At 42.0% G+C, this 285,024-nt stretch overlaps 14 protein-coding genes, 1 long non-coding RNA gene and 1 other non-coding gene across 35 annotated transcripts; 3 read left to right on the forward strand and 13 right to left on the reverse strand.

The window, feature by feature from the left end:
• Positions 1 to 327: 327 nt before the first annotated feature.
• ddx54 (DEAD (Asp-Glu-Ala-Asp) box polypeptide 54) lies at positions 328 to 6,352 on the reverse strand. The gene is made up of 20 exons (XM_058064333.1): positions 6,086 to 6,352; positions 5,025 to 5,151; positions 4,773 to 4,843; positions 4,520 to 4,708; positions 4,395 to 4,444; positions 4,275 to 4,316; positions 4,072 to 4,167; positions 3,875 to 3,996; positions 3,724 to 3,785; positions 3,526 to 3,657; positions 3,254 to 3,464; positions 2,983 to 3,114; positions 2,686 to 2,907; positions 2,543 to 2,616; positions 2,260 to 2,460; positions 1,986 to 2,134; positions 1,805 to 1,918; positions 1,285 to 1,395; positions 975 to 1,072; positions 328 to 770 (listed from the first exon to the last, which is right to left on the reverse strand). Exons 1-20 carry the CDS (start codon positions 6,188 to 6,190, stop codon positions 523 to 525), a joined length of 2,556 nt encoding a protein of 851 aa, XP_057920316.1. The 5' UTR covers positions 6,191 to 6,352; the 3' UTR covers positions 328 to 522.
• Positions 5,910 to 5,981, reverse strand: trnac-gca (transfer RNA cysteine (anticodon GCA)). The gene has a single exon. It is a non-coding gene; the product is annotated as a tRNA-Cys (tRNA).
• A 2,198-nt stretch (positions 6,353 to 8,550) lies between the features above and the next one.
• LOC131106248 (uncharacterized) lies at positions 8,551 to 23,353 on the reverse strand. Of its 2 annotated transcripts, XR_009120060.1 has the most exons (5): positions 22,433 to 23,353; positions 20,608 to 20,829; positions 18,576 to 19,028; positions 17,248 to 17,401; positions 8,551 to 9,881 (listed from the first exon to the last, which is right to left on the reverse strand). It is a non-coding gene; the product is annotated as an uncharacterized LOC131106248 (long non-coding RNA). The 2 variants fall into 2 exon arrangements; XR_009120061.1 differs by lacking the exon at positions 20,608 to 20,829.
• On the forward strand, positions 12,508 to 22,211 carry LOC131106239 (uncharacterized). Its single transcript, XM_058055131.1, has 3 exons — positions 12,508 to 12,721; positions 17,281 to 17,421; positions 20,645 to 22,211. The coding sequence occupies exons 1-3, from the start codon at positions 12,622 to 12,624 to the stop codon at positions 20,833 to 20,835; spliced, it is 432 nt and encodes a 143-aa protein (XP_057911114.1). The 5' UTR covers positions 12,508 to 12,621; the 3' UTR covers positions 20,836 to 22,211.
• rab14l (RAB14, member RAS oncogene family, like) lies at positions 22,439 to 28,733 on the forward strand. The gene is made up of 8 exons (XM_058055120.1): positions 22,439 to 22,620; positions 24,360 to 24,418; positions 25,033 to 25,086; positions 25,364 to 25,541; positions 26,159 to 26,225; positions 26,590 to 26,677; positions 27,197 to 27,227; positions 27,302 to 28,733. The coding sequence occupies exons 2-8, from the start codon at positions 24,367 to 24,369 to the stop codon at positions 27,477 to 27,479; spliced, it is 648 nt and encodes a 215-aa protein (XP_057911103.1). The 5' UTR covers positions 22,439 to 22,620; positions 24,360 to 24,366; the 3' UTR covers positions 27,480 to 28,733.
• Positions 28,729 to 50,802, reverse strand: abl1 (c-abl oncogene 1, non-receptor tyrosine kinase). Of its 4 annotated transcripts, none has more exons than XM_058055085.1 (11): positions 50,301 to 50,802; positions 49,484 to 49,818; positions 36,438 to 36,602; positions 34,743 to 35,038; positions 33,102 to 33,374; positions 32,724 to 32,986; positions 32,467 to 32,651; positions 32,238 to 32,390; positions 32,075 to 32,164; positions 31,854 to 32,000; positions 28,729 to 31,775 (listed from the first exon to the last, which is right to left on the reverse strand). In XM_058055085.1, the coding sequence occupies exons 2-11, from the start codon at positions 49,608 to 49,610 to the stop codon at positions 30,160 to 30,162; spliced, it is 3,315 nt and encodes a 1,104-aa protein (XP_057911068.1). In that variant the 5' UTR covers positions 49,611 to 49,818; positions 50,301 to 50,802; the 3' UTR covers positions 28,729 to 30,159. The 4 variants fall into 4 exon arrangements, with proteins under 4 accessions (XP_057911068.1, XP_057911048.1, XP_057911058.1 ...); XM_058055093.1 differs by having other exon boundaries at positions 31,628 to 31,775; positions 31,854 to 31,941; XM_058055065.1 differs by having other exon boundaries at positions 28,729 to 32,000.
• A 587-nt stretch (positions 50,803 to 51,389) lies between these two features.
• Positions 51,390 to 54,020, reverse strand: exosc2 (exosome component 2). The gene is made up of 9 exons (XM_058055107.1): positions 53,852 to 54,020; positions 53,600 to 53,701; positions 52,778 to 52,823; positions 52,628 to 52,717; positions 52,493 to 52,558; positions 52,346 to 52,414; positions 52,076 to 52,252; positions 51,874 to 52,002; positions 51,390 to 51,669 (listed from the first exon to the last, which is right to left on the reverse strand). Exons 1-9 carry the CDS (start codon positions 53,971 to 53,973, stop codon positions 51,589 to 51,591), a joined length of 882 nt encoding a protein of 293 aa, XP_057911090.1. The 5' UTR covers positions 53,974 to 54,020; the 3' UTR covers positions 51,390 to 51,588.
• A 221-nt stretch (positions 54,021 to 54,241) lies between these two features.
• oacyl (O-acyltransferase like) lies at positions 54,242 to 59,629 on the reverse strand. Of its 2 annotated transcripts, none has more exons than XM_058061576.1 (15): positions 59,348 to 59,629; positions 58,499 to 58,632; positions 58,345 to 58,423; positions 58,130 to 58,265; positions 57,857 to 58,053; positions 57,569 to 57,784; positions 57,406 to 57,508; positions 56,541 to 56,642; positions 56,293 to 56,458; positions 56,141 to 56,220; positions 55,955 to 56,065; positions 55,114 to 55,237; positions 54,850 to 55,036; positions 54,433 to 54,575; positions 54,242 to 54,369 (listed from the first exon to the last, which is right to left on the reverse strand). In XM_058061576.1, the coding sequence occupies exons 1-15, from the start codon at positions 59,502 to 59,504 to the stop codon at positions 54,265 to 54,267; spliced, it is 2,040 nt and encodes a 679-aa protein (XP_057917559.1). In that variant the 5' UTR covers positions 59,505 to 59,629; the 3' UTR covers positions 54,242 to 54,264. The 2 variants fall into 2 exon arrangements, with proteins under 2 accessions (XP_057917559.1, XP_057917567.1); XM_058061584.1 differs by having other exon boundaries at positions 59,344 to 59,497.
• An 864-nt stretch (positions 59,630 to 60,493) lies between these two features.
• znf532 (zinc finger protein 532) lies at positions 60,494 to 75,383 on the reverse strand. Of its 9 annotated transcripts, none has more exons than XM_058061512.1 (10): positions 74,851 to 75,383; positions 70,756 to 71,149; positions 66,523 to 68,812; positions 66,049 to 66,230; positions 65,766 to 65,942; positions 65,254 to 65,416; positions 64,813 to 65,154; positions 64,610 to 64,722; positions 63,104 to 63,233; positions 60,494 to 63,025 (listed from the first exon to the last, which is right to left on the reverse strand). In XM_058061512.1, the coding sequence occupies exons 3-10, from the start codon at positions 68,779 to 68,781 to the stop codon at positions 62,528 to 62,530; spliced, it is 3,864 nt and encodes a 1,287-aa protein (XP_057917495.1). In that variant the 5' UTR covers positions 68,782 to 68,812; positions 70,756 to 71,149; positions 74,851 to 75,383; the 3' UTR covers positions 60,494 to 62,527. The 9 variants fall into 9 exon arrangements, with proteins under 9 accessions (XP_057917495.1, XP_057917486.1, XP_057917469.1 ...); XM_058061503.1 differs by having other exon boundaries at positions 70,756 to 71,146; positions 74,836 to 75,383; XM_058061486.1 differs by having other exon boundaries at positions 74,836 to 75,383.
• Positions 75,384 to 76,025: 642 nt separating this feature from the next.
• rx3 (retinal homeobox gene 3) lies at positions 76,026 to 81,073 on the reverse strand. 2 transcript variants are annotated; one of them, XM_058061606.1, is made up of 4 exons: positions 80,618 to 81,073; positions 78,212 to 78,443; positions 77,863 to 78,101; positions 76,026 to 76,861 (listed from the first exon to the last, which is right to left on the reverse strand). In XM_058061606.1, the coding sequence occupies exons 2-4, from the start codon at positions 78,429 to 78,431 to the stop codon at positions 76,385 to 76,387; spliced, it is 936 nt and encodes a 311-aa protein (XP_057917589.1). In that variant the 5' UTR covers positions 78,432 to 78,443; positions 80,618 to 81,073; the 3' UTR covers positions 76,026 to 76,384. The 2 variants fall into 2 exon arrangements, with proteins under 2 accessions (XP_057917589.1, XP_057917580.1); XM_058061597.1 differs by having other exon boundaries at positions 76,027 to 76,861; positions 78,212 to 79,750.
• A 937-nt stretch (positions 81,074 to 82,010) lies between these two features.
• On the reverse strand, positions 82,011 to 87,905 carry cplx4a (complexin 4a). The gene is made up of 3 exons (XM_058064311.1): positions 87,581 to 87,905; positions 86,514 to 86,601; positions 82,011 to 83,029 (listed from the first exon to the last, which is right to left on the reverse strand). The coding sequence occupies exons 1-3, from the start codon at positions 87,742 to 87,744 to the stop codon at positions 82,802 to 82,804; spliced, it is 480 nt and encodes a 159-aa protein (XP_057920294.1). The 5' UTR covers positions 87,745 to 87,905; the 3' UTR covers positions 82,011 to 82,801.
• Positions 87,906 to 90,112: 2,207 nt separating this feature from the next.
• lman1 (lectin, mannose-binding, 1) lies at positions 90,113 to 102,846 on the reverse strand. Its single transcript, XM_058064312.1, has 13 exons — positions 102,585 to 102,846; positions 101,003 to 101,157; positions 97,928 to 98,035; positions 97,611 to 97,672; positions 96,949 to 97,048; positions 96,752 to 96,875; positions 95,664 to 95,722; positions 95,382 to 95,514; positions 94,638 to 94,825; positions 94,323 to 94,399; positions 91,048 to 91,210; positions 90,858 to 90,982; positions 90,113 to 90,776 (listed from the first exon to the last, which is right to left on the reverse strand). Exons 1-13 carry the CDS (start codon positions 102,805 to 102,807, stop codon positions 90,740 to 90,742), a joined length of 1,554 nt encoding a protein of 517 aa, XP_057920295.1. The 5' UTR covers positions 102,808 to 102,846; the 3' UTR covers positions 90,113 to 90,739.
• Positions 102,847 to 110,971: 8,125 nt separating this feature from the next.
• ccbe1 (collagen and calcium binding EGF domains 1) lies at positions 110,972 to 135,221 on the reverse strand. 3 transcript variants are annotated; one of them, XM_058061943.1, is made up of 13 exons: positions 135,156 to 135,221; positions 134,800 to 135,046; positions 134,636 to 134,719; positions 119,962 to 120,014; positions 119,653 to 119,787; positions 119,416 to 119,553; positions 116,681 to 116,790; positions 115,308 to 115,410; positions 114,439 to 114,578; positions 113,133 to 113,168; positions 112,880 to 112,987; positions 112,216 to 112,251; positions 110,972 to 111,387 (listed from the first exon to the last, which is right to left on the reverse strand). In XM_058061943.1, the coding sequence occupies exons 2-13, from the start codon at positions 134,901 to 134,903 to the stop codon at positions 111,151 to 111,153; spliced, it is 1,284 nt and encodes a 427-aa protein (XP_057917926.1). In that variant the 5' UTR covers positions 134,904 to 135,046; positions 135,156 to 135,221; the 3' UTR covers positions 110,972 to 111,150. The 3 variants fall into 3 exon arrangements, with proteins under 3 accessions (XP_057917926.1, XP_057917935.1, XP_057917944.1); XM_058061952.1 differs by having other exon boundaries at positions 134,800 to 135,070; positions 135,156 to 135,180; XM_058061961.1 differs by lacking the exon at positions 112,880 to 112,987.
• Positions 135,222 to 152,263: 17,042 nt separating this feature from the next.
• LOC131105625 (potassium/sodium hyperpolarization-activated cyclic nucleotide-gated channel 1) lies at positions 152,264 to 242,142 on the reverse strand. Of its 2 annotated transcripts, none has more exons than XM_058053979.1 (8): positions 242,034 to 242,142; positions 212,832 to 213,255; positions 188,412 to 188,573; positions 179,070 to 179,288; positions 174,418 to 174,564; positions 170,835 to 171,075; positions 164,665 to 164,829; positions 152,264 to 157,229 (listed from the first exon to the last, which is right to left on the reverse strand). In XM_058053979.1, exons 2-8 carry the CDS (start codon positions 213,234 to 213,236, stop codon positions 156,148 to 156,150), a joined length of 2,421 nt encoding a protein of 806 aa, XP_057909962.1. In that variant the 5' UTR covers positions 213,237 to 213,255; positions 242,034 to 242,142; the 3' UTR covers positions 152,264 to 156,147. The 2 variants fall into 2 exon arrangements, with proteins under 2 accessions (XP_057909962.1, XP_057909953.1); XM_058053970.1 differs by lacking the exon at positions 242,034 to 242,142 and adding an exon at positions 220,901 to 221,393.
• Positions 242,143 to 242,375: 233 nt separating this feature from the next.
• LOC131112521 (probable E3 ubiquitin-protein ligase HERC1) lies at positions 242,376 to 278,649 on the reverse strand. Of its 2 annotated transcripts, none has more exons than XM_058064184.1 (81): positions 278,153 to 278,649; positions 274,258 to 275,263; positions 273,971 to 274,066; positions 273,716 to 273,898; positions 273,163 to 273,375; positions 272,983 to 273,081; positions 272,809 to 272,905; positions 272,387 to 272,530; positions 272,189 to 272,316; positions 271,853 to 271,997; positions 271,611 to 271,782; positions 271,305 to 271,439; positions 270,854 to 271,019; positions 270,634 to 270,759; positions 269,937 to 270,161; positions 269,691 to 269,843; positions 268,933 to 269,065; positions 268,590 to 268,793; positions 267,989 to 268,201; positions 267,734 to 267,907; positions 267,530 to 267,644; positions 267,263 to 267,380; positions 266,460 to 266,652; positions 265,851 to 266,154; positions 265,545 to 265,572; positions 265,420 to 265,465; positions 265,061 to 265,290; positions 264,781 to 264,978; positions 264,512 to 264,632; positions 264,175 to 264,415; positions 263,949 to 264,103; positions 262,926 to 263,081; positions 262,725 to 262,822; positions 262,542 to 262,634; positions 262,050 to 262,217; positions 261,613 to 261,852; positions 261,464 to 261,547; positions 260,460 to 260,685; positions 260,141 to 260,387; positions 259,216 to 259,898; positions 258,913 to 259,126; positions 258,405 to 258,574; positions 258,028 to 258,111; positions 257,416 to 257,602; positions 257,231 to 257,358; positions 256,198 to 256,397; positions 255,323 to 255,582; positions 255,148 to 255,194; positions 254,877 to 255,071; positions 254,643 to 254,808; positions 254,341 to 254,575; positions 253,488 to 253,713; positions 253,132 to 253,409; positions 252,941 to 253,068; positions 252,529 to 252,662; positions 252,112 to 252,339; positions 251,920 to 252,047; positions 251,640 to 251,839; positions 251,474 to 251,576; positions 251,266 to 251,394; positions 251,085 to 251,183; positions 250,320 to 250,493; positions 249,948 to 250,232; positions 249,804 to 249,869; positions 249,608 to 249,664; positions 248,960 to 249,085; positions 248,760 to 248,898; positions 248,450 to 248,631; positions 248,217 to 248,372; positions 247,108 to 247,230; positions 246,917 to 247,019; positions 246,665 to 246,834; positions 246,294 to 246,432; positions 246,058 to 246,227; positions 245,650 to 245,819; positions 245,386 to 245,551; positions 245,242 to 245,318; positions 244,914 to 245,166; positions 244,684 to 244,836; positions 243,313 to 243,618; positions 242,376 to 242,933 (listed from the first exon to the last, which is right to left on the reverse strand). In XM_058064184.1, the coding sequence occupies exons 2-81, from the start codon at positions 275,230 to 275,232 to the stop codon at positions 242,748 to 242,750; spliced, it is 14,265 nt and encodes a 4,754-aa protein (XP_057920167.1). In that variant the 5' UTR covers positions 275,233 to 275,263; positions 278,153 to 278,649; the 3' UTR covers positions 242,376 to 242,747. The 2 variants fall into 2 exon arrangements, with proteins under 2 accessions (XP_057920167.1, XP_057920166.1); XM_058064183.1 differs by having other exon boundaries at positions 259,216 to 259,922.
• Positions 278,650 to 279,742: 1,093 nt separating this feature from the next.
• Positions 279,743 to 283,001, forward strand: esm1 (endothelial cell-specific molecule 1). Of its 2 annotated transcripts, XM_058063954.1 has the most exons (4): positions 279,743 to 279,964; positions 280,725 to 281,064; positions 282,342 to 282,485; positions 282,593 to 283,001. In XM_058063954.1, exons 1-4 carry the CDS (start codon positions 279,947 to 279,949, stop codon positions 282,679 to 282,681), a joined length of 591 nt encoding a protein of 196 aa, XP_057919937.1. In that variant the 5' UTR covers positions 279,743 to 279,946; the 3' UTR covers positions 282,682 to 283,001. The 2 variants fall into 2 exon arrangements, with proteins under 2 accessions (XP_057919937.1, XP_057919930.1); XM_058063947.1 differs by lacking the exon at positions 279,743 to 279,964 and having other exon boundaries at positions 280,082 to 281,064.
• The last annotated feature ends 2,023 nt before the right edge of the window (positions 283,002 to 285,024 follow it).

The following is a 285,024-nucleotide window of genomic DNA, read 5'->3' on the forward strand; positions in this document are numbered from 1 at the left end:
AATTAACTTACAAAAGTTTTGATGTCACCACACGATTGTTTACTGACATCTTTAACAGAAATTATCGCTTGACGCTAAATTAGACATTAGCTACCTAGCATGTTCCGTACCTACACTAGCGTGTTGTACGTTTTATAGTAAAATTGTCATCCCATGCTGCCTCACAAGAATATTCTGAAACAAATATTGGTTATCTATCTTTAAACTGAATGACAAGGGTCTACCTTGAAAACATTTAATCTACTTAACACTCTCCAAGCGAGCCAACAGGTGGTGAAATGCGGAAGTGCTCATCATAGGCGCTAGGGGGCGTAGTTGATTTACAATGACGACATGACAAAAACTGGCCTGTTTATACCTGTATTTCCATGATTTACACAGTTCGCTCTCAAACACACCTAAAACATTGAATTGACAAAATATTCTCGCTTAGAGTCCAGAGTAGGGTATCTTAAATTGTATCCACTATCAGAATACTTAAGATTTCGGGCATCATAATGACAATGTTCATTCTCCCTCCCCTCACAGTCTCTTCTTCATCTTCCCCTTCTTGTGTCCGCCGCGACCAAAACCAGACTTCTTAACTTCTGCAAGCCATTTTTTGTTCTTATTGCGCAGGTTCTTAAGGCCTCCGCTCTGCAGGAACTGGTGCTTCTCTCGCTTCTTACGCTGCTTCAGGATTTGCTGGCTGGACTTCAGCTCGGAGCGCACGGCTTTGCCGCTCGACGAGCGCTGCGGTCCCGAGGAGCTCGGGCGACCACGGCCACGCCCTGCAAGACACAAACAAAACATTTATTATTTCATTCTTTCACAGTGTAAACAATATAAAATCATTTCAAAGAAAAATAGTGACATACATTATGTCATTATGAGAGATAAGTATTTAAAGATCCATATTGAGAGGGACTATTTGGGTCACAGTGAAGAGCAAGAAAACCAAACAAAGTCATAATGGCAGAAAATATCATACATACCTCTTACTGGCTTCCTCCCTCCTCCTCCTGCACCTCCCTCTCCATCCGAGCCCGACCCACCGTCATCAACCCTGTATCTCTTCTTCCACTCCTCATAGCTGAGAGGTGATTAAGTAGAACGTTTCCACTATTGTACTGCGGGAGGAGTCGTTGGCAATGTACACAATGCAACAAACGCGATAGTAATTATTTTCATCCCAATTTTCTTCCTACGGACTTCCTGTGCTGTCTGCGGTTTTGAAAATACGTGCGGGCCACGTGTGTGTCTCTTGTGGTTTTCCCTAACCTGAAATAATGAATGAAAGGATACAAGTTCTTTTTGTTCTTCTTGTTGTTGATGACTTGACCACCGTCCAGTTTTATCTTCTTCTTCTCGTCCCCCTTTCCTGTTTCCATAATGAAACGTTTCCTCTTTCTGTCCCTGCAGGTGTCACAATGTTCATTAATAAAGGCATGAAAACATTCATTCATTCATTTTCTACCGCTTATCCTCAGGAGGGTCGGCGGGGGGTGCTGGAGCCTATCCCAGCTGTCTTCGGGTACAGCCCGGACTGGTGGCCAGCCAATCACAGGGCACATATAGACAAACAACCATTCACACTCACATTCATACCTATGGACAATTTGGAGTGGTCAATTAACCTAGCATGTTTTTACCCGGAGAAATCCCATGCATGCACGGGGAGAAGATGCAAACTCCACACAGAGATGGCCAAGGATGGGCTTAAACTCGGGTCTCCGAGCTGTGAGGTCTGCACGCTAACCACTCGATCGCCGTGCAGCCCGGCATGAAAACATAATACATTTAAAAATGACATTTTGAATGTTACCATCTCATAATTTTCTTGTGCTGGTTTAATCGGTCTCCCTCGTCTCCCATGAGGTCCAGGACGGCAGACGATGCTTGCTTTTCAAAGGCGCTGCCCTCTCCGCTCAGACTTAACCTGAGATGACAACGTCAGCGTGTGAAGCGCCCATCTGATGGAACGTCGTATGGGTGACAGTCTTTACCCCCTTTCTGAGTTGAAGTCTTTCGGTCTGTAGGGGATGTAGTACTCCTCATCTTTGCCCGTCTGTCTGCCTCGCTTGTTCTTTGGACGGTTTTCTCCTCCATTCTCATGGCACTTCCGCTTTCCCCCGACCACCTCCGAGAAGACCTCCTGGAAAGTAAGAAGTCCCATCACTAACTTTACTCATCATAATAACAAAATCAATGTACCTCTTGAAAAACCTTTTAGCAGGCCGGCCTCCGTTTGGCTTGTTTTTACTAAAACTGCAATCTTACCTGTAGTGCATCATCGTCCTTGCAAGTTTCGGACGCCTCTTCGTCCGCAGCAATATCGTTTGTCTGATGAAGGCGTCCCTCTGCAGCCAGATTTTCTCTGTCCCTGCTGAACTTGTCCACCAGCCTCGAGTCCTTAGAGCGTTTGGCCCGCATCACCTCACTGGCAAGCGTCTTGCAGCTGGAGTTGATTTCAAAGATGGTCTAGAAGAGGAAAAAAAAAACATGTTCATGCCCATCACCATCTGACTGGCAGAATCCGTCATTATCAAGAATGCAGACTCACCGCTTTGGTTTTGTAGCCCTTGATAGCATCCACTATCTGAAGGCGCTCAAATTCAGTTTTCTCCAAACCAGAACCTAAAAAAGAAGCCGTTATGGACTTTTACCAGAGAACCATCATCCTCTACCCTCTTGCTGCAAACGTACCCAGTAAGGGATGGACGGCCATGCAGGACACATCCATGTTTTTCACTCGTCTGATGGACTCTGCAGAGGGGTTGGGTCTAGACTTGAGGTACTGCTTGTAGGCGTTCTCAGATATCCGGTGCAGGTTCTGTAGATCCATGGAGTTGCTGTGTGCCGTAATCAGGTTGCCCCCTTCATCGTCCAGGATGCTCTGAGGGACGCGACCAAAGACTCCATCTAAATCTGCAGAGAAGGACAGGAAAAGCTTTTACGATGATCATTTCAGAAACGTCTTCTTTATCTCACGAAACGTCTTACCTGGTGTGTGCTCCAATGTGGCCAGGTGAACAGGTCTCCCGAGGAAAAGGTGTAAGTCATACACAAAAGCCATCTCGTCAGCACAAACCATACTGTAGGCGGTGCCACTACGACCCGCTCGGCCCACACGACCTGAGGAGATCAATATGTAACCACTGGATTGTAAACAGCCACAATACATCCCAACGGCATCCCTCAGCTTCTCATATAACGTACATCACCACAGAAGTTGTCTTCTAAAGAATCGGGGGGAGGGGGGGAAGTTACTCACCAACTCTGTGTAAGAAGAGCTTCGATTTGGAAGGAAAGTTGTAATTGATGACATTGTCCAGCAGGGGGATGTCTATCCCTCGAGCTGCGACATCCGTCACAAGGAGCACCATGGCTTTGCGGTGCACAAACTTCCCAATGTTGATCTTCCTGGCCGTCTGATCGAGGGCGCTGTAGATGTAAGCGCACTCCACGCCTTCTGACGACAGCAGCTGCAGATCACAGTGGACGTCAGAAAACACGTCTGGGAGAAGCTACGCTATCGTGCCTTACCTCCTTAAGGTACTCTACGTGATGTTTGGTGGCTACAAAGACCACCGTCTGCTCCTGAGGTTTTACCACGTTCCTCAGGAGGTGGAGGAGTAAGGCCGGCTTGTCGTCCACTCGTAAATGGAAGAAAGACAGCTGATGGATCACAAAGATGGATGCTGTCATAAATCAGTCAAAACGAGGACTCTCGTGGACGTTTACCTTGATCTGGTCACTGAGCTTGGAGTCCACATCCAAGCGAATCAGTACAGGTTCAGTCAGCCCTGGTCGTGAAAAACAGACACAGTACATTAAATGAACTATCAACTTATATTCGACTAGCAGCCAGTACGCAGAGGAGACACCATCTCACCAGCTCGAGCGAACTCCACCAGCAGTTTGGGCAGAGTGGCGGAGAACAGCAGCGTCTGTCTGGTGTCAGGAAGCCTCCGAATGATCTCCTGGAGCTGCTCGGCAAAGCCCATTTCAAACAACCTGAACAGATGAATGGCATTAGCATGTTTGCGCTGACACAGTTGAGAAAGACAGGAAATCATAACGTTGACGTACCGGTCGGCCTCATCAAACACCACATACTCCACGTTTTGCAACTTCAGGTTCATTTCCTGGATGACGTGCATGAGACGACCAGGGGTACCAATGATTCTAATGGAGAAAAAGAAAATTCATCAGTATGGTGTCCTCTAGTCTCACTCCTTAATAGCGCTTCTTGGAGTCACACATGAGTGAGCTGAACTTGTGCTCTTACTCACATGTCAGGGTTTTCGTGCAGTGCAGCAAACTGGTCCTCCATTCTGGAGAGGACACACAACTCCAGTTAAGCAGACAGCAACAATCACATAAGCAGAAGTTACACAACAAGACTAACACACCTGTCTCCACCAAGGATCAGTGCAGTCTTCAAGCGGGTGAACCTACCCAACTACAACAACAACAGTAGGTATTTTCAATCTTTTGTCGAGCAAGTTAATGTAACTGCCTGCTTTTTGTCGGGTACCTCCTTGGTGAACTTCATGGTCTGAAGAGCCAGCTCTCTGGTGGGAGTCAGGATGAGAGCCCTGGCTCCCGTCTGGGCTTGCGGCGCCTTCAGCCTCTCAAACATCGGCACCAGGAAGGCGGCCGTCTTTCCGCTGCCTGTCCGAGCCATGGCTACGATATCTTTGCCGTCTAAAATGACTGGAATAGTCTGCAATACGATGGAGGAGGCGGTTATTGTGTTATTCCAGAATGCTAAAGGTGGTCAGTCTTACCTTTCTTTGGATTGGAGTTGGAACTTTGTAACCTTTCTTCATGACTCCTTTGAAAACCGGGTAACAGAGTCCTAACCAGACACAAACATGGCAAAATGAAGTTATTGATTGTGATGGTAATCTGATTAGAAGTACTTCTGCCTCATTAAAGAGCCATAGCAAGTTGAACTGCATGTTGCTACTGTATGCAAATTCACTTTCCAAGTGGACACAATGTATCATGTACTGTATATTTATTATCCTCTTTCTCACCCATGGATTGAAAGCCTCCGGACTTCTTCTTCTTCTTGTTTTGGGCTCGGACCAGCTCCCTGGTGTCGGGCTCCACATCCGACAGGCAGTCTGAAGTGGCTGGGAACCGCAACAGCTTCCTCCCTGGCTGTAATAGAGACATTAGTGACAGGTTTGTTTAAAAAACAACAACAACAACAACACAGACATAACGTCAAGTATAACCATCAATATAATGTTTAGCTGTGAAATTATGGAGTTTTACTTTAGCAAATAATGAATTACTCCTTATTCTTTAAGACCCTTAAACAATGCACAACGATGAGCCAATTCAAGAAACAATACAAGCAGTTGATGTTTGCTAAATACAAGGATGAAGAGTCTTGAACCAGTCATGATGTGCTATATATATCACTATATTGACACTTACTATGGTACCCATTATGTCATTGTATGGTCATATCACCTTGTACTTCGGTACGTGACAAAAAAAAACAAAAAAAAACTTAAACTATATTACGAAAGCAGGAAGTGAACAAATGTAACGGTTACTGATTGTAAAAGTACCAGATGGAGGGGTAGGATTTAATAAGCTTTGCTTCTTCCTACTCCTTTTGGACATGTGGAACTGTCAACTGATTATGTGATGCATTCAATTGTAATCTGATGCATGTTCAAATGAAATAAAACCATTATCATTACCAGCGTGCATATAGTGCATTATTTATGACATACTGTAAATGCTTTGATTCTGACTATGTGGTGTTACCGAGTGGAACTACACAAATGTAAATGTCAACAAAGGGACGCGCATTTCGTGGCATCTGTCAAGCTTTTTCACTATCTCTGAAGTACTTTAGTTATTCCTTTAGGTTGTCAAATAAATAAAAAGTGATTATAATTCTAAGGGGGCATCCGGATTTGAACCGGAGACCTCTTGATCTGCAGTCAAATGCTCTACCACTGAGCTATACCCCCTACACAACTACTTTATCGTACGCAGATTGATTACGCAGTCTAAACAAATAAAACAGCATCCACAAGTCATTAAGTTCACGGTATTTCGGTTCCCGAACACTTACTAGATCATCGTCTTTGATTTCAGCAGCCAGTTCGAAGTCTCCGCCGTCAGAGTCCACCTCTGGCTCTCTTCTCTTCTTTTTGGTCAGCTTCTTCTTCTGCGCCATGCTGACGTTGTTGAAGTTGTTCCTCTTAAGCTTTCAGGGAACGTGTTAGCAGAACAAAATCTAGTTTAAAGACTTCATGTTATGTTGAAAAGCAGCGAGTCGAATCAGGCCGCCATGTTGTAAACACGTGTGATGGGGTTTCTTCCTCCTTTTCTTCTTCTGTTTCTTGGCTGCCGGGAGTTGATTGCTGCTCTCGACCGCCGCTCATCGCCTCCCGTGGGAAGTGCAGTTGATGCGTTGATGAGCTTAAAAAATGTTCTAGTGTTGTTTTCTTTTATTAACACAAGAGTGACTGCATTTTAAACTGTAGTCAGAATATTATTTCAACATGTTTCCTCGTGTAGTGGTCTGGGATGCCTGTTTATTCAACTGCAGTACTAGACCTCTGTTATTGCAGTTAATGAGTCTAACGTGGCAGAAATCATTTTTTAACAACATAATACAAATCATTTAGGTGTCTATTTGGGGTACGACTATTTATTTACTTATGGCCTCTATTGGAGTGATAAGAAAATATGGTATCAACCCATGCATCCATCTCTGGTTGCATTAATTTACTCACCTGCAGAATATAGCGGGCTTCCATTATTAAGTTAAGCGTTAAGGCATGACACAATAATATACCAATGAGGTGTCTATTTGAGGTGGGGTCTTTATTTGTTCAAGTGGGGGCTCTCAAAGTGGGGCGTTTATTTTTTACTGAGAAATCTTTAATAAGAAAATATGAATTCATGGCTGGCAGTTTCAACTTTCATCTTGTTTACGAGCACTGAGTGTTGTTTTTTTTCGTCTTCTTTTAAATCACCCAGTGGAAATGTGTCCTTTGGATGATAACGCTGACACTAATATGGCAGCCAAAACGTACTGTTTGAAGTCAGTGGGCTGAGGCTGATGTACAGTAAATAAGTCAACACCATGGCAACAGCCCGCGGCTAATGCCATTCATATTCCCCCCGCGGAGCCCGGCTGCAGTGGCCTGGAGCCAAATCTGTTTCAGGGACTTCAGGCTCATAAATACACGAAACAGGATGCATTGAAACACCATTTGTTGGTTTTTTTAAAGGTCGACTGAAGCGATGCTGAGGTGATCGTCATCTCTGTTTTGGTGTGAACTAGCCCCTGAATCACTTGGCATTTAATGACGTGACACTTGCTTATGATTCAGCGTGCAAAACTAGCATGTTTTGAATCCTTGATTTCCCTATAAATAACAAATTGATTCATCAGGAGGCAATGTAGGCCAGGCTAAGCTGTGCACAGAGCGGGTGAGTGTATGACCTTTTACCAAAAAAAAAAAAAAGCTGGTGCAGGTTGTGTGTCAGCGAGAACATGTTAATGCGCTAAATACTCACCAGTGGTGAGTGCATGAATGCAAGTCATTAGGGAAACAGATGTCAGCACGTCTCAGGTTAAATTTTGCTTTCTTTTTTTGCTTCCCGAGCCGAGTGCGTGTGGGAAGCAGATGCCGCCGCCTCTAAGCCGTCAAGATTGAGGGTGAATGTTTAAATTAAGAGATTATTGAGTTGACGTTTGTGAAGAAGACAACAAACAGTGCTCCATCGATACTTTTATTTACCAGTTAGCGACCCTTTTAAAAAATAAATGATGTTGCACAGCTGCATATTAGCAAGACATGTCGCCTCCCCAGGCTAGACCTTCAAATATTCGGTTGCCAGACGCTGTTGATCCACGGGGTGCATTCAAGTCAGACATCTGATAACAGCTTTTCATAATATTTGATTCTGCTTTGCTTCTTGGGAGGAAATATCAACTCTGGAGTTGCAAATCCTATGAAGTGATTGTGACATAACTGAGAAATTAGAGTCTGTGGAATGGGAGGAAAGCAAAAAAACTACAAAAACATTCTTTAAAATTCCTATTTCTCTCACAAATAAGTCATAATTTGTTATAAATGTTGGCACTATGTGTGAATGTGATGCCGCTACCCTTAGTGACAGCAGCAGATGGTGATGGGGGCCTTTGGCAGTGGCCCCCCGCCCCCCTTGAACCTTGGGAGCAGGAACAGAGCAGCCATGCACACTAAATGTGAAGGCCACTTATTGCATCTTCAGATGCTGAGAGGAGAAACTCATAGAGTATCTACTGGTAATTGCTCCTCTGTTTTCTTTCCTCCTGCTCATGTTTGTATTGTCATTTGTTGCTAGGCAGAATTAAAACAAAAACAAACAGGCATACATAAAAATAATATGGTGGTTGAATAATATAAGTGATTGAAGTTCCTAAAATGGATTTTAATCTGTCACCGAAATTTCGTACTGGACTGGACTAGCCCACAAACTTGCTGAAGCCGTGGAAGAGTAAGAAGGTCAAGCAGTAAGTAACAGTTCATCAGTGTCCTAAATGCGTTTATTTTGTGTAAGTCATGAATCAAAATCGCTTGTCTGTGTAGCAATATAGAGTGTGCATACAGGGAGCGGGGTTGCTAATAGCCAATTAATAGCCAATTAGTGGCCATATTAGTTGTTGTGATGCTAACATGCTAAAACTACTTAGCATTGAGAGACGTCTTGAGAAACATCAGACTGTCCAGGCTCTACTTCTGGATCAGATTCGGAATCAAACACATATGTCTGTATGTTAAAACCTTACATTTTAAAAAAAGATACATCGCCATTTATTATCAACTCCTATACCGTTCGCTGCTAGCGGCACAAAATGGAAGTCTGGCACTCGTAAATGTGGAATACTTTAAAACAGAGCGTTTTTGCCGGAACCACGAAATCCAAAGAAATACAGCTGAATAGGTGCAGATTCTGAAAGAACTGGAAAGCTTATAAAGTCTACAAGTCAATACAGAGGGCCAAAAACTGTTCCATATAACAAGAATAATTAAAATGCACGCTCCTAGATGGCCACAATGTAGAATTGGGTACCCGAGGGAGTATTAAGTAATATAGTACCAATAAAGCTGCAAACAAGAAAATGAACGATTTGCTGGATGTGGGAGCAAAAAAGATGATTAAAAGGCAATAAAGCAAAAAAGGCTAACACTTCCTCCTGTGCTGCGTAAGGAGAATCCAGCTTTGCCGCTCTCTTTGGTGTAAAACTGCACAGGCACGTAGAAACCTTCAGCCCTTTGCAGCTGAAAGGCCTTCAACGGCGCAGCGAGTGGCAGCATTAAAGCCATAATATGATAAAAGAATTAAAGCCGCATCCTCCCCAAGGGTGAAATCAGCCGCTAAAGCCCTCAACATTTTGCTTTTACTTGGCCTCCATGTAGAATATTCTGGTCATTATTGCTAATGACTGAGAAGAGAATGTCCATGTTTAAGTACATCGCCTCTCCACTCTTTAGTGGAAGGTTATATGTGATGACAGAGGGAGAAAGAAAAAAAAAAGCCCAAAGAGCAAAATTAACTTTTCATGTATTTCCTCCACACATCCTTGTTTCTTTCTTTTGTCGTGGCTTCCATGCCGCCGCCGCCGGCTTCACTTCTTTCTTTTGCTTGGTGTCTTAATTGCAATTTCATCAAGAATTTAAAGCCTCCCTCCTGTCAGTCTGGACTGAGAACTGAAATGTAAAGTCGCTATTGTGTGTCAAGATAAGTCAGGAGCAGCTTGGGGAAAGACTCACTTTCATCATCACCGCTGGACCTCCTCTTCCCCTCCAAATCTCCATCCTTCACTCCCTTGCTCTCTTTCACGGCTTTACCACTCGCCGGAGCGGGCTCTGCGGGAATATAAATATATAATATCATACAAATAAGGACGGCAAGGCGGTGTGTGTGTGTGTGTGTGTGTGGGGGGGGGGGGGGGGGGGGGGTTAGACACAAACTGCATGTTGAGTCAGCTTTGAAACTACTGGCGTTTGGTCATCATTTGGCCACACATAGTAGCATAGTCACTTCATTGCAATACTGTACATATTACTGTTATTATATATTGTCATATCCATACTGTGCATACTGTTTATAATCTGTATAATCTGCAATAGCCATATTATAGTCATTTATATCCCTGTACATATCCTCACTGTATAATAGTCACAGCCTGTTATAGTTTGCACATAGATCTGTCCATTTACAGCGCTATTCTATTTCTACATTTACTTACTACTAAGGTACTTATAAAATTACACTTCTGGTTGGATGCTAACTGCATTTTGTTGCCCTGTACCAGTGACATGAGCAATAACAATAAAGTTGAATCTAATCTAATCTAAAAATGTGTCCGTGTGCACCTGTGCATGACAAACCACGTTCTGTTTCCTTTCAGAGCGACAAAAACAAGGTGTTGGTATTGACATGAACGATCAACACAAGGATTCTTTGAGGCATGGTGTCAATTCCAGCACTATTTGAGGAAACACTGCATCTGTAGTCGCTGAGGGTATTTGTTTACTCAATTGCAGAGATTAAGAGGTGAGAGTGAAGGAAAGAAAGGTAATTAATTGGGGTATGGGTGTCTATTTCAGTGGAGGCCAGTATTTGAGGAAATATTATCCCCCATCAATGGTAGGTGCTACAATTTTGACAAAAACATTGATTCAATTGGGGCGTTTATTTACTTAACGGTGAGAAAAGTGAGGCATTTTTTTGTTAAAATGGACGCCACATACAGTGATTAGGGGCCAGGCATCTACTACAACAGAGTCAGGTTTCTGAGGAAACATGGTGTCCATCCAGCATTGCAAAGCACAATAATAAGCCTTATTATTTCCTATTATTTCTCACACGGCGTCATATTTCATTAGGTTGGCGTGCGCGGTTAACCGAGTGACACGTAGTGTCAAGTAGCCCTAACTGTATCTGGTCACCATCTGCTTTCACACTGCTGGCATGTCTCGCCTTCCTTGTTTCCTCCTTTTCACACACACATGCACTCCCAAACATGAGTCACCAATAAAAAGCAGAGAGGGAACAAACACAGAGCTCGGCCAAGTGTGAAGAAACACAAAAGAAGGCACGTTAAGACAAAATGTGCAAAAATAAATGAGCATTTTATGTATTCAATGACGGATTATGGCAATTTATTTATTCGCTTATTTAATATTATTCATTTAATGACCGTTTTATTGATTTTAGGAACAATTTAATGATTTAATTTGATTGACGTGATTTGAAAATGTCGAAACAGCAAACGGTTAGAGCGGCACTTCCTGTGCGAGCTCACCACACCATGACAGCGAGGGGCAACTACCACTGTAGCTACAAAGCCTCATACCTAAGCTAATGTCAAAACGCGGACATGTTGCTTTTTCTTCTCGTGGGAACCAGCATTGAAGCGTATTACCGCACCTAGCATGTTGGTGTGTGGCCTAGTTGCCAACGTGATACAGCAACCGGATCGGGACGATATCGTGGCAGGAGTCGATATTATCCGATCTTCAATAAATGCAGCCGATTGGCCCCCGATCTAAAAGATCAGATCGGGACATCAAAACATCCATGTATTTTGCTGGAGCCTATCCCAGCTGACTTTGAGAAAGAGGCGGGGTACACCCCGGACTGGTGGCCAGCCAATCACAGGGCACATATAGACAAACAACCATTCACACTCACATTCATACCTATGGACAATTTGGAGTCTAATTAACATAATGTGTTTTTGGAATGGGGGAGCAAAGCATTATTTAATAACAATTTTATTATTTCATGATCAATTTAGCGATTTAATTCATTCGTAAGCATATTATTTATTCCATGACTGATTTATTTTTTTCACTACATATTTATTCAATGAAAATTGTATTGATTTAATGACAAATTGAGTTATTTCATAACCATTTTATTTATTCCATGAGTTTGTTTAAAAAAAAGAGCCCTCATGAGTGAAATCTGCATGATGCAAACATATGGAGGTAAAAAAAAAAAAAAAAAATCAGAGTGAGGATCTGTCTATCTAACAGGGCTTTGGTCGGGGTAGGGAGCTTAGCACAAAGCCTGCCTTATCCGGTGGCATTACAGTCTCTTAGAAAGGATTTACTTTTTAATTCTTGATTAGATAGAATTTACTCCCGCCACTGTGCAAGTGAGCGTGGATAACCTGCCTTATATGTTTGCAAGTACTGTATGTTTGATACATGCAAACACACCAAACAAACACACAACCACCATCCCAGTTAGAGCGTTTAACACACAGTAGTAACATGGAAGCAATCAGGAAATAATCCTAATTGATTGCTTCATTCATCTTCTCGATGAGAGGACTTTTTTTTTTTGCAGCCTCAGAATGAGCGCCAAGTAAGACATTCATTTATTTAGTTCACTCACATATTCTCCTCCTCCTCCTCCTCATCCACATCATCATCATCATCATCTCTTTTGCCTGAGTGGCTGCCTGAGCCGACTGCCTGCCTCCCTGCCTGCATGGCTGCCTCCCCTCCCTCGCCCGGACGCTCTCGCTGGCAGTCGCTCCCAAAAGTGGCACTGAGATCCGCGGCTTTGAACCAGTAGCGAGTAACCAAGTAAATGAGAGCTGCTCACTATATGTACTGTGCTGCATCCATGACTTTACACACCTGGCTGGTGTACGGGCTTGGATTTATCTTGGCGCTCTGCTTGACACAAGGTCAGTAAGATGCATTTGCTTGTTTTAATCTTTATTTATAAGCTTATAAACTGCAAGGGCAAATAAATCCATTAGGTAATAATACAAAGTTGTGCAGGTAATAGTGTCATTTTAAACAATGCATGTAAAAGTGTGTTTGTTTAAGAGAATGTGGCACTTCAAAGCTGATTAATGTGAATTTTCATCATGCACTACCACAGTATGTATCATGAGCAGTCCCATTTTTGTAGCAAATACGCCTTCGCTCCACATGTAATTGACCGGGAGCTCCAAATCCATGCCAAACATCCATAGTTGCCAACCTAAATTTCCCCATAGAGTCATAGCAATTGACTTGACTGCACAGGCTTTGCTGTAACCTTTCCTTTCAATTGGAGTTGGGAGTTGGGGGGGGCGGGGGATGGATAAACAATGACAAATTATAAAAAGCAAAACGACGCCGTTGCTGCATTGTTTGCTCTGGAGTTACATCACCTCTGATCTTGAAAAAAAAAAAAAAAAACACTCCAGGGACCTCATGACGCTGTGTTTGTCAATACGGAAAAGTCCATTAAATGGATGTAATGAGATGAGGCGGCGAACTGCAAGTACAGCATCGTTTAAAAAGGGATTACTCAAGGACGCTATTTGGAATTATATAATATGCATAAACAAAATTATATTTACATGGCAAAATAGTAATCCAGAATATTAAATTGAATTGAAAAAAAAAACAACCAAAAAAAAAGATCGATACGGGATTAGGTTGTTGTTGGTGGTGGCGGTGGTGACTTCGTAGCGATGCAACAAGCTTAACACCATAATATACAGGATTCCAGAATTTGGGTCACATTGACTTAGCATAAAAATGGTCATATATTGTAATAATACCGGTAATATAAAGCCAGTTCAAATGTGATATGATTCATTACATTGTCCCGTTAATAATGAGATTGTGAAATATAATGAAATTATCGGTTTATTTCATGACAAAGGTTTATTTTTCATCACTGATTTATTTATTTTATGGCCATTCCATTTATTCCATGACGCATTGATTTATTTTATGAGGATTTATTCAATGACCGATTTACTAATTTCTAATAACAATTCATTTACATAATGTGAATTTTACTTATTTCACAACTGGTTTATTTCATGACCAAAACTACAACTTATTTAGTTAGCATTTTATTTATTTTAATGATAGATTTCTGTATTTATTGAAAATGTTATTTATTCAACAAATTTATTTAACAAACCTGAACCCAAAAGCCATTTTCAGTACAACTTGACGATCAATAAAATAGCATTTTCAACTTTACAATCAGTGACCCTCGAAAATGGACGTGCCCCCTCCCCCAATGTTTGGGATAATTAGACAGGCCGGTCTAAATGCACATCATCCTTCCTCATTAGTGAAAATGATTACACAGCAATACGATTTGTTTTGGTGATCATGGCTGCAAAACAAGTACCTTGACAGTCAATCCCACTGAGGTAGCGCCGCTTTCAGACGTCTTTATAATTAATCAATGTTTGCCAGGAGAGAACCTGCTGTGCAGTCACAATAAATTACATCTGGGGGGAGTCCGACGTCTCTCCAGTAAGTCCTCATTAAGTTGACAAATGCTCATAAGGGGGGCAGCTCGCTCAATGTTTCATGAGTGCTGCTAGTGTGCAACATTGCATGCTAATGAATAGTTAAATCAGCTTGTTTGCCGCATGTAAATGAGCCTCATTTATTTGCGGCAAACGCTAAGTCCTTTTCATTTCCGCCACTCTGACGACTTATTACTGCGCTAAGTACTTGCAGTGGAACCTGAAGAGTCCAAAGCCGCTAAGATTTGACTTGTTATTAAAGGTGTTAAAGAGTGTGTAAATGCTTGAATTAATGATTAACTTGATGCATGATGTCTATTTTTATGATGAAAATCTTCAAAGAGTATTTTATTAGTGCTCATTTGACTTCTTTTTACAGCGGTTTGCTGCCACTTAACATTAGCCGCAAATTTTAGCTGCTAACTAGCTAGTCAGATGTTGACATTTTCAATGACCTGAGTGGTTAAATTCCTTTTACACATTTGAGACAATCAACAATATGCATGATGTGCATCTGAGATGTGTCTTTTATTTCATTTTTGTACTATTTTTTCACGGTTTTGACATTACAGTGGTTTGCTTCAGTCTAATGTTAGCCGCTCACTAGCTAGCTAGCTAGCTAGCTAGGTGTTGACATTTTGAATGACATTAGTAGCCCACGTCCTTTTACACATTAGACCCTACATGCCTTTTATTTTGGGGTTTTAAAAATTTTTAATAGCCGTGTTTTTATTTGACAGACTTTGTTTTACATTTGTGAGGCAGTTAATGCGGAAAAAAAATGCCTTAAAAAATCAGTCCAAATCAAAAACGGCTAGCACCCAGAAGGACGGCTTTTGAAAAGCGGTTGTAATTAAATGAGTTAAATATTAGATTTTCCCAAAAAACAACAGGAAATTGATGACCTGATGGGTTCTTTCCCCCGCAGGCACTCGAGGAAATCCAGGTTGATGATAGCAGCGTTTAACAGCCAACAGGGTGAACACGACACATCCCTCCTAAATGTTTTTTTTAAGTCACTGCGGTGGCTTTACATTGATTCCAGCAGATTTCTAAAAGTGATTTTTGTAAGAGCATTTGCAGCCGGATTAGTTTCCTCCTGAAAGCTCCATCCAAGCTTTAGCTATTTAGCAGAAGCCAGGCAGCGAGAGGCTCGTGTCCTCCACGGGGCCGCCGCTGCCACCACCACCACCACCCAACCAACACCACAAAAAGGGCAGATTCCTTTCACCCAAAAGCTGATCTTCCATCTTGTGTGTTTGGCGGATTTGGCGGGTCGGGTACAGGTGTGTGGATAGGTTTGAATTCACAGACAAAGCCTTCCTAAGCCGCCGGTGGCTTGGGGCCAGGCTTTTCTTGCACTGAGCAAATCATAAAAAGAACCTTGCGATTCCTGAAAGATATCTATATTTCCGTTTCTGGAAGTTTTTTTTTTTATGTGTGCCTTGCAGCTGTTTTGGGCAAATCCTTTGATTCATCAGTGGAGAAGGAAGCCTGTATGGTCGCCTTCAGTGTGTGCAGGCTGCTAAGAGGCACGGCTTTAAAATGAGTCAGGCCAAAGCTTGAGAAGAGAAGAGACGATCACCAGTGATTCTAATGGTTGTCACTCAAAATTAGAGTAAATAAGAAAATACGCCTGAAGACCAATTCTTTTGACTTTTTCGATCATCTCCTCCTAAAGCACCAAGCCATTTCTTGCTTTAATTAACCTGCACGCTCACGCCGCTGCTTTACATGTCATCACTTCATCACACAAAACTGTATTACTGCAGTTTTCCTGATTTCCTGGCTTATTTCAAATCTATTTCTATTATGTAGGCCAGTTGTTTGTACCACCTGAGGGTTCACACACACCTTCTCATTAAATAGCATGAGAAAGTGTTCCTCTACTTTTGACTGGTATTGTACACATACCTGTCATTGTTACATGATATATTCCATAACATACAAGTATGGGCTGCAAAGGTAGTGTCTTAATCTTATTTTGTGAGAAAATGAAATACCGTAGAGGCCCCTTTTATGTGGGTGTTACGCCCCAGGACCACCAGTGACTGGCAAAAAAAAATGTGAGTCATTAATAAGCCCATAAAAATGTCACAAGGATCCCCTCCCCGACCAGCAAACCCTTCTGCTAGCTTAATGTTGACGTTCTCCTCTGATTTCAAAGAAACGTGCGATAAAATATTGGCACAACTGGAATTATTATTCGGGTCCAGAACTATTTCTTCTCTCTTCAAGTGCCATTGTTCACTGACTACACAGTCCAGGTTTAAGCCCCAATGATGCCTCGCACCCTTATTAAATGCATGAAACATGTCAAAAACAGTGGTACACGTATACTGTACAATTCATTCATTCATTTTCTACCGCTTATTCTCACGAGGGTCGCAGGGGGTGCTGGAGCCTATCCCAGCTGTCTTCAGGCGAGAGGCAGGGTACACCCTGGACTGGTTGCCAGCCAATCACAGGGCACATATAGACAAACAACCATTCACACTCACATTCATACCTATGGACAATTTGGAGACGCCAATTAACCTAGCATGTTTTTGGAATGTGGGAGGAAACCGGAGAAAAATGCACAGGGAGAACATGCAAACTCCACACAGAGATGGCCGAGGGTGGAATTGAACCCGGGTCTCCTGCGCGCTAACCACACGACCGCGTGCAGCCCATATACTGTACAATTTACCTGTATTTTTTTTTTAAATCAGCAAATTTGCAGGGCTATGAATGCTGAATCACGATTGTGTGGGAATCCACTCGAATTATACAACATAAAGCATGTAACGGTCATGGAGGGTTCAACTTATATTAGACTTGATTATGTCACCCGTTTTGTTAAGTGTGCTCCTGCAGCAATAACAACTGTATTATTATGATTATGATTATTTATGCTTATTGCCTTTCCCACAGGCGCACCCTAGCAGGAATGAGAGTATCACCTCATTGTCATCCTCGTCTTTTGTCTTGTGCAGTGGAGGGTCTGCAGTGCTATGGCTGCAACATCATCCAGGGTCAGCGCTACGTGGACGTGGGTTGCTCCAACCCGGAGGTGCTCACCTGCACCCACTCACACAAGGGCTTCAAGCACCGTTTCTGTATCAAGACAGAGAGCAGTGAGTCAATTACTCCTTAAGCAAATGAAATGAGTAGAAGCAACCGCCAGGCTTTTTTTTTTTTTTTTTACCCTCCACTGACCCGTGCCCCCAGTGCACCTCCATTCTACATATTTTATTTACCCCTCCAGCTTCACATGGTCTCCCTTGACCCCTCAAATTTTTATAAGTATCAAACCCTCAAGCAGTGCTGATAATGACTATTGAAGGGTTGTGAAGAAGGTTGCGTTGCCATGAGAATTTAGCCAAGCATTGTACACACAGTTAAGTTTATAGCGGGAGTCTCTTACCGTTGCCGGATAAACAAACACGTTCTCAAATTAGCGATGGATCTAAAAATGCTGGCATTAATAGCTGTGGATGTGGGTAACCTCCCAAAAACTGCATTGAAGGTACGGCATCATGACGGGACAGCATCTGTATTTAGCTTTAAAATGTTGCTACTCAGCTGTTTGTCTGCTTGTCCTAATTACCTGGAAGTGTTATACTCAACAGTCGGCACCTTGTTGCCCTCAGTCTCCGCTTGAATAAAATTAGTCTCCAACAGCCCAGAGTCTATAAGAATTACAGCGTTATACTCCATAGTCTCCACTTTGCTGCAGTGAAACCAATCTATTTCTGTCTTTGGTATCCCTCCAATCCTAGATGGAATTATGTATAATACAGAAACCCTCGTTGTTCTCCTCCATTGTTGTTTGTTAGTGTTTGAAAGGGATTAATTCCACCATTGACCAGCATTGAAATCAGGTCACAATGCAAGATGCTGGTGGCACACAGCACACGAGCAAACCAACTAATTGGTTAACTGAGGTCACTACTTCATATCAGCTCTGGGAAAACAGAAAATGACAAGTAAGCTAGCTAAATATAGCAAAAGCATACAGGAATTCAACACTATGCTGTTATTACTTCATCTCTGGCGCTTTGTGTCGCAGGATGATGCTGTATTGTCCTCTTTGTTCTCTAAAGCAGATAATGTGCTCAAGTTAGGGGAATATTTATGGGCAAGCTCGCAGCTTATTAAATGGTGATGAATGCACTGTGGCGTGCCAGACGACATTGGCTTAATCATTTTTAATCGGACTTTAATGCAAATGTTCCCCGTCTACGCTGTTCTGTGAATATTCAGCTAGCGACAAGGCGGGTTACATAACTTTTTAGTCGCCCTGGCGAGTCCATGAGAAGTCAAACGAAGGATGTGGATGTCCTCAGCCAGGGCGCTGATGGTCAGCTGCTGATGCACACAAGCGTGGAGCATCCAGATGTTCCCTCGCTTGACAAGTCCGGGAGGAGCCGCTCGTGGCCCAAAGGGCTGATGAGGCACCTTTGCAGGCTAAGACGACAAGGCTGACAACATCACACAGAGTGACAAACATCTTGTCAAAGTATTCAATCAGCTGACCCTCTGGAATACAATCAGCCCAGGAAAGTGTTAGTCTCCACAGGCTCCACTTGGCTGCAGCAGTGCGTTGTCTTGTCGACCTCAGTCTACTCTCGGATAAAATGAGGACTCCAACTGTCAGAAGTCTGAAAGTGATTGTAGTATTATGCTCCACTGTCTCCACTTGGCTGCAGCGCTCCATTTTCTTGCTGCCATCAGTCTCCTACTGTATAAAATGAACAACCACAAGATGAGAATTAAATTACATTGTTCTATTCCACAATCCCCACTTTGCTGCAGTGCTCCATTTTCCATTTCCGCCACTTGGATTAAATGGGTCCCAAGTAGCCACAATTCTAGAAAGAAACACTGTTTCCACTTCGCTACAGTGCCCCTTTTTCTTGTTGCCCTCAGTCTCCTCTTGGATAAAATTAAATCTTTAACAATATTGTACTCTACAGTCTCCACTTTGCTGCAGCACTCCGTTTTCTTGCTGCCCTCAGTCTCCTCTTGGATAAAATGAGTCCCCTCTAGCCACAACCCCAGAAAGAAACACACTTTCCACTTTGCTGCAGACTCCCTTTTTCTTGCAGCCCTCAGTCTCCTCTTGGATAAAATGAGTCCCCATTAGCCACAACCCTGGAAAGAAATATACTTTCCACCTTGCTGCAACACCCCGTTTTCCTGTTGCCCTCAGTCCCCTCTTGGATAAAATTAAATCTTTAAAGATATTGTACTCTACAGTCTCCACTTTGCTGCTGTGCTCCATTTTCTTGCCGCCATTTCAATCACCTCTTGGATTAAATGGGTCCCAAGTAGCCACAATCCTAGAAAGAAACACAATTTCCACTTTGCTGCAGTGACCCTTTTTCTTGTTGCCCCCAGTCTCCTCTTGGATACAATGAGTCCTCACTAGCCACAACCCCAGAAAGAAACACACTTTACACTTTTCTGCAGACTCCCTTTTTCTTGCTGCCCTCAGTCTCCTCTTGGATAAAATGAGTCCCCGCTAGCCACAACCCCAAAAAGAAATAACTTTCCACTTTGCTGCAACACCCCATTTTCCTTTTGCCCTCAGTCTCCTCTTGGATAAAATTAAATCGTTAACGATATTGTACTTCACAGTCTCCACTTTGCTGCAGCGCTCCGTTTTCTTCCTGCCCTCAGTCTCATATTGGGCAAAACTAAGTCTTCAAAAACAACAGGCCGAAAAGTAATTATCGTAAAAAGACAGTTCTCTTTTATTGTTGTTAGAATGTCTGGCTGTTTACATGCTAAATATTCAAACATAATTTGCCCCACTAATATACAGTATATACGTATATAGTATACGGTATATATATTATATTTATAAGATATCAATGTGTGGATGATCCCAGGTTTATGTAAAGAGTTATTGCCAGAATATTTTATGCAAGCCAGTAGCGAACAACCCTGTGATGATGAAAAGACAAATAGGTAAAAAAGACAAATTAATACAAGCAGACGTTCAATATACTGACACAAAGTCCTTATTCTGAGCTCTTTGTGTCCAGCAAATGTCAAGTTGGATTTTGGAATTTCCAAATACTCATAATTATAGCATTGAGACCGTGTTTTGTGGCGAGACAGGGTTTTTATGGTTTAATTGCATGCTTAGACATTACAAAATGGACTATCCCTGTTTTTTAAGCGCAAATAACAGTCTGTTAAATGCTTCCCTTGTGTAGTGTACCTTAAAGATGTTCTACTAATTACACACTTGCAGTATTTACTGCTTACTGGTGCTATTTTCCTGCTGAGCAAGTCACTCTTCCGTGACTGACCTGTCTCCTCCACCCGTCCATCCATCCATCCTCACAGCTGCACTGGGCATCGTCCTGACCAGCGGCTGTGCCACATCCAGACACTGCCAGCAACAAGAGCTGCCTGGCGTCCGCATCCACTGCTGTGACTCGGATCTGTGCAACAGCGCCCCCTCCCGGCAACCACATGCACTACTACAGTACGCCTGCGCACTGGGCAGCCTCCTGTTACTGAGGATGTGGCTGTGATGGGAAAAGGGGACACAAACACACTGAGTGTATTGGGGAAAAAACAAACTGTCACGTCCTCGCCCATTTGGCATTTCATGTCAAAGACTGAATGGATTTTAATGAAGTATGTTATTTACTGTGTGAATCCTGGGAGAAAAGCTTTCACTGTAAAACATGTCCATACAACCTACTAGGTGGGTTGCACATGGGCCAACGATGACACAGCGGGGTCAATTCTGGTTAAAGGTGCAGATTATTGAATCTAATTTCAGTTTTTGTTGATATGAGTCAGTATATTTTAAATGGAACACCCCATTCATGCCGCATTCCAGATAACTGGGAAATCAAAACCCTCAGATGGTTAAATGCTTCAAAATCCAAGGTATTAATCACAAACTACTTCACCAAGATGCACGAATATGATGTCACACAACAATGCCACGGCACAGAAAGACTACATTAACTATGTTTGTTGGTTTTAACCCTGGTGATGTAATGGTACATGCACTTTTGCAGCAGATGCATCAGGAAGGGTACCCGGTTCGTGCATTTATTGGTTATTCTTGTTATTTTCTTAGGAAATGTGTGTAAATAGGTTAAAAAAATAGGTTTGTTGTCCAGACTGTACAAGATTGACATGTTTTTTGTTTACGTTTGAACACAACACTTTGAAATCAAACCTTGGAAGCTTCAAGTGAGAAATCCTGAATTTCTCAAATGCAGCACAAGTCATCCTCCATATCAACCAGGAAGTACTGTAACCTGCTGTTTAAGAGATAAAGTATTACAGGTGGTCCTCGGGTTACAAACAAGTTCCGTTCCTAGACAGTGAAGTCATGTTTTGGTGCAAGTCAGTTTGTTTCTTCTCTCTCTCAAGAAGTAAAAAAAACATGGTGATGACTTTTCTTTATGGAACATGTAAGGGAGTAACCCTAGGACCACACGTTAGCGTGCTATGATTTGCTATGATGCATTACCAGATGTTAGTTAGACCACTTTATTTCTGTCTTAGGCATCTTTCAGCAATCACACTCACTCTCTCCACTTGCTTCAAGGGTGTAGACATTTTACCATTAAAAAACGACTTAATCACACAACCTTTCAGTAAAGACGCAGACTAATTTTAGAAAGGTTACAATCAATGCACTTATACCGTGTGCTCATTTTACCACACTAATATGAGATATGTTCTACTTTTAAGGTCACTCATTTACTCATTGTGTGTGTGTGTGTGTGTGTAGGGGGGATCAAATGATATATATTTTTTTAGTTTGCTGCTCAGAGCGCACTGCATGCGGTTATACATAACGATTGTAAGAAATATAATGTACAGTGAATGCATGTCATGTGGTCAGTTATTGTAATTATGAATAAAAGGATTCATATTTTTCAAAAGTATTGTAAAATGCCTCCTATGTTTTTTTTGGGGGGGGGGGGGTGACAAAAGTTACACACAACAGACACACAGGCCATTTGTTGCATTAGCAAAACATTTGCTTTCTCCCCATTGGAGAGCACTCCATGTATTTCTACTTTGTTAATTTTGACTGCAGCTAACCTAATGTAAACATTACTTTACAATATGAACTCGATAGCAGATAGATACACAATGTACCTGTCCAGGTGAGGTTGTCTCCATGTAAGAGATGCTCTTTGTCCCTTAACTCCATTGTACAAAGCTGAGGAAACCCTGTGCGGCGAGCCGCCATCTTGGATAAGGCAGCTCCTACTTGAAGCCAGGATAACCCGTAAAAACACCTTCTCTGAATAGCTCAACTCTAACGTCTTAAAGCTTCATTTCTGGTGAGTTGATGTGCTTTGCGAGTATTTTTTTTTAGAGCCGCCGCATAAAAGCAGTGTCGCCGAGAAACGTCGAAATGCTCGTACGGCAATGGCGGAGCTGTTTTGGCTAGTTTGTGTTGTCAAGAGTGGGCTAATTGGGATGCTAACTCAACGGGAAGCTAGTGTTATGTTGACGTCTTGTACAAAGAGCCCAAACATTATATACGACTTATCAGTCTAACTGGGAATAAACTATGCCAACTTGAAGATTACTACTTGAAGATTACGACATAATTATATGAGCTGACACTATCAGAATCTATAATCCAAGTCTGGCAAGCTAACGTTAGCCACGCAGCATGCTAAAGCTATGGTTAGTGTAAGGTGGTTTTGCTAAGGGATACGATCGTTTTTGCGTCTAATTTGGACAAAAGAGACACAAACTTGATAAATGTGATGTGATGGTTGTGCACCTTTGTCGTACTACTACCATTAATAACACTTATAACGATGATAACACCTGCTGTTGTCAGATAGCAGCTACCGTGCTAACGTCAACTTGTCTGTCAAGACTACTCAGCCTTCATTTTCGGGCCCTTAATGATAACAGATTATTGTATATGCTTGGGATTATCTATAAACGTCAACTCTGCTGTTTGTGGTTGCACACTTTCAAGCGAAAGGGTAAGCCATGTCACCTGATTGCCTTGCCAAACAGCACCAGGTGTCTAATGTAGCTTTCGGTGAGGTCTGAGTTAACAACTCTTCTCCATGGCAGGTAAATACAGTCGATGTCAGCTTGTTGACACTTAAATAATATGAATTTTGTCTCGATTCCAGTCAGTCTTGTGGAATTCTTGTGTCACGTGATGTGAATAGTGCCTCCTGACAATGTGGATGTTAAGGGTGTATGTGTGTCATGATTTCCTACAGCAGTGCATCCTCTTGCCCCAATAGGAAGTAGCTGCATCATGTCTCTGGACTGCAAGAACTGCTGAGCCATGTCGTTTGGTCACATGCATTAAAACCTGCCTTCTTAACAGACACCAGCTGCATTTATCATCACTTCAATAGTTCTAGGACGGGTTTGAGGGTAACAAGTAAATCACATTTAATTTTCTGGCCAGTGGAAGTTTACTCAGATTAGCCAGAGCGGCGAGTACACACTCACACGGGGGAGACAGATGACAAGAGGGTCATGTGACATGTGGCAGGCGGCCGAGAGTGAAAAGAAGGCAGCAAGCAAACGTTAAGCAGTCATAGTATTAGCGTTAAGGTCTTTTGTCTATATAGACTGGGACTTGATGCATTAATTTTACAGAGTGGAACCGTTCCAAGACAATGTATCCCATCTAAAACAGAATGAGTCTGTTACTGGGTCAAACTGTCACCATCATGAAAATGTAAAAGGAAAGTAGTGTCGTATACGGTAACTTCTTACATTCTAATTACATGAGAAACAAAGCTTGGCGCTTTTTAACATTCTTAACTGTAATTTTGTGTGAATTTTGAAAAGATTTAGTCCTTTCTCTCCACCAAACAGGTTATTGTAACAAGACAGATTGTTTGCTAGTTCCGGTTTTATGGTTATCACAGTTTCCTTCTTTTGGGGACTAATACCAACTGTATAATACCAACCAACTAATACAAAAAAAAAGTAAGACGCTTGCAGGGTTATATCGTTTAACACTCACAGACTTGAAGTCTCACACGAAGCGCTGACTGTAAATGTATCTTCTGTTTTTTTTTCCCTGTTTCAGAGCCACGATGGCCACCGCACCATACAACTATTCCTACATTTTTAAATACATCATTATTGGTAAGTGTGGACTATACTGTGGTATAACCTACTGGCACGTCATAGCGTTCACTCCTTTATGTGATATTTGTATGACACATTCATAAAGGGCCTCTAATATTCAAATCACGTTCCACTTTGCCTGACTAGTGAGCCAGAGGCCTTTTAAGTAAACAAATTGATGCATTTGCTCGTGCAGTCATAAACTTATGCATAATATGTTGCACACACGCACTGATCCTCCATTGGCATCATTAAAAACTAATAACAAAAAAAAACATGAATCATAACGTGTGGTTATGATGACAGGGGCCATAAGCCATGACAAGCTAAAACTAAACCTCCGTCACTTCCGATCCTCCACACATTTGATTATATCTACTATATTGGGTAATACAAATGTAACTGACTAAATGGGGTTTCATGTCCAGGGGGCTCTAATGATGTTTACAACCGTTTAGGAGACTGTAAAGATGTTTTCTTTGCCATAACTACAAAAATATTCCTTTTATTCGCATATTGGTCGGGTCTGGAACCAATTAAGCACGATAAATGAGGGACCAGTGTAACACTTGGGGTTTGCCAGATTTGCTGTTGCCTGAGAATCATCCTTTTTTCTCTGTCTCGCTCCACAGGGGACATGGGGGTAGGGAAGTCATGTTTGCTTCACCAGTTCACGGAAAAGAAATGTAAGTGCTTGCCCTGCTTCTGTCTCCTTTTTCATCCACGCAACCGCGGCGGAAGTCGGGAGCGCGAGCTGCTGTGTGCAGCTGTGAGACTCTTTTCTGTGTGTCAGCCGCCTCCATTCAAGACGTGTTTGTACTCAATGGCGCTATTAAGACACCAGATGCTGCATCCGAGCGCAATCACGTCGTCCTATTGACAACGATACTTTGATTCAATGCACCTGCTGCAGGCTTACAAGAGAACGACGCTAAGTTTACCGATGTTTCTTCTTCTGCGCAGTCATGGCAGACTGCCCCCACACGATCGGCGTAGAGTTTGGCACGAGGATAATTGAGGTGAGCGGCCAGAAGATCAAGCTGCAGATCTGGGACACGGCCGGACAAGAGCGCTTCCGGGCGGTGACCCGCTCATACTACCGTGGCGCGGCGGGGGCGCTGATGGTGTACGACATCACGAGGTGTGTATGAACAATCAAGTGCTTTGTGTGTCAAAGCAAGCAGAGACAAATCTGGTAGGGTCCGGAACAGATGTAGCATTCTTTTTTTTTTTTTTCTCCCCATCCAAACTGTGAGATGGTTATCAGCCGCCCGCTAAATAAACAAGAGTGTGAAGAATGTCTCAGCTCGGCACACCACACCCGACTCCAGTAAAGTCCCTGAAACGCACTTAACTCGGGGAAAAAGCCAACACTCATTGTTTACACGGCCCTTAAAAGAACGGCTGGCCCTGCACCGGCTAATGGAACCACAAGGAAGAATGGTTGACTCATGCAAAGCCACGAGCAGGCAATTACACATCATGGCGACGGAAGGTCATGTATCTGTTCAGGAGCACAGACTCGTGTCTCACACAAATGTGTGGAGGGCCAAAGATACAACACACCTCTTCTCAAGGGACAAGCCTATAGAAATGATTGACTTGAGAGCAGTCAGTGTCCAGCTTGTATAGCAGTATAGATTTACTACCCACTGAAAACACCATACACAGCCATTATGGTCTAAGCAGCTGGCAAATGCTGTAACGTGAGGGGATGATCTCACTGAGCGTTGAACATGGATGTCTGCTGTCACACAGGAGAAGCACGTACAACCACCTCAGCAGCTGGTTGACCGACGCCAGAAACCTCACCAATCCCAATACCGTAAGTCCAAACGCCATGCTCGGCCCTTTTCAACTCTTCTACCCCGACGCGACTTCCTTCACTTCCCCTACCACTACATGTGTCATCCATCTTGTTCTTCTCAAAGTTCATCTTTTTGTGCTGCTTCGTTTCCTGTTTCTCCCTGTCACTTTGCTGCTTTAGCTGGTGAAGTGAAACATGATAAACAAGCCAACTTTGTTGCCTATTTTGAATGGCTCATTCAGATTTGGGATTTTAATTGTCATAATTCAATTTCATATTAAGGAAGTTGTGCAAAGATGCAGATGAGTTGGCCCTTAAAGAACTTGTATCATCTGACACGAGCACCAATAGAAACTCTGACCCGTTCCCCCCCCATCCACAGGTGATCATTCTCATAGGAAACAAAGCTGACCTGGAAGCCCAGCGAGACGTCACATATGAGGAAGCAAAACAGTTTGCAGAGGAAAATGGTGAGTTTGAGCCAAGCTAGCGTATTAGCTTGTAAGGTGAGCATGAATGAAGGCAAATATTTGGTTCATTTGTATTTCTGATTGTTTCATACACTTCATGTATAACCTCCTCAGAAATGTTTGACTTTTTTGTTCTGGTTCTCTTGCCTACCACTAGATGGCGCCCATGTAATACCAGTGGTACTAGTTCCACAGTTAGAGAGTTAATAGCAATACAGCTACAGTACATCATTTTAAAATGACACCTGAAGAAACCTTTACAGACATACTATATACTTTGTTGTACTTACATAACATGCAGCTACACGTTGAATACTGTTAAAGCTTCTTCATGCTGGAAAATATTGAAGAAAAAAGCAGTAGTTGTTACCATGGGGGGGGGGGACACAATTTAAAACAAAGAAAGAAGACATAGCAACCAGGCAGGGTATCTACAGTTTGTAGCATAATAAGCACAATGATGCATGAAACCATTGAAAGTGTTTGGTTAGTGTACTAAGTATGTCTAACGTTCCCCAGGTCTGCTTTTCCTGGAGGCCAGTGCAAAAACGTGAGAGCGCATCACTTCAACATTCCAATTATCTCACTTAGTTTCACGCTCACAGTTTGTCACTTCATGTTCAGAGGTGAAAACGTGGAGGACGCCTTCCTGGAGGCGGCCAAGAAGATCTACCAGAACATCCAGGACGGCAGCCTGGACCTGAATGCGGCCGAGTCAGGCGTCCAGCACAAGCCGTCGGCCCCGCAAGGCGGGCGGCTAACCAGCGAACCACAGCCTCAGAGGGAAGGCTGCGGCTGCTAATGACCAAGCAAGGACATCTCCCTCGTCTGCATCTCTCCCTCCTCTTAAATCTCCCCTCAGTGTTTTTTTTTTTTGTTTGCTCCTCTTGCACCAATCAGCTCCCTTTCATCCATTAGGCCACACATGAATTAATTACATGGTTACTGTCACTGCGATACTTTATTTTTTACTTGTGCTTTTATAGCTCTAAAAGACAACTTCTGTATGAATTCGACCTACTTCTTACATTCCTGTAAGAAGGTGGCTTTTAATTAAATGTCACCAAGATGTGAGCCCAAACAGGAATTGTCTCTTGTGGAAGGAATACTGTGTGCGTGTGGAAAGATTTAAATTAAAATGACATCTTTATATATATTTTTTTGTTTTTAAAAATCCTTCATATCAGTCATATCACAAGCATCATTGTTGCCTTATTTTTATTACAATTCATCTTCATCGTTTGGCTGCTCCTCACACCCAATTTGGACTTGGACCTGAATATAAGACAGGCTGTCTTATATTCAGGGGAGTCGTATTAAAAGCAGCATGGCCTTGACTTCACGTCAACAAACCTTTAATGGCCAACTTGTATAAGGATAAATAGCGCACCTAGCAGCATGCCCTGCTTTCTTTTTAAAAGAACATCAAATCCCAATACTTTCTGCCAAGTTTGGACAGCTGTAAATATAAATATTGCTAATTGTTATTTGCTGGCCGTGTACAGTTGATGTGCTAGTAGTGGGTTGCCTGTAATTCACTGCATTCTGGGGACATTCTGTAACATAGTTTCTATTATTAAATGTATGTAAAGGAGGCACGCACACATCACACACACACACACAACTAATCCCACCTTCCATCCGCACACTACTGAACTTGCCAGATTCTGATTATGAAAACTTGTATTTATGTTTAACATTTAACTCTGCTTTGTACAGAGGTACTTTTTATTGTTTATATATTATATTTTCCCCCACCTGATTCGTGGGGAGGAGTCCTGCATCACTGTCTTAACTCTTTGCTAGTGGGTAAGTTGATGGGGTCTTCCTTTTCCCGTCTGCTGTCTTGAGTGGCCACTTCCTGCTTTTGTCTGTCCAGAAAAAAGAAACAACGTACATATGTATAAATTTTTGAAAGAAACCGGAGCCGTGCTAACATTTAAATGCATTCATTTTCCGTGTGTATGATTTTAAAGTGTTGACATTTTGATTTAATGACAAAAAAAATTTACTCTAGACAGAAGGAAAACAAGAAATAAATTATACATAACCTGTTGATGATGTCCATCTGTTTCTGGTGTTTTGAGGAACACGCAAGCAATGACTTTGATTTGTAATTTTATTGCAACAACAATTGCACGGGGCTAAAGAAAGAATAAGAAAACATATTTACACAGAGGAGTAGTGGTATGGTGGTGGAATTTGGGGGTTAAAAAAAAAAAAAAAGTGACAGTACCACATCCAAATTGTGGTTTTGAGTCCTTGGGCTTCACAATCACACACATGAACATTTGTAGAATTTAAGACAGCACGTGACAGATCCATTCAACGTTCAGTCCAGTGTTTCCCCAAGGAGACATTTGCTTGAAACACTTTCAGTCTGTCATCTCTTCAAGCTGCTACTGATGGCTTTTAATAAACTGGCATGTATTTTAAAAAAGTCAAAAAGGTTGCATTTTCTGCATCTTTGTGGTCCCTCCCCCAGTACACGTCAGGGAATTTTTTTTTTGGCATGATAAAAAACGGTCTTTAAAAAAGGCACACAAACATACCTACTTCCATTCTTGTATGGCACGTGGTCGCAAATGCTGCAGCAAATTACCACTTTTTTTTTCTTAGAAAATGCATTCGCACAGTACATAGAAAATACTTAATGGACTTAGCGGTGCACAAATCAAATCGGAAATGTTGGGACTATGAAGTGAAAGGCACGCTGTTTTTGTTCAAAACGTTAACTACGGGGTGCGTTAAAAGAAACTCTAGTGCGTTTTCTCTGCTAGATACGCTTCTTTCCGTCAACCCAGGTGTGCACTAAACAAGCGGATACCGACTTGGCTCGGGACTCTGGTGCGGTTCGGTTCACTTGAGCTCAAATGTGAGCGCTACACGGACCAGTGTTAAAACGGCAACAAAAACCATGCAGAAATGACAAACGTGAAAAGTAAAATGCGTTTGAAGTTCTCTGTGTGTGACAATAGAGCTCTTTAAAAGTATATTTTAGAAGCTTTTGATGAAATCTAGACTGGTAAACATAGCAGAAGATGAAAATAGTATCCAAGTTAGCTGTATTTTGGTTTGGAATATTTGAGTTATGTATCTTAACATGTCACAAACACTGTCCAATTAAATCCTTACTCAACGCATACCATATGTTCTTTACTGCACAGTCTTTGGTCCCATGACAAAATACCAGTGTGAAAGTCAAGCCAACCGCACCAAAGTGCGCGCAACAGAACCACAGGTGTGAAGGCAGCCTAAACAATGCAAATATCAGGCACCTTTTTCAAGCGTGATGTTGAGCACATTGCTCATTCATAGTTAAGGCCAGCTCCTGCACGTTCCTTGGCTTCCATTCACAACAAGCCCAGATGGGATAAGGAGGATCAACCAGGGCACTCAGCTCTCCAACATGGAGCGCAGTTCATGCGCACGCTTGAGCCCCCCCAAAAAGGTTTCAATTGATATGCGAGGATTTAACAACGCTACCTCTGAACAATGTCGCTGATCTCTTTGACAGAGGACAGCAGCTTACTAAAGTCCTGCTGAGCGTTGGCGCCCCCAGAGGCGGCGGGGCAGATCTGCAGCTCACGCAGGCTGCTCTCCAGCTTGTTGATGGCCTCGCGGAAGGCAAACTTGTTCCTCATTTGCTGGATGGAGTCCACGTAGCTCACGCAGAACTTGGACAGGTTCTTGCCGGCCTCCAGAACGGCGCCGTGGCTACCAGTCTGCTCCGAGTTGCGGCAGATGGCGGCGCGGAGCTGCTCGGCGCCATCCAGCACCATCTCACGCGTCACCGCCGAGTTGGGCGTGCGCTCCGAGGCCTGACGGGGTGCTGTCTTGCGGAGGGAGCGACGGGTGTTCACCAGGGGGATGAAGGCAGTGGGCACGCCCGCATCGCCCCCGAGGGAGCTGCTCAGCGAGGTGGAGGTCTTGAGCGGTTGAGGTTTGGAGTTGCAGCCCAGGGGTAGCTTCTTGGGGGCCTCGCTGAGGGGGGAGCGGCCATGCTCACTGGCAGTGGTTGTGTGTTGGGAGTCAGAGGCAGGGGGGAGGCCCTTAACTTTGCCTTCTGACGAAGGGGAGGGGAGGTCCTGGGTGGGACTGCGGGATGTCCTGCCTGTTTTGGTGTTGGCAGGTGGCGGAGGGGGAGCCGGTTTGGGTTTCTGGAACTTTCCCCTCTCACGGACCGAGTCCGAGTGTTTGTTTCGGCGAGCTCTGCATTCCTCTCCGGCGGCCCCCAAGGCTGGAAAGACGCTGGGCTTGAGGAGCTCAGCATGCAGAGCACTGGTCTTGGAGTTCTCCAGTCCTGACATGCCTGGCCTCCTGACCACCTTGGGGGTCAGCGCCTGGGGACTGGATCCAGGACTTGGCTCAGTATCTTTGGACACATCTGCCGCCTCCTCGGTCTTCTTTGGAAAACGTGGTGGTGGGGTCAGAGTTCCCATTCGAGGGGCAGTGTCCCCTTTCTGCTCGTTGGTTCTCTTACGAGGGAGCGCTGGTTTGCCACCGAAGGTTCCAGAGTCAAAGTGGCGCTGGCCCAGGTCCCGAGGCAACGTGATCGATCTCCATTCGGTTCCGTCTGAGCCGGTAGGGAGACTAGACGACCAAAAAAAGCGTTTAGAGTTCGTCATGACTTCCTCTTCACCGGGTGGGGTGATGGCGGCCTTGCCCAGTGGTCCGGGCACAGCAGGCGCCCCCTTCTTCCTGGGAAACAAAGGTCCAGGGTAGGTGGGCGCTCCGTTGGTGATGGCCCCTGCCCCGTTGTTGTTGGTACCCAGGAATCTTAAGGAGTCTAGACCGTGGGTGGTGTCGTTAACGGCCAAAGAGCCACCATTATTAAGGCAGTCGCCATCACGGGGATCTGGACACCCGCCCCTCCGGTCGGCATGGACGTCCATCTCTCGGAAAGACGAGCTACGTTTGGGAGGAGGCGGCGCGTTCTTCTTCTTCTTCTTGATGAGGCTCAGAAAGCCGCTGCCACGTGTCTTGTCCTTGTCTTTGGGCAGCAGGCGGTCGTCCTCGTTTAGATTGCCGTCCAGAAGGGGGCGCTCTTTCCTGGGCAGCATTGGGGAGGACACAGTGGCCTCATGCTCCACCGGGTCTGAGGAAGAGGGGGACAGGATCCATGTGACAACAGCTACCCACATCCTTTTACTCTGATTTAGGTAGGAGGTTTCACCTGGACTATCTCCATCCCGGTTGTCCGTGTTTTTGCATCGAAGACGGAGGGACTTGGTGGTTCTGGTCTTGGTGGGAAGCTCCGGAGCCTGTTGAATGGAGCCCAATGTCACCTTCTTGCCTTTCTTTCCCAACTCCTTTTCCACCTCTAGTAACACACGGGAAGTGAAGATGTAAAACAAGCACAAGATAAGACTAAGTTGCATCAAGAGTTAAACCGACCATCAGAGATGCTGGACTCCTGGAACATGGTCTCAAAGGCTTGGTGGGTTTCGGCAAAAGACGGACGCTCTAGCGGGTTCCACCGCCAACCTGATGCAAGAAGAACTCTTTAGGAACCAGAAGCTTGTTGCTTGTCGTCACGTGCCATCTGGCTCCTACTCACAAGCCCTCATGAGCTCGTAGACCTTCTCGGGGCATCCTTCGGGTCGGTCCATGCGGTAGTCCTTCTCCAGCAGCTCGTATACTTGGGACAAGTCGATGCCAGGATACGGCGACATCCCATAGGTGGCGATCTCCCATAGCAACACACCGAACGCTGAGGGTGTACATGAGTTGAGAAGTTTGTCCGGCCAGATTGTGAGTGTGACCACAACGGGATCATATGTACTTACCCCACACGTCGGACTTGATGGAGAACTTGTTGTAGGCCAGACTCTCTGGAGCTGTCCACTTGATGGGGAACTTGGCCCCAGCGTGGGCCGTGTAGGTGTCCCCCGTCATCAGCCTGCTCAGGCCAAAGTCGGCTACCTTCACCAGGTGGTTCTCCCCGACCAGGCAGTTGCGGGCGGCTAGGTCCCTGCAGGAGATCACACAGGGGAGCGTATTGAACATGAAGGATGCACGCCTGTATTAGGTTTTTGATGTTTACCTGTGTATAAAGTTTTTTTTCTCCAGGTATTCCATGGCGGAGGAGATCTGTGTTGCCATGTAGAGGAGCACCACGGCATTGACCTCCTCTCTGTTGCACTCCCTCAGGTAGTCCAGCAGGTTGCCGTGCGTCATGAACTCTGTGATGATGTAGAACGGAGGCTCTCGCGTGCACACGCCTAAGAGTTGGACCAGGTTGGGATGTTTGATCTCTTTCATGACAGCAGCCTCCTTGAGGAACTCCTCTACCTCCATTGTATCCTCCTGCAGTAATGAAGAATGTCAACTGGAATGTAGAGACTTGTAGGTCTGACCTTCAGCCACAAGATGGCAGGATATGCTAACAATACAACATGTGCAGTCTTTGTCCTCCACACACCTTCAGCGTCTTGACAGCCACAGTGAGGTTGTACTTCTTCCACACGCCCTCGTACACCTCGCCGTACTGGCCCCCGCCTAGCTTGTGCTTCATGGTGATGTCGGTGCGCTCCATCTCCCATTTGTCGTAGTTGGGCGACACGCCATAGATGGTGGGCTTGTTGCGCTTGGGCGCCGGGTAGTGCAGCGTGGTGATGAGGCCGTCGGCCACAGTGGAGTGGTGGTGCACCAGCTCGGCCAGCGTGTTGAATCGGCTCTCAGAGGAGACGTACAGCTGGGGGAGCAAGCGACTGGTGTTTATCTACACATCCGCACATTATATATATCATACAATTAAAAACCACATAGCCAGACTCAAATTGTTCTCTCAACCAAGGAGAACGCAGTTACTGTCCACCTGTTTGGCAGATTTGGCAGAGGGTCACAGGGGTGCTGGAGCCTATCCCAGCTGTCTTTGAGCGAGAGGTGGGGTACACCCTGGACTGGTGGCCAGCCAATCACAGGGCACATATAGACAAACAACCATTCACACTCACATTCATACCTATGGACAATTTGGAGTCACCAATTAACCTAGCAAACTCCACACAGACATGGCTGAGGGTGGAATTGAACTCAGGTCTCCTCGCTGTGTGGCCTGCACGCTAACCACTTGTCCACCCCTGTGAGAATAATGCTTGTGAAATGAGGAATAAGATGTTGCGGATGGAAGCTGGGAGGTTCCAGTGTATTCACAAGACAGCATGTCGGGACGCTGGTGGAGACGAGTGTGTTTGTCAGGGCTCAGTGGACACGCTCTTTTCCATTGTCCAAGTCTTACATAAGCCTGAAAATGGTTTGCTGTAAAATCTGCTCATTGCATTGCTTCATGGCCTAGGCAAAAAAACAAAAACGGCAACCTTGAATGTCTTTGTAGGATTTAATGGTCATTTGGCTTTTAGAGCACAACTATTTTCCAAATGCAGAAAAGTTGAGCAGCTATTTATCCCGAGTGTTACCAAGAAACAAAAATGGCAGCCCTCCTGTGGGAGTATTGAGGTAATCTCAAATTATTAGAGAAGTCCATCATACCAGACCCTTACAATTGAAGCTGCTTGTGGAAACACAATAGAAAGCTGTGCGTGTCTTAGCATGGGCGTCAGTATCTGCGGGTCATTAGGTGCAGCACAGTGGTGCTTAGGAGGCATTCTTGTCATTGCTTGGGTGCTCCTTCAAGCCAGTGCTGCATCACAGGCAGCCAGAAGGGTGACACGGCTGCTTTTTGTATGCATAGTTATGCAGTATGCATGACTCCCTTATTTATCACGGTTAATTGGTTCCAGGCCCGACCTGGATAATTAGAATTTCTGTGAAGTGTGATTCCTTCTTTATAAAAAGCAGTATTTTCATAGTTAGAGCAACAACAACCTTCTATATACAGTTTTTAACATTATTAGAGCCCTCTAGATGTTAAATAACACCCCTATAGTCACCTATACACTCATCCCAATGTAGTAGACATAAAAACTAATCCATTTAAGACATGAATAAGACTCGTGCTTGTGTGTGTGGAAGACAGGAAGTGACGCTGGGGTTCAAAGTTAAGTTTAGTAGTAAAATTAGAAACGTCAAACGCTGTGTATTTTGATGAATCGAGGCCTACCTTGCCGTCCGAAGCGGTGTTGATCCTGTAGTGGTAGACTCTGCCCTCGTATCGTAGGGAAATGGACCTCTGGCCGGGGCTGCTCTCACTCTCGCGCACCAGGAAGCTCCCGTTGATGCCCGAGCTAAGCAGGTACTCCGCTGCGTTGCGCGACACAGGCCCGTGGTACCAGCTGTGCTTCTCCAGGCTGTTGACGGGGGTGATGTAGTTTGACGGCACCCAGCCCTGGCCATTCTTGGTCTGTGCCTCGCACCACTCACCATTGTGGTTGTAGCCCAGCACGCGCAGCTTCTCGCCTGAGAGTACATTCAAAGACATTCATTACAACATAATACTAATATACACGCATTGATATAACGGTGGTCTATAGATTTATACATGCAAACAAACAAGCGGTGTCAAACAACTGTTTACAGTTTTTTTTCTTCCAGTTAGCCTGTGCAGTTGTGACACAAAAACCCGCTGGGAAAAACAACTTTGGGCAATTTAGAAAACAGATGATGCTATTTTTATGACATCAGCAGAAGTATGATATCATTTATCATTTATTTATTTTAATGTTTAACTTTTTATACCTGACTGCTGTGCCCCGCCCCGCCCCGCCCCGCTTTTATTCATCTTTTAACTGTACTCATGTATTAACCAATGAATGTTGTATTTTGGTGTGTCTTTTATTCTGTTTACTTGTTTTATTCAACTTCATTCTTTTGTAAAGTGTCTTTGAGTATCTTGAAAAGCGCTATACAAATAAAATGTATTATTATTATTATTATTTACCAATTACTCATCATGATAGGTTCTGGGTATTAATTTTTGCTTTTTATTTGGCTTATTGTGGCTTTTCTCCTACAATTATTGGCAAAGATGAATCTCTGTCTTAATGTGAAAGACTTCTGCACACCTGCTTTTTGAATTGAGTGACTTACCGTTTTTACATTTGAGTGGTTGATGTCTTTTTTACACCAGGGGTCTCAAACACGCGGCCCACGGGCCAAATGTGGCCCGCAGGACACTAGTTTGAGGCCACCGCCTTGATATGAAAGTTTAATGTTTGATATGGATGCTGTATGGTATCATGTACCCAGAAAAAAATATTACGTTTGATTAATGTCCATGTTAAAGGTTAAATAACTGTTAATAGTTAACCTCCCTATCCGTGTGGAAGTGGTAAGTTTTTGGCTATTTAAGTTTAAAGGAAATAACTTGGAGGGTATCGTTTAGGTCGCTAGCTCTCTCGTTTGCGAGTTAGCATGTGTCTCAAGACCCTGCAGTTGCGCAATATGTTGTAAATAAAAAGAGTATAAATAAATAAAAATAAATAAATTTTTAATAAATGCGTTTTTTTTGGCGTTTTTTTGGAAAACCTGATGCGGCCCAGTCTCACCCAGACCCTAGCTCCAGTGGCCCCCAAGTAAATTGAATTTGAGACCCCCGTTTTACACTATACATTGTTACAAATTCCAATGTTTCACTGGAATTGGAAGATAATCTTCTTTCCTTCCTCTGTTTGTCCTGCTGATCTGTATTGTTTTACATCATGGTCAGGGGAAAAAATGAACTTTGAGAGTCTGCCATGGATTCATGACCATATTACTTAAAACTAAGAGGGAGTTTTTCCTTGCCTCTGTGGCCAAAGTGCAACTTCCATTGTGACTTGGCGCTATACAGCATAAATAAAACCGACTTGTCGCTCACCTTTAGTAATGCTGAGTGTGTTGTCGCCACTGGCCACAAAGTCGTAGAGAGCCACAAACAGGTTGGGGTCATTCTCACTGGGTCCAGACAGCAGGTTCTCTTTGGAATTCCAGCGAGCCGCTTCACTCAGGCCCTGACCCTCAAAGTCCGGTCTCTGGAGAGCTTCTGGAAAAACAAAACAAATCTTAATGTATACATGCACAAGATGGAAGTGGAAGTGTGTTAGGTTGTGACATAGCTTTGCACATAACAATATGTTGTGTGTTTCCGTCTATAATGTCAGTTATTACGCTCTCCTTCCATGGCTGCTTCACATGCAGGTCATCAGCTGTTTGAGCCCATGGCCTGGTTTAGATTAATAGGCGTGGGTCACATGACTTGCAGTTCTTCAGCTGTCGACATAACTTTTCATTTCCTGGATTATGCCCGCTTAGTTTTCATTTCCGCGACTACTACCTGGGTAACTAGGACATATGGGACCGTGAGAATGTGTCTCAGCGGGAGTCTTCACTTCTGGGATTCTTACAAAAAAATCCCACAATCTGAAGACGTGACTGTTCCCAAACACACCATACGGACACCATCTTCCTGTTTTGTCATGAGTTATTTCTTTAATTCAACAGTGTTTCACCAAAATGCTTTCTTGGCTCCACTTGGGGTTACCGAGGTGAGAAACACAAATTCAAGAAATAACAGAAAGGTGGTGTTAAAGAGGAAAGTCGATCTCGCTGCCACTTGGGGTCTTTGGGAACAGTCACGTCAACAATCTTCAATGAAGGTAAAAGTAACTTGAAATGTTTATGTGTTGATATAATGTTGATATTTATGTGCATTCCCAACTGTATTAACATGATTTAATTTACATTATTTCTTTTAGAAAAATGGATTCGATCTGTGTCAGTTTTGGTTAGAGTCAGTCATTTTGGAACGTTTTTTTTTTTAATGTATGTGCCTGCACTAAAACCTCTCTCATCTTTTGTGTTCTGATAAACAGATTTTCAAACATGGAGAGTCTTTGAGACAAACAGTGAATGGAACCCTGAACAGCAGTTTAGCCAAAGCCGAAGCAGCTGTCACATATGTTTTGAAAGAATGTTAACTCCGCCCTTCAACAACACACACAGTCACACGTGTAGCATTCTTTCTGCAACAAGGCAGCTTTCAGCAAAAAAAGAAGAAATAGTTTCAAAGGGTTGCAGGTGGAACGTCAATGAACTAAAAAAAAACCTATTGGTGCAAACTTAAAGCTTAGAATACAAACAATAAACTGTACTGCAAGGCTATGATTTCTCTGCAAAAGAAGGCAGCCATGCGTGTGCATAATCAAAATTCCAGGGAAGGCTTTTTCTCCCCTCCCACCCCCCTCCACCGTGTTTAAAATGGAAGGACAAAAGGATATATTGTGTTTCATGATGAGAATGCAGGAAATGGCATGCAGAGGGATTGAAAACCCTATTTCTATTTAGTGTTTTACATATTTTACACAACAGCAAAGACACCCATGCTTGTTTCTCCAGACAATGTTTTCATGAGGAAATGACAACACCTTCACCAAAATATGATAACCTTAACTTGGGAATGAGTCCCTGGAAGAAAAGGAAGACGAAATACCATCTTTGACTGCAACAAGCCAAGATGAGTCCATTTTGGATTTTTGCTGCATCAAGCCATGTTCCATCAAAAAGAAAACCTGCACTTTTAAAACAACATTTCCTTTTTCTGTGCATTCTATATAGTGAAAAACTCCTAGCATGAGGCAGCTAACAATGCACGTAATGGGATTCACCTATTTCGGGTAAAAAGCCCTCTTCCCAACACCAACAACATTTTTTTAAAGGTTTTATATAAATGCTGTTAACATGTAGTAACAGGTATGATACATTACACAATAACATGTAATACAACAGTATTTTTGCGTATTTGTGGTCATTTTAACAATTACCAGAACTTATTTCCAGCGTACATTCATTTGTAGAGCCCATAGCAACTAAGCATTGATGTTCTTGGTCACAACCACTAAACGTAGCAGACTTTGTAACGTTACTTATTTAACAAACCAACATATTTCCAACAACAGCATATACTTCCGTTTTTCCCTCGAATGCTAAGCCTTCTTGGCAATGTAGATTTTATTTTATTGACGCAGGCCAATAAAAAAAATCTAACTGGTTAGTTGGAGCTTCCTGCTAACAAACGGATGGACATAAATAAATGAGCAGAAGCAGTAAAAGGTAAACCCCTCCTTTACGATAAGGTTGTCCAGTGAGAGATAAAGGAGCACCTCTTGGCAAAACATTCCAATATAACCAGTTGCGTTTGGTCCTGGACTGGAAAGTGTGTGTGGGCGTCCTGTGTCACACAAGTCCACTTGAGGCGCCACAAATACCGCAGGCCTTTGTGAGAGGGTGACAAGTCACCAAAACATGGCGCGGGAGAGGGACGGCACCCACTCCAAACTAAAAGCGTATTAAAATGGAAAGTTGGGAAAAACGACTGCGGGCCCTTTTCAGAGTCACTGCAGTGGGAGAAATTACAGCATGTCCTGGCTGCGTTGCGGAGATGACAACGAGATGATTAAGTGTGTGTGTGTGTGTGGCTTGTAAAGAATTTACAGCCGTGACTCGACCGCTCTGAGCAATAGAAGCGCACATAATACTCACCCGGTGATGCAACACACGCGTACTTTCAAAAAGCGGACTACTTGGAAATATAAATACAGTCATGTGAACAAATTAGGACACCCCATGGTGTCTACTGGCACACAAAAAAGGTGTGGTCTTGTTGTGGCTCCTTTCGTCATGACACTTTATTTTATTAAATAATGTATATCTTCAAGATTGATCCACGTCTATAGCCCTTGCCTTTACCGGCGGATGGCTTCATGAAAATACCAGTAAGCTAAGCAAAAAAAATCAATAATCCATTATATCAGCCACAAATGAGAGCCTACAGTCCGTTCCTCAACTTAAAACTGCCCAGCTGCAAGTGTATGCGTTTGATTATATTAAAGTGGTGTGTGTTTTAATTTGATTTTACACAAATTAATACAGGAAGGACTAAAAAGGCTACGCAAACTTCAATTCCATTTGTTGTATTCCATTGTAGAAATTGACAAGAATAAAATGTTTACGGCTCAAGACTATTTTTCTTTAGCATAAGAGGGGGCAAAATGACTTGATAGACAGATTGATGGGTACCCACAATAAATGTTAGTCAAATCACAATAACACACCTTGATACACACCTTTAAAAAGGGGACAGATAAGCATGTTGGCCATCAAGCAAAATGTCTTAGTAATTGATTGTCCCCAAGACATTGAGCATTGAGGATATTTGTATTACATTAATGCTAGCTTCCTCCAACCCACAGGGGAAGCTACAAAGGTGAAAAATTTGATCTTTTTGAGTGAAAACATGAAAGTGTGGATGAGCTACCTTCACCTCGATGAGCATCAATCTGCTCGATGCAACACTACCATGGAAACAGGAATCAAGAACATTCAAAGAGAGCGATTAATAGTAACGATAAAGAAGGTAAATATTAATGGATGAATTGTTATGTTAATTCCAATATGACAATAAGAGGTTATAAGAAGCTCCTGCTTCAAACCAGATGTTCTTAAAATCAAAAGAGCTTTCTTATCATCATCACTCCGAGTGGGGGGGGGGGGGGGGGGGGGGGGGTTTGGCTCATCTTCCGTTACAAATCACTCACACAATGTGGATTATGTAAAGACTCAAGTGCGCCCTGGTTTCCCTCAAATCCCTGGTGTGTTTCATTAGGCACGGGGAAATCAATTTGTGACTTTAGGAAGCAAAGTTGAACAAAGACTTTGCAGAAAAAAGCAAACATCTGCTAAAGCGAGGAAGATCAGTGAGGAGAGTGCAGAGCGAGGTTAGATGCGCTTTCCTCATAAACAACAGTAAAGTGGGCCACGACCCGGGGAGTCAGATTTCCGTGTATTCTCTTTCCCGTCTTTTTCCACTTCTTTCCTAGCGCCGCTAGCCAGTGTGTCTGGCCTTCCTCACCTCCCCTGTGCAGCTTTTCCCCTCCTCCCCATTCCAGCGGCAGTTTCCACAAAGCCAAAAAAAAAAAAAATTGGTGCCTGTATGCCATGATCTTTGAAGCCGGTCTCGCACAGTGTGAATTACCATCAAAGGTGTTCTTACCTTCCAAGTAGCAGCTGGAGGAGGACGAGAGCCCTTTCTTAGATTTACACCCCACCAATTTCAGGCATATCTCCAACATTTTCATTTGCTTTCCGTCCCTTCCCGCTTTGCAAATCTCTTACTGCTGTTGAAATTCTCTTGAGTGTAAACTCCTTTACATGTGTCCCACAAAAGGATAGTTTCAAGAAAAGCTGGTGGAAAAGAACTGATCCACGACTGCTGTTCAAATGTATTGACCTTCTGAGATTGAATGTTAGTCCTTGTGCTGGGACAAAAAGAAAAGTCTACAAAGCTTCTCTTCTTTGCATCTCCATGTTTTTTTCCTCCTGTCCAACAAGGATCCGAAAACCCGCGCCGGCGATCTCGCTGGGCTTGTGTCAGTGGCAGGCGGGTCTTCTCAGCGGTGCCATTCCTCTGTCCTGTTGCCCGTCTTCGTGTGGACTGTGGAGCCGAGGCGCAACGAGTTAGTGCTACAGCTGCCAACAAAGGGCCTCTTTCAGGACCGGCCTGCTGCACTCAATGACATCAGCTGAGCCCTCCCACCTCCAGCAACACACACACACACACACTGAAAGACCACATGTACACACTTAAACACACCAACAGCTGCTCACCAGCGTACACATTCACAAAAAAGGTAAGAAGCAGAACCTCCAACACTTAAGATGGGATTTGCGAAAGAGCTTCAATGTTTTCCTTTTCCTGCTGAAGTCATCCGATGCTTACAAGAAGCTCCACCTCCAACTTTTAAAAACACCCCCCTCTTCCTTTTCCTTCACAGCCATGCGCTCTTCACTCCAGCCTGGAATGTTTACAGGTTAAGGAATTAGCGCTGCGGCTTATTAAAGACAATCAGCAGTGGAGCGCAAAGAAAAAAAAAACACATACCACAACGCCAATACTGCAGGGAAGAGAAACGTTATCTTTTTCACCCGGAGAGAAAGACGTCAGTCAGGGAATTTGGGGACAGCCGCAGTGGTTTGACCACATGAGGAAGGACGGGCTAATCCTTGGCAGAAGTCGAGCGCTTGCAACACATGTTTAATCTTTCTTCTTCGGGCTTTCCAAAAGCTGAATAATTCAAGGTTGTACTCTCACAACTGTGGTAGCTCCACCCAAATAAAAAATCCAAAGACTTAAAAAAAAATTCAAGTATACACAGGAACTCATCTTCAATATTTAGGACTTCAGAAGGGATAAAACACAATTGTTAGCATCCTTAGCTAGATTATATATAAACCCACCACTTCAGAGAGGACCGTCATGTTTGCACTGTCGCTTACATAGCCATCCTATTGCAGATAACTCCTTAATGTTATGTTTGTGTATGTTATATATGGCATCTATTACAGTGAATAAGTGCATAGTTAGCGTGTATAAAGTGACTTTTGCGGTTGATATCGAAAAGGTTTTGCCACAGCGCCAACCAGCATTTGTTTCATTCAGTGCTTGAGAAGAGGTGAAAGTCGTGTTCCCAGTATGGCTTTATGAAAAGCTTGTTTAAACTCAAGACTAGGCATCAAGACTAGATTTTGGGCTACCCACAAACACACGATTGAGGGACCTCTGTGTCTTATTCAAAATTGTTGACATTTTAATAATGGCCCACCTGATAAAGCCGTGCAGTGCTGGTATGGCAAACATTTGTATTCCTTCATCCAATTAGGAAGAAACGCGAGGCTTCTCTCCCTGGGAGAAGGGGGCTATTAATTTACCGCAGTTCTATACAGGGTTGGGGGGAGATGAGAGGATGAAGGAAGAGGGGCAATAAAAACCAAGGTGGAAAAAACGGGGAGGAAAAAAAAATGCTGCAGATGGAGGAGGAACATGAAGCACATGGTTTAAAAGTGAGCTCATGGGGGAATAATGTGATTTATAATCAAGATAGTGCGCTGACGTACAACCAACAATAGGACCTTTACTGATGATGTAACCCCTCAACTTCACAACTTCTTCTAAAGTCTTTTGGGGGAGGTTTGATGTCAGTGGTGGAGAGCGTCGCCAAAGAAACTGGGCCTAATGGTGGCTGTATTTTGAAGTTCTACCTTCCATATGCTCAGCCTGGCAACACCAGACCCATGCGGCAAAACGGGTCTGGGACTACTCAGTCTCATTTTCCATTTCCCCCAAAGCGGATTTTCAACAGACTGCAGACCAGGAGAAATGCCTTTGGATAAACCTACGACGAGCGTATTGGCGGAGTGTGTGATCGAGTGCAGAGCAAGTGAAAAATGTAAACGTTACATTACAGCACAGTGCAGATGTTTGCTGTTTGTGTAGAGAATGTGTGCCATACATTTGGACTAAAAGAGCTACAACACTGTCAGGGAGGAAGATTGATTGCGCTAGAAGTTGAGCAAACTTTGTAATTACTGGGGATTCTGTGCTCCGTGAATAATTCAATTAAGTGTCGTGAAATATCAGAACCAACCACAGGTACCATGTATTTAAATGGTGTGTGTGGGTGCCTGTCTTTTACTTACGGTCTTCTGAAGAATGTAGTCAGAGTGTCTGAGGCTTGCAGTCAGATGAGGTTAAGAGGTTTTGAGTTGCATATAATTGCCCACTCGAGAGAGAGAGCGAGAGAAAGAGAGAGAGAGAGAGACGTCCACGGGGAGAATGGACACTTAGGAACAAAACATTTGGCTGCTCCGGTTCAAGGTTAAGTCCTTTAGCATCAGTCTGTGGTGGGCGACTCAACGTGAACTAATGCAGATGCCAGCGCAGATCAAACCGCTGTGCTGCAGCCCTATAACGCTTAAGATTATATTATAGGGGGACAAAAATCTGAAACTTTGTTCAGTTCTCTCAGGCCAGAAAAAAAGGGTCAAAAACATGGTAAAGTGCATAAAGCATGTTGAACGTTGCAATCAAGGTTCATGACTCATAATGTTGGCACATAAGCGCATATTTTCTATTCCATTGTTTTACCAGAGTCAAAATAAAAAGGCAGTCGAGAAAAGTCCTGCATCACAACCTCGGACTAGGCTCCGTAAACCTAGCACAAAGATTTGTAGTGTGCACACAATGTTTGTACGCCATGCTCATGTGCCTTTGGTTCCGCTTGCAAATGTGCAAACCATATGTAAGCATGAGGATGGTCCCACAATAAGACAAAACAACACAAATCAGGAATTAATATACAAAAAGGCTCAAAATAAAGACACGCGTCTCAGATTTCGAAAACACAAATAGATGAAAGACAAAAAAAAACAAGGTCAGATGCTATAGCAAACAAAAGCATACAAGATGTGTGGGGTGGAAACAACAATCATGGCAAGACTCACTGGCTCGGCAAAACCGTTTGCGTGAAACCAACAACATGCCTTCCAGCTTCAATTGTTGTGAACAAAACAATGCACATCGTGTCACCACTCGGGTGTCGAGTTTGAAAAACTTTGTCAAATGAAACAGCGTTATGTTAAAAGGGTTTGAATGAGACAAACTAAAATGAATGGAAGAAGTGAGGAGTGGCGGCAGTGAGTCCATCCACTGCTTTTGTTCCTGTGTTTCAAGCCTCTCTGCATGCAGAGAAGACAATATCGCTCAGTAGACCTCTGGCGCAGCATGCAAATGGAGCACAGGAAAGCAGAGCACACGGTGACGTCTTTTGGAACAACAGTCTTACAATAACAAGACGCCGCAACTTAGCGTTTCTCTCAATCATCTATGCCGATCACCAGTCAATCACGGGACTCACTAATAGAGGGCAACCATTCACGGCACGGGCAATTTAACAGTCCATATTAAAACACGCTTGTTTGTTTTTGTTCCCTGGGTGACTATACAAGCGAGTCCAGCAACGTATTAACACATCCCTCATAGCCTGACGTGCAACAAAAGAATGTAATGGCTCATAAGTTAACTTCCAAAAGAAAAAGCAATGTTATGATTGTGTAAGGGTGTTAAACGTGCACTCGTGCACTTATGGAGGAAAAATGGAGTCATTTCGCAGTACTACATTTCTACAGTTGCATGACACTGGAAAGGGCAACTCCACAGATAGCTCTTGCTTTTTCTTTGGCTTTTTTGTGATGCCACAACATTAGTATTGCCACTGATAACAAAAGAGGACAAAAATGTGGTGATGACAAAAGCCACAAGCGGGTATAACTGGTAACATGCCAACTCATGCAAACCAAATAAAACCTGGAAATAGTCCAACCCCCCCCCAAATCAGTACATGCAAACCAAACTGTGCATCTTATACCATATGGCTCTTCTTGTCATGATCAACAATTTTCACCAGGATACACTTGCTTGCAAAATTTGGTTCAAGTTCTGATGGTGGTGATTTAGTTGCCATAATAATAATAATTATTATTATTAATAATAATAATAATAAATACTGATAATATCTATAACAGCATTATTATTATAAATAATAATAGTTTATTATTATAATATTATTATTGAATAATAAAGAATATTAATAATAATATTTATTAATAAATACTAATATTTAAAACAACAATATTATTATTATTATTATTATAAATAATATTATTATGGCAACTAAATCACCACCATCAAAACCAAATCTTGCGAGCATGTGTATCCTGGTGAAAATTGTTGATCATGACAGGAAGAGACATATGGTATAAAATGCACATATTGGCTGTTTTGGTTTTTATATTAATAGTAATAACATTATTTTTTATTATTATTGATAGGAAAAGATTAGAAAAAAAAACATTTCAATAGGGTCCCTTTTTGCATGCTCTCTGCCTCTGCTGTTAATAGATATAGGTCAACTTCTTTTTACAAGTGAGTAAATGTTTTATTATGATGACAGCAACAGGTTCATTCTTGCTACATATTTCCGATGGGAAGAATTCAAAATATCAACAAATTGCAGAATGGATTGATATTCCCACTGTACCACACTTTTTCCAAATATCCTGACATCAGGACTGCGTCTAAGGGAAATGTGATGTCGCTCTGAGCTTAACAATGGGGGAAAGAAGCATACATTTCGCCTTTGTGCTTTTTTTCCCATTTGAAATTACCAGCGACATCACTGGCAGTTGTTTCACCGTGACGATACAGAAGGGGCATAGTGATTTATACATTAGCACCTGTTCTAAGCCGTCACCATTGGACCGGACTGTCTTCCAGGTGGACTTGAGGGCCGGTCCATAGTGAGGATGGCCAAGGCGAGTCACTAGGGAGCGGCCACCCAACAGCTGGCCAGTACGAGCATTACTCCGAGGCGCCTGCTGAATGGCAGCCTATGAGTGTCAACTTGCATACACACACACACAACCTTCAGGACCCATGGGGATCATAGAAGGAGATTTGGTGTCTAGACTGTATAGATTCCACGGGTTCCTGCCAAGAAAGAGCCAGTTACACACTAAGAGATCGGTTTACTGCACATGCACTTGAATGCAGCTGCTGTTAATGCGGAGAAGAAGAAAAAACACACATGCACAAATCAAATGATGTCACTGAATGCTTACATGAGTAGGAAAAGGAAGGGGGGATCATGACTGTATCTATAGGTGTCACCACTAGAGGGCAGAATTCTCAATATCTAAACATACTATGCTGGAGGAAGTCTATGCATTCTTTACTGGTGAAATAACATAATACCTGTTCATCTCAAAAGGCCCAATATATAGAATTTGTCAACTATTGTAAGTCCCAGGAGGTACCAGAATAGTGTAATTGAGAAGTGTGTGAAAATGACTTTAAGGGTGCTTTCAGTAAGTTTAACCACATGACATGAAGTTATTATTAGCCTATTGCGACATGTTGGTAGCAGTGACTAAATATCAATGATGGATGTGCTTTTGTGTTAATGTCAACATACCATAGTATGCTGCAATCAGGTCTTGTGCTCGGGTCTGTTTTGCAGCAAGTAACTGGGTCACATTCAATGCACCACGTCACATTATACTCAGTTATATGAAGCATGCAGTGGTCATGCTATCTGAAATAACGCACGTCGATGAGACGGCAACATAAGACAGGTCCTCGCTTGCCCCCCTCCCAGGCAGCAGCAAGTGTGAGGTCTGAACCTGCCGAGGAAAAGCCACATGATATCGGCTGTATTAAACCTAACTTGCACACACAGAGGTGGGGGGGGGCATACACAGATGTAAAATGATGTGTTGACACTGCCCCCCTCGTGTACTGTGTGACTCACACCCATTGGACGGTCCAACCTGCTCATCGCCAGGGGAAAACAAATAGGAGCCACTGGCACCCACCCGTTGCCAAGTTCGATCCATTTACCGGCAAACATGCTCGCTCTATTTTTCTGACCTTCCCTGTCCTGCAAAACCCCCCCAGCTCTACGTCTGAGTTATGCAAGAGGCAGTGGGAAGTATTCACAGCTCTACACACACATTTGGTAAACTTATCAGTTAGTGAGACACTTGGCATGCATCCGCTTCAAAGACAAGGCAGAATTTATTTGTTTTCTTTGCTTCAAACCAATCTACATCAAAATTGTTGTTCTGTAAAATCAGCTATTGGGGTCTTAAATGGGAGAAATTAACTCCAATTAACTACCCTGATGTGCATTTGACTAAATAAACGCTGTGCCTCAAATAAATAATACCACTTCGTCATCATCTTTAATACTATAGGCATGGGTTCACAATAAATTGAGAACTTCTGAATGGATTTGGATGACATTTTCAGGAATTGTCAGAAATGGGATATGGAAAAACTGATTAAATTCTGGGGTTGATCCGGATCACCATCTGTATATCCAGGAATTTTAGAAAGGATACTTTAACATTGCGAGACAGTGTCATGGCATCTGTAAAGCTGACTTTTAAAGTGGAATCTAAAAATGATCTAGGCTTGCACTAAACAGTGATTCAATAAGAATTAGGCACTTGGAAAAAAATCAGTGAGGAGTTGGAGAGAAAGATGTGGATTCCACAGTTCATTTACGTTTATTTTTCGTCATTATTTATGGGCAAACTTGTGTCCTGAATAAATAACAACAAAAAAGAATGAGATATACTCATGCGAGACAAATCTCCCCTAAGCCGTGCCTCTAGATTTTTTAAATACAGTAAACCTCGGATATATCGGATTCAATTGTTCCCACTGGTTTTGTCCGATATAAGCGAAATCCGTTATATGCGTATACCGGAAAATGTCCGTTTTACGCATATATCGGATTTATATCCGGTATATGCGTAAAACGGATTTTATCCGTTATAAAAAGGCACTTCCTTGACTATGTTTCCAATGTACCTGGACGCGCAGGCAACGCTGCAAACGCTGCAAATGACGTTGTATAGCGGCCTGTCACGATTCGGCGAATCGGAGCGCCACGATGCGGCCATCCGATATATGCGAGGGAAATTTAATGGAAATGCATTGGAACGGGACTGGAGATTTTGTCCGAAATAGGAGAAATCCGTTATAAAAAATCCGATATATGCAATTAATTTTTATTGGAAATGCATTACAGAAAAATTGGTTCTTTTTTATCTGTCCGTTGTGAGAGAATTTCCGATATATCCGAGTCCGATATATCCGAGGTTTACTGTACATAAAAAAACTCATATTATTTATAATAACTATTACATTATAAAAATATTGCTAACAACAACAAACATGTAGCAAAAATGTTTAAAACATGACAATAATGTGCCATTTTTATGTCACCGTGATTCTAAATCTACTGTACCTTGGTTATCTTGTACATGATTGTACCACAAAAGCATTACATGAGCCATTTTGTAATCATTTTTAGAGCAGCAACCAATCTGAGCATCGTCTGCACATCGCATCAGTCACAATAGCAACATGGCGCACACTTTCACTCCCAAACGTCCTCAGATGGTTTGGTTTTTTTTTTTTACGAAAGCCGTGGGCTGCCCATACATGTTGAAACCAGCATCGTTATATAACATCTCCACTTTCTCACCAGTGCCAAGGCATTCCCAGCCACAGGATCAATGAATAGCCCCAAGTAATGCAATCATGCAATGACTGCCGAGTGACTTAAATCAACAGATTTACAAACAGCAACTCAACACCCAACAAGCAGCAACTCAATGCTTCAGTTCGCTTGACTTCCTGTCAGAGGACTGCAACAGCAAAAAGGACAACTTTCTGGATGTATATCCCAGGATTATAACCTCCGACCGGAACGTATGAGGTTACGTCAAATGAAAAACATCTGCAGGCTCAGCCGTAAATTGGGGGTTGAGCTACGTTATTTGTTGCCGATGCAAACCCGCGGGTCTTTCTTACATTTCCAGAGCCTTAATAGCCATTACATCAAGGGGATACAAAGCGAACAAATAAAAACACAGTGGTTGCGGTTTATCACAAGTGCTTTCTGGTGGCAAGATAACTAATCACACAAACAAAACAAGCTGAACAAAGCCAATGAACCTTCACACCATGTCTGGAGACCCTGTGCTGTTTGCATTTAATCATTGCAGCCTTTGCAATGAACTCATTTGCTGCATGCATTAGATTGTTGTTAGACTGTTTGCATTAAGATGTGTAGTGAAGCCTGTTTTTTTATCATTTGGTATGACCACCAAATATTAACTTTATTATTGTAAATTTTCTTCTCGTAATTATAACTTTATTCCTATAAGACTATAGAATGTTTCCCCCAAATTATGTTTGTTTTGGTTCTCATAATAGTACAACTGTCTTTAATAATTCAACTTTATGCTACAAAAAATAAGGTATTTTTTCCTCACAATATTTTGACTTAATTCTTGGAAAATTACTGAACTTTTTTCCAATTTTATATTTTTAGAATGTACCTCAGGACAATAAAAAACAAATGGCCCCCTCTCCTAAGGGAAACCCATTCTTAATCACTGTGCCATCAACGGAGGACATGCAGTAAAGGAAAGGTCTTCCTGATAGTATTTGTTTCTTACCGTGTACAGCAAACACATTGCAGGGCTGGCTCCCATGGCGCGTCGAGTCCCTCTTCACCCCCTTGATGAAGGCCGGCAGACTGGGTCTCCTCTGGTCCCCTACAAACTTCCCCGGCTGCTGCCCCATAAGGGCAGGATGCCAGGCCGCAGCCCGGACCGCTCCAAGCTGGACTCAGTCGCGCGGCGTCTGACAATTGAAGGGTGTAAGAGGAGGGAAGACAGGAGGAGTCCTTTTCCCTGGCTTCCTCCTGGAGTTTGAGTGAGGTAGATGGGTACTACTGCGGTGTGGCTCCTTTTAACATGCATTAATGGAAGTTGGGGTGCTTCACAGGAATCTGGGAAGAAACAGAGTGTTATTATTATTATTATGCAGGTTATGCATTTGCAAACAACATCAATCAAAACGTTCAATTTACAAAGAGGAAGCCATTGCATGAAGTGCAAATAGAATAGTACAAGTGTACCTAATAAAGTGACCATGTATGTTAGCCAGTCTTTCTGTCAATTATAAACAAAAGTGTGCTCACTAAGTTACTTATGTTACCTTGAAGGGTGGGGTGTCCATTTACTTTGATTAAAATGTAACATTACTCCTCATTTGACAGCCTAACTGGAACTATGTACAGTATATCAAATGATAAAAAAGTATGCAATTATAATGAACCTGCAAGACAGTTAGCATCTGACTATTGTTAACTTAACCACACTGGGTTTTAAAGTTGCAAAACGGCATTTAAACTTTGGGTAATAGGGTTAAAGATTTGTTAAAACTGTTGCAAACACATTTAAAGATGTAAGGTGGTGAAAACTAACTTACGTGGTGATATAAAGTTATCGTAAGATGTTTAGCGGTGAAGGCAGCCATGTAGGCTAGCTAGCATTAGCCGCTGGTTCCTTTGAAAGTGCACCGAAGTAGTCAACAGTTGGCTGCAGTTTTTGGGAGCACTTTCGCCTCCAAATCTGTGAAGTTAAAAGTTTTTTGTTTTAATCCAACAACCGGGGTGTTAACTTTTCCTCCGGACTTCCGCATCCACACTCCGAGCTCCTTCCTCACCCCTCACCGGGAGAGTTTTTTAACTTGGAAGGCGAAGACAAAATCCAGGCGACTGCACCGTCAGCCGGACGCCGCCGCCGACCACCGGCCGGCTTGTGTCAGCATCAAGGCCGCTGCCCACTTCGCTGTCGCCGCGCTGCTCTTCTTGCTTTTGGCCGTGACTTACTCATCCTTCTCATGTGAGACTCGGAGCGGCGAACTTTTGTCTGAGGACTCGGCGAGTTGCTGCCTGGGCCGCCATACTTGCAATATATGCAAGGTGGTTGACAAAAATATGTGGGTGGGGCAGCGTGTGACGTCACATGCGTGCGTGGGCTAGTAGTGCCAGAAACAGGAAGTTGGGAGTGCAGACTCGTGTTGGGGGATACTACACATTTTGGCGTCGACTCGATATCAAGTAAATACAGGTTCAATATTGACGATACCATCACTTTTTTTTTTAATCAAGATTGTCAAAACCCTTCAATGAGTTTGCCTTTAATTTGTGGATATAGTTATAAATATAATAGTTATAATCACAGTACAACACAGGACACACAGTTTATATGTATGCACATTCTAACCATAGTAAACAATTTAACAGTACTGCAGTCACTTTTAAAATTTGAACCTGTACTTTTACTTGTGTAGCCTACTTTGTGCCTGCAAAAACTGGAAATTGGCAAGACAACCACCTTTGGCAAAATTCTGCAGGAAGATAATTGTTTTAGCCTTTTAATTCTTAAAGATTTTTACCTAGTTCAACCATTCCTTGTTTTTTTTTTTACTTTATTACAATATTCTAGTACTATTAACATAGAAAAGAGTCTGGCTGCTCAGTATATGAGGACGGTGAATGAAGTGTGCAATGAGAAGCACTGCAAATTCTAACATTTATTGTACAAATTATGTTTACATTTTTACAAAAGCATACAATTACAAAAAGTTACATTTTTGGATGTTGAACAGCAGAACTAAATTAAAGAAGGGAGCATCCAACAAAGGGCGAAATGTTCCGTTAGGTTGATTTGCTCAGGGTATGACTCAGCTGCTGGTGTGGATGACACTCTATTTAACCTTCCTGTGCAATCAGCTTCTGCTGTGTCAGCATTACAATCTCCTCCATCACTTCTGGTTTCAAGATGTCCTTCACCTGCAGCGACACACAATGCTCTGTAATGTATATATCATGCCAGACAGCAGTACTTCTGCTTAGCTACAGAATATATATATAGCATTTAGGAGAAGCATCTTTTGACTTGATGAGTAGTTTTCCCAGTGTTTCTGCAGTTTGGCCACTAGATGACGCCATTGAGTCCTACAACAAAGCAAAAGCATACCTCCAAAAGCCTCATACCTGGTGTTGAAGTGAAGATTCATAGCAGTAGAGAACACTGGTGTCGTACAGGAGGACCTTGTGTGCAGCCAAAGCCAGCAAGCAGTTCCTCAGCCGCGAGATCACCTCACGATCAGATAAACTGACAGGCTAAGAAGGCGGACACAAACCATACATGAAGACACACAGCTCAATAAATACAGAAAATATTATCATATATCACCTCCAGGCTGGTGTAGAAGCCCCCAGCCTCCTCCTCCTGTTGTCCCGGTGTGGGATAGAGCCACACAAAGCCATTATTACCAAGAATGATGGAGGCCCCGCACGGGAGGTTATGGAAATGTGTTTTTTGACGCTTGATGAGGGATGGAGAAAGTTGCACAAGGACTCCCTGACCCAGCTGCAATAAAATAAGTGCGCATTATCATTCTGGACGCATCCTTCCGGGTGTGATCCAAGTCACTTTAATTATCATCACATCAGTAGGACTTACTTTGCCGTACTTTAAGCTGCGAGTGTGAAGTGACAAAGCTCCATCTGAGAAGACCGACTGCACCTCTGCCTAAAAACACACACAATACAAGTGAGAAATTAATAAAAATATGAAAGAAATACTGCAAACCTGTCACAGAAGCCATACACTGATGAGGTCGCCCTCTTGGAGATATTCTCTCATGGTGAGCTCGTCTTCTGCTGATCTTCTCCTCTGTAAAACACCAAAACATCTTCAAGTAGGGTCCCATTGGAAAACATCGAATGCATTTTTCCATTTTACCAGCTCTCCTCCGGGTAGATTGACGGAGGACAACAAGAGAACGGAGTCCAGTCGAGAGTTTGTCTCCACCTTCCATCGCTTCTGCTGCACCTAGGAAAGTACCCAATGTTCAGTCAGTGTCCTTGGAAAGTAAATACAAGCTGATCTTACCTCTGTGATCCTGCCAACCACCACATCACCGACCTCACCATTAAACCTGTAATCCAACAAAAATACAAATACAAATACATGGTACATGGTAATGGTTTAATTTCATTTGAACATGCATCAGATTACAATTGAATGCATCACATAATCAGTTCACAGTTCCACATGTCCAAAAGGAGTAGGAAGAAGCAAAACTTGTTAAATCCTACCCCTCCATCTGGTACTTTTACAATCAGTAACTGTTACATTTGTTCACTTCCTGCTTTCCTAATATGGTTTAAGGTTTTGTTTTGTTTTTTTTCACGTACCAAAGTACGAGGTGATATGACCATCCAATGACATAATGGGTACCATAGTAAGTGTCAATATAGTGATATATACGTATAGCACATCATGACTGGTTCAAGACTCTTCATCCTTTAGCAAACATCAACTGCTTGTATTGTTTCTTGAATTGGCTCATCGTGATTCCATTTGATTCCACACACTGAAATGCTATGGCTTTTTAACGTAGTCCTGAGCATGTTTTGCTCTTTTTAGACAAGATGGCCAGAAGAAAGATGCCAATATGAAAAGGTTACTTTTTCTTTAGATTTTTCTAAATGCTCGGCCGTAGAAATAGGTTTGCTCTACTAACGTCCCCCGTCTATTACAATTAATTGTGATTGCAGCATATTTACTTTGTGTGTTTCTGGCTTTGGTTCGTGTGTGTGTGTGTGTGTGTGTGTGTGTGTGTGTGTGTGTGTGTGTGTGTGTGTGTGTGTGTGTGTGTGTGTGTGAAGAGATCGGATATTTGCGTTTGCCCCCATCGGCCACCGTACTTGCCTGGTCTTTAGTGGTCTCACACAGATTAGCTTGTCTACTCGCTGCACCTCTCCAGCCACAGAAGCGGTCAGTTTGTCCTCATCGACATAAGTACCGTGGCCCCTGAGATGAATTATCATTTTATAAATCTTAGTACCGTATATGGCTTACCTTTTTAACACTGTACCATACATACAGTAGATGCTAGCGTACATGGCTACGCTACAACACGCAGACAGCTAGCACGGATATTGAACAAAAACACCAACCCACCTCATAAAACCGCAGTCTGAAGTGATCACATCACCGGGCACGACTAAATCTCTCCTGTCTCCGTTAGAAAGTGACAAAGAGACTGTTTTTCTAATTTCTGGTAATCTCATGTCAGCCGCCATGCTGTTATGTGGAGCTTTTCTTCTTCTTAGTTTTTATGGTGTTATTTACAAATAGGTTGCCAACTAGTGGTCGGGCGGAGAATTGCAATTGTTCAGTCACATCAAAAGTGGCGTTTCTTGTCATTGTCAAATGTGTGACAGGTTTTCCAAATGTTTTTTTCCGTATGTCGTGCATCTACTATGTTTCACTGAAAATTATTATGTATTTTTTACGTAATCAACACAAAATCCCACAAGACAAACCAGGAAAAGTAAAATACTTCAGCAGGCTCAATTGATTTAATTGTGTCTCTATTTCCTATTCCATTTTAGGAGAACATAGGGCTTCTCAACCAGCATGGTTAAAACAAAGCTTGTCGCTACGGTGAGCACCACGTGTCCCAGGAACAGGTACATCTAAAAAGCACAAAAAGTAGAATAAATGCACAGCGAAAAGGCACAGAGTAATTCAGGACTTACAAAGTTGATGTCTGAGTAGTGGATGGGCGTCTCTTGTAGACCGATGTAGATGAGGATGAAAACGGGATGTATCAGGTAGCAGGCAAAACTGATGTTGGCGAGAGGAACCCAGAGACCCAACGATAACGCACTATGGATCAAACCTAAGGAAGGTTATGGAGAATGACGATCAAAATTGGAGTACATTAACATGATGTTTGGGTCATGCGTTCAGTCCAAAGCGACCAAGAGGTTAACTTGTTGGCCTCATAGTCAGGAGATGCAGGTGAAACATTCACATTCATTGAAGACGTGATCCTTGAGGTGGATCTACCCTGCCTCTTCTCATATAGTCACCTGGAATACACTCGCCTGTGACTCTAATGAAGACAAGGAGCATAGAAAATGGATGGATGGCCAGTTTAGGCCAGCATTTACCTCCATAACCCTCCTCACAGGCCAGGATGATCCAGGTGATAGCCAGAGCCCAGACTGGTCTGTGCAGTCCCTGGTAGAGCGCATGTGGCACAGAGGGGTGCGCCGGGTTACCCCTGAGGACATAAGCCATTCCGACCAGCCCCGCCAAGATGGATAGACAGCACAACCAACCAAGCACGGCCTGCCACTGGAGCAATAATACAAGCATGTTAGTGTAACTGCATTTACTTGTGCATCATCGTGATATAGCGAGATAAACACTACCTTGTGCTTTAAGAGCTGGCCTTTTTTACAGGTCAAGTATATTCCGGTGAAGATTCCTATTAAAAATGGTCCATATCTGGTGTGGGGCTTCACATAATAATACAAGACATAATTCTCAGATGTCCTGCAAAATAGATAAATACATTTTTAATGTATAAAGTATTAAATTACAGGATCTTTGGATTTAAAGAAGCAAAAATAATTTGTACAAAAGAAAGTACAGGGTCAGATGTAAGGAAATTAAAGTTCTAATGTCATGTTCCTAAATTGTAATTTGTGACTATTATTTCTTTCTTCTCATAATTCGACTTTATTCTTGTAAAATTATCATATTTCTTATTCATTCATTCATTAATTCATTCATTTTCTACCACTTATCCTCACAAGGGTCGCCGGGGGTGCTGGAGCCTATCCCAGCTGTCTTCGGGCGAGAGGCGGGGTACACCCTGGACTGGTGGCCAGCCAATCACAGGGCACATATAGACAAACAACCATTCACACTCACATTCATACCTATGGACAATTTGGAGTTGCAGATTAACCTAGCATGTTTTTGGAATGTTTTTGGATTGTGGGAGGAAACCGGAGTCCCTGGAAAAACCCACGCATGCACGGGGAGAACATGCAAACTCCACACAGAGATGGCCGAGGGTGGGATTGAACTCGGGTCTCCTAACTGTGAGGTCTGTGCGCTAACCACTCGACCATCGTATAGCCCCTTATTCAAATTCATCTTGTAAAATTCCAATTTATTCTTAAATTAATTCATCCTATGACGTCTCCCTTTGGAAATGAACTTCCCTGTATAAGCGATGGACTCCAAAGCTGTTTGAAGTCTTACAGTGTAGAAGGCTGGAAGACCGGTAGCCGCAGGAGTCCCGTTACAACAGAGCTAGCCAACATGGTCATCAACAGCAGGCCTCCTGCTACCACGGTAAAGGCACATCTGTTCCTGTTGGAGGATGCAACAAGGCTATTGAGCGATTATTAAGTCATCGGTCTAGACTTCGATTGGATTTTGACATACATTCTGTAGAAGTACACCAGCAGAGGAGTGGTGGCATAACACTGGAAGTCCAGAGAGAGGTACCAAGTCCAAGGGACACACTGTAGGAGTTTTGGTTGTAGCATAAACAACTATTGCAATACGAAAGCAGAAGCTAAGAATGAGCGACTTACTATCTCATGGACTGGCAGTAGATTGCTGATGAGCAGTAAGTTCCCCCACCAGTACGTTTTACAATCCATCAAGTTGTCTATGAATGGAAACCAGTAAGGACCCCAGTGGATCACAGATATAAGTCCAACGGTGAGACACATTACGAAGAGATGCAGTGGCTGGATCCTGTCACGGAGATGGACAAAAGCAGTTGACATGTTCTGGTCTTGTAATGACAAACTTTCCACGCACTTCACAAAGAGATAACCTTTTAAACCTCCGGAACAGGTAGCCCATCACCAGATTTGGACTCAGTTTATCTTCAGCTCTTTGTATGGAGACCAGTAGGGACCTGGCGCTAAGCAGACCCCTGAAACACAGGTACTGCTTTTGAGGTGAGGTTGATTAGACTGCTGCAAAGTTGAAAATACACTCAAAGGCCGCGGTAAGGTAGTATTTGGTTACACTCTTAAAAATGCTGGGTTAAAAACAACCCAATATGGGTTTTCCCAAACCAGCGCTGGTTAAATATTGGACCAACCTAGCGTTGGGTTATTTTAACCCAACAAGTTGGGTTGGTTATCTTAACCCAACAATTGGGTTGTTCATATGACCCAACACTGGGTTCATATTTACTACACTGCTGGGTTATTTCAACCCAGCAAATTGGGTTGCCAATATACCATATATTTTATTTTTATTTTTGTATTTGTATTTGTATTTGTATTTGTATTTGTATTTGTATTTGTATTTGTATTTGTATTTGTATTTTTATTTTTATTTTTATTTTTATTTTTATTTTTATTTTTATTTTTATTTTTATTTTTATTTTTATTTTTATTTTTATTTTTATTTTTATTTTTATTTTTATTTTTATTTTAAGATAATGGAAATCCCAACCCAGCAGCAAATAACTTAGCACCCAACAGAGATAACCCAGCGAATTGGGTTCTCAGAATACCCAATTAAATGACCCAACAGGCTCAACCCTGCGGTTGGGTCAAAAGAACAACCCAGCATTTTTAAGAGTGTTTGCAGATCAAGAGTTTTTGGGATTGTGGGCAACTCAAGGTACAGTTCCCAAAGTTGATCAGTAGGAATGCATTTTTTGGAATTTCCCGAATAAGTCTTACCCCAGCAGAAGAAAGGTGTCTACAGCCAGAAAAACTGGTCCACTGAATGAAAATACATACAGAGGACTTCTTTCGACCGTTTTCTTCCAGTCTTTGTAGTTATCTGCAGATGACACAATTGAAAAAGTTTCTCCTTGTATGGGAAGGTGTAACCTGCTCGTACCTAAGTTGTTTATCACAGGGAACTGTGCAGAATGGCCACACATGATCCATAACAGGCTGAGGACACGGATGCCGTTCAAAGAGGAGTAGTCTCCTTCGGGGAGCCTTGTGGAGGATGTGTTGAAAATACCGCGACTGGTCGTCTGAAGGGAGAAGGCTTGGAGACACTGGAAGACACGGCTCTGAGGAAAACACGAAGATCCATGGCTGATGGTGTCTAGGAATAGATACAAAATACAAAAACGATTTTTAGTTGTCTAATAGATTGTAAATGTACTTTTGTACTTACTAGAGTCCTCCATTTGGCTAACATTTATTTCTCCACTAGTGGAACTATTAGTCTTCATAGTCCCGTACAGATTGAGGTTGTGGTTTAAACAGGTGGACTCTATACTTGGCATGATGGCTCTGTTCCGTTGCCATCTAATTGTAGCGGTGACCAGAGTAGCTGCGAGAGGAATCGCTATCATTACGCAACAAACAAACCTGTGGGAGAAACAGCCTTTGGTTTAGTAGGTTAGCATTGATAATAAATAGTTGAACACTCAATAGGATCTCTTACAGGCATGTGATATCTGCTGCGTCAGGGTTAACGGTCTTTGACAGGCAATGTGTCATGATCATCTCTTGGGTGGACTCATTGACCAAGATAGCAGGTAAAGGAGGAATGAGCGACATGTGGCCATACTTAAATGTATCTGTTTGAGTGAGGCAGAACACATTTTGGACTGTAGGTGCAATATTGTTATGAATACAAAACATTTCAAAATCACTGACCGTACAGTACCAACGTTTGTATCTCCTCTTCATGACAAGAATCAGGAACACAGATACCAACAAAATATTGGATTGTTCCCTGAGAAAGTAAAGTAAATATTAATATTTTTCATTTAATGCTGTGTAGTTTTAATTTCCATTGAATTGTCCTGACCTGCATGAGGAACACTTGACAGTACTGTCCAGAGAAGGTCGGACTCTGGGCAGAGCGACACTGTTGCAGAAGGCCGGGCCGGTTGACAGAACCTCCGTCAACATTACTACCCATCTTTCCAAAAGAATCATACACTGCCAATGCACAGCAGAATAAAGGTAATAAATAATATCATACTGTAAACACATACAATGACTGTGGATGGTTTGTCGCCATCTGTTGGCCATTACAGTAACTGCAGCTGTGGTTATACTTCACTACCCGAGTGAGAACATCATTTTATTTTAACTTGTTTTCGTTGGATACAAGCTAACAAGAAATGAATGTCGAAGTGTGTTTAAACTATTAATGTGGCTATAATTTGCTGATACAGTTCGGTTACAAGTTGTCATTGAAAAATGAATAGACATTTCTATTTTTAGATGACCAGTTATGGTTAGGGCTAGCTTAAAAGATGAAGGTGTGCTTGTTTTGCTACACCCGCATAGTTAGCGATCATGTTTACCCCGCGTCTTCATCCGGCGGATAAAACGAGCATCTCGATAAATCTGGTCGTGAAAATGGCGGCAATTGAGGTATTGTGACGACTGTAAACAATAGAAAAACTCATGAACACAAAATGACAAACGGACATAAACGCATATAAACTCTGTAATGCCGTAAAATGTTTATGTTAACAATAAGGGGAAAGCAAATAAACCCACTGAAGATAGTGAGTCAAGCAATGCTAGGTCTACATTGATTAGCATTGTATTATTTATCCAGTTTAAGAAGAAATGATCCAAGTGTAAAATATCTTCTATTTTAAGTTAAATGGCTAAAACCAAACACAATGGTACACTCACTTACTGAGAACTGCATATTCCTTGGGCCTGTCCTGGTTTATTTCCCAAAGGAAAGTACTGGTATCCGTCATACATTGTTCGGACACTGCCAAGGCCTGTGTTCTATTCCAAACTGTACTTAGACCTGCTAAAAGACACAACCTCACCCAACCCAGGGCCATGATAGAAGTGACTGCATTGTTTTTTTTTTAGGAGAGGGGATTTAAATAACACCTTGCTTGGGTTTAATTAGGCTGGGCGGGATTGAAGAAGTACCTTAGCAACTGTGACGAATCGTCTCCAAATGCTTTTCTACACCAAGTGTGAAAGGATTTGGTTACATAGGAGTTTCACACACAAAAAAAGGAGCCAGGATGTCGTTTCGCCATCACAGGATCAACACGATTAGAAGGCAAAGCTTCCAGAAGATGACCCCCATCTGTTTAATTTCCAAAGTATTACCTCCCATTAAGTTCATTACTGTTATTTTTACGTCACATCATCATTATTGTAAAAAACATGGTCAAGTAGTGAAGTACAAGTGATGTGGAGTATCCTGGTCACAAGGTGGCAGTAATGACACAATACATTGAGACATTACCTTACCTTTCCCTACACTACCTTAACACTCCATGAAGTCAACTATAGCATGTCTGACATGGAGTGAAAAACGTTCTCCCATTCCATGTGGAAGTGGTAAGTTTTCTGCTTTTTAAGTTTAGAGGAAATAAATTCAAGGCTAATTGGTTAGCAGTTTGGTGTAAACATTGAATAATAAGACTGGAAAAGTGACTAAAGGGGGGTTATTTCATGTTTACGGTGCTTTAATCATGTTGAAAAATATTTAGAAAGTCTTGAAAGGGTTTTCTATGATCTAACTATGAAAATATTAAACTATTAATGCGGAAATTAATTTAATGAGGGACGATTATATTACTATTTTTGTCATTTTTAGTGTTGTTATTATTATTATGTAGTCATCCTTTTTCTATACCGCTTGTCCTCACTGTGGTAATGATGAAGGTAAACTACTAGATGTTGTTCAGCACTGACCACCAGAGGGGGTGCTTGTTCTAAAAATCCATACACATTCTACTGTAGTCACATGATTATATTCAGTATTGGGCAAATCAGCTGCTCTGTTGCTAGCAATAAACATTTCTCCACTCTCTACAGGCTAATGATACTTTCACATTTTATTGATGTCAAGATCAGCACTCATTCAGCAGCAGTAAAGACAACATTCTACTCAGCAATACACCGACTGCTTTTCGCATGCGGTTTTACAGCAAGAGACAAAGTCTTGTTGTCTAAGTAGCTTCTAGCAACCCTACAGTTTTTAGGTACTGTATATATATATATATATATGCCTGTTATTGTGAATGGAAATTTCAAGTCTTCCCAACGCTCCTTAACTGTGACTGGTTTTCTTATAAGTAGTTAAGAGTAACAGCTCAGTTTACATTCTCCAGCGTACGAATGAACAGAATAATGATGACTGTTTGGGGCCAAGTCCACACGTACGCAGGTATTTATAATGTTTTTTACTAACAGCGTGTGTACAGTATGTACCAAAAGTTCAAGAATCATAGAAAATGCAGTAACCTAGGTCAGAACTGGGAAAACCACGGCCCATGGGCAAAATCAGGCCCCCTAGGCATTTTAATCCGGCCTGCCGGATATTTCTGCATTTTTTTTATAAACCTTTAAAATCGAAGCTGGAGTTATGTCTTGAAGTATTGAAAATATTCCTAAGAGAGCTTCCGCAGTTCAGCAGAAAAGTAATATCTTATCTGACATGTGTTTTTTAGCTCTTACTTTCAGGTTTTAACGTGTTATGAAAACATGTTGAGGAAGTCATCCGTTATATTCTATTATTCCACGATTCAATTCACTAATGAAAAGCAACCTTCAGATGTTTAAAGGTGTTATACCCACTGTGGTCCACGAAGCAAAATATTAGCTCACCGCAGCAGGATATGTTTAAAAAATACCAGTTTTAGTGTGGACATGGGCCCCTAGGTCATGGCTCTAGCTCATCTTTCAATAACCATACAATATATGTATACATTATGCAGCTCCACATAACAAATGTAAAATAAATAAAAAAATCTCTTCTATAAAAAAAGTTCCAAGTCTTTAGAAACATGTAGTACAAAAACTATTTTTCTTCAATTAAAAACACAAAGTGGGAAAATAAGTGTTTGATCCCCTGCTTTTATGGGCCGTTTACTGTAATCGGAACACCTCACTGCCAACGAGCGTTCTGACCCCCACATTTATTATGTGGAAATAAGTCATGTTCCTTTCGGGAAGTACCGTATTTTCCGGACTATAAGTCGTACTTTTTTCATAGGTTGGCTGTTCCTGTGACTTATACTCCAGAGTGACTTATGAATGAAAATATATATAATTTCACAGACAGCCACAAGAGGGCACTCTGGACTTTCACACCAATATTTCCTACTGCTTAACAATTCAATATTTAAAACAGTAGACGTTAGCTTACAAAGACAACTGAGAATGACAGAACACAAATGCCCCCGTCATCTTGCCTTCCGAGATGATGTAATGTCTGTTTACCCACAAAAAATGCGACTTATACTCCAGTGCGACTTATGTATGTTTTTTTCTACCTAATGATGCATTTTTGGCCTTGTGCGACTTATACTCAGGAGCGACGTATAGTCCAGAAAATAAGGTACTCCCATGCTCAATTCGTCAGGGGGATAAAAGACACCTGCCACAAATTCAAACCTTTTCACCACCATGGGCAAGACCAAAGAGCTGTCGGAGGAACTCAGGCACAAATTGTACACCTGTACATGACCGAGATGGGCTACAAGACGAAAGAAGCTATTGGCACAATCATTTGGAAATGGAGGAAACTGACCATGTTCTTTTCACCAAGCAAACCATTAGCAACACTTTTGGCTACAATGGATGAAGATCTTGTTACAGACGTGTTACAACAGGCCCGTCTTGACACTGGGATGACTCAGTCAAGGTTTGGGAGAATTATGTAATGTCATCTCTTTGCGACAGTAAACCGACCATAAAGATTGTGGAGTTTTCATGTCCTTGTCAGTTACGATCAGCAGGGGATGAAATTGTTATTTTCATGGTACATTATACATAATGTAATAATTATGTACAGTAGGACCCTCGCCAATAGATACTGTACAAATATATTAACAGTTTTGATTCATTTCTCAGCCGAACTGAGCCTCTTGGCCTTGATGAACGCCATGCCATGCGTCCTCATGTGGATGTTCAGGTTGCCCTCGGTCTCAAACACTTTCCCGCACACTTTACATTTGGTGTTTAGTGTCCCGTCATCCGCAGCTGTAACGTCCACATGGTTCTCCCTCTGGTTCTCGTCATCGTCCTTAGCCCTGTACCGGGCGAGGCCTTGCGGCTCCTTCAGACGATGGACAATGAAGAGGTGGCGGGCCTTTGAGCGGGGGGAGGTGTAGCACAGTCCGCACTCCTGGCACTGGTAGGACGAGCGATCCGACTTGTGCTGGGGGATGTGCTTGTGGAATGCGGCAACGTCTTCGGTGGTAAAGCCGCACACGGCGCATCTGTGAACTTTGGGGATGTTTACTTTGAGCCTCTTCAAAGGTTGCGAGTCGAAACTACGGGGGGTTAACCCTGGAGACACCTCCTCTTCCGCATCATGTTTTCTCTTGGGGCTCACAATCTGTGTGGGACAGTAGAACGATATCTTAGGGGTGACTAAAAGGAATTGTACAGTAAAAATAACGTTTTATGTCTGTACCGATTTCTTCTCCGGCATATTATCCGTGGCATCTGAGCTGGCAGTCTTTCCTGAAGCTCCGTGCAGCAACTGAATGTGCTGATCCAGCAGCACTCTCTTGGTGAAGGGCTGACTGAGAGCTGGGCAGTGTCTGTTCAAGTGCAATAAAATCACAATTAAAGCCCTCGATGACCTACTTTGATGTTTTTCCATTCAGTTATACAACTGAATTAGTCTTGAATCGACCTGGAAAGCTCCTTCTGCTTTTATTTACCTTTTCAGCAACAAATCAAATCTTTGTGGTTATTCCTCTTTGCTCTTGCAGAGGCCAAGAACTATTCAGATTTAGGATCAAGGACTGAAATTTGTTTTTTAAACCAGCGTGTTTTTGTAGTCATATGCAATGCTAAGTACATTAGTCAGGTATTGAAAGCATCATCAGCGATTAATTCTCGAATTTCCCTTGGTTCTAGCAGGCAATTGACTCCCTGAACTTGAACGGTTTGGTGATTAAACATCTTTGAAAAAAATCACAAGTACTTAAACTTGCTGATATAGTTAATCTTCAAACAGCTAAAATAATGCATAAGGCTAAAAATAACCAATTACCGAAAAATGTCATCCAATACTTCTCTACAAGAGAGGAGAAATATGATCTCAGGGAAGAACTACATTTGAAACACTTATATGCTAGGACTACGTTAAAAAGCCATAGCATTTCAGTATGTGGAATCAAACTATGGAATGGATTGAGTAAGGACCTCAAACAATGCACAACGATGAGCCAATTCAAGAAACAATACAAGCAGTTGATGTTTGCTAAATACAAGGATGAAGAGTCTTGAACCAGTCATGATATATATATCTATATATATATATATATCACTATATTGACGGTTACTATGGTACCCATTATGTCATTGTATGGTCATATCACTTCGTACTTGTACGGTACGTGACAAAAAAATATATATATATATAATTGTTTTTAAAATAAATGAAATTCAAAATAAATACATAAATATATACTTAATTATAATAATAATAATAATATTAGATATAATTATATTAGACAGGCAGGAAGTGAACAAATGTAACAGTTATTGATTGTAAAAGTACCAGATGGAGGGGTAGGATTTAATAAGCTTTGCTTCTTCCTACTCCTTTTGGACATGTGGAACTGTGACCTGATTATGTGATGCATTCAATTGTAATCTGATGCATGTTCAAATGAAATTAAACCATTACCATTACCATTGAATTTGACTTAAAGCCTTGAAGTGTCTGTCCTGGTACTAAATTAGTTGACCCTGTTCAGGACTAGATTCATTGATAGAACAGAAACTGAAGAACAACAAGTACGTTCACTTTTCAATGACGGCAGAAAACATCGATAGGTTTGTCCCTAGTCAGGTTTGAAAACATATATCGCCAACAGGGATTGGAATGTTGCCACATTTAGCGACAAAGTCGCGAACTTGGCAACACTGCATTGTTTTCTTGTTCTCCTTTTAAGCCTCTACTCACGGGCAGGTGTAGACTTTCCGCACACCCTTGTGTTTGAGGCGGTTGTGTCGGCAAAGACTGTGGGTAGAACTGAAGGAGTTGTCGCACTGTCGGCACGGGTGTTTCTTCAATATCTAAAGTATGAGAGGAAGAAAATGGATAAGGTAGCATACAATCTTCTCGGTGTGCATTCTCGCTCAAACCTGAAAAGGATTGACATTTACCTTGCCATGGTCTCTTCTCATGTGGTTCAAAAAGACCTCTCTGCCGCTGAAGACGCCGCTGCACTCTGAACATGTATACTCTGAACCATTAAGATTATTATTACCATTATTAACCGCCCCCAAGCTGTTTTTGTTGGGTTTTTTGGGTGATGAAGGAGCAGCCATCTTGACGCCTTTGTTTTGTCCATTGTTGTTTCCTCCATCTTTGTTGTTGTTGTTGTTGTTGTTATTACTGGGGCCATTACTGGTGGTGCTGTTTAAATTTGTAGGTTTGGCACTGAGAGGGAGGCTGATCCCCAAGTTTGGTGGACCCTCAATGGTCTTCAAAGTTCCATGAATGGCCTGAGAAAGGAATTCAAACCACATATTAATATTTTCATATAAAAGAAGTGTGATTGATGGGTGACAGGATGTGCTCGGTGTTGAATTGGCTGTTTCTACCTTAATATGGTCCAGCATGAGTTGTTTCTGTGCATAGTGCATGGAGCAGTCAGGGCATTTGAACACGGGAACTTTATGATTGACAACATGCTGGTCAAAGTGTGTGTAGAGCAGAGACTGCAGCGTGAAGACGGTATCACACATGGAGCACTTGTATATCAGCCTGTCGGACAGAATGAAGAAAAGAAAAGTAAAGGGATGAATAAAATAAAATCACTCAAATCAATTTGTCATAGCTGCTCAGGATTGTCTATTAATTTAAAGTTTTCCATGTGGAAACGCATGCAACCATGTTAAGACACCATGTCTAAAATGCACAAATCCTTCCACTAATGAACAACAAGGATGATTTTCCTGAGAAAAATGAATTGGTTAAGGGTATTAAGTTGCACCAGAGCATGTGGATTGGTGGCAATGTGTATTTCTTCAAGGCAAAATTATATAGCAATTTGTAATTAAATTAATTTTTCATAGATCTTGGTTTTGTGCACAAGGCTTGAATCTGGACTTACTTAGGCTCTCCTGCTTTCAGTCCTGGATGCTGCGTGTACGCATGGGAGTGTGTTGCTGGTGCAGACTTGAAGGCCATTGGACAAAGCGGACATTTATAGAAGACCTCACAGTGTGTAGTCTGGATGTGGGACTTCAAAGTGGCAACATCAGAGAAGATGACGCTGCAGTGGATACATCTAGCGGTTTGGAGATAGGACACAAGGGGGGGGGCGAATGTCAGCTTGTGAAAGCTAGCACCACAAGATTAGAGTGACATTGAAACAGCTTGCTATTGTGACTGACCGGTAGCCGACTCTACGGGTGTAGTGCAGGCAGTTCTTGGTGACGTGGGATTGGAAGTGGACAGAACGACAGCTTGCGCCGCACTCTGGGCAGATGTAAGGAGACCTGTGCTGATGGATTCCTTGATGCGACAGAAAACTGCACTGGTTTGGAAGAAGCATTTGGCAGATTGTGCAGGTTTTCTAATGGAAGAGAGGACATGAAATATGAATGTTATTGGTGTGTTGACTGTAGGATAACTCATCCTAGGGTTATGCTGCTGTTACAGAGTTTGATCTTAGGATAGTTGCCATGCCTACTCTGGTTTGGGGCCACATGGGAGAAAAACAGTCAGAATCGTAGTGCAATGTCTATAATATACTGCAAGTCCAATCTATGATTTATACAGCACTTCTGCATAAGAGTTTTGCATAAACAAAACATGCAGTGGTCCTATTTACAAGCAGTTATTAAGAAGTATAGTAAATATCATACCTGCCCACTGGTCTCCAGAACTTGTTGATAATGCATAGCTAGTGAGCTGTCATCTTGGAACGTTTCATTACATTCCAAACACTTCAAGCTGTGCCTACAGAGCTTGGATGCATCGTCCTCCAACGGCATGGCTGCCTCAAGAGGGGAGCTGCTTGGAGCTGAAATCACCGCACTTTGCGACGCACCACTCGGAACCTTTCCCGGGATTTCAGCTGGTAATGCCTGTGCATCGGAAGTGGAGTTGCCATCTGTGATGGACGTTGGTCCGTAACAGGCCGATGCCGTTATCATCTGATCTGCAGGGATGGGTTTTAAGATTAAGTGCGAGCACTGCATGACAACTCCTTTGTCCTTGTGGCCCCTGGCATGAGACAGCAGGCTGCACTTGTTGTAAAAGACAAGACTTTTTGAACAGTGATTGCAGGTAACCTCGATCCGCACACTACGACGCCCGTAATGTTGGGTCAGGCTCTTTTCAAGAGCGAATGAGTCACCGCACTCTAGGCACTTGTAGCCACGAGATGGGAGGGAAATACAGGCTGAGGTTGGTGGAGAGAGGTTTGGGATATACACAGGAACGGGATTTATGCTACTCAGGACTTTATTGAAAGCGTCGACTACGGAGCTATGAGAGTTGGCTATGACTTGAACCCTGGAGAGCTTCTTGGAGTGCTGGCCATTGAAAAGTGCTTGCTGTTTAAGTTGTTGCGATTGCTTGGAGGAGGACTTTGCTTGTTGGAGATCGTTAAGAGCGGGGGTTACATTCTGCGGCAGAAGATTAAGATTACTGAGATGGACTGCTTTTGGTACTAGCTTAGCATTGGTCAAACTGGAGGCAGGTACCATGACCGTCTGTTGTTGTATGGCATTTGCCGCTTTAAGGATGGCACTGCCGGCACTTTGCACCGAGGCAGCAGGAATAACGGTTGCTTTGACTGTGGTGTTATTAGCCAGTTTGAGGTTGATGACTTGGGAACCGGCTGTCTTGACGGCTGAGACTGGGAGGAAGGCGGTTGCTACTGGTTTAATTGTCATCTGTTTGGTAATTTCAATTGACGGACCCCCACACGTGGCAACGACCGTAGTTGGCAAAGAAGACCCTGCCGGAGACGAGAAAAACGCACCAGTGGTAGCCACTATTGTTGGGCCATTGGAATTTCCCCCTTTTTTCATTGATTCGAATTCCAAGTCTGGTAAGACCCGCGTGACAGTACGCTTGATCTGTCCAGAAGAGGTCTTGATAGTTTTTATCCTAACTTTTGGGATGACTGGGGTGGTGTCTGTGCTAGAGGCGGGTGAACCTTTGTTGCTACTCTCACTGTTTGAGGGACTCTGGGGTTGTCCTGATAGCAGCCGCTTTGCCAACTCCAAAGCTGATTCCTGTTCACATATCTTTCTTGGAACTCTGAAGTTTTCATTGTCTTGGTTAGATTCCATTTTTGTAACAGTGGAATCCAATGCATTGTAGTTCGTAGGGCTTGTCTTTTTAGCACTAAGAGCGGCAATGGCGGCAATACAAGAAGAAAGTTTTGCAGAGGACTTGGATTTTATTTGCGTTGTGTGCCCATTAGTCTCTTTGCTCTCCGTGTCTCTGTGAAGACCTTCCTTAGGCCCATCTTTAGGAGAACTCGACTGTTGGTTATGACTGAAAACTGAACCCTCCAGAGGGACATTTTGGTTGTTGTTCTGATCTGGTTTTAAGCCTTTTGCTTTGAACTTAGAAACCATCTCCACGGACGCTGGAGACTTTTTTGTGGTGGACTTGAGAACTGAACGACTGCCCCTTTTGTCAGATATATTATGGATCTCAATCGTATCCTCTTCCTCAATTTCCTCTGCGCTGGAGATAGGGCTGAATTGATGACCGACTGTTTGTCCATCCTCCCTGGAAGTTTTCCATACATTTTTGGCATAATGAACATCCGCCGGCATGGAAGGTAAGAGTCCATTTTGAAGTTGATTGACACTTCTTCGAGAATGGGATTGGGATTGGAGCAGCACGTCCTTTTCCGAAAGATTTCCAATAGGATGATTTGTATCCATGTTTCGAACATTCTTGACGATGACACTGACGCCGACATCCTGTCCAGTCGTGGTATGGTGGGTCTCATCTTCAGCTGTGGTTGCGCCACACTTTGCTTGCTTGGCGTTGTCATCTTCTTGGTGGCCAGATTCGATTGCAGCTTTCGGATCCACCATGTCAGGGATGTCGAAGGCTGCCAGGAGGTCATCAAAGTCTGGTGTCTTCATATCGCCCATGTTCCTTTCCCTGCCTCGATGAGGATGTCACCTTGAAGTGGCATAAAAAATCATTATCGGGTACATTGAAGGTTCTTTGTTACTTCACTATAAGTAAGCTACGTCTTATGATATGCAGTGATATTGAAAAAAAATGTCAATGTTCATTTTCAGGATGAAAAAGAAGTTCCCTTGCTGATGTCTGGCTTAAACTTTGGATGAAGATGAACGCTAACTCATTACCATGGATTTTATTATGAAAATGCTGCAATGTTGGCATTCAGTACACAATTATAGAAGTGCAGTCATAGTATCCTCCGTGTATTTATACTGGATTTGTGCTTTTCATTGGACAGCAACAAAATGTATTATGCTTTATGCTTGTGCATTTCAATTGTCATCGCATACATTTTGGTGTCTTTTATGCACAACAATATGACAGGAATGAAATGCACCATTTATGTATCATGGTTGTTGGGGACAAAGGGAGCGCTTTGGGGCTAGCCTGGTTGGAGCTATGATCACTTCTGCTTTGGTAAACATGCATGCACATATTTATTTGGTTTCGGCTTTATTTGAGTTAAACGGCACTTCTTAATCCAATGATGGGGGATATCTGTGTTCATGGAAGGGAGGAGATTGTGAGGATGGCGACGCTATGGAGGGAAAAGGGCAGATGACTAATGAAAGGAGGTGAAAATGGCTGCTGCTGCTGCTGCAGCAGAGGAAAAAAAGGCCTTGAAAAAGCAGTTAGCCAGATCTGTCTGATACTGAAAATGAATGCCAAATACTCACAAATATGACAAATAGTCCATGCGGATCCCATTCCCAGCACACCTTTCACAAGCATGCATCACTGAACTCAAGAGCTACACATTTACAACACTACCATGTCAGTAAAATGAAGATTAGTCGAAGAAGCATGCAAGAGAATCGTCCCTCCTCACCCTCTCTCCTTGTCTCGTCCCTCTCCAGCCACTAGCCGAACTTCCTCCTGTCCTTTTTCCCATCCTACAACAAACATGTTCACAACACTACTAATCCCTTAAAAAGCAATGCCACCCCACCCTGACTGGAGAGAAAAAAAAATCAGCTTCTTCACAAAAGGCCCAGAATTGAGGGTCAGGTTACATCCAACGTTGTGCTAAGTGCTGGTGGTCCTCTTTTGTCATTCTCTATAGCACTAGCAGCATGCTGACATATAAATAAGACACATGGATCATGCTCCTGTGTGTGTGTGTGTGTGTGTGTGTGTGTGGGCTGCAGATTCACAGACTTCCAGGCAGCCACCCCCACCCCAATTTGTCCCTTCTCAAATCTCCCTGCTCCCTTTGCTGCGAGTCATTGCAGCATAGCTTGCCGTTGACGATGCCCATGTCGCCGTCGCCGATGGCCAAGATCCGAGGTGCCGCCGGCATGGAGTTAGCGTGGAATACCGCTTATCCCTCAGTGGAGCACAGAGACAGCATTGTTCCCATCAGCCCCTCCATCTGCCTCAAACTGGTTTCAGCTAGTTTTGCTCCGCCGACATAAAACCCCATGCTGCACTGCGGCCTCAGAAGCACCACAGACTGAACTCCCAGGAAACATTTGTTTCAAAAGTCATTAAAAGGAAGCATATGAGGGTGATTTCTTGATTCCTTAAAAATGAGGTTAGTATGCAAGTATGCAAGAGATCAAGGTTGATGATAGCAAGTCTGGATTTTGAACTAAAGACGTCGAAGATATCTGATTGAATATGACATTCAATCAGATAACTTTGTAATCGGAAGGCCGCCACGCTGGTAATGTATTCCGGACACCAAATGCCAATGTTGCTTCCAATCAACATTCCTAAAACGTTTCTCTCATTCCCCAATCAAAATGTTGAATCTGTGCATCGTCCACCCATAGATTGCCCCCAAACATCCCCATCCTTGTGCCCCCACAGATCCATGCACACACGAAAAAACATGCACATCCATGCATAGAAATATATAAGGATAATTTGCATACCCAGTCAGATCTTTCCCATGATTGAGAGACATTCAAGATTTAAAAAAAAAAGATGTCCTCCTGTCGAGGCCTCAGCACCTGCCTTCTTACTGTGCCCCGGCTACTCCAGCCTCCATCTTCCTCCTCCTTCCCCGCCCCCGCCTCCCACTCTCCTTCACTGATTCACTCCCAGTCCAGGCCTCCTTTCCGCCTTTGGCCCCCGCTGCCGCCACCGCCACCTTCACAGACATTCATGAAGGGACGCATGGAAAGGGGGCAAAAAGAAGAGGGGGGGCTGTGTTCAGCAGGCGAATCAGGCCTTTTGTCTCTGTCGGTGGAGGGGGTGTTGGTGGTGGTGGTGGTGGTGGTGGTGGTGGTGAAGGGACTCTCCACTCTGGCTCTGGAGCAGCAGCTGCTGCAAAGGATGAGGAGAGAGAGGGAGACAGATGGAGGTGGGGGAGACGGAGTGGAAGAAATCGACGACTAAAAAGGGTGTCAATACGTGCAATATTTTCATATCATCGCTATCTAGCATTGTGTCCTGTTATGATGAATTGGGGCTAGTGCTTATCTGGAGGACGTGAGGTTTGAGGAACCTGAATACATTAGTGCTATTATATGCAAGGATTCCAGGTCTCGGTCTACAACATAGAAGAAATACGTGAAATACATTCAGGACGTGAAAGCAAACAGTGATATTTCAGCAGGAGAAGCTACAAGCCATAATCTGGAAGATGCTAACCTACCTGGCAGCGTGTAGGGGTCAGCTACCACCTCTTGACACATCCGCATTCTTTGACTGTGTGATGGCCATGATGGATTTGTTCATTAGTCTACACAAACCTCGGAAAGGCAGGAATAATGTGCAGTTTAAAATGTATTAAAAAGGCCCAAGTGGTGCTTCCTTTCAATGCGCAGGGAGGAGAGCCCAGCGAGCTCCCCTCCCCCACTGACAGTTATCTGACGTCATGTTTCCCTCAATGCAAGCAGACAGAAAAGATGAGGCTACTGTGCTTTATTCCATGAATTTTCCACAGATAGAACTATGGACCGTCCGTATATCTGCACCAAAGAGCCATCTATTCGCAGGTGTTGCCTTCAAAGACCCCCGGCGAATGGCGTCCCTCATTTATCGTAGTTAATTGGTTAAGTGAAATTCATCGAAATTAGGATTTGGTATTAATAAATGGAATATTTTCCATAGTTAGAGCATAGAAGACCTGGTTGTGACTTTCTAAATGTGTTTTTTATCATTATTAGAGTCCTGTAGACATGCACTAACACCCCTATAGTCAGATTTACCCTCAGGTCGATTTTGAGACGTTTTTTTTTTAAAGTCCGCAGCGGTCGCAAAATTGCATTTGTTCCAAAGGCTAAAACGTCTCTGAAAAACAGGCGTCTTGAACCAGACCGTAACAGTGCAATTTCGCAACAAAAAGCAAAATTTTCAGTCTTTTAAATCTAACTTTATTTGAATCGTTCCTACCTCCAGGTGTGCACAAACAGTTATATATATATATATTTTAATTAAAGCTATAAAAAGTTATCAGTATCAATCTTGAGAAGCAGAACAAAATGCCAGTGCATGCCTGATAATATCTTTGATGTAATCAGTCTCATTCATTCTTAATACAAATTGCCTTCAATTTTATTGTTCCTTTTGGTCTTGTAAATATGAAGAGAATCATATGTAGCATCTTTGGTCACATGATCCTCAGCAAAAAAAAAAAAACAACCAGAGTCAAGGCCCATTAAGTTGCTCAATACCGCCATCTTGTGTTATGTTAACGAACACAGATCAAGACTGGAGGGTAAAGAATGATTTATGTTGTTTATCATCATTTGTAGACTGTTTCATGAGGAAAAAAGTTTAGATTTGCCTGATCAAGCGTTTTAGTGAACTTTTGATTAAGTTGGTGAATAATTAGAAGCCTGTTGAAATTTTAACCAGAAGCAAACTGTGAAAAATCTTGAAAACAAAAGCGTCTAAAGTCAATCTTACAGGAAAGTCAACAACTGCAGCTTCTGCGTTTGTGTCCTTCACAAGCAAAAAAAATCACTGTGTAGATTTTTTTCCACAGATCAATCTGATTAACCACAGAGATTAAAGATGCAACGTCATAGATGTGGCATTTGCTGAACATGGCCGGAGTGCAGCATTTGTGGACCTGCAGGACAGTGTGGCTGGTTTTAATCATTCTGACTTTGCATTGCCGGGAGAGTTCTGCTGTTCCTCTTGGAAAGATGGATCAACGTGGCATGCACTGGGCAGTTGGTAAGAGAAACCATTTTTTTGCTCTTGTCATCTAGTTTAAGTTTAACTTAGCCACCTTGCATGCAAGAAGAATTTAATTATCAGTTATCAATTATCAATAGATAGATGGTGAAATGATCAATGCAATTAAATAACAAGTTAGTGGACAAGTTAAGTTAATGGAAACTAACCTTGCAGCAGTGTGGGTTTAATTTGTTGTCCTCATTCACATAATCACCAACCAGACTGATATTCATGCCAGGGTAGTTAAAACGGTTTCCAACCCTGTTTTCCCAGGGCATTTAATGGGAAAGAGGCCGCCAAGACTTGAATCCACCAGCCAGGACTACCTCATATCCTGTGCAGGAACACCTGGACACTCAGGTCTTGAGTGGGAACCCACTTGTAACCCACCAAGTGATCATATATTGTAACAATATGACTTTATTTTAGATGTCAGACCTGCATCTTCTGAACTGAGGACTCCATGTGTTATTGTTAAGGATTTAAACGTTAATTATGCATGCCTGCTTGGTTGGTTAAAACCAATAGAAATATACATTTGTGGCCAAAAAAGTTTTGTTGGTGAAACGACTGCTTTTCTGTTGCATGTCACTCAACACAGTGAGAGGATTAAATGTCAAATATGCTAACATCATTTTGCATGTGTTTTTAATTTCTGTCGGGACACCATTTTAAAATAGCTCTGTTAAATAAAAAATAAATATATAATATTAAAATATAATGAATATTAAAATATAGTATTAAATATATCAATATATTATAATAATAATACATTTTATTTGTATATCGCTTTTGAAAATACTCAAAGACACTTTACAGAAGAATGGAGTTGAATAAAAGCAAGTAAACACCAAAAGTACAACATTCATTCGTTAACACACAGTTAAACGGGCCGGGGCATATGCATTAATATATTCAATATATAATATAATGTGAAAATATATATTATTTAATATATATAATAATAGTGCGCAGACCTCACAGCTAGGAGACCAGGGTTCGGTCCCCGCCCTCGGCCATCTCTGTGTGGAGTTTGCATGTTCTCCCCGTGCATGCGTGGGTTTTCTCCGGGTACTCCGGTTTCCTCCCACATTCCAAAAACATGCTAGGTTAATTGGCCACTCCAAATTGTCCATAGGTATGAATGTGAGTGTGAATGGTTGTTTGTCTATATGTGCCCTGTGATTGGCTGGCCACCAGTCCAGGGTGTACCCCGCCTCTCGCCCGAAGACAGCTGGGATAGGCTCCAGCACCCCCCGCGACCCTTGTGAGGAATAAGCGGTAGAAAATGAATGAATGAATATATAATAATATTAAATATTGTTAAAAAAGCTAGTTGTATGAAGTGTCTAATATTCAATGATAATGAAGATTTTTTGAATACTCTTGCAATTTTGCTTTGGTACAATTTAACTTTCACTTTCACAGATTCTGATGTTTAGTTTAAAAAAACAATACAGTCCAACAGTAACGGGTGTCGTCCACCAGAGGCCGCTCAAAACCACTTTAAAGACCAACAAATGGTAATAATGACTTTTAAAATGTCAAATGTTTCCGAATTGAAGAGTGAGAACACTAAAATGAACAGATGCATGAATCTTAAATTGTATTTATTTTACTTTAGGATTAATTGGACGAGTAATGTATTTTGTCGTTATTTTCCTTGTTTCTGCTTTATCACATTACGGCCACTTAAGTCATTAAGTAATCTTAAATTTGATTTGATTTTCCCCGAGTTTTGTGTTGACTTCCATGTTTGAGCTGACTTCCGGTTGCCATTTTGTTAGCTAGCTAAACTGTGACGAAAACAAAGTTGGACTCACGTGAATTTGGCGTACATTTTCGACTAAAATGCCTCAGTGGGTTCCTCTCTCGGTGTGGAGTTAGCATGTTTTCTCCAGATATTCCGTTTTCACCCCAACATTCCAAAATTGGTGACTCCAAATTGTCCACAGGTGTGAATGTGAATGAGAACGGTTGTTTGTCTATATGTGCCCTGGGATTGGCTGGCGACCAGTCCAGGGTAACCCCACCTTTCACCCAAAGTCAGTTGGGATAGGCTCCAGCAGCGTAAACCGATCATCAGTCCATGTTTTGTGCTAAATGTAATCCTTCTGCCCGAGGCTCCAGAGATCCACAGCTGCTCAGCCCGCCATCTTGGTCGCCTTGCTGCTCGCTTTCCACACAATAGTCAGCGCTAATTGCAACAAGTTGGTTGCACACGTCTCTCCTCTTCTTTTAATGCCAAAGGAAAGTTTCCTGTTGTGTCCTCAGCCCTCATTCGGTCACGGCTGATTGGTGAACAAAGGAGCTACAAGCCACTTTCACCCCATTATTACGCCTCTAATCCCGGGAGCCCATGGGATAACGTTTATGGGAGTTAATGAGGAGGAAACAAGTCATTCTCTGAGAATCCAGAGAGGAAGTCTGAAAGAGCTTAAGCTGCTTTCTGAGTGTAAGAAAGACTGTGTGTGTTTATTTGGAAAAAGATTGCCACCAAACGTTGATTAATGCTAGCCGAAACAACGCTTAAAATAATCACAAACAATTGTTTTCTATTCTTTAGGTTGCTTGTGTTTATTTGAAGTATGGTTTCACGCCACCACTGGGGGGCGTTGTTTGACTGTTTTCTTTATAAACACTATAGAACCTTGTCCCCCCTTGGACTCAAATGGCCTTCTACTTCAGAATCTGAACAAATGGCGTCATGTGAGATGTGACACCGGGTATGCTGGAGCCTATCCCAGCTGTCTTTGGGCGAGAGGCCGCAAAAGGGGAGAACATCCAAATGCCATACAGAGATGCCAAGCGGAGATTCCAACCTAAGTCTTCCCATTCTCCCAGCCAACATGCTAACCACTCACCCACCGTGCGGCTCCTCACAATGGTTGTTTTGCTTTTTGCTTGTTTTCTACGTTGGACAGTGGTTAACTTCTCTTTACGCTTGTTACAATTATAAAAACAAAAGTGACAAGAATATTCCACTTTGTTGAACTAGTGTTTATTATTTTTAATGCAAGTCATTAACTTCCACGATGACCGATAGGGACAAATTGTTCCCTGAATGAATTTGAGCCAGATTAGCCATTGGTGTCTTGGTTTTACATATAAAGTTTATTGTGTTGACAAAATATTCACATGAGATCAGCAGACAGGGATGATTTTTTTGGACATGTACAGGTAAATAAATAGATAATGGCGACCGCTAAAAGGAATTGGCAACAGGTACGAGTGAGAAAGAACAAACAAAAATGTATAAAAAGTCCGTCACAGTTGGTGTCATAGCAGCAATCCAAGATAGCACAATCCCATCAGTCCTCCAAGAAGATGTAGCAGGTAGGGTATATCCAGGTGCATGCTGGGAATTGAACATCACCACGTCTTGCCAATAGACTGAATGTGTTCTTTGGCCTTCATCCTTAATGAGGCAATGCTGGAATTTCTGGGATCTGACGAGCACTGGTACGCCTGCGGAGGATGTAGTAGCGGGGCTGGTTGTGGCGGGCAAATGGATCCCATCCGGGGTAGGTGAGGGGTGTGTCCCAATGTGGGGGTGTTGAGGAATGAGGCGGGCAGGGACGGCGGCATGGAGGGAGGCGGCGAGGCTGTGTAAGCGCTGGTCAAGCCCTGAGCGGCATCCATGAAGCCCGGGAGGGACTGCATGGTGGTGGAAGTGGTGAGAGGGGAGGCCAACCAGGGGTCCAGCTGGAGGCCCGAGCCTAGGGGGCCCGCGGTGGGTGGGCGGCCGAAGGAGAGCAAAGAAGAGGCGGCGGTTTCATGGAGCTTGATGGAACTCACGTCCAGCTTTTCTTGTCGGCGCCACTTGGCTCTCCTGTTCTGGAACCAAACCTGGGGCCGATGACAAGGGGGGGTCAGTCATTAATGAAACCTAACACTGCATGCAAAAACCTTGTCTCTTCAGTGTCCAGAAGGCTGTTTTTAATATTTCGTCCCTTGTGTAGCCATGGCAACCAAGCTAATAGAACTCTTAGTGGGATGCGGTGCAGTTTTTACATCGCTAAACTACAATATTGTTTTTTTCCTTCATCAAATAAATGAATTAACTATAACTAAATAATGGACTTTAACCCTAAATAAGTGCTTGTTCAATTTTAATGGATGTTAATAGCAGAAATGACTAAAAACAATGCATGTTTATGTTAGTATGAACCATTTAGAATGCATTTTTATGAGAGAATAATCAAATAAATGAATTAGCTATAACAAAATAATGGACTTTAACCCCAAATAGGCGCTTGTTCAATTTTAATACGTGTTAATAGTAGAAATGACTAATAACAATTCATGTTTATGTTAGTATGAACCACTGAGAATGCATTTTTATGAGAGAATATTCAAATAAATTATTTAGCTATAACTAAATAATGGACTTTAATCCAAAAATACAATAATAATTTCTATGTTTATCTTATTAATATGACAAAACAACTTGTTCTGTCTAAGTAGGTATGACGGACTTTAAACGTGCTTGTTTGATTAAAAAAAATCAACTAAAAAAAAATAGAACCATAGGAGTTCTTTATGTTTGATCTTAACTTTATTGCACCACTTCAAATGTTATTTATATCAAAAACTACAAAACTACAAAAAACTACAAAAAACTACAAAAATAAAAACTAATAAATAAAACAAAATAAAATTAGTGTTTGATAAAAAAATGTTCCCCTAAAAAAATATATCCTAAAAATAATACCTGTTCATATGTTCTATTCTTATGACAGAAAAGACAAATTAGGTGAAGAAACTTTTATGCTTTTTATCACTAATATTATGACTGGGACCGACGACAGAGTGTTTAGGAGCAAAACATTTGGGTTTTTATTCCCTACCTGCACTCGGACCTCGGGCAGGTTGACTTTGAGGGCCAACTCCTCTCGACTGTAGACATCCGGGTAGTGGGACTTCTCAAAGGCCCGTTCCAATTCATGCAGCTGGAAGGTGGTAAAGGTGGTCCGGTTCCGACGGTGCTTCTTTTTGGGGTTCTCGTCGTCTGATAGTTTGCCATCCCGGTCTGGCGAGTCCGGACAGGGCGGTGCATCACCGCCACCATCATTAATAGTACATGCCCCTGCGCAGTAGAAAAAAAGTCATAATTGATTGAAAAGTTGTTCGGAAGTAATAATATTAACTTTTTTAAAAGGAAAATTAGACAGTGTTTCAGAAAATAATAACAATTACCGTCAAAACTTTCCGAGAAGTGACTTTTCTTCGGTTCGTCGTCTTTTCCCCGAACTTTGTCTGTCAGGCCGCAGTATGCGCCCGCTTTATGGAAGAGGAGGTCCTCCTTGAAGCCCAGGATGGCATCGATGCTGTGCACTTTGGGTGAGTTCCCTGCCGACCCTTGGTGGACCACGGTGCGGGTAGAGGGGGACAGTCGCTGATCCATCATCATCATCATCCTCTTCCTCCTCTGGGAAGGCGGTCCAATGAGCCACATGGGTCGGTGTGTTGACGGAGATGTTGCACGCGAAAGATTGTCTCGTTGCGTGGAGCATCCTCAGCTTTTAAACTACCGAGTCCCCCCCCCAATCTGCCATCCTTGCCCTCCCACCTGCTCCTCATTGTACACGTCACAGAGGGGGGACGTCCTGGATCTTAACAGGGGGAAGCAATATGTCCCCCCTCCTTTACATTTCAAGTGCAGAGACACAGAGAGAGAGCACTGTGTAAACCTACTTACATAAATCTTAAAACCATCTTTTCCACGCCTCCAGATGTCATGGCAGTCAGGGAGGGGTGGAAAAAAAAAGAGGAAGATTATGTCTTCCAGATTAAGGTACAACAAAATCATAATTACAAGATTTCTGCCAGGATTGCCAGCTTAATATTTAATCAAAATATCCAAATATTGTTGCCAAACTGAACTGGTGTCTCATTAGTCGCACGAGAACCGGGTTTTACAGTCATTCTGATCAATAAGTATGTTTCTTTTTTATGCCACAAGTGTGGAGTCGGTGCACCCCCGGGCAAGCCAACAATAACAAAATTTGAGCGACGACCACTTAGGAGGATACAAAGATTGACAGCAGTGTGCTAATCCCGCTTAAGGGGATTACATCATTTGACTCAAAAGAGTTAAAACCCACTAAAACTATTTAGCTTTTCCTAATTGCACAAGGTGACCTCATGCTTTGTCAGTCTACAAGAGGTGCCGGGAGGGGGGGGGGGGGGGGCAGAGATGCTAATTAACACCACAAAGTGCCAAACGTACTTGTGTTGCTTTTATTTATTCATTAGGTTTTATTTATATTGTAAGTGAGAATGACTTGTTAAAACGTGAAGGAACACTTTGGACCTGGGGAACAAAAAGTGGCCTTGATATAATTATTGTACAATTACCTTGATATAGGAAAGAATCATGATTCAGGCGGACTCGTTCATCCAATCAGTGTTCTTCTACACGACACTTATGCATACATTCCTTTGGTTTGTGCGCTAGGGAAGAGAAAAAAGGTCCTCCCAAAACGATTCCCACAAGCATGGACGCATACGACGGTCCAAAATGTCTTGCTGAGATGAAGTAGGAACATTCAGGCTTTGTCCACACAAAAACGTTCCAAGGCAAGTCAATACTGATGGTGAAGTGGAATTGTCACACCAAGTCCAATTATTCAAATATTTTGTCAGCTTTGTCACTTCTGGTCACATGACGACATCATGGCACGGCAACATCAAGCCGGCGTTTAGATAGAACGCCGTTTCCGTGTGAATGCAAGTCTGGTAATATATTAGGAAAGCAGGAAGTGAACAACTGTAACAGTTACTGATTGTAAAAGTACCAGATGGAGGGGTAGGATTTAATAAACTTTGCTTCTTCCTACTCCTTTTGGACATGTGGAACTGTGAACTAATTATGTGACGCATTCAATTGTAATCTGATGCATGTTCAAATGAAATAAAACCATTACCATAACATTCTTGGCCATTTTGAGCTGAAAAAGTGTGGACAGCCCCTGAGGGTGACAAGAGGGGAGGGCACTGATGACATTCTGGTAAAGTTTTTGACATGAGGACTGATGCATGGATAAGTTATCATCCACCCTGATGTTGAAATCCTCCATTTGAATCAATTTAATTTGGATGAACGTCATTTGAGATTTACTTTTTTGTCCACTCATGCTAAAGGTTTGTTTAGCATTGATGATGACATTTTATAACATTGTTTTATTGTTGTATGAACAAGCGGTTGGTTTTGGAAATATCACATACTTTGGACCAGCATATGGTGTGTTTTCATGCTGGTATCTGATCTATACTGGTCTGGAAGACCAGCACGGAAACACCACGTATGCTGGTAGCTGGTCTATGTGTAACATTGACAGCGGTTTGCTAGTTTTGATCCTGCTTGTTGAGTATGAAGTGTCCATTATATGACTGGAATCTTCCCATGATGCCCCAACGTTAAAAGAACCACTTGCCCTAAAACAATACATACCAACAATAAAGACTCATTTTGGGGTGAATCCCCACTCAATGTGCCAGGTTTTGAACGCTGGGCCGTACAGGGATTAATTGGAAGACCAATATAAATGAAATATTCAGGATGAAACACTCTTAATGCACAAAGTAATCATTTGGACTTACTTATTTGAGCAAGGAACAACTTGTGGCTCTGTCTCCTTCCTGCTGCGGTCTCTTCCCACTGTGAGACATTCAGGCACACTCGTAATTTTGACAGTTACGCGGTAATTGTTTTTTTTTTTTTTCATTTTATTCATGTACCCCCTATGGCAATTGGCGTACCCCACTTTGGGAACCACTACAGTATGTCACATTTATGGGCGAATGACGTGGAATTGACTTCTACCGTATTCACAACTTTAGCCTTCAGCGTCTTTGCGTTTACTAGACCTGCTAGCAGGCTAACGTTCGCGGCTAACAATAGCATATTCATTTAGAACCGTATCTTATTTAAGCAACTTAAGGAGTGCAAATTGTTCTTGTATTTATATTACCTAATTGTTCACATACACTAGAGAGGAGTACAATAGCTTAATAAGAGTTACAGCAATTTATGGAGCTGACTTCCTGTTTTTTGGCTCGGTGATGCACTGTGCACCAGTCATTAATGTCTTAACGAAACACACACTGTAGCGAACATTAGTTCCACTTTAGAATCGGTCCCTGAATTAATTTAAACAAGTTGTAATACAGTAATTTAGTAAATCTTAACATTAATTAATATAAAACACACACTAATTTAACCCAAGTTACTTTCAACTGACTCAAAGCAACCTCTTACGGCAGCTACAAGTAGATTGGCGACATCCTGACATCCAAACACAAGCAGGCAGTCAACAAGATTAGCCCCAATTTAACACAAAATATGCACATTCAGGAATTTTTACTTAAGAAAATGTCTCGCTATGATGAAGGATTCAGATTTGGGCTGACAAGTTCCTGCAGTAGGTGTTCTTTGCCACTGAATGTATCCAAACAAGCAGTCAAACTGATGCACATATATAGAGAAATGGTGGGAGGGGCCTGTGTGATCCTATTAGAGGTTAATCTTCAGTCTGCAAATCCACAGCATGCTCAAACTTGGGCTCATGTGAAACTTAACCGTTGACCGTGTTGAAGAGCCCCCCCCCCCTTCCAGTCCAAACCAGGCAGGCCTAATCACCCCCCCCCCCATCCCAATTGACAAGTGTTTGGATAATGCCCAATTAAATTAAGACCTGCTTCTTCCTTCCCTCTCCACCATGTTGACAGGATTAATCACACTTATTTGATAACCTTTAATGCAGGGGTCTCCAACTTTCATCACTATGAGACCTACCTGGACAAAAACAAAGGAGAGCTGAGCTATTTATGTTTTGTTTACAAAGCAGATCTGTGGTCATTTGTCATTAAAATAGAATTATAATACCTCAATTGAATATAGTATATACTACGACCTTTCAGTTTCAGCTATTACTTGTCGGCTGCATGAGTGTGTTTAAAATCCACGGCGTCCATCCATTGAGCAAACACTTCATTAACATAATACACATGTTTATTTCAACAAGTTTTGCAATTTTATGTACATGAGTTCACATTGTGCAATCCTGCAAATGAGCAGACGTATACGTTGTTTAAATGTGAGGGTTCTAACATGCGTCTGTTTTGTGTCAAAAACAGACACGGCCTCTAGAAACATCCTATCATGGACTCCAACACAACATGCAAAAAGACATCTAACCACCGAACCACCAAAAGGGAAGTCAAACACTCCAACGACAGTGTAGCATCTTTACATATTTCACTGTAAACAAATGAGTGAAGGAGATTGTAATTTAGCTCGTTAGTGACGCAAATAGTTAAATATAGTTTAGTGGGATGAGTGTATTTTATATTTTAAAGTTTTTCCATCATAATGACTGGTCACGGCCGTGTTAAAATTAATTTTAATGCTTAAAATGTAGTACTGTGCAAATGTGGAGGCCACCACTAGACCTCAGCGGTCAAGTTGAAACGGTAAAACTATGATGAAGAGCAGGATTACGCTAAAAACACACAAAAGAAAAAAAACAATGAAACTTCACAGCGGGTTGGCGACTGGGCTAAGAAGCTGTTAGATTGTGGTGAGAATCTGGATAAAGGTGCAGTGCATACATTTCTTTTCACCATTTGTACTTTTAATCATGTTATTTTGTCATCCGCCATGAACCAGGAAGTAGTCTGCTAGTTAAACAAACCGAAAAGCTTTACTAAAACAACAAGATTAATGGTGGCTTTTGCACTGCAATGTAGTTCAATTTAGTCTTCGTCTTCTTCCTGGTCGCTCGATCACATGACGGCGCACTTTTCCTCGGCTTTACTCTTGAGCTCGGTCACGGTGGCCGACGCCTTCTCCTTCAGCTGGTCCATGTCCATGTTCTGTAAGTTCTGAATCTGGCCCATGATGGAGTCCTTGCCCTCCTCCTCCGTGGCGTCCTCGTCCACCATCTTGAGCAGCTCCTCCGGCACGTCAACATCGTCGCCGGCCATCTCGATCATGTTCTCATCCTGTTCGCTCTGCAGGAAGCAAAGAATAAAAACCTTCAGGCTCTGTTTTTGGAGAAACACTGCTTTTCCTGTAAGGAATGTCATTAACTCCTCCAAGGAGGTCCTTTTTGTTGTCGTTTGTCCGGTAGTTGGCTACCAGGATCACACCGAAAAAAGCTTTACAGTTTTTTTTTTATTTTGTCAGAGCATGAAACAGTCGGCCTTGGCAGAGGTCAGAACTTCTTGTTGTCTCCACCTGGCATGCAGGCCATGTTTTTGCTGCTGTTTGTTTTGACCCAGATATGACTTCACCAAATTCTACCAAACCTCATGGAGGGGTGCGTCAGTATGGTTTTTCTTATTGTTATTCTTATTGTTTACATACGTAAATGCATGCTGTAAATGAGAATTAAATTAAATTGATTAAATTGTAAATGTAATATTATTTTATTACTAAATAATAATAATATATTACACTAAAATATTCTTACAATATTCATAATCAATTATGTAATTATAATAAATGAATAATAAACAAAAATATTTTATAACATTTGTATTTAATTTAATTTAATTTTTTTATTTTATTTTAAAAAATATTATTTATTATGTATTTATAATGAATTGATTAAATTGTAAATGTAATATTATTGTATTACTAAATATAGTATTACATTAAAATATTCTTACAATATTAATAGTCAATTATGTAATATAATAAATGAATAACAAACAAAAATATTTTATAACATTTGTATTTAATTTTTTAAAAAAAATATTTTATTAAAAAAATATTATTTATTATGTATTCATAATGAATTGATTAAATTGTAAATGTAATATTATTTTATGACTAAATAGTATTACATTAAAATATTCATACAATATTAATAATCAATTATGTAATTATAATAAATGAATAATAAACACAATATTTTATAACATTTGTATTTAATTTATTAAAATACATATATATTTTTAATTTTGAAAGATTTTTGATATTTCTGAATGAATAATGCTAATCCCTTTCCGGGATTGTTAGCAGATTGCACAAAAACTATTTCAACAATTTTCCCAACTCTTTGTGTAACACGACGGATTAAAAACAAACAAAAAACTTTTTTTTTAAATAATGAAAGATTATAACATTAGAATTATTATTTATTAAAATTATAAATTACTTATTATTTATTAGAATTATTTATTATTAAATATTGGAATATTTTCTGTATTTCATGAATGAATAGTGCAAACTGGTCTTGGCGGACGTCTGTGCTCCATTGACCGCCATTGTAAAGTGAGATGGCGCAGATCTGTAAAAGTGCCTTTTACATAATATTCTTTCACTTTTATTATCATTTCATCATTTTTGCAGAATTGCATGGACTGGCTGGAATAATGTGACAACTTTAACGTTCAATCAGCGGGATTATCAGCAGCCGCATTCTAAAGATAACCTAGCACGAGATGCTAATGCCATTAGAGAAGACGACAACTTCCTGTTTCCATGCAGTTATTCTGTGAAAGAAAATACTTATCTCTTCAATTCACTCCCCTGCACAAGTTTGCTATTGTTCCAATGGTGCCAACCTATTTAAAAACGCCACCTCCAATAAAGACACATGGCCTTTGTGGTTTTGCATACAATGTAAACATCATTACAGCAGGATAATTACGTTTATATATATGCACTTTGCTTGAAAAGAACCTCAGAGAAAAGCATAGTTTCATCACACAATAGCAGCACTGTCACTCTCCGCAGCCAAGGTTGCGAAACATGAATTGACGCTTTTTAACGACCACACAACCTTTTGTCCTGAACCCAAATGCTTCACTCCAAGCAGGAAAAAACAAGACGGATTGATAGGATTGAAAGGACGACGTACCTTTTGTGCTCCTTCCATGGCTACTAACTGAATAGTCCCCAAAACCAAAACGCTTAAGCGCTGAAGTGGAAGCTGTGTAGTCACACGGCCGAGTGATCCCGGGACACCTGCTCAGTGGATTTTTGGTTTGATAAGACTCCTTGTGGGTCACCTGGGTCAACACCTTCCTGTCTAATCTGGTGCCGTGCTCTGCATCGCCTCTTCGAATCACCGCAAAGCTATCTGATACTCCAACGCAGACCACAACGGGAACTGTATGCGTGCGGCAGCTTGACAAAAATAAATAGGACCTAACTTCAGCCTTGGTCACAACCGTGCAGGGTGGGCAAACTACGGCCCGGGGGCCACATGCGGCCCGCCAAGCATTTGAATCCGGCCCGCCAGTTACTTTCAGAGTATTTCAACTTTTAACATGATGTCTTATTCAGTAAAAAAAAAAAATACATTAAAAAAAATAAAAAAAAAACGGTAAAATTAAATTTTGTAGTTTGAAAGAAATGAGAACATATAGCTGATAGTATGACATTTTACAAATAAAATTAGACTAATAATTCAAGGCGGACTGTTAGAATTGTAAGCGTAAAATAGTGTGTGTGTGTGTGTGTGTGTTTATTAAATATATGTTCGAGCCCCCCGGCGCAATTTTGTTAACTCAAGTCAAAAAGTTTGCTCACCCCGATGCAGAGAAATGTCATGAACAGTAGGAGAAATTGAATTTTGAGTCTATTGGAAACTCCAAGACAGATAATTATAAGCAGCTGGTGTCAAACTCATGAAGTCCTACAAAAACCTCGGCTGCAATATGTCACTGAAGATAGAGTTTTTGGATTCCCATCTAGATTTCTTGACATGAAACTGCGGAGAAGTAAGTCAGGGAAGCGACAAGCCAAAAAGAGTCATTCAGATACCAAATAAAGGGAACCGTTGTTGTTTTAAGTGACTTTAGCTTGTTTTTCATGAGATATCCAATCACCTGATGACTAATTTAGTTTATTTCTTGACAAACAAATAAGCATTTCAAAATTTTTAATGTTATTTTAAAACAAAAAGGCCTAATTTATTGTATAAACACATGTAATTTTGATGTAAAACAATATAATTTAATATCTTGAATGTCACTGAAGATAAAGTTTTTGGATTCCCATCTGGATTTCTTGACATGAAACTGTGGAGAAGTAAATCAGGGAAGCGACAATCCAAAAAGAGTCGTTCAGATACCAAATGAAGGGAACCTTTGTTGTTTTAAGTGACTTTAGCTTGTTTTTCATGAGATATTCAATCACCTGATGACTAATTTAGTTTATTTCTTGACAAATAAATAAGCATTTCAAAAGTTTTAATGTTATTTTAAAACAAAAAGGCCTAATTTATTGCATAAACACATATGATTTTGATATATCTTGAATACATTAGCTAACCAGCACAGTTAGCAATTGATTTCAATCCATCCGTATTCTATACCACAGGTATGCTGGAGCCTATCCCAGCTGTTCCAACCCTGGACTGGTCGGTTCATGAAACATTCGATTTCAAAATATAATATTGTAAATATATATTCTATATTCACCTTGCATCATTAAAAAACAGACAAACAGATGCATTTAGGAGTATAATGTAGCGGTGTTTACCTTAGGCAGCCTGTACTTTTCCCTGAGGCACACCCTCAGTGTCGCCCTCTCAGCCTTCTTGTGCAAAAAATCAGCATCTCTCTCCATCCTGAACACAACACATTGATCAGTCAGCTCATTGATCGGATCGTATCGTATCGTATCCTATTGTATCGTACTGGATTGGACAGGAAAACAGGCAGTAAAGTACTTTGTTGCTGTCATGAAAAGTACTATGACCTACACAGTAGTTTTAGTTTTATTTTTATAAATCCTGTTTTCATCCCCATAAATGTAATTTATTATGAATGACTTAAAATAACATTAAAAGTAGTAAAACTATGCTAATGTTGTCCAATCATTTATAAAGTGTATAAATTTGTGGCCGATAAACGTCTGTTAATCACGTGATCACAAGTTTAAACCTTACTTCTTTCTTTCAGGCGCTACTTTCCCCTCAGCCAATTAAAGTTCGGGATTATCAGACCAGACTGGGAGGAGCCAAGTGGAAATCAACACCGCTGGTTGTGTTTCTTATCATTTACTCATGATTTTATTTACATATATATTAACTTAGCTTGGTTTATTTCATGTAGTAAACACGTACGTATAAAAAATACGCATGAAGCATTTTACTAAGCAAGAGGCCGATAAAGCTTGTTATGTAATTCAGGCTTCATGCCGCAAAATCCCCTCTGCTTGCTCACGAACGCATCATTTTTTTTAATACTAGTGCAATAGAGATTATGCTTTTATGGTATATTTATTTATAATAAAAGTATATATAAAATGCATTTGTACACATTATATACAATATGCTGTGGTGTTTTTATTTAATTGTTATGACATGATGCCCAGATAAAGAAATATAAAGGCAGATTGGGGTCAGATTATTGCGCTACATGCTGCGTCGGTGTAGAACCTGCGTTAGCACGCAACAAATATGATGGTACTAAACAGGAAGTCCCATTCAAGATAGAAAATAGAACATTTCTAGTCAGTGTAGAGAAAAGCAAGCATCATTAAGGTCAATACAGGAGGTCACCTTCTGTGAATCCAACATGGCGGCGCTACCTCGGTTTACTTACTTCTCCTCCACCAACTGTTTCTGGTACTCCTCGTACTCCTCACGCGTCATCCCCGCTGCTTTGGCCGGATCCGATGGGGTGGCCTCTTCCTCCTTGTCGCCTCCGCCGCCGAGGCCCATACCCGAAAGGGGGTTCCCGATCATACTCTTGATCAAGAAAGCCATGGCGACTTTTCGGAGCGCTTTAGCCTGCGAGGAAAGATGGATTCGTGTGCGTTTGCTCCGTTGCGGTTCCCTTTTTGCTCGTCCAATCTGGCGGTTATAGCTGTCTAGCTAACCTGCTGCTGGTCTATGCAGCCAAGGACACACTGATGACAGGCGACAAACACACACAATCACACACACACACACACACACACACACACACACACAACGTTGTGTGCTTCAGCCATAATCTGGATTTAATCCTCGGAGCTCCACTATGCTAAGACACAGATGGCCTGCTTCCTATCTATTTTTAAATCAAGCAGACCTTTAACAGCGATGCATGCGTTTACTAATACAACATTTTTTTCCTCCCAAAAGCAACAAACGTGTCAAAGACTGAGCGTGGCGTACGCCCACCAGTCGCTTAATTGTATTAGCAAAGTACCTTAAGTTTACACTGAGTGTAGTGGCGAGAGAAGCGGGATTACGGTCTTGTTTATCCCCACTGGGGCCTTCCTCCATGCAGGGTTACTGTTTAGGGGGGGAGGATGATTGACAGGTGAGAGAGGGAGGGATGATACAGGTTTGGGTAAGAGTTTTGGGTTCAGAGTTTGGGTTTAGTATTCAGGTTAGGCTAAGTGGTTGGTTGGTTGGGTTTGGATTATGTTTTGGTAAAGGTCAGGGGTCATTGGCTAGACCAGGGGTCGGCAACCTTTACTATCAAAAGAGCCATTTTACTCCCTCGCTTACTCAAGAAAAATAGACTGGAGCCACAAAACATGATTTAAAAACATCTTATAAATCTATCTGGATAAAAATAAACTTTCAAAAGTTTGATTTTTTTTATTTTAACAGGTTTTAACAGCACAATCCAATAAATAGAAGTGCAGTGTTCACATGTAATGGATGCCAACTCATAGGGTAATGATAGTATCATCTTGGTTAAACCTCAACACCTGACGCCTGAAGAAATGTGCAGCAAATTGCGACTATCCAAAAATTTAGATTGACTTCCAGATTTGGAGGGAATTTTGGGGTATCAAAGTAGTTCAGAGGAGAAAAAGCAGAGTTGATGGAGTATAGGGTCTCACAGAAAGTCAGATTTTTTGCAAAAAAATCATTATAAAGATGCGTATTTTCCTCATTCGGGTGTTAAAAAAAATACTTGAGCATTGCGAAGGGAAACACAACAAAGAGGCTTAAGAGCCACATGCAGCTCTGGAGCCGTGGGTTGGTTTGGGTGGAGGAAAGTGGCCGTTAGGTTAGAGGTTAGAGTTCGGTGATGGGGTGGAGTTGGAGTTAGGTTGGGATTAGGGCAGGGGTCTCAAACTCCGGAGCTAGGTTCTGGGTGAAGCCGGGCCGCATCAGGTTTTCAAAAAAAGGTTTTAAAAACTGGAAAAAAAAATCAATAAAAAAATCTTCAATGCTTTTGCTTCTGCTATACCCTACACTTTTTCAGTACTTTGGTTCCGGTTTTCCACACCAAAATATCTGATAAAACATTCCACTGTTCTCAAATATCTTATTTTTTATTTTTCTATACACAAAATAAGATAAAAAAATAAACAAATTAAGAATAAAGATAAATCAATCAATCAGTAATAAATAAGTAAAATAATAATAAAACGTAAGAAACCACATACAGTTGGTAGAGAAATTATTTTTTTCAGATTCAAATGTACAGTATTAACAGTTATTTAACCTTTAACATGAACATTAATGAAACTTAATCATTTTACCCAATTAGCAAGTTAGCATCGTACTCAGTTCCATCTGGGAGCAGCGTCATAACTTTAACAACATGTTTGATGAGATGCTTTATCTTGACGCGTATTTTCCGTTTTATTCCAAATCATTTCCTGCATTTATTTGCACCCAGCGTCATAAGCCTTTAGCTTCATTGCTAATCCAAAGCAAAACAGGGCGGGGTAACAGGGTAGGGTAACAGTATGGGCGGGGCAAAATCATGTTAATTGTGTCCGATGTGCACACAGCTTTAAGCTGTCATTTCAACATTAAACTTTGGTATCAAGGTGGGGGCCTCAAACTAGTGTCTCGCGGGCCGCATTTGGCCCATGGGCCGCGAATTTGAGACCCCTGGATTAGGGGGTTTTGGTCAGAGGTTGGGATCGGATCACATCATGATTGCCGTCATTCACAACAAATGAGCTCATTGGTGAGGACCAATCACTTCCTGGCTTCCGATGATGTCACAATGTAAACATCAGCTTTGCCTGATGTACAAGGCACTTCACTGACAACGTTCAGTTCTCAATGAGAGTTATCACCCAATTTTATGTTACTCCTGTATACCAAAATGTATGAACTTATTGCCCCCCCCGAAAAGATTCTACACACCATTCACTTTTAAAGACAGTGAAACAAGTTTTAAAAAAATGTATCAAATTTATTAAAAATAATACATCTTATGCTTATGCATGCACATATCCCACGTGCAAAAGTATCTGACCCATGACTTTGATGAAGCTACTTGGCAGCAGTGCTTTTTTTAGGCCGCATCGCTCTAGGAAATCTCCCTAGAAATGAAGTGAGATGATTGGTCTACGCTGCGGTTGGGTCGCTTCATAGACTAATGACAAAAAGTCAAACCATGAGTAGACCCGCTTTTGTCGTATATTTAGGGATTTCTTCCAGCAAATGTCAGATTCTGACAAGTTTATTCATACAAAATTGCACATTTCCAAAAAAAAAAACCAAAAAAAAAAACAGGTTTGTTATTGAAAGCTGGAACAAACGGAAGCAGACTTCTTGGAAGAAAAATCCAAACTTTGTGAGCGAGTGAAAATACTGTCAGGTTTGGTCAAGCCGTGTCTCCTACGTTGTAAACAACAATCACCATCCCAAAATTAAGATTGATTAAAACTGAATTCTTCACGAAAACCCATTTTTTTTCCTGCTATAATAACTTAAAATTAAAAAAAAAAAAAAATCAAGGCAAAAAAAAAAGACCCGAAATGGACATCCCTCATTTTTATATTAAATTAATTTGTCATCAAAAGAACTTCTTGGCGGCTGCTTCCTGTTGGCTTCTGCAGGAAATAATAATAATAATAATAATATTAGGAGCTAATTTACATTTTTAAAAGCCAACAACTAAAACGTGAACTTACTTGTACATGATGTAGCACAAGAAGAGAACCGACTGGACCACGATGAAGATGACAAAATGGACAGTGGACAAGCAGGAAGGTACAGGAGGCAACTCGGGGCACTTTATGGCCTTCTCAGCCGGGTTCTAGAGGGAGGGGTCCACATACGTATTAGTACATGGAAGACTTATGTTCCTGTTTGCCATCAGACCTGAGCGCTGCGCTGGACCAGGTGCTCCAAGTCACGGCGGACCAAGTGCAGGTCCTCCTTGATGTTGTTGAAATGCTGAATGCTGTCGTAGCCCACCCCGCCCGGCGGGGCGACCTGGTGCTGGGCCGAGCCGATCTGCTTCAGCGATTCGTAGAAAGAGTTCCTGTGCCGAAAAAAATATATAAATAAATAAACTTGACATAGGAGGGTATCGCTTTTTTTTATCCTCGATTTTTTTTTTTTAACGGTGCTACAAATTGTCCCCCTATGTAATCTTTTAATCCCTATTCCCCAGAGGATCTGTATTGCCAAAGTTTAAAAAACAGAAAATTACCATCTGATAAAAGAGGTCGTGATTGCCAAATTAATCCCTTATAAAAACATGTTCCGACATCAGATTACAAGAGCTGAAAAGGTTAAGCAAACAGACCGCTGACATAGGAGCGGCCCCGCCCAAAGTAGCTAGCTGCAGTGCTAACGGGACGAATTAGCACGTCGGGACAAAGCGCTCCGAAATCACAACTTTCGGACACACTTTGGAACAACGCTTCAAATGTGTATTATTCAAAAGATATAATACCAGATCATGTTTATAAGCGCCTGAAGTTAGCTGGGATAGGCTCCAGCGTACCCGCGACCCTAATGAGGATAAGCTGTATAGAAAAAGAACCTATAACTTATTGTTATAACTTTGTGGACGCTTTGTTCCAAATGAGACGTCATCTTGCAAAATTGCAGCTAAAGACTTACTAGCGGTTCTGTTGACTATGCCATCCATTTCTATGATGCAAGGTGGCAGTTATGCTTAATAACTAGCAGGACGCCTGAGGTGCGTGAATGTGTTGTTTGACTTTGTGTATTATTTCAAATCCTTCTCTTGAAATGTGTATTACTAATTATTACTATTGATAACTGATGGGAAGGAACATGTATTCATTTTCTATAACTTTGTGGATTATTTTCAGGTGGAGTTATAAAGAACCTGCAAGAGAAGCGTTAGGACAGCCCATGGAAAATGTATGAAATGAATATTACAGATTATTATGATAATAATAATAATAATATAATGATAATCTATAATCATCTATAATGATAAAAATGCGTGTATTGGAATATTTTCAAAGTACATATTTAAAAATCTAATGATATACATATATAGTTTATAAGTAAATAGTCTATTAGTAAATAAAAATGTATAAAATTTCTGGCAATTAATAATAGTTTTATTTGATGAAATCATAAAATCAACAATTGTAATAAATTAAATATTATTAATGACTCAGCTGCACAGCTGTCGAGTGGTTAGCGCTCAGACCTCGATTTCAATCCCCCCCTCGGCCATCTCTGTGTGGAGTTTGCATGTTCTCCCCGTGCTTGCGTGTTTTTTTTTTAATCCGGGTACTCCGGTTTCCTCCCACATTCCAAAAACATGCTAGGTTAATTAACAACTCCAAATTGTCCATAGGTATGAATGTGAGTGTGAATGGTTGTTTGTCTATATGTGCCCTGTGATTGGCTGGCCACCAGTCTAGGGTGTACCCAGCCTCTTGCCCAAAGACAGCTGGGATAGGCTCCAGCACCCCCGCGACCCTCGTGAGGATAAGCGGTAGAAAATGAATGAATGAATGACTATTTAAAAATCTAATGAAATACATATATAGTCTACAAGTAAATAGTCTATAAGTAAATAAAAGTGAATACAATTACTGGCAATTAATAATAGTGTGCATGTTTTATTTCATGAAATCATAAAATCAAAATAATTCTAATAAATTAAATATTATTAATGACTCATTACAAAAAGAATTACTAAAAAGAATTGCCAAATTATATTATATTCATAGTATTTTATTTACTTGCCCGTAATTGAATTTAAAAACAATTCATTGGTGTTTAATCCTTCACTTTGGTGAAAGAATAACGGTCTAATAACCACGTGCTCATAAAAGAAAATGACATTTCTTCAGGATGATTACTGGCTGGGAGTAAGCAATAACTTTCTCTTATTATCTTAAAACACGTCTAAGACGATTAGGGATTGAGGGTGGGGTGGTGGTGGGGGGGTGGACAAATGAAAGGAACTCCAGCGGTGCTAAGACGAAGGTCGGGGTGGATCGTGACAAGACGTGATTTGGAGGGAAAGCATGTTATGGCCGCGTATGACAGATGTATTTAAAGACGCCTAAGCCGATACGTCGCTAAGATGATGTGGCCTTTTCTTTGCTGGGCCACATGGCCGAGGCGGGGGCGGCGGTGGTGGCAAATAAACAAAATCTAATTTGTTTTCGCCCCCCCCCCCCCCTAAAAAAAATCTCCCTTGAGAAAGTAAGTGAGCGTTTAGTAATAATAATAATGATAATAATAATCTTCATCTGGTACACGTGACCCACTTATGAGCGTGGAAGACGACGGGTCAGAATAAACCTAATCCAGCAAGTCAGAGATCAGTCGCTCACATTAGCACATTAGAAGCTTTAGGGGCCTTTTACTGCCATCAATCAAATGAGCGTCGTGACACCGCGACGCGGCGCACCGCTCTGACCGCCACGTGACAGCCGGAGTCGGAGTCACTTCGGGGTGTCGGGGGGTCAACAATATAATAAAGAAGAGCATCATCAGGATGCACGTTGGATTTAGGCCACGCGGACAGCTTGCTTCTTTTATGATACACGGCAGATTAATGTTATATAAACTCAAATCTTTAATATCTTGTCATTCTGATTAATTCTTCATGCAGATGGTGTGCTCCAATTAATACACAATCAAACGGCTACCAGCGCAATACAGCGTCAGGCCTTTCTTAGTCCGGAAGCATAAATGGAATAAAATTATGAGAAGCAACATAGAAGGGAAAAACTGTTGTATTCAAAATCATAGTTGTGTGCTATGACTAAAATGTTATTTTTGTTTCATATTTTTTAATATTATTTCATAACGCCCCATCTGTACAGTCCCACCGTCACAAAAGCCCCTTTTTTGTAATCAGACTAAGTCACCCGAATGCAAAGTATAAGACATTTGAAGTTTAAGAAGCTTACAGATGCATATTAGCGTACGTATCATGCCTTGTATAGGTACCTTCAAAAACAGACTTACTTTCTCGTGGAGCTCATGCAAGCATGATCTTCTCGCCGCGTGAGATTATCAGACACCTGAGATGTTGTAGTCTGAGATTAAATATGATTTCTGGGGTTTAACTGCCAGCGCTTTTTCGCCTGCCCTTGTTTGTGTACACGGGTTGGTGCTTCCGCGGATGTTAAAAACAAGCCACTCACCTAAACTCGTTGAGGTTCCTGAGGATATCCTGTTGGGAGGAGACCACGGTGGCCAGCTGCTGAGTGGACGCGTCCAGCTAAAATAAAAACAAAACAAAAACACCAAGACGGTGAAAGAAAATTTGTCAACAAGTTGGGTTTGAGTGAGGAAAGAAGGACAAAGGTAGAAGCCAAAAACCAACCACTTCCACACTTAATGCGAGGAGATCTTTATTTAAGTGTTAAGGTAATGTCACGTCTCATCAATGTTTTGTGTCATTAATGACTCCTAGTGACCAGAATACTATATGTGACTTGTCCTTTAGTAACGCTCACCTGCCCTGTCCCGCTGTTCGATCCCTTCTTGGAGATTTCCTCGGTGATGACGGACACGTAGCGTCGCTGCTCGTCCAGAATCATAGCGAGCTGCCGGTTGAGCTGCTTGATCTCCAGGTGGATGCGGTTCTGGCCTTCGAACACCTGACGGATCTCTCGGTCGTTGACGCTCTCATACAGGTCATCGACTGCGGATGATGGGTACAGCCATATTAACTCATTTGACGTAAGGTTAAGGAAAATATCAGTTCCCAAATAAAAAAAAATCATTATGACACAAATTTCAGTAAATACCGTATTTAGCCAAAATATCTAAACAACTATGCCACAACATAAACAACACAAAATTGGTTGTTTTACATCAAAATATCAATTAATTTACAAATATAACACCATGAACTATTTACAAACTGTGTGTTTCTTGTGAGCTAAAATGTCCCTTAGAGGTGTAACCCCCTGCAGGCTAAGCCCCGCCCATGCTTTTTCACTTCCTGCTTCCTGTGGAGTTTGTTATTATATGGGAAAGACGCATGCCCAGCTATTATGAAATTCATCTCTGCCACCTTGTAGCCATTTTTAAAGGCTTAAAACTGGATGGGGCGTTCAGGTTGAAATAAAGGTATAAGTACGTCTTTACGCATGAAACAACGCAGACATAAATATGTATCTTCACGACACTATAAATATTTCCTTTGCCTACATCTCTTCAAGTATAAGTATGTGTTCTGTTGTGAAAATACTAACTTGGTTCTCCTTGAACATCAGGGTGCTCTTTCTGGAACTCCTCTTTCTTTTTGACTAGCTCTTGCTGAAAGTTCTGGAATTCCTCCTGGTACTTGTCCTTCTCTTCTTTAGGAATCTCAGTCTCAGGTTTGGGCTTCAAGTGGGGTGGAGACAAAACAATATATATAAAAAAAAAAGCTTTTAGTGAATTCAATAGAGACTTCGACCAATTCATGCGCACACACACACACACAAGTGTGCACACTGGACTCTGGAAAAGGTATTCGGGGAAATGGCAGTTACCGGCGTCTTGCCTGGTTCTGTGAGTCTGAACAGCAAGAAGGACAGGACGTCGTGGTCATCTGGTGCAGAAAGAAGAGAAATACGCTGTTTATTATTTGTATGAAACAAGATTATATTCTGTAGAATGGAGATTCACTTCGTGGCATCAACCAGTCGGTTACTTTGCTGCATAAACGGGCTACTGAAGTTGGCAAAAGCAGACAAAGGAATGTGCAGTAACTATAAAAAACACCAAAACCCAAAAGCATTAACTAGTCATGTTCAGGGAGCATTACCATTTTAGTACCACAAAACAATAGCATGCTGTTTTGTGGTTGAACACAGCCTGACAGATGCATATAATATGTAGTATTCTACACTGGTCACTAGGTGTCAGTAATGTTACTGTGATGTTGAGTCAGACACCATTATTGCCAGTTAAAAAAATTCCCCTCTGTCACATCCTGTCGGCCCGCCACTTAGCTCCCTCGGGGGAACATCCTTATTGTGACACACACAATACGAGTCTTAATTATGTCTACGATATTGGGTAATATAAGTGTATTGGTGACTATAGGGGTGTTATTGCTTGTCTAGAGGGCTCTAATGTTTAGAACCGTATTTAGAAGTTTGCAAACAGACTGCAAAAATATTCAATTTATAAATAAGGAATCCTACAGCGGGGTTGTCGAGCGGTTAGCGCGCAGGCCTCACAGCTAGGAGACAAGGGTTCAATTCCACCCTCGGCCATCTCTGTGTGGAGTTTGCATGTTCTCCCCGTGCATGCGTGGGTTTTCTCCGGGTACTCTGGTACTCTACTTTGGTGACTCCAAATTGTCCATAGGTATGAATGTGAGTGTGAATGGTTGTTTGTCTATATGTGCCCTGTGATTGGCTGGCCACCAGTCCAGGGTGTACCTCGCCTCTCGCCCCAAGACAGCTGGGATAGGCATTGGTATAAACTGAATGAATGAATGAATCCTACAACGTGGAAATTCACTCATCACGGTCAGTGAGTATAGAATTGAGAATGAAAAAAAATATATTATGAGCATAATTTGAGCTTCCACTGTCATTACCTTTGTTGAGGATTCACGCTCGATTCCTACCTGCTAAACCGCCGGTTGCCGCAGAGATGCCAAAGAAGCCCTCAGGAGGAATGACCATGTTGTCCACTTTTGCACAGAACTCATAGTCGTCTTTATCCGGGGTGAAACCGTTGTTGATCATAACCTGTGAACGACAAGAGATGCATTCAACAACAGGAAAAGGAACAAACATCCACCAATTGGTGTCGTCACGTTACCGTCAAGGTCTTCTGGTAGTACGTTAATTTGGCTCGGACGGGATAGGGCTTGTTGCGGAAGTCACGCAAACATGTCCCCAAAGCTTGTGTACTGCCATCACTGCCAACACAATTCATAGCGTTACCATTTTGTTTTATGCTGGGGCGTTGGAGTCTCACAGTAACTTGCTATGACAAAAATATAGGTGGACATTTTTACTACTTTTTTTTTTAATGCAAAAATTGAGAAAAGCCGTTTTTACAAGAATAAAGTCAAAATATTCAGACAATATTTTAAAAATTTTACGAGAATATACCCATAATATGTAACCAAAATATTGAAGTTATTTAAGTGAATTATTGAAATACCGACTGCAAATCTGCAAACACTCCAGCTGCTGCACAACAAATACAAAAATAGGACCCCGCTTTGATTAAGAAAAGGCGAACAAGATGGACGTGCGTCTGTGTTTTTTTGTCAGTGCGTAAACAGCGCAAATTCCATCTGACGGCTCTGGAAAAAAAAGTGATTTAAAGCTTTCGCTGCCACGCGGGAGATTAGGAGAGATAGGGGATTATTTACTTTCAAGCAAATATAATCATATTTCCAAATCTTGTGTAAGTTGCTCAAATGTGCGGCGGCGGCGGCGGTGACGACAGAGCAAAGGAAAGTGATTACTTACTTTTGGTGGTCAAAAACAAGGTTGCCATTGTTTCCCATAACAATGATAGCCGGGTTATTTTTCTGGAATGGATACAAAACATGTTAATCCTTTTTTTCTGAACTTGTAAAAAACACACTAATCTCATACCTGGGCATGATAATGCATACTAGTTGCCTCTTGCAAAAAAACACACACACAGTTCTATATGGTGGTACCTCAATAAAGCAGCATAACAGAGTCAAAAACAAACATTTTTATGACCGAATAAAATCAGCTATTATGTTTGGTGTTATGTTTCTCATATTTTTAGCTACACAAAACAAACAAAGCTGTACCTTTCCATCGTTGTCAAAGGAGTCAAAGAAAATCCCGACCCCGTTCCACTTGTCAGCTGCGCCGTACACTGGACCATCTAGGCCTTGGGCCTCGGTGAACCAGATCGCCTGTCAGGAGAAGGGGGAAAAATCCAAAAGAAAAAGATGCCTTTTTATTAAGTACAACCAGAAAACATTTTGACGCGATCCAAATAATACAGGGACCTGTATTCTGTAAAAATGTAAGTGCAAGCTACTGTGGGTGAGATTTCTCAGGACATATCATGTGACGTCAGAAATTGACTGAAGGCCTTATATTATGACAATGCCATTTTTAATGTAAACAAGACTGACTAAGTTATATGTTGCACTGAATATATATCTCATGTATCATTAATTTGCTATAAATTGTATTTTGGGCAAAATATGATATATCATGGCTTGGAATTAAGTTTACCGTTCTCATGTTTAGGTTGTGTATGAGGGCTGCGCGGTAAAAAGTGGTTAGCGTGCAGGTCTCACAGCTAGGAGACCCGAGTTCAATTCCACCCTCGGGCAACTCTGTGTGGAATTTGCATGTTCTGTTTGGAGTTTCATGTTTTCTCCTGCTTCCTTCCACATTCCAAAAACATGCTAGGTTAATTGGCGACTCCAAATTGTCCATATTGTTCTCTGGTCTTCCCAAAAAAAGTATTTTAAATCTCCAATTATTACAGAACTCAGCCGCACGTGTGCTGACGAGGACCAGAGGGCGGGAGCACATTACACCGGTTTTAAAGTCGCTGCATTGGCTCCCCGTCCGCTTCAGGATCGATTTTAAGATTCTCTTACTGGTTTTTAAATGTCTTAACGGCTTTGCCCCTTCTTATTTATCTGATCTGCTTTTACCTGCGGTCCTCCGGCACTGGCCTTTTAGCGAAACCAAAACCCAGAACAAAAACCCACGGTGAGGCAGCATTTAGCCACTATGGCCCCCACCTGTGGAACAGCCTGCCGGAGAGCCTCAGGACTGTGGAGACTGTTGATATTTTTAAAAGAAGATTAAAGACGCACCTTTTTAATCAGGCTTTTAACTAATATTGTTAAGCTTTTATTATGTTTTCATCCTTTTAGTCCTATTTTATGTTCTTATTCTTCACCTTTTAACTTCAGTGTTTTGTTTTTATCTTGTTAGTCCTATTTTATGCTCTTAATCTTCAGTTTTTAACTCCAGTGTTATGTTTTATCTTTTAGTCCTATTTTATGGTCTTAGTTTTTAGCTCCAGCTCCAGTGTTTCCTCAGGGGGGTCCTCCACACTGGGGGCTGTTTGGGTATGCTGAGGGGGTGCCATCCTTGGGTCCCTTCGACACGGCCGGCTGGGGGGTTCCTCCCTTTAATGTGGGGGTCCGCCCGTCTAACGGAGTCGGAGGGCCCGGGTGCTGGTCCTCCGATGGCACGGCCTGCAGCTTCTCCCAGTGTGGACGGCCCCAAAGGTGGCGTTTCCTTGATCCTCAGTGCCATGCCATGTCTCCCTAATGTGGGTGATTGTGTGCTTGCGTGTGTGTGTGTGTGGGTGGATGGGTGTGTGTGTGTGTGTGGGTCTAGTATGGAGGGTGGGAAGGAGGGGCTTTCTTTTTTCTTCATTGTTTTCCTTTTTAATTGTGGTAATTGTTTTAATTCTGGAAAGCACTTTGTGTCGCATCTCCTTGCAGGAAAAGTGCTCTACAAATAAAGTTGATTTGATTTGATTTGATTTGATTTGATAGGTATGAATGTGAGTGTGAATGGTTGTTTGTCTATATGTGCCCTGTGATTGGCTGGCGACCAGTTCAGGGTGTACCCCGCCTCTCGCCCGAAGACAGCCCCCGCGACCCTCGTGAAAATAAGCGGTAGAGAATGAATGAATGTTGTGTATGAATCTAACAATGGTAGTTATATCATCACAATAGTGGATATATGGTACTATATAAGTTGTGACAAAACATGCAACCATGAAGTGTTGAATGAGGTTTCTCATGAGTTTTCTAATGTAAAGTCATAAAATAAACAATGATGACTTACAGTGTGACTGAATGTTATGACAATATTTTGCCGATATTGTTACACATGAATGAGGTTTGTCATTACTTTTCTCATGCTTAAATTCATGATGTCAACAATATACGGTACTAAATAATATGCTGGTCAAAAGGAAGTTCTTTTCTCATACCGTGCCTTAAAGTAACTTCATAAAAAGCCCAATATAAAAGTGTTCTTCAAATGTGCTGAATCAAGTTTCTCATGTCATGCCCATGAGAACCAACATGACGTAGTGCTTTTCAGCAAAATTGCATTGAAGTAGTTTTTCTCATGTCATGTGTGAAAGTTATCTTATATATTGGATACCTGGAAGCAATGAATGAAGTTTCTCATACTTTTCTCATGACATGTCGAACAGTAGAACTTACACAATGACAGTAATTTTCATGACAATGTTTTGTGTGTCGACTGTAAGATGGGGGCTAAAGCATACCAAACCATGATGCATTCGTTGCAGTTTTTCATGACATTTCTCATGAGACGTGAAGGCAATGCTTAACACTTGGCATTGTTAATGTTTAGCAAATTACCACCAATACAAATATGCTGCACTTCTTTTGTTGACAACTAATGTTGATAATCGTGCAAACACGTCACGTAATAAATGGACCTCACACAACCTGAAAGGCAACCAAAACCGGAGTCTGCTGCCTTCTGGCAATTTTAACACCTCGCCACTCCTGGATTTGCTTCCGCTTACTTCTTAAGGCATGTCAGCACGCCATAGGCTAAACCCCTTTCTAGCATAAAGACTCTGTCCATTATGTCGTATCATTATGTATAAAGCTGCAGAGATAATCAGTCCCATCCATGTAGGCACGGTTGAGTTAGCATTAGCACGGGCGGATGACAAATACAAACACTTGAGCTGGTGAATGGGAGAGGCTTCATTAACATTAACGTAAATAAACATTCCTGAGTAGGACGCAGATTCCAATTACCAAGAAGATGCTTGCAAGGTGGGCGGAGCATGCAGAACCACACCCTCATTATGTAAACACTGGTGTTAATTACAGCATACGCCCTTTTTTTCTTACCAAACCATCGGCTCCCGACCTGCTTCTTCCGGACACACGGAACGTCACCTCAGCTTCCCAGTGTTCAAAAGCCGCCTTGTTCTTGGTCCAAACGCTGCCCCTTTGACTCTTGAGGGACGGCGTGATGCGGACCTGGTCGGCACTGGGAATAGCATCTAGCGTGGAGAGAAAAGATTCGGGCACAGTAATTAGAAGTTTTGACGCGAATGGATTAATGACGAAGACTGACGGCATGAGGTGTGGTGACTAAGTAGACCGACAAAAACCCACAAATTCTCAGGTAGTCTTTGTCTTAGACTTCGCCCTTTCTCATGTCATGTTTCCACGGTAGAACTTATATCATGACATAGCGACTGTCAAATGTAAACACACAATATGGCGCTGTAGTACACATTGTGCAAAACTGTACTTAATGAGGTTTCTGATGGTTTTTCTCATGCCGTGTTAGGAATCTACCATAACTACTTATCATCACACTTAGGGAGTGTTATGATTTTCAAATATGGTGGCGCTATTTTGTGCTGACAGAATGGTTTGTCTCATGAATATTTTTACTGCGCAGACGTACTTTTCTCATGCAGTTACATAGCGATTTTTTAAACATGGTGGCGATATTGTATGCCGGACGGAATGAGACACCTTATGGTTTGGAACAATGTTTCGCATGACTTTTCTCATGTCATGTATACTATATCGACAGTTACTATGGTAACCATTATGTCATTGTATGGTCATATCACCTCGTACTTCGGTACGGGACAACAACAAAAAAAATATATATATATATAAAATTTAAAAAAAAACTTTAACCATATTAGGAAAGCAGGAAGTGAACAAATGTAACAGTTACTGATTGTAAAAGAACCAGATGGAGGGGTAGGATTTAATAAGCTTTGCTTCTTCCTACTCCTTTTGGACATGTGGAACTGTGAACTGATTATGTGATGCATTCAATTGTAATCTGATTAAATGAAATAAAACCATTACCATTACAGGACTGTATTTTGTCACACATCCACCCATAATGTTACAGTAGCTAGCTACATTTGAACAAAACACAGCCATGAGCCAAATTGCATGGAATGAGGTTTGTCATGACTCTTCTCATGTGATGCCAGGTTATGTCATGTCGTATGTATGTATGTTACGGAAGGGAAGTCATTATAGGTATATTTTAGATTGGACAGAGGTTGATTTCTCATGCTGTAAATCAAATTTCAAATGCCACATGGTCTTCTGGAAGTGTTAGTGAGGTTTCTCATCACATATCTGATGTCATGAATCTACTAATCACAACATAATGCAATTGAAATGTAAACTAAATGTATAGTATTATGGTATTGTTACAGCTACCAGTTTCTATAGCACTGTTGTTGATGAATGGGGTCCACATACTGCCAGTGTGTGACGTAACAATCCAAAGGGAACCTTTGGATGACAAGTGGAAGTCTAATGATAAAAGTTTGTAGTCATTTCACGTTTGTAGCGTCAATGCAAAAAAAACCCTGCTGGGCGAGCCGTTATGACGATGATGGTGCCCCTATGAGAACCGCTAGATGTTGACAGCTGTCGGCGTACTTACTGCCAGAGTGAATCCAGAAGGGGATCCCGCCGTCTTGGTGGACCAAGTGCGGCCCTTTAAAGCTGTATTTGTACTCGAAGCGACGGTGTGGAGCCTCGTCCGTAGTGGCGGCAACACCGTCCGACACATCCGCGACGCCTCGGTGACACAGCAGCGCGATAAGAAAAGCTAGCAGCGATAACATCACGTAAGCAGTTCCCCGCCGTGCTTCAGACGCCGCCATGTTTCCGTGTCAGTGCTGACGTAGCGCTGCTGAGCCCACGAGCATGACGGGATGCCTGGAGGGCCAACAGGGCGGCTTCTCATTGGACGGCTCCCGCTCACGGGCCCTGACTCGCTACTAGCGGGGACTCTGGAGCTCGTGACACCTCACACGTTGATTCGAATAATTGGAGCTAGTGACACCTCACACGTTGATTCGAATAACTTGTTCTAGTGACACCTCACACATTGATTAGAATAAAAACATCCAATCACATTTAGGAGTACTGAAACCAAAAAAAACTTACAGTCATTTCTAGGGTGTTTCATCGAGGGTCGATACAAATATTGATAATATCGATACCAAGGGCAGTATCAGTATTGGAAGATATTTTTTTAGTTTATTTCTTTATTTTTTTGTTATTGTTCAGTGTCTCACTGCCTTGTGTTTGATTGTGATTATAGTCCTAATCAACAAATTAAAAACAAAATCATTCAACAATCTTGATAAATTTGTAAACATTTTCAGTATCAGTACCGATATCGAATCGATACCAGAATTTGCAGTATCTCTCTCCTGTAATTCGTGACAGGTCGGAAGGACAAGCTGACATGTCACAACTGTCAAAAACAAACAAGTAATCAGCAACGGGGACACATTCCATTTCGCTTCATGCCCTGTCCTTGTCACACTTGTCTGTTGTGAGGACCCAAGTGTTAGTGCAGGTGCAAACTTCTGCTGCATTCAAGACGCCTGGGAAGTTCGGCACTCAAAACAGCTCAGTCCAATGTGAACAATATATAAAAAAAAACATGGCTGTTCATGACAATTACCTACTAACCTAAAAAAATACAGCATATAATGGTATTCTTCACCCGAGAAAACTCTTTACAAGTATTTTACTTAAGTATACAAAATGTATGACAGTATATAGCAGTCTACTAATATGACTTCTACTACGTTACACTGTGTGTATGCTCCTGGCCCCGCCTCCACCGCCGAGACAAGAGACTGTATGACTGCCAATAGGGCTCACTCTGTTCATGCTGTTGTTCTATGGAACAAAAGTGCTGAAATGAACTCACTTCCTGCCTGTTTGGAGGCGGGAGATGAGGAAAAACACACTCATGCACATGGCTGTATATATTATATTATTATATATATTATTATAGAATAATTCATGCATTTATGATAGTTCCAGGCCTACACAATGCTTGTACATCTACCGCACATGTATGACAATAAGTGTCATTATTGTCAATCTTTCGCGCTGTAAGTGTGTTGGGTCATCAGGCCCGTTTATGCGACATCAGCCCGAGCTTCCACCTCGACGTGAAAGCCTCAGTGGGAGACGCGAGATGACACAATCAATGTGCCACTCGCTTTTCGTTTACTTTCACTGGCTTCTTCCTCTGGCCCGTGGGGGCCCAGCATCCCTCCTCTCGGTGGGGGCCGGTCGCCTCCACAACAAAACAAGCTATTGTGGTGACACTAATCTGGGGATTGTGACTCCTCTGTCACATGATCAGCAAATGGAAAGAAGTGATCTATGGGCTTTAGACTTACACTGATAAGGTTTTATATACTCCACTGCTGTCTTTCTCACAAAAGGCTAACATTTGTATTTTTCTTACACTGGGCGAGGTAAACATATCAATAAACCTTGAAATATACTTTTTTAATGTCATTTTTAGATTAAAAATGTAAGAAAAAACACATAATTCAGACATTTTTGGATTAAAAATGTAACAAAAATGGAGAGTCTGATTGTATGAGAGTATGATGATGATTTCTAAAATATATAAAAATATTTTTTACTGTTTTTACTGTTTTCTATGGCAACAAAATAAACAAAGACACGTTAGAATACAATATTAGATTTTTTTTAAGTGTCATTTTTGGATTGAAAAATAATTCAGACATTTTTGGATTAAAAATGCAACAAAAATGGAGAGTCCGATTGCATGAGAGTATGATGATGATTTCTAAAATATATAAAATCATTTTTACTGTTTTTACTGTTTTTTATGGCAACAAAATAAACAAATACACGTTAGAATACAATATTAGATTTTTTTAAAGTGTCATTTTTGGATTGAAAAATAAAGATTGTTGTGATTATTGCTATTTTTGTTACAGCAACAAAATTAATTATTTTATTTTAAAAATTATATTATTATATAATTTAATTTGTATTTAATTTAATTATATTATTATAATTAAAACTTATATAATTATAATATTTTTGTATTAACATGTATTTGCTGATTTTGACAGCAACAAAATAAACATTTTACACATCACTGTTTCTACCCTTATTTTTAAAATGAACTGTATTTTATTTTGTATAATTTATATATTTTTCATAAGCCATTTTTGCTGTTTTTTTTTACACACAGTACTTGTTTCTTTTATTTAATCTGGCGGCAACAATATGTACATCCAAATAAATCAGTGTTAAAACTGAGCTTACAGGATACTTGATGTAGCCGCCCAAGATTAAACCTCGAACACTAAACAGTTCTGCACCACTGTAAATGTCATAATCATAAATATATCATAAACAGCTTGTAGATGTTTGTAATCAGCAAATGTTAAGATGTTGAAGAATTGCGCTGAAGCGAAGTCAAACCCCAACCTGAACACAAAGGGCAGAAAGCAACAGGAAGCACGTTCAAGTGACACCAGAGCGATGCAACACTGCCGTGATGAATGATTTGTCACCTCTTCAAGCACGTTTAAAACTCAGTGGATTTGGGGAGCAGACAAAATAAGAGTCCTCTGTGCTTTTGTGTCAGGAAGTCCTCATTAGAGAGTTAAACCGCACTCTTTTGCTGGCAAATGTGGGATTTAAATAACAAAAGCAATGCTAATGGATCAATTTGGTGGCGCACAATGCCAACCTGCGGGACGTTAATGGGTCAGCGGGCCTGTGAAAAGCTCATCCCAGCGGCCAGCACAAATATTTGGCCAGTGAATTATACAGTATTGTCGTCAACATCTCATGTGTAAACCAATTCCTGATGGACTCAACGGGTGCAATAAGGAAGCCAATAATAACCCTTAAATCAACTAGAAATGCATGGTTTTAGACGACTACAACATATGCCACAGGGCATCTTCTGCATTCCGAGAGTGTAGCAGCTCTATCGAGTGTACTTTAGCCCGTTCTCTACACTTTAATGTCACAAAAATATCATAAGCCATCTTGTTGTCAATGAATTTGTATTAACTCCGTGAGATTAAGAAGATGGCAGCAGCAGCTTTATCTACCTCTGCATGCGCTTTAAAATGGAATGAGCAGTTTGCAGTTAGCTCCTTTACCACTATTACAACATCGGTTCTGTTGCTGCTGTGCTGCACCATATAGTTTGTAATAACAATAATATTAATAATAATGATGATGATGACAGGCTGCACGGTGCTGGAGTGGTTAGCAGGTCGGCCTCACAAGTAGGACACCTGAGTTCAATTCCACCCTCAGCTATCTCTGTGTGGCCTTAAGCCCAAAACAAACAAGTACCATCAGTAACTTGGCAGAACTTGTGAAAATCGTTGGTGACTTGGTTAGCATCATTTATCTGTTCCAGAAGGGCTGACTCAATCCAAAACAGACTCTAACCAAGGCAAGTGTAACGAGAACATGTGTAATATAAATTCTTAGTAGATTGCAGTATATTGTAATATTTTTTTTATATTTTCTCATGGGCTGGACGGCAGCTGAACGGTTAGCGCGCAGGCCTCACAGCTAGGAGACCCGAGTTCGATTCCACCCTCGGCCATCTCTGTGTGGCCTTAAGTCCAAAACAAACAAGAAGTCTTCTTGGTTGGTTGTGAAAGTACCATCAGTAACTCAGCAGAACTTGTGAAAATAGTTGGTGACTTGGTTAGCATCATTTATCTGTTCCAGAAGGTCCGATGCAATCCAAAACAGACTCTAACCAAGGCAAGTGTAGCGAGAAAACGTGTAATAGAAATTCATAGTAGATTGCAGAATATTGTAATATTTTTTTATATTTTCTCATGAGCTGCATGGCGGACGAGTGGTTAGCGGCTAGGAGACCCAAGTTCGATTCCACCCTCGGCCATCTCTGTGTGGCCTTAAGTCCAAAACAAACAAGAAGTCTTCTTGGTTGGTTGTGAAAGTACCATCAGTAACTCGGCAGAACTTGTGAAAATCGTTGGTGCTTTGGTTAGCACAATTTATCTGTTCCAGAAGGTCCGTCTCAATCCAAAACAGACTCTAACCAAGGCAAGTGTAACGAGAAAACGTGTAATAGATATTCTTAGTAGATTGCAGTATATTGTAATATATATTTTTTTATATTTTCTCATGGGCTGCAAGGCGGACTAGTGGTTAGCGGCTAGGAGACACGAGTTCGATTCCACCCTTGGCCATCTCTGTGTGGCGTTTGCATGTTCTCCCCGTGCATGCGTGATTGGCTAGCGACCAGTCCAGGGTGTACCCTGCCTCTCGCCCGAAGACGTTTTGTTCTTGGGTCCTAAAAATGACCATGTGGCCTAAAGAGAGCTACAAAATTCCAAATGATTTGAACTCATTCGCTACCAAAACATCTTTGATCGCTCCCAAAGACGCTTTCATGGTCTGGCTATGGCCGTTATCGGAACGCATGAGATGTCCTGTGGGATACATGGTGGTCATCTACTGTCGTGTATTTTGGTTCTCACTAAGAAATAGAAGACCCCATCAATGATTAGCACACATCAGACTGAGGGTCTCGAGGGTCCACACTAGTCCACATGCTCCAGTCTTCACAATGCATGAGGGTCCGGCCTTTATGGGGGCGTCGCTTCAACACGGTCCAATGTGGCCCGTTCCTGGAGAGGACCACTTGTCCCCCCCTCCCTTGGGCACATTCATCGGAGGAGCGGCTCTCTGTCATTATTTAGAACGACCGCAACAATAGCGCACCGACCCCTTTATGCGCTCAAGTGCTGCGCCCCCCACCCCCCTTTCCCTGGTCTTTTTCAATACCTGCACACAAAAAAAGATATCCTCAACTTTCCCTTTCTTCCATGGGGTAAAACAGGCGCATTTTAAAGCTTTTTTTTTGTTGCAAAGCCTCTCATTAACTCCGCTCATGCAGCCTCCCACAGCTTGCCATTGCTTTAAGTGGCGGGCCTTGTAAAAAAGCTACCAATTAGGGCCTCATCAGCTCCAATTAGACCACACAAAGCCTGAGTAAAGATAACTCAATGAGTGTGTGTGTGTGTGTTTGCAATCACTGTTACAAAACTTGTCGACCATTCACAACGTGGGTCCTTTTCAGTGTGCGCGCGGGGGCCCCTCTTCTCAGGGGCCAAGTGTTGTTGTGCTGGGAAGGCCGGCCCCCCAGGAGTCCCAGAAAGAGAGCCATTCAATCCTCTTTACCTGTTTGCAGCCCATCTCTCATCATTGTTGTCAATACTTCCTTAAACTTCGGCCCTTTTCACGGAAGGGGGGGGGGACTCAGGAATGGATGGATGTTAAGGGGGTGCCTTTCACCTCATTAGAAGCGCATTTGCACTGTCTTGTAATTACGTCGGGGGGCAACAATGTATTTTTTTCATCCTCACCCCCCCCCCACCCCTCCATTATAATCTTCCCTGAATGAAGAATTTTTGGGGCGGTTAATTTGCCGCCCACACTAATGCATTAATTAATGAATTGGGTAACACTAATTTTCTCATTCCCATTCAGGGGGTGCATCTTTTTAAGGGCTCGTTCCAAATATCAGAGAGAAGAGGGAGGGGGGCGGCCTGGGAGATATAATTAGGACCGAGGGGCCACTTCTGCAAATATTTGCAATCTTTTAAGGCCTACCCTTCGTTGGACGGCGATTAATTACTTCCACAAGAGATTTGCAGGGAAATATAGCGCCAACTTTCCCTCTAATGATGATCTAAGCTTGTTAAGGGGGGGGGGGGGCGTCTTTTTAATCAAACGCATGCTCAGAAAATGGGCTCATTAGGAGACAAACGCACAAGGCGTAAACGGTGACATCATGTTTATACAGCGGCCGGGAGGTATTGTTATCGCTTCAGTTTGGTGGTCGGTTTGTGTTCTTTGCTAACAGCCAGAAAAGTACTGATTTCAACTTGAAATAGTCCACAAAAGTAATGCGCACAGGCTCCTCCCACCAGTTATTAATGATACCCACCACCGTGAATAATACAAGTATCAAAGAAATAACTGGACATTAGTGTAACGCCATTTCACTGGTATGTACTGTGTGTACTGTATGTAATAAAGTGCATTTCATTGATTTGTAGTCTTTTGTATGAGAAAATACACAAACATTTCCCTCAAGACTGAATGTTCTTGAGCCCGTGTATTGATTTTTAACTGACGAACTTTGGAATTTTGACACACGGCAATGCAAATATTGAAAATACAGCACACTCTTGTCTTTGTGAAGATAATAATGCTCACATTTGATTGAATAGTTGAACTAATTATGACATTTTCTCGAGTTAAATGTTGTTTTAATTCCATATAAAGGTGATAAACAATATATGTTAACAGTACCCGCGACCCTAGTGAGGATAAGCGGCATAGAAAACAAATGGATGGACTACGATGTTGACTATCAGTGTGAGTGCCGGCATAATAATCGGCAGTGCGTAGTCACTGCCCTCTAGTGGTTTTAAAGGGCTACTGCGTACTTCCAGCATGACGTCACGCACCGGCGACTGTATGCAGTAAAGTAGTGGAAAAAGTAGTTCATAATTCTAAAGTGATGTAAGTAAATGTACATTTAAAACCTTATTCTGGTATGTTAGCGTGGCCTTTAACCTGAAAATAAGTGTTAACTTCTTTTTACACTTCCAACTACAGTATATGTCTTAAAATCTATTTGTTTTGGTAGTTTTTTTTTTAGGATGTTTGAAACTGGAACAGATTATTTCCATACTTTAAATATATGAACAAATTGTTCTGTGACTGTGACTGTGGTTTTAAAGCTTGCACTGCTTTAGGTTTACCTAAATAGTCCGTCAGCATGACCACTACAGTGGTGTTTTTCTACTCCAATGGATAAAGTCAGAGCTGATGAACGACACCGAGGGACCACTTTGCACTTTTTACAGCGCCTTCTTGTGTTATTCGAGAAAACAAAAATGAGGTCATATTGGTACGGCTCCCGAGATTATAACTTTTTCGGTCCAGACAAAGACACTGAGCGAGCGAGGTCAACGAAGAAGGTCAAACAACAAAGTTTTATGACTTAAAAACAAGCTGCCAGGCTGAAACCTCAGCTGGAAGCCCAAATTTATGCACTTGAGAGGCTCAGCCTTCCTTCTGTTGGATGGGGAATAGTGTATGAACAGTCAAGTAAAGATTTAGTCAAGTCAGGAAATATATACTAATAATTATACGTATACACTGTATGGCCAAAGGTTTCCCCCACGTTCAGTATACTCCTTGAGTGGACTTGTAAATGTCTCCCTCTAGTGGCCAACAGTCAAACAACTATTGTAGGTGCAGCTCCGCCTCTCGGTTAGTTTACTTGCCTGTACAAGTACATTAGGAGACAATATTCAGACAAATCGAGCCACAACAGTCCTTATTGGCTAAGAGAACCAACCCACTGTGTTCTACGTCCTGATTGGCTGTAGACTATTGTCAATCAATCGCCTTCGTCTCGTAGCTAGCATAAGCTGCTTGCTAACTGCCGATAAACAATATGAAGAAATAAGAAAAAGCAGCAGCAAAACATTGAAGGTCTACTGACTATATTTCCAGGAATTTTACTTAATAATCACTACATAAGACACCAATTAAACAGTCCCAAGTAGGATTCCTTGCCATAGAGTATTTAGCATTTCACAATATAGCACAGTGTCCTCATGGTGAACAACACTATCAGCATATGAGTCATGTTGTTATCATTTGTGCTGATGTGTTCCCGTTAAGACATTTAAGTGTATAAACCATTAACACGTGTGTTATTACCTCAAGATTTACGACATCACGACCCGTGCGCCAAAGTATGTCAACAAGCCTTCAGGCCTCGGCCGAGTATGGATGAGCGTGACCACGTCAGTAATAACAATTTGCCGTTTAGTTTATCTTCCTCTTGTTGTTATGTTGCTGCCATGGCAACGGAGCATCACAACACCTCTTGTATATTCTGAGTAGGCCCACATGTTGTGTTAAAGTGCAAATGATATTAATAAAATAAAGTCAGGGCTGTTTTTGTTTTAATGTGTTTTAAAGTGGATGTCTGCAAAATAGTTTTGTTAAAAAATATGCATATAATAGAAAAATAAACATCTGTGATGGAATGGCTGTTAAAAATTGTTAAATAATAATAATAAGTCGATATTTACATCTCACATTCAATCTTTCAAAATGGATTTCCCTCAGTCGTTCCAGTCTCTTCGTGTTGGTTTCCTCTTCCGGTTTCTCTTGGCGTGGGGCGGCACCGGTTCTTTGTAGTCCTCACCCGAGCCCACGTCCTGGCTATCCCTCCAGCCGCCAGGAAGCTCCTCCCCCGGGTGGAGGGGGGCCCGGCCGTACACTTTGCTCTGCAGGTCGGCTATGTCGTTGCGGATGTCGGCCATGAGTAGGAGCAGGAAGTCGAAGGAGCCCGGGGGGCCCTGGAGGTTGACAACAAATAAGTCGGACATTTTCAGGCCTTTCAGACGCATTTTTATAATAATTCCTTATTAAGATCGAACAAAATCACTCATGTATTGTGTCCCCAAGAGAATAATCAAGAGTATATAGAGAAAAAGAGTAAAAAGTGGCAGTATTATAGTAATCTTACTATTACGATAAAACGTCGTAACCTTGCAAGCACCAGGGGCGTCACTAGGTTCTGAGGACAGGGGGGGCTTAGCCCCTGGAGATGCACAGGATGTGAATGAATGTAGTAGACATTCAAAAAACCCCCAAAAACAAATAAGGAACAAGAACCGGGATATAACTTTCCCACTTTTGGACAGATTTAGTAGAGATACTCAATTGTTTTAGGCCACCATTAAATGTACACAAGTACACACAATCTACACTGCAAAACCGCTGTTCAAGCTCTGCAACCATTCTGTCCAGTGGACAGTGATCAATGATATAATAATCATTATTATATTATTAATTAGCCTATTATTATTACTATCATATTAGCCTGCTTATTAGCTTGCTTATTAGCCTGCTTTTGCCCTATTATATGAAAATTGTCAGAGATTTATTTGGTAAAAAAAAAAAAAAAATTATACAAAATTAATATTAACATATTAACATCTTAGGGGGTCTGAAGCCCCCATAAAATAGGCCTAATGACGCCACTGGCAAGCACAAAGTCACATTGAGGAGAAAACCGGTACACTCGCTCCTAACTACTACTACAAACGACAAAGGTACGTATGATGCTTCCTGCTGCATGTCCTCCAATGTATTTTGTGATACTGTATATGAAATTGACTTACTGGAGGTCCAGCAAGTCCGGGAGCCCCTCGGTCGCCCTGGCAGGTAAAATGATACAAATGAATTAGATCTATTATCTTTAGTAAAGCCATTTTTACACAATCCGTGTTATTGGACTATGACAGTGGGATGTGTGCATATGGATGGGGGTGTCAGTGGGGGTGTGGGGGGCAGGGGCTATTATACTATACAGTACTGTATACAATACTTGCATTTCTTCAAGGTTAGCAGCTAAGTTATTGTCTTGAATGATGAAGGTGCCAGCGACTCATACAGAGGTTTGTACAGATAGATAAATAAATACGATAGGTTCGAGGAAAGGGGGGGTGAAAAATATCTGCTCCCTAGAGGTGGGCATGCCAGAAACAAATTGAGAACCACTGGACTATGTAGGTGTACCTACTGACGAGTCTGTGGAGTGTATGTTTACATATTAAACATAAACTCTGTGTTAGCTCCATCGTGAGGAATTACTGTTGATCTACGGTAGCGCTGGTCCGCCCGACCGACGCGGTGATTCGGCGGGCTCGCAGAGGGTCAGGTTGGGGGCTGTGAGTGTTTTGGCAGATGGTTTGGATTTGTTACTGGGACAGACAGATTAGCATCACTCTCCGATCTATCCACACAAACAGTGGGCTTGCAGGAAAGACCGCAGGGCACATGTACCTGCGTCGGGCGTTTGCTGGAGCTTCTTTGGCTGGCTTTCTCGGGGGAAGAAACGTGTCTGCACTTGAAAAATCTCACAGATTCCTTCAACAGTGATTTTTGCAATCTCTAAATCGGATTTAGCAACTTCGATTGGAAACATGTAGTGACTGGCGGCTAATCTCCGCCCATGTAGCGTCACATCTTCTGACTCTGACCTCTGCTATGTCAACTACCAGTTGAACATTCATTTCCACATGTAATCAGACCTCACCTTGCGTCCGTCTTTTCCCGGTGCTCCGGGAGGCCCCTGTTGAATAAAGACAACAGCTCATATTTGCTCAAGCTTACATTTTATAATTGTGTTTTATCAAAGATGTTACGTGGGATTTTAATACTGACGGCTTGTTTCCATGACAATGAAATATATTTCTATTTTGTTGCTGATGTAGAATTTGATCAACATATCGTCCATATTAATTACGTTTATTACGTGGTGGCTACTAAGCAATCAACAGAGAGCTCATATATAAGCTGCAGGGTTCAAAGTTGAAGAAAAAATAAAAAAATAAAATAAAAAAAGAGGATGTGGGGGTTTGCCTTGGGCCCCCAAATGACTAAACGCCCCCCGAGTATGACATTTGAGTGTTTTCTTATTTGGACATTTACAGCAAATTTCCCATCTTGGACTGTTGGCTCAGTTCCCTTCCTTATCTATTCCCTTATTGGGACGTTTGAAGTTGAGAAATTTGGCTTAATTTCCCTGAATTGGGAGAAAATGTTCATTCATTCATTCATTTTCTACCGCTTATCCTCACAAGAGTCGCGGAGGTGCTGGAGCCTATCCCAGCTGTCTTCAGGCGAGAGGCAGGGTACACCCTGGACTGGTCGCCAGCCAATCACAGGGCACATATAGTAGACAAACAACCGGGAGAAAATGTTAATATTTGAAATATTTCCATCAAGCCCGTCTTTAACTTAACTTTCCATAAGAACAAATGTCGTTCCTTAGAAAATCATCTCTGAAAAAAAGCCTCCTTTAGAGTGAACTTGCGCTCCCGAGCTAATCATCCTTTAAAAAGCATTTAGCAAGTAAGAGGAAGTGTGTGTGGACTCCGGCCAGTATTTCTGATCAACACGTGTGACCCGTTGATCAGAGCCTCTAATGAGGATTAAGAGGTTGTAGAAGACAAACCACGGTCGGACCTACAGTAAGTAATTAAACCCCTGACTGTGACTCGCAGGCCTTCATGGTTTTGGCACAACAACGCCGCTTGCCGGTCTGATTGCAGGTGTTGATAGTGTCATTCATCAATAAGGCAACCGAGAACCGCATCTTGCACATTCTTGGTTTACATCCCACTCATCAACATGAAAGGTTGGCGCTCACACGCACGGAGGAAGCCGCGTGTTGAACACACAACCGGGGCCAAAGAAAACCACTCAAGTTGTCAATGGATTAACCCTTGAACATTTAGCTATAAATGAACCCGAAACAGTTCCACCACTTGAGTTATCATGCTGTTTTAACGCATCTACCATCTATCAACGTGGTAAATAGAAAGTACATATCAACTGACCACAGGTCCACGGGGGCCTCGTTTGATGTGGGACAAGTCTGGTGTGGGGCCCGTGGGACCCATCAGGCCCCTTGGTCCAGGGGGGCCCGGGGGCCCCAGCAGTCCTTTAAGACCTGGCGGTCCCTCTGGTCCTGGGGTGCCTAAGACAACGCAGATGCGTGTTAAAGTCGACCAAGCAGTTACCTGTAAGTCACGTCAATGGATGCACCGTAGGACAAGTTCTTTCATGCAAATGCTGAATTACGGTCTGAAACATGATACAAGTGATGCAATATTCTCTCTTTTATTGATTTATTCTACATACAGCTTTTTTTGCTAGCATTTGTAACCACACCAAAACGTTCAAAAGGCCCTTTAGGGCCACAAAATGAGGCATCTCTCCAATCTTAATCGACCATACTGACCCCAAGACAAGACCACCCTAACCAGTAGAACCACTTAATACCTTGTCCGACCTTGAAGTTTATCATGTCATGGCTGCATCTCTCTAAGTCACTGGTGTGTGTGAGTGACTGGAAGAAAAGCGCCGCTTCTCTTGGGGAGAAGTTGTTTTGGTGCCACCTATTGGTGTGCATGTGTACATCGCTAGACCTCAAATATAAGAAGGCCGAGGGGAAAAACAGTGTCTTATATTCACGTCAGTATGGTAATAAGACCCGTATGGAATGGTGTATAAGATTTTCTGTTTTTTTTTATTCATAAAAAATCAGGAAAAATATGTATTTGTCTACATTGTCATTAAAAAAATCAGACAAAAAAGATTATAATCCTGGTATATATCAGTTGTTGTCTGGCTTTTGTTAAGGTTTCTTCAGGAATACCGTCTATTATTACGGTTTGAGATTAATGGTCGCAAACTTGGAGCTTACCTGGAGGACCAGGAAGGCCGGGGGGTCCTGTCAAAAAAACTGGAGACCCTGGAATTTTATCATTGATCCTCTGCTCAAGAACATCACCACTGCTTGACAGCATCTTGAGAAAAAAAAAGTAGAAATAACCCAGAAATGAATATTTCTAATGTCTTATTCCTTTGAGCCTTTTTTGCAGTCAAATATGAAAGCAGGAGGTGAAGTGTAACGATGGAGGCGAGGGCAACCGTGGGCGTGATGGAGCCTTAGAAGCGCTCTGCATGCTAAGCAGCATCCTTAGGAAAAAAATATATATCTCTGATCTCGCTATGTAATGTCGAGTTCGATTCCACAGGGATTCAAATCAGCGTTTGAGGCGAGGTGTGCTGTCAGCATTACGCTCAACTACGACCTCTGACCTTGACATGAACACTTGAACCTGGCGGGGGTGTAGGTGGGGGGTGGGTGGTGAATACATTAAAAAGGTTTCTTACAGCAGTTTCCCCATGGACGCTCCATTAGGTACACATGCAGGCATCATGGCCTTGATCAGATAACCATCGATGCCCGGTTGGAGATGACCACCATACATCCCACCAGACCATCTTCCGAATATTTCCTCCATTCCACAAAGTCTCATTTTCGAGACTTTGTATCAAGTTGTGGGCTACACACAATAACCAGCACGTAAAGCTTTCCAAATCTTTTTGGAACATATTTTCTGAGGTTTTCTGCTCGACCCTGCCTGTTTTTTTCTAGGAACTCATTCTTTAATTTATGTTTGTCTCCCCTGATGTATTCTCCTTGCACTTAGCCAACTGCTTGCATCAGTATTGGAACCAAATTAGGACCTATAAAGAGGATACTGGTCAATATATTTATCACTACTAACAATAATATTCTACACATATAATGAGATGTGTGAAGTAGGTGTATCATGACTATTATGACTAGTGAGCATGTACAGTATACAGTCCCGCAGCAAGGGTTGGTGGACCACAGGACTGGAAGCAATTAATCATGTGATCCAGTACGAGGTGCCGAGTGCCACTCGTGGCAGATCCAGATTCCGACAACTGCGAGGGAAACAGGGAAACATAACCCCGCAGCTGACTTTTCCGCTAATTTGCTGTCCAATTCGCACTTCAGAAAAGACATGAAGCGGCTCCAGTGATGGAAATATGTACCGGTATTTTGATTTTTTTCATAATGAGGAAATAAAGCACTGTAATGTGTCTCCAGGGGGCTGTTAAAATGTGCCTCCCGCTGTCAGGTATGGACTGTGTGGAAAATAAAGGTGTGATGGAGGAGCAGATGGTTTCTGCATATCTCCAAGCTGAGGATTTCTGAGTATGCAGGAATGCTGCAGGATAACGCTTCTGTTACAAGCGTACCTTCTCTTTAAGCTGCAGCACGATCGTCTTGATCTGCTGGAAGTCATCACACGTGGCCGAGCAGGTTCCCGCGTTCATCACGACGTCGGATTGGTCCAAGAGATGCAGCGCTGCAAGTCAGTTAGATAAATGTTTATTTTAGAGGATGGTTGGCAAGCAATAAGATGAATTTATGGTAAAAAAACGAAATTCATTCACAATCAAAATATCTTCTGGAGCAAAAGGGAACAAAATACATGATAGTGGATGACCACAATGTATCCTACCACAATAAGGTTCTAATATGATTTTGGTGAAATCTAAAGGGAATGTGCATTGTGACATTGACCTGATAATATATATTATTATGTATGGGGAAAAATGGCAAACAAATATATATTATGTGGTGGTGCTGGGATAGGCTCCTCTTCGGGCAAGAGGCGGGGTACACCCTGGACTGGTGGCCAGCCAATCACAGGGCACATATAGACAAACAACCATTCACACTCACATTCATACCTATGGACAATTTGGAGTGGCCAATTAACCTAGCATGTTTTTGGAATGTGGGAGGAAACCGGAGTACCCGGAGAAAATGGGGAGAACATGCAAACTCCACACACAGATGGCAGAGGGTGGGATTGAACTCGGGTCTCCTAGCTGTGAGGTCTGCATGCATGCTAACCACTCGACCACCGTGCAGCCTTGCATTCATAGAAATTCATACAAATCTTGATGAATCTTGAAGTTGTGCACAAATAGAACAAAACAGAGCCCTTTTAGTAAATATACAATAAATGCTGAATAATACAGATGGAATTAAACCTCCAATCCCTAAATGAGCACTGAGAGTATCATCATACTGTAAAATAGGTGTATACATCTCCGTCTTGGTGACACACATTCCGATGCAAACATGGATCAGTGTTTAATTTGGAAGTATGGAAGCAGACGGGTGCACGGCGCCGTGTTGCTGACACGCCGGGACGTGCTACGTCACACCTCGCCGCCAGTCATCTGCGGCCCTTTGAGGGACCAGAGAGCAGAGAGACGTTTGCAGCCCAAACCCACATCCCAGATGTCATTAACATGTATTTCTCTGCTTGAACCTGAAGTGGTAATGGATGTTAGGAGTACAGTACAAAGGTGGGTTTTGTTTCCAGCTCGGACTACATGTATATATTTAGTATCTGGACTCATATGATTGTCCTGTGTGTGCCGCAGCTTCCTCAGGCCGCCACTTCTTTTGTTTTTGCTAATCGACGAGACGCTCTTGGGAGGAAGTAGCAAATGTACAGCCTCATCGGTGATGGAACAGGCTTTTTTCCCCTTATTATTATTAATTGTCCAAATCCTTTGTGATGGTTTCCTCAAGAGCATCAGGCAAACCAAAGAAGGACCCGGGAGTGGAAGGGGTCACAAGTCACACTCGGGAGGCAAAACTGTTCCGACATACATAGTGTGTAATGACTACCAGGTGTCACTGTTTGTATTAGAACCTCACACACACACACACACACACACACACACACACACAGTCGTATGGGGCAGTGGAATCTAAGACACAGTAGTGGTTATATTACAAAATGAACATCATTATTCAGTTAACAAGTAACCAGTCAAAACTGGTTACATTCCAAAACAGTACAGTAGCCCGTGTGGTACCTGTTGTGGGATAATTAAAATCAAAATAAAAGCCTGTCGTTCAGGTGATCAAGTCTGGTGCTTGTGTGTCTCACGAAACATCACTAAACAGTAACATTACTGACACCTAGTGACCAGTTTAGAATACTCTATATCAGGGGTCTCAAACTCAATTTACTTGGGGGCCACTGGAGCTAGGGTCTGGGCAAGGCTGGGCCGCATCAGGTTTTCCAAAAAAAACAAAATGCATTTATTAAAAACAGAAAAATATACAAACTTTTTCAGTGCCGATTTTCTACAATAAAAGCTCTTATAAAACATTCCACTGTTCTCAAATATCTTAATTTTTATTTTTCTGCACAAAATAAGATGAAAAATAAATAAACAAATCAAGAATAAAGAAAATCAATCAATCAGTAATAAATAAATATAACAATAATAATAAAACGACAAATAATAAAAACTTAAGAAACCACATATAGTTGGTGGGTAGACAAATTATTTTTTTCAGATTAAAATTAACAAAGCATTATTAGAGCCCTGTAGACATGACAAAACACGACTATATATACTCTTTTTATGACTATATATACTCTCTATTTATACTCTTTTTATTTACAACATATTGCAACTGCAGGGTCTCGAGACACATGCTAACTCGCAAACTAGAGAGCTAGCGACCTAAACGGTAGCCTTCAAGTTATTTCCTTTAAACTTAAATAGCCAAAAACGTACCACTTCCACACAGATAGGGAGGATAACTATTAACAGTTATTTAACCTTTAACATGAACATTAATCAAACGTAATAATTTTTTCTGGGTACATGATACCATACAGCATCCATATCAAACTTGCGCGGGCCGCACTAACATTAAACTTTCATATCAAGGTGGGGGCCTCAAACTAGTGTCCTGCGGGCCACATTTGGCCCACGGGCCGCGTATTTGAGACCCCTGCTCTATATCATCACAACATCTTTGATGTGTATTCTGAATGCCTATTTTAGTTCGTTTAGCCATTTTTATGCTAACAGCATGATTTATTAATTATCATTTAAAAAAAATAAGCTGCTCACTGTACATTATTCCCTGGTTAAAACAAGATACTGACCTCTCTCTCCCTTGGTGCATGTCCGCCCATCTCCCTCCAGGAAGTAGCCCGTCTCACACTGGCACCTGAAGCTCCCCACCGTGTTGATGCAGATTTGAGAACAAGCCGTCGTGTTGGCGTCGGCACATTCGTCAATGTCTTGCAGCAACAATGACAACCAAGCAATGCAGGTGAAATAACACAACATCTCCACAAGGTGTCGTGTCATTGGCTGATGAGATGCTGGAAATGGCTCACCCAGACAGTAAGGCTTCTCACGCTTCCTGTGGCGCTCGCGGTGGTAGCGGTAGCCGGGGTAGCAGGTGCACACCACACGGCCGAAGTGATCGGTACACTGCTGCTCACAGGGGGCGCCAGCACACACGTCATAATCTTTGGGTAGAAAAACATTAGCTGAAGGTTGATGGTTTGAATCTCTGTTTGTCTCTTACGTCTTATGTATTTAGGTAAAAAAAACCTGTATGTAATGTAATAAACAAACCCTAACCCTATTATGCAACATAACTTTGATGCTGCATAAATGACACATAATAATGAATAATTTACCTTCAGGAATACACTGGCCCAGCACAAACCTGAATCCCCGGCAGCACTGCTTTCTGAAAAACATGAAACGGAAGCCTGTGTGAGAGGGAATGTGACACTGTATATAATATTTCTGTTTCAGCTGCATTATTCTCGACATGCACGATGAATAAAAGACCTGCACCCAAACATGCAGGGCGGCTGTCTGCAGGTCAGACACCTCACCTTCCCACTCTCTTGGACCCGTTCCCTCACAATGCTCCATTATGATCCAAACTGTTATGATTATTATTCGTCCCTGGCTTAGGCTCAGCAAAGTACTTCCAGGTGTTGCTTTCAAACGGGAAATGATTAAAAAAAAAAAATGGAATTACCCAATGAAGTCATTGCAGCAATAGAATATACTTCAGATGACCCTGTCATTCTTTGCAGCTTTTATCAGGGGAGTTGATCCAGTGGGGGCAGCATTCAAGCTTGATTGATGTCATTCACTTATTCACGTCTTAAGGCGTTAGTGTGTTCAAGCATTAAATTATAAATAATTAGATTTAAAAAATGAACAACTCAAATAAAAAAAAACTTTAAAAAGATTCATTTCAAATGGTATCTAATTTAAAAAGTGTAAATTAAATTAATGCAGAGTAAAAAGCTTAATGGCAAAATAAAAAAACAGATCTAATTGAGATGATGTTCAGCATATGGTATTTATTATTTTTAAAAATCCAATGCAACATATTTATATATTTCTATCTTTGCACTGCTTGTTGAAATAAATACAAGTATTTTGTTGTTATTTGTTTTATTATTTTATTTAAATAAACACTATTATGTTGACATTATGTGTGTGTGTGGTAGCCCTTTATTCTTGTCACTTATGTATACCGAAGTACAAGCGAAATAGTGCAATCATCCGTCCATACATATAGAACATACTATGCAGTGAGACAAGGGGTGACAGGATGGGATGATTGAGCGATGAAGGGGGGAAAGAAGGGGGACACTAGGAGAGGGGAGGGAAAAAAAACAATTCCAAACTAGACTCCTAAATGTGGGACTGTTAAAAAATAAAATTATTTTAAATTCTAAATAAATGTAAGTATTTATAATAGTCTATGCATAATCATTTTATATAACTATTACATTAATGATATTCAACACTGATTTTGCGCCTGACAGGCCTTGGTGGAGGTCTGTGCTCTTGTTTATGTATGTATCTTGACCTATCCGCCTGGAGGTTATCCTTACCAAAACTACTTCAACTGGGTTTTCCTTGTATTCAGGAAGCCACGAGATGAAAAACTGTAAATCATCCTCTTCAGGGTGCAAACCACAATGACTTAAGGACGTTATTTTTGCTCAGCGATGCAACAATGTATTTTAAATGGGTGTTTTCTTAAAAAGTTGTGAGCTGAAAACTGCTTGTGCGTTGTGGGAACATGATGCAAATGCTCCTCTCCACCAGGAGAGACTGCTCTGTCCCATTATGCAGACTTCAAGGGCGGACCGGGCACTGACCTACTCTATGTGAAATAAAATCGCCAGACACGATGACGACTTTTGTCAGCACGCTTGAGGCCACTTGAACGTAAAACTCCTGCTGCAAAAGAGTAATACACCACAGGGGGCCGCTCATGAGGCCACTGCTCTGTGTGTTGTAATGCAAGTCAGGACAGTCCACTTCTAACAGCAGGATAGCTGCAAGACCTTGTTATTGAAACGCTCTGTTTTAATGGTGGAAATGTTGTGTTTTTAGAGAGAATACTCTACTGATTATAATGTTCATTCATTCATTTATTTTCTACCGCTTGTCCTCACAAGGGTCGCGGAGAGTGCTGGAGCCTATCCCAGCTGTCTTCGGGCAAGAGGCGGGGTACATCCTGGACTGGTGGCCAGCCAATCACAGGGCACATATAGACAAACAACCATTCACACTCACATTCATACCTATGGACAATTTGGAGTCGCCAATTAACCTAGCATGTTTTTGGAATGTGGGAGGAAACGCACGCATGCACAGGGAGAACATGCAAACTCCACACAGAGATGGCCGAGGGTGGGATTGAACTCCGGTCTCCTATCTGTGAGGTCTGCGCGCTAACCACTCGACCGCCGTGCAGCGCCTGATTATAACATATTATATCAAAAATTGTTAACCAGCCTTCAAAATTTCTGAGATTATTTCCAAAATCAGGAACTATGTCAAATTAATTTTCCAACATAAAATTTTACAGTGATGAGACACGTCGGCCACACAGTCAGAGGATCGGAGAGATGCGGGTTGGAGTCTCTGTGTGGAGTTTGCATGTTCTAGATTGTGCTGAATCTGGGAAGAAGTTGACACAACGACGACTTCCTGCATGACCCGACGGTTCATGTGACGATAAAGCCCCATGACCACGGAAGGCGCTGGCTGCAAACAAGCGGCAAAGGAAAATAACTAAAAGAGGATGGTAAAAACAAACACCCCCACCATCAAGACAGAGAGGCCAGGAAACTAGATCCTTATTCCTTTTCACTTTCCCTCAACTGCATCATTTATTGAATTACCAGTGAGTGAAATGCTCATACATTCGGAGCATAGCAACATTATACTTTGTGGTTCAGGCGGGATTAAGAAACATCCAAAACAACTTGACAAGATGATCTTTTTCTCCAATGTAAATGATTTGATTTGAAATGATTTCTTCTGGAATTCCTCTCCCTTTTTGACACGTTAACATGAGTTCAGTCGGACTTGGGGGAGCTGGGTGGAGGTCATGATGTGACCCGCGTTAAGGTTAAAACAACACGTGTCTGACGGAGAGGCAAGTCGGCAGCCTAAAGCAATAAAGACACCCAAAACAAACTACGCCTTATCTGGGATCGACAATCTATCAGGCATCCAGGTAAAAACTAGACTACACTGGACTAGGAATGCATGGTGGAAGCAATATGCAGTAAAACCATATCAATTTGGCCTAGGATAGACACCCTATCATGATAATGCATGTTCATAACGCAATCCAAAATGGAGAGTGACAAGCTACAACAAGGTGCAGCAAGCTGATGTCATGTAGATGCCAAAGAATATATCACAAAATTCCGTAAAAATAAAAAAACATTGTTGTTGGACCAAATTTGTTGTAAGACACCATTTAAGCGCTGGCATCGTTTCAAAAGCATCGATGTTACACAGGTATCGAGTAACATTTAAGCAATAGCCGAGCCTACTGAGGAACCTTCCAACTACGGGAGGTCCTTCTTCTCCTAGCGTCTTCCTCGCTCTTATTATAGCAACAAATGAATTCTCACTAGAAGCTTTATTTGCCTAACATGTCAGTTGGCGACACACCAGCCAGCTCACTGCATGTGTGTGTATGTGTGTGTGTGTGTGTGTGGTTGTGTGACAGAAAATACACAATCAATCAGCCCATAATTGAATAATTTCGACAAATACAGTGGCTGCCATTTTTAAATTAGACACTCTAAACCATGGGTCTCAAACACGCGGCCCGTGGGCCAAATGTGGCCCGCAGGACACTAGTTTGAGGCCCCCGCCTTGATATGAAAGTTTAATGTTAGTTTGATATGGATGCTGTATGGTATCATGTACCCAGAAAAAATTAAATAACTGTTAATAGTTATCCTCCCTATCCGTGTGGAAGTGGTAAGTTTTGGGCTATTTAAGTTTAAAGGAAATAACTTGAAGGCTACCGTTTAGGTCGCTAGCTCTCTAGTTTGCGAGTTAGCATGTGTCTCAAGACCCTGCAGTTGCGCAATATGTTGTAAATAAAAAGAGTATAAATGTGACTATAGTCGTGTTTTGTCATGTCTACAGGGCTCTAATAATGCTTTGTTCATTTTAATCTGAAAAAAATAATTTGTCTACCCATCAACTATATGTGGTTTCTTAAGTTTTTATTATTTGCCATTTTATTAATAAAATATTATTATTATATTTATTTATGACTGATTGATTGATTTTCTTTATTCTTGATTTGTTTATTTATTTTTCATCTTATTTTGTGTAGAAAAATAAAAAGTAAGATATTTGAGGACAGCTGAATGTTTTATCAGAGCTTTTCTTGTAGAAAATCGGAACCAAAGCAAAGTTCATTCATTTTTCTGTTTTTAATAAATGCGTTTTTTTTTTTTTTGGAAAACCTGATGCGGCCCAGTCTTACCCAGACCCCAGCTCCAGTGGCCCCCAAGTAAATTGAGTTTGAGACCCCTGCTCTAAACATTGCCGTTGGCGGCTGAAATGTGGATTTTTTTTTTGTATTAGTGTCAGACTAAACATCTAATCAATAAATATTCATAACTGGAGTGCATGGCTGCCCAGTGGTACGGTGTCTCCGGGTACTCTGGCTTCCTCCCACATTCCAAAGTATGCATGCATGCTAGGTTAATTTCCATTCTAATGAACATAAACAATAAACCTCTCAGGCTCACTCCTGTTTTACAGAGGGTGATATTTACGTCGAAGCCCACTCAAGGGTATTCAAGCACTACTCATCTTTGTATGTCTTCTCCAAGTGTCTACGACTACAAGTTCACCGGTACTGTATCCACTTCTCCCTCCAGTTCCTTTGCATCGTAAAACAATCAGTTGCTGCAAATTAATCTTTTTAATATCCAAAATAAATACAAACGGCTGAGGTAATACTCCAGCAGTGATGTGTCGAAAGTTTATCTTCAAGTGGAACGTAGGCGAAGGACTGATGAGGACCGTGCCGTCATATAAACAAGAAAATGTAGTGATTTAGCTAAAGGGCTCATTTTATACTGTTTTTAAAATTTTCAAAGGGGGCTACCAAAATGGAGTATGTGTCTCCAAGAAGCGCAGCTCTTTTACACCTATGATGTAACTCTGTACTTGTCAAAAGTAATAGAAGCCATATATCACGTACAACAACGTAATATGAAGAACTGGCACAGGAGGACACAGATGTTAGCAAGACTATGTGAAGTAACAGTCCCATTTAAACAGCCACATCATGCTAGTTGAGTGTAACCTGACTAGTCCACGCCCCGGGATCCAACCGAGCCCACAGGTGAGAGTTGAGCAATGTTAGCCGGTGAGCTAAAAGCCTGAGGAGTCAGCGCTGCTCCTTCAGGCGTCAGGGAGTGAAGTTTACTGGCGCTGCCATCCATCAGATGCAGGCATCCTCGAAAACACACCCTCTCGTCCGGGTCCAGCAACAAGGAAACCTAACCTGTTAGAAGATCATTACAAAGCCCATTGTGCATAATAGAGGACCTCTGGAAGCAGCAATCAGGGGACTATAATCATCTTCGAACTTCTTGCTTCGACTTAGACTCCAATCCTGAAAGTCGAGTTCCATCATGAGTACATTCATCTCCATGTCTAACAGCCCATAACCTTGCCATGGCATCTTAAATCAAGACTTTCACCATATAAAGTCCATGTAGTTCTAGGCTCACTGCATCAAAATGTAAACATATGAACTCAGTATGGACCTGCGTTGGGGGGGGGGTTCACATCTTGTCATTTGGATGTAAACCTCCTACCTGTCAGAGGCGGGTAAAGAAGATGAGATAAAGTTCAGCAAAAGCACACCTGAGGGTTTATAGGAACACATAAAAAATCCATAGTAATCCGAGTCGATCTTAAGAATGTCTGGATCACCACCAGAGTGAAAAAAGACACACGGAGAGGTCACTTTCATCTGAAAACGACCACGCATCAGCCTTTTTCTCTGTTCTAACATTCCTCTGACGTGTTAGCGCTCCCTCAACCATGTCCTCATTATTCCCGGGAATTACGAATGAGATTGCACACTACCTCGGAGATGCCAAAAAGAAAAAGGTAAAACAATGTTGAAGAATGGTGTTTTTCCACGAGATGATATCTTTCTGTTGGGAGGCAGCTGGAGCAACGTGAGGCCAAAGTACTTGAGAGGACCACAGACACATTTCGCAAATGGAGAGCTCCAACAACAACTCAGCAGCTCAAAGGTTTCATGTGTTTTAAAGTGTTTCAAAGACGAAGCCGACCAATTGGGAATAATACAAATCAAAACCTGGAAGTCACTGGAAACTGGCGGGACTCTGAATAGCAACATAAATGACCTTTGACCTCAGCTACCTCAGATATCTTTGATTAGATATCAATCAAAATCACGACACTTCTTGCTTTGGCTTGGATACATATTCGTTGATAGTTAAAAAAAATACACTACGTCCCTTTACTCCATCCACGTGTGTATGTGTCTTCTTGCATATAGCAAAATAATCCCTGAACATTGAGAAACTGCATCCAGTATAATTTAATTTCAAAGAATGGCCAAATTATCTGACTTGTGACCCCATTAAAAAGAAAACATGGTGTCAGATATCATCTGTAATCACCAAGGTTCTTGCTCTGTCGTAGCGAAATAATCTGTGACAGTTGGAAAAGGTGTTGAAAAACAGTGCTGACAACTAACTGACCTCAATTTGGACTTTATACATCACAAATATCCGGTGTAGGACATCATCCAAAATCACTAGGAGGTGCTATAATTAATGAAGAAGAAACATAATACAGTAAACCTCGGATATATCGGACTCGGATATATCGAAATTCGCTCACAACGGACAGATAAAAAAGAACCAATTTTTCTGTAATGCATTTCCAATAAAAATTCATTGCATATATCAGATTTTTTATAACGGATTTCGCCTATTTCGGACAAAATCTCCAGTCCCGTTCCAATGCATTTCCATTAAATTTCCCTCGCATATATCGGATGGCCGCATCGTGGCGCTCAGATTCGCCGAATCGTGACAGGCCGCTATACTACGTCATTTGCAGCGTTTGCAGCGTTGCCTGCGCATCCAGGTACATTGGAAACATAGTCAAGGAAGGGCCTTTTTATAACGGATAAAATCCGATTTACGCATATACCGGATATAAATCCGATATATGCGTAAAACGGACATTTTCCAGTATACGCATATAACGGATTTCGCTTATATCGGACAAAACCAGTGGGAACAATTGAATCCGATATATCCGAGGTTTACTGTAGCATTAAACGCTCTTATCATCAAACACACCAAGAAATGACCAGGGTTCTTCCAGCAAACCATCCCCGAATCCTTGACAATCCAACTGAACAAAACCGGCAAATCTTAAACAATTCCAAATGAGAAATTAGAAATGTGGGTCCAACTTGAAGAACTATATCATATAATGCCATAAAAAATCAACAGAGCCAGTGGTATTGTAGTAGTTAACTATCTTTGACAATCCGTGCTATATCGTCCATTCAGAATATGACTGACCGACAACCGGCTGGGATAGCCTCCAGCCCACTAGCCTAAACAGCATAAGATATGAAAAAGATTGAGTAAATTTATGTATGGTAATTTACCCTGACAATCAGCAACCAAATAAAACTAACCTCCAATGTGTTGAGGTTGCCAACATAAACTTGGGAATGACCCGTCTAGAGGAATTCCAGGGACAAAACCTCACATTATAAGTCAAAGTAAGGCTTTATTTAATAAGACAAATGTCCTCTTGAATGCAATCTGCCCAATAAAAGGCTCTCTGTTGCGTTGTTTAAGGTGCATTTATGTGTGCCCAGACAAATAGAATCGCTTCATTGGTTAAATAGCATGCTACATTAATATAACCTATTGGTAGGTTGGGGTTCATGGTCTATGAATAGTGTCACAAGGGCATTCATTTCAAACAAAACTCAAAGTTATGTATCAATTTCAACCCTTTTTTTTATGTTCACGTTCTCTCCTGCGACTGGCCAACGACTGGAAGGCCTGGAAAATAATAAAAACGCTCAAAATGCGCTTCCCAGAGTTTGGAACAACACTACAGGGTCGCCGCAATCAATCTGCAGTCAGCTGCAACCGTGCGTGACTCGCGGCGGCCCGCAGAATAAGAACTCCACACAAAACGCCTACAGTTAGTTGGAGCGTCTTTTGTCGCATTCGAATGCAGTTCGACCAAAGTTTTTTTTCAGTTAGAAAGGTTCCAAGGACAAGGCAGCTTGCAGTGCTGCGTCTCTTTACTTAGCAGGGAATCATACAGAGTTGTCTGACTTTGGACGACATTTAAAGTGGTGAAGCAAAATCTTCCAGTCGGTTCTTATTCAACTGCAACCTCCACTTCAGATTAGCGTCCTTATGCAGTAATTCTATACTTTGACATAGACTAGGGTTGGGAATCATTTACATATTATTATCCTATACCTGTGACAAAATCAGTGTGACTGAAACAAGAATAACATGTAAAATGACTGCAAAAGAGCGTTTCGAACCCATGTCAGGACCTCCAGGTTAGGCTATACTGCACTTTTGAATGACTACTGTGCAGTATGAAAGCATAGTAATAGAAGTGATCACCAGGATGAACAACTATTGTCAAAGGAGATCAAATTCACCACACCAACAAGGTCCATGTTTGCGGTTGCTTGAGCTCCACATCCGTCACTAAGGAATGCTCCTTAACACTAACACGTCCTCCCTGTTTTACTGATGGCTTACACTCCTCTGTGTCATACCACCAGTTCAGGAGCTCCAAGCATTTCTACCGGTTTTATATTCCATCTAATAAGACTCATTGACGCCTTGTTTAATTTGTTGACAAATACTTCTTCCCCATGCTGAGAGAAACAAAATAAATGTGAGTGTGTGCACATATTTTATAACAATATGACCACCCACCCCCAGCAGGAAGAATGCAAATCAAGCCCTCCTCTGCCTCCCTCTCACAGCTAATCAATCAGACCCACATCCTTGTTGCTGCTCTTCTAAAACAATATTATTTAAAACGTAGCGCAAAGGCTGACACTATTAATATTAGTAACTCGCATGGCAATGACGGTGCATCAATGATGGTGTACCTTCCTATTCTTTTGTTTTTTTTAATGTATTTTCAAGGAAAACATGTATTGAGAATAGCTGCAGTATTACAAGCAAATTGTTGTAATGGTATGGGAATAAAGTGTTCATTTTAGTCGGGCTGTCAAAGTTAAAAACAGAGGTTTCCTTTAATGGCACTATTATACTAACCACTCGGTGGACGAGTGTTTAGTATGGTTAGTGGGTAGCATGTAATGGTAATGGTTTAATTTCATTTGAACATGCATCAGATTACAATTGAATGCATCACATAATCAGTTCACAGTTTCACATGTCCAAAAGGAGTAGGAAGAAGCAAAGCTTATTAAATCCTACCCCTCCATCTGGTACTTTTACAATCAGTAACTGTTCATTTGTTCACTTCCTGCCTTCCTAATATAGTTTACGTTTTTTTTTTTTGTCACGTACCGAAGTACGAGGTGATATGACCATCCAATGACATAATGGGTACCATAGTAAGTGTCAATATAGTGATATATATAGCACATCATGACTGGTTCAAGACACTTCATCCTTGTATTTAGCAAACATCAACTTTCTTGAATTCGCTCATCGTTGTGCATTGTTTGAGGGTCTTACTCAAGGTCGCACAGTCAGGAGATCTGGAAGAGCTGCGTTCGATTCTCTGTGTGGAGTTTGTAGGTTTTCTCTAGCTCCTCCCACATGACATGACATGCATGTTAGGTTAAATGGCGAGTCTAAATCGTCCACACGGTAGGTATGAAAGTGAGTGTGAATGGTTGTTGTCTATATGGGCCCTGCCATTGGATGGTACTGCTTGCCCAAAGTCTGCTGGGATAGGCTCCAGCATACCCCCACGACCCTAATGAGGATAAGTGGCAAAGAAAAAGAATGGATGGAAAATGTCAAGTATTTTGATACAAAAAAGTTGTACTATTACAACAATAATGTTGGGTTTTACTCCAATAAAACCAATTCTTAATGCTATGGGAATATACAATACATGACTACATTCATATTCTTACGAGAAAAAATCAGCACATTGCAAGATTAGCAGTATATGAGAAAAAAGCTTGTTCATCGGAGGAACAGTTTCCTATACCAAGAGTAATTGCAGTACACTTACAAAATAAAATACTTGACATAGTATACTAATGACCAACAGAATGAAACACAGATGTGTCACAGTCAGCATGAGTGCTTTCTCTGTTTTCTGAATTCACCTCAGAATTTGCTGGAATCAAACATACACCAATATAATGAAAATGATGGAGCTAAAAAACGTCCTACATCACACTTTATAGAGTTTCATTTACAGTGTATGTGAGCTACTTCTACTTCCAAGCTGCTAATCCATCACAGCACTCCCACTCCATCACGTCCAAAAACTACCACCGACAATTTACTGTGTTTTTATTACTGATTAATCGGCATGATCTCAATTAATCATTAGCTCTGTATGTTTGAAGCCCAGCTTCAGCACTTGACCTCCTCCTCCTCCTCCTGTGCCTCTTTCAGATCTTTTAAATTTCCCTTTTCCAGACTCTTTGTGTGCGTGTTGTACGGATAGACATTCACATGTAGGATGGAAAACGTGTTACTTCCTTGCCATGTCACATATGATGTCTCTCTCCATTTGGGCACATGACCTTTGACTTGATAGATAGGATCTATTGTATCTCAATGGTTGTACGGTGTTGTTTCACTCTTCCTTGGCATGCTGCATTACAATGCCGCGGAGGCTTGCCAGGTCGTGTAAATGGTTTTCAGGCATCTCAGATTGGCATGATCGCTCCTTCTCCATCTGCTCGAGCCCATTCTGGTAAACTCAAAGAGGTGTTGAGAAACAACTTGGACACCCTCCATCATCTTTTCCTGAGTTATATATATAAAAAAGTGTTTTTCAAATGGTTAACCACAATAACTCATTCTGTTGTCATTACAAATATTTAGGCAATATTTCCAAATGTGAGTCTTGAAAGAGTACGTTTATTTTCCATGAGGCAGCAGAAGTCTACAGTGTGTATAATCTTTAGGACTTTTACATTGCAACTGTGCGACCTTGATGCATCATTTTCATTCATTTTCTACCGCTTATCCTCAAGAGGGTCGCAGGGGTTTGGAGCCTATCCCTGCTGTCTTCGGGCGAGAGGCGGGGTACACCCTGGACTGGTGGCCAGCCAATCACAGGGCACATATAGACAAACAACCATTCACACTCACATTCATACTTATGGACAATTTGTTGTCGCCAATTAACCTAGCATGTTTTTGGAATGTGGGAGGAAACCGGAGTACCCGAAGAAAACCCACGCATACACGGGGAGAACATGCAAACTCCACACAGAGATGGCCGAGGGTGGGATTGAACTCGGGTCTCCTAGCTGTGAGGTCTGCGCGCTAACCACTCGACCGCAGTGCAGCTAACTATCGTGCAAAAATGACTTTTTAATGATGGATTACTTCATTCTAACAGTCAGATGAGTTCATAGAGCACATTTATAACCACAAAACAAAATCCCCCACATCTTTGCTCCCATTTAAAGATAAAAGCTTTAAAACGGTCGCTGTTCATGGAGATGAGGCCATATCAAACTCTGACAATGTAAGTGCATGGCGGAGCCTTCAAGGCCGCTGTTTGGGCAAACAAGAAGCCATCCATTCTATGGTAAATAAAGCCTTTACTAACCGTATGGGCACTTTTTAAGGAAATGTTCAAATTCTTAACTGTATGTTAAATGTATGAGTGTATAACGTGAGTTAACATTGATTAACGTGGGTTAACATTGATTATAAATCTAAATAATCTACTGACAAAAACAACTAACATGTGGACTCAAGTGACTTCTTTTTGTCTTCATACATATTTCTCATATCAAATGAGAATTACAAACAATATGACCTCAACACAAGGGGGTCTACTGTACTTGTTCTACTTAAAATGATGCATTGCAGTTTCTCCCGCCCGACATTTTTTTTTGTCATTAAAAATGTCATAAAATTACTCTTACTGACACACGAAATTTTAACATTTTCCAAATAAAACTGTGACCTGTGTTCAGCACAAAAATAGCGCAAGTCCTGTCAAAATAATTGCTATGGTTCCAAAGAAAGCCATCTTGAGTTTCCTAACTAAGGAGTGGACAAAAAAAAAACTCCTTAACAGCAGAATTATTTATAAAAATAAGACTGCAACGACGGCACATGCCACATATTAATTATGTGTAACTGTTACAGCTGCGGAGTGGAAAGAGTCTTTTATGGGGAAGTCTTAACAGGATGAGGCGAAAGCCAACATTGCACACACAATAAATCAGCCCAATCATCCTTTTCACACAGTACCCCCACCGAAGAGGAGTTATAAACAAAGATTATAAATGTCATTTTTTCACCGCCATTGTTGGTTAGCATGGGGAATCTGGCCTTCGTCTTGGAGACTTCAATGCTGAACAACAATCTGATGAAATCTATCATTATATCATCGAGTACATGACCTTTTTTTAAACATTTGCTTTGCTACGAAAATAGTCCCAGAAAGTCCAGACATTTTCAGCAGATGAAACTCAAGATTTGAAAGCAAAAACTACAAGTAATCCTTTTCTAAAAAAAAAAACACCTTATCTGAACAAAAGCTAACTAAGGTTTAATTTCCTCAATGTGTGGCAACGTAACACCACTGCCGTGACCGCTTAGCACCCACGTCAGGGCCAGATTGGAACACAACGCTCACACCGTTTGCACTAGTAAAGCGTTTATATTCCAATTAGAAGCATTTGCGGAGCAAAGGCCTATATAGCTCAGCTCTCCACATCCTTTTGGCAGCCAAACATTCTGCCTAAGAGCCAGAGAAAACACTAATACAACACAATGCAGTGTACTCTGTTACAATAAGATATACACTAGCATAAATTGATGGATGTCGAATTGTTTGTTTTTTTTATATGTAAATGAGCTCCAAAGGATTACAGAGAGTGGCTCGTGGTCCTGTGATGACCTTTTTGCGGTGCTGCATCCTTGAAAACATAACAGTTATCTCCTTTTTTAATCCCTGTCAGATAGCAGGATTACACAAATGGGCGGTTCTCCTGAAAGCAGTACTTGGAAAGAGTACCAGAGAGGGTACTCCGAGGGCCATGATGCACAGACTAGTGATTTGAAGCTATGGCCAGATAAAAAAAATACTGAAAAACAGGGCGAACAGCAGTGAAAACATGATCTGATGTCAATTTCAAACCGTTGCTGCCATTTCCAAAGTATAACACCTCCTTGTGCAACCAATGTACCCTTTTAAAGGTTTGGAATAACACCCCTATAGTCATCTTTACACGTGTTGCACTCGCTATAATGGTGCTGTTAAATGGTTAAGGCGAGACTTATGATACACTTCAATGGCTTTATTAACGAGCAGTTAACATTCACAGGAGCTGCTGTCGGCCACGCTCTACACTGCTAACCTGCTGCTAGCGCTCAGCCAACAGTCAACGTCACACACATCACTTCCCAAGCACTGCTTCTTAAAGGCACACAACAGAAGTCACAGATATTGTATTATACTGAAGACTGTATGCAAATGAGCCGATGCAATGACACACGTTGTGAAATTTTGAGTACAAAGCCGGGAGGCACGTGAGATGAACGTGAGATGGCTCTTGGCTACAAGTCGTCTCCTCTTTAAACAAACAACAGTGCCTGCGGCCATAAAACACCATGATGAGGTTAAGAGGGTGTTGGGAGATTTGAGGATCAAACAGTATGTGACCGCTGTCCTTGAATGTCTCGCGGAAACAAAAAAGTCACAGAAGATCATAAAGGAAATGTGTCTACAACACAGGAGAGCAGATTTTTTAAAAGGAACGTACGTGCTTCTCATCATGACATACATATGTACACGACCGCTCAAAAGCTTGGGATCACTTGCAAATTTCTTGGTTTTCCAAAGAAAAACATTTTCATGCACTTCACAAACATTTTTATCCATTTCACAAACAATTAAAATTAATCAGATGATTTTCAAAGAACGATCTACATCTTAGGCCTACTATCAACAACTGTCAGTCCTCTGCATCAATCTCCAGGTATGGCTGCTAATCCAGGTTCATCATTTTATAAGGCTAATAGATTATTAGAGAACCCATCTAAAAATCTAAACTAAAACTAAAATCTCTTACCGTGCTGTTAACTACTCCCTTCAGAGAGCAGCACAAACTGTGTCTAACAAGGACAGAAAAACGATGCACAACTGTGCAAGAAGACAAATATCTGAGAGTGTGTAGTTTAAGACCAAGAAGCCTCACAGGTCGTCACCTGGCAGCTGTACTAAATAGTACCCGTCAAACACCAGGGTCAGTATCAACAGTGAAGCGACGACTTCAGGATGCTGGACTTCATGGCAGGATTGCCAAGAAAAAGCCATATCTCAGACTGGCTAAAAACATTTCCAAGTGATCCCAAACTTTTGAGCGGTAGTGTACCTCAAAGCACTTATGCCACTTTTTTCACAACATCCAAGCTATTGCCACTTTTCCACTTTTCCATTGGCAAATGTCTAGTAGTAGTTTGCTGTGAATTAGCAGATGTGCAAACTCAGCAAATGGTTAATTTGAATTGACTTAAATTGACCCGACTTCAATGATGACTTCCGGGAGTGAGTGAAATAAGTTAAATATTGCAATAAACACACCAGTATTCACTATGTGGCTCATATGGCGTTCTTTAAAAGTATATTCCGTAAGCTGTTTTTGAAACCTAGGCTGGTAAATATAAAAGAATATACAATGAATTTACATATTCAACCCAGTTAGTTACCCCAATAGTTGTTACATAACCAATACGTTAATGTAAATAACAACAGTATGAATGGACATACCTGTAACAAGTGGTCACCTCCCCAGTGGACTTGACACAGGAGTACTTGGTGGTGGAGATGTTATCAGAACACTGCTCATTGTCACTGTCAACAAACCAAAAGCGTTCCTAAAAACCCACGTCGGATAGGCTGACAAAGTGACAACTGTGTCCGCGTCAACTCACCCGTAGCGGGTATCCTCCTGTCCGTGTGACCATGGCGACGCTCCGGAGAGAAACACACAGGTGAAGGCGAGCAGAAGAGGTCTCCGAGCGTGTCCGTGGATCATGTCGGCCCACTCACCACCGCTGCCTCCCGGCTCCTGTCATGTGGCCATCCGCTCTGAGCTCAGGCAGCCCTGGTGGTGGTGTAGCGCCGGTGTGCATGGGACCCTCCCACTAGCCATGCGCGTTTTGTCATCAAGTCAAGTTGCTATTATGACGAATGAGGCCATTTCTAATGATTAATGATTTGTCAAAATAATTGATCTTCATACATTAATTTTATCTTAAAGATACTTTTATTACCTGTGCTTTCTTACCTTTAATGAGGAGGTCGTCAGGCACGCGCACCTTCACCCGGAAGGTAACGTCACCACGATCTCTGCTGCCCCCCTGCGGCTGTCAATGGTACTTCAGTAGTTAAACTCCACCCTTGTAAGAAATCCAATACAAGTACTCTGTAAAACAATATTTCATAACGTAATGGAAATACTGTTTAGTAAACATGTCCAAAAATAATTACACTCTTCGTTTCATAGTAATTTGTGGTCTTTGCATTTTAAGTTTGAAAATGAAATTTAACAATAATGTTTAAATACTTAATCAAGTTAATTAAATTAATAAAAAACGGGCCTCATCTGCACATCTGAACAAAGCCAAGCGCTGTCAGTTTGATGATTTTGATTTTTTTTCAGAAACTAAACTAACCTAGCATCACCCGTAAGGCTTGATCGAGTGACTTGACCTAAACTTTGACCTCTGGCTGACCTTGCTGCTTTTACCAACAGAGTGTGCCAGAGAGCTCTTTGGTTTCTGAGAAAGCAAGTGTGGCGTTACATGTGAACTTGTAAGGATACCTGCATGAAACAAGATGTCTGCGGTGTCCTTTACAGGTGCTTAGCCTTTTAATTTTACATTAGGGGGGGTTCTAACGGAGCCAACTGTTAAGAGCAGCTTCATTCAAATGAATCGTCGTATAAAGACACTGTATTTTGCATTTAAATGCTAGCAAAAGCGAGCTGCAGTTCCGCTTCCCACCACTGGATGGCCCTTTCAGCCAACAGATCACCACCACCACCACTGTCACCTTCTCCTCCCTCCCCATCCTCATCATCCTACATCCCCTTCTCTTTTTCAGCACACTCCCTCGTCATCAGTGCCCACAAAATGGATGACAGCTTTTAGCCGTAGCAGGGTGCGTCACGACTGCGCTGTGCCATTTACCTTCCACCTGTTTCGATGCCTCAGCAACTTGAGATGCCAAATGAAGGCTGAAGCGGGCCCACAGGAGAGCCTGCATGTCTCCAAACAGCAAAGAGAAAAAAAATGGGCTGTGATTCTCACCGTGACCTTATTTTATCACGGAAAATAACAAGATGCAGCATTTTTTTAGTCCTTTGATGTACGTCATTGCCGCTCTAGTAAAGACTACACATATCACAGTACATGATCTTTATTTATATCCTCTTGTCCTACATGGATAACATCCTGCTAGCCGGATATAAACAGAAAAACAACTAATTACATACATTAAAAATGCACTAAAAGGACATTTTAAGATTATTTGGAGCTATCAGGTGTAACTGCACATTAAAGGGGCAAGGCAGTGCAGTGCCCCACCATGTCCACCAGATGATGCTGTTTTTCTTTTGTTCCAATATCTACAGTAATCCCTCCTTTATCGCAATGAATTGCTCCAAGACATGGATGTGATAAGTGAGTTTCAGCAAAGTAGGATTCCTTATTTATAAATAGAATATTTTCATAGTTAGAGCATAGAAAACCTGTCTCAGACCTTATAGATATGTTTCTTCACATTATTAGAGCCCTCTCGACACGAAATAACACCCCATAATCACCTTTACACTCATTTTACCCAATATAGTAGCGATAATTAGCTCTTGGACGTGATAAGTGAGTTTCCGCAAAGTAAGATTCCTTATTTATAAATAGAATATTTTCATAGTTAGAGCATAGAAAACCTGTCTCAGACCTTATAGATATGTTTCTTCACATTATTAGAGCCCTCTCAACATGAAATAACACCCCTATAGTCACCTTTACGCTCATTTTACCCAATATAGTAGCGATAATTAGCATAAAAACATTTTAATTGGCCTGTGTGTGTTATTAAAAATGTGTTCCATAGGGGATCTAAAAGAGAGGCAAACAGGAAGTGAGGTCGGTGGTTCAGAGTTGTCTGACAACTAGTGACCAGTGGGGAGTACTACATTTCATCAGTCTTATTGCATCTTTTTTAGGAGTGTTTTTATACTTGAAAATGCTTAATTCAGGCCAAAAAATATGTAATATTTGCTTAAATGTGCTTATTTTAGCATATTTATTGGCCGTGGCAATATTTCTTCTGGTCTGATTGGCTACATTGTAAGCATAACTTTCACTTTGACACAAATGTAGCCATATATATTTTGCCAATATGTCTTAACAATGCCGCCACAACATAAACAACACAAAGAAATGGTTGTTTTACATAAAAATAACCAATCTTTTACAAATATAACACTATGAACTTCTTACAATTTGGCTTAAATTTGGCCTGCTGTCTTCTATTGTGGAGTTGCATCATCACCTCTTTGTGCCTAGGCGCAAAAAAAATGTAAAAGACGTATAAATACCTCTAAGGAGAGCCTCATTGGAGGGATTTTTTAAATGATCAGTTATCTGAGCTATTTTTCACGTTATCGAATTTATCGATGTGACATCATAATTCCCTCATATCGATTCAATAATTGCAACAATAACAACATCAACTTGTATCAGTTGTTGATTCATGTTTCATATCTTGCTAAACTGCTTGACTGGCATCCATTTCTGATTCATTGATGCTCCAATGTATTCCCCCCCCATATTTATCGAAGCGGCACCACCCGGCCCCCTTCTTGTGTGTGTGCTGGCTGCAGCACTGCAGTGCCGGTCTGCACATGCCCAGACAAGAGTGGTCAGGTTGAAGCTCGCTAACCAGCGCTAATAGAGTCTGCGTCACCTCGCCTCGCTCGTCTTAACTTGTCTTTGCGTCACAATGCGGGGCTGACTCTTTGAGAGGCTGAAAAATGATGACGAGGATGTTAAAGTGCGACTTCCTCCCTCTATTTTTTTGTGTGTGCGTGTCTCAAGGTCACTGGTGCTTTTTAATGCAAGCTGTTCAGTGCAGAAAGAACACAGCCGGGAGGGTTTGAACTCAAACTGCCTCTCTCTTCTTGCTAATATAGTGCCACTAATTTATTTTGCATTACCCTTGACTAACTTTGCATACATCATTTTTTTTTATTTTTTTGTTAATGATCCTCTCACTGAAGTTTAAATCACTACTTCCATCTGTCTACGTGGATTCTTACATTTAAGCAACAAGGTCATTCTGGTAGAGAACATAAAGTACGACAACACACGGTGCAATGTGTCAGCAAGAAAAAACTATGAAGTAAATATGCCGAATTATTAGGGATGTCCGATATTGTCCAACTCTCAATTTCCGATATGTCTAACAGTTGTACCATGAGTCGTAAACTTGCATCTTTACTATTTTTACATGTTTTTTTTCTCATAACTGTACACTTTTTTCTGTAAACTCACAAATTTCAACCATGTTGCACTCCAACTTTTTCTTCGTAAGAGTAAAACTATATTTAAGAAGCTTTTTGTCGTAAAACAATATAACTTTTACTCCTGCATCGCTACGATGTTTCCTCGCAATTCATGACTTCATTCTTGTGACATTATGACTTCTACCTTTTTCTTGTAATACCCGAATTTTACTGTGGTAATACTGTATTTTCTGGACTATAAGTCGCTCCGGAGTATAAGTCGCACAAGGCCAAAAATGCATAATTAGGTAGAAAAAAACATACATAAGTCGCACTGGAGTATAAGTGGCATTTTTTGCGGGTAATTAATTTTCCAAACTACTTGACCAAAACAGACATTACGTCCTCTTGGAAGGCAAGTTCTAACAATAAAAGAATAGAGAACAGGCTGAATAGGTGTAAGATATGCTAACACAATGCTTATTCAGCTACACAAAAAATAAACATGAACAGAAAAGGTGTCCAGTGTTTATGTAACATAAACATTCATTCATTCATTTTCTACTGCTTATCCTTACGAGGGTCGCAGGGGGTGCTGGAGCCTATCCCATCTGTCAAGAGGCGGGGTACACCCTGGACTGGTGGCCAGCCAATCACAGGGCACATATAGACAAACAACCATTCACACTCACATTCATACCTATGGACAATTTGGAGTCGCCAATTAACCTAGCATGTTTTTGGGAGGAAAACCAGAAGACACCGACGGCCGAGGGTGGGATTGAACTCGGGTCTGCGCGCTAACCACTCAACCGCCGTGCAGCCGTAACATAAACAGTTTTTTTCATTTATAAGTCGCTCTGGAGTATAAGTCGCAGGAACAGCTAACCTATGAAAAAAAGTGTGACTTATAGTCCAAAAAATACGGTATTTGGATTGCTTGGTGATGTCATCTCTCAGCATTCACATGCAGCGTCTACTGAATGTAGCGTATTCAAGTAATAAAGTTTAGACTCATGGATTCCTTCCTGTCATTTCAATGGTTCTCTCCCAGCACATACATGACTCTCCTTTCACTTGCATCAGCTGGGCAACTGGTGAGTCATCCCAAGCCCAAAGACAAGCATGAGAGGCTGCCCGTGTCTTGTAAATGGAATAGACGCTTCTGCATGATAACGTGTTAGTGTAGCGGTGGGCAAACTATGGCCCGGGGGCCACATCCGGCCCGCCAAGTGTTTGAATATGGCCCGCCTGTTTTTTCCAAAGTATGTCATTTAAAGTCAACATACAACCTGGCATCATTTACAAAATGCTCCTGAAAAAAGGGACACAAGCACTTAATAATAATAATAATAATATTATATATTATTATTATTATTATTATGATATGCCCGAAGACAGCTGGGATAGGCTGTGTGGAGTTTGCATGCATGGGTTTTCTCCGGGTACTCCGGTTTCCTCCCACATTCCAAAAACATGCTAGGTTAATTGGCGACTCCAAATTGTCCATAGGTATGAATGTGAGTGCGAATGGTTGTTTGTCTATATGTGCCCTGTGATTGGCTGGCGACCAGTCTAGGGTGTACCCCGCCTTACGCCCAAAGACAGCTGGGATAGGCTCCAGCACCACCGCGACCCTCGTGAGGAAAAGCGGTAGAAAATGAATGAATATTATTATTATTATGTTATTATTATTATTATTATTATTATTATTATTATTATTATTATTATTATTATTATTATTATTATTATTATTATTATTATTATTATTATTATTATTATTATTATTATTATTATTATTATTATTATTATTATTAATATTATTATTATTAATATTATACATATTATTATTGCTATAATTATAATATACATATATTATTATTATTATTATTATTTAATAATAATTTAATTTATAACACACTACTTCAAATAAATGATCTCAAAGTGCACATACAGCAAATTGCATGACACTTTTACGTGTAAAGTATGTGTAAAAATATAAGTGTAAAAATGGGCTCTTACGTGTAAAATATAATCTGCCCCCCCACCCCACCCCCTTCAATTTAGTTAAGTCAAAAAGTTTGCCCACCCCTGTGTTAGTGTGTCATGGAGCCATGACACAGGAACGCGGTTGTACGTAAATAAAAAGCCAATTTAGCCGTTCATCAGCAGGCGACATCTCCCGCCAGATTGGAAGCCACTTCCACGCATCCGCCACGATCAATAGAAATGGCCCCAGCGCCGTGTCCTTGGGATTGCCATTCCTTTCATGATTCCTTTTTTGCAGGTATGAATGCACACTTTGTAAGCATCCTCTTGAGTGATCCAGATAGGAATGAAACAAGGATACGGCCAAGAGGAAATGGAAAGACGTAGTGGTTGATGTAGTATAGTTGATGAGTCAGTCAGGTGGGCCTCCTTTATCGCAGTTACCGCGTCACAAGGATGCTTAGCTTAATTCCTCCGGACGGGGAGAATGTGGTCGGGATGCAAGCGAGCAGATGGTGGCAACGAGGCAACCCATGCAAGGAAAATGTGAATTAGTACATTTTTCCGGCAGGCCTCTCGCGCTAATGTGACACCTCACAGATTCGAAATAAACCAAAAAAAAAAAAAAACCTAAATGTTATATAAGAGGATTTTACAACAAAGTTTGTGAAGGACTTGGCTTACCCATGTGATTAATGTCTGCCTCCACAAGGCAAGCTTGTAGGACCTGGACTGAGAACAGGTCCAGTAGTCCCGTTCAGGCAGCCTGTAGTACTGCAGTGGTTCACATGGCTGACTTTTAGTACCCAGTGTGGGATTAGGTTTATAGGACACTAGGACTAGGACAAAGACTATGGACCTGGGAACAACTCGGGATTTGCCGGGAGGAGTTGGATGAAGTAGCCGAGGGGGAGGAAAGTCTGGGCTTCTCGCTTAGGCCACAGCCCCCGTGAGAATATGAGTCGACTCTCTTGATTTATACCAAAACCCGACTTACACAAAGTCTCGGAATGGAACTCGCATGTAACCCGAGGACCACCTGTTCGTACTTAACAATTTTGATTGGACATTTTGTGACTATTTTGTGTTTATCGATCATATAGAGGGCGGCACGGCAGTCTAGTGGTTAGCGCGCAGACCTCACAGCTAGGAGACCAAGGTTCAATTCCACCCTCGGCCATCTCTGTGTGGAGTTTGCATGTTCTCCCCGTGCATGCGTGGGTTTTTTCCGGTTTCTTGCCACATTCCAAAAAAACATGCTAGGTTAATTGGCGACTCCAAATTGTCCATAGAATGTGAGTGTGAATGGTTGTTTGTCTATATGTGCCCTGTGATTGGCTGGCGACCAGTCCAGGGTGTACCCCGCCTCTCGCCCAAAGACAGCTGGGATAGGCTCCAGCACCCCCCGCGACCCTCGTGAGGAAAAAGCGGTAGAAAATGAATGAATGAATGATCATATGGAATTAGTTGTCCTTGTCTAAGCTAACGGTCATGTCACTTCCAACCTTTTGATCGTCTGTGCCAACCGAACCCCCACCTGACCTCTGTGAGTCAGTTCTGTCCGAGGTGTCAATCACAGGCCTAAATTCACTGCAGGCTTTGCGGTTTTCCTCCGTCTTCTGATTGACTCGGCCTTCACAGACGCCACTCAAAAGGTTTTTAAATGTCAGAAGATTTTTTTGGGAAGAAAGTCAAACCGACCGCTAGAAGTCATGGATCTGGCACCGTCGAGATGTCAAGAATTATTTTCAAGCACGAGATTTAATTCCCTCCTCAGGAATGAGTCATCAGCTAACATGAATGAATATGAAATTCTGATGATTCCTAATGGGAATTTAATTGAGGCGATAAATCAGAAAACACAAGCTAACAGTCGGAATATTTACATGGAATTAGCATGCATTAGAAAGCACTGTCACACTCAAGTTAGACTTATGGCACCAACAACTTCAGCTCATTAATTATTCATCGTCTTCTTTTTTGTTGTTGTTTCCTTTTTTTTCCCCCAATCCCTAGTGAGCTGACGCTGAACGCCACCTAGAGGGATATGAGAGCCATGACATCCATACCTCAGCCAAGCATGAAAACATAACAACCTCCAATCCCAAAAGGGACAGCGGCAGACTCCTAAAAGAGGAGATTTTGCCAAACTGAAACAAAAATGCTGTGTTAGGCCATTTCTGGATCCTACTGAGACCCCTAATGAGGCTTTAAGAGGTTTCCTGGACCTCCTGGCCCCCCAAAAAGGGGCTATGGCAGCAACACAAAAGAAGTGATAGAAATCGACCCTTTATTAAGTATGCAAAAGTGGCATTTCAGTCATGTTGGGGTCCTGCCGGAAGACTTTTTTTTTGGTTAAAATGTGATTTTGTGACCGTAGCCCAGGAGTCTCAAACACGCGGCCCGCGGGCCATTTGTGGCCCGCAGGACCCTAGTTTGAGGCCCCTGCCTTGATATGAAAGTTTAATTAGTGCGGCCCGCGCAAGTTTGATATGGATTCTGTATGGTATCATGTACCCAGAAAAAATTATTACGTTTGATTAATGTTCATGTTAAAGGTTAAATAACTGTTAATAGTTATCCTCCCTATCCGTGTGGAAGTGCTAAGTTTTTGGCTATTTAAGTTGAAAGGAAATAACTTGAAGGCTACCGTTTAGGTCGCTAGCTCTCTAGTTTGCGAGTTAGCATGTGTCTCAAGACCCAGCAGTTGCGCAATATGTTGTAAATAAAAAGAGAATAAATGTGACTATAGTCATGTTTTGTCATGTCTACAGGGCTCTTATAATGCTTTGTTAATTTTAATCTGAAAAAATAATTTGTCTACCGACCAATAATATGTGGTTTTTATTATTTGGTGTTTTATTATTATTATTATTATATTTATTTATTACTGATTGATTGATTTTCTTTATTCTTGATTTGTTTATTTATTTTTCATCTTATTTCGTGTAGAAAATTAAAAATTAAGATATTTGAGAACAGTGGAATGTTTTATCAGAGCTTTTCTTGTAGAAAATCGGAACAAAAACAAAGTTTATTAATTTTTCTGTTTTTAATAAATGCGTTTTTTTTTGGAAAACCTGATGCGGCCCAGCCTTGCCCAGACCCTAGCTCCAGTGGCCCCCAAGTAAATAGAGTTTGAGACCCCTGCCATAGCCCATTTTGGGGTGCTGCTGGGACTCATAATGAGCGTTTAAGAGGTTTCTGGATCCTCTTGGACAAAAACAGGGTTGTGGCAGTAAAGTGGGAAAATAAAATTTAGGTCATTTTTTTGGTCGTGGTCCCAAAATACTCCACAAGAAACCTAAAGAAACAGTCCATGTAGCCTTTTCGCATAGGAGGGGCAGTGACTCACTTGGCCCAGCAGATGGAACTGTGGTGAATACTGCCACCTACAGGACTGGACTCTTTGTTATTGTTTGGTTTTGGATTGTCCGAACATGTTGAGAAAGGAATAGCAGCAATGACGCAACAATCTGGACGTGGCCCCACCGAGCGCTTAACGACCACATGCGCCACCCTGTGTGGACATATCACTCCGGGCTGATCATGTGCGTCCGCTTGGCCACTTTCACTTGCGCATCTGTACACGTAGTGTGATGTAATACTTCCTCCTGATGGACGACACAGATGGACAGATTTGTCCCCACATGACCTTCCCACCCCCAACATTCCCATATCGGGAATAGGAAGTACTCAATGAGAACACTTCGCATCAGAAAGCAAAGTTTTCTCTCCAAAGAACAACGCAGGTCATCTGAGGAAATCAGCTTCTTTGGGATGCCGCTAATTGATAAAAGAGAAAGAAATGAGTCTCCTGTCGTCTGACCTTAATGCCAGATTATATCAGGATTGAATGGGACATCTGTCATGTCAGCATCTGACTATATGCCTTGGGTGTTTTTACAGATTAACAAACAAGAAGTTGAATTGTCTGGCCCAAGAAGTTGGACACAGATTGTCTTGGATGTTTGTCATCCATCTCCGGTATCCATCCATCTATCCATCTATCTATTTTAGTATCAGTCTATCTCTCTTTCTATATCTCTGCTGAACTGTGTATCAGGTGTCTATTTGGGGTGGAAACCTTTAATAGAACAAATGCATTTTTACAAGATCATTGTATAAATATATGTTTTATATATGTTTATATTTATTATATGAAACATTTTAATTTAATATATTTTTTTACAAAAGTTTTATATATTTTTACATTTATTATATGTAACATTACATATATATTTTTTTTTACAAATGTTTTATATATTTTTATATTTATTATATGTAACATTTTATTTTTATATTTTTTTTACAAATGTAAATTGTTAATGTTTGATTCTTTTTATTATTATAATAATGACTTTACTGATTGACAAAAAGTGATAATGAGGCAAGTTTTTGGTTAATAAATAGGGTTACGTTCTTATTAGGGGGTTAAACGTGCACCCAGATATGTTTTTCTATAAATATATGTTTTATATATGTTTATATTTTTTATATGTGACATTTTAATTTAATATAATTTTTTTACAAAAGTTTTATATATTTTTATACTTATTATATGTAACATTTTATATATATATATATATATTTTTTTTTACAAACGTTTTATATATTTTATATTTATTATATGTAACATTTTATTTATATATATATATATTTTTTTTTACAAATGTATATTTTTAATGTTTGATTCTTTTTATTATTATAATAATGGCTTTATTGATTGACAAAAAGTGATAATGAGGTCAAACCAAGTTTTTGGTTAATCAATAGGGTTTCTCTTTTTTATTAGTGGGTTAAAAGTGCACCCAGATATGTTTTTATTATTTTAGCAGAAATACAGTTTGTCCAACACACTACTGTATGAAAACTACCCCCAATACAACATATTTGTAAACCGAAATGGCATCTTTGAATCACTCCAATGTACATTTTAAACAACAGTGCCATCTGCTGAAACAGCTGGGGCACTGTCTTATTTGCCCCAATACAAAAATTGCCACTTTGCACATGAATAAAAAGCTATTGCAACAGCAGCACGCTAAGCAGGAAGCCATATAATAGAATTACATCAGATCCCTTTCAGATTTATTTATTTTGAGCCAGAAGGGGTGCGTAAAAAAAGAAATAGAAGCTTATGTCGTCTAACAGACGGTTTGAGATTCCAGAGCTTAGACAGAGGTCACTCACAATTCATAATACATAATGCATAATACATACCACAAAAGTGGATACAGCCAAATTGTAAGCGACTTTGGGCAGAAACGGCTCCATGCATTAACAATCTGCTAGTCATCACGATTCATCATGATATGACGGTAAATAAAGTTAGTGATACCATAACAAAAAAGTGGAGTTCACCGGGGGGGGATTTACTTTAATCTGCCAGTAGGTTTAGCCATGGCAGGATTATTAACTGTTACGCAGGAGGCTTTAGGTGTCACATGGCTGTGGAGTCCAGCATGGGTCGGAGGGTGGAGGGGGGATTGATTGCTTACATCCCCTGGAGGGCGGAGGTGGGTGAGCGGGACCTCGGACATCCATGTGGCATAGTAGTACCATAATTACTACTACTAATACTTCACCCAGTAGTTCATTTATATCTTGAATAAAAATAAAAGTGGTAGTAATGAAACTACTACTGCTGCTATTACTAATAAGAATAAATCTAATAAGAATTTCACTATATGTCATGTATACGTCCACTGAACATTTGATCACTGCCGACTTTATAAAACAGAATGTGCATTTCCAGGAACTAAAAATAATTGTTAATTAATAAACAAGACATCAATAGGATTCCCAGTCAGCCTAAAAGCATTTACAGGCAATTGAAATCAATAACATTTGACCCTCACTGTTAAAGTGTAACCAACAGATAAGAACAAAATATATGTGGCACCACTGAGGCAGAAAATCTGCTCTTTGGTCACATGACCGATGATTTTATTTTGTCCCATCAGCACTGACCCCCTTTACAATAATAGCATTGCACCAACCGCTGGTGACAAATTACCTTGCGTTGTGTTACTCTGCAGATGCCATAGAAAGATAACTGCATCTAAGAAATGCTAAATTATCATTATATTTATTATTGTTTTCACTTGAATACAGCCATATCATGCACTATCCTGTGTCCGACTTACCTATAACAGAGGTCTCAAACTCAATTTACTTGGGGGCCACTGGAGCTCGGGTTTGGGTGAGACTGGGCCGCATCAGGTTTTCCAAAAAGAAAAAAAAAAGCATTTATTAAAAACAAAAAAATGTAAAAAACTTCACTTTGGTTCCAATTTTCTACAATAAAAGCTCAGATAAAACATTCCACTGTTCTCAAATATCTTACTTTATATTTTTCTACACAAAATAAGATGGAAAATAAATAAAGAAATCAAGAATAAAGAAAGTCAATCAATCAGTAATAAATAAATAAATATAATAATAATAATAATAAAACGGCAAATAATAAAAACTTAAGAAACCACATATAGTTGGTGGGTTTTCAGATTAAAATCAACAAAGCATTATTAGAGCCCTGCAAACTAGAGAGCTAGCGACCTAAACGGTAGCCTTCAAGTTATTTCCTTTAAACTTAAATAGCCAAAAACTTACCACTTCCACACGGATAGGGAGGATAACTATTAACAGTTATTTAACCTTTAACATGAACATTAATCAAACGTAATATTTTTTTCTGGGTACATGATACCATACAGCATCCATATCAAACTTGCGCGGGCCGCACTATCATTAAACTTTCATCTCAAGGCGGGGGCCTCAAACTAGTGTCCTGCGGGCCACATTTGGCCCGCGGGCCGCATGTTTGAGACCCCTGACTTATAAGTTCAGTATGTGATGTAACATAAAGCTAGTTGGTTTGTGACTGCTGTCTTCTAGTCTTCCTTCACTTGATCGTGTTTATTAATAGTGAATATATTAATAATAGTCTGGAACCAATTAACCGTGATAAACAAGGGACAACGTTATTCCTTCTATTGTTCCATCAGTGAGTTCTCCTCAGAGATATTTTATCTTCAGTTCTTATTTTGGGCCCATGTCTTCTCATGTTCCTTGAATCCAGCGAGGCATAGCAGCATATCATGCACTATCTTACATAATCTTATTTCCGAGACAGTACACCGTTACTCCGCTTTTTGCCCTGGGGTTTGTGCGCTTTTTAAGTCAAATCAATCCTCATTTTTCAAGACTACAGGTCCGAGAGTGGAACGCAGAGAACAACAAGCCCGATGATGATTCCTGCTAGATGTGAAGCCTTCATCTCTGGTGTGGCCGTAATGCCGTACATGACGGGGGCGGGAGGGCGGCAGGGGTTCCTCTTTAGATTATTTCCTAAGTCTATCAAGGACAACAACATACAATACCGTAATCTGTTCCCATCAGAACAAAGTGGGATTACGGCTTTCCTTGGAACGCCTGACCACAATATGAACAATTGAAGGGGTCAAAGGGGAAAGCCTGACATCCAGCGAGGATCATCCTAAAGGTCAAGGCTGACGGTTGACGGCCGAAAGCTTACAATGACGCAAATGTTCAAGTAATACTTAAATCCAGTTTTTTTCCACCAAGAAAGATTTGTGTTTGCGAAATAAAGATTGTAGAGCCAAGCATCGGAGCAGAAAACAAATCCTCCGAGTGGAATTGATGGAAAGTTGTGTTCCATGAAGGAGACGATGAACTCCATCTGTTGACAGTTCATCAATAGACGTCAATACACGAAGGCAACATAGAGAATGTGGCTTAGGCAAGGAAAGGAAACATTTGTTATTTCTTTATAGTACATTTGGTAATGATAATGGTTTAATGTCATTTGAACATGCATCAGATTACAATTGAATGCATCACATAATCAGTTCACAGTTCCACATGTCCAAAAGGAGTAGGAAGAAGCAAAGCTATTTATTCTAAATTATTTAAATTATTTGTGCAAATTACTGTTTACACTGTACATTGCTCATATCTGATGTCATCTATTTATTCTCCACACTATTATTTATTATTTATTATTATACGGGAGCCAGGCAACGACATTTTGTTGGCAATTTCACTGCTGTGTTATTGTGCAATGACAATAAAGAAAGTCTATCTATCTATCTAGCTTATTAAATCCTACCCCTCTATGTGGTACTTTTACAATCCGTAACATTTGTTCACTTCCTGCCTTTTTAATGTAATGTAATTTTTTAAATTAAATTAAATTAAATTAAATTAAATTAAATTGTCAATATTGTGATATGTATAGCACATCATGACTGGTTGAAGACTCTTCATCCTTGTATTTAGCAAACATCAACTGCTTGTATTGTTTCTTGAATTGGCTCATCGTTGTGCATTGTTTGAGGGTCTTACTCAATCCATCCCATAGTTTGATTCCACATACTGAAATGCTATGGCTTTTTAACGTAGTCCTAGCATATAAGTGTTTCAAATGTAGTTCTTCCCTGAGATCATATTTCTCCTCTCTTGTATTGGGTGACATTTTTAGGTAATTGGTTATTTTTAGCCTTATGCACTATTTTAGTGGTTTGAAGATTAACTATATATATATTTCAACTGGTCTTGTAATGGTAGACCACAATTCCCCTGCTTTATGTACGGAAATATTGCAGCAACAGCGGAGGCACAGCAGCATGTCATGCTATCTGGATTCAAGAAATCAACGTATGAGGAGCATGCAATTCCAAGGGTGACAGTGCATGGAGGTTTATTTTTTAGTCATACTTTATGACCTCAATGTACTTTAAATAATGCCAATTCCACTTTCCACTTTTTACCTCTTTGTCATCACTGGCACCCTTCAGAGGTGGCATCACTTTCTGTCACACAAAAGAAGAGAACCAGGATGTGTGTGTGTGTGCTGCATCTGAAGGTCATGAGCTAACAAGGAGCCTGCGCCCTCTTACACTGAGGTCAGCGGAGACGTCGAGCCTTCGCATGTGAGGTTAAGCGCGATGTGAAGGCGAAGCGCTGGGGAAAGGTCAAAGGGTCTTTGCGGCACATCTGGGTACCACACGGCAGCTTGGAAAGAAAGAAAAAACCATCGGAAATAATAAAAAGACGTGTGGTCCACAGGTTGATGTTCTTCTAGTGACGCTAGTTCGTCCATTTGTTTATATTACTATAGATTTTTCCCTCCATGTCTTATTATTATCCTTGTTTTCTAGTTCGGACATATAGTGTTTATTAATATTTATGTCCCAGCTCCACGACTGCCCTTGTTTTCTTTAAGGAGTTACGTTTACTCCAGAAGGTCACTCTATTTACTTAACTGTTTTAAGGGGAAGCGAAGCTCACACGTGTTTGATGGTACTGATGAAATTCGATCCACGGCGTCTCCTTGCTTGGTGTGTAGTTGTCCAGTCGCAAACTAACGACGGTGCCATGTGTCGTCTGCACTGTATCATGCTGTCCTTGCTGCGAAGTCAATGAAGCGCCATCACCACAAGGACAGGGCGGAACGCGACATGCGTGATGGCGGACGACCCCCGGCGCAGCCACAACCGTAACAATCTCTTACAGGTAATTGAATCTACAGGATAACATCACGACGCAGACACATTTAGTGGTACTTCCCAAGGTGAAGTTGGTGCGTTTCCTGAATATGGCGGAGGACCTTGAGGTCTCATTGATGCGACGCGACAACAACAAACGGTTTTATTAATGCTTCACTTGTTTTTCATAAACATTTGTTTTATTATTTGTATTTGAAGCAACCTAAAACCAACCCTATCCTTCCCCAGGAAAGGCTCTGTTACTTTGTTGTAAAAGTCTAATCACCTTCTGTTGAGCGTGGATATATAATCCTCTCCTTTGGCGGTCAAATTCATTTGTTTATTCAGCAGAATCATACAGAAATAGCAGAGTACAATAGTGATTGTTAAAAATAACTAAAATCTTCTTTGCATATTTTTTGACTATTAATAGATAGAGAACAAATAGAAGTGGTTCAAACACGGATCCTTGAGGAACCCCACGGGTAGCAAACTAGTATGTGAGTTCTGGACTGATTTCAACCAGATTTGGGCAGTATCACTAAATTGAATGAACTTGGGTGTGATGGTCAGTGAGACCAAGTCAAGACCAAGACCAGGTCTGTTTCCGCACTTTTGGCGGAGGGCAAACCAAACTGACTCTGACTGAATCTTCAAACCGGCTATTATGCATGAGGCGGTCCTGAAGTTGAGTAACAACTACTAATAGACAGTTTAACTTCCGCCTTTAGCACGACGGTTACTAATAAGATGTTGGCTGTACAGTTCCGAAAATGAATCCACGAACATCATATAATTTTACGCCCAGGTTGCTAATTCCTTTGTTGCAAAAAACCAAAGAGAAGTCAAGACTTTGTTGTTGTAGCATAGAAATGCAACACAGATAAACAAATCAAGAAGTTATGTACACTATTTACTGTGTATATGTTGCGCAAGCCACATGTTTATTGCACAGTTTATTGCACAGTTATTGTGCAAGACTTTTGGAGCGGTTTATATTATGGAGTCTGAGGGAGGAGAGTCGTTATGTGGTTGCACCAGGAGTGTGTCTGCCAACGTCTTACCTCAGTGCTTCCATGCAGATGGAGAACCAACAGATCCGACGGCTCCATGTGGTTATTTGGGAAGCCTGGCCATCCAAAAGGTTTTTACTCAACATTCATCTGCCAGGTAAGACCCTGCAGGTTCCCTGTGGAGCTCACAGCTTGTTAAACACGTGGGAATGTTTGGAGGAAAAATAACGGACAGGGGTCCCGTCTATCCTGTGTATTATACATACGGAGGTTCTTGGTATGCAGGGTAGCAGGTGATGGACTTAGCGTTCAGCCATATGGTCTCTGGATGGCTGCTGGGAAAGGTGTGTCACTATTTGGCAGGACATCACACCACCATGCTTCAGTTTGGGATATCTGTGGGCAGGATTTTAAAGTACAGAGTTGCCATCGACTAGCATCACAGTGTGTTTTCTTCTTCACCTGTGGAGTCATTCCACAGTTCCTCAAACTTTCAAAAGCTCTCCATGAAGGAGTTAATGGATGCATTTTTAGACATTTTCCACCAAATTAACCTGCTTTTATGCGTTTTGATGGTTTGGCAATGGTTTGTCATCCCCTTTCATAATGCCCAAAAAAGCCAGCTTTTTCCCGGCACTTTTGTGTGTTGCTGTTTGACACCAGTGGGGAATGAAGTTGACCCGGAAATTACCATTCCGGCATCCCAGTACGGTTAAAGTGCACATTGGGAGGGGCCTTTTATTGTGGCCAGGCTAAGGCAATAATCATACTGTCTAATCAGTCTCTTTTGTACGTGGAAAAGGTTTTTAGAATTCATTGAATTTTTGTTGAGTATGTATCCAAAATTGTCACGCCCTGTGTGGGTTCCCAAGTGACAGTTTGGGTTTGAGTTTCCTGTCTGGGCTTTGGTTTCCGTTTTGCACGCTCTTATTTTGTATATGACTTCCTGTTTTTCCTCGTAGTCACCCACACCGGTCCCTAATTTCAGTGTCTATTTAGTTCAGGTGTGTGCTTCTCCCTGTGTGGGATCATTCTGTCACGGTTCGGCTTGAGAGCTTTAAGGTTCGATCCCAGGATGCAGAAAGCAGAACCAAATGCAGGTAAAAATATTAATTTCTTGCAAAAATTGCAGTAGCAGGAAAGAAGCAACTCAGGAAGCAGAAGGACAAACTAGAATGATCCCACACAGGGAGAAGCACACACCTGAACTAAATAGACACTGAAATTAGGGACAGGTGTGGGTGGCTACGAGGAAAAACAGGAAGTCATATACAAAATAAGAGCGTGCAAAACGGAAACCAAAGCCCAGACAGGAAACTCAAACCGTCACTTGGGAACCCACACAAGGCGTGACGAAAATAAATTGAAAAAACAAGTCACATGACACGGGATGTCTCTCAGATCTTTTAAGGGATGAAGCTTTGACGGAGGGACACCCGGTCTCATCCTCAAAGTAATAAATGCAATCAATAAAAAGCCAGCTTGGGCTGTAAGACGCTCCGAGCTGTCGATGCTTGTAACAAAGAAAGCACAGCATTCACCCTCTGACCCTTGAGGGAATCTGTCTTTGTGCTGACACTTTTACGACTCGAGTCCTGGATTTCAAAGGTAATTAATGGAAATCCCCCCCCGGAAAGGCCGCTTGACATAATATTTCACCTGGAAGTGCTGACTCTTCCAGAATCTTCTCCGGACCCTTCAATCCCACGCTGGTTTGTGTCCATCCAAAAGACGACGACACACGTTCATTGAAATGACAATATGTCGTTTATTTTCTATATCTTAAAGGTTTATTATTTACAAACCCAAAATAAACCCAAAAAAAAAAATAAAAGAAAAATCCAAAAAAGATTTTTTGACAAACACTGTTTGTCTGCATATTGTTGTAAGAAAGTTTTACATTAATCTTTCTTTTTTTTTTTCTTCCGTATCAAGTCACCAGGCGAGAATGAGCGGATCGATGAGCGGCGTTACCAAAAACTCACCCCTCCCCTCCATCGTCATCGTCATCATTATCATCAGTAAACATATGAAAGCAAAAAAATGTGGCTCTCGTCCTTTGCGGGCATCAGATTCTTTTTGCATCCTTATTTTCTTCCACCGACATGGACGACCAAAGAAACAGGTATCAGAAATATACATAGAAATATATGTGCTGGTTTGTCGAGGGTGGCTATGCTGCTAATGTGTAAGCTCACTATTCATAATTAATGCCCGTCTGGTACGTTAGCTGTAATCGGCAGAGCGAGGAAAACGAACAAAAAAAAAGCACATCGTTGGGAAGCATTCCCTTCCAAAAGGCATGTATCAAAAAGAAGAAGAAAGAAGAAGAGCACAAAGCAACAGTGCTGCCGTCTGTGTGCACTATAGTTCCTACTCACTATGGCAGATTCACGATTAAGCGCTCCTTGTTGGGAAATCCTCCAGCTCCCTTTTTGCTATAACTCATCCGCTTAAAATGTTCTACTCGGAAAGTGCAATTCAAAAAACACACACACAAAAAAAGACTTTTCGCTTTGGCCGGTTCTTTCAACACGTGTGGACCCCCCAAAAAAAATCAGTGACTAGCTACAAAGTAAAAGGTAGAAATTTGTACAATGTCTCACCCAGCGTGATATTACTGCTTTTAAGATTGCACTTTTTCCCCTCAAAAAAAAAAAAAAAAAAAAAAAAAAAAAAACATGAGCTGAATGCAGCTTGAGAGAAAATAAACACATTGGACGCCACGAGAGACGTTTGGCCATCGTTGCAAACTTCCCGTCTTTAAAAAAAAAAAAAAGAACACAGACTTAAAAACAAGAGGAACGTCAGGATGAACCGAAGGGTGGAACATGGCTATGGTTTAGGCACAAATACTTAAGAATGTCCATGTGAAAGGTCGATGCTCGATGTTCACACACGGACGACAATGAACAGAATCTAACATTAACATCAACATTGTTTTTTGTTTTTTTTTTTTTTTTTTCCCAAAAAGTATTTGTTGTGACAGTGCATGCTTTCATTGACAGCGGTGGTGGGACTGTATTGGTACACTATCCACACGTTCTGTTAGACACAGTCTTCCCCTCATGGGCTTCCAGACTCACTAAACTGGACCCATGCTGTCATCCTTACAGAACTTTACATGAAAATAGTTGAGTTCAGTTATTTCTGGGCAGAACTCACATCCGTTTGGGTCCGTTTACATGAGCCAAGCCCACAAGGAAGGATTCATAGGAGACATAAAAACCTTAATGCAAAACACAGCACACCGAAGCCTTCAATGTTTGGTTTTTGGTAAAGCCTTCAGTTAGCAATCATCCTTTATGATTTAAGTTGGACATTAGATTTTATATTCACACTCTTGCTTTTCTGCTGAAGTCAGGGGTGTCTGAAATTTTTCCAACGAAGGTCATATAATGAAAAATGAAATGCTGCATGGGCTGTTCCACTACAAGAGGTTTGACATATAGTATTGGACAATATCAGCATATCGGCCAAAATGCCCTTGGTTTTCATACACTGTCTTGGTTTGTGAACAATGCTGAAAAATAACTTCGGTTTTATTCATTCATTCCGCTTATCCTCACGAGGGTCGCGGGGGGTGCTGGAGCCTATCCCAGCTGTCTTCAGGCGAGAGGCGGGGTACACCCTGTACTGGTGGCCAGCCAATCACAGGGCACATATAGACAAACAACCATTCACACTCACATTCATACCTATGGACAATTTGGAGTGGCCAATTAACCTAGCATGTTTTTGGAATGTGGGAGGAAACCGGAGTACCCGGAGAAAAAACGCATCCACACAGAGATGGCCGAGGGTGGAATTGAACTTGGGTCTCCTAGCTGTGAGGTCTGCATGCTAACCACTCGGCCCCGCTTCGGTTTCATATGTTTCGTTTTTTGACCTTTTGCAACAAATTAATAAAAAAAAGCAGAGGTTGAATCAACAGCGTCTTTCCTGGTTGCAAGTACGGTTCATTGAAAAAAGATTGGTCAAACCAAAACCAAAAGACTTCCTCCCATAATGCTAACTTCAACCTTACAGCTCAACAAAAAATAGAATTTTCATCACAATTTCCATGATATTGAAATCATTTGGATTTCGCCGTGAAGAAGGGTCGTCGAAATAGCTAACCTCCGACACAGCGGAAATTCAACCAATTGTTGTTTGCAGTAAAGTTATGCAAACCGTTACTGTCCCGTACCCTATTACCGTTAGGCGTTGAGATTTTTTGCATTAAGGTTCCTTTGTCCATTTTTGTAGCCGCTTGCGTGTGATAGCCAGGTTCCCGACAGACGTAAGAAGTAAGACATTGTTATGATAGAGAATGCACCACACAGTATCTGTAAATACTAGCTCTACAAAACTATTTACAGCACACGTATAGGTAATCTTTATGTCACAGTCTATTGCATAATGGTGATAATCTTTAGTTTATAAATATTATAAATATACACAGTTTCTTTTTTTTTCATCTTCTGAACAACATGACATTTCAACCCTTCCAAAATAAGGAATAGAAAACAAACGCATCCATCCATTCGTCCGTCTGTCTTCTCCTCCTCTAACGTGAAGAAAGAAAGCAGCATTTTCGAGTGTTTGTTCCCTTTTTTTTTGTTTGGAGCCATAACACTGTTGAGGTTCCCAACTTTATGTACTGTGTCGATTTTCTGTTCAGAAAGTTGCGATTTCTTTCTTGTGATTGTGTGCTTTTTTTTTCCTTTTCTTTTTTTCATGTTTTTTTTTTTTTTTTGCAAGTGTTACTTTGCATGTATGATTCCACAGTGGCGCCTAAAGCTGCTTTTCCTTTTCTTGAGTGGTGAAAAAAAGTCACGATCCATAATGCATTCCAGCTTGAAAAAAAGCAAACAAAAACAAAAATCATAAATATATAAATAAAAAAATTCATACATTGTATATAATTCATTATATTTCTCAGAAAGGAAGACTCGTGTTTATACTACAGTTTTAAATTGCCATTGCGAAATATATTAGTTGGATTTCAACACGCAGTCACATGCGCTCACGCATTCTCCCGGCTCCCATTCACGCCGTATATACACATACAGGCCATATATGTGTATATATTTATAGATATGGCATAAAAGAAAGAGAATATCTGTATAATATACATTCTTAAGGAGGGAGACAATGTGTCTAAAATATAATACAAGGGCTCGTATGTACACGATTTCAATGAGGTTATTTTTAGAAGTAGCCTGGAGCTCCTCCGTGGTTAAAAAAAAAAAAACAAAAACGCAAAATAAATAATCATAAATTTGACGCAAAGCGCATTTTGTCTTGGTCAGTCTCCGTACTGCTCAGGACAGAATCTCTCCGAGACCCGGGTGATTCCCTGGGCTGGCTTGCCGTCGATGAAGTCGCTGCGGCCGCCACCGCTGCAGCCGCCGCAGCCGCCGCTGACGAGCGTACGGGCGGCAGTGCCCCCGATGACATCTGGCGGAACAGATTCACCCGTTGGGGTACTGTGGTGCGAATGCCGCTCTGGAGATTCATCCCCTGGATCGCCGCCGCCGCTGCTGTTGGTGGCACGATGGAGGCCAGCGAGTCGCCCGAGGCTTGGTGCGCCCGCGGCCCCAGTGATGTTTCGTGCGGGAGAGACGGCTGAGAGGCTGATAGGTGCCGCACGTCTCGACTCAAGCTGCCCGACTGAAGAGCCTGCGTGCTTTTGTGGAGGTCCCCCCGCTGAGGCGAAGGGGCCTGCTGCTGCTGCGGCGACTGCTGCTGCTGTGGCGTCGCAGGGCCGGCCCCGGCGGCGGACACAGGTGGCTGCTGGCTGGGGAGAGACGACTGGTTGATGGGCTGCTGGATAAGCGACAGCTGGGATGCAGTGGGAGAACCGTACTGGAAGCTCCGGCTAGCCAGTGGCGTCTGAACCGGTGGGCTGCACATGGCAGCCGTGAAGGAGCAAGGTGACATGATGGCGCCCTGCGGCTGGAGCGGCGTCTGTGGGTTGGTGGAGGAGGAATTCAGGTTGCCGTGGGAAACACTGGGGAAGGGGTAGATGGCTGCTGCGGCGGCGGCCGGCAGCATGCGGGCAGCAGAGGCATTGGCAATAGCTGAAGCACTGTAGGTCAAAGGTACAGAGGACTGCTGGAACTGGTTCATTCCGAAGGCGGTGGAGAAGGGTGGCTGGGCCGGTGAGTTAATGATGGAGTTTCCGGACATTGGCGTCGAGTTCATCCCGGTGACCGACTGCTTGCGATCCACCATCATCACCATCTCCCTGTCCTGACGGATAATCTGCTTCAATATCTCGTTCTCCTGTGTGTTGAACACACCGGCGTTCAGGTCCTTCTGGAACTTCTGCAGCAGCAATGAGTTCTTCTTCCCTGTTGGGGAGCAATCAGAAGAGGTGAGCGCTAGGGGCTGTGGCGACCTCGCTCGGTTGCACTACACCACCACCATCACAACAATCAAGATGCAGTTTGGAGACTTGGAACCGCAACCCGGTGATTTGTCCAAAGACACCCCGCCAATTTCAAGGTCCTCCTCGCCTACAAGCTGCATCTTTTTCCACATCCACTAAAGGTTCATCATGTTCAAAGTGAGGCGTGAGGCACACTGAATGTCGATGGCAATGGGGACTAGAGGGTTTTGAGGGGAAGAGGGGGTGGTGTTTGGGGGTGAAGGACACATAAGGAGACAAAGATTACTTGTGGCGCAATGACTGCGAAAGTGCTGAGGCGCCTGGGGTGAAACACGGAATACTGATGAGCGGTCACCATTCTGGACACTTTCTCAGAAGGCGACACGGATAAATCTAAGAGCTGATTTCAAATCACAAGGACAGCTCGGCTAAAAACACAGCACAAAGACACCTGGAACATCTGGTTTTTGGAGGTTTTACATTCGAAGGTGGAGACAAGCTAAAGGAGGAACGATCTATTGTCTAGCACACAGAATCATCATCGGCATGCACTGCAAAAATTGAAATATAAGCAAGATTAAATACCTGAAAGTTAGTTTTTTTTTATCGACCAATGTGCTTATCTTAAGTAACTGAGATATAGTTCTTTAAATAAGACAAATAATCAATGCCAAAAGTCTATTTTGCCTGTTTTAAGTTTTGGCAAATGCAGTTTTCTTCATAATAATACCATACAATCGTAAAATCATGATTTTTTTCACGTTTTCAATATCAGTGAAATAAATACATAACTATCTTTGAGACACCGTTTTTCCGAGTGGGTCTCTTGTGTCATGGCCGCATAGCTCAAGTTACTGGTGTGTGAGTGGCAGAAAGAAAAGCTCAGACAAGCTTACATGTTTAAACTATTTCAGACTTTTTTCGAGAAAAAGTATCGTCTTATCCGTCCATTCATCTTCCACCGCTTATCCGAGGTCGGGTCGCGGAGGCAGTAGTCTATGACTTCCCGTTCTGGACAGTTGAGAGACTGAGTCTCTCCAACGTGTCCTGGGGTCTTCCCTGAGGCCTTCTAACGGTTGGACTATAGGGAGCCTCCTCATCTGGCTCCTCCAGTTTCTCCTGGATGACGGTTCTCACCTTATCTCTAAGGTAGAGCGCCGCCAGCCTACAGAGGAAACATTTCGGCCACTTGTACCTGCGATCTTGTCCTTTTCGGTATCGTCTTATATATAAGCGTTTTGGTATTGCATATTGAAAAATATCATATTAGTATGTGAATTTCAGGTGTTTAATCTTGCTTAGGGTTCGTTTTTTTTTTGCTGTGTGCCGCTCAACTCCCAACAGAGTCCTTTTAAGGATTGATATGTATTTATTTACAAAAATAATTATGCATGAGGAATATGTGCTTCTGTGAACTGCACTGCACAATCAAATCAGACGAATTACATAAGTCCTGGTTTTTAAAAAGGGTCTTTATCGAGATCCCTCGGGCCATAGAAATACAATTGATTCAAATTGAAAATGGACTAATTATATGTCGCAAAAGGGCATTTTGCGCCTAGAGGCCCGCGGAAGCTTGTCACAAGTCGTGGAGCGTGATATTAGCCGCAAGTTTATCCAAGGAACAAGCGAGGGTTTTTCCGAGCTAAACTTTGATGATCCAGTGACTGAGGCCTTGCGAGTCGACAGCCTGTCACATAAGCATTGATGGCTAAGGAAGACAAAGTGGACTACAAGTGTGCTGAAGGCTTTAGCCTCCGTCACTCCATCATGACGGCTCATCCCTCGAGGGGGCCAAACATTTCTCCGCTCTCAAGGCCCCGTCGACAAAAGTCTGCCATTCGGCTACCAAACACGTCCGATTTTGAAGAAAGATTGATTGTCATTGGCACCAATGCAGACACATTTCTTACTACAGGCTTGTAAGCGCTAAAGCTAGCTAGCACCCACAGACTACCACAACGACTTCACTTACAATGCTGTTTTTATGGCATTTTTAAAGGTGATTGGGTTTACATCTGCGGATTGGAAGGATAGTACAGATTCATTCACAGGTCACTCATCTCTTTTGACAGCACAAAATGTGAAAACAAACCGGCTGGATGCTGCCAGATGCTCACTTGACAATAACATATGGAGTGTGTCACATTTTTTCTCCGCTTCACTTCGCCGGATCATCTGAAAGTTCATGTAGCGCTAGCCAAAACCATAGCTTGAAATTATTCATTCATAAAGGACTTTTGATTATAACACTACTATAGAAGTAGTATCAGTGTATTGTGGCTGTTTCTGATGTACATCGGTACTATGAAAGGTTGTGGCTAAAATCTCTTAGCAACTCTTAGTTTGTTTTGGATATACGGAACAGAAACAGACGGAAACAGTCAAACTGGAACTAAGTTAAGTGGTTTTAATTCATTCTTAGTAACTTAAACACAAACACTACTACAGAGGTCGTCGTTAATTTATAGCTATGGTCTGTCCTGATGTAAATTGGGGCTATGCTAAGTGGTGGCTAAAGTGACTTCGCATATATATGCTTAAGATTTAGCAGCAGAATGTTAAGATAATTTTCGTAAATTAAATGTAAACACATACATACTGTAGGTAGTCGTTAATTTATGTTGTTTTCAATCAGTCGTAATGGCTGACATGGACATAAATTGGTACCGCACTCGGTGATAGCTAAAGTCAACTGTTAGCTCGATTTGTGGCTAGTTAAATACTATGCGGACGAGAAACAAACGCAAACAGTCAAAATGGAACTAAGTTGGACTAATAAGTGGTTTTAATTCATTCTCAGTAACTTAAAAAAAAACACTACTACAGAGGTCGCCGTTAATTTATAGCCATGGTCTGTCCTGATCATTTGGTCAGATGTAAATTGGGGCTATGTTAAATGGTGGCTAAAGCGACTTCGCATATATATGCTTAAGATTTAGCAGCAGAATGTAAAGATCATTTTCGTAAATTAAATGTAAACACCTACATACTGTAGGTAGTCGTTAATTTATGGCGATGTTTTTTTCAATCAGTTGTAATAAATTGGTACTGCACTAGATGATGGCTAAAGTCAACTGTTAGCTCGATTTGTGGCTAGTAAAATACTGTGCAGACGAGAAACAAACAGAAAGAGCCAAATATGAAAAAGGTCGTATAACCTGTCAGAAGTTGTTATAATAAGTTATCGTAATTCGTACTCTGTAACTTAAATACAAACACAGAGGTAGTAATTAATTTACGGCCATGTTCTGTCCTGAGTAATCAGTCGCTGGTGGCTAAAGTCGCTTAGCCACAGTTAGCTCGTTTCATGCCGTGTCCATGTCGTATAACCTATCCAAAGTTGCCCAGGTCAATACGTGTTAAAGATTCAGCGCTAGAATCTTACGTTTGTGTGTTTTGTGTGCAGTCACTTCAACACAAACGTTTCAAGAAAATTTTGCACCTAAATGGAAACCTCCACTTCCACACCGAAATAAACAAAACCAATAAAAAATGACAAAAATAAACAACACAGATATAAATACATATGTTAACAACATTGTGAGGAAAGTGAAGGAAACTGTTGTACAGCTGGAAACAAACACCATCGAACATAAAAACATCAACATTAGTATGAAAACAAACAGGAATCAAATCAAGATTATGGTGCCGAACAAATAACAAAAATATAAAATATATAATCATAAGCATGCCTTTCAGGAGCAACATGATAAATGACTTCCCAGGTGTAGTAACCTTTTTGTTATAGATTTAGGTCTAAATGTGTAAGAAAGTTGGTATGGGTGGTTGATAAATAAGAAATATGGGACAGAAGTTATCATTTTGTGATATAATCACAACTGAAAACATGATGTAAAAAAATAAATAATAATCTGCAGACATGATTTGGTGCTTTTGAGGTGAGAAGCAATAATCCAGGTGATTATTCTGTGGAAGTAAGTCAAAGAATAAAATGGCATGCGGAACACTGAATGGGATATCTTTGTTTCCTCGATCGACATTGGGAATGTGTCCATCCGGGGACCAGCAGTGTGGATGACTGTATGTAGCCTAGTGCGAGGGGCGGGGGAGAGGGGGACAAGCTCTTGAAGGATGAATTTAGTAGCGGGTCCAACTAAGCAAGCCTCTATAGGTTTTTTTTTTTTTTTTTTTTGCCCCTTGTTCGAAAGTTGGAATGAAGTGTTTACCTGGTGCCTACTCGTCGGCCAGGACACTCTTGAAAACGAGATGTGCTCGTCTCAAGACGGACTCCTGGTCAGATAATTTTTAGATAGATAAAAGATCATGTCAAATGTGCAACATGTTTATTTCCTTTTTTTTTTTTTTTAAATAAGAGCAAGACAAGCATGTAACCAAATGCAGTTCATATATAAATATATATATATAGAGAGAGAAACGATACAATCATGACAACGCGTCTTCCCTTGTATGAGACAAACCCCCCTTTTTTTGTGGTGGTGGTGGTGGGCGGGACAGCGTGGCGCCACTCTGAGAGGTGTCACTCAGAGTGGACAGCTGTTTTCTTTTTTTTTTTTTAATGCAGATGTCAGAAAAAGGGCAAATGCAGATTATTTTGACTCAGATTAAAGGGCATCATGTTGTGAAGGCTACAGAGGGACAAATTTAAACGCCTTACACCAAATAACTGACAATGCAACCCTACTCCTTTGACTGACGCCGTTATACAACAACGTAAGGGATTTTTTTTTGAACGATATGTTTTCACAACCCCTGATGCATGTTGGAAAGGAGCAAATTTGAAATGAAGGGACTAAATCTGAATCAAAAGCATCAATGCCAACGAATGAGAAACATCGTACTTCTTTCAAAAATCTATTGGATGCCTTACCCCAAATAATCACCACTCCCCTTTCCCGACTAGCAGCCCATTGCTGCTGTTTTCTTCCCAACTATTTCAAATTTCTTCTCATACATTTTTATAATATAATATTTTGACTTTATTCCTGTAAAATTTAGATTTTTCTATTATTATTTTCCCCCTGTTTGCTTTCTTGTTAAATTCTATATTCAGAATGTGCCTTGTGCTCGTATCAAAACTGCCCTTTGGACCCCCCCACCCCGCACGAAACAGTTGCTTTACGATGCTACTTTCCTTGCGGTAGACGTCTTTATGTGCAAACGTGGCATCTGTAAAGATGACATTTACGATGCAATTGGAAGAGAAAGTGCTTTAACCTTTCACCCTCACAAAGGCGCCTCAATTTTCCCCTTCAGGAAAAACCAAGTGGTTGCAAATTACTTGAATATGATATGCGTCTTCACATGTGTGGATGGCATCTGTAAAGCTGATATTTACAACTGAGTTGAGAGGGAAAAGAAGGGAAGAGCTACTGCATGCATCTTAATCCTCTTAAAAAAGTACAAGATATAATTTTAATACAATTTCATTATCTATTTATAGAAAAATATATATATATAATCATAAAAGCCTTTCCCCTAATCGACGGCGAGTACTCTCTGCTGTTGAGTTGTGCAATACACCCGTACATAAATTACCTTGTGAGGGTTATGTTTTCCTTTTCACTTTCTCATGCACTCATTAAAATCTTATTAAAAGTTATATATATATCGTATTTTCTGGACTATAAGTCGCTCCAGAGTATAAGTCGCACAAGGTCAAAAATGCATAATTTGGTTAAAAAGAAAAACATACATAAGTCGCACTGAAGTATAAGTGGCATTTTTTGCGGGTAATTTATTTTCCAAACTACTTGACCAAAACAGACATTACGTCCTCTTGGAAGGCAAGTTCTAACATTAATAACAGAATAGAGAACAGGTTGAATAGGTGTAAGATGTGCTAACACAATGCTTATTCAGCTACACAAAAAATAAACATGAACAGAAAAGGTGTCCAGTGTTTATGTAACATAAACAGTTTTTTCATTTCTAAGTCGCTCTGGAGTATAAGTCGCAGGAACAGCCAACCTATGAAAAAAAGTGAGACTTATAGTCCGGAAAATACAGTAATTACTTTTGAATGCGAGAAAACGTGAAACACATTTGGTAATCTTGCATGTGCTGCAAATTGGTGTCGTGTTAGATGTTAGAGCAGACTGTCCTGACATGTTGTTACAGCACTTCGGTGTAATACTAATAATGACGCGCCTGTGTCATTACAGTAAATACGCTGCAGCTCCAACGACTGACAACCACGTAAGCACACTTCCTGAATCAGCATGTGACTGAAGGTAATTGCTATAAACCACACTAGATATTGTTCTAAAGCAATTTAGCATGAATCCAGCATATGTAATTTAAGAATAAGCATGATTTAGGTGCATAAAACTCCATTAAGGGACGAGACCAGGTCAACAATGACGAAGAGAGGTACTTTCAGCAAGGTATGCTATTTTTGGGACACGGCATATGAATACACTTTGATTGTTTTATCCGAGTGTGTAATTAGCCAAAAGCAACAGCGAGGCATGAGAGAAAGGATGCTGGGCTCGTCTCCAGCCGCCCCAGTGGAGTGAGCGGCGCTGTGGGGAAAGCCGAGGTGTGGAGCCTGCACCGTTTCATGTTTTTTTTGGAGGGGGAGGGGGGTGTAATGAGTGCACGTTGGGGCCTGGAAGTTGTTTTCCTGCGTTGTGAGGTTTTGCATCTTAAAGGGAGCCCTCAGTGTGCCTTCACTGTTTCCTTATACGGTGGTCTTCATTCATGTAAAGGGAAGTCATTCAATGTTTTTCATTAGTGTGACACAACGCTGCTTAAAACCTTAAAAAAAAAAATTAATCGAGATTTTATGTTGGAAGCAGCTTGACCTCGCAACGGATTCGGAAGATTGAAATTATTGCCCAGTTTATTTCATACATGTGCCCCTTTTTAATGTGTGCCTTTGTTTACTGTTCATTTTTAATGGCCGACTTTTATAGATGTCTTTATAGCTGACTGGATGACTGTAAGAGGTCTGACTTCCTGTTTCCTGTCGCCGGGTTTGGTTGATTTTTTAGAGCCTTCTGATAGCGGGGTGGGGTGCTGCTCATACCCAGGAGTGCAGATGAGTGGGAAGAGGGCCACACACACATGCATGTGAGGTTCCATCCACTCGCTGGCGTCCAGTGGGGGCGCTGGGTCAACACGGAGGGGGGCGACCCGACTCCCTCCAGGACAGCGGCATGCACTGCCTCCCCAGTTAATCCAACCATAAAGACGTTATTTTGGTTCTTTAGTAGGATTAAGGCTGGTTTCAACAAGTTTGTTCGTTGATTAGGACAAAGAAAATGAGAGCATACAGGTCATGCGGCACAAGATGGCGGACACAATGCTTTTTCATGAGGGAAGACGGCAAACAGTGTGACCAGACGAGACGACACAAGGCACGATGACAGGCAAAGATCAGACAGCAGGAGTTAGAGGGTCGCCGTTCTTACCGATGCGATCCAAGCGGTCGATGGCTACCGTCTCGAAAGCTCGCCGCATCATGGGGTACTCTTCCAGCACCTCGTTGAAATGGTCGACGGACAGCGAGAAGAGTCGGCAGTAGGTGTCCGCTCGCACGCTGGCTGTTCGTCTGCCCTTGGTGAGTAGGCAGATTTCTGCAGAGGAGACAAAGTGGATGCTTTGTAGCTTTTATTGGTTTCAGGCATGGTAACGTGTCGAGAAGAAAGAAGAGGAGTAGGAAGAAGCAGAGCTTAATTCATCTCCATGACGCAGCAATCACTGTTCACACACACTCTGTGTTCATTCATTCATTTTCTACCGCTTATCCCTTATCCCATTATGTCTTCGAGCGAGAGGCGGGGTACACCCTGGACTGGTGGCCAGCCAATCACAGAGCACATATAGACAAACAACCATTCACACTCACATTCATACCTATGGACAATTTGGAGTCGCTAAACGTAGCATGTTTTTGGAATGTGGGAGGAAACCAGAGTACCCGGAGAAAACCCACGCATGCACGGGGAGAACATGCAAACTCCACACAGAGATGGCCGAGGGTGGAATTGAACTCGGGTCTCCTAGCTGTGAGGTATGCACACTAACCACTCGACTGCCGTGCAGCCAGACTCCGTGTTAAAATACACTTTCTGATAGGGAGATAAAAGATTAGTGAATGTGGACAATATATGCTAAGGGTGTCCAAAGTGTGGCCCTGGGGCCATTTGCGGTCAGAACTGGAGCCTGCCCAGTGGTTGCAGTTTACATCAAACCCAGGACAAAAAAATACATTTAACGATGAACAAAACGGCAAAAATGGGAAAACTAAGAAAAAAAGGCACAATGTAAAGAAAAAGGCGGCACGGTGGTCTCGAGGTTAGCGCGCAGACCTCACAGCTAGGAGACCAGGGTTCAATTCCACCCTCGGCCATCTCTGTGTGGAGTTTGCATGTTCTCCCCGTGCATGCATGGGTTTTCTCCGGGTACTCCGGTTTCCTCCCACATTCCAAAAACATCAACAACAACTCCAAATTGTCCATAGGTATGAATGTTAGTGTGAATGGTTGTTTGTCTATATGTGCCCTGTGATTGGCTGGCCACCAGTCCAGGGTGTACCCCGCCTCACGCCCGAAGACAGCTGGGATAGGCTCCAGCACCCCCGCGACCCTCGTGAGGAAAAAGCGGAAGAAAATGAATGAATGAATGTAAAGAAAAAAGCTGACATTTGAATACTAATAATAAAAACAAAATAATGATAAACGAAACAAAACGATTTTTCTCAACATTGTTCTTCTTCCAGATAACTTCCAACACTTCTTCTAACATTGTATGCTTGTGTTTCTTAAATTGGCTCATACTGGTACATTGAGTTCTTTAGATGGATTAAGGATTTTGCTATGCTAAAGAGGACATTACCATATAGATGAACCTTCAACGTGAGGCCACAAAAGGAGACACTAATGTGTAAATAAACTGGCGAGCCGATTGGAGACTCTGTCACTTGAATTACGCTAAGATCATTTATCATGTGCTGCACAGCTAATGGCGCTAGAACGCAATACAGTGGTCCACTGTCAAGCGTTGTCACACTGCACCGCTGCATCAGTGTCCTGTATCTTCCGTCTGCGTGAATCGTTACATGAAGAAGCCACTTAGCATTTCAGCTCCACGTCAGCTTATCAGACAGTTCCTGCACAGTCAGCACATCCTTGCCGTTTTTCACTGCATTCAAGCGCCGAGGTAAATGAATATTGATGCAACTGTCAGATATATATTTTTTCCCAACGTGAAAAACACAGCACTGCAGCATCATGGCAATTACATTACTTTGAGAGAAATATATTGCGGTCCTCATCCACTGTGGAACATATACACACTAATGGAAACGTGGTAGCATGTGGTGTAAAATATGGTGGTGGCTGTTTTACTGCTTCAGGACCTGGAAGAATTGCAGTGATAAACGGAACCATAAATCCCGAAAGAGAATATCCGGCCATCCCTTGGTGACCTCAAGATGAAACCAACTTGGGTTCTGCAGCAGGAAACGACCCAAAACATACCAGTAAACTCAGCTCTGACTGGGTGACGAAAAGCTCCCAAAGCAGCACTTTGGTTTCTGTTCCTGCATTACTTCCACACCTCCATATTCCTCGTAGTTGTTCATCTTTACGTTACACTTGTAAAACAATTTGTGGAATTTAGAGCTTAATTTCCCTGGCTTTTTCACGTTCGATAACCGCTCAAACCCCAACGCATTTCATTTACGTTTGTTCTTCCTTATGATGAAAAGAACCCCCCCACCCCCTCCTCGCGTGCCTTGATTAAATTGCTAAACGTTAACCGTGGCTTCTGGTGTGATCTGCCGTGGCTTTGGCAGGAGCACGTTGTGAAAACAAGAGAACAGAGTGTGCACGGTGTTGGAGCAACACCCTCATGCTGGGGGTGTGAATATGGGCGCGAAGAATGCTGATGCTGATTTTAAGAGGCACCTTCACAAATGGGACACTGCACGCACAGAAAGGTACGAAACGACACAGAGAAGCTGGGTTAGCTGAGTAGTAGAGGGAAATATTACAGTCTATTATTTCAACCACAATACTGTAGTACAGGGGTTCCCAAGTTTTACCAACTCAGGGCCCACTTGAAAATCTTAAAAATGTCTGCGGCCCACCTTTGTCCTATAAACAGTACATAGATGAAATGCTGTGTTCTCAGAGCACTTAACTTAATAATAATAAAAATAACAATACTAATAATAACAACAACAATAATAATTATTATTATTATCAAATAAATAAATAATAAATCATTATTTAATAATATTATTAATTATTATTAATTAATTAACACTAATAATAACCATTATTTAATAATTAATAATATAATAATAATTGTTTAATCATTCATTAATGTTAATAATAATAATACTTTAATAACAATAACAATAATTATTATTTTATTATATATGTTATTTATTTTATATTTTATAAAATATTATATTTATAATATAAAACATTTTATAAAATATAAATATTTTTATTTATTATAAAAATTTATATTTTTATATTTTTATTTATATGTTTTACTTAATAATAATAATAATATAATTATTAATAAGTTATTATTATTAGCTATAATAATAATAATGATTACTATTATATAAATAATAATAATACATTATTATTATTATTATTAATATAATTATTAATAAGTTATTATTAGTAGTAGTTATTATTATTATTAAGTCACCAAAATCCTACTAAACTCGTTATGAATGTTCTGTACTCCTGTTTCCATATCTGTAATGCAGTCGTCAAGTGTTGCAGCTGTATCTCCGGGTCACTGGTGTGTGTGAGTGACAGGAAGAAAAGCTCTGACTTGCATGTATACATCTCAAGAACACACTCTTCAGCCTTTCCTTAGGGGAAACACGTCTTAAGTTTGGGTCAATAGGGAAGGTATTCGTAAACATTTTATAATATTTCAACTTTTTCCTCATAACATTGACTTTTTTTCTTGTGCCCGTTTGGGCAGTAGACTAGTTGGGCCTGCCTGAATGACTTGACCCTCTGCATTAGTGTTAGCGTCGGATTGCTAGTTTGTTCCATGACCCAGTCGTACAGGGCCCATGACGTCTCTGCGGTAAGCAGGTGTCTCATTGGCCGCGGTTGGCAGGGCTTCCTGACCTCCTGTCCTCCTCAGTGTCCGGCTCATTATTACCATGCAAACGGTGTCCCGTGGCTAGGATCCATTGTGTTACTCACTCTTCCTCCTCCTCTGTTTTCTGTCTCAGTGCCCTCTCGTTCGAGCTCATTCTGGCTGCGGCGGCAGCGCGTAAGCCGAGTGTGAATCATCGGCGAAAAAAGAGTAAGGTGCCTCGCACAGCAGCCAGCTGCTCCCGACTCAGGGCTCATCTCGTCGAGTGGCGTGCACACGGGTACGAATACCAGCTGGGTGGAAAAAGCAACAGCAGGTGGCTAGCTACAGGCACAACACGGCAAAAACCAGCACTAGCCAAGCTTTATCATTTCTGACAGATATATGTATTCTAAAGGATTATGAAATATTACAGACTATGTCCGCTATCTTTTCACCGGGAACACACAACTTTTGCGTCAAAGGACTGTGTCTTCTTGGTGGCTGTAAGGAGTCCCCAATTATGTCTTTAAACATAACTAACAGCATCATAGCATTTATGAAACATGTTTTTCTTCATTTTTCTCAAGCCGCTTGTGCCTCTCAAGTGTTCTGCACCCCAAACTTTGCATACCGCTGGTTTAAATCTGACCATGGACATTCCACACAGGAAGTCCAGTAAGCTGTACATCCAGAATATGATGAGCCGCGTCACATCCAGAAGATGATCGGTCTGAATGAGCCATTCTGCCCTACACGTCCACCCCATGCAGGATTCCACTGAAAGCTTCCCTGCAGCTTGGCACACTGACACATGAAGAGACACTTCATGACAGCGACCCCCCCCCCCCCCTTTCTTGTTACAACACGCAGCAGAAAACAAGCACACACACACACAAAAAGACAACCAATTTCTGCTTTGATTCTTCCATCGCTCGTTTATGACTTGCCTGCAAGATGTGAACTCCACCAAGTAATAAAGTATTCTTTGAATGCTAGGCCTCCTTCTATAGTAAAACGCTGAAAAACTTGAAATAAAACATGCAGAGACATCTAAAAATGAGAAACTTTGGCCTTCTCGCAGAGGAGACACATATTCTGTCAGAGTACACAAGAGGCGGGTAAATTGTGTGTGACATTTAAACATTAATGGCCCCCATAACCTTTGTGGAAGAGGAACGGGGTCTTCTGAGACAGAAAAGTACAGCAGCGATATCGCTTCTGATTCTCTACAGAATCAAGTCCAAACTGCTCTCGTCAGTGCCAAACGCGTGTGTGCGTTAGGAATATAGATATATATATAGATGGAGGGGGTGGGGGGGGGGGGGGGGGCTTGGGGCTAGAGTTCATGCATGAGTATCTGTGTGTGAGGAACCTCTGTGTCCTCGGGGATGCCTGATCCATGCCTTGGCCTCCTCCAACAACCAGATGAGAGCTTACGTAATAATGGCAGGCAAGCTGACGAGCAAGCCAAAGCTGGCTAATGAGAATTTACATTAATTTTACTTCAAGAGACATTGAACGCACCGCCCCAGGCGCACACTTGCTATGTACTGACTATGTACTGTAGAGTATAGGGACTGGGATGCTTGACCGGAAGCGTGGTGAGCAATGGTTGGACATACAGTCCTACATACAGTACTATGTGCTATAGGAAGTGTTGAAGTATTCTTCCCTTCATGGTTATTTGTACTTTGTATACAGTGTCAATGGAATTCAATCAAACCAACATTATAATCGTGAATAATGTCAGGAACAACAAAGCAATATGTTTGCCATTGTGAAAAATCCTTGATAATCAGGGGTCCCCAACCACCGGGTAGCGGTCCGTGGGCGGGGCTGAACCAGCAATGATCTATGTGACAGGAGCCATACAGCAAAAAGCAAAAAGATCCTCTATGTGGCAGGAGCGCCACAAACGACAAAATGTTAGTCAAAGATCTTCTATATATAACATACCTCTCTGCAATAAACACTTATCAAAGATCCTCGATTTAACAGGAGGATATACCGCCTTGATTATTACCTCCATACAGCAAAAAATATAAATCAAAGATCCTCTACGTGGCAGGAGCGCTTTGCTGTATGACAAAAGTGTTAGTCAAAGATCTTCTAAATCACAGGCCTCTCTGCAATAAACACTTATCAAAGATTCTCGATTTAACAGGAGGATATACCGCCATCAGTTTTACCTCCATTCAGCAAAAAATACAAATCAAAGATCCTCTACATGGCAGGAGCGCTTTGCTGTATGACAAAAGTGTTAGTCAAAGATCTTCTATATCACAGGCCTCTCTGCACTAAACACTTATCAAAGATCCTCGATTTAACAGGAGGATATATCGCCTTGAGTATTACCTCCATACAGCAAAAAATACAAATCAAAGATCCTCGACGTGGCAGGAGCGCTTCACTGTACGACAAAAATATTAGTCAAAGATCTTCTATATAACAGGCCTCTCTGCAATAAACATTTATCAAAGATCTTCGATTTAACAGGAGGATATACCGCCTTGAGTATTACCTCCAAAGTAGGAGCCATCAGTCAGTTTCATCTCCTTGTTGAATTTGGTGATGACGCTGGCGACGCCGTGCTGGATGAAGTACATCTTCTTCCCGACGGTGCCTTCCCGGATGATGTAGTCGTTGGGCTGAAACACCTCAAACTTCAGCTTGCTCAGCATCCCCGTCACAAAGTTGGGGTCTGCGTTGGCAAACAGCGGCATGGTGGCCACCAGCTTGCGGCAGTTGAAGTTGACAATTTCCTAGCAGAGGAAAAAAAAAAAAAAAGACAAATGAGATCCCGGGAGAGAAGAACTTCTAACAGATGAGAACATCTAGCAAGGAAATGAATTGGATGCATATTACTGCTTTATCCCTAAACCCGTAAAGCACTTCCCATCACTGTTGAGGATAACACTTTTGGCAATAAGAGTCGGGTCCTGATGAGTTTGCCCTCTGGTGCCGGCGACGGGCCATCTCTCTCACACGCAGGAGATTAGGTGTTTGTTTGCTTTCTTTGTTGCGGCGTGGATGGGCATGTGACTCAAAGTCCTCATCACCCTTGAGGGATAACAACCCCACCAATAAAGCCACCTTTAGGCCGACCCGGGATGCTAGTGTCAGTTCCCACCAAGGACGACAACCTCAACCATGGACCAAAACTGCTGTGAGTGATCATCACGGTGGCGAAAACAATCTTTGGTTATACCTATTCTCTTTAAAAATACATCACATTGTAAGGGAATTGAACTGGCTATGCAGGATAATCACGAGGTATTCTGTTATTTAACGTGCAAAACATTTTTTTAAAGGCTTCGCTACATATCTTAAAATAGAGTCTCCAGCTATAGGTGTGGAAAGTGTGTTTTTCTTCAGCGAATAGATTAAAACGTGACCATAATGTCAGCACGGCTTCATTTTATATAATAAAATCATTAAAAATGGGATAAAATATATTGCACTTGGATGAATGATGATGAAATGAAGATAGTAGACCGTCATGTGACATTTTCTTAATGTACTTAGAAAATATCATTTTCGTACGTACACGTGTCGAGGGAGTTTGGTTGGAAAACATGGCCGCCGTGGACCAAAACTCTTACGTCAGATACAACAAGGTAACATTCTTCAGTATGTGACAAAAAATAAAAATAAAAATAAAAATAAAAATAAAAATAAAAATAAAAATAAAAATAAAAATAAAAATAAAAATAAAAATAAAAATAAAAATAAAAATAAAAATAAAAATAAAAATAAAAATAAAAATAAAAATAAAAATAAAAATAAAAATAAAAATAAAAATAAAAATAAAAATAAAAATAAAAATAAAAATATTAGGAAAGCAGGAAGTGAACAAATGTAACAATTACTGATTGTAAAAGTACCAGATGGAGGGGTAGGATTTAATAAGCTTTGCTTCTTCCTACTCCTTTTGGACATGTGGAACTGTTAACTGATTATGTGATGCATTCAATTGTAATCTGATGCATGTTCAAATGAAATAAACCATTAGGAGTAGGCATAAGCAAACACGGCTCATTAGCATAAAAGCTACAGACACACAAAATGACGTATTTTGTAGTTAGGCTTCCTGTCAGTCAGCTATAGGTGTAGATAGTGTGTTTTTCTTCAGCGAATAGATTAAAAAGTGACCATAATGTCAGCACGGCTACTTGGAGTCAGGCATAAGCAAACACGGCTCATTAGCATTAAAGCTACAGACACACAAAATGACATATTTTGCAGTAAGGCTTCCTGAAAGCACAAACACACTTAAATATACTGTACCATGGTGGGACCTCCAAGATGTATTTAAAAGTGCTATCTACATATTATATTTTATTATCATAAAAATCAGTAACAGTTGGAATTAATATTGCAATTTATTGTCAGGACTTAGACAGGGTTTCTACTTTGCAACCTTCTCATATCCTGCGGATTACACCAGTAATTATGCTCTGAAGACACAGGAGAGAAAGTGTAATAAAGCCAAGCAAGCGTGGCATTATTGACCACCTTCCCATGCAACCCCATTAAAGTCACCTTGCCGGGTTCCAAACACTGCCGCTGTCCCAGACACTCGCGTGAGGGGAGGAAGGGAGGTAGTGAGGAAGGGAGGGAGGAGGCGCAGGGATTTACGGTTATTACCTACAATGCAGAAAATCCTACAGGCTTTGTTCGCTATGCAAAATAGGCAAAGTTCAAATCTGCATAGAGACAGCGTCACACCATGAAATGCGCCCGTGGGACTGGCGGATAGAGTCACAGCACAAACTAGCTTACATCATCATTTCAGCGTGGAACATTTCATTTTACGGAGACACCGCTTTTAGGTTTTGGCAGAGAATTTGGCTTTAGGTAGAAGTGAGGAGTCGACATTTAGGAACATCCAAAAACTAAGTCCAGATGAGTCGGGATCACTGGCTGGCCGCCACCTAACAGACCAGGCCAAATTCGGAGGAGGTGGGAGGCCAGGGGATCATAGTGGGGAGGAGAATCAAGATGAACGCTGGGACCTGAGACAAGAGCTAAGGTGCCAATATTATCCAATATTTCGTATAATATTCCAATGCTGCATTTAGTATGTGACCCTTCAGTAGGAACTGAACACCAAATCCCACCACCATCATGTCACAATTAAGCGCTATACAACAATGCTTAGCATTACCTCAACACAACATCATCATCATCTGGAGCAGGTCATAATCAATATTTATATCATAAAACCATTAAAAAATGGGATAAAATATATTGCACTTGGATGAATGAAGATGAAATGAAGATAGTAGACTGTCATGTGACATTTTCTTAATGTACTGAGAAAATATCATTACACAGCTTTAGGGGCCTGGCGTACACGTGTCGAGGGAGTTTGGTTGGAAAACATGGCCGCCGTGGACCAAAACTCTTACGTCAGATACAACAAGGTAACATTCTTCAGTATGTGACAATAAAAATAAAAATAAAAATAAAAATAAAAATAAAAATAAAAATAAAATAAAAATAAAAATAAAAATAAAAATAAAAATAAAAATAAAAATAAAAATAAAAATAAAAATAAAAATAAAAATAAAAATAAAAACAAAAACAAAAATAAAAACAAAAACAAATTAGGAAAGCAGGAAGTGAACAAATGTAACAGTTAGTGATTGTAAAAGTACCAGATGGAGGGGTAGGATTTAATAAGCTTTGCTTCTTCCTACTCCTTTTGGACATGTGGAACTGTGAACTGATTATGTGATGCATTCAATTGCGATCTGATACATGTTCAAATAAAATTAAACCATTATCATTCTTTAACAAGCGAGAGAGGCAGACACAAACGTTAGCAACATTAGCATAGCATGTGAGCTACAGTGCCAACATGCCACTTGTTACTCTCATGTTTGCAGCTTTATTTTGATGTGTAGATGTGATGTTAAGATGTGTAGTGAAGCCTGTTTTTTAAAAAAATGTGTCTCGGCATGGATCAGAGGAGTTATGATGTCCAGAAGGAAGCTTTGAGCACCTCTTCTTGCAAAAGTGGAGCCAAAACGACATCAAACTTATCACTCTCATGTCTGTAGCTTCATTGTAATATTTATTTTAATTGCGGTCTGTCTCACCTCCTTGAGGGGGTCATTGAGTTCGCTCAGGATGTTGTCCTCATCGAAGATCTTGCCCTGGTAGCGGTGTTCATAGTAGTCGTGTATTTTCTGCCGCATGTCTGCCGGAAGCTTGTGGAAGGACATGTATTGCTCCACTTGCTTGTACTAGGAGGGAAGCAAAGACAGGAAGTTGGAGTTGATGAATGACAAACATCCTTATCGAGACTTGATTTTACAGGACATAACAGATTGTATCTGTTGTGTCTTGTATCTTGTAGATGCAGGGGGGGTTGGGTAAGCTAGTTGGGGGCCGTAGGCAAGGTTGTGGCTCCTATTACTTCGACCAAGCATGCGGTCCTGATGGGCAGCCGAGCCATGATCTTAATGTGAACTAGTGAGCTTCAGTGGCCTCCAGAAATATTGAAACAGCTGAAAACATTTGGATTTGACAAAGCTAGCCGCGTACCCCCCCCCCCCCAGGTGGACTGGCCCGACTATTTGAGAAGCACTGATGTAGACCAAGGAAAACATCAACAGTTGACCCTACAAGAGTAGAGCCATTTCAATTATGTTGTATTGTACAATGACAATAAGCCCATTCTAGTACATTCTAAAAAAAAACACAAAAAAACACCCCAATAAAAATGCACTTCAATAAAAATCACAATATTTCTGATTTAGAATCAATCGATATATTTGAATATTGACAAAAAAATGTACTACTAATTTCTGTTGTGTTATTACGCAACACGCCACTTCTACGTTTTATCAGACAATGTGCGGCATTACCGAGGTGTGTGGTAATTATAGGTTATAACATGGTTTGTGCTGGAAGGCTGGAAGTAAACAGAAGCATTATTACCATGTGCCAATATCAATGATACTGACACTTGGGGGCATGATACCTGGCAAACCATGTGATGATCTTATTATCACATACTATTTAATCATGAGCTTATTATCACGTACTATTTAATCAAAAGACCATTTTGTTTCCAGAAAATGTTCAGTTTATTACATGTTTTATATCTAAACAGTGTAAATTTAGATGTACAATTGCAAAAATATTTCAACAATAATATTTTATTTTAACAGTCTTATCTTATCAATGTCTGACAATTAAAGTTCCATTAATCAAGTTTGGGTTTTTTGGTGACTGGAGAAGCACTAGGGACTAAGCACTCGTGTGCTGTTCTCTGATTGGTTGTTTCACGGGCACGATACCCAGAGCAGCACGCTCTGAGTGGACAGCTACGGGGGCTGATACTGGACATGGTTAAACTCTATATTTTATCAGTATCACTGCCCTGGGCTTTGACACAGTATCATTTCTGCCTTTTCCCGTATCATTCATGGGCGGTTTCTAGGGTACAGGGACAATTAATACTGTAGTATAATAATGAATGCAGTCGGTCCACACTACCTCAAAAGCAAGTATCGACCCAAAGAAGAGAGAAAAGCTCACTTATTAGCATCGGCACCCGTTTTCCTCACAGACACCCGCCACACCTTTTTCTGCACCTGAGAATAAAACAGCGTCTTTCCTGCTGTCACAGGTAATGAAGGTGGAGGTGACGAGTATTAGCGGCCCATGCTAGCACCGTGGCATCACGCGTGCCTGACAGAAGACCTTTCAGAGTCACAACAACGACTGGCCTCATTGATTCTCCTCACGGCTGCAGACAGATGATAAGGGCTCGGGTCATTGTTTGCGAATGACGGGGGTGCCGGTGGTATTTATTTATTTGGAGCGTGTGATACATGTTAGAATGTGGATCAGGTTGTCCGTTTGGAATGGGATACACTATTCATGATAAACTGGCTTCTCCGTGACGTGGCCATCATACTAGTCTTTGTGTTTTAGCGCTGCACTCGTAAGTCCGTGCAATTGGCATATTTAACACAACCTGTGTTAACCACTTCACAGCCCCCCCTTAAAACTGTCAGTGCAAAACCCCGGGGAGATGTTGGAAGTAGGAAGTAGATGAAACGGATTTGCTGTGAAGCAGATGTAGATCCATACTGAGCTAGAGACATGTCACTAATTCAATGACTTCAATGAGAGTTTGCTGTGGGCGACCTTCTGTCATTAATATTCACTAGCATGCAGTGTGTGGCATTGATGTGTGACTGTGGGATTCTTCTGTTGGTAAGTTTGTGTTTGTATTTCCCACATTGTGCCTGACCCGCTGGAATAGCTTAAGAAATAATACACACATTGCCAGTGAATTGCACTGCAACTGGAGCAGTCTAAGGAAGGAAGTATATAACAGCACCTACATAGAGTACATGTGGAAACTTATGGATATGGCATTATTATGATTATGATGATGATGATGATGATGATTATTATTCACTAATTATTTTTAGTATTTTATTATTGTTATTATTAATAATATAAATAATAAATTATGTAATATTTATTATAATAACATTCTATTTATATATTATATTAAATTATTATTATTAATAAAATAATATTAAATAATAGAAAAAATAAAAAAAATAATAATAGTAGTAATAGTAGTAATAGTAATAATAATATAATTATTAATGATAATATAATATAATAGTATAATAATTATTATTAATTACTCATTATTATTATTATTATTTTGTATACATTCATTACTTTATTTTTTCCCTGATATTACTACTCTCATTTTATGATGATGATAATGATAATTATTTAACATAGTTTTTACATTGCATTCATGTGTAAGGACTATGAATGCATCATGCAAGTTATGGACATGTGTTGCGATTTTGACATGCGTTTTTATTAGAATTTGTATTACTTTTTACTATTTTAAGTGTAGAAAAATTATTAATTATCAGAATTGTTTACATTAGGGGTGCTGCGATCGATCGGCCACCGATCATATCGATATCTGCCGATACTGGCTTTAAAACGCAAATCTCTGCTTTTTTTTGTGTGATTGGACAGTTTGATATAATAGCCACGTTTTCATTCATTCTGATTAATGAATTTATTTGTATATTTATTTGTATTTATTTATTTATTTATTATTTGTATATTTTAATATTTTGAAATTTGACAATTCTTTTCACTATTTAAGAATGCATGGTGTAAACGTTAATATGCACATGCGTTTATTAAATGTGTAGGAATAGCAACTCAACACAAAACTACAGAAAAAGGAGAGTTGCAATATAAAATACACTGATTATCAGTACGGATTGCAATGTTTACACTTTATATACAGTTTGTATTATGTCAATGAAAGCTTGCATGATGCAAAGGTCAACAAGTGTATTTTTTTATTTATTTAATCGTAATCTAACACAAATCCATACATGACTATAATCCCTGGCGGTGTGTACGTTGAATTGTGTAGCCGCAGCGCTATGTTTAAGGGATGGAATTGTTGCGTGCGAGCACTAAGTCCTATCGTGTGTTCTGGGAATTGCAGAGGGGCCCTCAGCAGGAACACAGATGGCAGCTTGACTGAAATGCTGGATAATCACCGTCCATGCAAACAAAAAATAAAACAAATAGTCACAGGAGCTGAATTAAAAAGAGAAGAACATTTGTTTTTGTAGAAAACAATGGCTCCTCACTGAGTTGACCTAAGGTGATCTGCTTTGGTGGAATCCTCTTTACAAGTTTGGTCCAAGGGCCACGGAGAGAAGACCTCATTTATACATGTCTTACTCCCACCAGGCTGAGATTAATAATATTTTAGGAGCATCTCAGCTGTAATTAGCAATATTTTAGTATAACAAATGTGATTTGCGTGTTAAAGCGTTGAGGATTGAGGCAAAGTTACTTAATTGAATACTAAACAAGTTCTTGTTGCTTATTGGCTGTTTTCTGAGTTTGTGTGGTAATGTGAAGGCATTCATAGTATTTAGCAGTTGATTTGTTGTCATGTTAGGTTAATTGGCAACGCCCTCACCCGCGACCTGAGTGATGATAAGAGGCATAGAAAATGGATGGATGGACGCAATATGACAATTGACAAGAAAAAACGACACCAAAAAGAGCATTTTAGAGCTGCAAAATAACATAAGTAGGGATGTTCGATATTGGCTTTTCTTTGCCGATATTGACCAACTCTCAATATCTCATATCTCCATGATCGGCAAACAATCCGATACTGATATCAACCGATATCATATTTTAATGCTAATTTCGGGTCGATAATTATCTGATATTGAGCATACCTTGCCTCACAAATATATGTATGTATATATATATATATATATATATATATATACACATATATATATATATATATATATATATATATAATCTGCAGTGATTTTGAGCGTTTGTGAGGCAAGGTATGCTCAATATCAGATAATTATCGACACGATATTAGCATTAAAATATGATATCAGTTGATATCAGTATCAGTATATATATATATAAAATATATATAAAATATATATATATATTTTTTTTATTAAAATTTTTTGGTTTTTTTTTTAATGGTTTTTCCCATACATACAACATCCCATACATATATATATATATAGTATATTATATATATGTAATATATATATTATTTTTTATTATATATATATATATATATATATATATATTTTTTTTTTGGGGGGGGGGGGGTTATTGGTATTCCCATACATATTGTGGTTTGACAGATTATTATCATCATCTTCTATGGACACCAGCATCCCATCCCTACCTTCTCTTGGTACTGTCGGCGTGAAGAGTCCAGGGACTGGATCAGGGCGGTGGCGTGGCCCACAAACATGGCGTAGCACGTAGCGCCCACGATCATGCTCAGCATGGTGATCCACAGGTCAGACATGCTCACTGGCGCCCGGGCGCCATAGCCGATGCACAGCATGTGGCTCATGGCTTTGAAGAGGGCGTACGAGTACCGCTTGCCCCAGGAAACATTCTGCATTGGATGGAGAGATAGAGAACGGGTGGAGAGGAAGTTACTGCGAGGCAGAGAGGACAGAGAGGCTTCTCTTTGATGGATCACTGAACTTCTCCGCAGCATTGTGCCAAGGCGGTCTCCGTACGCATCATAGCCTAATGCCCTCGCTCACTGTCTGAACTTTTCCTTCAGCGTTCACTTCTTTTTCTTCTACCTGCTCTGATTCTTTTTCCATTTGCTGAGGGGTGAAGAACAGTTCAGCGCTGAAAAAAGTTGCATTATTTACACAAGTCTGAAGCATCTTTTCCCTTTAGTGAAGGAAGCAAAGATGGGATTGTGTTCTGTAATTGGATTCATTGGGAGAGACATGGCGGCGCTTCTGCTGCTGCGGTCTTGAACACATCGTGCGTCACATCAACTCGAGTGCGTACGCACTTTATATTGAAGATTTAGTCACAGGAGTCATTTCTCCTCCGAGAATTGAACCACACGATGGTCGCGGCCTGCCACGATGAACCGGGTGTGTGTCCGGCTGTGCTCAGGAGCGCTCGTCTCCTTTTTTTTTTTTTTTATGGCATTGTTGACTCTTGATTAATCAGACTAAAGCTGCGCAAACACCAGGGGAGACTACACGAGCAATGTGCTCCACGGGGAATGATAAGAGCCAAAGAAGGTGAACAGTAATTAGCATTCTTCAATGCTGCTTTTTTACGTAATATACTCAAACGTACTTTAACCGGATTGGATGGAATTGTTTTTCCAAAGACACCATGTGATCATGACAGACAGGCGATGGAGCTCACTTCTGCTTCCCTGTTTCCAGGATGTTAGTGTTTTAACTATAAAACTATACAATCAACAATAATTTACATTTATTATAATCCAAGCCCGAGTGCCCACAACGTCATAATTCTAAGTTGCTCTGCAGTTGACCATTATCTTCAAATTTGCGTCAAAATTCCTCTATTTTTTGCCAACTTGACCAAGAAGACTTGCTTGGGGAGATACTATATTTACACCTCATGTAGTTTGCTCATTCCTTGTCAAACCTATAGCAATTTAGTCATCTGGTTTAATTAATTTAGTGAGGAAACAGCAGGAGCCAAACACGAGTTATCAGTGAACTCACGACAAGCTTGTCAACCCATTAGAAATCGCCGAAAATCTGTCTGACTCACTGTTTCATCTTACATAGAAATAAAAAAATCATCACACAGCAACTTAACACTCAAAGGTAGATAGGAAATATACAATAAAAGCACCAATACAAGTTTCCCATCATGCATTTTGTGCCAGAATTGCGTTTCATTGGGCATGGTTCATCAGCTGCCTCTGTCGGACCTTGTAGCCTGGGTTATAGATTATCGTCCAGTGCATCTTAATTCATCTTAATCAAATTTAGTGGGTGCAAATTAAACACCAGTGCTGAAAATGACGGTAATTTGCAGGTACTCAAATAAGGTTGTTTATCTAGTAAATAAAAACCGAGTTTAACAAAGTTGGTGTTGTTTATTGACAGAAAAACACTCATTCATTATTCATTCATTCATTCATTTTCTACCGCTTTTTCCTCACGAGGGTCGCGGGGGGTGCTGGAGTCTATCCCAGCCGTCTTTGGGCGAGAGGCGGGGTACACCCCGGACTGGTTGCCAGCCAATCACAGGGCACAAACAACCATTCACACTCACATTCATACCTATGGACAATTTGGAGTCGCCAATTAACCTAGCATGTTTTTGGAATGTGGGAGGAAACCGGAGTACCACGGGGAGAACATGCAAACTCCACACAGAGATGGCCGAGGGTGGAATTGAACCCTGGTCTCCTAGCTGTGAGGTCTGGGCGCCAGTCTACTTATTCATTTTATCTTATTTTATTCTTCCACCCCTGCGTATATCCTTTGCCTTTGGAGAAGTCACAGCGGCACCCATCCTCCTCATTAACATGGAAGTTTTTACAAAAGTGAAACCTTCCCTGGAGCAAAGAGAAAGCACCTATGGAGGATTCATCTGTGGACGCCGTTACCCTACACGATGGTACAGTACCTTCCATCACAGGCAGATTTCACCACTTTCTAGTTTAACAACTGCGCATAGCGTGAGATTAAAAAAAAAAATGTTGATGTAGCATATTCTTATTCAGCAAGGGAATAACTCATGAAAGAAATCTCATTCCTTGTCTATTTCAATGACATGCTACCACGTCCCAACCAGAAGCCTGGGTATTGATCTTTGCAAGGATCCAGCTGCCTTGGCGCAGGTAATAACGTCCAGATGCCACGCTCTTCTATCCAGCTGGGATGTTTTTGCACCGCTAATAATCATCTGGCCGGGATGACTCATCACTTCTCATCTACATGCTGATTACTTCTTTCTGATGGAGCAACTTTAGTCTTTCTCCGCATCGTAAAGCAGAGACTCCGACTAAGACAAAGCCAGCTGACCGTGTCGCCGGAACAAATGACATTTGCGGTGTGATGACATGAGGTGTCCTTTTTCACACGTGTTAGCATCGTAGCATGCATGGCTGCGATGTTTGTGTTCAGCCATTTGCATGCATGGAAAAGCAAGGAACGGGGAGGGAAAAAGTCTTTTTTTTTTTTGCAAGATAAGCTAGTGTGAGTCACTGCACTTGGTGAGTTGTTAGTGTGCAGAAATATAGAAGAGCTGCGTCTGCAAGGCTCTAAGCCGAGGAAATGTGGTACAATGTAATTGCTTTGTCATACAATTGTGTTGTTTGCACTTTGGGTCACGTAGGCCAGGACGACTGGGAACTGGGAAACAAGCCAGTTGTTTTTTTTTAGCTACTTATGATATATTTAATATCAATTTGGAAGTTCATTCATTCATTTTCTACCGCTTATCCTCAAGAGGGCCGCGGCGGGGGGCTGGATCCTATCAAGCTGACTTCAAGCGAGAGGCGGGGTACACCCTGGACTGGTGGCCAGCCAATCACAGGGCTCATATAGACAAACAACCATTCACACTCACATTCATGCCTATGGATAATTTGGAGTCGCCAATTAACCTAGCATGTTTTTTTGGAGAAAATCCACACATGCACAGGGAGAACATGCAAACTCCACACATAGATGGCCGAGGGTGGGATTGAACTGGGGTCTCCTAGCTGTGAGGTCTAACCACTCGTCCACCGTGCAGCCCCTCAAATTGGAAGTCATTAATTCATTTTCTACCGCTTTTTCCTCACAAGGGTCGCGGTGGGTGCTGGATCCTATCCAAGCTGACTTCAGGCGAGAGGCGGGGTACACCCTGGACTGGTCACCAGCCAATCACAGGGCACATATAGACAAACAACCATTCACACTCACATTCATACCTATGGACAATTTGGAGTCGCCAATTAACCTAGCATGTGTTTTTGGAGAAAATCCACACATGCACAGGGGAGAACATGCAAACTCCACACATAGATGGCCAAGGGTGGGATTGAACGGGGGTCTCCTAGCTGTGAGGTCTAACCACTCGACTACTGTGCAGCCCCTCAAATTGGAAGTGACATTTAAAAATGCAGCACGAGAAAAGGGACTCAAAGGTTGTTAGCAAACAAAAGAACCGTTGTTATGATGCTTATTTTAAGATAATTGCAATCAATGAAGCTGAGATCAGCGACATATGATCAATCTACCAGTTATTGAAATTATTATTTTTTTGTTTGGATTAAAGTTTTTACAACATAAGGCGGAAAAAAAAGAGGTGCTCTGTTTATTTACTGAAGAGGGATTAAATTACAGTACAACAGAGGCCATTATTTGAGGAATTACTGGAGGCAGGAATGAATGGAAATACGCCATTATGGTAACGCTCCAATTTTAAGCAGCTTGGCATTACAGGAAAAGGAGGAGCAGCGTGCAGCAGCGATGGCAGGTTATTGGAACGCCGTGATAAATGCGTGGACTGCTGAAATCACTTTGTTGTTATGCAGGAAGTCATTTTGTCATTTTTCCGAAATGCGGGAGCTACACTTTTTATGCTGCGATGTGGATTGAAAAGGCTTCATGCCTTACGTGGGTTCTGTGTGATGCCAAAACAAATGATAATGTAGTTATTATTTTCACGGCAGTGTGCTGAACTAAGTGAGGTTCTTTGGGGTTGGATCCCTTTCATTTGTCTTTGATGACACGCAGGAGCTGCACGATGAGCCCAATCATCCATATTGATTTTGTTTCATCTGTCAAACGACTGATATTCTCCAGCGCTATGTTAAACAAATCATCAGGAAAAGTTCTCGGGTGGCGCCGCATCTCGTTATCACGTAACCCTCGGTCATTCGGGGGAGAGTGACTCACTACCGAATTAACACGTTTGCTTCCACACACATACAAAAAAAATAAAAATGTGGCTTCCGCCTGGAATACGGGGGCTTTTAACAAATGAGGTGAACGCAGCAAATGTATTCAAGCTGCTTTGCGAGTTGTTCTAATTAAACGCCGCATGCCGCCAAATAAGCAGCATAGTGAATATTCATCCTCCAGCAGCTCGGCCTTTGTTTAAAAGTAGAATGTTGACGTGCACTGGCACTGGCGGACTTCATGATCATGTTGAAAGGCTGGATCTCATCCCGAATCTTTGATCACCAAGTATTGATAGCTTTGCATGTATATGTTTTATAATAGTTTTATTGCTGCTGTAGGCATGTTCTCTTTGACTGTTTGGGCATTAGCACACACAGCATGCGCTTTAACTCTTCTAATTACTCAATCGTATAACTCGCTAAAATCCGGCAAGCTGTCCCATGCGTGGCTAAAACGGAAAGTGATGCACAATATTCATTTGCCAATTACATAATCAAATAATAAAAAAAAACAAGCTGTTCTTCCTGACCATGCACAGAAGGCAAAGCGGACTTTGAACTTGTGAGAACGGGTCTGCAGGCCGGCATGAGTTCCAGACAGGGAAGCTAACCGCCTCATATTAGCAGCCATGGATGCTCTACAGTGGGAATGACTTTGTGGTTTCTATTCTATTTTGCTGTGCTCTCACACGCCAATCTCGCAATGGTCTGATTAGCATAAACTCACTCGAACCAAGGAAGTGCCCCTCGTTGCCTGTCATCACAGGTACCCCCCCCCCCCCCACATATCAGGGCGCTGTTTTTGGTTGACACATCTGACATTTTGACAGCTCCGGTGGAAATAATCCCAGCGTTTCTGAGTCACTGCCTGGCATCATTATCAGTCAGAATGAATAAAACACCCCCAGAAAGAAACAACCTAAATGTGTTCTGAACCAGATAACTAGAACCGATGCCCTCGTATCATAGACTCTGGTATGACCTGTTCCTTTTTGGAGGGATCGGAAAGAAAACATTTGACTAAGCTCCAGTTCTCAGTTCCATTTGGTTGGGCTGGTGGATTGGCGATGGACACTTGAGTGATTTACATCGCATCACTGCCATCTCATGTGATTTAAAAAAAAATATTCTTTATTTAGAAACAGAAAAATAATTAATAAAATAATAAACTATTAAAAACTTTTAAAATTATTATAAACTATTAAAAATAAAAATAATAAACTATTAATAAAATAAAATAAAATATTCTTTATTTAGAAACAGAAAAATAATTAATAAAATAATAAACTATTAAAAACTTTTAAAATTATTATAAACTATTAAAAATAAAAATATAAACTATTAATAAAATAAAATAAAATATCCTTTATTTAGAAACAGAAAAATAATAAAATAAACTATTAAAAACTTTTAAAATTATTATAAATTATTAAAAATAAAAATAATAAACTATTAATAAAATAAAATAAAATAAAATATCCTTTATTTAGAAACAGAAAAATAATTAATAAAATAATAAACTATTAAAAACTTTTAAAATTATTATAAACTATTAAAAATAAAAATAATAAACTATTAATAAAATAAAATAAAATATACTTTATTTAGAAACAGAAAAATAATTAATAAAATAATAAACTATTAAAAACTTTTTAAATTATTATAAACTATTAAAAATAAAAATAATAAACTATTAATAAAATAAAAAAAATCTCACTTTTAATATTCTCAACCAAACAATACACAACGTAACCTACCTACTCCATCATGTGGGCTTATACAAATAAACGCATATGCTCAACATTCTCAACATGTCACGGTGTTTGGGCTGGACTACCCAGCATGCCTTGCGGGCACAAAGCATGTGCCTGCACGTTGGATAAAGTGCACCGTAACACAACTCACAACCATTAAAGCTACACACACCAAAATGGAAATTGTTGACTAATGCTATAATATGGAACGTTTCACAATGGAAACACTGGAAAAAACTAACTTTTGTCAAGTCGACAAAGGCATTTTATCAACCGTGTCAAACTATTTCCACACAAGAAAATTTACCCAGATGCACTCCTCGTCTTAGCAGCCTGGACTTGGCAGCAGAAGGATGTAGACCAAAGTCCTTTCACTGTAAAGTCATCCCAACAGCCCCGTGGCCCTCTCACCTGACACAGCAACATTATCTTGTCTGGTGATTAAGTAAATGCGGCCGCTTAGGACTAAGAAGCTACTCTAAGGCCATTAGTCAAGCAGATAACAGTCCTACTACCGTACCACTCGCTAGTATCTCCAGGCCTTGCTGGGCCGCACTATTAGAAGAGGAATCGGACTCGCTGGAGTGCAGACATGCACTGAAGACAAACTTTGATGTCAGATAGCGGTACGGTGGATTCCTCCTTATTAGACACTATCATACCGTATATAAGCAGCACAGAATAGCCCCCGTAGACGTTATTCACCCTTTGCTGAGGGTCTTTGATTGCAGCGATCTCGACGACATCTTTTGGTGTGAAAATTCAGTTTCACTAACACGCCCGGGCAGGAATTTTGCCATCCTTGCATCTGAGGTAAATGTAAATTCCTCATATAAGCATCACCCCCCCCAGCTTCCTGTGAGCGCTATATATAGGTGTGCTATCACACAGCTGCCGTCTCAACATGTCACCAGGCTCTTTCTGCTTGAAACTCCTCTTGTTTTAACTTCTCATGGAGACTTATTCACTATTAGTTCACATTGAAAACCTCCTGCGGTGGCGAAAGGACTTCATGCAAATGATGCCACACAGGGGGGGTGAAGCTAATTAGGCTTTTTAGATGATTCCATATTGATCCCAATGAGACTGTATGTGAGATGTATTCAGTACGAGCGGTGCAGGGCATATTTGGGCTGTTCATTAGTTTTTTGGTTTTTTTTTGCATGACTGCAGATGAGTTCATCATTGTTTAATAATCTGTGGCAAATGGTGGCGTTTCCACACTTTTGTGTACATAATCAGGGTGAACTGTGACAGTCGCTTGGGTGCAAAGAGATGAGTATTTGTGTGCATGAATAATGCACGGTGGAATTGGCGGAATCGGCATCACGTGGTTGCTACAAAAAGTAGAGACGTGATGCTGAGGAGAGCTGACGTCTGTTTGCATGTGGAAGCGCGCAAGTGTTTGTCACGGGGATGGGGGGGGGGGGGGGGGTGATGAGGAGGCAGGAGACGTCCTGAGGCGAGCGTTTACAATCTGCATCACCTAGGACGACTGTGCGTGCTTCCACACCATCACGTCACTCTGAGTGGATGATGGCGGTCTGTTGCTCAACGGCTGAGGAGGCGGGACCACCCTAACGTGTTGGACCACATGTTTCTCCTCAATGAACCGCAGCTCGGCGAGTGCCAGCAGCACTCGTGCAGCCCCCAGTTGATTTCTATAGTACCGTCCCGTGAAGAAATAAACTGTGACATCATCATCCTAATCATTCTAATGTATGTGTGTTTATCTCTACGGTAAGCTCCAATCGTTAGCGTGCCTGCCTAATTAGCTTACCGCCCCGCGATGGTAAGCAGCTCCGCTACACACACTAGCAGCGCACTGAGTTGCTTGTTGGTTTGAGTATAGATTATACTCATTGATGGTGACTAAACTGTTGTTGCATCACCCTGTGAAGACATATTGACTAACGGGCTTTAATATGCGGTGAGAGTTCATGTTATTTGACCTTGTTACTATTCAATATACGTACAAAGTGGGGTACGCCAAATTGTTAGAGAGCAGGGGTCTCAAACACGCGGCCCACAATTGAGGCCCCTGCCTTGATATGAAAGTTTAATGTTAGTGCGGCCCGCGCAAGTTTGATATGGATGCTGTATGGTATCATGTACCCAGAAAAAAATTATTACGTTTGATTAATGTTCATGTTAAAGGTTAAATAACTGTTAATAGTTATCCTCCCTATCTGTGTGGAAGTGGTAAGTTTTTGGCTATTTAAGTTTAAAGGAAATAACTTGAAGGCTACCGTTTAGGTCGCTAGCTCTCTAGTTTGCGAGTTAGCATGTGTCTCAAGACGTTGTAAATAAAAAAAATAGTATAAATGTGACTATAGTCGTGTTTTGTCATGTCAACAGGGCTCTAATAATGCTTTGTTAATTTTAATCTGAAAAAAATAATTTGTCTACCCACCAACTATATGTGGTTCCTTAAGTTTTTATTATTTGCCGTTTTATTATTATTATTATTATTATTATTATATTTATTTATTTATTACTGATTGATTGATTTTCTTTATTCTTGATTTGTTTATTTATTTTTCATCTTATTTTGTGTAGAAAAATAAAGATATTTGAGAACAGTGGAATGTTTTATCAGAGCTTTTCTCGTAGAAAATTGGAACCAAAGCGAAGTTTTTTTTATTTTTTTTGTTTTTAATCAATGTGGTTTTTTTTGTAAAACCTGATGCGGCCCAGTCTCACCCAGACCCGAGCTCCAGTGGCCCCCAAGTAAATTGAGTTTGAGACCCCTGTTATAGAGGGTCTGCGAATAAAACTGAAAACAGAATGACAAGTGAACCTGAACACCTCATGTGGTGGCACAGGACCGGAGAAGTTCTAGCACCATAAAAAACTGCAATATTCCCATACATACGTCATCGTTCCATAGTAATCCGCAATCTGTAGTATCTATAAAACGTTTGGACGTATTCGGTGTGAGGCCGGGGTAAAGCACCAAACGTGAAAATGTAGTGGAACATTAAAATCTGCCTCTTTCTCAACGTCAACACATAAACGGAAGCTAGCATCTCCCAAAACGAACAATGAAAAGAGTCAAGAAAAAGCTTATACTTACAACCATACCGTTTAAGGACACCCAGCAGTCAGGGGGGAAGTCTTGGAGGAGAGGCACCAGATACTGGAGACATCCATCCCAGTGACACAGAAGCAGCATCATGCCTATCAAGTTAAATATTCTTACCACAGCACTAGCCAGGTCATAGGTCATGTGGAAAATCTGTCGAGAGATAAAACGAGGAGTCGGTTAGATGGCAAAATCATGCATTGACATTTTAAGAATCACAAATACAGAAGAATAAAATATTCACAGATGCAGACAAAATGGACCCGTTTTGCCACCTGAGAATTCGGTCGCCGTTGGTGAGTTTGTGCTGCATTCGCAGATGTCGAGCTGTGCATAATTCAACATGGCCGCACTCCAAAACAAACTGGCTCGAAGAAACACACATGGAGGACCACTTACGGTACTGTCCAGAAGAAAGCTAGCCCACTATAGGCTGGGTTTCTTTAGCAATGCTATAATGAGCATTAGTGACAAGGCTAAATTCTAATAAAAAAAAAAAAAACAAAAATAGGGGAAAAAAGTTTTTGTCAAGGATGGTCGATAATATTGGGTCACCGATAATATTGTCCTGAAATCAGCATAATTCTTTTTTTTAGTTTTTACCGAAAATGAAAAACGATATTAAATAAACGCTGAAAAAATGAACATTGATTTTGACCAGGATGACACCACAGTTTGTTGACGTAGCTCCTCATGTTTTTTATATATACTGTATATTTATTGTTCAAAAAACACAATAAATCACATCTCGTCAGATAATAATCCTGATGACTACATTTTGAAATAGTCCCAAATTACGTTTGAACGTAACAATACGATGGCCGCAGGATCGCCAAGGTATAAAAAAAAAAGCGATGTGAGGTGGTTATATTTACGTACCCGAGTCTGTCATTAGCATAATTACTTCATTCCAGGTTAGCGATTCCATAATTCCTCCAAGTTAATTTCTTTAAAGGATGGTCGATAATATCGGGCCACCGATAATATCGTCCTGAAATCAGCATAAAAATATGATTTTTTACGGAAAATAAAAAACAATATTAAACAAACGTTGAATAAATGAACATTGATTTTAACCAGGATGACGTCACAGTTTGTTGACGTAGCTCCTCACGTTAGCCTCGCTTTGTTATGTTTTATATATACTGTATATTTATTGTTCAAAAAACACAATAAATCACATCTCATCAGATGCTAATCCCGATGACTACATTTTGAAATAGTACAATAACTGTCAGAAATGACGTTTAAACGTAACAATACGATGGCCGCAGGATCTCCAAGGCGGAACATTTACGAATAGAAATGTGAAGTGGTTATATTTACATACCCGAGTCTGTCATTAGCATAATTGCCCAATTACTTCATTCCAGGTTAGTGATTCCATAATTCCTCCAAGTTAATTTCTTTTAGTTAAAAATGAGTAGCGATAGTCGCTGATTGGTGAGTTCGGGTAATAAACCCGTCGCATTTGGCGATTCGCAGAATGAAATATTTTGGGCTAATTGCCGCCCATTTTTAAGTTAATGGTTTCTCCTATCCCCCTCTCTAAGCACCTATTCTAATTAATCAGGAGTGAAATGACTGATTAATTGGGGCCTATTTCGTGGGTTAGCTTGCGGGATTTTACGTTCACATCAGGAACGGTAGAACGATAATTCACATGAAACGATAAGTGGAATTTTCAGAATAAAATAAAGCAATTATGAAGATTTAATACAGAGCCGGACTATTAAGCTTAACTGTCGAGGGGGCGCAATTTTATTAATATTAATATTTTTTATGTTTTCCAAGGATCTACCATGCAAATGGGAGCATTTCTTGTATAAATGGGGTGAACTAGCTTGAGTTTGATGCGTGTTTTTCTCATGTCAAGTTTTCAAAAACATTAAAAAAAGTTTCCGAATTTTAAGATTCACTGATTTTTTGTTAAATCAAATACTTTTTAAGATGAGACAGGCGCACGTTTCCGTCGGCAAACTTCCCGACACAATGTAACCCATGTGCCAGATTGGCACCAGTTGAATAACTTTCAAAATAATGCAATTAACTCTATTATTTCAATGTTTATGTGCTTAGATAGCACATTAGCATGCACACACAGGCTACTTTTCTAATTCTATGTGGCCCGGAAGCTGATCCGGAAACGTATGCAAAATCTGAGGTGCAAATGCGGCCAGGCCAGGTGTTTTTAAAGGCCCTTTGAATGGCCCCATCCCTCCGCCATGGTCCATTGTGACTATCCTGTAACCTTTCGGCACAAAGGACAGCGATCACACACACACACACACACACACAACTAAAAAGATGAGAGAACAAGAGGCTGGGCTGATGCTCAGATCCCTCCATGGTTCAACTCCTCCGTTGGGAGATACAGTGCGCTGCCCTGGAAGGCTAAAATTAGCCACTAGCATATGCCGGAGAATGGCTGTCTCAACGCACGCTGAATCTCTTCTTCTGCTGCCGTCGTCTTTATTCTTAATTTAGCAGAAGCCTCTCTCTCTCTCTCTCTTTCTCTCTCTCTCGCCTTTCTTGCTTCGTTTCCCACCCCACATTTGTCACTCAACGGCTGATAAGAAAATAAAAGGTAAATATCCCTGATGGTCTGTAACAGAAATAAAATCACATTTGCATAATTTAAAAAAATCCTAAACAACATAAACAGGTTTCAAAGTGGACATTTTATTAGCGTAAAAATTGTTTATTCACCTTTTTGTTTATTCAAGTTATTTTTTTCAAGTTTCATACCACCCAGCGCACAGACTGTTTGCCCTCCTACCCTCAGGGAGGCGCTATAGGAGTTTACGGACAAGAACCACCAGGTTCAGGAACAGCTTTTTCCCCAACAGCTGTCTCCTTGCTGAACTCTGCCCCCCCATTGCCCACCCCTTCCACTACTTACACCCCCCCGCTGATCTATGCCCCCCCCCCCATCACTTCATTGTACTATTGTACATATTGCACTATTGTACATACAGTAAACCTCGGATATATCGGACTCTGATATATATGAAATTTGCTCACGACACGACATCAACGGACAGATAAAAAAGAACCGATTTTTCTGTAATGCATTTCCAATAAAAATTCATTGCATATATCAGATTTTTTATAACGGATTTCGCCTATTTCGGACAAAATCTCCAGTCCCGTTCCAATGCATTTCCATTAAATTTCCCTCGCATATATCGGATGGCCGCATCGTGGCGCTCCGATTCGCCAAATCGTGACAGGCCGCTATACAAGGTCATTTGCAGCGTTTGCAGCGTTGCCTGCGCGTCCAGGTACATTGGAAACATAGTCAAGGAAGTGCCTTTCTATAACGGATAAAATCCGATTTACGCATATACCGGATATAAATCCGATATCTGCGTAAAACAGACATTTTCCGGTATACGCATATAACAGATTTCGCTGATATCGGACAAAACCAGTGGGAACAATTGAATCCCATATATCCGAGGTTTACTGTATTACTGTAATATCTTGTTGCATTCATAGATCATACTGTTTATAATTTATATAATCTGCATAACCATACTCTTGTCACTAGTCACTGCAATACTGTACATATTACTGTTATTATACGTATATTGTCATATCCATACTGTTTATAATCTGTATAATCTACAATAGCCATATTATAGTCATTTATATCCCTGTACATATCCTCACTGTATTATAGTCATAGCATAGTTATAGTTTTTTTTTTTTTTACATAGATCTGTCCATTTTTTTTTCTACATTTACTTACTACTAAGGTACTTATAAAATTGCAGTTCTGGTTGGATGCTAACTGCATTTTGTTGCCCTGTACCAGTGACATGAGCAATAACAATAAAGTTGAATCTAATCTAAAAAGTTTCCTTCTAATTGAAATGAACATAAAAATGACTTTGGACTTGACTCGACCTGTCTTGTCTTGAGTTGAGACCTGGACTTGCACTGTTTTTACTTCAGATTAGATTAAAGACTTGCAAAACAGCAACTTTTGCTGATGTTCTTTTAGCTACATTGGCTGTCAAACCCAAGCTGAGAAGCCACACATGGAGCTCGTGGATGGGAAAACCTACGCTGTTGGTATCGGAAATATCTGATAATAGAATTACGCTGGAATCGGCGCCGCCCCTAATTTCTTGGCGACTATACAATCTCCTGATCGGAAGGTTTCATCAATCACGATTTGGATTTATTTTGACTTAGTTCAGGGGGATAGAGAGCAAAGTCAGTGCGCCATTTTGGAGGATTTACAGGTCAATAAAAGGTTGCATATGTGGTGAATTGAGGATTACTGGCAAACAGATGAAAATGTTTATCCTGTTGTAATGCAAACTCATGCATCAGAAGCCAAATAAATAAATCATTTTTTTTAATAGAATCTTAGTCAAATCGACGTCTCTACATATAACTCCAGGACAAAGTTCAGGACTGGGGAAAGGAAGTGAGAATAAGCTTCTCTTGCAGAGAAGGTTTTAGCAATTTCCTAAGGATAGTTCCGCTTTGCAACCTTGGGGTCATCCTTCCCCCAGGACATGAAGGGAAGATGTAGAAACTCATTAGCAGTGTGGAATTTGTTTAGCTTGGAATTTCAGCGAGAGTGCGGAAGAGAGAAAAGTCTATTAATAAAAGATAGATCTTCATAACAAAAAGGTTTGGATCGGTGGTTGGGTCAAGATTCATTATGATCGGGGGGCTCATTTGCAGTAAAATGCAGACGCCGCAAAAGTGCGAAACAAAGCTAAAAATGTCCCACTTATTTCCAGTTTCAGACAAAAGCGTGTACAATAGGCCTTCCTTTCATGCTTCCATTCACAATTTGAAACTGACCAATAATGCTAATTGATGTTAATGCGTACCGATCACACAGCCGAAGGGAGCGAAGGCGTTCAATTAACAGTTGAGTGTCCTAAAGTCGCCGAGTTCCTGATCCCACCAAGGCATCAAAATGACAGCAGGTGAAAAACATCGCCAATAATAGCTGTCATAGTAGTATTTTAATGAACGCCACAAGATGGTGGTAGCTTGGAATTTTAAGTATCTCGCTGCTTTATCCTCCTCTGCATGCACTATAAAATGTTGCTTGATCTAGTCAGCCATTAGTGTGAGACTCACACTTCCTGCACTGTTGTTTACAATGAAATCCTTACATTGGTTGTGTTGCTGCTGCTGTGTTGTGGCATTTCATTTCATTTCATTTTCTACCGCTTTTGGAGCCTATCCCAGCTGTCTTCGGGCGAGAGGCGGGGTACACCCAATCACAGGGCACATATAGACAAACAACCATTCACACTCACATTCATACCTATGGACAATTTGGAGTCGCCAATTAACTTAGCATGTTTTTGGAATGTGGGAGGAAACCGGAGTACCCGGAGAAAACCCACGCATGCATGGGGAGAACATGCAAACTCCACACAGAGATGGCCGAGGGTGGAATTGAACCCTGGTCCTCCTAGCTGTGAGGTCTGTGTGCTAACCACTCGACCGCCGTGGTGTTGTGGCATATACTTGTTAATAAATGATCAAGTGTCAAGCGAGAGCCATGTTTTACTTTTCACTTTCTCATGAATTCCAAAACATTATTAAAGCTAAATATTGAATTAATTTCCAGAAAATAACAGCCTTGCGCCGATTGTCACATGCTGCCAATTAGCGTCCCATGCTCTTTGTAGTTTAGGTCAATGAACGCATCATACTAAAGGAATTTATGACAATCGTCCTTCAAGGGAACACAATAATAATTCCTGACAACCTCTCCGGATACACAATTTCCCCACAATTAAAAATATAAAACAATTGCAAAGTGTCAGTCTGTTCTGTGCTCCTCTGTGAATGTCCAGTCTGTGTTTTGGCTAAACGAGGGTTGAAATAGGGTTTAAAACCCTGCAATCAGCAAGCCACTGTTTGTATTACAAGGGCACAGGAGAGGATGGCACAGGACCAAAAACACTAAAGCTCAACATTAACTGAATTTAACGTGGACTGCACAGGGGTAGCGACTAGGTGATGCTGACAGGGAGCCAAAAGCACCGCCGATACCTTGGACCGGCATCAGCAAAATATAGGCTTAGTGCGCCCAGTTCCAATTTGACCAGGGGCAAGGGCATAGGTCAGCATAATCCTCTAATACAGCGGAGACAAACAGCCAAGATGTGATGTGATAGCGGCAGAGGGTCACACAACGCTGTGGTCCACTCAGCCATCCACCCGGAGAGGCACTCGCCAGTCTAAAAGTGCATCGTAGACGCTTACATATTCAAATGTAAACCTTTCATGTGCACAGACGCCATCCGCAACTCAAGATGCTCAACGACACAACTGATCCGGCAGCAAGTGGAGATCAACAATGCATGATCCAGTACGATACCTGGGCCTACCACAAGGTGAAAAGAACATGCTAAGAGAGATTCAGGGCTCTAAACATCCAATTGCTGAGCGTTGTTTATGCATCTTCAAATTGGACATGAGTGACCTCTGTTTGAGGTTAGTGAGGATTAGTGAGGGACTAATTTGAAGGGATTAAATCCACCACTGGCTATTACATTGAAGGATGACAAAACTGTTTCCAGGAAGAAAGCTGCAATTTCTCCCGCTTAGTGTCAGAGTGTAAATCTTCCTTGCTTACTAAAGGAAAAATGACAGTGACGACTTGTCTTTTAAAATAAAAAAAAAATCACAATTTTTATATTTTCTCATGGGCTGCACGGTGGTCGAACGGTTAGCACCCAAGCTAGGAGACCCGAGTTCAATTCCACCCTCGGCCATCTCTGTGTGGCCTTAAGTCCAAAACAAACAAGTCTCCTTGGTTGGTTGCAAAAGTACCCTCAGTAACTCGGCAGAACTTGTGAAAATCATTGGTGCCTTGGTTAGCATCATTTATCTGTTGCAGAAGGTCAGACTCAATCCAAAACAGACTCTAACTAAGGCAAGTGTAACAAGAAAACGTGTAATAGAAATTCTTAGTAGATTGCAGTATGTTGTAAGATATTTTTAAATATTTTCTCATGGGCTGGACGGTGTTCGAGTGGTTAGCGCGCAGGGCTCACAGCTAGGAGACCCGAGTTCAATCCCACCCTCGTGGAGTTTGCATGTTCTCCCCGTGCATGCGTACGTTTACTCCAAAAACATGCTAGGTTAAAATTATCCATAGTTATGACTGTGAGTGTGAATGGTTATTTGTCTATATGTGCCCTGTGATTGGCTGGCCACCAGTCCAGGGTGTACCTTGCCTTTCACCCGAAGACAGCTGGGATAGGCTCCAGCACCCCCAGCGACCCTCATGAGGATAAGCGTAGAAAATGACTGAATGAATGAATACAAAAATCACATTATTCATAGCATATATGGACACTTAATGCATTTTGCATTGTGTTCCTATGTTTCCATTACAATAGAAACAGAAGGAAACCTCTATTGAGAATGCAATGACTGTACAGGTATGTGTAATATACACTGGAAACCAATATACAGTAGACTTTGGAATTGACTGTCGGACACAGGACCAAGACCACTTCCTGTTTGCTGAAAACCAAAAATTCAGCATGCAAAGCAGTGCTACTTGATGTATGACACAGATTCAAAGCTCTCCAGGGCAAAGTTCAAACTGCATTTCTGCGGGGATATTGACTCATATTATTAACATTAGCGCATGAAAAATATCCCCTTTCAGAATATTCTGCAATTCACACTTATCTGATATCTTCTATTTAAAAAAGGGACTGTTTGCAAAACAACGTTCTTCTCCAGCAGATATCTGCAGCTGTGTGTCGGATGGGTGGCACATTAAGTCTTGACAAAGTCGCCACAAACATGGCATGATAACCTGTGGCAGCATAACACGTGGTGCATTCACAGACATGCGATATTTGCAAAACTGACCCACCATGTTAGAATAACTACTACTATTTTTTGTAGTCGGTGCTTAAAACCTGCTGAGCGCTCATCTTTCAGGCATGATAATTACAGACAATTTTATGTAAACGGATATCAATTTTGGAAATGATTTGATTGAAATGAATCCTGTTAGAAATCCCACATTTTGCACGTTATGTCACTCTGCTACTATACACTATTTTCCCCTTTGTTGCATCCGCTTGTGTGTCCGTCAGCAGTTTCCTCGTGTTCCTGCACTAAGCACATTGCGCTATACGGCGCCAGCCCCGCTCCCTTGCCCGCTGCCTCACCCAGCTCTGCATCTATTTTGGTCGTGTGAGCGTGATAACCTCAACACTTCTGTTCTGCCTTAATCTGCAGAGCTGCATGGGCGTGAGGCGGCGTCCTCCGGAGGGTGCAGGAAGCCCACGCGGACGACCCCATCCCATCCTCGAGTTGACATTCAGACATTGTGTGGAGATACCGCAATGGCGACCAGTGCAAGACATTAGCGTGCTGTGTGACGCCACATGCGGACACTCGTGGGGTGCCAAGTCCTCCACAGGCAAGGAAACACAATATGGAGGTCGTTATTGTAGGCAGCTAATGTATGCACTGGAGGGGCAGCAGGTGAAGCCATTCTATCGATTCGTAGCGGCATGTTTGTTCGCTTGACGTCAGCAAATTCGGCCCACACGGGCTGTCACCTGAGACCGACAAAAGCAAAGAGAGAGAAGACGGCTGAGCGGCGATTTGTGTGGACATATTGTCTCCAAAAGCTGCCAACGGGCCCGAGAACAACTGTTTTCCCACATGACCCATTTTCTCTGCAATTGTTATGCACGTCTGACAGTTTGACAACATCATTCCAGGAAGTGAATTAGCTTCCTCAGGTTTGACGACAGAGAGGGTGGATGCGGGAAAGGAGATAAGGCACTGGAGGGGAGCTTTAAGGCTGAGAATTTAGTCAGATTGTTGCTAAATGGGAACTATGCAACAATGCATTCATTGATATTACCTTATTTTCTGGACTATAAGTCGCTCCGGAGTATAAGTCGCACAATGCAAAAAATGCATAATTAGGTAGAAAAAAACATACATTAGTCGCACTGAAGTATAAGTCACATTTTTTGCGGGTAATTTATTTTACAAACTACTTGTGTAAGATATGCTAACACAATTGTGCTGCCCTTAATAAGTTGTATTGTTTGGCTGTTGGTTTGGCGACACCTAGTGTACGTAATAATCCACTGCATTTTTGTTGTCTGCTGTTCACCTCGATCCCTCGCCACAAACTTGTCGTTACGGAATACGATCCATTACGCTTCTGCCCTGCAGTCTATATGTCTGTGAGTGACATATAACGTCATTTAAATTGTTTGTCATTAGAAACGTAATTGTATGACTTCATATCGTTGTATAAGTTTACAAAGTGTGATGCTAGTTGTGGCTAACTTGTAGATCGTAGCTTTTATGCTAGCTTTACTCTTATTGTTGATTATTTTTTGTATCATATTGCTGTATATAATGTATATGGTATTATATATTATATATATGGTATTTGGTGCTGTTGAAGCGCCATTCTGAGGCGGGGTGTCGAACTTAGGAGAAAACGTTATTCTTCTCACAAACATTAACTCACACTCTTCGCTACGTGAGACATAACCGCACACCTTGCAACCACAACAGGAAGCGCACAACCCTTCGGGTGGCAACCACTCCCCTATCGATCGTTCCGGGGTGAATTATGCACCGGTAACCTAGCACTACACTGTGTTTGTTTCTGTACAGTTTTACAGTCTTAGAAGAATTACCCCAGTAAAGGCCAAGAAAAGACAAACCTTGTTCGTTTATTGGAACACTTTCGACTGTTAAGCTAGCTTCCAAGCTTTGCATAAAGAAACGCACTGCAAGGGCAGTATAACAACGGTTATTAGCTACACAAAAAATAAACATGAACAGAAAAGGTGTCCAGTGTTTATGTAACATAAACAGTTTTTTCATTTATAAGTCGCTCTGGAGTATAAGTCGCAGGAACAGCCAACCTATGAAAATAAGTGTGACTTATAGTCCGGAAAAAACGGTATTTCACTGTTATTTGGAATGGGAATGACGTTGGCAGAGCTGCTGTAGCTCAACTTAATGTTGTCTTCTTTGGACAACAAATGACTTGAGACTGAACCAACAGCGGTTGCGGCAAAAAGTGGACTCCATTTTGCCTCAATTGCTTCAAGACGTGATTAATCATACCAATCAATCCGGGTAACTAGTCCTATTTATCAGAACCACAAAGAGGATGGGGTGTTAATTACCACCTTTGTGTGGATTTTATATAAAACATCAGGAGGTCGCCTACAGCCATCAGCATCTTTTGCATGGCAATGTTTATGTCCATGAACTGTATACAGAAATGGATGGAGCTTCTCCGGTGAGTCTTTAATAACTCACTAAATACACTCTAATGTTTTCTTGGGAAGAACTACTAACTCGTGACTCTGCAAAAGAACTTGAGAAACTCCATCCAGAAAAGGAAATGCTGTTTTTGCAAATATGTCATCAGAGAGAGAAAAGGGGGCAAGATGGTGAGCGTTTTAGCCTAAGTTGTGTTTGTGCTAAGAAGGCAGTCAGGGGAGATTAGTGCCCATGTGAGAGCAGGAGGGATTTGACTGGATTGCACAGGATGACCCGCTGTGCTCATGTTAACATCAGTAAGATGAACCCTTCCCGTCAGGGTTTACAGGCAGGACGCACCCTTTAAAAAAAAAAAAAAAGAGCCTGCGGGGTCCTCTGTGTGATTCTAATCACCCGTACGGAAAAGACAAACAAATTCCACTTTTCCACTGAACAGCATCTGTGAATAATCGGAGAAATTTCAGGATATATGCTGAGAAATGACTGAAATAAACACCAAAATGTTACTTTACTGTAGCGGATTACTTGATTAATCGTAACAACAAACTTCAGATTAATCGACAAAGAAAATAACCATTAGTTGCAGTCCTAAAGGTGTCTTTCATTAATACTTCTACTATGATATGTTTCATTCATGCTGAATGAGCCCAGTTTATAATTCCACTGAAGTCCAGCATGTCATACTTTGCACTTTACTCGGCTCTTACGCGGATGTGCCACATGGAAATTATGTTTTGTCCGATCGTGTCATCTAATCCCATGCTACTGTTGATTTTTTTGCATTTTTTGTCTTCCTGAAGGAACAATATAAACAGCCACTACTATGAATGTACCCTGCTTCTCACCCCGAGTCAGCTGTGATAGGCTCCAGCATACCCCCCGCCACTCTAGAAGGATAAGCGGCATAGAAAAAGACTGCATGGAGATTGACAAATCCTTGATCTTGTCATCTAATCACGTCCATAATGCGACAACAGCTCATGCAGATCATTATGATCACAAATTACAAAATGAATAGCATTTGATTGATGTAAACAGCGATCATAGGAGCCATCTTGGCAGATTGATAGAGGCTGCTTGCACACATCAAGCGCAACATTAACTCTCGGTAAGTAAAAACGCTAACAGCTAATAGCTAATTGGTCATTCGCAAGTAAAAGTCATTATCTAACTAAGCGGTAATACTCGTCGGAATCTGATAATAAAATAACCGAGTCCAGCGTGCGGGTGGTGAGGGTTTTTCGTTGAGGGGGGGAGGGTGTTCTGCTTGCATTGCAAAAAATCAGGAGAAAGCCCACCACCTGAAGACCCCTCCCTATAGGCTCTGACACACCACCAACACACCAGCGATCCAAAATAACCCAGATTAGCCTAATCTCCACACTTATCACTTTAGCCCCCCTCTCAAGACTATAGCTGTCATCCATCTGTAGAGTGTACACGATGCGGCCCAGGGTGGGGGTCGGCGGGGTGGGGGGGGCTCTCATTGAGTCAACTTTATACAAAACTCAGGATGTGTGGATGGTTAAAATTAAAAATATATACTCCGGTTGCCTGACTGCCAAAAATAAAGCAGCAGCTGCTGGATGACGGAGCAGATGTTGATTTAGTGTGACTGCTGAGGGGCTGCCGAAATACATCCACGCCCCCCAGGCGAGAGAGAGATAGCTCAGGATGGTACGAATTGCATCCTTTAAAAAAAAAAAAAACAAAAAAAAAACAATAGATGAATTCTCTTTCCAGAAAATGTTTCTGCTATTGCGTAAGACTTCCAGTGTCCTCTCGCTGTCAACGTTTCTCTGTTTGTCCGTCCGTCTCCCGCTCCTAACTCTGCACACTTGTCTTTTGCAATTGAACATGAAGTAACCTGAACCGAGGGACAGAATGGCTGTAAAAAATAAAAAAAAAGTGCTTCTGCATGGCTTTCCTCCCAAAGTCCAACAACATGACTGCTGAGGCAACTGGAGACCTTAATGGTCCATCGGTGTGATTGTGGGGGTACTGGGTTTATTATTAAAATGTCAATTCTTCATGATAGGGGACCTTCATATTTGCTGTCTTTGCTGTGAAAGTTGAAGCCTGAGGTTCTACCGTACAGTCCACTTAAACAGATGATCAACTCTCTTGTGGTGGTTCAGGTGAGTAAACAACAATGGAAGGAAGCGCTGGGCGAGCATTTGGCAAAAGGAGAATCTACAGGAGAGAAAGGGGAAAAAAAAAATTGGCTCTCTCAGGCGCCAAGCGTCTGGGATTTTCCGCCCCTCGGGCCAAGAGTGAGTTCCCCACCCCTCAGCTTGGCGAGCGAGAACGCCACTCTGGGCACATCATCGTCACAGAGGCGTGTGTTAAAACACAAGGATGCAGGAAAGGCCTCATTTCTGTCTGCAAGACAAAACTGGACAGGAGGAGCCCACGGAGAGACGTTATATGTGCGATCATTGTGTACAGGATGAACTGGCTGACTTACTTATGTATGTCTTACTTATGAATTAGATGTCAGCGTACTGATGTCTACTCTGCAGTTTGTATGCCTTAAATAATAAACAACAGGAAGGGAAATGATTGATTAACACGCCTTTACTCCTGACACACAACAATAGGCCGGCAAAAGTTTATATTTGGAATCGAATAATCGGCGTAATAAGCAGATTACTCTTCTGACTAGCAGCAGCCAGGGGCGTCACTAGGTTCCGAGGACAGTGGGGGGCACAAGATATGAATGAATGCAGTAGACATTCCAAAAATTCCAAAAACCAAATAAGGAACAAGAACCGGGATATAACTTTCCCACTTTTGGACAGATTTAGTAGAGATACTCAATTGTTTTAGGCCACCATTAAATGTACACAAGTACACACAATCTACAGTGCCAAACCGCTGCTCAAGCTCAGCAACCATTCTGTCCAGTGGACAGTGATCAATGATATAATAATCATTATTATATTATTAATTAGCCTATTATTATTACTATCATCATTATTCTTCTTCTGATTATTACTACTAGTACTAGTAGTAGGCTAGTATTAGTCTGCTTATTGGCTTGCTTATTAGCCTGCTTTTGCCCTATTATATGAAGTTTGTCAGAGATTTTTTTTGTAAAAAAAAAAAATCGATAAAAAACAAAAAAAAATCATTATTATATTATTAATTAGCCTATTATTATTACTATCATAATTATTCTTATTCTGATTGGAACTAGTAGTACTACTAGTAGTAGTAGGCTAGTATTAGCCTGCTTATGCCCTATTATATACTAGATTTTTTGTTAAAAAAATCAATAAAAAATGTAAAAAATCATTATTATATTATAATTATCCTATTATTATTACTATCAGCATAATTATTCTTCTGATTATTAATTCTACTACTAGCAGTAGTAGTAGTAGGCTAGTATTAGCCTGCTTATTAGCTTGCTTATTAGCCTGCTTTTGCCCTATTATGAAATTTGTCAGATTTTTTTTGTAAAAAAAAATCAATAAAAAAAATATAAAAAATAAAATAATATCAAATTAAAAAAAACAATAAAAATATCAAATTATTTAGGGGGGCTTAAGAAATGCTTTCAGACCTGACTGCAATAACTAAGATCCCATATTAACAAATGGAATATTGTTGTAGTCAAAGCATAGAAAACCTCTTTGTGACCATTTAAGTACGTTTTTTTTAACATTATTACAGCCCTCTCGACATGAAATAACACCCCTATAGTCACCTTTACACTTGCATTAACCAATATAACAGACATAAATAATATAGACTCACACGCTAGAATTGACAGCGTACTTCCTGGTGGAAGTAACAACGATTTGCGTGATGGCAGGCATGTTTTCCACCCAATCCTTCTCAAATTTCACACCCATGTGCTTGTCAGTCCCCAAAGGTTGTGTACCAAATTCCGTGGTAAGATGCTTAAATACCATCAAGTTACAGTCGGTGTTTTGTAAAACGTGTTGAGTGGGAAATTTCAAGTCAATGCGATGAAATAATAGCACAGGCAACACAGCAGCTTTGTCAAATGTTCTCCCTTTTGTGTGCAGCTCCTCTGGAGCTGAAGGGTTCGAATATGCAGTACAAGACATTTAATTCAACACTGCGACATGCATGGAAGCAAGTTTTCCTGTCCAGTGCTTCTGAGCACTTGGCTCTACAACAGCGACTTAATGCTACGTCCTCCTCTTCGCTCGTGCATTTTTCATCAAGCTCCACGGGCATGTTCTTACACTATTACGCCAGTTGGCTGAGCAAGTAAGAGCGGATGACTGCCGCGGCTTTCTTTCTCTTGTTGACAACCACCGCATTTGCATCTTTTCATCCCGCTGACAAGATAAATTGTGAACAGCCACATTTTCTTTGTGTAATTAGTTTGTGGCCTCAAGCAAAGGTGCAGCAGCTTTTCAGTTTTCCTGTTTATTCAATGCATTAGCAGTAGGGGTTGCAGCTTGAAATGGCTGTCGCCTGTACGTCACGCCTCCAGGTGATGGCACCCTCGCCGGTACCTCTTTCGGGAGAATCACCTTTATATGGTGCAAGAGCAAAGACGTTTTTTCCAGGGAGTCGGGCAGACCTGAGCCTTTTAACAAGCTCTGGAGGAGAGTGCAACAATTTTAAAAAAATTGACATTTTTTAAATTATTTTTATTTATTTTTTCTTTTAATTATTCATTCATTCATTTTCTACCGCTTTTTCCTCACGAGGGTCGCGGGGGTGCTGGAGCCTATCCCGGCTGTCTTTGGGCGAGAGGCAGGGTACACCCTGGACTGGTGGCCAGCCAATCACAGGGCACATATAGACAAACAACCATTCACACTCACATTCATACCTATGGACAATTTGAGGTCGCCAATTAACCGAGCATGTTTTTGGAATGTGGGAGGAGTACCCGGAGAAAACCCACGCATGCACGGGGAGAACATGCAAACTCCACACAGAGATGGCCGAGGGTGGAATTGAACCCTGGTCTCCTAGCTGTGAGGTCTGCGCGCTAACCACTCGACCACCGTGCCGCCCCTTTTAATCATTATTTTTCAAATTATTGATTTTGTTACATGTTACACATGTCAGTATCAGGAATTGAACATTAGACAATATTGACATATCGATTTGCAGCAAAAAAGCCAATATCGGACCCCCCTAAATTTTTTTCTATTCGCAAAAATATCCTACAAAAATCTCGAAGAACCACTTTGCCATTAGGCTAGGTAATAAATATATATCAAATAATGCAATCATGTAGTGCAAATAAATTATATACATATATAAATAAATAAATATATATATATATATATAAATCGCTGTTCACAAGCTTGGCCTTCCCTTTCATTGGACAACTAACACGTGCCTCCCCACCCGACCACCCTCACCTGACCCATGACCAAACATCTCCACTGGTCCTCAAGCGTGTCCTCAACAAATCAGAGCTTTTGTTTGCTGTGCAGCACGATGCCCCGGCTACCCATCACAAAGTTCTTTCTTCGACAGGGGACATTAAAAATGCACAAGCTGCTGCAGCAGCCTTGACTTTTGGCTCATCAGCGGTGCTGACGTTGAGCTAACACACACCTGCCGTACGAATAGTCTCGCTACACAAATTTTGATGTCTTGTGGAAAATGGAGCGCACCACTTGGTTGATTCAGTCTTCATTTGAATGGAAAATTCATTAAACGATTGCATCTGAAACTACTTGTTCTTTAACCACAAGCACAATATGATTGATTGTTGAGGATTTTGTAGCGATAAAAAGTTTGGCTAATATTCATGTTATTCGCTGACACAAGAAACCACGTATACATGGACCCAAATATTCCAATTGCATTCGGTTTATTCGCTCAAACGGAAAGAATGTAACCTTTGTATACACCTCATTCCGGAAGAAAAGTGCCAATCCGAATGAATATATAATCGGATTCACTAAGGTGGTATATTCCTTTCCCCAATCCGATTGAGGTATCTTGTACCCGCTCAAACGGAAAGTAGTCAGACTGCGTTCTTCTTTGTGGTGTTTTTCTTCTTCTGTTGTTTATTGGCGGTTGGCAAGCAGCTTTTATACTTTAGTCCCAAGTCCAGTTTTATTAAAAAATAAAATATATATCTATATAAAACATGTGCCGAGTTTAATTATAAAATATTAGCAAGATTGAATTTGATCTTTTCCTGTTTAAATTTATCCCGGGTGCGTTCTTTCAGTGCATGCTCATTTCTGGATGAAGGAAACACTGACAATATGGAGTTATTCCAACAAGTGAAAGAAAAACTCGGGGAAGTCGGTATCACGTGATGTTGATGTTTACGTTTTACTGCCCCATTGACTATTCTGTTGGATTGTAGCGGCGCATGTAGACAAGAGATTGGAATATTCCTTTCCATGTATACCATTGTTTTCGGAAAGGTCATTCGGAAAGAGAAAACCTCCTCATGTAAACGTGGCTACTGGCAATAAAATAAAAAAATAAAGCGGATTTCATAGGACCCTAAAAAATGCCTACTAACTCCCATTTTAACATGTATTTTCCTTTTGTTCAATGATTTATTTGACCCCCCCCGGGAATGCAAATGGCAGCCGCCTATTCCTACATTCAAGATCTGACCTGCATGTACATTAAGCATTAAAAAAAAGTTATACGTGCCAGTCGGAGGCCACGTGGTCTTATGGATCCAAACGTGACGCAGTGCAGACTCGCACATGCACACAGACGTCGCATCAAATCAGGCAAACAGTCAGCCGACGGCTCTGCTTTCTCACAGGCGGAGTCCCGCCTTCTGTCGGCCCTCTTGTTTGTGTGTCTTGCCACTAAATGGCATTTTGAGCAAAAAATGCTAATAAGGACGGGCAGGCTTTTGAGTTCGCCTCCTCAAAATGTCACTGGATGACACGTGTGAGGTATACTTTGTGGACAGGACTTTTCACGCAGATTCTTTGAAGATAGCAGCGCCTGCAGCTGCTCCTGTGATGAATAGCGTGTAGCTGGCCCTTTAATGGAGCACAGGTCAATTGCATGGAAAATGCAAAGAAAAATGACTACACCAGAAAAAAAAATAGCTTAATTCGGCATCATTTTACAAGCTGTAATTACAGATAGGAAGAGGGACAACAGGAGGAAATCAATCAGGGAAAAGTAATAGCGTCGCTGCTGCAGATACACACAAATCAAAAAGTAACGCACACACACGCAGCCTTCCTCGCTTTTCATCCTCACGCATGATTCAGCACTCTCTCTGTGTAGCCACCCACCGGGTCGAAAAACGACTCGGTAGTCGAAAATCTCCTATTTGGATCAGCGCCGAATCACAGTGAACTTTGGGAACAGCCACCTCCTGCATAATATGCCTGAATTTGGTCATTAAGATTCATGCATTATTCACCAAGCCAGAGAAGAAAAAGGTCAAAAAATGGCCAATGTTAACAGAAGGGTGATTAGAACTTAATCACCTCCATCAAGCACGGAGTTGGTTAGTTAGCAGGATTACAGGAAAACATAGACAACCAATGGAAACCCCGCAAAATAGGAACTTTGGCCAGGGAATCACCAGGAACATCCATTCCCTAAGTCTTTATGTCGTTTTCCCAGAATCGCAAAGTACGTTGGCACATTGCCCGTCATCCATTCACTCGTCATGGAAACGTTCACAAGACAAGATGCGGATGAGATTGGGTCTACGAAAATGGGGCGAGAATAGAATTGAAGAAAAGTGTCGCGGGGGGTGCTGGAGCTGTCTTTGGGCAAGAGGCGGGGTACACCCTGGACTGGTGGCCAGCCAATCACAGGGCACATATAGACAAACAACCATTCACACTCACATTCATACCTATGGACAATTTGGAGTCGCCAATTAACCTAGCATGTTTTTGGAATGTGGGAGGAAACCGGAGTACCTGGAGAATACTCACGCATGCACGGGGAGAACATGCAAACTCCACACAGAGATGGCCGATCTTGGAATTGAACTCAGGTGTACTGGATGTGAGGCCTGCGCGCTAACCGCTCCACCGCCGTGCAGCCCATAAGAAAATATTTTTAAAAATATTACAATATACTGCAATCTACTAAGAATTTCTATTACATGTTTTCTTGTTACACTTGCCTTGGTTAGAATCTGTTTTGGATTGAGTCGGACCTTCTGGAACAGATAAATTATGCTAACCAAGTCACCAACTATTTTCACAAGTTCTGCCAAGTTACTGATGGTACTTGTTTGTTTTGGACTTAAGGCCACACAGATATGGCCGAGGGTGGAATTGAACTTGGGTCTCCTAGCTCTGAGGTCTGCGCACTAGCCACTCGACCACCGTGCAGCCCATGAGAAAATATAAAAAAATATATTACAATATACTGCACTCTATTAAGATTTTCTATTACACGTTTTCTCGTTACACTTGACTTGGTTAGAGTCTGTTTTGGATTGAGCCTGACCTTCTGGAACAGATAAATGATGCTAACCAAGGCACCAACGACTTTCACAAGTTCTGCCGAGTTACTGACGGTACTTTCACAACCAACCGAGGAGACTTTTTGTTTGTTTTGGACTTAAGGTCAATACGCTGAGTCATGGTAAGACAGATGATCAGCACCTTGAGAATGTTTACATAACTGTGTGTGTGCAAATACAGTCAGACAATGCTTTAGCGGAGGGCAAATGTAGTCTACGTAATGCAGTTAGAAGTCATTTAGTTCCTTGGCTCAGCTGGCTCCCATTCTCTCTCTCTCTCTCTCTCTCTCGGATCAGTTGACAAAGCTGGAGAACCAAAAGCTTCACATTCGGAAATCTCTGAGCTCTTAAATAAAAGCTGTAAAATTTACATCACTTTGATCCAACACTGGATTTGAAGTAATAACGTGATGCCTTTATGCAATTCCATGCAACGTGCATTCATAGCCCTCCCTATCAGGAAATCAGATTGTCAGCAAGGAACAATCCACCATGGCCGCCGTGTCGCCAGCTCCTGGAAATGGTAACATTACACCCCGATACCGCTGCTGTTGCTGCAGTGTAGTGGGTGGGTGGGAATCATTACGCAACCACGTTGCAACGGTATCAAAATGCAGCGTGTGAGCAAGACAGAAGGGGAAAAAAAAACATGTGTCACACAGCCTAGGCATGAACTATGGCTGAGTAATTACATAATTATGCTGGATTACCATTACGGTAATGACATTAATGAGTCAAGGGTAATTCAAATGTGACAGAATGTCAAAGCACAAAGGGAGTCAATAATACAAATAAGCTTGGAAATTCCACTGTCATGTTCCCACTCATGAACACGACATCGGGGAAGTGGACTGTCACCCAGGTCAGGTCTGTTGCCGAACTTTCGGATTTAGCTGGTATTTGCGGGAAAACAGCAGAAAATGGTATCATCCATCCATCTATTTTCTACCACGGTTCACATCGACATTGACAACAATAACCAACCAATCACTATTGATACTGCTTAAAGGGGAAGTGCACTTTTTTGGAATTTTGTCCATCATCATAAAAAAAAGCCACATTTGAAGTTGGAAGACCAGAAGCGAGACTGGCTAGCTCGCTAGCTGCGCCAGTGACCGCTAGGCAAAGTGTGTAAACAAAGAAAATGAATCAGGTTTTCTCACAAAAAATTATGTAAAAAAAAAACAAAACAAATTCAACCAATCCGGTTCGGGACTGCCAAAAATGTTAACACAAAACATTTTATTTTTATGGTTTCACAATTAATAACGCAACCAACGGCATATTGTACACTAACCAGAAAATGTATGCAAAACAAGGCAAAAGTTTTAATGTAAACCGAAAAATAAAAATTCAACATTGGTCACTAGGTGTCAGTAATTGTTTGGTGAGACAAGCACCAGACCCGATCACAACAGGCACGATCATAAACCCGACAAGCCAAAACTCAACTCTGAACCCCCGATGTCACTTCCTGTCCTCCACATGCAACACATGTATAGAGCACAAGTCTTATTATGTCTATTATATTGGGTAATGGAAGAGTAAAGGTGAATATAGGGGTGTTATTGGATGTCTAGGGGGCTCTAATAATAAAAAAAACAGGTTTTCTGTGCTACAAAAATCCTACTTTGTGGCAATTCACTCATCACGGTCTGGTCTGGAACCAGCAACAAACATCATTCCAGCATCCCGGAACCCAATTTGTTCAACTTTTAACAATTAATCCCCCAATTAACACAGGCAGCGACCAAATGCTACAAGTTTGGTAGCACACGAGAAGCACACAGATTGAGCAAAAAAGGGTAAAGCCTCCCCCAGGGGGCCGCTTAGTCGCCACAAGGCCAACCTGAGCCCAACACCGCGGAGCTGGAATGTGGCAGCAGGCCTAGAGGTGGTGGTCGTGATGGTGGTGGTGGTGGTGAGCCACATGCATCAAACATGGACTGATTATCCAATGAAATGTTTTGCCGTTGTTTTGGACGTTAACATGACAGAAATACAGACAGACGACGCAAATCAACATCGGCATCAATTAGCGTCCTCTAAATGAATTCAAGTCAATCACTGCGCTCGCGTTTAGCTCTGCTTTGGTCTCCCGCCAAGCCTATTGGAAATGCACTTTCTCCAGGCACGGCATGGAGTTGTTATTTTTTAATAAATACATATCAAAACAACAGATAATATTAAACTGAAGTATTGCTACTCTGAGGATTTGTTGCTATGATCCCAGTGTGAGTCATCATGGGTGCACAGTTATGAAACACCGGTTTGTCCTCTGAAAGCAAACTTTGCATTAAAAAAAAAAAAAACTGTCACACTGTCTGTATTCCCACTTTTTTTTTTCCCCAGCACCGGTGCACTTGTTTGTTTTGCTCAGCGTGCTGAATGAGCAGTCAACCGCTCCGCACGACCTTCATGCTGCAAGCTGCAATTTCCCTGAGCACTGCATATTGCAATAATTACATGTGAGCAAACAAAAGCCATGAATGATTGAGCACATTGGTAGCGTCTCCAAAGCACACCAGCTATATACGCTCCGCCTGGAAACTACAAGTAGGAAACGCTTGGACATTATTTTGGGGCTAATTGACAATGGGGAAGATAATCGAGTGAGGCGGCTAATAAAGAAGCTCATCAGCCGTTTTAGCATCATTCCCCAGTAGGGAAATGGCTTGATTTATCGATGGGTCAAAGATAGAACCTGTTGGAAACTACAGTAGTTTCCGGACTACAAATTGTATCAGTCAAAAAATTCATCATGAAGACATATTTAATCCTCTCAAAGAAGCCACTTTTGATACGGGACATGACACCTGGATGAAAACATCCGTTTTTTTCCACTTTTCTGACCTATAAATGTAGTTTGAATGTTGAATGTATTCTTGTGTTAAACCATGCCAAAGTGTCAGATTAGGACGTTAGCGCATTTGGAAGTGAGCCCTGAAAGAATTTAGGGATGGCTCAAAACACTCGGTTTCAGAGGGTGTGGCAAAAAAGGGCCCTTTGTGCTGTCACAGAGGGGCGGAAATCATTATTGTGGTTACCAGTGTTGGCAAAAAAACACCCCATTGTAATTTAAAGGCAGCACATTAAGTGAAGTTCTATGTATAAATGAGGTATTATATTTCATATAAAAGTGCAACTTATAGTCTAAAAGACAATTTTTTTTTCCGATACCTGATCGATACCACACGGCATCGCCAACTAGTGGCCTGGCATGCATATTACAACCATGTGATACTTCAAAACATTTGGTGGCCCCATCTCTAGCCGATGCTAGTGAAACTCTCTTGACTAGGCAGATGGAGCAAAGAGGTGGTGACAAAGTGAGGAGGGGGGCTGGGGGGGGGCTGGCGACCGGGAGTGCGGCGAAACACACGACAGCTGAAGCAATGACGGACGTGCATGCTGGCTGACGACTGAGTAACCAAGTGACTCCGTCCAAAGGCTGTGATTTGATGATGATTCACTGCTTCGATGCCATTGTAATCGCCGGAGAACGCATTTAAGAGCAAGTCCTCTATCTTACACCTAACCTGATGCGACAGCTCGGAATTTTTTCCACCGGGTCGTTTCTTCCTTCTCTTCTCGCTCCTGCGGAAGTGTCGGATGCGCTGTTGTGGGTGTGCATTTTAACGCGCTGACACCTAAACGTGACTTCTTTTCATTCCTGTATCACACCGTGTTCTCTCCCATCTACACCTGCAGGAAGAAGGAGGTGACACAGGAGGGGAATGTGCTGGAGGGATGTTAGCTAGCTTTCTGTACGCTCCATGCAGATTCACATTAAGCATTCAACGCTTTGTTTGTGTTTCTGACCCGGCCTCTACCACCTCATCCTCCCACAGCCTCATCTTGGCTCAGCTGGAATGCGTAATCAGCTTCCCACATCGTGAACAACAATGACGTTCCGTAGGTACTAGGTGTGTTCAGGTACAATATGGCGAAAACAAAAGGCTAATGCGGCAAAAGCTAACGTACAGTATAGCAACTACTGTTATATATTTATTATTATTTAGATATTATTTTATATTTATATTATTTCTATTTTTAATTAAATATTATATTATATTTTTATTAAATATTATATTAATTACATTTTATTTTATTACACAACATTATATTATATTATATATATTTTCCAGGACTTTCTGCTGTTGCTTGAATCATTTCCTAAAACAAAAGGCTAATGCGGCAAAAGCTAACATACAGTATAGCAACCACTGTTATATATTTATTATTATTTATATGTATTATTATATTATTATATATTATTATATATTTATGATTTGTATATCATAAATATTTATATATTATTTTATATTTATACTATTTTTCTATATTATTTTTTATTAAATGTTATATTTAGTAAATATTATATTTAGTACATTTTATTTTATTACACTAATATTATATTATATTATATTATATTATATTATATTATATTATATTATATTATATTATATTATATTATATTATATTATATTATATTATATTATATTATATTATATTATATTATATTATATTATATATTTTCCAGGACAAAACTAAAGGTTAATGCGGCAAAAGCTAACATACAGTATAGCGACCACTGTTATATATATATATATATATATATATATATATATATATATATATATATATATATATATAATTTTTTTATTAAATATTATATTATATTTTCCAGGACTTAATAGGTTTTAGAAGATATCTTGACATATCAGCATGGTAGAAAAAACAGAAAATAATTAGAAAAGCTTCATATCAGATTTCCTGCCAATATACTGGGTGCATTTCACAAATAAAAACTGTTAGTGCAAAATAAGTCAAATACTTCAATATGCAATATTGTGGCAAAAATCTGTGACTGACTACAAGCGATTGGATTATTGATTATAGTATTGCCAGAAGATGCCTTAGTTTTGGTTTTCTGAGTTGTCAAGTCTTTTGTGCTCTTATTTTGCTTTTCCGGGGGTGCCGTGAGACACCCGACTCAGGAGACCAAAGGATGCATGAGATCGGTCCAAGATTTACACACTTACTTAAATGGACTATTGTGACCATAAATTGTTAAAAACCAACTGCCTCGCTGGTTTTTGATTATCACGGCACAGTAGCTCGAAATGGAACCAGCTAGATGTGACGTTTCGCGTTTGAAAATTTGGGTCACCGGGTGATCAGACTTTACACGGCAGCCATTTGGATCCTCGGTCTGGTGCTCAGTCATGTGGGACGTGTGATCCGAAAAGGACGCGGGGTGAGATGACAACATAACGTGAGCGGCATGTCGACGAGGACGGGGACATCAAGGACAGACGCGGGGGTCAGCCAGGAGGACCATTTACCAGACAGGATAATAAAACTCTTAGAAAGAAGGGCGGGGCTGCGGAGGAGGAGGCTTTCCGTGTATCCGGTATTTTAGTCACTTCATAAAATACTAACCCGGACTATTATAGCCTTGATTCCATCGCTTGAACTACTGCTATTACATCTGAACACATAGAAGCCATTTCTTGGTTTCAGCCGCCAGATAACTGAAGCTGACATTAGCGCTCGTTGCACACTGATAAGCCCTTTGATTGACAGCACATTTCAGTTTTATTGCGAGCTCCGCATTGACCTTTCAAGGTTGTAACCACGCCGCTGTGGCGTTGCTTGCTGTGGGTGGAAGCGAGATGAACGCGACGTCTGATACCCACCTCCTCCCACTGATGTATGTATCGGATGAGTCGAGACAGTCTCAAAAGTCGAAGGAGGCTGAGGATCTTGGTGAAGCGGACGATTCGCAGGGCGCGGGCCGTCTTATACACCTCAGAGTCAAAGCCTTTCTCCACTATCAAAAAGATATAATCCACCGGTATGGAGGAGAGGAAGTCCACGACGAACCAGCTCTTTAGGTAATTCATCTTGATGACCTTCGGGTCCAGGATGATCTCAGAACTCTCCTCGTTGACGATCCCCGTTCTGAAGTTCATGACCAGGTCCACCAGGAAGATGGTGTCCGAGGCCACGTTGAAGACCAGCCAGGTGGTGGTGGTCTGTTCTGAGAAGAAGGTTATTCCCACAGGAATGATGATTAGATTCCCCATCATCATGATGAGCATTATTAAGTCCCAGTAGAACCTGCAGGGAAAAGCACATGACGCAAAGCGGGGGTCAGGACAATAGTAGTAGTATAGTATAAAAGTACTACTACTGAAGACGATAATACAGTAAACCTCGGATATATCGGACTCGGATATATCAGAAATTCGCTCACAACGGACAGATAAAAAAGAACTGATTTTTCTGTAATGCATTTCCAATAAAAATTAATTGCATATATCGGATTTTTTATAACGGATTTCGCCTATTTCGGACAAAATCTCCAGTCCCGTTCCAATGCATTTCCATTAAATTTCCCTCGCATATATCGGATGGCCGCATCGTGGCGCTCCGATTCGCCGAATCGTGACAGGCCGCTATACAACGTCATTTGCAGCGTTTGCAGCGTTGCCTGCGCGTCCAGGTACATTGGAAACATAGTCAAGGAAGTGCCTTTTTATAACAGATAAAATCCGATTTACGCATATACCGGATATAAATCCGATATATGCGTAAAACGGACATTTTCCGGTATACGCATATAACGGATTTCGCTTATATCGGACAAAACCAGTGGGAACAATTGAATCCGATATATCCGAGGTTTACTGTACAGACAGAAACATCTGGCAACACAAATGAGGACGAGACAGGCTGACCTGGAAGAGGAAGTCTCAATAATGCCCCCCTCCCTCGGGGCTAGTGTTTCCCGACTCTGGATATTGTCACCATCTGACAAGTGTTTTCGACATACATCAGAACCTGGCATGGACGCCGTCCCGCATCGTATTATCTTATCACTTATCACCCAAATCTCAGCCAATAGCATCCTTCGTTGGTTTCAGTGTCCGGGCAAAAAAACGATCTCTTAAGTTGTGGTTATTTTTAGTATTTCTACAGTCATAGCTTGGCGTAAACAGTTGGTTTTGGAGGTGTCCCCGCCGTAACGCCATGCTTTCGTCCGGGCTGCGTTAAAGCCCCCCCTTGCCCTCAGTGTGCTGATGAGCCGGCCCCGCAAGCCATTCATCAGCAGCTGAGCGTCCCCGAGCCCCGATAACGGCTGAGCGACCACGGATGAAAATAGATGCTTTCAGGGATTCTATCTCGTGCTACTAAAAACTCCCCGCTTACGCCATCCCCCCGCCTGCCCGCCTGCCTCTGGTGAACCTCGCTTGTCCGTTCACCGCCTTCCACCGAGGATGGAAATTGACTAGCATGGCTAGCTCGCTGGCAGGCTGCCTTCTCTTGCTGGCAGTCTGGACAACCAGTAATGGATCTGTTTGAATTAATTAAGCCCCGGCCTTGGCTTTATAAATACCCGCAGATCGCATGTCCGATAATTGTCTTCACTTAAACTAAAGAGCGAGCCTCTAGGTGGTTCATAACATCGCACTGAGGTTATTTTTACATGGGTGGGCATTGAACTGAGGCTGAAGGTGGTGCCTTGACTTACTGGAAAACCTTGAACGTGGGGCATCAGAGCCGTGACACTCGGGTCTTTATGGCAGCAGACGGCCGTGAGGATGACACCGGTGTTATTCTTTTACATGAAGGTATTAGATAAGAAGTATATAAAAAAAAAAAAAACAATAGCTGCTGTAATTAATGACATGACAGCAGCGCCGCTTGGATCAGATCACTGCAGCATTGGTTTTCAATCCACTCCATTACCAATGTTTACTTATTTATCTGTACGGGTTGCTGGCACCAGCACTGTTCAAGCATGAATAAAGACGCTAACAGACCTGGCAACCTTGAAGAAATGCAAGTTTAATGTCGTATATACAGTCAGCCCTTGTTTAGTGGCGTTAATTAGAGATTAATCAGAGATTCTAAATATGTTTTTAGCATTATTAGAGATTTGAAATAACACCCCTATAGTCACTTATGTCAATAACTCACATTAGCATTGACAAGCTGCCGTCTCAGTGGAAGCTTTCTGACACCTATTGGCTGATGTAGTAGAAGAACTGCAATGGGGCAGGGAACATTAACACAGGAGCTGCTGTCAGCCACAACTCACGTCAGTCAATGGCGCTCTCCACACTGCTAGCCGTGCTGCTAACAGATCACAGATATTACACTACATCTTCCGCATGACCTTTGTTTGTATTTACGTTATATTTATGTATATATTATATATAAATATACACTACCGGGGCTGCATGGCGGTCGAGTGGTTAGTGCACAGACCTCACAGCTAGGATACCAGGTTCAATCCCACCCTTGGCCATCTCTGCGTGGAGTTTGCATGTTCTTTCCATGCATGCAAGGTTTCCTCCCACATTCCAAAAACATGCTAGGTTAATTAGCGACTCCAAATTAAATTGTCCATAGTTATGAATGTGAGTGTGAATGGTTGTTTGTCTATATGTGCCCTGTGATTGGCTGGCCACCAGTCCACGGTGTACCCCGCCTCTCGCCCCAAGACAGCTGGGATAGGCTCCAGCACCCCTGCGACCCTCGTGAGAATAAGCGGTAGAAAATTAATGAATGAATGAATACACTACAGCTCAAAAGTTTAGGATCACTTGGAAATGTTTTTAGCCAATCTGAGATATGGCTTTTTCCAGCATCCTGAAGTCCAGTATCAACACTGTTGATACTGACCCTGGTGTTTGACGGGTACTATTTAGTACAGCTGCCAGGTGACGACCTGTGAGGCTTCTTGGTCTTAAACTACACACTCTCAGATATTTGTCTTCTTGCACAGTTGTGCATCGTTTTTCTGTCCTTGTTAGACCCAGTTTGTGCTGCTCTCTGAAGGGAGTAGTTAACAGCATGGTAAGATATTTTAGTTTTAGTTTAGATTTTTAGATGGGTTTTCTAATAATCTATTAGCCTTATAAAATGATGAACTTGGTTTAGCAGCCATACCAGGAGATTGATGCAGAGGACTGACAGTTGTCTATGCAAAAATGTAGATTGTTCTTTGAAAATCATCTGATTCATTTTAATTGTTTGTGAAATGGATAAAAATGTTTGTGAAATGCATGGAAATGTGTTTTTCGTTGGAAAAAGAAATTTGCAAGTGATCCCAAATTTTTGAGCGATATTATATTTGTCGCTAAACCATGATGGGTAACCCATGTTGCAAAAATGTTGCATATTTTAGAGGTGGTACTTGATGCCCAAAAGTTTGACAACCATTGCTGTGATTATTATTACTATTATTATTATTATTATAGTGACAAACTAGCAAAAGAAAACTTGCTGTAAAAGTTTTTTCCTAATAGTTTAAGCATCATGACCCACTTATCTACCGCTTATCTAAAAACATCTTGCAGGCGTTCTGAAATTCTAATGCATTTACTTCCCCTCGTTTGCAGCCGAAGCCTCGCCAAACGGCCATTTCTTTCTTTTTTTTTACAGAGCTGGTCACAAAGCGTGACGATGCAGTGAGCCACACTAACACTGCATCCAGCTCTTGGTACATCATTGAATTAAGCGCTTGCTTTAACACTACAGCTGTGATGCACGCAAAAAAAAAAAAGCCCTGCCCCCACATTAACCAATGTGCTTTCAGTTAAACTTCTGCTTCGAGCTTTTATTCCTTTTTGGTGTCGTCAGTCTGCTAATTGGTCAAGCAGCTCGGGACGACGCACCCCATGTAGGGATCGAAAGGAGAGACCTGATCGCTGCTTTGGGAAACCCCAGAGGCCTCAGTGGCGATGCCAACGATACACGCCACAGGCCAACTGAGTTAATTAAATAAGCAGATCTCAACACGTCTAACAAAGTGAATAAGAGCGTTGGAGTCCATGATTAAAATCCCAGGTTTGGGCGATGGAGCAACTGTAAAAATATTCCTCGTCACTTAAGAGCTGATTAGTATGGATATGGATACATGTCAATGTATCATTACAGCCATATTAAGTATTATTAGTGACAAGGATCAATGTTGTGCTATATGTCGCAAGCTAGCAGGAATACACAGAACAATAACACCAGATTGTGGTAGGCAGCTAATGCTAACAAACAAAATGTTTAACTAAAATTAATTAATCCACAGTCCTAGTAAGTATATCTTCCCTGCATTAGTACTCCGATTAGATTTAGTTTCTACATTTGTACACAAACCATAGTACCCTACCCCCCGTTGTCTATAGCTCTATAAAGCGTGAAGGAATTTCCATGAGAACGATCCCGCTCCAAATCACGCCACCTCCTATCTTACCGTTGATGTCCTCCCGATAACAAGGGCGACATTCATCGTTATCTACGAGTGAGGGAATCCCACCGTACTTCCTCGCCATCACTCCACTCTTTGCATGTACAATAACGGGCAAGTGCATGCAGGGGGGACGACACGGGGGATCAAACATTTGTGATACGGCCTTGATTTTACGACAGTAGTTTGGTTGTCACTTCACAGGATTGCACACAATATACTGCAACACCTTGCGCAAAACCTGGTGTTGGGGTAGTGAATGCACCATGGAGGTACATGGAAGTACACGTTTACTAGATGGATGCAGACTCAAAGAAAATCAATACAGACGTAACATAGGTGGGACACAGCCTGTGTGAAAGGGAATAGTGGTGTCGTTGTGTTGTTAATGGTCGCTGAATGACAACTATTTTACCCGACCTCATCAGATGTGTAATTATCCGATTGCGGGATAGCATCAGAGCGGTAAAAGAGGTGGGGCCACTGTCTGTGTGAAAGGGAATAACGCAAAACCGGGACTAGGGTTTTCTCCCACCCTGTTCATTGATGGCGGGATGGCGTGTCACTGTGTGAAAGCGCACATGATTGAGGCAATAGAACGCGTCACTGTGTTCTGTGTGAAAGGTGCAGGCAAATGATGGATGGGGGGGTAACAGAGGCGTATGTTTTGCCTTGAAACGCTTTCAAACTACAACAAAGTCCTCTCTTTGGCGTGAGCAGGTATACGAGGCCGTGCACGAGACCTCTCGAAAAAAAAAAACATATGAATAATGAATATTACTAACTTGTCATGAATCTTTAAGCAGCTACAGTGTACAAAGACTGTATTGGCTATTACGTTACTTGAAGGGCTCACAGTCGCTGATGATGGATTGGGTTCACGTATGGGAGCCTTGTTTTGGCGTTTTGTCAGTCCTCCTTGAAGACAACATGAGACTGTAGAATGCGGAATGAGCTCAAGAGAGGCAGATAAACACCAAAAGCAATCAACAGTTGAACTTTTAAAGCTACAGCAGCATGGCAGCTAGCTTGACGTCCTACGTCAGCTGAGAGGCAATTTGCCAGCCCCCTTTAAAAAAAAAAAAAAAGTGCCCTTTGGAAAATGTCACCGGAAGTCTGCGGGGGGAGAAAGTCCACTCTGCTTTAGGGACTTGGTTTTGTGGCCCCAGCACTTACAAGACCGGAAGGCTGAAAATACCAAGAAAACTGAGCAGGGTCTCGTCTTTGGTCATCTTTGAGAGGGACTCAATCTCTTACATAATCGTTTGGAGAAGCCACTAAGCTTACCGACTGTGGTCTTGTGCTGCTAAGCCTTGACCACCATCGCTGTATGGCCACAGTATGTTTCTCAATGGGACTTTTGGTTACGTTTAACTCACTTTCGTCGAGTTATGGCAACAAAAACAAGGACTATACTAGTAGATTGATGTGAGATCCCGTTCTTGGACGAACAGAAGACAGATAATCCCGTTTTTAATGTGTTCGCCCTTGGGGCTAGGGCCACGACCTTGCAACTACGCCCCGATCACCACAACTTCCCCACAAAAAGTGGCCCCCGTTCAAGCACAAATGCCAACAGCCAAACCGATCATATGCGGGCCTACATCGGACTTGGATTGGCGTAGCAACAACGTCTTCAGTGTCTGGATAGTTCCTTCTAACTTCAATCCCAAATCCATCATAATCGTCGTCTGTGGGGTTTCATTTCTGAGCTGTGAAATTTAGTTGAAGGATTTTCCTGTTGTGGCAAAATAAAGACTACATTTCTAATACCTTTAATGGTATTAATTACTTATTAGTCATAGTACGTATATGCTTCTGCCTTTCATGGCAGAGGAGGGGCGCTCGATTCCCGACCAGGGTTGCTTCAGGAGGGGCATCCGGTGTAAAAAGTAAAAGCCAAACCAACTTATGTGATTGACTTGCTGTGGCGACTCCTAACAGGGAAATGCCGTCCCTAATATAAATGATATATACAATTTGACATAACTGAGCTGTTTTAGAAAATTCCCACAAAATCAGGCATTTATATTTTACATAATTATCTTTACCCAGATCTTCACCAAAATGTAACTCGAATTTTGCAAGGGAAAGTATGTAAAGGTTAAGAAAATAACACAATGTGGTGGCCATGTGGCTGTCCAAAGTGTGGCCTACAAGCCATTTGCTGATCATGTTTAATGTCCTTAAGGCACATTGTAAAAATATTGTGAAACATTGCAAAAATACTAATATATAAAAATAATAATAAATAAAGGGCGGCACGGGGGTCGAGAGATTAGCGCGCAGACCTCACTGCTAGGAGGACCAGGGTTCGATTCCACCCTCGGCCATCTCTGTGTGGAGTTTGCATGTTCTCCCCTTGCATGCGTGGGTTTTCTCCGGGTACTCCGGTTTCCTCCCACATTCCAAAAACATGCTAGGTTAATTGGCCACTCCAAATTGTCCATAGGTATGAATGTGAGTGTGAATGGTTGTTTGTCTATATGTGCCCTGTGATTGGCTGGCCACCAGTCCAGGGTGTACCCCGCCTCTCGCCCAAAGACAGCTGGGATAGGCTCCAGCACCCCGTGCAACCCTCGTGAGGAAAAGCGGTAGAAAATGAATGAATGAATGATAATTAAAAAACAGCAAAAACACTTAACGTAACATGTGTTGATGCTAATAAAAGTACACTTGTAACACAAAGCATCCGCATATGCAAACTTTTAGCATATTCACACTGAATTGGAGAATAAGACACTGAAAAAGTGACAATAATAAAATGGTCCCCGCATCCTTTGATTTTGGGGTTGAACAACCCTCCTGCATACATACAGGCCTAGCAGCTGTAAATAGGAACCATGGACAGCTCCACGAGAAAGGATGCTTGTAATTGATGAAGCCGACCGTGAGGCAAGGCAGCGTGTGGCCAACCTACCCCCCCCGCCTGCACCTGGGCTCGTTCATCCCATCCTATTCTATAACAACAATGCATGGTATGCTACCCCCCCACCCCCCACCACCCATTTCTGTCGGCACATTCCATCACATTACAGAGTCAAAATGACATCACATCGAAGAAAAAAAAAAACTGACAGTGAGTGTCTGCACATAGACACCCCCCCCTCACCCCCCATTCCATTCGTCATCTTCCCGCCGCCTGCAGCAGTGTAATGTTTACAAGCATGATGGTGCATTGGCACCGGAGCACAGGTAGTGCTCGTCTGCCTGCCTGCCTGCCTGCAATATGTCGCAACGTGCAAAAACAAACAGCTTTTCGGCCATTCAAGGACATTTGCGCAAAAAAATGCCGCAATAAAACACAGTATTGATATGAAAATCAATGTACGCTTTCAGGCAGGTGAGTGCTATAAAGGTGTGTGTGTGTGTGTGTGTGTGTGTGTGTGTGTGTGTGTGTGTGTGTGTGTGTGTGTGTGTGTGTGTGTGTGTGAAAGCGTGCAGACCCTCAAGGAGAAGAAGGGGGGGTGTACAGAGTGGGGGTAAAGGCAGGTGTTTCTGTTTCCGCCTTACCTAAAATCGCTATACGGATGAATGATCCAGTATCCGGCCGTCTGGACCCTCTCCTGCTCCTTTTCCACCGCTTTCTGACTGCCGAACATACGCAGGGAGAACTTATTGACTCCGGGCTGCATCATGGCCCCGAATTGCCTCTGCATGAACCCGTATTGCCTGGCCGCCCCCTCCAGATCGTCAAAGCCCACCATGGCCTCCTCCCGCTCCCCCTTGAAGCCCACGGAGTTGCCATGGTCCTTCATGTTCTGGCTCCCAGTGCTGTTTTTCTGTATGGAGTCTTGCCTCTGAAACACATTATTCCCGTCCGCCTTCTCCTCCTTGTTGCTGGAGAACGAGTTGGATTTGTCCTCCATTCTGCTGCTGCTGCTGCTGCTGCTGTGCGGTTGTGGCGTCTGCAGACCAACTGGGGAGGACGCGCCGTTTTCTCCTTTTTTTTTTTTCGCTGAGCTTCTCCTGGTGTCCTTCACAGTGCTTCAGCTCCTCCGCCTTCCGACGCGAGTGCTGCAAACTGAGACCCGGTGGCCGAGAGCCCCCCCCCCCCCCCCCTCCCTCACCGCACCCTCCTCCTCCTCCCTGCTCGGTGGATCAGCTTTCTTGGGTTACCGCCATCTACCGACGGGACTCGAACCATCCACACACACACACAGTACATGCACACACACTTCGTCTCACTAGTACACGACACTGCGGTTTCAACTGGAACATTGCACCTTATTTACATAATGTGGATCATGATCATGATAGCCCCCCCCCCTCCCAGCCCCCGCCGCCCCATCAGGTTCACACATGGCATCCAATACATGAGGGACACCTGCACAATCCACCACAAACGCTGTGTCAGCAATTCTGCTCTTAAAAAAAGGATGATAATGCTAATAATTATATCTTACTGTAGTATGCAGTGGCGCACATTTGGGTTCCAGTTTTGTGCACCACTGAATATTACAATATTACATTAAAGGGATGCTATACAACTGGTTCAAAATGTAAAAAAAAAAAAAATCCAAGGAAAACACGCAACAGCATCAGGTAAAGTTAAACTGCCTAAAAATTGTTGCTAATTTTATGTCAGTTCGTGAATGTTGGTGTCCAACAATCTCTGGGATACAACCAACCAGTGGCGTCATTAGGCCTATTTTAGGGGGGCTAAAGTCCCCCTAAAATGTTCTTAAGCCCCCCTAAATTTGATATTTTTAATAGATTTTTTTAATAGAGTATTTTTGTTATTTTTGACAAATTTTATATAATAGGGCAAAAGCAGGCTAATAAGCAAGCCAATAAGCAGGTTAATACTAGCCTACTAGTAGTAATCAGAAAAATAATAATGATGATAGTAATAATAATGGGCTAATTAATAATATAATAATGTTTTTAAAAAATCTTTGACAAATTTCATATAATAGGGCAAAAGCAGGCTAATAAGCAAGCCAATAAGCAGGCTAATACTAGCCTACTACTACTACCCACTACTAGTAGTAGTAATAATCAGAAGAAGAATAATGATGATAGTAATAATAATAGGCTAATTAATAATATAATAATGATTATTATATCATTGATCACTGTCCACTGGACAGAATGGTTGCAGAGCTTGAGCAGCGGTTTTGCAGTGTAGATTGTGTGTACTTGTGTACATTTAATGGTGGCCTAAAACAACTCAGTATCTCTACTAAATCTGTCCCAAAGTGGGAAAGTTATATCCCGGTTTTTGTTCCTTATTTGTTTTTTGGAGTTTTGGGGATTTTTTTTAATGTCTACTCCATTCATTCATATCCTGTGCATCTCCAGGGGGTTAAGCCCCCCCTGTCCTCAGAACCTAGTGACGCCCCGGCGACCAACCATTTACATTTTGTTGCTATGATAGGTTATACCTTCAATTACAGCTAAACTTAGCCAAATGGCTAGCAGTAGCAGACACGTCGTCACAAACACAAAGCAAGAGGGCAGGATGTAATGCTTGCAGGGTGTCGTAATACACTCCGCTCAGAAGACGATTGTGACGATACACAATATTGGGTTCACGAGATGATATTTTCACATTACAATAACTACCAATGTTGACGCATGGAAAAATAAACTGCAGATTGCAGCAACAAGCTCGGCTAGCTAAATATAAAAAGAAAGTCACAGCTGACAGAGCTATTTTAATATGTGTAGAGAAGCCTTCATTGTTTTTCAAAGCTATACCCCGAGTGAAGTGATGAGCTAGAGAAATAGGTGCGAGGGTATGTCACTGTTATAATGTCATAAAAAGGTCATTTTAATAATAATAATAGGGGCCTTTAAATAGCACTCTGAGTAGCGTCTGGTTTAGGTAGACTGGGTAGGATATTAGCCGGGATGTTTTGCATGTTTGATGGTGGCCTGTTATGTAATCATCCAAATGCTACCCTAATTGAAAGAGACATCGCCTGATTTATTTTCCTCCTTTCTTTTAGTTTCCTCTTTGAATTTGGGTGGATTAGTTGGCACGCCAACTGTTCACCCTCTTCACATGGCTTGTGTAACTTTTGGTACCACAGTTAATGGTACAGGGAGGCGGGGGGAGGGTTGGAGGGTGGGGATAAAGATTGCATAAGATTTATAGCTGAAGTAATACTGATATTGAACAAAGTGAAAACCCCAGCTGGCTCGTGTCAGAGGAAACAAATATATTTACAGAGTCAGAGTCACATGAGGTTCTTCTTCTACCATACAGAGAGGAAAGTCCTCTTATTTTTTTTTTCTTATTCGCAGATCCACAGAAAAGTCCCGTGTTGTTCTGCACCGTGGTCTGATGGTGACATTTGATTGGCCGGCTAAAATTGCATTGTGTCTCTAAGATTACATCCAGTCATCTCTGCTTACGGTCAATAGCTCATCTTGACATGAAGCATTTCATAGCCCCGCACTGGCAGCTATTACTTATGCCACAAATAGCATCCGCCAGCAAACAATGGCAGCATTGCATTACCTTGCCCCCCCTTTCTCTTTTTGGTTTTGCAAGTCATTGGATGTAATGCTAGGTTACAGTGTCCACACGATATGTCAACGTGATCTCTCTTTTAAGTCAATAACAAATTCCAAACATCTTGGCGGGAAGGGAAGCCAAAGATGACAAGCGATCCTTTTGCCATCTTTGAACTCCTGCTGTGTCACCGACTATTTTAATTAAACCGTGATTGGAGCCCGGAAGGAGAGTAGTGTTCTAATAGGATTGCAAGTTTGGTCCGTCTCCAAGCCGAGGCTATCATGGTATATCATGGACCACAGGGATGAGCCTGGACGGGGACCAGCTGAGACCAAAAGTTGGCTTAATCACAAAACATTATGAGACTGGGTCAAGGATATCATGTCCTAAAAGACGGAAATACTGCAATATAGCTTTTTCACTTCTAACCTGATGCTGATATTGCAGCCTTTAAGATCGGCCCATACAGATATCGAACCGATATTAGCACCGACCATTCATACTTTCATGACTTAATTTGTACAGATGCTACAAAAGGCTTGATCAAGTGATATTACTCAAACACAGAACTAAAGACAACTGAGAAAACAAAACATGGGAACCTTTCTGTTACCGCTAACGTCTGTTACCGCTAACGTCTGTTACCGATTTCTGTGTTCTGTGTGGTTGTAACGTGTGTATGACAAATGTACTCGGATCTTTTTCGGGCTTTAGCAAAAACTATCACATGCTGCTTTTGTGATCAGACATGCTGGAATCGATCGTTTAAATACAAGTGCCGATATCAGATCACGGTATCTGAGTGTTCTAATAGGATTGCAAGTTTGCAAGCCTTTAAGATCGGCCCATATGGATATCGAACCGATATTAGCACCGATCATTCATACTTTGACTTATTTTGAATTATTACTCAAACAGACAACTAACAACTGAGAAACAAAACACGGGAACCTTTCTGTTACCGCTAACGACTGTTACCGCTAGCGACTGTTACCGCTAGCGACTGTTACCGCTAGCGACTGTTACCGCTAGCGACTGTTACCGCTAACGACTGTTACCGACTTTGTGTGATGGTGCTTCAAATGCGCAATGAGTTTGGTTGTAAAGTGTGTATGACAAATGTACTGATATCTTTTTCGGGCTTTAGCAAAAACGATCACATGCTGCTTTTGTGATCAGACATGCTGGAATTGATCGCTTAAATACAAGTACCGATATCAGGTCACGGGTATGTTAATTCTAGCATAACCTGTCTGACGCTTAAGATTATGTGCTCAAGGGTCGGGGTCATATCTTTTCCTAGTCAAGTTTCGGCCACCATATGGTACAAATCAGGTAAACCGATAGTAAAGCTTCAACTTTGACCCTTGGAATATGAATGCCTCGATAGTGGTTGAGGTGTTGATGCACCATTGACAGCCTTTCACTGTCTAATTCCAGATTTGTGGCATACGCAGTGTCCACTTGCTAAGCATAGTAATCCCAAAGGATTGGCAAGTATTTTTAGTAATGGATTTACTGACGTCTGTTGATCCCTTGATGGGTAGCGTCTTTCTGAACGGACGTGGGGGGAGGAATGTGTACCTCCAGTTCTGCAAAGTGCAGTCGTCATCGGATGGAGTAGTTTTGGAGAGTTTGCCTCTAAATCTGTTTGGGAATAATGCTGAACTAGTTGTACATCTGTAGACTTTCCTTTCGATGCCTTTTCTTATCATTTGTTCTCCCTGTTCCCGTTTCGTCAAATCAGGAAGGCTTCCCGTTGACTAAAAAGCACGCACCATCAGCAGCACAGCAAGGTTAAAACTTCCAAAAAGGATCTCCCCCGTGGTTCCAACTATTACCACACACGGCGTTCTGACCTTGCTGTGTTCCAAACTTGATTATTACATATTTGAGTGAAGAATTGTGTTGCCAAATCCAGAAACATCCCAGAAACAACACAGCCAACCTGACACTGAAGCAGCAGAATCATTATAAAGTTTAAAAGGTGTCTGCCCCAAAAACACTGAAGGTCGTCCGAAAGCCACAAACACACTAATTGCCTCGAGGATTTAATAAAGACCCCTCTCTCAGGGCGTAATCCCAAGAGCCCCTTCCCCCCCACAACAACTAGCTCTACTCATCAAGACAGGATTTGCACTCGGGACATGTGTTGCTGACAAAACCCAAGATGTTACAAGAATTTCCTAATCGAAGGTTTGAAAACAACATCAGTGCCAGAGTGAATGCTATCAGTGGAATACAGCGAGACATCTGAATTCTAATGTCCTTAAAGGTCATACAATTTGAAAAACACCCATTTTCAGGCACAAAGCCAACCATCATTGGTCAAGAGTACTACATGTCATATTTGGTCCATCACTTATCATGATTTTGTTTTATGATGTTCTTGTCCAATTATTTTTAAGCCTAAGTTTTGTACAAAAAAAGCAGATTTCACCATCCATCTTAAAATAAAACCAAACTCTCCATTTGTATGGCTGTACGGATGTTAAAATTGGACTACAATGACCGGAATATAAGATGAATGTATATAAAAAATGACCTCTCTCTTTCAATAGCCATATTTTTATCATGTTTCCATTGAAAGTTCAAACTTCTCATCATCGAGAAGTTGTTTCGCTCCAAATTCTGTTTTGAAGCAAAGACGACGTCGTTTTCAGATGGTTTTCTTTGGGAAAAAACAACACGGTAATCGGTATGCCGAACTTTCCTGAGTAATGACGTACTGTAGGGTATGTTGATTGGTTAACTTTGTCATCTGTAACAACTACAACACCCAGCAAAGGTAGATCAGCTGAAGGCTGGTAATGACTTTTCTATTGATTCCTGTCACTCGCAACACAAGACTCTGCTTTACATGCGCAATTATCTTGCAGTTTAACAGTTTCTGTAGTTATTTGTGTACTTGATAACAGTAATACTTTACATGGACTACAGGAATGTTGTTCTGCAATGGCAAATGGGAACTTTAGCAACCATGATATTATAGAATATGGAAAGGTGACACTGAATTAAGATGCCGTCATCGGTATTGAAGTCTTAAGAATGATGTGCTAGCGATCATTGCAGACTGATAGAATTCCATGATGGCTTTTCCAGTAAATCATTGTCAAAGTGTCGACACGAGAAATGGCTTAACTCCAAGTAGCATTGTTAAATGTTAAGGCAAACAAGTGCTCACGGATAATTAGGAATCTGCTGAGAATGATGTGGCAGCGTCTTGACAGGAAGTTATTGATCCCAAATTCTCTGCTGATTGTCTTTGTCTTAAACGCTTTATTGCAGGAGGTCCGAGGCGAGTCTTTATCTGCATTTTACACCAGTGTGGTTGATGTTGTACTAACAAGTGGGTTTTTTTATTAGTCCCAGAGGAGATGTTAGGAGGCAGCCACAAGTCATATACATGCTGTCCTTCAGGCGTCTGATAAACTGTTAAGACACTGAATTTAAAAGGGATGACGTTCTCAATCTGTGGGAAGCATGTGATGCAAAAAGAAACAAGAATAGTGGTAAGCCTCCAATGGATGTATATTGATTAAATCTGTCACGAGCAGAGCAAGCAAGACGCTGAACTTGGCAGGCGTCCCACCCCGAGTTCATTTGGTTGGGTTTCCTTCTTTTCCTGTCACGAAGAACATCAAAAAGTCCAGAATTGTTATGGTAGGTTTACTGTAACAGAATGAAAACTAGAATTAATTAGAGTTAATTTGGATTATGGATTAAAAGTATTAGTTACCAGTTAGGTGTCCATGAAGCACACAAACTAGTCCTGTTTGGAGTTTTTGACATAAAGATGTGTTGCATAGTTGTTAGGTTCGCTTAGACTGGAATGGGCTCAAAGATCATCAGCAAGAAACTTGATGAGACCACTATCCTGCACGGCGGTTGAGTGGTTAGCGTGCAGACCTCACAGCTAGGAGACCCAAGTTCAATCCCACCCTCTTTTTGCATGTTCTCCCCGCGTATGCGTGGGTTTTCCACGGGTACTCCGGTTTCTTCCCACATTCCAAAAACATGCTAGGTTAATTGGCGACTCCAAATTGTCCATAGGTATGAATGTGAGTGTGAATGGTTGTTTGTCTATATGTGCCCTGTGATTGGCTGCCAACCAGTCCAGGGTGTACCCCGCCTCTCGCCCGAAGACAGCTGGGATAGGCTCCAGCACCCTCGCGACCCTTGTGAGGATAAGCGGTAGAAAATGAAAGAATGAATGAACATTTTTGCATTAAAAAAACCTGTAAAATCCGCTAACCGGGCTGCGAGTGATTAGCGCACAGACCTCACAGCTAGGGGACCAGGGTTCAATTCCACCCTCTGCCATTTCTGGGTGGAGTTTGCATGTTCTCCCTGTGTATGCGTGGGTTTTCCCCGGGTACTCCGGTTTCCTTCCACATTCCAAAAACATGTTAGGTTAATTGGCGACTCCAAATTGTCCATAGGTATGAATGTGAGTGTGAATGGTTGTTTGTCTATATGTGCCCTGTGATTGGCTGGCCACCAGTCCAGAGTGTAACCCGCCTCTCGTCCGAAGACAGCTGGGATAGGCTCCAACACCCCCCGCAAATTGGGAAATGGAAGACAAACAGAAGGCTACAAGCCTAGCATGGATTCTGATGCAGTTTGTTGAGGCGCTAAATAAGGGAAAATGTTGAGGTGGAATCCTGAGTTAATCTGTGTTAATTTTAGCTTGAAATGTCTTTGTTGATATATTTTTTAAAAGACATTGCAAAACTCTGATCGAAGCATGTTGATGCAATATTTATGTGATAATGGAAGCCTCCGTTGGCCTTCAGTCTAAATCGACCACTGGCCATCAACATTTTACAGCCATGATATTGTAAACATCTCTCAGTGTGCTGATCTGCAAACTACAAAAGTCATATTGTTCAATCGGTCAACGCGTTTCTCAAATATTTGCACGATCACCTTCACAATAACATGCTGCCTTTTTTGCATTGTCAGTTACTGTAAATAAACTGCAGTATATTGGCATAATCCTTCCAAAAGAGGTCAGCGGACACGTCCTTAAATCCAAGCCTAAGTCCCTTTGAGCTCATCCTTATGAATAATACAGAAGCAAACAATGGCAAGGTGCCCCGGTTCGATCCCGACCTAATGAATCCAGCACTAATGACTCACTTAGCTCATCGGTAGACCAAACATTGAACGCAGCAACACTCTCAACACACACCTCATTGGATTAACACGGCTAGCATCAAACAATCCTAGCTTGTGTTGAATCTTGAACAGTAATGTGTCCCCGGGTGCCTGTTTATGAGCATCACACGTGTGGTAGATCATCTCACTTTTCATGTTGCTCTACACTTCACAGATAAAAACTCATCAAATGGTAGCTGTAAGTTCCATGATTTTGTTTTTCTTCAGCGAGTAGACTAACCTAGCATGATGCTGATGGTAAATACTTTGTGTATGTAGCCGCAAATGATGCCCTCCTCCCTCGGCCCCTGATGTTGTAATCATTAAAACAAATGACTGGAAAAGCAACAATGCTCTCAGTCCGTGTTTACAACGTTGGATGGGTTTTGAACGTTTCTCTAATCTTTCTCCAGTGGAGTAAAGCAATTGCCATTTCGATAATTAATCTGTCTGGCTTTAGTAGGCGTCGAGTTGAGGCACCCGCTCCAAGCTCACTGATTAGAACCTGTTGTTTTGGAGACCCAGTTCTACAGTATACACACTGTTTGGCGCTATTTTAGCTAGCAGGGTGCTGCAAACTGTTTGGAAGTTGGGGATGTGGGATGATTGGGTTCATCGCCTCTGCTGTTAGTGGGTAGCTAAAAGGAAAACATGTTTATATGTACAGTATTATATTTGCCGCCAAAACACCTACAGTGGAACCTTGGTCAGCGTACGCCCTGGTTAGCGGATTTTACAGGTTTTTTTAATGCAAAAATGTTCATTCATTCATTTTCTACAGCTTATCCTCACGAGGGTCGCGGGGGTGCTGGAGCCTATCCCAGCTGTCTTCGGGCGAGAGGCGGGGTACACCCTGGACTGGTCGCCAGCCAATCACAGGGCACATAAAGACAAACAACCATTCACACTCACATTCATACCTATGGACAATTTGGAGTCGCCAATTAACCTAGCATGTTTTTGGAATGTGGGAGGAAACCGGAGTACCCGGGGAAAAAGAAATGGCCGAGGGTGTAATTGAACCCTGATCTCCTAGCTGTGAGGTCTGCGTGCTAACCACTCCACCACCGTGCAGCCCACAAAATTTATTAAAAAGGGAATCTCGATGGTCCTGTCTTCTAATGTTACTGGCATGACAAGGTGATCCCATCTAAGATTTTTTCACAGTGGAGGGGGCACCATCAATGGAACTTAAGGTTGTGTAGGGGCGTCAAACGGCAGTTGGCAGTTGGCTATGTGGAGGCCCTGCAGGGCGTCTCTCTCACGCCTGAAGGCCCTCATCTGGCTTTTCCCAACAGGACAACGCCATCCACAAAGACAGATTTTGGCGCTGAAGTTGTCGAATATCAGAATGGGTACGCTGCTTACATCAGAGAGTCACTTGCACCCCACGTGAAAAAGCTTTGCCCCTGCATCTCTCATGTCATTGATGCAAATCCATCAATGAATGCAGACAAGTGCTGCACAGGATGCTGACAAGCACCCAGCCGCTGACTGATGTTACGGCCATGAGGGGGGCTTTCAAGAAAATGAGGTCTCGGTGCCAGAACATGCAGCCATTTGATGAACGACTTCAACTTTTCACCTTTAAGGAGATCTAGCATCGCCGATCACCAATGATACACGAGTCCAGTGTTTCTCCCGCTGCTTTTTTTTGTCTATGGATGGACAGTGGACTTTGTTTCATCATCAAAAAGCCAAAGTCATGTTCTCCAACAGCTGTGCAGGACACCCATCATGCAGGAAAAGCACTATATCATGATTGATAAGACCAAGCATTGTCTTAATTAGGACATTGGGACAGCGCATGCAAAACATCCCATTCTGACGCTCATTTATTTCCACCGCCATCATTTGGACACCCGTTCCCCCCCCCACCTCCCTTTACACAACAGGGCAAACAAGCCGTCCTGTGATGGATTATCTAACAGCATCCTCCCCTCATACTAATAAAGTAGCCGGAGTAACACACGGACAACAGCTGGCTGAGCAACCGCTGCGAATATAGCTAGTTCCAACCCCCTCTTCTGTTCCCTTTTTAATCTTATTATGCAATTTTGCCAGTGTTTCAACAGAAATACACTCGGATGAACTTTCTGCAGAGCACAGCTGAGGTCTCTCAGAGTCAACAGTCACTAAACTTGGGATGATACTGTTAGATGTGCTAAATATACTCAGAAATCATATAGGAATTGGATGAATCCATTGCAGGGTTAAACTGTCATTAAAGGTGCTCGTCTTTGCTCAATTTAATGTTTTTTTATTTTAAATATCAGTGCACGCAGAAACTATGGTGTACTTTTGATGTGTGATGTCTAGAATTCATTTATGTCTGTTTTAATATATCATATACAAAATACAAGTATAAGAAAATGAATTGATGCTGTTAAATATAGACGGTTCATGCCGGTATAAAAGTATTTGCATTCAGGTATTTTGCATGTGTCCACATGTGTCCTATCGTTCTGTAAACGTGACATTTGAAAGGGTTGGGGTGGGGTGGGGGGTGTCATCTGTGATTCTAATGAAAAGGTTTGGCAGGAATACTCAAGTTTCCTGTCGTCACTCGTGTCGGTCCGAGGCCGGCTTGTGTTTACAAGCTGCGCCCAGCACACCTGATACTTTGCATGTCATTCTAGAAGCCGAGGGAGCCATGACACAAGGCACTGCAGGTAAAAGATTTGGCCTAAAGATAGAGCTGTTTAGACTTAAAATGTACGGAATTAGTTAAGGAAGTCCGATTCTATAACATTTTCCAAATGTAAAAACTGCGGTGTGTACTTTATATCAGTGAGTATTATCAAGATAGGAGCATGTAGAGTTGTTTGTAGATAACAGGAGGCACAGTTCACTGCATGATTAATGCTGTGGTTAACCATGTAGCCGGTAGATAAATCACAGGTTCTGCTTAAAATATAATCTTAGTGGCTTTGTCGTCAGCACAGCTGCATACAAGGACTTTTATGTAGGTCAGGTTAACAAATTGCGTTTCCGCCGACGTGACGTACTTCATAGGGTCATGTGAGGCGATACCTGAAGGGCATTTTTTGGTGTGTTTTTACCTGCTAGTGTCACTACTTTGCAACTAATAAATTTATTAAATTTTGACGTTTAGTGTGTCAAAAATAAAACACTGGCGGAGGGCTACTAATTTAGTGTTACAACAATGCGAGCCTCGGCCTAGCAGAATAATACATGCTGACTGTGCTGTAGACAACTCCATTCTTTAAAGGTGACCTATTATTCTCATTTTCGGGCTTTTGTATCGAGTTGTGGACTCCTATAGAGCAGCGACACACAATAACCTGCAGCGTTTACTAAAAGCACTTTTAAATCTTCTAGATTCCATCCACAAGGCTAAGTTTGGCCCAGCAAACTTCACACAACACAAGGCTACCCTTGTGTTGAAGGGTAATGACACATCTGTAAACAGCTGTGGACCCACCTTTCTATCATAAATGATATTCTCTCATGGTCATTACTCATCTCGTGTCACGCTGTCAACCTCAGACGCCGCATGCAAGATGTGTCGTGCATCTGATTTTTAATTGGCCAACCCAACAGAAAACCTGGTTGATGTACTTTCAGCAATAAAACAGATTGTTAGAAATCAATAGGAAAGACACGGTGTTGGGGTTGGTGGGGGGCGGGGGGGGGGGGGGGCGTGCTGTACTGCAATGCAGTCATAGAAGCTCTAAAGTTGAAGGTTGTACAGTTGAAAAGTCAAGAGATGTTTTCCTCAGCCGCAAAATGCCGCAAAATGCCGCAAAATGCCGCAAAATGCCGCAAAATGCCGCAAAATGCCGCAAAATGCCAACAAAGACTCAATAGCGATCAGTTCAGTGACCATCAAACTCTACAGAGCATTTTTGTTATTTTTCCAGTGACATACCTGCGAGAACAGAACATCAGAGGTTATGTGACGGAAGCGTAGTAACGTTCACAGGAGTACGACTCCGGCATCATTCACTCCGGCAGCATTTCATCGTGAGTTATGCTTAGTTAAAACTACCGTATTTTCTGGACTATAAGTCGCTCCGGAGTATAAGTCGCACAAGGCCAAAAATGCATAAATAGGTAGAAAAAAAAAACATACATAAGTCGCACTGGAGTATAAGTCACATTTTTTGCGGGTAATTTATTTTCCAAACTACTTGACCAAAACAGACATTACGTCTCTTGGAAGGCAAGTTCTAACATTAATAAAAGAATAGAGAACAGGCTGAATAGGTGTAAGATATGCTAACACAATGCTTATTCAGCGACACAAAAAATAAACATGAACAGAAAAGGTGTCCAGTCTTTATGTAACATAAACAGTTTTTTCATTTATAAGTCGCTCTGGAGTATAAGTTGCAGGAACAGCCAACCTATGAAAAAAAGTGTGACTTATAGTCCGGAAAATACGGTATTTTGGAGCACTTTATCTTTCTATTAAGAAAAGTTTCCAAATCAACATACTCGTTTTGGACCTAAATGTTCATCTGTTTTTCGTTTATTTTGCCCTTCCTTTTATACGACTAATTTGAATAAATTCTCTCATCAACTTCAAAAGCAAACACTTCATCAGCACCTTTATGGAAGACAAAAACACGAGTGGGAGGGCAAAACGAGAGTGCAAGCCTAAGTGAATTGTTGATCCAATCTATTAGGGTAATAGTTGCATTAAACAAAATTCAAGCGGGTGCAAAACACTCATCGACTCGCACCGAAACGTCTCAGGTTCCTCAGTGAGTACCTCTTCTCCGAGCCGTGTACCAAAGTGGCTGCAGCGACGCTTGCATTATCCTGAAGAGTGCAAGAGGTGGTCAAGTTGGCTCGAGAGTGTGTGCTGTTAATGCAATATCCAACAACTGTGTGTGTGTGTACATAAGTACTCAAAGGCCTCCTCTAATGCTACTTCACATGGGTTCTTCAGCCTCACTACGTCCCATCACTCTCACCTTTAATGCCTTTCACCAAAGGTAAACCCGCCATCTAATTCTAAATTAATATATTGAAGGACCTCAAAACAATAAATAACGTTGACTTGGCGGGCTTTATGTGCTGCCATAAACATGTTAACTGACATGTTTGTACTCATTAGGGTCTTGGTTGAGCTGGAGCCTATCCCAGCTGACTTGGGGTAAGACATGGTTAATCACAAGGAACATATAGACACACAACCATCAACAATTTAGAGGTAGCCTACAATGTATGTTCTTGGGGTGTGGGTGGATGCTGGGGTACCTGAGGTGAGGCTTTTTTCAGGTGGGAGGTGCATTCAGTGTTGCAGAGGCCTACTTGGGTATTTTAAGCGTGCATATATAGGTCCCTCACCAACAACTTGCGTCATCGCCATCATCTCTCCCTAGAAGCAGATGTATGGCCTGGAAAAGATCTCGTTCAGGCTTTTTAGAACAAACACCAAACGACACCAAGAGACATCAGACAGGAAGTAATGTCTCCTCGCTTCTGTCAAGTGTAGATGTAATGTAGTCTCTGCTTGTTTCTACTCTTTTATTCACTTTGAAATCAATCAACTTTTTTTCTCCACAAGTCTTGGAGATTATTTCATTTCTTTTCTTTTAAGTGAACCAAGACTTTTTGAATATCGTTTCATTTTTCAAACTTATCTGACGAGCCAGAGACTACATCTTTCTCAACATGCCCAGACACAAATGCGGAATCCCAATTCTACCCCTTATCTTAGCCTTGCTGAGGGGTCAACAGCCCTATTAAATATGAAGACTTGAAATGAAGGGGAAGGAGGAGCAACACCACCACTAGTGGAACACATTACTCTCGACTATGTGAGACAGGCACGGACTTCCTGGTTCCATTACACAATACTGTCTGCCAGAAATGAGCAGCTATTGATTCATTCATTTTCTACCACTTATCCTCACAAGGGTCGCACAAGGGGGGTGCTGGAGCCTATCCCAGCTGTCTTCGGGCGCGAGGCGGGGTACACCCTGGACTGGTGGCCAGCCAATCACAGGGCACATATCGACAAACAACCATTCACACTCACATTCATACCTATGGACAATTTGGAGTCGCCAATTAACCTAGCATGTTTTTGGAATGTGGAAGGAAACCGGAGTCCATGCATGGGGGAGAACATGCAAAATCCACACAGAGATGGCCGAGGGTGGGATTGAACTCTGGTCTCCTCATTGTGAGGTCTACGCGCTAACCACTCGACCACCGTGCAGCCCAGCTATTGATTACTGGGCTAAAATGTTTTCAGTTTTCATCGCAGCGCTGTCTTTGTGCAAATGAAATAAACACTATGAAGTCACGTTACTATCGTAAAACTGCCACACATTCGACAGTAGTCATAATTAAAACAAAGCTAACCCTCCACACGGCTAACACTAGTTAGTAAGCTACATTAAACGTATGTTTTTGTAGTCGAAGTACTCCAAATATTCAACCCTATTTTCTGTAAAGCACTTTGTTCATGTGTAGAAACGATGCTCTAAAAGAACTCTCCTTGCCTAATTTAGACGCTTGCCCCCCCCCCACCACAACAAGATAAATAAGTGAAAGTCATTCATAAAACAGGTCCCCCTCTGTGAAAGATGTATCTAATCTGGTCTGGCAGTATTGTAAATCATTCAGCTTAAAGCAGCCTGTACATTGATATGACTCTGGCTTTTTCCCCCCGATTAATCATGGTGAAGCCCATTAAACAACATCGACAGATGGCGCACACCAGATGTTCATGATTACCGGGAATGCAAAATGCAGATTTCAAAATCATTAGCAAATAAAAAAAAAGTGAAGGGAGGAGAAAGAAATTCCCATTCTTGGCTTCCGGTCAACAGTAAACAAACCAAATAGGAATGCCTTCCGTGTTTTGATCCCATTGGGGGGGGGGGGGGCTTGCTCCTGTTGATGTAATCACTGCTGCTTTGGAAAAAAAAATGGGGCTGGTTGGTCCGAGGTCCCTTGCCCAGATGTTGTTGCATAATAGGTCATTGAAATTGAAAGCAGCGTTTGTTTAATATCGGGTTCCAAACTCGGACACCAGGCGGCCAAGCTTTGGTTTGTGTGAGGCTGTCCACTGCCAGCCACGGGTGGGAAAACATCAGCCACTGCCGGTGAGCCGTCCATAAGACAGATGGATGGATGATGGATCCTCTTTGAAGGCGCAACAATATCATGATCGCCATCCACTGATACGCGTTCTTCCATTTTTATTATAGGAAAATACATCTCCTGGCGCCATAACACAATGCACATCGCACTTCAACTCTTTTCTACGTTTGTTGTGCAGTTGGCCAAAAACTATTAAGAGAAATATTTGCGCTGTAAGACCAACTTTCTACTGCTAACCCTGTACGGTTTCACAGGTTAGCTGACGTCTATTCCATCTGACTTTGCGCATTCAATCACAAGGGACATACAATACAAACAAGCATCCAAATCTTCAGACAATTTAGAGTCTCCAATAAACCTACCATGCATGTGAACACTAATTGTAAAATCATTAAACTCAATTTCAAAACAGTTATCTTCATGGGCTTGCTGCTGTAACGCTGGAGCCAAATTGATGTCAGGAACATAATTCTTTAAGGGATTATTGTCTGATGAGACTCAAGGGAAATTACTCAGTGGCAGCGTGGTAAAGTATTCCAGGCAAGTTATGCTGGTCAATGTCATCATAGATGATGTTTAGCTTTTTTTTTGGTTTTCATTGGTTTTCATGATCAACAAAAAATCTGAACTGATGTTAACCGATTTTTAGGCTGATATCTGTACCGATATATAATTATCGGACATCCCTACTTAAAAGCCAATTGTTGCTCGCAACATCCTAATGAAAAATGAAGGGCTTTGTAAGGCTCATAAACCCCTAAACAGGTCAGCGTGATCCAAGCGCTCCTCTGAATGGTTCTAGAAAAGTCGGGCGGTCGTTGGAGATTGTCTTCCCTGCATTATTCATCAACAGTCTCACCATACCTCCCACCCCAGTCCAACCAGGCACCACTTAAATCCTCCTTAAATCCCAGGACACACCTCAGTGTTTCCCTCCAGAGCCCAATTGAGGGCCTGCTGCCACTGCCGAGCATGTCGCCGAAAGGTCACAAACTGCAGGGGCAAAGGCTCAGTAGCACAATGCAACGAACCACTGTGAAGGTAACAGGGAACTTGTTTGTGTTTCTTAAAGGTCTTGTTCTGGATCTGATTCGTCAGGTACAGCAATTGAGCTAAAATTTAGTGGACTACAACCACAGATCTGCCAACCTTAAGGAAGTTTTACATACCCGAGAGCAGCAATATGTACAAAGGGGTTCCAGAGGTAAAAAAAAAAAAAAAAAAAAAAATCTTCTTTTCAGGTAAAGAAGGTAATCAACAATTCCAGAAACACAATTCTTAATGACCTGGCTCATTGATTATTATGACCTTAGCTTCCACTTTCGGTGAAATGAATGTTTTTACTCTAATAATCAGTGCAAGCTGACATGATGTACTCTCATTCTGAAGCCTACCAAAACAACCTCACATTAGGCCATCATTAAATCACTCTTAAAGCCTTTCATCAAGTCTTGATCTCCTTGCCGTCGTCAAGCTGGCAAATATTTTCAAGAACCAGAACATCAGTTTGGCATCCAGGCCAACGCAACCACATGACATCACTGCCTGAAACTGTAGTCTAAAGTCTAAAGTGTCTGTGAGGTCCACGGGTCAACACGTCACACTGCCCTGTAATCAGAGATGTGAAGGTGCCAGGAGGGATGCTCCGACAAGTCCACGGCAGCTCGGGCGACACGTTGCATCAGCGCATTACCTCAGCAATCCTTTGACCTGCACCAAAGTACCTTTGCTTCGCGGCCAGGTGCCCTTATCGAGTCACCGTCTAGATGAAATGAGCTTCTCTGATTTTTTTGGGAGGGAAGCTGCGATCAGGTGACTAGCCGCATTCCTATTGCCACGGTGAGACTATGTAGGTCGAACCCTCCTCTGAGGAATTAAAAATTCAGGATGGAAAGACCTGCTTTGCTCTTAAGAGGCATGAACAATGTTTACCTCACATACAACTCAATTACCCTCTTGTCTGAAGTCAGCTGGGATAGGCTCCAGCATACTCCCGCTACCCGAGTGAGGATACGCTGTATGCTGTGTGGATAGGACTTTCTTCTTCAGTGCTTATGCGTAAAGCCGATTACTACCACCTTCAGGCCTGGAGTAGAACATTAACAACACATGTTATTTTTAGGAATTATACAGCCTTTTCCACTTCCACTTCCAATGTGATAGATACTTTATTGATCTCCAAGCAGCTCTGAAAAAACGTCATAATAGTCAACAACAGCAAGTGTACTACTAATCATGACAGACTTTGTGAGAGCCGCCAACAAGTACTTTTACTTACAGATAGAAGGTAAGGCATTACACCAACAAAACTTTAACCCTTTCATGCATGACCCATGATAAACTGAGTTAAAAAAATGTTACTAAGTGTTTTTATGTGTCTTTAGACATAAAAATAAGAACTGATTTGGTTCTGTTTTTATACACCAAATTTTCAAGAAGTTATGAATATGTCCACATAGGTGGACAGCATGCGTTTGTGAATTTTGACAAAACGAGACAAACAGCAGTGCTTCAATTGACAAAACTCATCAAACTGCAGAGCTTCAACTGACAAACTACACAAACTATAGTGCATCAACTGACAACCTCACAAGGTTAGGGATAGGCCACAGATGAGGTGGTACAACCCTGCTACAACGCTGCATGCTTATGCTTATGTACTTATGTAGTCGATCAGTACTGAGATACAGTACTAGATCACCGTCTTGTGTGAAAAATTGCCATGCACCCAGGGCACACAGCCACATTGCAACACATGCAGCTGCACTTTGTTTTTCGTGTGCACGCAGGGTCTTGGGATCTTTGGGCATTTTTTATGTTGTTCAGCTGGGGCAAGAGGTTTCCAGGACCAGGCCTGACCTCCCCGGGTACCTTGGATGCAGGTTTGCGCTTTACAGGAATAGGAGGTGGGGAAGTGTCACTTGGTCTCCCTCTTTTGCGGACAGTGCCTGCATTTATCAATGAATGCGCCACAGATGCCTTGAAAGGCAGAAGACCACCCTAGTCCAATCCAGAGAATCTGAGGAGATGCCAGGCATTCACAACGGTTACATCGAGGAAGTGGAAGAACATTCTGATGTACCAGTGTTTGGTCTTGCATCTGTGAGGATACATTGCCACCATTTGGTCCATCAGGTCAAACACTCCCATATAATCGTTGTTGACCTTCACTGCAAATGCCCTGTCCATGGTGATGATCTTCTTATCTTTCTTGGACCATCTCTGTGCAACATCCGTCAGGTGCTTGCCAAGACAGGAAGAGACCAAGTTTGACAGTGAGATCTTCACCATTGGTGACAACAGAGATAGCTCCTCTTCCTCCTTCTTTGAGTTCTGTTGCACTCCTGAGTTTTGTTTGTGCCCCCTGAAGCCTGTTGACCCGGCATGTGCCAGTGACATAGATGCCCTGTTCCTTCAAGACAGTAATTAGTGGAATGCCACGAAAGTAGCTATCAAAAAACACCTTGTGGTTCTTGAATTGGATGTCATCACAGAGGCGCAAGATGACGTCTGCAGCCATTCCCAATTCGTTGACTGCACCTGTGCTGGCTGCACCCCTGTACACTTCAAAGTGGTACATGTATCCTGAAGCCCCTGATCTTGCCAAAATTTTCACACCCCAGGGTTTTGTTTTTTTGGGGATGTATTGCTTGATAGACAATTTGCCTTTGAAGAGCATGATCATCTCATCTATGGCTTGAAACTCCTCAGGATCCACAGCAGTGAGCAAATTTGCTGGAAAAGTACCTGTTACTCATCATGAATAATGCACAAAACATACATATTGATATATACAATACAGCTTACAATCTAATAGCATAAAATGTTGATTTATACAAGGGAAAACTACTTCAGATAAAACATTGTCAAGAGTGATATACTGTTCAGTAATTGCATGTAATTGCATGCAGTCCACTTTGGTGGACATCTGAAAAATTGCAATTTCCTCCCAATCTAAAATCAATACATTGAAATTTTCACAACTATGGTGATTATTAGGTGTTACTTGATGTAGAAATATTTTTTTTACCTGCAGGAGTCTCCTACTCTAGAAGGATTGAGCAGAAATCCCACAGGTGCTAGGCATGTTTTAATTTCTGGCAGCCATCTTCAATGTTGACACAATTATTCTGCAGTTACAATGGTTGACCACACAAAGCAGTGTTGGGTGGATTCTCAGGCGTCCACTCTAGAGGCTTATAAGCAACAATGCCATCAAAACCTATTTTCATAATTGAAAATGACCTTTTAATAGCTGTCCACTGCAGTGACCGTCATGCGTGAAAGGGTTAAGGTGTAAATGTGGGGCTTCCCGAGCCATGGCGACAGAAACAGAGTGTTTCTTCAGCACCGAGCGGCATAAAGTGCTACAATCGATGGGAAGGCTTCGTGACTATGGCCCGGAGGATATTGCATCACAACGAGTGAAGAATTGTCACCACGAACAAACCCCACAGGGGTAGAAACCTTTTTGCACCTACCGAAAGTAAACTGGAAAAGACGGCTGGTCTCACTTTATAATAAAAAGGTACACAAAAATACAGTAGTTACTGAGGAACTAATCAATACGGCACATACAGTACATTTAAAGTACAGAGGAATTGATGAGTAAAGAAGTTACTAAGGAACCGAGGCATATAAACTTACATAAACTCACTACACCAAAAAAATACTTCTTCGTGTTAGCTGTTACAATAACAACGTTGCAGTAGCTTGTTTTATATACAGGTCAGTTATGTAAAGATTGTTAATGTTTTTTGGCAATTTCTTTAGAGCTTTTTCTCTCTTTAGAATCCACAGGAAAGTGAAAGATGTGTGGTCATGGTTCACATTAGTATTGTGGCTGATGGGGAAAAATACAACAAAAAAATTGCAGTTTACCATAGTAGATGTGACGACACTTATGTTTCTGGTACTAAATGTGCCTAGTTACAGTTGATTTACTTACTTTGCTGTTTTTAATTACTTTGGCAATAAATGGATACAGTTGTAAGTCAAGCCAACTCCTGTGCCAACTGACTTAAGGCTTATAAATCAACCACAGTATTTACACTAAATTGCTTGCTAAATTACCACAGATTAACCAGATTGATCACATTGCCTTTCAAGATTTAATTTGCCTAATATAGCCGCCATAAACATAATATTGTAACACTGGTGATTAACAAAAACATGCTCAACTTGATTGTCAGTATAGCATAACAGCATTACTGCCCCCTTGTGGGATTACAGTGCCTGGTCAAATTCTGAAATCCAGTTTTGCAAATATTTTACAACTGCAGATTTTAAAGTTCATTTCCAAAAGGTGTTACACATTTTTTTTTAAAGGTGATCACGTGTGGTTTTTTTTAAATAGAAACAGAAAGAATACTGGGAGAAATTCAGTGCAACACAAAGCCTGTTCCTGAGATTTGCGTACTTGTTAGGCTGATATATGGAAGTTATATTTATACATTCATTCTCGCTCTTCTCGCTCAGCTGCTAGACTGCTGACTGCAGGTTGAATTCAGCCGCGCTGCGTGCGTGGAAGCAGATGGGTAATAAGGTCCTCTCTGCAGCACAGACAAATTGCATGGCGTTCAAGCTTTGCATAGTCAGTCAACAATATTAAGAACGTAAAAAATAAAAAAAATAAGTAATATAATAAAAGGTGATACAAAGACATGTATGATGTATTATGATGTGCTATTGTGGCAGGTTAACTCTAAATACAGTACATGAAGAAGTCATATTGACTAAATTTGATTTCAAAGGTGACAAAACAGTAATGTATTACGTTCCTATGTAGAGTGCCAGAGTGCAAAGGAGCCATGTTTGGCAGCCACATTTAGCAAGACGACGCTACCAGTACAAGCTAGCACGTCAACATTTTGATACTTTAAGATGTCACACAACAACAATATGATAATATATTACAACATGAAGTGTACCTACCTGAAATATATACCACGGTTTCACTCTCATGTGCCTTTCTTTGCCTACACTCGTAAAGTATGGCATTCCATGTCAAGGCTACATTGTTTTAAAAACACCCGCCTCTTTACGTCTGACGTCACGGGGTGTGCCTCATGTGACGTCAGGCGCAATTTACGCAACACCCCTAAAGTCATTAAATTCGTAATGGCTTGCAAGGTAGCCTAAGAAAGAATTATAAGTATATTTATTTGTCAATAAGGTTATTTTAAGCATCAGCATAACATTTCTCATTAAAAGTTAATGAGGTATTTTGTTGCTGGAAATAATTTCAAAAACTGCAGACTCACTGATTCACAGACTTAAATTGAGTGTTTATCATGTTTGCCTCACTTTATTTTCTCATTGTACAACCCTATTTGAATTCTTAATGCATATCGCAACAAAACCACATAAAAGGCATAATTTGAAAAAAATCAAAAAGAAAATATGATACAGTACCAGTAAACGCTCTTTATTTTACAGTAACACTGCCTATGTCGGACAGATCATTAAATTATCATCAAACAAACAGGCACATTGATTCAGGCTGGCTTATATGATAAGAAATAGTCTATATCTCAGTACCTTTTCAGTTGAAGCACTGCATTAAATACAACACCTCATCCAACATACACACACACACACACACACACAAAAGTATGGCGATTAAAAATCAGTGCATAATTGGCCGAGTCACTCCTCTGTGTCAGAGCTCTCTATAGGGTCAGTGTTGTGTGTCAGCATGTAGTTGTCCATGTCTATGGAGGGGCAATTGTGGATGGAGTAACGCAGACGCTCGGCCAGGACCGCTTGGCTGGTGTACGGTGGAAGACGGAGCAGGAAGAAGCAGGTCTGAGCCGTCGGGAGGCCGTTGACAGGCTGGGGGGGGGGGGGGGGGGGGGTATAGTAATGGATATTGATATTAACACTATAATATCAAATTAATATGTAATACAATATATTTTCTTTTATATATTATACAAACCAAATGTATTTCTTATTTTTCAGCATTTTATTATTTTTTTGTTTATTATTCATAATGGTTCAAAGTATATAAACAGTACAAAATTAAACATAATCAAATGTTTTACATTTTTTAATAATCCCATAATTATAGGAGTAAATTTAATTAGTTTGTTAATTAATTTTGTATATTTTTTTATTTTACCTGTTGATTTTATTTCTTATTTTATAAAAAAAATAAATGAATAAAATTATTTATTGATTCGTAGCCATATCATTTACAATCTTGACTCACCCGGTCCACCTTGATGATCTGAAACTTCTGCGTCATGTCTGCTGGGTTGGACGGCAGCCTGGACCTGCCAGAGACGAAGCGCAGGAAGAGCACCCGCTCCTCATTGGTGAACTCCTCCAAGCTCTGCCAAAACCAGCAGACCAGCTGGTGGCTCTCTGTGATGTCGCGGTAGCGCACCAGCTTCTTGAGCATCTCCACCGAGACCTCGGGCAGGCCACACACCAGCTGCTCCAGCTGCTGGGCCGTCAGCAGGGAGAGGAGGGGCACGGGGATGATGGTGGACATGCCCTCTCTGACGGCGGACACCTGAACAAAAGACAACGTCAGCTTTAGGGCTGTGATGATGAAAGACGGGGGACAACAAAGGGAAGACATGGACATGACAACAACAGCTACAGAGGACGGGATCGCTATTTGAACTGGATGCTATGTTGCAGTGCAACCAATATAACCACCACCTGCTAAATACATTTCTACTAGTTACCTCCAACAAACGCAGCGCACAGGTTATGTATTAGCATTGCTGGCATGCTAATATTATTATCTAAATATGTAGATAAAATAAATGTGGGAGTAACATGGTGTAAATTACAATATGGGGGAACTGCTACTGTGGAGCAGTGATTCCCAAAGTGTGGGCCGCGGTCCCCTGATGGGCTGTGGAGGTACTGCAGGTGGGCCATGACAGGTCATTAAAAATATGATAAATTTTTGCAAATATTATTATTTTTAGTTATTTTTATTATAAAATATTTATTGCACGATTAGAAAAATATTATAGGCCTAAGTAATAACCTATTGAGTGTTATTGACCTGTCACAATATTTTAGGAACCTTATACAGTTTATGATTGGAATGTAGCTCTCTGGTCATCATGCCAGTCTTGAATGCAGTTATGAAAAGTATTATTATTATTATTATTATTATTAATGATAATATTATATACATATATATTATATTATTAGTAATATTAATAATAATACATTAATTAATATTAATATTAATTAAAATTAATGTTAATAATAAAAATTAATAATAATATATAAATATTATATATATAATAAATATATTTATTAATTATTATTTTTATTATTATTATTATTATTATTATTATTACGTTAAGTGCTGAGAACGCAGCATGTCGTCTATGTACTGTTTATAAGACAATGGTGGGCCGCAGACATGTTTTAGATTTTCAAGTGGGCCCTGAGTTTGGGAACCCCTACTGAGTATCTATGTATGAATGAATTAATCATATTTTTACAGCCTTTTTGGTCATTGTCATTATGACATACGTTTTTTTTTTCATTTGACACTGTCAAAAAATAAAGCAAAAATACGACTACAAAAATGTCATAAATTCCTTCAAACCTGAGAGTCCATTTCGTGCAGCCTGTACTCCAGAGCTCTTTCCACATACTCTGTCCGGTTGGAAAAGTTCAGGGAAACGTTTTGACCTCCAGGAATCACCGGTACCAGCCTCCCATCTGCACCGTGGGCCATGAACGAATCTAGCGGTATCATCTTCACACAGCAACATGGTATGGTTAAAACGGGTTGGCTACTGGACACAAAGTGGAGATAAGGTTGAGTGATCTCACCACATGGAAATTCTCCTCAGTGATGCCGCTGTTTTCCAAGTGGAGAATCCCTTGCAAAGTGCGGTAGGTGAGGAGATCCACCTCCTCCAGGTCTGGCTCCCCCAGCGGAATGGAGCAGAGCTGCTTCCACACCCACGGCGCCAGATGCAAGTCGAGAGGTTTCTTGGTCCGTATGGCCACGGCCATCAGGATCCCCAGAAAGCGAAACTGGATCATGTGATCTTTGGAGAGGGAGGCTGGGTTCAAGAGGAACCTGGCCAAAGAAAAGTTAAAAGCTGCCTGAAACTGGACGAATTAACTCGGGTTACAGTTGGACGACAAACTGTACCTGTCCGTGTGACTGCCCACATCTGCAAAGCTGTTGGGTGTATGGATCAGTAGGTCCACCACTCCGGACTGCAACTCCTGTTCAAACAACAGTTTTCTTTCTTTTGAACATGCCTGGTGTGCTATTTTGGATTGTTGGTCGTACCTGGCACATCTCGGTGATGGTGTCGTCAAAAACCCCTCCGGCGTCGTCCGCTCCCTCGCCGACCAGCTTAACCTTCCAGGCTCTGGATGGCAGTCGCAGGTCCAGAGGGTTCAGGCCCACCACTTGCTTTGCAATTTGAACAAAGATGGGCTTGCTAGAGCGCCCTCTGCAGGTTCATTAGGGACAAATAAATAAACCAGATAAAGTCAACTGGACTGTGGACTGCAGCTAGACTCTGGATGACATTAAACAAATCCGATGTACCTTGTAGAGATGCGCTTCACAGTGATCTGCGGCCCGTACGTTTTGCCCTGTGTCATGGTTCTACCGATGGAGCGTACTAAAGGAAGAGTGTTGACCTTCGGTGATAGGAGGCCTCTGAGCTCGCCACGGATGATGGCTGCCGTCCCCGAACTGTACCGTGAAGTGGACACCTGAATACCAATGAAAGTGGGGACAAAGGAAGGCAATGAAGGAAGTGCTCCAGAGGCCTTTATCTAGCTCTGCATGCGCCTTAAAATGATTTAAATTGCACTACTCAGCTATTGGTGTGAAACTACTGCATGCTACACTTGCCATACTGTTGTTTTCCAATGAATTCATGTGCTACTAATGCTGGCCCAGGCACAATGTCCACTTTCTCAGGCACTCCAAGCCATAGAATTTGATTACCGAGTTCTTGGCGTCCAAGTTAAGCAGCCTCCATGACTTGTACATGAGATCTGAGAAGTGATAAAGCACCCTCAGGCGCATGCTGAGTAGATCAGGGCTGCAGCCTTTCAGAGTGTTGTACTGGGGAGGGACAGACTGGGGAAGACCAAGCTGGACACTTCTAGAGCCACCTAGAGACGAGTTATTATTAGTATCACCAAAGTTTATCTATTTCAGCTGCAGGAATTAGTGAAAACCTGAAGTTTTAACGGAGGTAGAAGGTGTGGTCCATGCTGAGCTGTGGCAGCGGCCTGCAGAGATCTGTGTGATGTTCTTCCCCTGGAGGGCTGTCACGAGGGTGGGCTCCTTCACCGGGTTGCAATGGCCAAGACCAAGCTGGAACAAACATGAAAGAGGACTTTGAAGTGTTCGGACGGGCATTCATGAGCAAAAGCCCCTGGTGACTTTCTAGTACCAATGTCAGTGATGAATAGAAATCAAAGTAAAAATAATGAAATAAAATGGCAGAAATACTACTTTAATAAGGGAGACTTTGCATGAATTTGCAGCATAAGTGTAGTCACGGCATATTCTCAAGGAAAAGAGTAATGACGATAAAAGCAGTTACCTGTCCATCACTGTTACACCCCCAGGCGTAGACGTCCCCGGTGGAGGACAAGGTGAGAACGTGTTCACAGCCTAGGACAATGTTCTCTATGAAGAGCCCATCCAGTGCCGGCACCACCTGAGGATACGACCTGTTCTTGAGCATGGAGTCCGGCAGGCCAATCAGACGCTCTGGTGGATGAACAGATGAGGATTACTGCATACAGTGCAGTACAGTGACATCTCTTGTATGTATACTATATTTCAAATGTACCTTTTCCGAATGTATACACATGTCCATCACAGGCCAGCGCAACAGAGAATTGCGTGCCGCAGCTGACCTTCTTGATTCCTTTATTGCAAAGCTGCTCCACTTTCTGAAGATGTGAGCCACAAAAAAAAAGCTACTCATTTGGCTCTATTTCCCACTCTTGTACCGTGATAAAGTGAAACAAGCTGACATACCTGAGGGTAGTATTTTGCTGTTGAGGAACCAGTCCCCAACTTTCCATAATCCCCATCTCCAAACGCCCACACAATCATGCCGTCCGCAGACAAGACCAAAGTGTGGTTGAGACCACATGACACCTGGGAAAAACCATCACTTATATCTTTAATGTGATTTACCTTACTAAGATGTTATTTAACCTAAGAAACAGCAAATAATGTGTGTCGTCTTATATTCGGGGTCTAGAGCAGGGGTCTAAACACGCGGCCCGCGGGCCAAATGTGGCCCGCAGGACACTAGTTTGAGGCCCCCGCCTTGATATGAAAGTTTAATGTTAGTGCAGCCGCGCAAGTTTGATATGGATGCTGTATGGTATCATGTACCCAGAAAAAATTATCACGTTTGATTAATGTTCATGTTAAAGGTTAAAAAACTGTTAATAGTTATTCACCCTATCCGTGTGGAAGTGGTAAGTTTTTGGCTATTTAAGTTTGAAGGAAATAACTTGAAGGCTACCGTTTAGGTTGCTAGCTCTCTAGACCCTGCAGTTGCGCAATATGTTGTAAATAAAAAGAGTATAAATGTGACTATAGTCGTGTTTTGTCATGTCTACAGGGCTCTAATAATGCTTTGTTAATTTGAATCTGAAAACCCACCAACTATATGCGGTTTCTTAAGTTTTTATTATTTGCCGTTTTATTATTATTATTATATTTATTTATTACTGATTGATTGATTTTCTTTATTCTTGATTTGTTTATTTATTTTTCATCTTATTTTGTGTAGAAAAATAAAAAGTAAGATATTTGAGAACAGTGGAATGTTTTATCAGAGCTTTTCTTGTAGAAAATTGGAATTGGAAGTTTTTTAAATTTTTTTGTTTTTAATAAATGCGTTTTTTTTTTGGGGGGGGGGGGAATCACAGGGCACATATAGACAAACAACCATTCACACTCACATTCATACCTATGGACAATTTGGAGTCGCCATTTAACCTAGCATGAACCTAGAGAACATGCAAACTCCACACAGAGATAAGTTCACATATAACATATCACATATAAATAATCATTTATGATTATTTATGATTCATTCTTCAATCTGTATTGAAGAACAATACAGTTACCTGTCCAACGTGGTATCCCTCCAAAGCAGCCACCCTCTCAGGGAGCACCTTGTTAGACGTTGACCTCTGACCGAGACGGCCAGATTCGCCGCTACCAAAGGTAAACAGCTTCCCATCAGACGTCACCACAGCAGAATGTCGGAAACCACAAGCGAGCTGGGACAAGGAAGAAAAAGTAGGTGGTAAGATTGATGCGTCTAATTTACTGGGATTGTGTAGAAAACAACCTCTACCTGAATGACGTCTTCTCCTTGTAAGGTCTCTATCTGTTTGGGTCTCCTCTGTCTTTCAGTGTTGCCATGTCCCAGTTTTCCAAAATCGCCATCCCCCCAACTGAAGACCTCCCCGGTCTCGGTCAGGGCCATGGAGTGTCCGTCTGAGCCGCAGGACGTCACCAGCTGGGTCACCACGTAACCTGAACATAGTTACAAAGGTCAGTTGGGTGTACGTCATATAGAGCCAGGAGTGTTTATTTACTGTAACTGATGGCAAGCTTTGCTTGTATTTATACAAAAAGTATCGCTAATGATATCAGGATCTCACCTTGAAAAGCGCAGATAATAGTGGGGACATAGAGATCATCCGAATTCCCTTGTCCGAGCCTGCCATATTGTCCTTCCCCTACAGCCAGCACAGTTCCATTGGACTGAACCAAGAAAGTGCAGTTCTGACCGCACACCACCTAAAAAGACAAACATTAAAAAAAGGGGATGAAGACGATGGATGATGAGGACCCAAAATACCTGTTGTGTCTGTAGAAGAGTGGCCGCCAACGTAGGAGTCATGGGGTTGGTTCCCATCCCAGCTAGCTGTCCGTAGCGTCCATTTCCCCACAGGTACACTTCACTCTTGCCACCTCGCTGCCAATCCTGAGGGAAATATGGCAAATGGTTCATCTAACTGACATTATGACTATTTAGCCTTCTTTGGACACCAATTTTCACAAAGATGAATCCAGATTTGAAAACCTGGTCTATCTGTGCAAGAGAGCCAATGTTTTTAGTGTGGTAGTCAACCATCTCCCCACTTCTGAAACCAGTTTCCAAAGAAGTACAAACATTAACTCAGGTGTGAAGTCCACTTAACAACAAGTTGAAAAACCTTTTCAATGCCTGCGTGAAATATTTTTCAGATTTCACACCGAGCCATCCCACTTCTGACACCGGTTTTGAAAGACGCGAAGTAGCATCTTCTACATCAGGTTTTTTTAGGTATGCTGGTCAAATGTTTTTGGTCTTTTTTGTGTGATGGTTGGATTTGACCACAATCCATCCCACTTCTGGAGTAGAAACTCTGTTTTGAACCCCATTGATCATATATAAAGTGACTTCAGGAAGGGTTTCAGGAAGTGTGACCATGTTGTATAAAATGATCACTTTCATACAGCTCACTTCCACAGTCCATGGTACAGGGTTCATCCATCCTATGGGTTCATCCATCTTCTGACACTGTTTTTCATGGAAGTACAGGAAAAGAAACTTCAATCCAGATTTGAACCCTGATACATCTGTGTTTATTCATCCTTATTTTTTCCTCCATCAAGGAGGAGCTGAAGGTTTTTATATGCAAAGTGTAAACTATGTTCACCTCTGGTCGGGTGGTTGCCCATGACATCAGCTGTTCGTCCATCCTGAAGCTCCACTTGCTGTTGTCCTACAAGACAAGAAAAGCACCTTAAAATGGTAATCTCACTCATATCTTCGTCTTTGTGCAATCAACATGCATCATTACCAGGACTTTTGAAATTTCAGAACAATCCTTGTCCTCAAATTCTGGAACCGAAAATGTTTCTGGGAAGACGATGCCGCTGGCGATGGCCTCAGCACTTCGCACGGTGGTGGCGAAGGTGATGAGCCAGCTCCATTCAGATGGGCAGGATAGGGTGTTTGCGTTGCTGTGATGCGGGGGGCAAGGGTAACGGCACAGGTGTTCCTCTAAGGACAAACCAACAGCGAGGGAGGCCAGGCTCTGCAGGAAGGCACTGTGGATCAGTTGGTCACCTGCAGCGACGTGGGTCTGCAATGAAGACAGTCAAAGTCACCTCTCTTGACAAAAACGTGCAGGAACACACATTATGTCGTGTAAGTAATAATGGTGAATGACCCGCTCATAGGCGTACTGCTCCTGCAGCAGCAAGGGCAGCCTCTCCAGCAACACCGCCAAACAAGGAGCCCGATGAAGACCCAGGATGCCCTGGCTTCTGAGGACCATGCGACAGAAAGCCAGCACGTGATTCTGACTGATCCAGTCCGGGGTGCAGCTGATCAACAAAACATCCTGGGTGGGGGTGGAAAAAATGACAGAAATTCCCTGAAAAGTTGGACTGCATTGCGGTGTTTTGGTTTTATTTTTCAGTGGTTAGAGTTCTTTTTAGGCGGCACGGCGGGCGAGTGGTTAGCACGCAGACCTCACAGCTAGGAGACCCAGGGTTCAATTCCACCCTCGGCCATCTCTGTATGGAGTTTGCATGTTCTACCCGTGCATGCGTGGGTTTTCTCCGGGTACTCCGGTTTCCTCCCACATTTCAAAAACATGCTAGGTTAATTGGCGACTCCAAATTGTCCATAGGTATGAATGTGAGTGTGAATGGTTGTTTGTCTATATGTGCCCTGTGATTGGCTTTTAAACTTGTTTCACAGTTAAGAATATAAAAAAAATTAGATAAGGTTTTTTGTGCCAAAATGAAAAATCATAAGGAAATTTATATTTAAGTCCATTAATTAAACAATAAAATAAATAAATAAAAATGTGAAGTAATTTATGAAAATGTCAATTTATTAATGATATTTGGACAATAAAATATGTATTCATTACACCAACAGAAATACAACAAGAATTGGAGGTTGTTTTATAAATGACCCAAGTTACCTTTGATCGCCCAAAGCAGACAACAACACCCATTTTTGGAATCCAGGTAGTGCTGACCACAGAGCCCAAACCTGTAACGGTCTGTAAGACTGAACCATCCTGCAAGCACGTACATCGCTATGAACCTTAGACACACATATTCACGGTTTTAACTGCAAATGGATGAATGATGTTCTCCAACCTGCAAGGACCAGACGTTGAGCAGCCCCCCTATGCCTCCAGACACTAAAGCCATCCCACTTGAGCAAAATGAAAGCGACTTCACTGCTGTGATGTGGCCGTGAAGAACAAACACGCACTTTGAACTGTCCTGAAACGCAAAAAAAATGGTGGTAAAATCCAGACATCAACCTTTTTTTTTTTTAAAGCTATCCAAGAAGCAGTGGGACCTTGACATGGGTGCTTCTCGGCTCTCTCAAAGAGCTGGACAAAGACACAGCTCCACCCCCTTGTGGCAGCGTCCACACATGCACAGAGCCATTCTGGCAACCACTGCAAGGGAAAAAAATAACAGTTAAAAAAATATTACAGGAAGAGAATAAAGCGCCAACTTACACGGCCATCATAAGCATGGGATCCGGGGCTCGACCAGGAAGTGGGCACCACTCTGCGACGTTGACGGTACAGGGATGAACAAGGTAGTGGAGTGTCACCCAAGTTCCCCCTGACAGTCCCACAATCTTCACAACCTCTGACTTGCCCAAACAGAGCAGCAGGTGCCCTGTGGGATCCCATTTGAGGGAAGTGACGCCATCCTGCGCACACAATTGTGATGAATTTAAGTCTTTTAAAACCTCTTGAAATGAGAATATAGCAAATTATAAGTGAGGTAAACCTGGTGAACAGGAAGCACCACCAAGGGCTCATTCTCGTAGGTCTCAGTTGTTGCCAAAAGGACCTTCCCACTGGGGTAGCCGACTGCAAAAGGCTTTTCCTCGCCGTGCCATGCCACACATTGTGGAGCTAGGAAAGACAAATTCATGCCTCAAGATATCACACAAAAAATAAACATCCAGGACTGTCTTACCCTCTGTTCTGTAGCAGTGGGTGAGCTCAGTGGTCTTCACCAGCAAGTCCAGCTCCTGCATGGTAACACGCAGCCAGCAAAGGGAGCCGTCCAGCCTCCCCATCAGCAAGTTCTCGGTGGGTCTGCTCTTGTAAGCACCAGGCTGCTCCAGAAGCCACAAGTTGAAGGCCGGAGCCCAACACAGCGCTGTGACCCGAGATGACTGAGCCTCCGTGTGACAGTGAGACCCTGCAGACAATACACGGTGCGGCGTATGCTGGTTGTGGACCACATGAAAGGCGAGATACATTGTACCACATTTGACACAGCTAATCTGGCAGTCAATGTATGTTATCATAACAGTCAGTATTTGTATAGCAGGGAAGGGAAATTAGAACTACAGTCAAGATATGTTAAGAAACACATAGGCTCGTTTACCCCTGATGTTCATGATGGTGACGTGTTTATTCTCTGGGGCCGCCAGGAAGTCTCCACCTGTGCTCCAGTACACGGGCGACATGTGATGATGACATCTTCCTGCTCTGCTTTCAGAGCTTGCTCTGTCTGTTTTACTGCAAAAGAAAAAAAAAATAGAGAATGAGATTCAGAAGCCATTTGAGTACTGTATTGGCCTAAATATAAGACCACCTCTATTTTTTGGGAGTGGCACAGCTACATCTGTCCAGGTGTTTGTGTGTGAGTGACAGGAGGAAAAGCTCTGATTTACGGGTAGAAGTTGTAGGTGCCACCTGCCGGTTTGCATACATAAACTCCAGTCTCCGGATAGGGGACAATTATTTAAATAAAGGTCAATACTGTACTTTTTATTTTTCTTATGGTTAAAACATACCTTGATATGCAGGAGAAGGTGGTGTGCAACTGTGCATTGTTTTCACTGATGCTCCACAGCTGCACCACTTTATCCTGAGAGCAAGTAGCCAACAAATTCTGTTCGCTGTTCCAGAAACAAGTTGCCATCTAAAAAGAAACAGCTAATAAAGACTTGTTTGCAAATATTAATAACATTACCATCACTATTACCTTGTTATAATGTCCTTCCAGTCTTTTGATGGGACATTTCCGCAAGTCCCCAGAGAGGTCACTGTAGGTCTGGGCTCGACTGGGACTGTCCCGACCCGTTACTGCTAAAGCCTGCACCAGTCGCTGTGCTGCCCACTGGCGGTGTTGATTGTTCAACATGGCAGAGAGGACGCAGGCCGCCAGAGCGTTAGCCAGCTCAAGGGGGCCCACTCTGGATCCTCGGTGAGAGGAAGGGCCTGCAGGTAATGAGGTGGAACACAGCCCCGGATGCCCTGCGTCTTGGTTGAAAATATTTATAGGTGTGGTGAATGTGGGGGAAAAAATAAGAACTTTTATATATTTTGTATGATGCTGACCGTGAGCCTCGTGTTCAGGCTTGTCAGCGCCGTGGCAGTGAGCCCCCTTCTCGGTGAGCAAGGCTACCAGACTTTGTGTGACCAGGAAGGAAGCCAGGTGATCGTTGCAGTCCCTCTCCTGTTGGGCTGCTGCAGCAGGCATCATCACGCTGGATGTCAGGCAGGCTCTCTGCTGTGTCTCGCTGCAGCCTCCATGACTCACTCCTGTAGCTGCTGCCATCAGGTCCTACGGGAGTCAATCATTCCAAATATTCAAGAGTTTTACTGATGAACTACCCTTTCTTTTACTTGTTTAATTGTAATAATTTTAATATTAAACCTAAAAGGGGGCTGCACTGCTGTGGAGTGGTTAATTGGTTAATTGGCAACTCAAAATTGTCCATAGGTATGAATGTGAGTGTGAATGGTTGTTTGTCTATATGTGCCCTGTGATTGGCTGGCCACCAGTCCAGGGTGTACCCCGCCTCTCGCCTGAAGACAGCTGGGATAGGCTCCAGCACCCCCGCAACCCTCGTGAGGATAAGCGGTAGAAAATGAATAAATGAATGAATGAATGAACCTAAAAGGTAGACCTGAGACATATACAAACATGTACCAATACAGGTTATAAATGTGCTTATACAGTATTTACATACAGTAAATTAATACAAATTAAACAAAAACCAAAAGTACAAGTACCTGAAGCTCTAAACTGATTCACATTAAAGTGTAAAAAAAACATGTTAACATTTGAAAGCAGTCTAATGGCCCTAAATTTGCTCATCTTGGGAACCTGACTCCATCGTCATCACTAATAACACCACACAAATACAATTCAATTCAGTGAATAGGAGTCTGAGAGAAGTGAACCAACCTGAGTACATATCTCCACCAGCTGTCTGTAGGCAGTGGGGCTGCGCAACACAACGCTGCCAATGGCTGAGGTCAGGAAGCTGAGGCAGCTGGAGCTGCTGTGCTCAGAGGCCGGCCCCTTGCCAGCAGACCGTCTGTCCACACAAGTGTGAGCCCTGCCTGCCGCAGCGAGCGTCATCAGACGCACCAGGATGCGGATGTCTGCCAAGCCCAGAGACTCCAGTCCGCTCGATGGGCTACAAGTAAGGATTAAACAGCTTGACCCAAAAACAACCAAAAAAAAGTCTGTCGTGAGGCTCGTACCTGCAAGCGGTCTGAGATAAGGCTCGCATCACCATGCTGTACGCCAGCAGGATCTGCGCTGTGGAAGTTACTCTTCTTAGAGCTTTGAGTCGGTCATGAGAGTCCCTCAGCGATATCGCCTGCTGCCCGAGGCTCAGTGAGATCTTCTGCTCTACCACAGCACCCCCTGGTGGGGGAAATAAACAGTGCATTTTCTTGATACGTTCAAGAGTGAAATTAACCACAGTAGAATACCTTTGGGAACTGCTTTCAGAGGATCGGTGGAGCTATAAACCAGAGCTCCGAGTGGATCGGGCTCAGCAAAGGCAATGGGGTCAGGCACCAGCTTCTTCTCAGTCAGACCCAGCGGCCTTAGAAGGAGTCCAAAGTCCTCCAAACCTGTAAGTCTGTCTGCATCACACTCATCTTGGTGGTTCATTTCCCAATCATCTGAACAAAACAAAAGCATCGCTTACATTCAGAGGAAATTAATGTGTAAATTAAGAACATAAGTAGCAATGCTCACCATCAGAGGTGCTGTCCAAACGGCCAATCAAATCACTGACTTTTGTCCTACAATATGAGACGAGGTAATACAAGAGTGTACAAACAAATACAAACAGCATAATAAACATACCCGTAATAGACTCCTGGTACTCTACTAAATGCTGTGTATTTTCGTTATCAGTATCGTTGCCCACCTTTCATTTCTGGAGCTTGGATCGCTAACGTTTGCAGCAAGATACTTTTCCCTGCAGGAAGTACAAAGGAGGTAGAAGGGGAAGTTGGAGCCGCACTCCCCTTTGAACCACACATCCACGTAGGCCCCCGTGCTGTCGTAACCCTTGCGTGCGGCGCTCTGGCCGCAGCCTGGATGACGGCGCTTGATGTGGTTGTTGAACTGCAAGGTGAGGGTGTTGCACAGCTCACATTTCACCATCTGACTGTGTTCTTCTGCGCTCTAAAAAAAAAAAAAAAGCAGAACATGTTAATGCAGGGGTATCCAAGGTGTGGGCCGTGGGTCCTTTTTGGTCCACAACTTTTTCATACAACTCATACAATACATTACAGCTAAATAGTTTTCATTTTAAACTCGCAATGGTATTTTATATTCCATAGCTACCTCTTGAGTGTTAAGTTACTGTGTGATGATTTTTGACTTTGATCTAAGTTGACACCATGAATCAGACTGACTGGGTTGATAAGCACGTTGTGAGTTTTCTCATAGCTGATTATTAGCTCCTGTCGAATGAAGAGCTACATGGTCCTCACACACACGAGTGCCACAATATGTCATTTTATGATGTATGGCTTTTAGCTTATATATGTACAAATCTGTGTTAGACCTTCTGACTGACCTTAATGACGATAAATAATTGAGAACCCCTTCACTAATAACTTATCTATGTCAGCTTTAAGATAAAAGCTAAGACGTGGATGTTTTATTCATGTATCTTAGCATATATTGATTTGAGCATCTTTAATGTACAAAATGTATCAAAGTGATTCCCTGCATCCTGTAATTCGTCTGTATGCAACCCTCAGTGGAAAAAGTTTGGATTGGGCGATGTGTCACCTCTACTATATGAAGCGTGTCTCTTTCCAGGCTGAAGAAAGGAGTGAGCAGGTCCTCGTAGGTCTCTTCATGGTAGACGTCGTCCATGTAGCCTAGCTCGGACTCCTCCTCCGCAGAGAAGGGATGAAACTCCACGTACTCCGGCCAATCGCCTGTGTTCTGTTGGTACAGCTGGGGGACGGGGTTGGGTGATGGCAAGTCTGAAAAGGGTTGAGTAGGACACCCCCGATTTAGGCTGTAGATTAGTCTTTAAGAGTGATGATTGTTTTTAAATCAACATAGTTTAATCCAGGGGTCTCAAACACGCGGCCCGCGGGCCAATTTTGGCCCGCAGGACACTAGTTTGAGGCCCCCGCCTTGATATGAAAGTTTAATGTTAGTGCGGCCCGCGCAAGTTTGATATGGATGCTGTATGGTATCATGTACCCAGAAAAGATTATTACGTTTTATTAATGTTCATGTTGAAGGTTAAATAACTGTTAATAGTTATCCTCCCTATCTGTGTGGAAGTGGTAGGTTTTTGGCTATTTAAGTTTAAAGGAAATAACTTGAAGGCTACCGTTTAGGTCGCTAGCTCTCTAGTTTGCGAGTTAGCATGTGTCTCAAGACCCTGCAGTAGCGCAATATGTTGTAAATAAAAAGAGTATAAATGTGACTATAGTCGTGTTTTGTCATGTCTACAGGGCTCTAATAATGCTTTGTTAATTTTAATCTGAAAAAAATAATTTGTCTACCCACCAACTATATGTGGTTTCTTAAGTTTTTATTTGCCGTTTTATTATTATTATATTTGTTTATTTATTACTGATTACAGAAAAATAAAAAGTAAGATATTTGAGAACAGTGGAATGTTTTATCAGAGCTTTTCTTGTAGAAAATCGAAACCAAAGCAAATTTAATTCATTTTTCTGTTTTTAATAAATGCGTTTTTTTGTTTTTTTTTTGGAAAACCTGATGTGGCCCAGTCTCACCCAGACCCTAGGTCCAGTGGCCCCCAAGTAAATTGAATTTGAGACCCCTGGTTTAATCTAACCTGCTCTCCGAAAAGATGTCCTCTGAGTTGGACCAGAACGGCGTCGCCTTGCCGGAGGAGGTCTGTTCCTGGTCAGGTGGACATCCAGGAAGTTCTCTCTCTCTATCCAGTCGAGACCTGGCAGCAAGCTATGAAAAACAAAAGGATTTAGTATAATAAAGACAAGAACGCCGGATATCACTGACCTCTCGCTGGGTTGGCTTGTGGGGCGTTCAGGGCACTGCACCGTCTCGGGCCCATCGGAAGAGGGCGTGTCAGGCTCGCCATCCTGCCTGGGGGACTCAGCGGTCTGCTGTTCCTCAGTCAGGGGGTGCTCCAGCATCCAGCTGGCCAACACCTCGATGGTTTGGGAGTCTAAGTCACCTGCTACGTCTGTGGATCAAAGAGTGTGTTATCGTTATTTCATAGAAAAAACACCTCAACATATATTTTAGATCTCCATACTATATACAGTACACATTTATAGTACACCTGCTATATACAATGTACATTAATGCAACATTATTATTTTTTATTTACTATTATTAATACAGTAGTATTTTTACTGTGCTAAAATGAGTATTGAATGGGGAAATGCATGAAAAAATATTTCTGTGAACACAAAATGGGGAACCCGCACACAAAAAAAATATATGTATACTTATTGTGTTTTTTTATCAAATCAATATTATATCACAATGCCTTTATTTCCTTTCGACCCCCAAGAGTACATGCCAAAAAGGCTGCAGCACACAAACAAATGGAGGACCAAATGCTGATGTCACAAAGCACGTGAAGCAAACATGACAAAGCAGTACCTGCTGCCTCCATGGCGCAGTAGATATGTCTCATAGAGAATCCCATTTCTAGTAAGCGACTGGTGACAAACATTTGTGTCCGCTCTGGTGGTTGAGGAGAAAAGAAAAAAAGTGCACAACACAAAAAAATAGAAAAAACAACCCTATTGTTTAATATAGGGGAGTATATACGGTAATTTAAAATACAATTCCTGTGGGTGAAGTTCAAACTTGATGGGAAAGTGATGGCGCCATACAAAAGCACATAACCCGTGTCATGCATTTATGGGATTGTTGTCATGTCAACGGTGTGAGTCAATGTGACAAAACATGCTGCATCATGCAGGACAGTTTTATGCGATTCTATATGCTGGTACTGACTTTCCGCTAGTTCTTACCCAGGCTGCTTCTGGCCTGCGTGCTGCCGGGCCCAGGCTCCATGAAGCTAGTCTGCTGCTCAGTGAAGGCGTTGCACGAGGCCGAGCTGGCCAGGCAGAAGCATGGGTGCAGCACAGGCGGGGCGCTAACCAGGCCGGTGAGTGTGGGGAAGCGGGTTAGCACCATGTGTCTGGAGGAAGGTAAGATAAACACCACATTAGATAAACAATGTTTGATGGTACAGAATTGGCAGTATTAGCTTTAATGCATTCATGTTTTTCTGTAATAGCAGAGGTGGGATAACTGCGGCCCGTGGGCCACATCTGGCCTACTTTCACCATTTTCACCATCCAGCATGCCTTGCGGGCATTTGGAACTAACCATTTTAAGTTAAGTGTTATGTTTAGTGCTTAGTTGTTGATTTATGTGATGCGTGTAGTGTTGATAAGGATGTACTGTATGGATCTTTCCGCGTTCTTCAGTTCTGTCATTATACTGTTCCACGATTCTCCAAACCCGGATACTCACTGAAGTAGACTGATGGGGAGAAAAGGGTTAAAGTGTTCAAGACCGTCCGCCTGCAGGTTGGCCGGGAGGGATGAAGCCAGTTCGGTGTTGGAGGACGAAGCAGAGGCCCTGTTGGACTGCCCGAAGATGGCGGTGCCTTCCGAGCCGACGCTGTACAAGGAGACGGAGCTGGACGACTTGGAAATGGGCTGAGAGGCCGAGTGGGGGCCTGATTCTGGAAAAGCAAGGCCAACAGGGTTACAACTCTGATGAAACATTAGTGGAAGGTTACTAGTACTACTACAAACCAATGGAATGCGGTACCTTTGCGTTCCTTATCCTGCAGTCCTCTCAAGGCTCCTTTGTAGATCATGACCTGAGCCCTCTCCAGGTCAGCCAGAGAGACTCTCTGTTTTATGGGACAGGGTCGGACCGCCCACTTCACCATGCTCTGCACCACATACTGCAGAACGGACCTCAGCTCGGCGCTCTCATCCCATTGCTCGGCAGTTTCACCTTTTCCTGGGTCCAACGTCGGACTTGTCAAGACACTGGTGGGATCCTGTTTGGGCGCGGAGAGCAAATCCGATAACTTGTCGCAGCTGAAGATGACTGCAAGGGATTTCAATGCGCCAGTGAGAAGATAGGAGACTCGAACTGCTCGTAGTTCAGACGCAAAGGTGTTGAATTTGGTTTGCGGGGTTGACTCCTGGTGGACCTTCATGATGTCTCTGGTCGAGGACGGTGACTTCCTGTCCTCTTCTGTCAACCACTTGAGGTCGTCCGCCATGTCCTCATCCAGGCAATACTGGGTCTCGCCCTCCGCTAAGCTCTCCTCCTCCGACAAGTTCCTTACGGCGGTGGAATGAGCACCGAGCCAACCTCGCTCCTCCAGCAGGCCCATTAGATAAATCAGATCCAACAGCACCGCCGGTTTGAGGCCTCCAATGCGGGCGACGTCGCAACAGGATGAGTCGCAGGGCTCCAGCGAGATGATGGGTGTGTCGCTGGGTGACCAAGAATTCATGGAGCTTAGTTATTCGGGAAGAGTTGGCAAGAAAAAAGCAAAGGACAAATAGAAAATAATTACTAGAATAGTCGTGTCTTATGGAAGTGTTGTCAACATCAGGTTGTTTATATTTCCTACTAAGCTAGTTCAATAATAAGTTCAAGAATAAATAATAGCCACATAATATGCTCATATATTACCATTTTGCTCATTTCCGTGAAGGTGTTTATTCTTTATTACCTCATAGAAAGGTCCGCCTCTCCCCACTGAAGCTTGGCCAGAGAGCTTCTTTCTTTCAGGACCCCCAGCAGGATGGCCCTGCGGCCACTGGGTTTATGCAGACACGCCCCCCCGGCCCGGAGACCGCCATCCACGCCTCCGATCAGCGCCAGTACCGGCCATACTTCCGTGCACAGAGCAGCCAGCTTGGCCTCTGATAAGAGGCTGTGATGGGGCGCTAAATCGCTGGAGTTGTCTTCAGCGGGTTCTTTAAAAAAAAAAAAACATAATGTAAGTTTTGATTCCTAAACCTAACCAAGAGCTTCTTTGAGTGACTGACCTGCGGCGATGCCTCCCAAATTGTCCTCTCTCAGCAGGGGACCGATGAGCTCCAGGCGGTCACGGATGTACTGGTTGATGTGTGAGGACCACTGATCGCACTGGTGGAGCCTCCGGAGGAGCCGCACAGCCGACTCAATGAGGGTGGTGCTCTGAGGGCTGCATAGCGGCTCGCCGGGAAGAAGGTTGCTAGGCATGCCTCGCATCTGGAGGTCACGTAGGGTCACCTGTGAGGAATGCACAGGACAGACGTTTACAGTTGTGTTGTATAGTGTCTTACAAAAACAGTCTTCTTGCGCATTTAGCATACAATAAAATCTTACAAAATTCTCAATATGTAAATCACCATGGCAATATACTGGAAACTGAAGAAAAGTTCGATTGAAGTACAGTGGTATGTTGGTTTTTGTTTGCCTCGCTTTTATAGGATGTCTGTCTAAATAAGTACAATTTGATGTCAGCGATGGGAAGTTGAGTCAACGTCGTGGTCTACAACTTATTCACGTTATTGTCCAGTGAAAAAAGATTCATGGTTTTTCATTAGACAGTGACGCTGATTGACAATTGAACAATAGCATCCATCTTGGAGATGAATAAAGTATCTATCCATCCATCTATTCATTCATTCATTTATTTTCTACCGCTTATCCTCACAAGGGTCGCGAGAGGTGCTGGAGCCTATCCCTACTGTCTTCGGGCGAGAGGCGGGGCACACATTGGACTGGTCACCAGCCAATCACAGGGCACATATAGACAAACAACCATTCACACCTATGGACAATTTGGAGTTGCCAATTAACCTAGCATGTTTTTGGAATGTTGGAGTACCCGGAGAAAACCCACGCATGCACGGCGAGAACATGCAAACTCCACACAGAGATGGCCGAGGGTGGGATTGAACTCGGGTCTCCTAGCTGTAAGGTCTGCACTCTAACCACTCGACCGCCGTGCAGCCTCCATCCATCTATCCATCCATCAAATTGAGCAGTAGTCAGTATGAGGTACCTTCTCTCCAGGATTGCTGCTGTAGAACAACACACAGGGGTAAAGCTCTGAGGCAACCACGCCTTCAAATGCCAACTTTGGCTCCTGAAATAAAAGCAATCAATCAATTTTGCAGGTCGCCAAATGCAACAAAAACCTCAAATCCAGACCTTGTCGTTTTTAGCAAAGGACACAGTGTGAGCCTCCATGTCCAGGATGCAGGTGATGGTGTCGCCCTGCGTGAAGGAGGGAAGCGTGCGGACCAGCTCCCCGCCATGGTACAGGTTGCCGCTGTAGGCGCGATACAGCCACATGTCGGTGGTGGTGTGGTGGTTGTAGTCCCGTACGGGCCAGCGTGACACCCCCACGCACGTTCCCTCGTTGCCTCGGTTTTCTTTGGTGATGTAGAACTGCGGCAGGCGGGGAAGTGGGGTTACAAACCATGAAATGTGTTTTGATTAGGCCTGTAACATATTTTGCTGGTCGATAATTGTGCTATTAATTATCAACCAATATTCAATCATTTCAACTTTTAAAAATATTATTACGATTATCAATAAATTGATATATCCATTATCGTGACAGGCCTAGTTTCAATGCACTTTACCTTCCATATGAAACATCCGGAGGTGATGGAGGTGGTGGCAAGGCCGTAACCTTTCCCTCCTGTGCCGTGCGAGAGAACGTTGCCGCTCTCCAAGGAGCAGCAAATAAGCTTGTGGGGATCAAAGGAAAACTCGCCAATGGGAATACATTCCTCATCGCTGCCAGGATTCTAAAAAAGTTGGATGAAAAACTTGCTGAGGTGTGATGTCATCATTTAGGAGTGGGAGAAGGTTCCAGTAAAAACACGTGCTTTCCTGAATTCCACGTCCAAAAGGATAAAGGCATGCCCAAGAGGATTAAGGCAGTGCTACATAACAATGGTGCTCACACTAAATATTGACACTGTTCACTGTGAGGTGCACTCACTTGTGTTGCCAGCTATAATAGCTGTGTGTTGACCCATTTACAGTGGATGGCAGACCTATACAGCTGTACACTGACTACTCTAAAGTATAAGAGGGCTATACATCCTGTACATGTTGAAATGACTTACCATTGCATCCTTTACAGTCTCCTCGTGGGCCCGCTCAACCAGAGGCTTCTCCCACATGTAAACAGACATCAGCTGAAAGAGTTCTTTGACAATCTATAAAAAACGGCACCAAGGAACATAAACAGAATATAAAGCATCATCATTATAACTAAAGTTATACTACCGTTTGTACTCATGTCCTACCTTTTGAATATTTTCAGGCTCAGAACAAGCAGGTAACAGTCGTTCCAAAACATGGAAGGCCAAAAGCTTGGTGCGAAGGTTGTGGTAGCATGGTGATCCTGGAGAGGGAAATGCAAAATTAGAATTTAAACATCAAACAGCAACATATTGATGACTTTTAAGCCTCTAATTTTATTCTTTTAAGTTACGGTCATTAATTACCTAAGGCGCACTTGTAGGAAATAATGGCCATGAGTGGGTCCACCCATTTCAGGAAAGTGGAGAGTGTTTTCATCACTCTTAATGACAGCACCCGCCTCAGAAAGACCAGAAAGTCTGCCAGCTGACATTCAAGTACTCTGCTACTGCTTTCCAATCCTGGAAGAGCACCAAAAAGTGTGAATATGAAAATGCTGCACAAAGAGAGCACTTTAAAATACACAACCTCTTCCAGCAATATACGTATGTATTAAGGATCGGCCGATAAATCGGGCCGATATTTGCGCTTTTTCCTTGTATCGGTATCGGCCGCTATGTGCCGATACGCGCCGATACACACACACACACAGACAGAAGGAATTGGAGCAGCCGTGTCAGCTTATGAGAGGTCTTTAGCGTGCTCAACACAAACTTTAATGATGAGAGAAATGTTTTATATATCGCACTAAATTGTGTCAGTGTGATGTGTTTGTGTGTGTGGAGGCGGGAGGGGGGGCTGCGCATCACATCGATGCTAGATAAATTTTAACTACGAAAGAAATGTTTTGCACATGGTTGAATATTTATTCCTTTTAAAGTTGATAATGCCGTTTAAATGTGTGTTTAAGAAAGCTGAATCCTACTGTGTTCAGTGTCTACATTTCAATAAATATTTGTTTAAACATGAGACCTGGAATATTTGTTATCATGGTCATTTTTTCATGTAAATTGAGGGATCAAAAGCAGTATCGGCCACAAATATCGGCCCAAGCAAAATCGGCCAAAATCGGTCAATCCCTAGTCGTCACTCATTTATCATGGTTAACAAGATCTATCAAAAATGATCCCTATTATAAAGAATCATTCAAATAATGCTATGTTTTGAGGTATTACTTTAACAGTGTTTATTATTGTCTTTGTAGGTTGCAGATGTGTACTCGTGCACTGCATGCAAATGCATGGTTGGAGATGACCGCAATGTCAGATGAGCCAACAACAAGGTCAATGCAAATGAAAAATAATGGAACAAAAAATTATGGTGAATACCGTTGAAGCTTCTGCTGCCCTCCACCGTCCTCTCAGCTGCCCCTCTCTCTGCCGCTTGCTGCTGCTGGAAAAGGTGCAAGATATTCTGAAGCTGCTCACACATCACTTCCATGAGCGCGTGGGAGACCTCCAGAGGAAGCAGCTCCTCGCAGGAGCTGAAAGCACACAACAATTTGTCACTCAAGTGTTGGCATCTCGCGATGGGCGGCCTGTGAAAACGAGCGACCTCGAAGCCACGGTCATTATCTGCAGCAGGCGTGTACACGCCAGCTTGACGGCCCCGCTCAGCACCATGCATCCAGATGTGGAGACGGCGAACCAGCCCTGGTTCATCAGGACGCAGCTGTTGTCGGTCAGCGTGGAGAGGAGGTCCAGGATGCCGCACCGGATGACCAGCACCAGGTCCATAGGTTGGTAGCAGAAATTCAGTGCAAACATGGTGGACAGGAGAAGGTGCTGGCATGAACCTACGACAACAGGAGCACATTAGCAGAAATAATAGACAAATAGTCAAATTGATAGCGGGGAAAAAGTGAATGATCCAGAATTAGCTAGCTGAAAACCTGGGTTCTTCCTTTCCAACTGGACCCTCTGTCTGAGGACGTGAACCACCTGCTGGTAGAAAGCGTGCGCTGCAGACTGTAACTCTCTTTGCTTGGCTAAAGAAGCTGAATGTGTGCCAGCCTGGATGGAGATCAAAACACGAAACACCCGTGAAAAAAACATCAATCAATACCGATTCAAAACGGTCTCTCTTTCCATCAGGATTGTATCAAATATCCAATACCATTACAAAAACAGCATGGCGATAGTGTGATGATAACATGGATACCGTGTAATGCTGCATCTCGTAATGAGCTCCCGTGGAGGAGCTGATGATTTGAGTCCCCAAAGCGAAGCATCCCGACAGGAACTGGAGCTGCACAGATTGCAACAATGCAGGAAGTTGAGGAGAAACGCTGATTCCACAGCTCTTGTCTTCCATCTTGGACAGGAAGGATGACATCTGATGAAAGGCCTCCAGGCGCATCTGACCAAAACAGACAACACATCCGCTCACTCAATGGCAAGAAATAACTCTCCCAATGCATTTAATAAACGCTATCGTGTACCTCTGCTCTGTGATGCTGCTGCAGGATGGCAAAAGCGATAGCCTCGGGTTCGGCCTCGCCACAATTCTGGGTCGGCGACTGCAACATGCTACCGCACACAAAGTGGAGAGCCTGGTTCAGGATCAGCTGGGTGTGGCTTCCAAATTGGGCCGTGGGGGCGGTAGGACTGATGCACTGACGGAGGCGATCCCAAGCATCTTTCATGATGTCCAAAGAGCACAGAGGTAAGGCTGGAAGACAAAGCACTTGTTTCTTTGGTTTTCTTCACTTAGAAATGAGAAAACGCGACCAAAATGTCTTCTTTCATCCCAATAGTAACTCATATCAACCTCATTGGTGGCGATAGCAATCATACCTACCCATTTTATTCTTGTACGATCCCGAGGAGGTCTTTGATTGGTCAGACTGAATGAAACATATATTGGATATATTAGCATAAGAGGAGTGAATCAGCACTTTATATATACACGTCAAGAAAACTTACATGCTTTCTGCCACCAAAAGACTCGCTCCTAGAAAAGACCAGATTCAAATAATTAGATTTTATTGTGATTGTGATGTAGGATTTTTTTTATCATCGCTGCAAGATGTAGTTGTATTTAAAGTGGACAGAATACAACCTCATCTACCTCTGCATGCACTTAAAAAATGTTGATGGAAAATTGGAGCGGTTGCCACACACTGATTTCCTTTCGTCACCCAAAGGCATGTTCATGTGGCGTTTGATTGCTTTTCTTCAGGTTTGCTTCAAGTCTAAAGCATCAATAAAATCCACTTGACCAGACTTTACCTGGAGCCAGAGTTCGCCGCCTGATTCTCCTCCCTCTCGCTGGGCTCCACCCACGCAGGCCGGACTCCCAAAAGCAGGAAGAGGGCGCGGGAAACAAGCAAACAACACATGCTGGGGAAAGGCAAGCTTTCCACTTCCGCCTCTCGTTGGCTGTCCCACTGCTGCTGAGCGTCGAGCTCCACACGTGGGCTTCCTGGGCTCTCGGCTGTGCCAGGCAGGGCGGAGGTGCCGAAGGACTCGTAGACGGTGACGTTCTGCTGGACCTGCATCGCCTCACGAGTCGCCATGAAGGACTCGAGAACTTCTGCAGGGGGAGGAATGTTGCGATGATGCAAAAGACAAATGAAAAAGGTTGCCAGGGGATATGAAAATCCCTTTAATAGGCCCCAATATTGTAACAGCTGAGGGTGGCCGCCCTGGATTTGGGCCCCACCAAAAAAATAAAAGACTACTGTTCTACTTAATCCCTGAAAATCATGATCATCTTCCTCCTGCTAATGGTTCCCCTGTAGGAGGCTGTTGGGTGGGTACCCAGGGAGCATCTCAAGCTAAAAGAGTAGAAGTGGAATACGCATTGGGGGCGATTTGGGGTACGGTTATGTCTCTAACCTGTAAGGTCCATGCGAGTGCTGCCAAATGTGTCTTCCACTGATTCGTCTTGGTCTTGGTTGTGGTTTGCATGAACGGGTGGGGGCACCTGCACCTCCCGGCTGCATTGACCAACGGATTGTCGCTCGTTGTCCTTCGCCGCTGGAGCGCCAGGCTCTTCTCCTCTCCTGTCTGCATCTGGACTCTGAGCGGTCTGAAAGCATTCGGGTGTTAAAGGTTGTTCAAAATCAAAATACGCTGAAGTGTATTTACGTATTGACTCGAATATAAGACAACCCCTCAGTTTCAAGACAAAATCAATGACAAAATGTTGATATGTGGGAATGACAGGAAGAAAATGACTACGCCTGCCGGGTCATTTTATGGGCAGGCTAGGGATTTCATTATACAAGCAAACCCAAGCAAAAGTCCCCAAGCCAGTCAGAGCTTTTCTTCCTGTCAGTCCACTGTCATTGGGGACTTTTGCTTGGGTTTGCTTGTATAATGAAATCCCTAGCCTGCCGGGTCATATTATGGGCAGGCTAGGGATTTCATTATACAAGCAAACCCAAGCAAAGGTCTCCAAGCCAGTCAGAGCTTTTCTTCCTGTCAGTCCCCTGTCATTGGGGACTTTTGCTTGGGTTTGTTTGTATAATGAAATCTGTAGCCTGCCGGGTCATTTTATGGGCAGGCTAGGGATTTCATTTAATTATACAAGCAAACCCAAGCAAAATTCCCCAAGCCAGTCAGAGCTTTTCTTCCAGCCATTCCCACATAACAAATTCTTTTCTAAGGAAACTAATACTGTCGTTGAGTCGTGGTACCTGCTTGGGAGCAGCAAGCACTTGAGAGGTCCTCGGAGAGTTTTTGTAGGCCAAGAGAGACATTCTGACTTTATAGACAGTTTCAAACACGTCCGACAGCATCTCACCGTGTTCATATCTGTCTCAGGTAGAGAGAGAACACGGTAGATCATGAGCAATGAAATAAACATATCAATATAAACTGATCAGACAAAACATTAGGTACACCTCCACAATCTAATAGCATCACACATTCTCCTAACGACCATGGATAAGTGTATCACCGACCCGTCCTGCCAACAGGCTTTATCCTGCATCCCGGAGTGCTTCAGAAGTGCTGCCAAGCTGCATCGACAAACCGCCTCCAGCAAAGAGTCGCCCGAAGAGCCTCCATTCTCCCACTCTGCTTCCAGAGCAACACAATTACGGCTTAATTGCCACAAGATCTTATCACGGAGCATCTTACAGATGTCTGAAGACAAAACGACATGCCTCTGCTGAGCGCATACTCCTCCATCTTTTGCAGCAGGCAGCCGGCAGCTCCTCTGGAATATCCCAGTGCCACCTCCAGTAAGGTCAGTGTCTCATGGTTGAGGCTCAGCTCTGCCAACCTTGAATCGCTGCCGCCCCGTAGCACCACCTCAGTGAGCCACGCCATGCTAGAGTCTGGAGAACAAACACCATACGCACTGTGAAGCACAGTGACGGCAGCATCATGTTTTGAAGTATTTGAAGTATTTGTCCTACCCAGCTCTTCGTAGTCCATTTCCAGGCCATTCCGTAGGAGCACATTTGATAACCAGAACTCTGAAGTTCTCTCCTGAGGTGAAGGCGGCAGGCCTTGCATCATCCCGCCGAGGCAGCGGCCTACTGCCAACGCCACAGAGCGCTCCAAGTCCAACAGCCAGAGCCACATGCACTCTTCCTCCGCCTCCTCATTCTCGTGATGCTCACTTTTATCTAGGAGGTAAATCTACTGTAGGTAACATTGCCGCATATTTCCTCAAAGATGGCCTCAGGTCTAATAATGGACACAATACTACAACTAATGTGCGTTGAAAAAAAACACCTTAACTTGAAAGCAAGAAAAACTGGAGATAATTACCTCTAATATTACCATCTAATTCAAAATTCATAGTAAACTTGATAAAACTATCAGAATCGAGAATCATTAGGAACCGGAATGGAAACAAAGAATCAGAATTGGAACCGGAATGGTTTAAATTCAACGTGGCCCAACCCCAGTATACCCATTGTATTAAACAAGTAACAAATAATGTGATTGTGAGATGCTGCAACTTTCGAATCAAACCAAGGATAAATGGTTGCTGGGGCGAACTCCACATACCTGAACACCGTTTCTGAGCCTCCATCCCGAGCTCATGCTCCTCCAGCAGACCCGTCTCTGGAAGCAACCTGTTGAAATCATCCAGGTCCTCCAACAAGTCCAGCAAGGGGTCCAGGAGGGGTTGAACCGAGTTCAGGGGCAGCAGTAGCAAGGAGTACATGACCTGACAGAGAAGGCTGCCTGCCATGGAGTTGTACAACACCGCTGGACAAGACGGAAGGGGGAAAGAGATACGGGTAAGTGACTTAAACCTTAAATGTCACCAGCAAAATCAGTGATTTGAAGAGTGGAGTTAATGCCTAAACATTCAGTCCACACGCCAGGTATCAGCCCTTGTTCTTACTGTGCAGCTTCTTCATCATCTGATTGTCCGTGAAACTCTCCCTCAGCAGCTTGGTGGATCTCCTGAGCGTCTCTGCGGCGCAGGAAAGCATCAAGTGAAGGTGTTCACGCAGCAGTTTGACACTGTTGTCGTCCTACACAGGAGTGAGAGGAGCAGGCATGACAAAGGTGTAATCTACCAAGTTAACCGGTTGTCGTGGCGTCGACTAGATGAGAATGATCAATGGATTTTTTTGTGGAATTGATCAATCTGAGGTTTAACCAGGACGCCGTGTGGTCAATTTGTGTGGTTTTCACTACTGGGAAGAAACAAGCAGAGAGCACAAGTAGTTGAGCTGAGAGAAGTTGAAACAGGAAGTGAACATAAAGAGTGTTTGCAGTGAGACCAGTGTGAACTATAATAAAAATATTGTACGACCTCATCAAAATAAAACACAGCCAGGCTGGTGGTAAATGGATGAGTGAGGTTCCCATGGATGGTGAGGTTATCACAGGAGAGTAAAAAGGGTGGCTCAGGCATTTGAATGTGAGGGCACTTAGTGGACAATGTAATGTAAAGTGCAACATAAATAAAATGTATTATTATTTTTTTTTTTTTGAAATAAATAAATTTTAAATGCATTTTAGCTGTTAACCATTTTTTATGAATTTTTGGAATGTTGATGAACATTTTTTAAAAATTGTTTTTAAAACAAAACAATTTGTTGTGTAATTTCCCAGTGCATATCATCAATATAGAGGTGCGTCTATTGTATGTACCTCTAGGCTGGAGTGGATGTAACAATGGGCGAGCATGTGTTTGTGAAGTCCGGACAGAAGCTGGTGGAAGTGCGAAGGAGGCTCCGACTCTCGTTGACTATCACTCGATAGCAGTTTATCGCTGTTTTTCTCCAATTCTCCAAACGCACGCTCCTTTGAAAAAACAAAAACATTGCAAGCAAGTTATCTTGTCATCTGTATGTCATGTATCTTTATCTGTATGTGGGGAAAGTTGCGTGCTCATACCGTGTAAAAGCCAATGCTGAGCAGAAGTGTTCTGAGTAGCACCTCTGCTAAGTGAAATGGATCATAAGCTTCAGAAGAGGAGGAAGAGGAGGGCGGTCGAGCAGACGGGGCAGGCGTCAGAGGTGGTCCCAGGGTCACCACTTCCCCGAAATTGCTGTAACCCAGCAGGGACGCAATGTGACTCTGGTCCTGAAGGCTGCTGAGGACCATGTCTAACTGCAGACGCTTTGAATCAGACACACACACATACATAATAGGAGGGCGTTATTGAGACTGAGAACATTTATGCAGAAAAGAAAAGCTTTTCACATAACAGTGAGTCAGCCATTTGCACGCCTCGCAACGCTGAACTGGTGATGGAATCGTGGGAACACATTATGAGTCCTGTCCATCAATTCAATATTCAATACCGGCCAACACAAATACATCATTTGCATAAAAGCACAGTAACAGTCCTAATTCTGGAGACACTGGTGCATCCTAATGGATGAGAAACTTTTCACTAGTACTGTATGACCATGGAGTATTTAAATTAGAAGTTACAAGCACTAGTATGCAGGCAGACATGAAACTGGCACCTAGTGTTAAAGAGGTGTGTGGCGGAAAGGTACTGCTGTTACTTTAAGACAACGCATGATGCTGCATGCCTCGCTGAATCCTATTTGTCCATGCACTGTACCTTTAAAAAATCACTTACTTGCCCTTTGGAAAGCACATTTAGACTCTGTGGGCCCTGAGGTAGGAGAGAAAGGAGCAGCTCTGTTCGTTCCCTTAGAGGAGGCAGCAGCAAAGAGGCGCCGATAGACAGCGTGTTCATGACAGCCTTCGGATGGACAGAATCAGAATCAGGAGAGCCAACAAAGGACACAACTTAATATGTCCTACATAAGTTACATTATAACTGCACTCTTATGTACCTGTTGTATGGAGTCTGGCATATTCGTGTCTATGAGTCTGAAGAGCAGGTTCCTGAGGGGCCTGCCCTGGGACCCCAAAACCATGGCACCGGTTCCCCCGGCATGAGCCAGCGACAAGTGAACAGACAGCAGCTTCATGCACAGCAGAATAAACTGATGGTGCTCCCTGGGAGAAGATGAGTAAAGATAGTGAGGAGTGTCATGTGACCAGAGTATGCAAGGACGGCAATTGGTTCCTTGATCGACAATGGGGTACATTAAATCTGTATGTTCTGAGCTCCTGTTTCTATGCCAGTGTCAGGTTGAGCCAAAAAATAATAATAAAAATTGCGAGTTGCCAGAACATGGATGTTGCTCAACTTCATACAGCTGATGTTCTTCATTACTCAATTTTAGGCCATTTTCTCCAAAAAAGGATCAATAGTTAAATATCCCTGGAAATAATGCATACCGCTTGGATAAGAATGGCGCTGGCGGGGTGTCGTCCCCAATTCCGTCGCAGTAACTTTCAAGGAAGCTGCGCAGGTAGGTGAACGTACTCTCCTCGAGGTCCACACAGAAAGGCCTGTGCCACGCCACCAGCTGACTGACAAAGACACACAATCACTTACATAAGAATTCTACGCAGTAGATCATACACTCAATTTATTGTCCACACCTCTAAATCAATTAATAATGACCCAAGTATAAGATGCAAATATCATGTTATATTTAGGGTCAATGCATGATTATATAAATTAAATAAGTCTTTCTTTACCGATCTGTCGGAACTGCAGTCCAAGCCAAACTGTGAGAGGTTCCGGCCGTAATCTGCTGGATGGACACCCCCTCAAGACCCAGCACTTTCTTAGGTTTGGTGACGGGTGTGGAGGTGTGGCCTTGCCCACACTGGCCCATGGTGTTGTTCCCCCATGCGTACACTTCATTCTCTGTGGAAATAGGAGCGCATCGCATTGGACAAAGTGGTAATTATTTGTCCTTTTGATATTTGTATCGTACCGTGTGATAGGGCCAAACAGTGGCTGTCGCCACATGAGATGTCAATGACCTTGGTGATACTCAGGTCCTCGATGAACCTGGGCCTCAGCGAGGTGATCTCGGACGAGCCAGATCCTAAACATGAGCCACAGCCCCAAGCAAACACCTGGAAGAATGAACAGAATGATCAGAGTGATCTAGTCACTGATTAGTCTGCAAAGAGCAAGTATTTTTACTTTACTGTAGTTTTATTTTATATTGGTTAATGCTTGGATGACAGTTAGAGATGTTATTTTTCGCCATTACAGTCTGCTTGCATTGAGGCCATGTGAGGGCAGTGCCCCACCAAATTCTCACCTGTCCTGCAGAGGTGAGGGCCAGAGAGGACTGGCTTCCAGCACATACTTTCCTAATGATGAACCCATGCAGGCCCTCGATCACCTTTGGACGATACACCCGGTTTGTGTCTCCATGACCGAGTTTACCTATAAGGTAAGAATCGCAACCAAACAGCGACATTATAGCAAACAGCACTGACCGGATTTAACAACGTACCATTGTCTCCTCCACCAAAGGACCAAGCGGTGCGTCCATCCTGCGCCACGGCGATGGTATGCGAACTGCCGCACGCCACCTGCCCAACACCACTGATGTCCTTCACCAGCGTCGGCGTGTTTCGGCTCTGGCTGTCACTGTGGCCTAACAATGAAGAAGTGGAAAACGATCATCTTTCCATGGCGAAATGTTGCCTTTCAATGGAAAAATAGCTTTTCATTGCTAAATCATTGTGTTTTCATGGCAAATATTGTGTTTTTATGGCAAAATCTGCAAAATTTCTAGGGCAAATATATTGTTTTCATGGAAAATATATAGATTTCACTGCAAAATACAGTGTTTTAATGGTGAAAATATAGAATTTGGAGATTGGTGCCAACATGCTACAGGAGCAACAAAAACAAGACAAATAGGAAGCGCACCAAGTCTGCCAAAGTCCCCCTCGCCCCACGTGTAAAGCTCGCCGTCATTGGTCACGGCTGCGCTGTGCCTGTAGCCAGCAGACACACACACCACAACCTGGAAGAGAGGCGGAAATATTGTCTTTCAACTCAAATGAATCCATCTGTTTATCTTTTCTCTAGCATTTTCTTCACCTTGCCTATCAGCGGCCCTTGGATTATTTTGGGGTATTTCTGTGTAGCACTGTTACCATGGCCCAGTTTGCCATATTCTCCATCCCCCCAGCTGAACACCTAAAACCAATATTTGGAAAATCTTATGGTGACTATTTTGTTGTAGAAGTACAATCCACATCATTCCATTCATCTTCCTACCTCTCCTTCCATGGTGATGGCCAAGGTGTGACCATCTGAGCCCTTGGAGGAAGACACCTTCTTCATGTTCCTGTGTGGCTCTAGCACCAGTTTCTTGGGCATGGACTGGTTGTTGGAGTCCCCCAGACCCAAACGACCATAGCTTCCTTTACCGCATGCCTTCACAGCGCCATCTGCGGACACGGAGAAGGTACAGTACTGGCCGGCCTCGATCTGAAAGGAAGACAGAGAGAACATGAAAGTGTTACCTCAAATCTAATTGAATAAATAACTGTACTGTGTCATTTAATGCCACTATATTTCATGGTGGACGACATTTCCACAACACCGACTACAAAGCAATAGAAGCTGATGTTTACAGTTGTGTTCAAAGAGTCATTGTAAAATTAGCACATTTTGATTCAGTCCTGTACAAGAATAAGTTGACCTCATACAACCACCTACAGGACTGTAGGGGAATAGCATCAACATGTCATGTTACAATGTTGACTGTTCGGCTTTGGTAGACTAATGTTTACTTTCAAACAAATCAACAAAACAATCTTTCACATACCATTTGGGCATCACTGAAGCCCTGCGTGGGTTTAGGCAGCAGGATTTTCTCCAGCGTTCCCTCCGCCAGCTGATGACTGCTGTTGCTCCCCCACACGTACACCACCACGGCGTCGCCCTCGTTGCCTGGAGCAACCGAATCCGCGCTGCAGGAGCACAGGCAGTATGACGCCAGGTTACAGATCTGCAAAAAGCGGATGAGAGAGTGAGCTCCTGGGAGCTTTTTACTTTTGACAAGGTCCTTGTATTCCCTTACCTCCTCAAAGAGACAGAGAGCAGCCTGGGAGAGTCTGCAAAGTCCGTCTGTGTCCTTTTGGAGCACCGGGGTGTGGACGGTCTCACCGCGAAAACCCTGGGGGAAACATTTGACATGTGGGTGTGCTTTACCCTAAATGTCATGTCATTTAGCACAATACAAAAATCATTATTTTAGACTATTAGAAACTACAGTTGTACACCACCACCAGTGTCTTATATTAATCATCCTAAAATAAATCAATGAAAAGTAATAATTGAGTAAAGCCATTTCCAATGAAAGCCTACCGAAAACTGCCTCATTTGGAGAAGAGTGTGATGTATGACATCAAATCCTACACCAGCTGCCTGCTGGGAGCTCAGTGAGGGGGAGGAGGAAGATGGCGCGGAGGTGCGAGAGGACATGGAAGCCGCCAAAGCCACCTCCACCCACTCCAAGAGAAACCTCAGCGATCCTCTTTGCATGGCCAGGCCGAGCAGCAGCTCCAGCGCTAACCTCCTTCCCGTCAAGTCGGCGCCGCCGGTGCCGCTGCTTACCGACGTCTTCTTTAAAAAGTCGGCCACTTGGGCGAGGCAGTCCAGCCCGACTGATGGGATCTTGCTCTCGTTGGCCAAGGAGAGTGGCGGCAGGGATGCCAGCACGGAGGCGGCGGTGGCGAGGACGTCATTGCACAGCATCGACTCTGGTTGCACCGAGGCGGCGTACCTCCAGTTCTGCTGCAGTAGCGAGAAGAGCAGGCTCAAACCTGTCCTCACGCCCATTTCTATCAGAACATCCGTGCCCGTCTTGACCTTGGAGGCGCCCCCTGGCAGGCAGGGCTCTGAGGCCAGCTCGAGTTGCCCGCATTCCGTGCCATTGTCTGCGGCCTGCGCAGGAATCTGCGTGCGGAAATTGTCATGGTACTTCGTGTCAAGTGCATAGTAGATCCTCTGGAGCACCACCAGCCTGTGGTGGAGGCCCTGCGTGTAGCAGGTCTGAGTCAGCATGCGGCGAGCAAGCCATCGCTGGCTGTGGAGCAGCGATGAAAGATACTCCTCCTTCTCCGCGGCGGCGCATGACTCGCACTCAAAGTCGGGCAGGCGAGGGCCGATGAGTTCTTGGACTGGCTGAGCCACACTCACTACTTCCTTGTTGTGGAGGAGTTTCTTGTAAAGGACGGCGGCTCCGTGCCTGGTGGCCGTCTGGACGCTGTCCTCAGCCGCCCAGGAGCTGTTGAGGTGCTCCTCCCACTTCAGCAACACATGGGTCTGACAGGGCATCATATCTGAGCATTATCTTCACTCTGATTAGCACCTGAAAGACGAAGCGGAAGGCATTCATTATTAGCGTATTTACCCAAGCATAATGTGAACTTGGCTGCACGGCGGTCGAGTGGTTAGCGCGCAGACCTCACAGCTAGGAGACCCGAGTTAAATCCCACCCTGGGACATCTCTGTGTGGAGTTTGCATGTTCTCTCTCCGGTTTCCTCCCACATTCCGAAAACATGCTAGGTTAATTAATGACTCTAAATTGTCCATAGGTATGAATGTGAGTGTGAATGGTTGTTTGTCTATATGTGCCCTGTGATTGGCTGGCCACCAGTCCAGGGTGTACCCCACCTCTCGCCTGAAGACAGCTGAGATAGGCTCCAGCACCCCCTGCAACCCTTGTGAGGATAAGCGGTAGAAAATGAATGAATAAACCTAAAAGGTAGACCTAAGAAATATACAAACATGTACCAATACAGGTTATAAATGTGCTTATAAAGTATTTACAGTAAATTAATACAAATTAAACAAAAACCAAAAGTAGAAGTACCTGAAGCTCTAAACTGCTTCACAAAGTGTAAAAAAAATGTTGGCTGGCGACCCCGCCTCAAGCCCAAAGACAGCTGTGATAGGCTCCAGCACCCCCGCGACCCTCATGAGGATAAGCGGTAGAAAATGAATGAATGAATAATGTGAACTTCAATAAAAGTTATTTTTTTTAAACATATTTCTTCATCACTTGTTTGATGACTCTTCCGCATTGATCAGCATTATCTTATGCAAAGGTCTTCAAAATAAAAGCGTAGCATAGCCTGAGACTAGACTTGAGCGTCAAGTGGAAGACTCACTTTAAACATGATTTAGTGTCTGAGAAGCTAACCCCCAGGTTCTCTCTGTTCCAGGTTAGATACAATACACTTCCACAGCTCACAGGGGGGCCATTCGCAATACAAGTCTTGTGTCACCGCGCCATGGCCTCGGGCTCTAGCACAAGCCAGGATGATGGAGGCTCCGGCCAAGAATGTGCACAGGCCTCAGCCGCGGAAGCTCATGTTGTTTGCCTCTTGCTAGGGCTATACGGTTTCCAGTCTGGACCAAAAATAACAACAAGCTGTGATAGGGTCAAGTCAGCTGGCAGCAAAACATAACTGGCTACTAACTACCTGGACTTGAACTCGGGCTACATTTACAACCTTATTAAAATGCACTACATCTCTGACTGACTTTGAACAACAAAACATGCTCATCGATTGACTTGACTCTATCTGCAATACCAGCTTGCATATGCTAACAATAGTGGTTTAAAAGAACAGATTTCACACAAAAATAGTCCCTCGTTTATCTCACTTAATCGGATCCAGACCAGACTGTGATAAGTGAACTTCCACGAAGTAGAATTCTTTATTTATGAACAAATAATTTCATAGTTAGAGCATAGAAAACCTGTTTACGGGTTTCTAAATAATAACACCTCTAGAAGTCACCTGTACTTTCATATTACCCAATATAGTAGAACTCATAACAATAAATAAGACTCATGCTCGTGTGTGTTGCTGTAATAGGCCATATATCCTTTTCTACAGCTTATCCTCACAAGGGTCGCAGGGGTGCTGGAGCCTATCCCAGCTGTCTTCGGGCGAGAGGCGGGGTACACCCTGGACTGTTCGCCAGCCAATCACAGGGCACATATAGACAAACAACCATTCACACTCACATTCATAGACAATTTGGTCACCAAGTCACCAATTAACCTAGCATGTTTTTCTCCCCGGAGAAAACCCATGCATGCACGAGGAGAACATGCAAACTCCACGCAGACATGGCCGAGGGTGGGATTGAACTCTGGTCTCCTAGCTGTGAGGTCTGCGTGCTAACCATTCGACCGCCATGCAGCCCAACCATGAAACAGCATGATTTAACTCATAATATATTAATTGAAAAACCACATTATCTTCCCCATCTAAACCTATTTGTTTTGCTTTTCATGTTTTCTTACTCAGTCACATGCTTATGTTGTACTCCCAGGTGCCTACCACTGAAGACTTAACATTCATGGTGTGCATCTTTACACGGTAACATTCACGCTCATGCTCTCCCTTGTAGTGTTTAGGGATGGCCTACTACAGCAGTGGGAAGTGTTCGGGAACACTATTGGCCTACTCCAATAGTGGGGTGGGAAGCAGGGAACTGTCGGGGACTTAAATATTAGTCCAGACCTGCCAACATATGTATATGAATTTGTTGTACTCAGCATGCAATTTGACTCTCTTTATACACTTGTTTGTTTGTTGCTTTTTCTCTGTACAATAACAATAAATAAATAGATTTTCTATAGATAAATAGAATTTCAGTGGTATTTCAAATTGGGGTGGAGGGGCGTGAAAACATTTGTGTCCTTCAGTGGGGACATGACAGAAAATAATTGACAACCACTGTACTACAGGGACCCCGCCTCTCGCCTGAAGACAGCTGGGATAGGCTCCAGCACCCGCCGCAACCCTCGTGAGGATAAGCGGTAGAAAATGAATAAATGATGGAATTAATGTACTACAGGGACATTCCCCAACTAGTGTCAAACCTAAGCACCAGCATATTTCTTGCAAATGCAGCTGGGATAGGCTCCAGCATACACCACGACTCAAGGAGAATAAGCGGTATAGAAAATGGATGGATGGATGGCACATGTGACGCTCCACAATTAGAGGAGGTTCTTGCTGGGACAAGGGCGGGTGATGGAGGTACTCTGTTGCCAAGACAACCCCAATAAAAATGGAGCTGCATGGAAGTAATTAAAAGCAGTGGGTCGGTCATTGGCATGATATAAGAGTGATATGCAGCACCAAGCATCCATGCTAATGACATTAGCCGACGTCGTGATCCGGTTCATTAGCAATACCCCACACGTTGGTACACGGTGACGATGCAGATACTCACCACGGCGACACAATGGGTAATTGCGTACCCACGGTCCGGTCACTCCCGCCGGCCCCTCGGCTAACCTCGCTCCGCTTGTAGTGTCCAGTCAGTGGCCGTGTCGGTGAGCTAGCGGGGCAGGGCTGGCTGCCTGCACTGCGGCGCCTCTTCGGCTTCAGGCGAGCCCCCCTTCTTGTCGGCTCAATCGTGGCTGTGTGACAGCTGGCTGCCAAACAAGCCCCGCTGCTCGGTGACGTCCTGTCACCGTATGACGATTTCTGGAATCACGCCGACAGCTGACATGTATGTTGGGGCATATTTGTTGTTAGCTTCAAGTAGCTGACATGTTTGCTAGCGCCGGTGTGTACCTGTCCCCGTTACAGTGAGGTCTCACTCAGACGAAAATATCATGCCCCGGCTTCTCCTCCCTGCTCATCCTCTTCTTCTGCTGTTTATCCGATGAAGTCAGTCGGCGTTGGAGGACGACCTTACCGCCATCTTGTGTCGGACTCCTCCTCCTCCCAATCACCATCATCATCAATAAGCCTCGTCATCATCATTCTGTTGCTTGGTGCTGTATGTCAAATTGAAGTTTAAAAAACCCTATAGCTCTAATGATATTGTGAAATTGCTCATAATGTTGTGGTAATATGTATTTATATATATATATACTGTAGAGCAATATGCAAATCAGATCACGTTGAACTGTAATTCCCAGTGGCATGCTGACTTGCTGGGGTTCAATCACAATTCAATTAAAATAACCCAAAAGGTCCCTTCTTCGTCTCAATATTTACTACAAAGGTTGAAAGTAGTGGGAAGACACAATCATGAAGTGATGACAATGGATTGAAGCAATTAGTATGCAAATTAGCATGCAGTACTTGGCTGCAAGCAGCAGAGGCGCTGTTGACGACTGATTTAATTGTATAGCAACAATATAAAATTCATCAAGCAAGGAAATATAATCGCAAAATGATGTAATAGACTTTATTGAATCGATAAAAGATTGTATTTATTTTCTTTTGTTCTGCACCACAGAGCCAGAGTCCCCCAACTGTGGGGGTGACCACAGGTCGCACTGTGGCTCCGCCACTGCGCCCAAGGACACAATAGGAGAGGAGTGAGAGGAGGGTGGAAGTGGGGTACGAACCACCAACCTTCTGGTTTGTGTGATTATACTCTGCTTTCGAGTTCCACTACGCGTTGGCATTTGTGATTCCCTCAATGAACTGCAGCATTAGTGTTGGCAGCACTGTCTTTATACTCTAACCCAGGGGTGCTCATTAAGTCAATCGCGATCTACCGGTCGATCGCGGAGGTGGTACTGGTCGATCGCTGGTCGATCGCGGCGTGACATTAAAAAAATATCATCCTCGCATCAATGCCGTCACTTGATTGATATACAGGGCAGCCATTCAGATGACAACTGAATGTTGCCCTTCGGGCGACCAATCAAATCAAACAACGTCTCTAAGTGCAGCAGAACTTACGATGTCAGCCTATCATCCATCCCCGTTACTTGATTGACATAGAGGACAACCAGTCAGATGACAACTGAATTTTGACCTTTAGGTCACCGCTCATGCGTAAACAACGATGCAAAGTGCTAAGCTAGTCGGTGAATTGCGTTAGATTTTAAGCCCTCGCTAAAGTTTATGGTCACTAAAATGAGTGAAGGAGCTGGACCAAGTAAAAAGGCAAAAACATATCACTTCCATACGGAATGGGAGGTGGACTTTTTTTCCACAATGTCTTTTTCGAAGTGCGTTTGCCTCATATGCCATTCTACCATCGCAGTACCAAAGAAGGGAAATGTGGAGTAATGTGGAGGTAATTACAAAAAATGTTAATTGTTAATTATGTTTTGCAATATTGGCTCATTTGGTTATGTAAGGTACATCAACATACATTGTACGTACAAATAATCCTCAATACATTTGAAAATAAATAGATGTTTTGCATTTTTGTAGTGGGTAGATCATTTTGACTCGGTCATTTTAAAAGTAGCTCGCATGCTGAAAATGTGTGAGCACCCCTGCTCTAACCTGTAAGTATCAGTACCACTAAATAATGGTCATGCATCTGAGGTTTATTGGAGACTTTAAATTGTGAGTGTGAATAGTGTCACCATAATGAGGTCATGTGATATAGAAAATAGATGGAATTCTTCCAAAATATTAAAAAAACAACAAAAAATCAAGAGTCTGTATTCAACATGAGCTACAGTCGAGCATAAGAAGAAATGTAAGGGAAAACACCACCCTCTAGTGGCTCACTATGGAATCGCTCCTGTTTAATTGTATACCAATGCATCCATGTCACACTTGATGACGTGTTTGCGGCGCCGGTCCAGGCCTCCCACAGAAAAGCACAGACAACCTGTGGCATGATGAGGTCACGGAGATTTCAGTTCCTGGATGGCGGCTCACAGCTAATCCCACTTCCACGCCGGATCTCTAAATAAAGGGACGACAACACCGGAATGAGGAAATGTGCAAAACAAAGTTGTTGAATGCTGTGAAAAGCCCTCGGGCTGATGAGGCTCACTTCCACTCGAGTCCCCCTCCTGAGGTGCTTCTTCTCGCCGCAGCCCCCCTCCATCTCTCTCCCACCTTTCCACGCCATGTCTCTCCTGCTGCTCGCGGTGCTGTCCTCGCTCCTGGTCCACGGCGCCCAGTCGTGGGGCTCCAGCGTCAAGTACGCCGTCAACTGTCCGGACAGGTGCAACGTGGAGCTGTGCGGGCCCACGCACGGCTGCACGCGCACGGTGCTGGACGACTGCGGCTGTTGCCGGGTGTGCGCGGCCGGCCGAGGGGAGCACTGTTACCGCACCGTGTCCGGCATGCACGGCGTCAAGTGTGGACCGGGTCTCTTCTGTGAGTTCTACAAGGACGAGGACGACTATGGGGACGAATACGGCGTGTGCAGAGGTGCGTGTTTACTGCCTGTTTATGTGACACGTAGATGGTGCAGACAGCACTCGTGCACCAAACGCTGCAGGATAGCCATTTTTAAACCCCATTATTCAATGAATGACGTTAAAATAGGTCTAATCTTTCACTCGAATATAATATTTTAATATCAAGGTAATATGAATGTTTTTTGTTTGAATTTGTTTTGAAAATATTATAATAGAATATTTTAGATTAATATTATAACAGAATATTAATACAATACTAATTTTAGATTAATATTATAACAGAATATTAATATAAAATATTAAACATTTGTTTAGACAATATTATAACAGAATATTAATATAAAATATTAAACATTTGTTTTGAAAATATTATAACAGAATATTAATCTAAAATATTAAACATTTGTTTTGAAAATATTATAACAGAATATTTAGATTAATATTTAGATTATATTATATATATTATATTTTGATTATGTTATCCAAATATATTAATCTAAATATTAATATAATATTAATATTATAACAGAATATTTAGATTATATTATCCAAATATATTAAGCTAAATATTAATATATTTGGATAATATAATCTAAATATGAATCTAAATATTGTATAATATTTAGATTCATATTTAGATTATATTATAATATAGATAGAATATAATCTAAATATGAATCTAAATAATATTTAGATTCATATTTAGATTATATTATAATATAGATAGAATATAATATAATCTAAACATGAATCTAAATATTCTGTTATAATATTAATCTAAAATATTCTGTTATAATATTTTCAAAACAAATTCTAACATAAAATTACAAAACATTACCTTGATATTAAAATATTATCTAAATATGAGTTGTAGTTTACAGTTTTTGTTTCTTTAATTCATTTTTTATGTATTTTATTCATAATACTTAAGTCCAGATGATATTCGAAAGTTAATAAATATTTACAAAATATTTAATTTCCAAAAAAAATCAATCAAAAATGTAAGAATTTCTTCAAAATACATGCATAGTTTGTGTGTGTATATATAATATTTGATTCTTAAACAGGTGTCAATCAGGTATCAGTGTGTTTATTATTGTGGTTGTAATTTACAGGGGTGGCATCGTAGTGCAATATTGCAAACTGCAAACACAATAACATATTGTAAAAGAATACAAATATTGACTATAATTATCCTCGTAAAGTCAGAATGTGACTACAACCATGCGAATGTCCTTATTGAGCTGCAAACTGATCATTTGTGTTAAAAAAAAAATGTGCCCCCAGATTGCCACTACGGGACTTACGGTGTGGAGTGCCGCAAGACATGCAGCTGCAAAGGGGGCCTGTGCGACAGGGAGACGGGCGCTTGTCTCACCCTCCGATTCTTTGCCAAACTTGCCGGCAAGCTCAAAACGGAGCCTCAAGCAGGTAAAGAAGCACCGATACTTGTCATACATATCCTGTGTTTACTATGAATGGTTAGAACTTTGGACTTGGAAAAAAGGTAAATTCATGGAACGTCTACTCATTCCCAGAAGGAGATGTCGGCTCGGGAGAGGTTCAGGACTCGGATCAAGCGGCAGTGGATCAATCCAGCGCTCCTAAGTGGCTCAACCCTCGCTGACACAGTGCTTACACACAAGCTGGAATCCCTCATTCAGTCAGTGGCAATGTAGCATTAACTTATAAGTCAACTGAAAGGTCTATTTTATTATTATGTTCAAAGATGCATACTTTCTTTATTTATATGCCTTTTACTCATTTGCTGCTGTCTTATTCTCCAAATTGTTTGTTCTGGATTGGATAAAATGTTGACATTTTCTTAGTTACTGTGCCTTCAAAGGAAAATATCATGGCTTGTGTTGTACTGGGTATTAATTCTCTTTATTATATGGCATTTCTAGTGGAAACAGAAAACATGCAAATGTCCTACAAATAAACCAAAGTTATCATATAGACTCTTTGTGTTTTCATTTCTTACCCTTGGACAACAATAGAGTATATCAGGTTTCATCATTTTATTTGATCTGACAATTTATCTCGCTTCCCTGTGTGTGTATGTGAGTCACATGGTGGCCGAGTGGTTAGTGTGTAGTCAGGAGTCAGTCAGGAGATTGGGAAGACCTGGGTTCGAATCTTCGCTTGTCCATCGTTCATTTTCTACCGTTTATGCTCACGAGGGTCGCAGGGGGTGCTGGAGCCTATCAAAGCTGTCTTCGAGCGAGAGGCGGGGTACACCCTGGACTGGTTGCCAGCCAATCACAGGGCACATATAGACAAACAACCATTCACACTCAATTTGGAATTAACCTAGCATGTTTTTGGAATGTGGGAGGAAACCGGAGAAAACCCACGCATGCACGGGGAGAACATGCAAACTCCACACAGAGATGGCCGAGGGTGGAATTGAAATCGGGTCTCCTAGCTGTGAGGTCTGCGTGCCAACCACTCGACCGCCGTGCAGCCCCGTATGAAAGTGATATTTTAATATTTCAATTCTATGGGTCAGTGTATGTTGGCCCAGTTTCAAATTCAAATTTCCCCTTCAGTGAACCGCAGCTCCCTCGTGCCGGCAGCACTCGTGCAGCCCGGCAACTACCACCACGAGGCTTGACTGTAGGCAAGACACAATTATCTGTAGTTTAGTTTACTTTTCTTTCTTCCAAACATGCATACCATTGAATGCATCACACGTCAACATCATTAAAGTGTAGTCAGTTTTGAGTGCAACTGGGAAAATGTGGGAAGCCTTTCTTGGGTATTGTCTGTATTTGCCTGTATTCACCTTTCCAGTATAATATACAATATGTTTTAAAACCAAATGTTATACTATCCAATGACTAAACTAAAAATACCCATCTTATCATCCTCACCTCCGACTCTTTACGTGTACACAAAAATGTTTGTCCCGCATTCAGCGTGTTTATTTCCTGCACTTCCTGACACCTGTGAAAATGGCCCTTCTTCCTGTTGTTGTTGTGTCTGCCCGGGCCGGGAATTCAAGAGTGACACTCCAAAAAGCTTGGAATTCTTGTCAGTGACACACACAACCTCTAAAAGGTCCTGTCCTTCTGCTTCATATCCTCCCCCTACCCCCACTGATGGCACGTTCTCCTGCAGAGTTTGGACTATAGTACAGAGGGGTACGAGAACCATTTTAAAGGGAATTTAAGGTGAACGGGATCTTATAAATGTCCTGATACCGCTAAGGTCGCCACACAACACCTCACTTGAAATGATTTGGCTTTTTGGGGGGATTTTTGCAACACTTGCAACACATAGACAGGAAGTTATGTTCATTTACAGCAGTCCCTAAACGCCTCATCACTTGTTATCAGAGTTAAGGGAGACCAAACGTCTGTAGTTTTATTGCTTATTTTTAATTCTTAACTTCTTTTTACGCTTCTGGGACAATTAAGAGTCGCTTTAGCACAAGTTAAGCTTTGTAAGTTTCATTGTTTCTATGTGTTTGATGTTTTTTGTGATGTTTTAAATGGTATATGGCCCTGAATTAATAATAACAATACATAATAATAACACCTTCAATAGATCCATCAAGTGTGCATTCCAAGGTGACAAATATGGGCACAGGTACATGGGAGCAGTGCTTCGGCGCATTCTAAACGTTCCCCTGAGTCCCTGAGAGCTGGCGGGCCGGGTCCTTGCATCCAAACAAACAAAGGACCTTGGGAAAATAACAGGAAAGAGTTGGTGAGAAATACCCTTTATCTGACTCCCCGAGCACGTCACTGCCGCCCGGGCTGAAACAAAGGTGCGTGGAGCGAGTAGTAAATAACACTGATTTACTGCAAATAGATGTCCTGCTATTTACAGTCTGGCCCCGCCTCAGCAGGTTGTTTATACTAGCCTCATGCTGACAAACACGGTATGAAAAAATTCATTTATTCTGAAAATAAATAATTTCAATAAAAATATAAAGTAAGACAAGGTAGATCATAATTAAATT

This window comes from Doryrhamphus excisus, chromosome 2, assembly GCF_030265055.1.
Source record: "Doryrhamphus excisus isolate RoL2022-K1 chromosome 2, RoL_Dexc_1.0, whole genome shotgun sequence".
NCBI classification, from domain to species: Eukaryota; Metazoa; Chordata; class Actinopteri; order Syngnathiformes; family Syngnathidae; genus Doryrhamphus; species Doryrhamphus excisus.

Coding starts and splice junctions, on each gene's coding strand:
- znf532 (XM_058061512.1), bottom strand. CDS start 68,781: ATGGGCGATATGAAGACACCAGACTTTGATGACCTCCTGGCAGCCTTC. Junction 66,231..66,522: donor TTCTGGAGACCAGTGGGCAG/GTATGATATTTA, acceptor CTCTTCCATTAG/AAAACCTGCACAATCTGCCA. Junction 63,026..63,103: donor ATATGCCGGAGAAGAAATCG/GTACAGACATAA, acceptor TGTCCCACACAG/ATTGTGAGCCCCAAGAGAAA.
- rx3 (XM_058061597.1), bottom strand. CDS start 78,470: ATGTGGCTCATTGGACCGCCTTCCCAGAGGAGGAAGAGGATGATGATG. Junction 78,102..78,211: donor CTTCTCGGAAAGTTTTGACG/GTAATTGTTATT, acceptor TCTACTGCGCAG/GGGCATGTACTATTAATGAT. Junction 76,862..77,862: donor TGCCCGAGGTCCGAGTGCAG/GTAGGGAATAAA, acceptor CATCGGCCCCAG/GTTTGGTTCCAGAACAGGAG.
- lman1 (XM_058064312.1), bottom strand. CDS start 102,807: ATGGCGGCGTCTGAAGCACGGCGGGGAACTGCTTACGTGATGTTATCG. Junction 97,049..97,610: donor CTTGTTTTTGACCACCAAAA/GTAAGTAATCAC, acceptor TTGTGTTGGCAG/TGATGGCAGTACACAAGCTT. Junction 96,876..96,948: donor ACTACCAGAAGACCTTGACG/GTAACGTGACGA, acceptor TGTCGTTCACAG/GTTATGATCAACAACGGTTT.
- LOC131106239 (XM_058055131.1), top strand. CDS start 12,622: ATGAGAGCTGCTCACTATATGTACTGTGCTGCATCCATGACTTTACAC. Junction 12,722..17,280: donor GGCGCTCTGCTTGACACAAG/GTCAGTAAGATG, acceptor TGTCTTGTGCAG/TGGAGGGTCTGCAGTGCTAT. Junction 17,422..20,644: donor CTGTATCAAGACAGAGAGCA/GTGAGTCAATTA, acceptor CCATCCTCACAG/CTGCACTGGGCATCGTCCTG.
- abl1 (XM_058055065.1), bottom strand. CDS start 49,610: ATGGGGCAGCAGCCGGGGAAGTTTGTAGGGGACCAGAGGAGACCCAGT. Junction 36,603..49,483: donor CAATGTGTTTGCTGTACACG/GTAAGAAACAAA, acceptor TTGTTTTTCCAG/AAGCTCTCCAGAGACCGGAC. Junction 32,001..32,074: donor GGAGTCCAGCATCTCTGATG/GTCGGTTTAACT, acceptor GTGTGTTACTAG/AGGTGGAAAAGGAGTTGGGA.
- LOC131105625 (XM_058053970.1), bottom strand. CDS start 221,256: ATGGAGGACAAATCCAACTCGTTCTCCAGCAACAAGGAGGAGAAGGCG. Junction 171,076..174,417: donor TCAATGACCCCCTCAAGGAG/GTGAGACAGACC, acceptor TTCCTCTGCTAG/GAAATTGTCAACTTCAACTG. Junction 157,230..164,664: donor CGACCGCTTGGATCGCATCG/GTAAGAACGGCG, acceptor GCTCCCCAACAG/GGAAGAAGAACTCATTGCTG.
- cplx4a (XM_058064311.1), bottom strand. CDS start 87,744: ATGGCTTTCTTGATCAAGAGTATGATCGGGAACCCCCTTTCGGGTATG. Junction 86,602..87,580: donor AAACAGTTGGTGGAGGAGAA/GTAAGTAAACCG, acceptor TGTTGTGTTCAG/GATGGAGAGAGATGCTGATT. Junction 83,030..86,513: donor AAAAGTACAGGCTGCCTAAG/GTAAACACCGCT, acceptor TGCTTCCTGCAG/AGCGAACAGGATGAGAACAT.
- ccbe1 (XM_058061943.1), bottom strand. CDS start 134,903: ATGATCCACGGACACGCTCGGAGACCTCTTCTGCTCGCCTTCACCTGT. Junction 120,015..134,635: donor GAGGTGACCACTTGTTACAG/GTATGTCCATTC, acceptor CATGTTTTTCAG/AAAGCAGTGCTGCCGGGGAT. Junction 113,169..114,438: donor GAGGCCCCCGTGGACCTGTG/GTCAGTTGATAT, acceptor TTTATTCAACAG/GGGCCTCCCGGAGCACCGGG.
- LOC131112521 (XM_058064183.1), bottom strand. CDS start 275,232: ATGATGCCCTGTCAGACCCATGTGTTGCTGAAGTGGGAGGAGCACCTC. Junction 267,381..267,529: donor AAAGCCTGTTGGCAGGACGG/GTCGGTGATACA, acceptor TACCTGAGACAG/ATATGAACACGGTGAGATGC. Junction 246,433..246,664: donor GGTGTAACAGTGATGGACAG/GTAACTGCTTTT, acceptor TGTTTGTTCCAG/CTTGGTCTTGGCCATTGCAA.
- oacyl (XM_058061576.1), bottom strand. CDS start 59,504: ATGGCCCTGGGTTGGGTGAGGTTGTGTCTTTTAGCAGGTCTAAGTACA. Junction 58,054..58,129: donor GCAGCAGATATCACATGCCT/GTAAGAGATCCT, acceptor TTTCTCCCACAG/GTTTGTTTGTTGCGTAATGA. Junction 56,066..56,140: donor CTGGTGTACTTCTACAGAAT/GTATGTCAAAAT, acceptor ATCCTCCAACAG/GAACAGATGTGCCTTTACCG.
- esm1 (XM_058063947.1), top strand. CDS start 280,671: ATGAGGCTCACTTCCACTCGAGTCCCCCTCCTGAGGTGCTTCTTCTCG. Junction 281,065..282,341: donor CGAATACGGCGTGTGCAGAG/GTGCGTGTTTAC, acceptor ATGTGCCCCCAG/ATTGCCACTACGGGACTTAC. Junction 282,486..282,592: donor CAAAACGGAGCCTCAAGCAG/GTAAAGAAGCAC, acceptor ACTCATTCCCAG/AAGGAGATGTCGGCTCGGGA.
- ddx54 (XM_058064333.1), bottom strand. CDS start 6,190: ATGGCGCAGAAGAAGAAGCTGACCAAAAAGAAGAGAAGAGAGCCAGAG. Junction 4,168..4,274: donor CTGCACGAAAACCCTGACAT/GTGAGTAAGAGC, acceptor TTTCTCCATTAG/AATCATTGGTACCCCTGGTC. Junction 1,396..1,804: donor CACAAGAAAATTATGAGATG/GTAACATTCAAA, acceptor TGACACCTGCAG/GGACAGAAAGAGGAAACGTT.
- exosc2 (XM_058055107.1), bottom strand. CDS start 53,973: ATGGCGGCTGACATGAGATTACCAGAAATTAGAAAAACAGTCTCTTTG. Junction 52,559..52,627: donor ATCTACCCGGAGGAGAGCTG/GTAAAATGGAAA, acceptor GGTGTTTTACAG/AGGAGAAGATCAGCAGAAGA. Junction 51,670..51,873: donor AATCTTCACTTCAACACCAG/GTATGAGGCTTT, acceptor GTGTCGCTGCAG/GTGAAGGACATCTTGAAACC.
- rab14l (XM_058055120.1), top strand. CDS start 24,367: ATGGCCACCGCACCATACAACTATTCCTACATTTTTAAATACATCATT. Junction 25,542..26,158: donor ATGGTGTACGACATCACGAG/GTGTGTATGAAC, acceptor GCTGTCACACAG/GAGAAGCACGTACAACCACC. Junction 26,678..27,196: donor ACAGTTTGCAGAGGAAAATG/GTGAGTTTGAGC, acceptor AACGTTCCCCAG/GTCTGCTTTTCCTGGAGGCC.